General features: G+C 45.3%; 6 protein-coding genes and 1 long non-coding RNA gene across 19 annotated transcripts; 4 read left to right on the forward strand and 3 right to left on the reverse strand.

Annotated features, from left to right (window-relative positions):
• Positions 1–17,756: 17,756 nt before the first annotated feature.
• Positions 17,757–79,996, reverse strand: PARN (poly(A)-specific ribonuclease). 3 transcript variants are annotated; one of them, XM_065030442.1, is made up of 24 exons: positions 79,912–79,996; positions 79,442–79,519; positions 78,479–78,558; positions 76,618–76,685; positions 76,442–76,523; positions 75,646–75,706; positions 75,181–75,346; positions 74,886–74,951; positions 73,082–73,120; positions 71,174–71,216; positions 70,434–70,514; positions 68,565–68,621; positions 67,508–67,585; positions 66,300–66,343; positions 65,795–65,837; positions 63,457–63,532; positions 63,035–63,145; positions 62,880–62,949; positions 57,048–57,103; positions 52,072–52,158; positions 44,038–44,112; positions 26,215–26,404; positions 20,135–20,325; positions 17,757–18,661 (listed from the first exon to the last, which is right to left on the reverse strand). In XM_065030442.1, the coding sequence occupies exons 1-24, from the start codon at positions 79,928–79,930 to the stop codon at positions 18,609–18,611; spliced, it is 1,914 nt and encodes a 637-aa protein (XP_064886514.1). In that variant the 5' UTR covers positions 79,931–79,996; the 3' UTR covers positions 17,757–18,608. The 3 variants fall into 3 exon arrangements, with proteins under 3 accessions (XP_064886514.1, XP_064886516.1, XP_064886515.1); XM_065030443.1 differs by lacking the exon at positions 17,757–18,661 and adding an exon at positions 18,713–19,425 and having other exon boundaries at positions 79,912–79,987; XM_065030444.1 differs by lacking the exon at positions 76,618–76,685 and having other exon boundaries at positions 79,912–79,984.
• A 19-nt stretch (positions 79,997–80,015) lies between these two features.
• On the forward strand, positions 80,016–91,368 carry BFAR (bifunctional apoptosis regulator). Of its 4 annotated transcripts, none has more exons than XM_005506932.3 (8): positions 80,016–80,757; positions 84,452–84,782; positions 85,620–85,821; positions 87,018–87,187; positions 87,844–87,988; positions 88,242–88,412; positions 88,920–89,122; positions 90,004–91,368. In XM_005506932.3, the coding sequence occupies exons 2-8, from the start codon at positions 84,517–84,519 to the stop codon at positions 90,194–90,196; spliced, it is 1,350 nt and encodes a 449-aa protein (XP_005506989.2). In that variant the 5' UTR covers positions 80,016–80,757; positions 84,452–84,516; the 3' UTR covers positions 90,197–91,368. The 4 variants fall into 4 exon arrangements, with proteins under 4 accessions (XP_005506989.2, XP_021149334.2, XP_005506990.2 ...); XM_021293659.2 differs by having other exon boundaries at positions 80,042–80,320; XM_005506933.3 differs by lacking the exon at positions 80,016–80,757 and adding an exon at positions 83,048–83,237.
• A 359-nt stretch (positions 91,369–91,727) lies between these two features.
• Positions 91,728–122,104, reverse strand: PLA2G10 (phospholipase A2 group X). Its single transcript, XM_065030445.1, has 6 exons — positions 121,634–122,104; positions 119,502–119,658; positions 104,605–106,487; positions 98,348–98,513; positions 94,814–94,920; positions 91,728–92,422 (listed from the first exon to the last, which is right to left on the reverse strand). Exons 3-6 carry the CDS (start codon positions 104,651–104,653, stop codon positions 92,277–92,279), a joined length of 468 nt encoding a protein of 155 aa, XP_064886517.1. The 5' UTR covers positions 104,654–106,487; positions 119,502–119,658; positions 121,634–122,104; the 3' UTR covers positions 91,728–92,276.
• Positions 122,105–122,253: 149 nt separating this feature from the next.
• Positions 122,254–155,676, forward strand: ZC3H7A (zinc finger CCCH-type containing 7A). Of its 3 annotated transcripts, none has more exons than XR_010466271.1 (23): positions 122,254–122,412; positions 129,277–129,380; positions 130,411–130,450; positions 131,291–131,488; positions 131,990–132,148; positions 134,348–134,428; positions 134,515–134,556; positions 135,359–135,389; positions 135,893–136,173; positions 137,083–137,290; positions 138,223–138,287; positions 139,590–139,782; positions 141,475–141,636; positions 142,999–143,195; positions 143,401–143,498; positions 144,525–144,706; positions 147,475–147,551; positions 148,098–148,231; positions 149,594–149,699; positions 150,189–150,297; positions 152,186–152,335; positions 152,689–152,852; positions 153,729–155,676. XR_010466271.1 is itself a non-coding variant. In XM_065030433.1 (23 exons), exons 2-23 carry the CDS (start codon positions 129,313–129,315, stop codon positions 153,916–153,918), a joined length of 2,919 nt encoding a protein of 972 aa, XP_064886505.1. In that variant the 5' UTR covers positions 122,254–122,412; positions 129,277–129,312; the 3' UTR covers positions 153,919–155,676. The 3 variants fall into 3 exon arrangements, 2 of the variants coding, with proteins under 2 accessions (XP_064886505.1, XP_064886506.1); XM_065030433.1 differs by having other exon boundaries at positions 152,202–152,335; XM_065030434.1 differs by having other exon boundaries at positions 137,086–137,290; positions 152,202–152,335.
• Positions 155,677–155,979: 303 nt separating this feature from the next.
• On the forward strand, positions 155,980–186,195 carry TXNDC11 (thioredoxin domain containing 11). 5 transcript variants are annotated; one of them, XM_065030435.1, is made up of 13 exons: positions 155,980–156,227; positions 159,805–159,879; positions 160,153–160,369; positions 161,225–161,322; positions 163,179–163,308; positions 171,217–171,310; positions 172,409–172,521; positions 173,686–173,886; positions 175,843–176,626; positions 179,955–180,100; positions 180,906–181,015; positions 182,129–182,209; positions 184,984–186,195. In XM_065030435.1, the coding sequence occupies exons 1-13, from the start codon at positions 156,082–156,084 to the stop codon at positions 185,609–185,611; spliced, it is 2,823 nt and encodes a 940-aa protein (XP_064886507.1). In that variant the 5' UTR covers positions 155,980–156,081; the 3' UTR covers positions 185,612–186,195. The 5 variants fall into 5 exon arrangements, with proteins under 5 accessions (XP_064886507.1, XP_064886509.1, XP_064886508.1 ...); XM_065030439.1 differs by lacking the exon at positions 155,980–156,227 and adding an exon at positions 157,300–157,364; XM_065030436.1 differs by lacking the exon at positions 159,805–159,879 and having other exon boundaries at positions 155,982–156,227.
• A 3,179-nt stretch (positions 186,196–189,374) lies between these two features.
• LOC106146111 (E3 ubiquitin-protein ligase RBBP6-like) lies at positions 189,375–208,855 on the forward strand. 2 transcript variants are annotated; one of them, XM_065030426.1, is made up of 17 exons: positions 189,375–189,510; positions 191,529–193,907; positions 196,282–196,381; positions 197,699–197,737; positions 198,398–198,434; positions 199,446–199,484; positions 199,855–199,943; positions 200,054–200,150; positions 200,977–201,116; positions 201,532–201,710; positions 202,367–202,470; positions 202,899–203,203; positions 204,176–204,272; positions 204,352–204,430; positions 204,522–204,579; positions 205,084–206,823; positions 208,477–208,855. In XM_065030426.1, exons 2-17 carry the CDS (start codon positions 193,736–193,738, stop codon positions 208,634–208,636), a joined length of 3,435 nt encoding a protein of 1,144 aa, XP_064886498.1. In that variant the 5' UTR covers positions 189,375–189,510; positions 191,529–193,735; the 3' UTR covers positions 208,637–208,855. The 2 variants fall into 2 exon arrangements, with proteins under 2 accessions (XP_064886498.1, XP_064886499.1); XM_065030427.1 differs by lacking the exon at positions 197,699–197,737.
• Positions 208,856–221,912: 13,057 nt separating this feature from the next.
• On the reverse strand, positions 221,913–224,026 carry LOC135575467 (uncharacterized). The gene is made up of 3 exons (XR_010466287.1): positions 223,313–224,026; positions 222,386–222,457; positions 221,913–222,092 (listed from the first exon to the last, which is right to left on the reverse strand). It is a non-coding gene; the product is annotated as an uncharacterized LOC135575467 (long non-coding RNA).
• Between the last annotated feature and the right edge of the window lie 31,674 nt (positions 224,027–255,700).

Raw genomic sequence — 255,700 nt, forward strand, 5'->3', positions numbered from 1 at the left:
GGGCAGCCTGGGCCAGTGTTCTGTTACCCTTCCTGAGAAGTTGTTTCTTCTCAAATTTAAGTGGAACCTCTTGTGTTCCAGTTTGATCCCATTACCCCTTGTCCTGTCCCTGGTTGTCACCAGAAGAGCCTGGCTCCATCCTCCTGACACTCACCCTTTCCACATTGATCCCCAGGAATGAGTCCCCCCTCAGTCTCCTCTTGTCCAGCTCCAGAGCCCCAGCTCCCTCAGCCTTTCCTCACACGGGAGATGCTCCACTCCCTTCAGCATCTTGGTGGCTGCGCTGGACTCTCTCCAGCAGTTCCCTGTCCTGCTGGAACTGAGGGGCCACAACTGGACACAATATTCCAGGTGTGGTCTCCCCAGGCAGAGCAGAGGGGCAGGAGAACCTCTCTGACCTACTGACCACCCCCTTCTAACCCACCCCAGGAGCTTATGAGAATCAAATGGATTCAGCATTTATTTACAGTTGTTTCAAACATACAAAATACAGAATATTATGCCAAAATCAGATGAGAATAGAAGAGCTCCTTAGAAAACACAGCTATGCTAAAAAATTTCCATTAAGTTGATTTTTGGCACAAGAAAGATTCCTATGACCCAATTTCCACCTGCTTATGGGTTTTATACACCATCCAAAGTAAAGTACCAAATGGGAAACTGCTAAGTGAAAGGTACCAAAACACGCGGTTTTTAACAGTTTGCTGTGTGTGTGACATTATTTCTCCAATTAATTAAAAAAAACCCCAAAATATGGGTTAGGAAAGTGATGGAGACTGAGTACATTACAATTCTTTAGGGAACTGTGAGTTAGGAGACCAACAGATTCTTGTTTTGACAATTTATAGCAGCAAACAATCACAAATATATATTATAGTTCATATATAAATACCAAGATTTATATTTATATATAAATATATATAATATATAAATCCCGAGATTTATAGATCCTTGCCTGTGGGTTTCACATAACTAGGAACACAAGAGTCAACCATTCAATAACAGGTGATGCAGCCACAAATATTAAATTCAAAGTCCTAGACCATTTTCAAACAGATGGCTTCATAATGGTCTGGTTTATTGAAGTAAAATTTTGCTCAAGCTTGTCAGAGGAAGGCTGTTTAACTGGAACACTATTTAATAATTTCTAATTGTGTATGTGCAAAATAGTTCAAGCTCATGCACAGTAAATCAGGAAATTTCACACTGCAAATGTGACACAATATTGGCGAGTGTAACAAAGGCAAAGTGATAACATTTCAAACAGAACGTTTTCCCAGGAGGTAAAACTGACTTGTGCAGATTCTGGGGAGAAACACACTGGCAGCTCTGGCTTGTATGCAGCCTTTCCAAAAGCTTTATCTCGGGCTCTTTCAACCTCCTACAAGATGTCAATAATGAAACCCATTCAAACCATCTAAATTGCACCCGTTTGCACAGGGCTTGAACTCCAACTTGTTGTCCGAAGTTGATTTAGTTTCCAAAAGTATATTCCAGCATAATCTGTGTTAATGCACAGCCATCTTACGTGAGTGTGAGCAGACACTGGGGTGGTTGAAGTCTCACGTGAGGACCAGGGCCTGGAAACTCAAGGCTGCTGTTACCTGTCTGCAGAGGCCCTGATTCGCTGGTTCTTCTGAGTCAGGGCACATATAGCAGACACCTGCTATAACGTCACCTTTTTCTGTCCTCTCTTTAGAACCATGAGCTCCCAGCTGGCTCCTCACCCATCCCCAGGCAGAGCCCCGTGCACCCCAGCAGCTCTCTCACACCAGGGGCCACTCTCTGCCTCATCTTTCCACCCTGTCCTTCCATTGCAACACCCTGGTGACGGAGCCACCACATCTTCATGATCCAAACAACATCACAGCCCCCCAGCTCATCCTGTTCATTCCCCACACAGTGGGCACTCGTGTAAAGGTGCTGCAGAGGCTCAGCTCCAGCAGGATGGGCGGTTTGGGGGATTTCTCCACGATGGTGCCTTGTAGGCACATCTTTGCTTACAAGTGTAAGCATGTAAGAGCAGCTCTTATTCCTCTTTCCAATATTTTGATACTTATTCTTCAAAATGAAACAATGACATCCAGAGAAGGCAAAGATGTTTCTTGAAAAATGTGATATTAACAGTACATGGAAAAAGAAATGCCTAGTTGGCTGTCTTATTTTTTTTCTGCCTTGTCTTTCTGCAGTTTCACTTACATTGATGACATTCCTGACTTCCCAAAGGCTTTCCTTAGCAGACAGATGCTGAAGGTGCCTCTCCACTTTCATAATCTGTTACAAATTAATTTTCTTTGCACTAACAGTGCTTTACAACTGGCTGAAAAATATAAAGAAAGGAGAACAAGAACTATCTACTTTGTTTCCTTATTTTATGTTTCTTCCCCTGCTACTAGCTAGAAGGGCATATACCGTCTGGCTTCTCCTGTACTTTACCATAACATCCATTGTTACTCAGGTTTTCCACAGTATTTCAGAAGGTACTAAACTTTCCATTTCTCATGGACACACCAGAGATGCAGAAGCACCGCTTCCCAGCCAACAAATCATTAATTAATTCAGAGACAGAACTAAAATCCTTGAATGTGACATGCCACAGGCTTGAGCTTTCTATCATAGCTACCATTTCTGATTTATCCTAGTTTGAGCACCTTGGGTAAGACTTTTCTCAAATAAATTGCCATTTAAAGGTAAGATCAGTTTGCTCTGACTGTTGCTTTTGCTCTGCAGCTGATGGGAAGAGCTGGGCAGCCACAGAAGATGATTTGTTCTTAACAGACAACACTCGTGTCAGTGTGAGATGAACCATCTTCCAGAAGGGCTTGTTCCTATGTGGAGCTTCAATTACAGGCAGACTTAATTTGATATTTCAGCAAAATTAATCCTTCTCTTCTATTTGGAATCCAAGTCCTTCAGTCTTTTATTTAGGAGCAGATGTTTAAGTGTTTCTCATCCTTAGAACCAGCAGATAAATTAATGCAGAAAGAAAATGCTTGGCAACTCATGTTGCCAATTTAAAATTTAGGAGAAATAGAAGCTCAGGCTGTCACAAAGCTGAGCCTTGCCTGCCACCTCCTGCAGCGGCCCCTGGGAGCTGAGGGAGGGCTCACAGGCTTTGTAACCTCCCTCTCATTGACATAAATTATAGATGTTACTTCTGTCTTCAGGACAAAGGAAATAATGTGAAATCTGATAATTGTTCATCTTTTAAAGTGAGATCACTGTGTACACAAAGATTCTAAAAGCTGTTAAACAGAAGATTTCATTACATTGGTTCTGTTTACAGAGGTCATTTTCTGTTGCAGCAATCTAAGACTGCAATTTGGAGGAAAAAAAAAGTCAGTTGAAAGTCAGGAAACTATAAATGCTAAAGTTATTTCACACAGAAATCCCTCTCATACCGTACACTTCAATGTTTATATCACAGCAAAATATTTTTAAAGTTTACACTGCAAATTATAAAAAAAACCCGTAAGTGACTTATGTATGTTCAATTTGGCTAAATTAATTATTTTGGAACAAATTAAGTTTACATAATGACTTGAGTTGCTTCTACTACAGACTCAAATGCTGCACTGTGCAGGCAATGCAATATAATACACAAGGACTTAGATGCTGAACAAACTCAAAGTACTTTTTAGAGTTTGCGACCTTTCTTTCTGAGCCCCAGCGACGTTTCTCTAGACTCAAAAAACTCTCTCCCTCTGCATAAACAATGTATTTTAAGAGTTCCTATAGTGCATGGTTTGTAAACCCCAGACACTTTGAAGCCACCTTTCCAAGCCTTCTCCTGGAGATAGCTGGCTCACCAACAATATTGTTATTGACAGTATGTACACGACCTTTAAAAAAAAAATCTTTACTTTTTACTTATAAGTACTAATAAGTCCAAACAAACCACAAGAGAAAACCCTGTATTGGAATAAAATAGAACAAAGACTTCGTTGAAACTTAAAAAAAAACCAAAACTTGAAAGTGAAATTAATCTTAAAATTTTCATTAAAAATAAAAATGTAAGAACACAAAGTTTAAATGGAAGTTGAAATTTTTAAAAAGCATTTTTTCTTCCTCGGTATGCTCTCTATTCTAGACATAAACTGAAAAGCAAAAGAAGGAGGGTAAATTACAGTATTGCAAGGAGCTACTTCTACTCAGGAGAGTTCAAGGGGAAAACAAAAAAAAAAAAGGCAACAACCAAAAAAATCCCCAAACCAAACAAAAACCAAATTCAACTTACCCTTATTTTTAATGTAATCAGAGCAATACAAATAAGTGGTCTGGACCTTTGAGTCTTGGTCTGTTCTGGACGACTGAACGCACTAGATCTGAAGAAATGACTCTGGTTAACAACACTGAGCACTCGGAACAGGATAAACCTTTCTCTTTGTGTCTACATGATGTTTTAAACTGTATCAAGAAAATATTTGAAGAGAACTGTAGCAGTTACTAAATGTCACTGGAAAGTATTTTTGCATATTTATTCAAGGAATAAAAAAAGAAGTAATGCCTTTTCCACCAGCTCCCAAGATGAAAAGGGCATGTTGTCCCACAGACATCCATTCTGACACAAATACACACGTTGTATTACCCAGGAAAACCTGGACTATGATTTAAAGGAACAGCTATTCTAATTGTTTTGTACTTCATTTCCCTTGTCTCCTCCCAGCTGGATTATTCCAGTGTGGTATTCAAATTGCATAGAAAACCACTTTCTGTGTAGCAGTGTAAGTACCCAGGTTACGGTTACAGTGAACTTAGAGATATTTTCATCGCTTACTGTAGTGAAGATGTTTCAAAAAGTAAAAATTTGTCTTTTTTTGCCCAAGGTAAGTTCCCAGAATGAATTGCCATGTGAACTCTCTTACACAGTAATGAACTGCCACATGCACAAGGACTGAGCACACGCTGTTCAATGGCACATTCTCCCTGAAGGAACACACGGTTCATGCTCTCTGTCGGGAGTTTATAATACTACAAAAAGCTGCATTAGAGGTCTTGTCGGGACAAGAAAAGCAGGTTGAGGGTGGGAATCATTCCATAACACTATCTTTTTTCATTTAATTAGAACACAGAATAATACAGTTTAGTTTTAACTCTGGCGAGACAGAAACGAGAGAAAGGACTAAGATGGTAAAACGTGGTATTTCACAGTGAAGGCAGATCCTGGAATGACTTCAGAAAAACAGATGAGGTGGAATATCTTTAAGTGCGTACGGTCCTATCTGTCAAATGAAACTGAAGAAAACTGTCTTACATTATTTTGTCAAAGACTTACTCATAGATGGAAAACCAGTTAATGCCCAGTGTATTGTTTTTACGAACAAAGCTCACAACATCCTGAATAAATACTCATTAAATTCACTGAAGTAATGATTCCTTTCATATGTAATAATGCCTCACATAAAAATACAATATACTCCTAGATCTTAACTGAATTCAATCTCAGAGTACTAATATCACATACATAACTATTACCTCCACATTACACAAGAAGAAACTAGAGACACAGATCGGTTAAAGCAAGTTGCCCAATGTCACGCTAAAAACTGGTGGCAGTTGACAGTGACAAAAAAAATCAGATTATCCAGTGCTGTCCTACCAGGAAAAAAAAATTATCTGTCTTATAAATAACAGAGCAGCTCAGAAGTGTTTCTCCACTTTGCCAACATTGTGGATAAATGTTGGCAGTGTAAATGTGTGGAATTTGGCAGACAGCCTCTTTCCTTACAATGTGTCATTCATCCTCATTTTTAGCATTTCAGTGGCTGTTCCTTTTAGATGGCTATTAAGGAGAAGAAAAACAGAAGAGAACACAACAATTCACTTCTACCACACTAATGAAACCAAAGTTAAGCAGAGCATCCTCTTGTAGCTTTGCAGCAGTAAAACAGCTCTGCGATATCAATCAAAGTGCTGGAGTCAGTCCACCCCCGAGATCTATCAAAATCTTAACATTCTTGGTTTTATTTTGTTGACAAAATGTGAAATTGTCTGTGATAAGATTTTATGGCATATTGAAAGAAGTGCCAGTAAAATTGCCAGAGCAATTACTCTATATAGAGTTGGCAAAAACAGCAAATACTGTACAGTTTCCCCTCACAGTGCCATAAATCTTCGCTAAGGAATTATCCTCGGCTAGAAACTTTAGCTAAATATGATAATAAATTCACATTTACAAAACACTTTAAACCTATGTAGGTATGAGGATAGCTTCACTCTATGCGCTGTCCAGTCCTACATAAATCAGTGCCATGAGATACACCACAGAAGCTGTATAAACAGTAACTTAAAATCAGAAGAATTTTATCTATCAGGAAGAAAGAATGTCAGATCTCTGTCTGAAATTCACAAATATTAAGTCTGAACTAACGAAAATATTAGTTTAACTTAAATGAGCTTTGCTACAGCAACATAAGCATAAAAATGCAAACTTGTCTGAAGGGAGATTTGATCCAGCTCATGGCTAACTATAGGTACTCTAGAAAAAACAACCTGGAATCTATGAGATTGGACTGATTTATTTTTAAATACAAAATAAAATTCTATAACATTTTATTACCACAATGGAAAAAAATCTGTGTTTAAAGCCACCATTATCTGTACTGATTACACAACTTAGATCTTAATAAATATTGCCAATAAGCTATATGCATTTTCAGAAGATATCTTAATAAAGTCTCCCAGCTATAGCTATTTATCATATAGTTTCATTAATCAAAGGAGACTTCTAACTTTTGAGAATGAGATTGTGTTGCAAGAATTAAAAGCACTGTGAGGGCAAGTAGGTAATCCTGTAAATTGTATCTTAGTCAAGTTTGAAAATAGATTTGTGAACTGTTCAGGATAAGTTGTATGCTGCTATATAATCCTCCACAGAGCTGCGGAAACACAAATGAACTAAAGGAGAAGAAAAAGTCATTATTCGTATTTGTAACAAAATCTGATGTATGTGCATGTAAAAACACAGGTTAAAATGTTTGCAGATTTCCACCAATTATGCATTTCAGTGTTAAAATTCAGAGAAATATCCCAGTGTGGAATACAGATGAGTCACTCTGTGAAGAATTACTATAGTTTCAGACAGATGATTTCTAGCGGCTTTTCAGCTTCCAAGTCGAGGATTCTGTCAAATATAAAATTCAGCAGGACGTACTGCATGAGAACCGGGCACTGCACAAGGGAACTTATGCAGCTGCCTAAACTCCAAGGTTTGCTTTTGGAGCTCCCAGTCAGTTCGGTGCTAAAAAATCCCCAAGTATTTCAGAGCACGAAAGGTGCGAGAGCTGCAGCTGCAGCCACATGACGGGGAGTGGGATCCTGAGAAGTGCGTGAACTGGCATGTGTGAACACCATCAAGTGCCAAGCAGTTCGGCAGTGATTTAAACAGGGCTCAGACTTCAGGAAATGAAGGGGGAGTGGAAGACTCTGCTTCTGAATGTGGCATAATAGTATTTAATCACTAGGCCACTACCTTCTTCTAATGAAATATAAGAAAGCACTCAAGATTTTCAACTCAACTATGTAAATTCTCCAGTTATTCTTCTGTTTGGATATTTGGAATTTTATAAGAGTTGTTAAGTTCCTGCTTTGGTTTTATTATTAAGCAGATACTGTGTATCTATGATTATGGATGCTTTAACTTATTTATATTACGCAGTTTTTCCATTCCAGTTTCCAGTACTAATTTCAGTTACCTAAAAGGCAGCCAGAGCATGCTAAAACGGATCAACCCGCCCTGAGGGATCACTGGCATAGTTCAGATTTTCTCTTAGGATCACTCACTCTGATTCCTATCCCACAGAAAAAAGTCTGGACCACGGCAGACTCCGTCAGTTTGTTATCTACAACGATAGCTCTGCTGCTTGTACTACAAGCTTTGAAAATTCAGTGTGATGATGTTTTTTTTTGAATGTGGATAGATCTTAGTGAGGCTCTTCTAATCTACAGAGCAAACATATATGTCTGTTAGGTTCAGAACATACATAGCAAGGGCAGCAATGGAAGATCACGGACAGAGGGGCTGGCCACTTGGGGAGAATCTAAGGCTGTTGTCAGAGGGTGTAGGGAGGCAACTAGGAAAGCTAAGGCCTCCTTAGAATTAAACCTGGCGAGAGGGGTCAAGGACAACAGGAAGAGCTTTGTCCAATATGTGGCAGACAAAACTAACACCAGAGGCAATGTAGGCCCACTGATGAACGAGGTGGGTGCGCTGGTGACAGAAGATACAGAGAAGGCAAAGTTAATGAATGCCTTTGTCTTTCTCTGCTCTGTCAGAGGCTGTCCTGAGGAGTCCCGTACAGCTGAGGCCCCAGAGGAAGGCAGGACAATGGAGGAGTTTGCCTGGGTTGATGAGGACTGGGTTAGGGAGCAGTTAGGCAATCTGGACATCCATAAATCCATGGGTCCAGATGGGATGCACCCGCGGGTGCTGAGGGAGCCGGCTGAAGTCATTGCTGGACCGCTCTCCATCATCTCTGCCAAGTCTTGGGAAATGGGAGAGGTGCCTGAGGACTGGAGGAAAGCAAATGTCACTTGAGTCTTCAAAAAGGGCAAGAAGGAGGACCCGGGTAACTATAGACCGGTCAGTCTCACCTCCATCCCTGGGAAAGTGATGGAACAACTCCTCATTGGTGCCAACTCAGGCATATCAGGGATAAGAGGGTCATTAGGGGCAGTCAACTGGCTTCACCAAGGGGAAGTCATGCTTGACCAACCTCATTGACTTTTATGAGGACATAACAAGATGGATGGATGACGGCAGAGGGGTGGACGTGATCTACCTTGACTTGAGTAAGGCATTTGACACAGTCTCCCACAGCATCCTCACAGCTAAACTGGGGGAGTGCGGTCTGGATGATCGGGTAGTGAGGTGACTGTGAACTGGCTGAAGGGAAGAAGCCAGAGAGTCGTGGTCAATGGGGCAGAGTCCAGTTGAGGCCTGTATCTAGTGCAGTGCCTCAGGGGGCAGTGCTGGGGCCGGTATTATTCAATATATTCATCAATGATTTGGACGAGGGAATAGAGTGACTGTCAGCAAGTTTGCTGATGACACCAAGCTGGGAGGAGTGGTGACACTGGAAGCTGTGCTGCCATCAGAGCCCTGGACAGGCTGGAGAGTTGGGCAGGGAAACATTGAATGAAATAGAACAAGGGCAAGTGTAGAGTCTTGAATCTGGGCAGGAACAACCCCAGGTTCCAGTATAAGTTGGGGAATGACCTATTAGAGAGCAGCGTAGGGGAAAGGGACCTGGGGGTCCTGGGGACAGCAGGGTGACCATGAGCCAGCACTGGGCCCTTGTGGCCAGGAAGGCCAATGGTACCTGGGGTGGGTTAGAAGGGGGTGGTCAGTAGGTCAGAGAGGTTCTCCTGCCCCTCTACTCTGCCCTGGGGAGACCACACCTGGAATATTGTGTCCAGTTGTGGCCCCTCAGTTCCAGCAGGACAGGGAACTGTTGGAGAAAGTCCAGCGCAGCCACCAAGATGCTGAAGGGAGTGGAGCATCTCCCGTGTGAGGAAAGGCTGAGGGAGCTGGGGCTCTGGAGCTGGACAAGAGGAGACTGAGGGGGGACTCATTCCTGGGGATCAATATGGAAAGGGGGAGTGTCAGGAGGATGGAGCCAGGCTCTTCTTGGTGACATCCAGTGATAGGACAAGTGGCAATGGGTTCAAACTGGAACACAAGAGGTTCCACTTAAATTTGAGAAGAAACTTCTTCTCAGGAAGGGTAACAGAACACTGGCCCAGGCTGCCCAGGGAGGTTGTGGAGTCTCCTTCTGTGCAGACATTCCAACCCGCCTGGACACCTTCCTGTGTAACCTCATCTGGGTGTTCCTGCTCCATGGGGGGATTGCACTGGATGAGCTTCTGAGGTCTCTTCCAATCCCTGGCATTCTGTGATTCTATGATTCTGTGAAATGTAAAAGCTAATGCAAGAGTCCTGCAAATTTTTCTCTTCTACTAAAAGTCCCTCTATTTACATCTCACAACGCTAAACATTTCTATGTTTTGTTTTTCTGGGTTAGACTATATCAAACCTGTTCTCCTTAGAAAAATGCTGAAAATCATCTGATCATTTTGCCAGACACAACTCTAAATCTCTCTGAAATGCAAATACATTTTAGCACTAAAAAAACCCAAACAAAGAAAAAGACAAACCCCAAGTTTCCCGACCATGAGTTAGCCAGCACTTCAGTTCTCTGAATATTAGATGAGTGTCGGCTTCCTGCTATTTTTTCCCAGAAGTTTCTACAGTTGGACTTCTGGCAAATATAACTTCAGTCAGATTTATGGGCCAGAAAGATCCTTTACTCTGCTCTGTTTCCCACAGTATTGAGATGCCAATGCTTGGCCTTATTCTTCCAGTTCATATCATAAACTCATTTGATTACAGTCATCAAATACTTATATTTAGAGCTAGACAACACAGTTCCATATTTCATTTTCAGAATGTGTCTTGCAATACAATCAAGTGTCCCCCAAAAGCCCCAAACCAGAATGGAATAGAAACTGAACATTCTGTTCAAATATGACTGTTAAGACAAACATATTTTCTTGTAGAGATGCCTCTCTCTCAAAAATGTGGTAACACCCTCAGTAATCGAAACTGAAAAATTAAGCAGAAAAGTGAAAAACTTAAAGTATATATAGAATATTCGAATTGTCTCAAAGAAATATACGGATAGTAAAACCTAGGAGGAATGCTTGATAAGAAAATATTGCTCACTTTTACAAGCTGAAAAGAAATAATTAAGGTGTCCAGCTTCTTATTAAGAATGCATAAAGAAGCAAGAAAAAAAAAACTGTATAATAAAAAACCATTTGGTTCTTTCATCTTCCAATGTCTATTTGACTAAACGTTTGCATATTTTTTGTTAGCATAATAAAATATGTAGACACTTTATAAATATTTGTGATGTAAATACCACAGTACTGGCATTTAACAGAAGAGCTATGGGAAATAAGTTGTAACTGTAGAGATTCTTAGACTTCTACCCGCATGCAAACAGTTTGAGAACACGTGACTATGTATGAATTGCTCCTAACATGACAAGACACCTGAACCGAGGGTATGACTCTGCTCTAGTGTAGAACACCTATGCCCAGCTGGGCACACAGCACTCACAGGCAGTATTAACAAAGTTGCGTGTTATAAACAAAACATGAAAACACTTCTATGCTTTTTTTCCCCCCCTCAATCTAGTGTCACAGTTACATCTCCACTATTCATTTCCTCCTCAAAGTGCATCACTGAACATTGCCTCCATGAGGTCTTACTTGCACAAACCTTTTCCACTCCATTTAAAAAATATCAAACGTGCAGACATACTCAAAATTCTAACAACTAATTAACTTCCCATCTTTTCCGATACCCTTTGTCGATTTTCTTTGAGTGTGTTTCAGGATTTTTTTGGTTTGGGGTTAGCTTTTCAGCCTCCAAGGGAAAAAAGCTCTTCCAGTTTTCTCCAGCTTTACAATGTTTGACAATGTCCTTTCTCCAGGCTGTTGTATGATCAGCTTGGCAGGAATTCCTCTGCGCGGGGGGCTGAGCAGCCACGCGCTGCTTCCACAATCCTCTGCACTATGTTAAATAGTCACCATGCCAGATTATTAATTTTATGTTCCATCTTATGTAAATATTCTGCATGTGGAAATGGAGTGCTCTATCCATAAATACCCTGAGATTACACAGATTGCCTGAGTCATAAAACAGCCCGAGAGAGGCAGAGAGACTGCAGTTTCAAAACAGTGATAATTTCAGTTCTCGCAGAGGGAAACAAGCTGAAATCTATTTTCCAAAATGAGTAACGGAGATCCAAATATTGATTACAGTTCACAAATCTACCTTAGAATACATGCCCACATTTGAAATTGTACTCTGTGTTCAGTTCAGTTCACAGGAGTATTTTTATCCCAATAATTTATTCCTAAATATAAAGGAAATATACACACAAGTAAAACTATATGTAGTGTAAACATGAAACATTTTTCAAAGAGTTCTGAATGCAATAGCACAGCTGTGTTTACATCTGTGTTTATTCAAGGAAGAAGAAAGTGTTTGACTTATCTAACAGGAATGATCATCTTAGTAAATAGAAATAGATGAGAATGTGGTAGCCATAGCTAAATTTGGTGTGAATTAACCTAGACTGTTGATATGTGCATGGGAAGGAAAGCAGGGAACTACCTTCATTTAATAAACTGGAATTAAGAACATATCACAACTCTGTCTCATCCAGACTCCTGTAGAAGCAAAACACAGACTTTTCCTAATTCCTTATTTAACCTGCAAAAATATCCACATTACGTTGAAAAGCATCTATTGACAGAAAATCTTCTGTTCCACTAAAATACGTTGGCCTGAGTGCGTGTTTTGGCAAGACAGAGTAAAAAATCCTGCTTTTTAAGATACTGGAACATGTGTACAAAAGCTTCCAGTTCACAACACACATACCCTAAGATTATGTGTCACTTACACAAAAAGAAACCAGACAAATTCTCTTCTAAAAACACAGACTTGAGTTTGTGCATTCATCAAGTCCTTGACACTCGTCAGGCTACAAGTGGGAATCCTCTCATAACACTGCATCCTTTTTCTGCCATGAAAAACAGTGCCTCAGTAAAGTGCTACTTTCTACTGTTACTTACTAGATGTTTTTAACGTGTTCAAGTACTAATTTTGGAGGTATCTCTTTTACAGATTCCTTCCAAGGTAAAAAATATCTACACCTTGTTAACCTTAGAGTGGTACTAGTCTGGAAATATGTTACATTAAGCATCGTTCTGTTCTTTAGCCTTTTTATAAACTCTGTGTGCAATTGCAAATATACATTAGAAATTATTATTAAGATGTCATAAACACTTTAGAACACCTTAGAGTTGCTCCATCTGAGACTGAATAATTTAATTCAATTAAGAAACCTGATTAAAGTACTGAAATACAGTAACCTATTTTAGGAGAACAGAATATAAAACATTTTAAGAAAAACCTTGTTTACGTTCTAAAATTTACCAGTAGAAACAACTCCCGCTAACTTCTTCACAGACTAATCATTTAGTATCACCATAATAATTCCTTAATCTGTTTTAGAAAAACAATTACTTAAAAGAACAGCCTAACATGGTACAATCTAGGAGAAAGGGCTATTAGTCTACATGCGAGGGACTCCAGTGACATTGAGTTGAAAGTACTTGGTAAATCATCTCTTTGTAACACTGCATTATTATTTGAAAACAATATGCTCATCATAGGACCAGACAACTGAACTATTGCAGACTTACAGACATGCACACACTTGGAGCTGACTTATTTTTGAAGAGTAAGAAGCAGCCCACAATGAAGTCATCTAACTTCTAATCTAAGAAAAAGAATAATAACTGAGTATATACATGAACTAAACATGTTCAGTCTTCCTTGAACATTCTAAGTTTAAAATAATATTTGAAAAAGGCAAAGATATTCAAGGTAAAAGTCAAACTATATATAAGCACGTATGGACGCTTACACTCATGACTGAGAGAAAATTATTCAGAAATTCTTTAGAATCAAGCAAAATAGCCACTCTTACCAGAGTAACAGTGCAAATTTTCTTTTTGAGGTTTATATAAGGAATTGGTAACTTCAGAGTCTGAATTTGAAGTAATCAGCTTTTAGACAATTGTATTTTCAGTCACTTGATGGACTGGAAATAAATCACAGATTAGGATGCAACTGGCTTGGCATAGCCACAACCTCCAGATTTCTACGTTCAACTGCATAAAAATACCAATCACATCGTACAGGGTCACTCTGGTAATAAAACAGGAAGTTGTTTGCAAAACTTGCAGACTATAGACTGCTCACGTACAAATACAACCATAAATCATCTTTAAGAAATTAATATAAGGGCAGAAAAGCTAAGTTTTCACAGTTTGGCTGAATGTTTTCTATATGGCATTTATGAATAGACGCATTCCATATGAGTTCGTCTTGAGCTGGGACCGACCCGTGATCTGCTATAGGGCTCATAGAAACACATGGCTGCCAATAATTATTCTGCTGGAAACGAATATTTTTTGAAGGACCTTCGTGCATGCCCATTAAACCAAAAAGAACATCTTAATTATGAGTATTATTGACCCTACGAATCCCAGCTTAACCCATCATCGATTGCTCCTCATCCAATGGAAGTGTGGCGGTATTTCTTTGAAGTATAATACAAAGGGAATGTAAGTTTAGTATAAGTTTAAAGCTACAACAGTACGATATAGACAAATGTTCATTTACTAAGTGTACTGTGGAGTAACTTCAGGAATCTTCTCCAGTGTACATACTTGGTCAGCTGGCGATAGTCTAAACACTCCAGAAGCCAAGAACTTTTGATTATAAGGAATCTCCTTGCGTATGCGCAGAAGCTCAGTGGCAGAGGACAGTTCTGCATTACGTTCACCACGGTTTAAAGATAGAGAACATGTCCAGGGTACCAGACATTTTCTGGGCACCATGACAGAACTCAAAGAAAAACGGAGGTATAGCATTTATTTTTTCCCAGAATCTCTAGAAGTTTCAGCTTTCTACCCCTCTCTTGGTTACTCCACTGGAAAGATAAATGTAGTCCTCCATCTAAATCACCTGAAGCCTTTCACCTTGTGCTCCAAACCATAAGGTCAAAACTGAGACCAAGAACAGGCTGTTGCACTCCCAGCAATCTTAATTTACGTGGGATGTTTCTTTCTCCCTTACCTGTCCCTGTTCAAATCCATGCTACAGGGACACTCACGCTCTTTTCTTCTACTCTGCGCTCCATGATTACCTCTTTCTCCACATTTCTTGTCTACCAGCAACTTCCCATACCCTGTGCTGTCAATCTGACACAAGTTAATACTTCTCACCCATAAATGCTTCAGATGGATTTGAAAATTATTACTTTAAACACAGGTTTAACTTCCTTTCTGACGCAAACAGCGAAGCACTCTATTACCATTGATAAATTATCATTGCCAAGTTTAGGTTTCAGTCAAATAAATATTCTTATTCCTCTGAAGAGGTGGATTTCAGCCCACCTACCTCATCCGCCTGCTGAGCTGGATCTCCCTGTGTTCCTGCACACTGTTCCTTCACATCTTCTCACATTCAGTTCTGTACTCCCAAGTTCTCATTTTTCTCCTCGACGTTACTCAGAAAATTCTTTCTCTCTAGGAAACTCCTCGTTTTCTTCAGCCCTACTTCCAGCCCTTCTATTATATTGTTGTTTGTTGCTTCTAACACTCCCCTTAGCACCCCCAAACCCACCCCGCACAGGGGCAGGGGCGAGGAGCAGCCCGCCCCTGACCGTGCCAGCACCTTCCCCACGGCGACGGCAAAGCCCCGGCCAGCTGCTGAACAAAACCCTGCACTTCGGTACTACCAACAGCAAGGTAATGCTGGCGGTTCTATTCAGCTGGAAGGCAGAAATAAGAACCCTTAAGGGTGGCTGCGGCCCCTGCCCCGCACGACTCCCTCTGCCCGCGGCCGCCACCTCAGCCCGGCCCCGCCCGGCCCTGAGGGGAGAGGGGAGACCGAGCCCCTTCCCGCCCGGCCCTGAGGGGAGAGGGGAGACGGAGCCCCTTCCCGCCCGGCCCTGAGGGGAGAGGGGAGACCGAGCCCCTTCCCGCCCGGCCCTGAGGGGAGAGGGGAGACGGAGCCCCTTCCCGCCCGGCCCTGAGGGGAGAGGAGAGACCGAGCCCCTTCCCGCCCGGCCCTGAGGGGAGGGCACGGACCACACTGTCCCAGCCCCAGCAAAAGTCAAAGGCGCGGAAGAATGAGAATGTCACAGAATCACAGAAGAATGTCCTCCTGCCCGGAGCTCGTCTGGCCCTGGCCAGGCATAATTGCTTAAGGACATTGAATGAGGTGCAGCCATCACTGCTCCTCTAAATAGAAAGCAAAACAATAGCTCCAAAAGTGAACGGACGTGTGGGATCCTCCCCGGCCCCCCCCCCCCCCCCCCCCCGCCTTTCCTCTGGGGAGAAAAAGGGAATGGATTTTCAAAAATTAATTCAAAGTATTGCACTGATGCATCTGACGTTTTCCCAGCGTAAAACAGGCTCTCAGCAACAAGGAGCCGCCAGCTCCTCGCCATGCCCAGAACAGTTCAGCAAACCCGGGGAGCTCCAGCCATGCAGAGCAATGATAGCTTTGCTTTCCAGCAACAAATGCTGCAAAGAGCTAAATTCTACGTACATATTTTAAACGTACATTAGGAAACACATGTGGATCTAATGTAAGAAGCTACATTCTTTCCCTTCTAGAATTAGTGATTTCATTTCAAACAAAGTGCACCAAACCCCACGGAATAATGAGGTCTCATGTGGTATAAATGGGGACAGTTTCTTCTTAGGGACACCACCTGTCACTGACAGTTCTCCACCTAAAATTAGTATTAGAAATATTATAGCCCAGCATCCAGTCAATGTTTTATTAGCTTACCTAAGTGTTAACTGGAAAAATCAAACACATGTAAGGACTAGGAAATGGAAGAGCACTATTTTCTTAAGAAGTATTAGTTACAGGTAAATTACATCCTGCTCCTCAAAATTACTATTTGGGAGGGGAGGAAGGTATTTCTGTACTGGGAGTATCTCTTAACCTTTGTAGTTTAGAGAGGGATATCCAAGGCCTACTCCAAAAAAACCCAAGTTTTTAAGTGGCTGTACTGTAATACAATTAACACTTGTATTTTCCCTGGTTTGTGTCACTGTTCGAGGGTGAAGTCGGTGCCGTGAAGATCCCAGTGGCCTCACAGTGCCGACTCCAGGCGGAATCTCTGCGGCAGCACAGGCCCCTGCAGCTCCTGAGCACAGACTTCCTCGCCTATTCACCTACACTGCTGACACGGATCAGTTCTTTTGTATCCTTTTGACGTCATGACTCCTGGCTCCCTCCCAAATCATGTTATGCCCGTTCTTTAGGATATAAAGTTAATAACATCCTCCCAGCATTTGGATAGAACACCGTTTAAGTTACCTGGATCATCTCCATAAAAGATGAATGCTTCATACAATTTTTCTTCCAGTGTTGCTTATCTTCTAAGAACTAAAATGGGAGTTTCTTTTAGGTTTGGACACTCAATATAAAAGTGATTTAAGTATTTACTCCTAAATTCATGAGACTGAGAGAAGAAAAGGTCTCTGGACCCTTGAGAGAAGAATTCAGTTACTAATTTGCCTTTGCATCACTAGTAACACCGTCTCCTTTCCCACATTTTAGTGTGAGAATGTGATTATATGGCTGCTGTTAAGAACCCAACAACTTAATTATACTACTTCTGGTATTAGTCCAAGGTTAGAAATAAAACATTTAACATTCATAGTCTTTAAATTTCCCCCTTTGCAATGCAAGTTCAAGATAGCGCTCTCAATCATTTAAAAACCCACAAATCTTGGCATACCTTCAGACAGGTTATTGCATTGTTTAAATGACAGTGGTTCCCACTCTAATGTAAATACAGTCTGATGAAGCCTTCTTAATATTCTGCTCTTCCACAGCAACAGTTGCCAACTCGCTGATTTGCAGAACTCTCTTCTTTCTTTCTTTCCCCTTTCCAAGAGAAATGCATAGCGATTGAAATCTTCTGACAACAGGCTTGCTTTTCTTGGTTACACTTCGCAAGTATCTTGAAAGTAATCCATGGACCAAAAGGATCTGCTAATCACAGGCTGAAAAAGGAGTGCTTATATTATGAAGAAAAGACAAGAGTTCACTAAAACCATTTCAGAAGCTAATAAACAAGCCAAACTAGTTCCTAAGAAAATGTCTTTAATTTTCATTTTATGGAAATACATATCTTTTAAATTTCCATGATACAAAAATGTTAAATATCAAACATTTTCTGAAATCTACCAATTCAGGTCTGTTTTTAAACAAATAAAGGGCTGGTGCGGTTAGCAGGTTTGTCACAGGTACCAAAAAACATTCTTACAGAAACCCCACACGCTGGGGAAGAAGGAGGGAAGAAACAGATCAAGACTTAAGAGTGAAAACAAAGAAAAACTACCTCTCACCAGGAAATTAATGTTTGAGAAACTTACAGTTTTTTGAAAGGATAAGGTACATGTAAAGTTGTTATTTAGAAGAATCCTGGCTGCATGGGGCGGGAGGGTAGAGAATGGAAAACTAACAAAGCTTTCCAGATAAAGTAACTGGTAGAAAAAGCAATATGCGAAACTGCGGTTCTGCCTGTTCCAAGAATGCTGCCGGCATACTGATATTGCCTGAAAGAGTAGTGAAGGATGAGGAGATTTGTCCCCCGAGCGCAGGGAACAGCCGAGCGGGGGACGAGTGCAGTTCTGGGGTGGGTTTCACAGCCAGCATGCCAAGGAGGTGACCACATTACAGGAGTCTCGCTTCTCAAATCTAACATCACTTACGACAGCAAGGACTTCACATGATCAACAACGAATCATAGACTGGTTAATATACACACAAGTAAAATTGACAGTGATTGTTCAATAAACAGTTTAAAATAATTAAACTGATTTTCAGGACACATACTGCTTTGTTAACACCACTTTATTTAAATAAAGTATGGCTTCCAAGAGGGCTGTTCTGGCAACTGCTTTCAATCCATTCCACTTGTTAAGGCAGTTGTCTCCTACCATGTTTCAGGGACTTCAAAAATTCCAGTGGAACTGCTTGTGAGGCTTCCTGAAAAACAGTCACGGAACAAGGTTACAGACTTCAACATACAAATCTGAAAAGAATAAAAATTAAGAATATTTTTAATATTTCAGAGCAAAGAAAGATGTGTGTTCTCGTTTAGAGTGAGGCTCTAGATGCATTCCTGGCAAGTAAATATTTACAAAGGGAAACAATGAGACTGCTTATGAGTAAGTACAAAAAAAAAATAAGATTAATGACAAGATTTTACCCAAGTGGTAAATATTATATTACACAGAATCACAGAATGTGTATTGTGCAATTACTTGGAATTACAGCAGTTGAACTACATGACAAAGCAATTTCCCAGCACAGCTTTTGAATCAGCTAAGAAAGGTTTTACCCAACCAAATCAGGAGAAAGGATGCTTGGTATACAATGCTGCTTTCTGGAGAAAAGTAGCAAGAGCAGATACTTCAATGAAGTTTCAGCTATTAATATTAATATTTGAATGTACTTCAATATTAGCAGCACTCCAGATGACCAATAACTAAACATATGACTTATTTTTTTAATAGTGTCTAATCCACTTCTGCACAAAATTACTAACAAAAGTTGAAATGGAATCAACAATAAATAGATCAATAAAAACCAAATCTTTTGAGGTTGAAATTCACATGACCAAGGGTTATTTGATTACCTCTCTTTTTGTACAGGCCGCAATACTATTTTTTCCACTTTCCAAAGTCTGCATCTCCTGAAAGTGAGACTCCTCAGGCTTTAACAGCTGGCAGGCTCTGGAAATATAGTCCCTGAGAAATACAGTTGTTTCCTCAACCTACAGAAATTTCTTATATCACAAATAACTGTAAGTAAGGGCTGATAGTGCAATACTATCAGTATATATAAAGTGCTAATTGAAAGGGCACCTTAATTAGCTTTGAGGGCAGCAGGTAGGCTCCTGGCGGCAGCGGCTCAGCTCGTGCTCCACGAGATCCGCGCAAGGGGCGGAATCTCGACGGGAATCCCGTTTTTACAGCCCGATCAGATCTGACTGTGGGCATTCCAGAAGCTTCTCTGCACCCCCACACTGGCTGTGGGTGCCCCTGGCGCTTCCAAACATCCCCCACACTGGCCCGGGCACCCAGCGGCTCCCTGGTGCCTCTGCGCTCCCTTCTCCTGTCTCTTAACGGCCCTGGCCAGGGGCTCTGGGGCCAAACAAAAGCAGCTGTCAGGCTCAAGCAGCAGAGAGAGGGAGATGTGTCTGCTCCTTCCATAGTGAAGGAGGGAGGGGGAGAGAGGGGGGTTTGCATTCTGCCACAGGGTGGTTTTTGGCTTTTTGTTTTTACAATATTTTATGGTGCAATCTTCAGTTTAAATACCTTACTGCAAAATAACTTACAACAGTGACTTGTTACATTCACAGAAGTCAGAAAGGTTAAGAGCACAACTGCAGTTCTGCTCAGGCCCAGGGCACTTTGACACAGAACTGAGCACCACGTGTACCAACATTGCGCTCACCTGCTGGAACCTGTTCTGTCTTCATCTTCTTGAACTTTTTGGCTCTCTTCTTACAGTCTGGAAGGGACTCTGCACAGGAGTCTGGCTGGTCATATTCCGGGTCTTGGCCTTCTCCTTCTTCCATATCATCACCTGTTTCTTCCTGAATGGGACTCATGCTTCTCTTTCCCACTGTACTGGTAGCTGTAAAACTGAATTGTAGAAGAAATGTGCTTATGAACAAGTCAAGAATAACTACTAAGTAGGTACTAGTTGTTGTGCATCTATTAAATGCCTATGAAGGTAGTAGAATAAACTCTAGTAAGTAGAGTACCATGAAATTACATTATCTGTGGATCTGACTTAACTATAAAATTCCTTCATACAGGTGTCTCAGGCTTAGCTACTACTCTGACGAGATCACTCAACTCAAATGTGATTGAAGTTGTTCTCTATACCCGCTTAACTTTAATTTTTATTCTCTTAGTTCTGAAAGCTCCTGTAAAGCGTTCTCAATAGACACGGTTATATACGACTGCTAAGCCTCGAACACACGTCTGGATATGAAGGCTTGTACTGCTGACTTCATGCTCTCTGCTGGAACTACATGCACTTTAAAAGCATTTCTATTACATAAAGGTAGAGAAAACCAGCAAGCTCCACATAATAAACTGTAAATCATGTCTTTAAGTGCAAAGTCCTACCATCCAATGGGCTGGTAAAGTAAAAAGCACAAAAATTGCACACTCATTTCCTGGGTAGGATTTGAATGAAGCCTGACTAATACAGCATGAAGATGAACTTGGAGCTCCATTTCATTCTGCATACACTGAAATAACACTGCAGAGATTTTCATTCAACTGGAATGCTCTTAAGCTTCCTTGAAAGACAAATTGCAATATTAAAATCAAATTAGCAGGAGTATAAGAAAGAATGCAGTAGCAAAGGGGCTAATTAAAAAAGAGTTACCATTACAAACTTCTAGGTATGTGAGTATCAGCTACTTAAATGTCTATTTTAATGCTCTTTGAGAACAACTGGTTTTTTAAAAGGCTACTTTTAGAATTAGAAACCTTTAGCTTTTCATTAAAAACCACACAAAAGGGCTGTATGCATCTAACCCATGTTCTATTATTTTATTTAAATAAAAATTAATACCAAGTTATGGAACAAAGCTTTACAAGCTATTTTATTTTTTCTTTCTAATCAACAATCGCAGGGAACGACAATGTTTCAATAAGGTTTCAGCTAACGGACTGTTACATTTGGCTGTAGAGCTTTGGCTTGTAAGAGGAATGTTTGCAGCTGAACGTTTTGCAATTTAAACCAGACCCTTTCTGGGATGCCCAAAAGCAATAAACAAACACGAAATGCGTGATTACGCCTCATGCTCTTGGTTCCATGCAGGAGCACAAGCAGCATTGATTGGGATGAATAGCCGGCGTTTCCTCCCACGGTCACACACCGCGTTCTCGCACGGTCTCTCACAAATCAAGTCACTCCCATGGGTAGGAAGCTGCAAGCCAAAAAGCTGGACGGGACTTTATCCTCCGGCCACGCTGCAGGATTGTACAAGGGGCAAAAATGAGGCTTGGAAAGGAAAAACGTCTAGTGAAGAAAGAGCATTTAGAAAATGAAAAACTACTTTATATATATTCTTTAGAAAAGTTTGTAGGAATTCTACTTTTGGGAAAGTTATTCTGAAATATACATGGAGAAAAAAAACTCAGGAGCCACAAATGACGATCCCAGGATTGCTCAGACACAATACGAGCTCTTGACTCTCAGAAGGGACCTTGGAGGAAACGGCTCCTTTCAAAAGGTCTTATGACTGAGTTTATTTTGTTTTCAACTTAGACTCTTGAGAAATTATTGCAAATAAAGTGAAACAAGTTCTTGACCTTCACTGCATGTTTAGCGGTGTACCCAAGTACTAAATTAATTAATTCAATTTAGGCCTTCTTTCTGCATACACTTTAGAGGGGGGAAAAACCAAACCACAAACAAAAACCCCCACAGCAAAAACCAGCAGCACAAAATCCAAAACGTAAGTACTTTATGATCAATAACTGTTTATTTTTTGAATTGGCCTGGATATATATAAGATGTCCCATTTAAATTAAATTTCATTTAAACAAAAGATAAACCCGGTGTTCTCTTGTCACTTTGAACAAGACTGAGGGAAGAAACAGGTAGCGACCCATCATAAAAATCAGTTATTTCAGTTTAAGAGCAGGTAAAATCTCCTGAAATAAAATTAGGATGCCAGAATATTTGCCTGCAGTATTTATTATCCACATCTTTAATGACTCAGCTTTTCCCAGTTCTATCCTTATTTAATAATGAACCACTATAAACAACCACTGCTGTAAAAAATGTATCATCAGCAGAAACACACGAACATTTCAAAGAAGAGCTAAACTATCTTCAGCAAAAGGTGCCGCAGCAGACGCAGCACTCCTGGCCTTGGCCACAGCATCCCTGAGGCAAAACGACCTCTCTCTGCCCTGCACTTCAATCCTACTCTAAGTCTTTTGTCACTGGCCTTATCTTATTTTACTCCTTCCTAGATGATGATCAGGAAAATTAGAATAACTACAAGGAGAGCAGGATATCTGGTTTTACATAGCACATACTCTATTGGATTTTTCACGCGATGGTTTAATGCTCTTTTGCTAAGGAAAAGATTTTAAACCCTGCATGGAACAGTCAGGGCAGAGCTGGACGGCAGTTATTTGCTAAGCACAACACAGCCGGTATGTATAATACATCCAATACTCTAGAATACATCCAATACCATATAATACATCCAATACCATATAATACATCCAATACCATATAATACATTCATTCCAGACGTGTTCTGAACAGTGAACAGCTCTAGAGAAGGGGATCTTATTAACTACTTTTTGTCAAATGCATCAGTTTTTCCTCTGCTTCTCGGACATTAACAATCAGTCGTATTTCCATTAAAACTAATAAGCAGTAACAAGTTATATGCGAGGGGTTTGTGTTAACTGTAAGTGGTTTTACCTTGTGGCTGCTACTAATACTATTATACTCTATTTTCTGAAGTTCCTCTGTCATATGGGGCTATATTTTTATAGTAAGACAGGAATTAAAGAACCTTTGTTACATACTTATCAATCTGTCAATTTAAGACAGAAGTTCCTTATGAGAAACACCCAACAACTTCATTACTGAATGAAAAAGTAGCCAGGATATATTGTCACCATGGACAGGAACAGCTACTCTGCAGCTGTGCTCCTTGGCAGAGACTGGTGCGGTGAGCTTATTAAATAATAAATAAATAAAGGATGTAGTAACGTGAGGCTATTACAGGAGATCAGCTGCTAGATACATCACTGTACTGAGTGCTCAACTATATATTAGATATTCATCTGGACAAACTTATACACATATACATGCACACATGTCCTGATTGCTTTATAAAAATATTTATGATATGTTATATAAAACGGTTACATATAATATATAAAAAGATAAATATTTTTGAGATATCTTTGGACACAAAAGGAAAATCTTCATCTTGAGTGAACTGAGAGACCACAAGGTCTGCGGTTCCATGTCATACCTAACCAGATTACACTTGTATCAACAAAATCAAGGCTGCTATCCAAGGCTATCGAAGTGTTGATCATCTACAGGCTGATTCTTGTAGAATTTTACAACACTAGAAAAAAAACAGATGAAACATTTTCAAGGAGATGAAGCGCTCAGGCACACAACCCATTGCGGCATATCATGATTTTAATGAAACAATTAACTGAACGTTTTATTCAGCAATTTGCCAAGTTAAACATTTGTGGCAGTCCTCCAACTTGTTTTTGAGATAACAATGAAGAAACTTTATGTGTTTCCTGTTTTCCAAAGTGTATCTTAGAAGAAGTTGTGTATGTGTCCTGGTTTTGTTAAAAACAAGTTTCTCTTTTAGTGAATTTGCCCGTCAGCTAAAGCTTCATATGAGCTGCATTTTCCTGGAGAACCAGATCCATGTTTTGGTGAACACAGCAATGGAATGTGAAGTTATTGATAAGCATGGATGGACATCTTGGGAGAGGGGCAACGAGAAACAGGTGACCAAGAAACTGACCAACTGTGTATAACATCCCATTCACCTGATACCTCATATAAAAGTGGGAGATCACGAGGATCTCGTCCCTTTTCCTTATGGCGACATTAGGAGAGGACCTTGCGAGTCGTCCCTGCGAACTGAGGCCAGTGACAGACTGAATCCAGCTCCGGTTGGCTGCAGAGTCCAGTCCGGGACTTTGGGTGCCGGCTCTGCAGTTGCTGGGACTTTCAAGATTGGTTTTGTATATTTTGTATTATTTTCTCTATTCTTATCAGTAGCATTAGTAAAACATCTTTAATTGTTCCAACTCTCTTCTCTCTGTCCTTCTTTCCCTCCCAATGGCCTGTGCTGAGTGGGAAGGGGGAGAGGGAGGGGCAAAAGGGGCAGGGGGGGAGGAGAGGAGGTTAACAATACATCTGCCAGGGTTTGATTGTCACCCCGCAATCAAACCTCGACAGTATGCTTCAAACCATAAGCTGCCACTCCTACCATCTCTCTAGAATCCGAGATGCCCAAAACCCAACATTCACTGAGATCTGTTTCCTCCAGTAGAAATACAACCAGGACTTTGTTTTTCTTTGGGGTCAACTCAAGATGTGATAAGTATTTTCGGACTTGATTGTAGAGCTAAACCTCAGCCACATGTAACCCAGGACAACGCTCAGAGCTTCTCACCTCACTCCCAAGTTCTCCTGTGTACAACATCCCAATTAAACCAACTTCATTTCACAGGGATTTTATCACCCAGTTCTTCCATGTGGTTTTGAGGTATCAAACACATCTCTAGCACATTTAGAATTCCCACCATGACAAAATTTGACAGCTGGCCAAAATACACACCTGCATTTAACTTTGCAAGTAGGCAAATCATAAGCTCATGGAAGTGAGAAGAACAGAACAACGTTAGTATGTTTGTTAGATGACAGACAGCATTTACAGTGACGGCCAGAACTCATCCCAGCGTTCCCAAGAAAGATAAAGCAGAAAGGCCTCAGTGGTGGTTTTATGACCATCTCACCTGGTCTGACTAACCAGGTAAATAAAATACATAAAAAATAAATCTTACAAAACCCCACAACCCATACACGCAAACCACCACCAACCAACAAAACCGAAACCAGCACCAACCAAACAAAACCCCATAAACCAGCACCTTACAGAAATATAACATGCACTCCATTGAAGTTTATTTTTATATAGAATTGAGAGAATCTGGAGTGGCAGGGGGGGGAAAGAATGGCAATAACTTAACAGGTCCATTATATAATTACATTAACATGGAAAGACTCTTCCCGCTCTCAGCTCCACGGATGACTGAGAAAGGAGCCTCCTGTTCCCATCATGTCCAAAACCTGTCATTAATATGAGAGGCTAAAAATGGAACAAGAGATACACACAGCGTCACACTGCACCAGAATCAAACCTGGCATCTCCCGACTTAATTTTGTCCTTAAATAATGAACTAAAACCCTTTTCAAGTTTCACTCCAAAAACTTAAAGCCACACAGGTTATTACCATTTGCCTTGCCGTACCTGGAGCAGAAGGACGATTTCATCAGGACTGCTGAAAGTGACCATTTATTGCGTTCTCTGGGGCAGGATTGTCACCATGGGAAGTCAGCCAAACACCGAGAGGGCTTTTGCAAGGGTGTAAGATGACAGCCAAGTTTCCAGGTGACACAAACCATGCAGAGGTGCCAAATGAATCAATTATTATTTTCTGTTGGTTACAAGGAACGGTGCTGCTCCATCAAGCTCAGAAGCCATGATCTGACCTGCCCTCGTGATCCTAATATTTTAAAGATTCATCTAATCACATTTGCGACCAAATTCCATCTGCTCCTTCACCTACGATCTCGTGACAGCTGAGGTACCGCTACTGATTTATATGCAAAGAAACACACACAGAAAGTCACCTATTGGTTAAGAACTACCCGAAAGTTGCTGGACTGCTAAGAAAAACACAATAAAACCACAAGAGTTGGCAATGCAGGAAAAGTCTCACCTGTTAACACAGTAGTATCGGCTCTGGGAAAGGTACGGTGTGCACTGAGTTTTTAATCGCTTTCTCTCCATCTCCTTCCAACTATCTTCTGTACATTTTCTCTTTGCCTGTTTTTCTTCATGCTTTTTCTCAACATATTCTGCATACGTCTGGATCCTATAACTCTCAGCATATCTGCTGGTGTTTACAGCTACGGGGAAGAAGAGCCATGTTATACACAAAACACTGCGAAACGACAGCAGGCCCTCCTGAAATCAACTGAAAAGCAGAAGGCAGCAAGTTATTTGTTCTGTTCGTATAAATAACTTCTACTTCCATTGTTAGCGATAAAAAACCCAACACTGTACTCGCCTACATTCACATGGTACATTTGAATTAGGTATTCCAAACAGTTCTCAGAGTTCGACTTCATGTAAAAGGGGTTAAATTTACTCAAGAGTTTTCTTTTAAATGAGAAGCCATCAATTCTTCAGCCGTAACCCTCTTCCAGATTGCTTGTTGGCAAGAAAAGGTTTCCTGGATTTTTTCCCTTTTAGTCTCATTACTTAACCCAGCAGGTTTATTTTGCAAGTCTGCCAGGAAAAGACGACATCGAGAAGCCTTTGCCAAAACTCTGTTTGATTGCTGTGAAACATAAGCTTATTGGAGCTGCATTTTTGGTTGCACAAGATACCCGTGGAAGCAGCACTTCACTAATATCCAGCCGGTCCATCCTTGTATCTAATGTTTGGTCTCTGTTTAACTAAAAAAGACGGCCGGTTCAAGGTACAAGGATTTCTGTCCATGCAAAATTAGAACTGCTTCAAAACATGAAGAAAAACTTTCAGTGCCTTCGCAGAGCAGCAACTGAGCAGCATTCCCAAGCGGCAGACTGGCCCGCAGCCACCGCGGGGCCGTGAATCAGCAAACTGAGCTGTCAGCTGGTGTCCTCTGCTGCCTGCAGCACCACCGCTCAAAGGAACTATTGAAAACCAACCGGGAAACCAGCTGAAACAGAACATTAAAACCCCTTCCACCCAGCTTGTTATTTTCATACACCATAATTGTAGTGGAGACAAAATTCTGATTTTATTATCCGTTTCCAACCTTTTTGTTAATATTTCAGATGTGTATCCAACTTTGGGATTGTCGGTGAAGCGCTATCATCGGGAATACAGATATTCTGTATCGCCTCCACCGCAAATTGCACGTTCCAACAGCACAGTGCAGGAAAGGGAGGAAGGTGAGCAGATCTGCTTGCTTTCTCTTTCAGGATAATCATCTATTCTGCATGTTGGCTGTGCAGTGAATCCCTGCACCACCAGTCACCGCACACAGATGCTGCTGCAAAGCCTTTCAAACATACATAAAACTCAGCAACAGCTTTGTATATTTAATGCCACAGACAGACACCAGCGATTATGACGAACGGCCCCGCGAGACGGTTGCGCTAAGCAAGATGTTCTGCATTCCTCCCTTCACACCCCTCAGATCTGTTCCGAACTGTGGAGTTCCAGGATGTGTTTGTAAGAATGAGCGCTGTATTTATTGCCCATGAAGGCATCATGAATGAATTAATAGCGCTCCCTGCGGTTCCTGCGTGCCAGCCGACATTCCTCACGGGACCGTTTGTTTAGTTAAACTCAAGCATGTTTTCACTTGCTAAAATCAAGCACATAGTTACCATGGATCATCTGATAAACAGTGATTTGTTAAAACACAATAACCATTTCACATTATTTGCTTTGCTATGAACTAAAAGCCAAAGTTACGGGTCTTCCATTTGCTTCCCTTACAAACCCAGCCCGTATTTAATGGGGGGAAAATCATCCTTGTGCAGCCTAAAGACTATTTTAAAATAAATCTGTGTAAGAGTCAATATTTTGGAATAAAGACAACTTTGCTCTCTTGCATTTTATAGGAACCCATTCACATGACACATACACACATATATGCATATATGTAAATACATTTAATACAAAAAAGTTATATGCTGAATATATTGCTCGAACAACTGAAATGAAGGCATATGGAGGAGCTGAAGGAGCCACAGAGATAAATGAATCTTGCATGCTCTTGAACTGAAGAGCAGTTCCCTGTAAAAGCTTCAAATCCATTTCTCTGATGCTCTTTCGATGAATGCCGCGCATAGTGCCAAACAAAGCAAACACCGTGAGATGGCTCCGCGCTGCAAACGCATCAAAAGAACTGCTGGAACGCTCTGTGAACTCTAAACAAACTAAAGAGAACTTAGGGGGGTTTATTTACTTATTTGTTTAAATCATAAGAGAGAAGACAAATCGTGCTGCGACAGACCTGCCCTCATAACCACCACCACAAGGCTGCATTTCAGCACACTGGTTGCAGCCGTAAAGTTGTCTCATAGTAGAATAACAGCAATTGCACATCATTTTAGGAAAAGCATTTCTAGAGATCGGCACCTTCCCCAGTTATAAGGCGAGCTGTGAACAGGCCGAGTGACACTGAGCGATCCCCGAGGGATGTGGACAAGGATGCTCTTTCATCAAGTCCTTACTCTTACACAGAGCAAAATCCTGATGGGTGGCCACAGACAGCATTGTCTCAATAAATACACAAATTTGCAAGTGAACTCTGTATGTAAAAGACCCACAGTACATACATAAAATAAATGACCATGAGCCAGCACTTGGCCCTTGTGGCCAGGAAGCCAATGGTACCTGGGGTGGGTTAGAAGGGGGTGGTCAGTAGGTCAGAGAGGTTCTCCTGCCCCTCTGCTCTGCCCTGGGGAGACCACACCTGGAATATTGTGTCCAGTTGTGGCCCCTCAGTTCCAGCAGGACAGGGAACTGCTGGAGAGAGTCCAGCGCAGCCACCAAGATGCTGAAGGGAGTGGAGCATCTCCCGTGTGAGGAAAGGCTGAGGGAGCTGGGGCTCTGGAGCTGGACAAGAGGAGACTGAGGGGGGACTCATTCCTGGGGATCAATATGGAAAGGGGGAGTGTCAGGAGGATGGAGCCAGGCTCTTCTGGTGACAACCAGTGACAGGACAAGGGGCAATGGGTACAAACTGGAACACAGGAGGTTCCACTTAAAGATGAGAAGAAACTTGTTCCCGGTGAGGGTGTCAGAGCCTGGCCCAGGCTGCCCAGGGAGGTTGTGGAGTCTCCTTCTGTGCAGACATTCCAACCCGCCTGGACACCTTCCTGTGTAACCTCATCTGGGTGTTCCTGCTCCATGGGGGGATTGCACTGGATGAGCTTTCCAGGGCCCTTCAACCCCTGACACTCTGGGATTCTGTGATATACAGAACTATAAAGCTTAAGGCTGTGTTTAAAAGCTGCAATGCACACACACATTTTTCTGGTGGCACTGTGCAACGTTCCAAAGCAAAGCTGAGGAGCTGAAGCAGCATCGCAACGAGCCTGTTTTATACACAGAAAGCACAAGTAAAGGCTCAACATCCCAAATTAGAGGATATCTTTTAAATTAACCTGAATGAAATTAAAATGTTGTTACACAAAGCATTCAACCAGGGCAGGGTTCCTACACAGCAAACGTATTAACATATTCTTAGAGAAGCCATAAATCCAGAAGAAAGAGTATGGGATTATGTGGCCGTGGGCTTTATCAATGTGTAAACATAATTCACCTACATTATGTTAAATGCTAGTGAAATTATCATTACAGTATTAATGTCGTCGGGGTTTTTTAGCCTGTTTGCATTTTCCAGCCCATCAACCACGCCAGGACAGTTCCTGCTGCAAGGTACCGCACCAGGACACAGCAGCCGCATCAGCCTCTCCCACCAGAATTACGCAAGTTCCTGGTAGCTGCTAGTGTTGACTCATGTTGAGCAGCATCGGGCACACTCTCTGTTGGCTTCTCTCAGAAACAGACGCATGAATTTCACAGAATGCTCACTCACCAGCCAGCATTTCTGCTCATTTCTGCTCTCCAGTTTGTTGTCTTCCCAGTTTGGTCCTTGCTGGGTGTGTTTTTCTCTCACATTGGTCTTGCAATCTACCATAACTCCAAACATTCCTCTGTATTAAACTCGCTGTTTTCTAGTTTCTCTGGCAAAGCCATAATCTTACCTCTCTTTTTAAATTGTCTCTGCTGTCACTAGGCAACAGTTTCCCCCCAACTTAACCAAGCTACGCCCCATCATCCATTTCTGGTTCTTTATCCCCAGTTTATTTTCAAACCTCTTTGCTCCATCTGAACAGAAGTGACTGAGTTCCAAATCTCCCCTGCTCAGCGGATGGGGCCGCAAAAACCTGCCGAAAACAAACCTTGTGCCGCCTCCAAAAGGACCAGCACACCCCAAACAAACAACAGCACATGATAAAAATTATTACATTACTGGTTTGTTTTCTTTTTTCTTAAAATAGTCTAGTTTGAAAGCCAAAATTAAGAACAAGGAGAACACTGGGACAGGCTCCCTCTCCCTCCAGACTAAATGCACAGTTTTAAAACTACAAGCAATCTTTAGGATTAGGAAGGAGGCAGCCTATACTGACTCCCACCTATAAATTACTGTATTTAGTTTTCTTTCTTAATGCTTCTTCACTTGGAACAAGGCTGGGTAGCACCCCAGGGTTAGTGACGAAGGGCACTTGTTCAAATACAGAAATACAGAGTAGATTCAACCTCACAATCCTTGTACCCTCTTCTCTGGCAGGACATCCAGAGGATGAAGTGCTAATCTAGATGGCTGCTTCAGCGTATCACTCAGTCATTTTCAAATTGCCACGGGCATGTAGAAGAATCTAGAAGCTCACAAAACAAACATGTCTCTTCAGCAGGAAAGAAGCAATCCTGGGAATAACCGCCCTATGAAGTGTGTTATTCTCAGCCCTGACAAAAGAATAATTTCAAAAACCAACTAAATGCAGTCTGCTTACAGAAAAAGTTAGCAAAACTGTTACTTTTGACAGTTAGCAGGTCAGAAGGATTCCAATTCGTTTGTATTTCAACAGGAAAACTTGAATGTTTTGGATGTCTTGGGGGTTTGTTTGAGGTTTTGCTTCCTTCTTTCCTCTCTTCCTTCCTTCCTCCCTCCCTCCCTTTCTTCCTTCTTCCCTCCTTTCCGCCCTCCCTTCCTTCTTCCCTTCCCTTCTTCCTTCTTCCCTCCCCTCCTTCCTTCCTTGTTTGGTTTGGTTTGTCATGCCTGTTTGAATTCTGGAGGGCTCACCTCAGCTTCTATAGAGATGAGACCTTACCCTGAAAACAGATTTCTCCACTTTCAACAGAAGGACCCTGCACAGGTCTACTTGTAATAGTCAAACGTTTCAATTGTGGCTGAAGGGAGTCAAAAATAGCGGCTAATTCAGCCACAGAGAGCCAGCCCGCCAGCTTTCCATTTTCCGTAAGACACCCTTTTGCAATGCCAAGGTAAGCAGAGCCGCCGGCCCAGCGCTGCGGAACGCGCGGCACCTCGTTGCCTGCTCCGCCAGGTCCTTGTCCTCAGGGAAGGGTCAAGGGAAGAAGAACCCTCCCTGCAAACAGTGCATTTAAAAATATATAATAAAACAAGCTACCAAGATCTCAGGAAAGACCCCCTGGGATCATCCTGCACTGGAGCATCATGAAGGGAAAGTCCTGGTTTGCTCTGAGGTCAGGAGATCATTAAAATTAACGTGCCATTTCTTTTACTGGTCAAAACATTTAATCATGTGGAAGCCAGAGCCTAACTCTTTGCAATCTGTGCACTGTTATTTTGGATTCCAGCATCACTTAGAAAAATTCAAAAGCCCTGAATTAGAAGAGTATTTATAGTCAAGGTACTTTCAGAACCATCTTGGAAACTGGTAGAATGACTTCACAGTATCACAGTATGTTTGGGATTGGAAGGGACGTCAAAAGATCATCTAGTCCAATCCCCTTGCTGGAGCAGGAACGCCCAGGTGAGGTCGCACAGGAACATGTCCAGGCGGGTTTTGAATGTCTCCAGAGAAGGAGACTCCACAACCTCCCTGGGCAGCCTGGGCCAGGCTCTGCCACCCTCACTGAGAAGAAGTTTTTTCTCAAATTTAGGCGGAACCTCTTGTGTTCCAGCTTGATCCCATTACCCCTTGTCCTATCATTGTTTGCCACCGAGAAGAGCCTGGCTCCATCCTCAAGGCACTCACCCTTTATATATTTATAAACATTAATGAGGTCCCCCCTTAGTCTCCTCTTCTCCAAACTAAAGAGCCCCAGCTCCCTCAGCCTTTCTTCATAAGGGAGATGCTCCACTCCCTTCATCATCTTCGTTGCCCTACGCTGGACCCTCTCCAGCAGTTCCCTGTCCTTCTTGAACTTCTTGACTTATTCTATCTTTTATTCCGTGATAAGGAAAGCAGTCTCAACGTAACTATTAATATTAGGAAGTCTCAAGTCTCTTAGTACCAGTTGTAGAAATCAGTCTCAAAATACACGTGCTTCAGCAAGTTTTCCATTATTGATCGTGCCCGTTTCCCCCCGTTCCCAAGGGAATTTACGGAACTTCTGCCTGTGCATCGTTCCTCTTCAGCTGCCCAACGTCCCACAGGCTGGAAGGTGCTGCACTTCACAAGTGCCAAGTCTCAACGTTTTGTTAGAGAACTTAAAGTTTCTATCATTTTCACCCACACAGACCACCCATTCAAAACTACTCTTAAGAAAAAATAGCTCTTTGAAACCATCTGTATTGCATTTACTCAAACAAAACATGCAATACTTGACTGATCATTTTTACATGTTTAGAAATTTAGACGTCTAAACATGTTTGTTTAGGAGAAAAAAAAAGCCCGAACCAATTGAGGTAAAACCTTTAGTACCCAGGAAGAAAATCTGAGCTTTGTAAAAACCACTTTTGTCCAGAAACACAGATGCAGAATTCAGTACAAAATGTTCCAGGACCCATCGCTATGCTGGGACAACATCCTTCCAAGTTACAAAATAAGTGAACTTTGTTAGCTAACTCCACACCTCAATTCACAAGCTGTATTCTAACTGCACAGAAACACAAATTAAGGCCGGCAAAGATGCATTTCTTTGCCCCAAGGAATCTGTGTGCTAGAGACTGATGGAGAAACGTAATTTAATGACTTGAAGGATCCATAGTCTCTGAATTATATTTGGTAATAGCAACAGCTATCTGCAGGCTGTATCAAAACCAAAAGCTCCAATTGTACAGGGTGCTGACCATCTCCTTCTGTTTTCCCCTCCTGTATCACCCTAGGAGAGCAGAAGGTACCTCTATGGATTCTAAAATAGACTTAAATAAGACTGTTGTGCAAAGATTGCCATGATGTTGGCATGTGAGTCCAGAGCGAGGCGCAGCGTCGACGTGGTGACAAAGCAGCTGCTCACCTTGCACAGCAGGACGGCCGCACTTACCAAAGTACAGCTCTGACTCTCCATTGAGGAGAAAATACGAAAATGAACAGGTGATCGGAAAGAAAATGGTTTTACAGAAGAAAGAAAAAATGCCAACTACAAAGCAGGGCAGAGAAAGAGGAAGAAGCCTTAGATGATCCTGGCCTGTATCCAAACTAGCAAGGTCAGCAGGCCAAGAGCAGTGACCCTTCCCCTGTGCTCTGCATTGGGGAGGCCACACCTGGAGTATTGTGTTCAGTTCTGGGCCCCTCAGCTCAGGAAAGAGATTGAAGTGCTGGAGCGGGTCCAGAGAAGAGCAACAAGACTGGGGAAGGGACTTGAACACAAGCCCTATGGGGAGAGGCTGAGGGAGCTGGGCTTGTTTAGTCTGGAGAAGAGGAGGCTTAGAGCTGAGCTCAGCACTCTCTACAACTACCTGAAGGGCAGTTCTAGCCAGGTGGGGATTGGGCTCTTCTCCCAGGCAGTCAGCAACAGGACAAGGGGCCATGGGCTTCAACTCTGCCAGGGGAAATTGAGGCTGGAGATGAGAAAGCAATTCTTTGCAGAGAGAGTGGTCAGGCATTGGAATGGCTGCCCAGGGAGGTGCTGGACTCACCGGCCCTGGAGGTTTTTAAACTGAGATTGGACATGGCACTTAGTGCCATGATCTAGTCAATGGACTGGAGTTGGACCAAGGGTTGGACTGGATGAGCTCTGAGGTCTTTTCCAACCCAGTCCATTCTGTGATTCCATGACTCTATGAGTTAAGTCAATTTGAGTTTTAAACTCAATTATTTCGCTCAACAAAGAACACAGATGATAGTATGGTCCACTGAGACATTTCACACTATGCACTCGTATGCGGATTGTTAGAAAGGATTTTAACTTTCTTAAAGATGCAGTTACTTACTTACTGAAAGAATTCAAGCTACTTAACCTTTGCACCTTGTTCAAATACCTCAGAAACTGAAACAAAAGCTGTGGAATGTATTACCTAATTTCAAAAAAATGCAAATCAAGTGCAGAGGTAATCAAAAGACTTCCAACATTATATTAAGAAACAACTACTATATTCGATCTTACAGGGCACATGGTTTGGGGTTTTCTTCTGAAAAACTACCTGCGGTTTCAAGGGAATATATGGTGGTGAAAAATTCAACTTGTGTGAAAACAATGTAAAAGCACACATCTGCAATGTGATTATATCTTACTACAACTATCAGTTTCTCAAATGCTACTTTGATGCAGCAGAAGAATTCAAGCCACTCAAAAATCAACATGAGAAATACCAAGATTTGTAGATCTATCTATATCTCTGCACATGCACACATATGATTCAACTCTGCAAATTTAGCATCACAGGCAAAGCCACTGATGCCCAATTTAAACCAAGCTTTCCTAAAACATCAAGACCTCGTGGAACTTAAGAATCCAAAACTTGATGGAGAGGGGAGAAGAAATCCCAAAAATCTAGAGAAACTGTTGGAGAGTGCACACTGTTTAAATAAAAAGCAAAATGACAGTAATGGCTGAGATTAGACACGCTGCAGAACGACTCCAGCTCCCTCCGTCTGCATTAAGGACGCTTCCATGAATTTCAACATCACCTTATTGGTGAGAACACAGTCACATACACTATGATTTTTCAAAGACTCTGGTAACACAGTTGTCACAGAGGCCCCCCGAGGTTAGTTTAAGGGACAACAGGGTCCAAAATAATTTTTACTAAACCGGTGAGAAACAGGGTTTAGCACTCCAAAAGTGACTTGAATACAGGTTCGGATATCGGTTGAGGAAAATTATGAAGGGTCAGCAACTAATACAACAGGAGTTCCCCAGAGTGCATGCACGTGGCTCCACCAGAACAATGCCGGAGCCGCCCCTGAGTCCGGGCAGAGTCCACACCTGCCTGAACACGGTGTGGGGTTATTGTAAAGGGACACACGTACTCGTACTGAGTACGGAAAGTGTACACTCGCCATCCTGCGAGGGGAAATTTATAATACACTCGCAATCCTGCGAGGAGAAACACACGTGCAAATGTGCACAGAATAGTACACGTGCTTATGTGGAAGCACGGGAGGAAAATACACTCGCGATTACACGAGAAAATAATTTATACACGTGCTCGTATTGAGCACAGAAAGTACGCGTGCAAATGTGCACAGAAAGTATAAATACACGTGCAAATGTGCACGGAAAGCAGATACACTCTCAATCCCGCGAGGGTTACTTTTCCTCACAGCCGTGGCAGCAAGGCAAGCGGAGTCTCCGTCCCGGGGGGGCAGTGGCTCCTGGCGGCAGCGGCTCAGCTCCTGCTCCACGAGATCCGCGCAAGGGGCGGAATCTCGACGGGAATCCCGTTTTTACAGCCCGATCAGATCTGACTGTGGGCATTCCAGAAGCTTCTCTGCACCCCCACACTGGCTGTGGGTGCCCCTGGCGCTTCCAAACATCCCCCACACTGGCCCGGGCACCCAGCGGCTCCCTGGTGCCTCTGCGCTCCCTTCTCCTGTCTCTTAACGGCCCTGGCCAGGGGCTCTGGGGCCAAACAAAAGCAGCTGTCAGGCTCAAGCAGCAGAGAGAGGGAGATGTGTCTGCTCCTTCCATAGCGAAGGAGGTGGGGGGAGAGAGGGGGTTTGCATTCTGCCACAACACTAGAAACAACCTGCCATTTCTCCATGTTCAGTGAGAAGAGACTGATACGCGCACAGTCTCAAAAGACACGTGTATATTTTTAAACCGTGGCGGTAAGCGTTCATGCTAAGATTCTATAGTAAACTTTATAAAACACTAATAATGCCCAGCCCTGTCTGAGAAAATCCCAAGCCCGGAAAGATGACTGATTTCAAGTAGAAGCACCGAGAGGCCGTCAGAAGCTGAGCTGCTGCACCTGCTCGAGTCCATCGCTCCCCTGCTGTCCACACACATCGGTCTCCTCGCTGCCCACAGGAACAAGATAATCCTGAACAGTCGATTCTGTGGGAGCTCACGGATCAGGGCACTAACACATGGAACCACTTAACGTTATTGCAATGCTTGCCGTTTATGAGAAGCAGGTGCTTTTCACGTGTATTTAAAATGTCAGGTTGAGTGTATTTACTGCATTTTAAAACGGCAAGTAAAATGTTCGCAAGAAGATTCTGAAGTTAAAGTTACTTTTAAATTGAACCAGTAGTCTTAAAATATTGTAGAAGTTGCTCATAATCAGAACATAGATGTTATTAAACTGCACCTAAGCCTTCGGTAAAGAGAATTAAGAGCAAGCATTAGCTGCTAAGGGAAAATAGACCAGGTGTATTTTTTAAGTACCACTGATAAACTTGTCCGTTATTTCCATTAACATATAACTATGTCAAATGTCTCAGAAGAGAAATGCAATTTTACTTTTGAGCACTTAAAAAAAATCTAACCTATTTATAAGACTTTTCCCACGTTTTAGACATTAAGCTACCCTCAAGCAACAGCCTTTTATAAAAATACATTTAATATGGCCTATAAAAGCTGCACAAGTGCAAAGGCACCTAAAGAAACTTCCCTTTAGAAGTGCATCCAGGTTCTTTTTGACCAGCAACCTAGACAGTCACTGAAAGTGGGCTGGCAACAAAATTAAAGGAACTAATGAATAACAAGAATTTATCTTTGATACAAAGCATTAACGGAGGACTCACAAGCTAGCTGACTGCCCAGAATGGCTGAGATGCTGAAATGGTTGAAACACTGAAATCCTTCAGGTTACATCTATTTATTAATTAAAATACTGGGTTTACTTTAAAGATAAGACAAGCTGAAGTCTCTCTCATCTTCCCCACCATTTCCAGACTATGTATGAAGTCTAGACCCCTGTAAGTCAAGAGGCGTTGAAACAGCACTTATTTCATACTAACCTTTCCAGATGAAAAGCCAACTTTATAAACAGACTAAGCTGAATATCAGCCAACAGCAAGCTTATCTAGCAAGCTGCAAGCCATAACAGACAGAAGTTGTTCACCAAAAGCTGGGTCTGAAGTTTCTTGTGTTTATCCGCTACCCGTGCACAGCACTTTGTCCTCTGCCACACGCTTCCAGAGCACGTGCTCCGTGTTTGACAGAAACGCTGAGACCGCCTCAAGTACCATTTGTCAACCCTAAGTTCTGTCTCCCAGATGTCCAAATAAAGGAATACCAACCATTTAACAAATTCTTAGTAATTACCTGCCTTGCCCAGCAAACCTCAACAGCAAATAGACTGTATTCATTGTCCATTATTGTTTTCAGGTGCTTGTGACTTCGAAATCATAGAATCACTGAATGGTTTGTGCTGAAGGGCCCTTCCCAGCTCCCAGTGCCCCCCCTGCCATGACAGGGACATCTTCACCAGCTCAGGTTGCTCAGAGCCCCGTCCAGCCTGGCCTGGGATGTCTCCAGGGATGGTTCATCCACCACCTCTCTGGCCAACCTGGGCCAGGCTCTCACCACCCTCAGGGACAACAATTCCTTCCTCATGTCCAGCCTGAATCTCCCTCCTTCAGTTTAAACCATCACCCCTTGTCCTATTGCAAGAGGCCCTGATAAAAAGTCTGTCCCCCTCTTTCTTATGGGCCCTTTTAAGCACTAAAAGGCGCAATAAGGTGTCTCCGGAGCTTCTCTTCTCCAGGCTAAACACCCCAACTCTCTCAGAGCTGTTCCGGCCCTCTGACCACCTTGTGGCAGAGCACATTGCAAAAAGTGACGGATCAGAGCCACTCTCACTAACTGGTTATTGGCAGCTCCACGGTGACGATGGACACGGAGCAGCCCGGGGACTCGGAGCCCCCGTGGCCGGCTCTGCGGGCACCTCGGCACGGCCGGATGCGCGGGGACGAGCAAACAGGGAACTGACATTTGTCCTCATGCAGCTTCCACTTCAGCTGCAGTTCACGTTCTAATTGCAAAGAGTAACATGATTTTATCCAAGAACAAGCCTTTTCCACTCATAGTAAATTAGAGAATATTGCCAAGATGCAAGTTGTATGAATAACCAAATAAAGCGAAGATTCATTATTCTTGTTATTATGAGAAGGCTAAGGGATTTGCTTCTTGTTTCCCAAGGCTTCTGGTTTACGTGTTTTAAGCATGCTGTATTCAATTTGAAACTTAGGAGCAGCTCCAAAATTGCCTATAAAAATACTGCCCTTTCCCCTAGTTATTTTTGCATAGGATAAAAAGAATATTTCCCTCTGAAAATATTCATAGGTCCTTCAGGGTAACACTTCAACAATTAAGAAATGGGAATATGCATTCTTCCTGGCCACATGCACGCTACTCATTGCCACATGAAATTTGAAGAGCTACTCATGAGTTTAATTCAGCTAGTCAGATTTGTACTTTTAAACAGAAAAGCACATGGGCCAGTGTTTTGTCAATCAGTTTTTGAGTGGGTCTCAATGGTTCCCATCGCTCAGGAACACGGCTTTAAAGAGCACTGGGGAATGAACAGATACCTTTTATTACCCACCTATTCAAAATGGATTTCTGTGCGTATTAACATGAAAATCCAACATATTCCCAGGGTGTAGATGAACAAGCGGTTTGGCCATTTAAAACACAGGAAGCCAGGACAGTTAGAAGCAACAGAAACAGCATAGAACAGCCTATACAAAGCGTCACAATTTAAGAGGTCTGTCATTTGTTTGATGTAAAGCATATATATAATTAGCTATCTGAAATGTGAAAGACAACTTAAAGAAAAAAAATAACTCTTCCTTCCAACCTGCCCCCACTGCTTTTTTTCATTTTTAATCAGGTAAAAATTACTCTTAAGAAGCAAAACCTTCCAAAGCAGCACAAAAACCAAAAAAACCTGCATTTAGGACACAAGACCATGACAATTTCAATACAACCCTTGGATACAATTACACAAAACTAGTAATATGGACAAATCACACCTCCCAAATTCTGTTTTAACACCTACAAGGCTGAACAAAACAAAAGGGCACTGGAGAAGAGTTTTTATAAAACAAGCAAGATTCATCAACCTGTTATCCTGGGTATGTACTGTCCAGCCAGGAATGGCTGCAGATGTCTAAATTTATTTTGTATCCTTTTAATAATGGGAAAAACTGTGAAAATAAGATCAGTTTTGTAATTATCTGGGTGGAGTGTTGACTGGGTCTACCAAATTTTTGTTCAAGATATTGAGGTGCTGGAGCAGGTCCAGAGAAGAGCAACAAGACTGGGGAAGGGACTTAAACACAAGCCCTATGGGGAGAGGCTGAGGGAGCTGGGCTTGTTTAGTCTGGAGAAGAGGAGGCTTAGAGCTGAGCTCAGCACTCTCTAGAACTACCTGAAGGGCAGTTCTAGCCAGGTGGGGATTGGGCTCTTCTCCCAGGCAGTCAGCAACAGGACAAGGGGCCATGGGCTTCAACTCTGCCAGGGGAAATTGAGGCTGGAGATGAGAAAGCAATTCTTTGCAGAGAGAGTGGTCAGGCATTGGAATGGCTGCCCAGGTTGGTGCTGGACTCACCGGCCCTGGAGGTGTTTAAACTGAGATTGGACATGGCACTTAGTGCCATGATCTAGTGAATGGACTGGAGTTGGACCAAGGGTTGGACTGGATGAGCTCTGAGGTCTTTTCCAACCCAGTCCATTCTGTGATTCTGTGATTTCAATGATCTGCTGTTCAGTTCTGCAACTCTGCCTTAGTTCTGCCAAATACTCAGTATTTGAATCGCAGCTGCAACTGAAAAATAAAGACACCAAATCAGAACTGACTTGAAAAAATATTTGGTAGACCCAGTGCCCTGGTTTTGTTAAAAAACAAGTTCCTCTTTTAGTGAATTTGCCCGTCAGCTAAAGCTTCATATGAGCTGCATTTTCCTGGAGAACCAGATCCATGTTTTGGTGAACACAGCAATGGAATGTGAAGTTATTGATAAGCATGGATGGACATCTCGCCAGAGGGGCAACGAGAAACAGGTGACCAAGAAACTGACCAACTGTGTATAACATCCCATTCACCTGATACCTCATATAAAAGTGGGAGATCACGAGGATCTCGTCCCTTTTCCTTATGGCGACATTAGGAGAGGACCTTGCGAGTCGTCCCTGCGAACTGAGGCCAGTGACAGACTGAATCCAGCTCCGGTTGGCTGCAGAGTCCAGTCCGGGACTTTGGGTGCCGGCTCTGCAGTTGCTGGGACTTTCAAGATTGGTTTTGTATATTTTGTATTATTTTCTCTATTCTTATCAGTAGCATTAGTAAAACATTGTTAATTTTCCAACTTTCTTCTTCTCTCTGTCCTTCTTTCCCTCCCGATTGCCTGTCCTGAGTGGGAAGGGGGAGAGGGAGGGGAAAAAGGGGCATGGGGGGAGGAGAGGAGGTTAACAATACATCTGCCAGGGTTTGATTGTCACCCCGCAATCTAAACCCTCAACACCTAGTCAACCCTCCACCCAGATCATTACAAAACTGATCCTATTTTCACAGCTTTTCCCATACACTTCCATTACTAAAAGGATGCAAAATAAATCTGGACATTTTTCCAGTGCTTAGACTGACATATGATGCAAATGCGACCACCTTATCAATACGAGGAAACTTCCACAGGCCCTTCATGTTCGCAGTCCATTTATCTTCCACCCATGTTTTGGCTGCACACGTGTGCTCTGTTCACTGCACATATTCCCACGGGCTCCAAGCCAGGACCAGCGTGAAGAGGTGAGCACAAACAGCGGGCACTGGATCGGATTGTTTGACAGTTCTCCAAGGCTTTTTATACAGTCCAGGAGATGCAGACATATTTATATAAACAGCCTAAAAAACAGGCCACATAATCAGTTTTTCCTGGGTTTTTCACTAAAACGGAGCTCACTAAATCACAAGCACAAATGGTGACTTGTGTTGCCAAAGCAGCTCATTAAAGAATTTCAGATCAGGAAACAGAATAACAGAATAGATTTTATGATGTATTTAGTAAAGAGAGCAAGAAACCAAGAGGTTTAAGCGATTTTACAGTGCAAACACACAGGTTTTTTTTGTAATTGAGATTGCTATATTTTGTCAGCTTGGTTGGCTGCTTTCAGTATATCAGATTTTACTAAACTAATTTTATAAAAATCTATTAAACACTATAATCACCTGAACTTGCAAACAAATAACTTGTTTCCTAGTACACAGGCCACGGAACAAGCTTTGCTGGTTGTCAGAGCATAAAAAAAAAGACATACAGAGAGAAATGCCAGAAACATTCATTTTAAATATTCTGCTGACATTCAGTTCTTTCCACCATATGTAGCTGCTGTAGCAAAATATATATATATATAAAAATATATATATATATAAATATAAATATAAATATATATATATATATATATATATATATATATATATAATGTGTATTTTTCAATTAAAACCCAGTGGTGTTGAATGTGTATGGCCAGCACCCAGAAGCCAGGTCAGTCACTGTGGTGACAGTGGTGGGGAAGTTACTATAGCAGCACCCAGGAAAGCTTTCAGCATATGAAATGGCATAAACCACATGGGTGTTTTATAGAAAATAAAACAGTCTTTCAAGTCTCACTCAGAGAAACAAACAATCAGCTTGAAAAGCGTAGGGAAAGGCAGCACAGATATACAAACTGACAACGACCTAGAGATATTCAGTACACCAGGGCATCTGAAGCAAAGAGCAGAAACACCACTTGGTTGTGTTCCACCGCAAAGACAAATCCTCCTGGCAGGACAGGAAGGTGGAACAATTCCAAGCCTTTATTCCAGTTCTTCTCAGCCTATACCTCACACACGGAGATCAAACTCCGTACCTCACACCTTGTAATGGACTTGCTGCTGCATGAGAAGCTTCTCCCTCGAGCCCTGGACGATGTGCTGCCATCCCCACCAATGGAACACGCACAGTTTCCGTATCATGAACGTTTCAGAGGTAAGAAAATAAGACGATGTGCGCCCAAAGTGCCAGCAACGCTCTCCTGAGTTACAGGGTGAGCTAAAATACGGCCACATTTATTTGGACATAAGCCTTTATCTGGAACTCCTCACTAGAAGTTATATGGTCCTTATATCTATATATAGATGAAGAAACAATGGCTCTTGCTGCTCTGGAGCATTTGCTGTAAGGAGGCGGCTGGTAAGCACTCAAAATCCCCCACAGAGATACGTACGTATGAGAAAGCACCATAAGCACTCACAGGATGTTAACAAGGAATTAGAGAGACGCACTGATCATGCATCCAGAACCTGAAAGCTTCTTTATTTCAGCTTCATAGCACAGATGATGGTGAATTCGGGGGTCTTTTAATTTCTTGACTTAATCATGGGAATTCTGGAAGAACAGCTCTTAGGTGAACAACATTTCAGGCACTTTATCAAGTGTGTGCTTCTGTTCCTGCTGGCTCCACAGCATTTGAGTCAACAGGGCTGACACTATCCATGATGATCTGGGGTATGTTATGGTAAAGGGTCCACTTCCAGTTATTGTGCTCAGCAGTGAGTTTATGGGCCAGTCCTCAAATATATGCCCGAAAGAACTACAGAAACCACTAAAAGCTTGTGGGTCAAACTACAACCAACGAAAAATATTAAAGAAACAAAACCAAAACCAAACAACCCCCAAAACCACAAAATAACAACCAAAAACCCAAACAAACCACACCGCAAAAAACTCCTCATAACTGGAAGCAATATTTTCAGTGAATTCGGAGGTGTTGGTCTCTTCATATGCTTTTTGCTTAATTCTTGATTAATTCTTGGTGATTTGACAATAGTGTCACATATTCTGTATTTTTCTTATGACACCTAGAAAACGCTTTGCTCTGTGCTCTCAGTCAGCTTCCTATAGTGTAAATGGTTCTTTCTATAGTATCTTGCACCATTGTAAATAGTAAGATATTGCTATCTGTCCTAATGTGTGGATTAGTAATGTGGGTTCACTAAGAGTATCTATGTATTCATGCATAAGTTTGTTTCTTTAAACTAATCCCCCTCTCCTAAAATCCAAACCAAGAAGCAATATATTAAAAAAATCAAACCCCAAACCAATCAACTTCCAAGAAAAAAGTTACATATGTATTTCCATGAACTTTTCTCAAAGCTAAGCTCAAAAGATTGAGAATGAAAACAATTAAGGTCCTGATGGATTGCATACACCAACTGCAGACATATGAGCAGGCCAGGCTGTTAGGAGACTTATGTCCAAAGGATATTTGAAGACAAAGACCATAAAAGTCTTTGACAGCTCTGCCTTGTGCAAAGTGACAGTAAAAAACCTCAGTAAACACTGCATCAACTGAGGAAACCAGCATCGCTGTGCCTGCAGGGTCAGGTGCTTCGCGGGGACGGAATGAAACACGAAACTCTCCAGCAAGTGCAGTTTGGGCGTATCTGCTGCAACACGCGCTGGTGCTATAGGAGCTCGGCTCCTCCTACAGCATCTGAACCATGGCAGGAGTTTTGCTGATAGAACCACAGACCCTGTTGGCTCAGAGCATTTTAGAGAAGCCAGGTGAAGTCGAGTCTTAATACTGAAGTAAATTCAGCAACACTTACCTATTTGTACTTGTTCTGGCTGGCTCAACGATACAAATGCTGATGTGTCATCGATCCACGAAACCTGAATGTTACCTAGAAAAGGCAAAAGAAATTATGATGACTATGCTCAGAAACGCAGCATTTCCTAAAGACACATGGAATCACAGAATCCCAGAATGTCAGGGGTTGAAGGGCCCTGGAAAGCTCATCCAGTGCAATCCCCCCATGGAGCAGGAACACCCAGATGAGGTTACACAGGAAGGTGTCCAGGCGGGTTGGAATGTCTGCACAGAAGGAGACTCCACAACCTCCCTGGGCAGCCTGGGCCAGGCTCTGCCACCCTCACCAAGAACAAGTTTCTTCTCAAATTTAAGTGGAACCTCCTGTGTTCCAGTTTGCACCCATTGCCCCTTGTCCTGTCACTGGTTGTCACCAGAAGAGCCTGGCTCCATCCTCCTGATACTCCCCCTTTCCATATTGATCCCCAGGAATGAGTCCCCCCTCAGTCTCCTCTTGTCCAGCTCCAGAGCCCCAGCTCCCTCAGCCTTTCCTCACACGGGAGATGCTCCACTCCCTTCAGCATCTTGGTGGCTGCGCTGGACTCTCTCCAGCAGTTCCCTGTCCTGCTGGAACTGAGGGGCCACAACTGGACACAATATTCCAGGTCCCTTTTCCCCTGCACTGCTCTCTAACAGGTCACAGTGTGCACAAGCTCCAGTTCCCGCTCACTGCCCCTTTCCCAGTCCAGACACCCACGACTGGATTGCAGTGGAGCTGGGCTGGGGGAGGACAGGGATGATCATTCACACAAGCGGAGACCTCCAGTTACCGCAGCGCTCCACATCTTCAAACTCCGGCTTGTTTGTATCTCACTATACCCCATTGCCTGGATATGCAATGAAAACTTCATCTGAGTAAATCTGAGAACAAATGCACCAAGTCAGGGAGCTCAATTGGAAGCTTTGACAATGGAACAGTGGCTGGAAATAAGTTTCTCCATTCATCAAGCAGTTAGGCCATTTTCTCTTTGAATGGCTAAAAACATCCCATTAGCGCTAAAGGAGCTCATAATGGAGCAAAAGCAGAGGAAAGGATTCCTGTTCAGACATAAGGTCTTGTTACAGCCCCAAATCCTTTCACATCACCTGTAGTCATCTAAGTGCTCTACTGTTTGCACAATTCGGATATTGAAAATGGGTGCAATTTTTTTTCAGGCAGAGCAGGAAATCAAGTTATGGATAGTATCACACCGCCACTTAACCTGCAGACGATACAAGGCTGAAAACAATGATGCAAAATGGCTTAAAATGTATTTTCTTTTCAGATGTTTAATTTATTTCAATCTAATTTAGCCTACAGGTTACAAAGTTATAGCAATCTCTTCTGAAATCCAGCTAGATAAGCAGATTTTCTAATTATAAAAAAGAAAAGCCTAGTTAGATTTAGTTTACATGCTATACATGCTATACATTTGAGTAGCCAGCTATTTAGGACTAAGTGATAATAATTTTGATCACTGGCAAAACCATAATTAATTCAGCGTGGTTTCTGACGTTTCGCTGTACTAAAGGGCTAAGGCTGCTATTAAGAGCCTATGCTGAGAAGTCAGACATGAAAACTTCTTTAAACACTTTGTAGGGCAAATCAATGTAATTCTAACACTCGGGCTTCGAAGAACACAGCTCTGTGCTGCCCGTGGGTCTCTGCCGCAGGGAGAACGTGCTCTGGAGAGACACTTCGCATTTCACAGCACAGGACAAGCTCGAGTTGATTTATGATTGCAACTCAAAATCGAGGTGCATTCGGTAGGACCCTGACACTGAGATTCCTTTGAAGATTAGAAATTACCGCAGTTTAACACTGATGAGTTATTGCTCTGAATTTCTGCCAGTATCACGTCCTCCTTTTTTGCATTACTAATCCCAAAACAGTCAAAATAATCATTTGAGCCATCTGAGACCAAACTCTTCCATAGCATGGAAGTGCCGTCTACATTCTGTCCCTTTCCCGTGCACGTAGTTAAATAATTCCAAATCTGCCCTGAACAGAGCAAAAATTAGATCAGAAAGAAAAATTCTCCTGAACATCTTACAGTTGTGCCCTTAGCGTAAAACCTCGAGGATCAGGAACGGACTCCAATGTCCTGGAGGAGATCAGCTACTATTCAATGGCCTTCAGTGCCCGTATTTTCACTAAGTACTGATTCAAAATAAACAATAAAAATCCAACCTATTGATGGCACATCATTTCAGTATCATGTTCTTATTTATTGCTGCAGAAAAGCTGCTGCACTCTGAATGACTTTGGTATTTTAAGTAATTGAGGGTTTCAATACCTGCCAACATATGCTGCCTTTACACTCAGATTTATACATTTCAAACATATAATTTTAAGGACAAGGCAAACATTAAATAGTGGACACTGAGCTGCAATCTGAAGAGAACTGCAACAAATGCTCCGATGCAGTTCTATATGCTTAAAAGATACTCTTCTCAGTCTACATCACATTTCAATACTAGTAAGAAATAAGAATTTAAGAGAGACAAGATTTATAAATTAGCTCATTCAGCAATATTGCTAAATATTGTGCATTTCAAAAGTATGGTGAAAGGGCAATAAAGCTTTGAAAAGCAAATGCATCTGTGCTTGAAGTGCAATATTTAGCAATCAACACAGCTGCGCGCCAGCTCTCTGTAGGCTAATCCAAATCAACCATATACTGCACGAAAGTAGATTATCAGCTCTCGAGAAATAAAGCAGGAGATTTCTCTCTCTGGACTTGTAGAACAGATCAAATGGCTCCAGTACTTTGAAGGACACCAGCCCAGCCGGTCTGACCCCGTGTCGATTTGCTGCTGGCAAACAACAGCCCTTCCGGCAAAAAGGGCAACGCCAAGCCAAGAATTATCAACAGCAACCAAATATCTTCGCCCAAATAGGAGCAGATGAAAATCTGCTCTGTTGCTTCCGACAGGAAGGAGCAAAGTAACGTGGTCTTTTTCTATAGATAAATTTGAAAGCCCTCTCTATATAAACACAAACATGCAAACATTAAAATCCACAGGATAAAATGATACGGATGGATCATGTCAGTTGAACGGGTTTTCCTTCAGTTTTGATATCGCAGCATCCAAAGGGATGGAAAGGTTTCTGTATAAGAGACCAAGTAAAGCAGGACTCAGCCTCCACAAGAAAATTCTAAGGAAGACGCCCATACCTGTCTAAGTGGAAAATACGAGAACAGGAATTACATGAAAGACGTACAGAGGGGTTTCACTATTTTATTATAAAACAGCTAAGGGGCAACTAATAAAGCATAAAGATACTTTCAAACCAAAAGAATTTTCCACATAGTACTTAATTGCTGCAGATGACAAGGATGTATATGGGATGACGAATTCTCTGAGGCTCGTTTACAGAAAGAATCAGAGGCTCCAAATAAGAGATGCAAGAATGGGCTCCAGCTCCCGCATCCCTGCAAGCACCAGGAAAGCTGCTTTGCTTTGCCTCTCTTCTTATACGTTTCCTAAACAATTGTTAGTGACAATTAAACACTTAGGATAGGTATTAGGACTATATGGACCTTCACATCACCAAAAAAGTTTATTAATATATTCTGCTTTCTTACAATTAAAAAAAAATGGCCACATTGACACCATGACAGAATTGCTGACAGTTTTGGGACACTGACTGCATCAGACAACAGAGATAGTTGAAGCTTTTGGTCTACGAGCAAAGGTTGAAGCACATATTAATATTAAACACAAACAGCATTTTCCTGGTGAATAAGTGAGAAGGGTTAACATAGTTTCCACCTTTCTGGCTGGAAACCAGGGTGCACAGAAAGCAACAACAGCCAAAAGCAACACTGGCATGAGAAGGAGGAGGAAAGGCCAGAAATGGGCAGAGAAAAATGGGATCATTTCGTTTTTAAAGGAAAAAAACCCAAAGGCCCTCCCCAAAAAACTCAACACTCAAAGCTCACATATCTATAGGAACATCAGCTCAGAACACTTAGTATACATACTGTGAGCTAGAAGCTTTGCTTAAAATAGATAGTTCAGCCATAAAAGGGACATTTTTCAAGCTGTACGCTCTTTTTCTTTAAGCAAAGTGAGCTTGCAGTTTGTTTTAATCAAACAGTGAGTCTGCAGTACAGCAGGTCACAGCAACAGACGTCACCGTGTATGGAACTTGTAAAGGAGTCTCAAAAAGGTAACCAAGAGTCACTTAAATTTCACCTCTACTGTAGCTTGGACTACAAGAACAAGATTCAAATACACAAAGGACTGGTTAAACTTTAGAAGTAGTTTGTACATCTTCAGGATCACTACAAATCCACGAACCACACCAGCGTTCAACTCCCTGTGAAAGACTCTCACAAAATACAACATGTAGGTTTAATTGCACTTGGAAAAATTTTAACTAGTAGTTTTTATAATACTTTGATAGCCCAAAAACATTAATTGAAGTGAAGGCTATAAACAAAAGCTGTATTCCAGCAAATATTATTTGAATACCTTTATTTGGTCATACTCATGTAAAATACAAACTATGAAAATATAAGAATTTAAATAAAGTATTTTAAGAGACTACACAGCACTGCAAGGACTTGTGCAGTGAAACCACATTCACCCATGAGAAGAGAAAAAACTCCCGCAGGAACATGTGTCCCCTGGTGCGGCTGCAGGACAGGGAGACATGGGAATCACGGACACCCCATCTGGAGCAGCAAACGTCCAGTGGGTCCCAGTCCGCACTGCAGCCCCTTCAGCTGTTCCACCACTTCCATTAGAATCACAGAATCCCAGAGTGTCAGGGGTTGAAGAGCCCTGTAAAGCTCATCCAGTGCAATCCCCCCATGGAGCAGGAACACCCAGATGAGGTTACACAGGAAGGTGTCCAGGCGGGTTGGAATGTCTGCACAGAAGGAGACTCCACAACCTCCCTGGGCAGCCTGGGCCAGGCTCTGCCACCCTCACCGGGAACAAGTTTCTTCTCATCTTTCAGTGGAACCTCCTGTGTTCCAGTTTGCACCCATTGCCCCTTGTCCTGTCACTGGTTGTCACCAGAAGAGCCTGGCTCCATCCTCCTGACACTCCCCCTTTCCATCTTGATCCCCAGGAATGAGTCCCCCCTCAGTCTCCTCTTGTCCAGCTCCAGAGCCCCAGCTCCCTCAGCCTTTCCTCACACGGGAGATGCTCCACTCCCTTCAGCATCTTGGTGGCTGCGCTGGACTCTCTCCAGCAGTTCCCTGTCCTGCTGGAACTGAGGGGCCACAACTGGACACAATATTCCAGGTGTGGTCTCCCCAGGGCAGAGCAGAGGGGCAGGAGAACCTCTCTGACCTACTGACCACCCCCTTCTAACCCACCCCAGGTACCATTGGCTTCCTGGCCACAAGGGCCCAGTGCTGGCTCATGGTCACCCTGCTGTCCCCAGGACCCCCAGGTCCCTTTCCCCTACACTGCTCTCCAACAGCTCGTTCCCCAACTTATACTGGAACCTGGAAAGAAGCTTCATGGAAGATTACAACTCTGCTTCAATTCATACTACGCTAAACAAATTCCAAGTAATTTTTCTATTAAGTCATATTGATGTGGCTATTCAGTCGAACAATTGATTTTAAATTCTGATAAAACCTTAATTTAAAAATGTTTTTTGTTTAACTGGTGTAATAAATCAGGATAATTTGTGTCTGTTACTGGCCAGGCTTTGGGCAAATCACTGAAGCTCACATTGTGCCCCACTCTGACTCTCTTTCCAGCTACAACTGAAAAAGCACGAGTACTCCTGGAATTCTGGAAAGAGCAATCTGCAGTTTGTTTAGAGATATCACAGCAATAAGACCTAAAACAAAATAGATATCAAGTCCTACCCAAATACCAGGAGTTTGTAAATTGAGATATGAAGATACTCCACTCTGAGATCTGGGGAAGCGAGCGACAGGGCAATTTCAGCCTGGAACAGTATTTTGCGATGTGTAGGTGTGACCCCTGGCGGCAGCGACCTGGGCTTGTGTTCCACACCAACGCTGACCGGCAGGAGCTGATAGGAAAAATTATACGGCTGAGTCTAGAAGCGTGCTGAAACAACATCCAAACTGTGTTGTTTCTTACCCCATAACAGCAAATCTCGAAGAGATCCCAGTTGGGAACATTAAATCCTATCCAGCATTACACTGGCATCACGCTGCAGGACAGATCACAACGTCAGAAGGAACCGAGTGCATTTTATACAGGTCCGGAGACCCGGCACAGACTAACGAGCCACGAGGGAGGAGCAGCATCATTCTGTAAACAGCGCGGTGACCCAGAGCACGCACACACTCAACCAGACTGAGCACATCGAGGAACGTCCAACCTTTTCCTGGTGGTTAAAGGTCCTTACGGGTACCAGAGCAGTTACTTCTGCGGAGGCTGAGTTCAGGTTTGCCCTGAATCCGTTTCCCACACTACAGACTCGGACTTAAGTCATTAAGTGTGGTACACGGCAAGCAAAAGAACAAGACGAAACAGCCTCAAGTTGTGCCTGGGGAGGTTTAGATTGGATATTAGCAACAATTTTTTCTCTTAAAGGGTTATTAAGGCGGTGGAGTCACCATCCCTGGGGGTGTTTAACAGATGTATAGATGAGGTTCTTAGGGCCAGGGGTTAGAGGTGGGCCTGGCACTGTCAGGTTAACGGTTGGCCTTGATGATCTCAAAGGCCTTTTCCAACCCCAACGATTCTCTGATTCTACTACTTTGAAACAGCCACAGTGCGCTGATCAAGTACCAGCTCCAATATCTCTTCATTTCCTTGTCTCTGAAAGGTCCATTTTTAAGAGTCCCAACTAGTCACTCATCTGCTTAAAAACACATATAAAAATACACAGAGTTTTTACAGTGATTATACTCCAATTGACAAAATTGCTATTGGGTTTTGAGTAAGACTGGGGGCAGGAAAATTACAGTGCCAAGCAGAATATTTTTAAGAATAGGGAAATTACAAATTCAGTCATACATGCTGTGCTTAATGCTACCAAGATTAATGTAAAGAAATTATGTTATCCTTTTTAAATGAGAAAGCAATCCTCCCCAATAAACACTTGGTAAAAGGAGTCCTCTTTTTTTTTTTAAGCAATTAAATAAAGCAATTATTACAGAATCTGAGGAAGGCAAGATGCATAAATGTCTATGACATGTAACATTTAATAAGCTACTTTTAATAACGTATTGTTAGTATTGCAAGCAAATATTTCTGGAAAATAATGCAAAAAATATAGAAAAATTATTTTAAATTACTTGCAAGCCCAAAAGATCTCTTCTGAAGCACCACCGTACCCAGCAATGAAAAACTAGAAACCAACCCACAATAAAAATCTTGGGAACAGCATCCAACACAGGGATGTATGAAAGCTCATTCTAGTTCTGCTTTAGGGATTAGAGATGCAAAGCCTAACTGCTGTTTGCTGCTGCAGGGGTCAGGTCTCGGGACATCCCTGTCAGCATATCGGGATCTCATGTCCTTACCTTAAATACTAACACTCAGTAGAGGAACAACAGGGCTACTCGCCTGCAGTTATTAGATGACTTTTTTTGGTTTCTTCTGACTTGGATGGTGTTCACAATCTCAAAATCAAATTGCCCGTTTTCAAGCTTGCTTGCTGAACCTCCTATTAATTAGTGTCTGGCGTTAAGCAGACTGCAGGAGGAAGCTTGTTCCTAAAACCCTGACCTGCCTTTCACACGAACCACCTATAGAAACTCTCACCTCCTCCCAGGAGAGGCTGGAAATGAAATGATCAAAGGCCCACGATATTCAACAAGCACCACATACAAAGATTCCTGAAGAGCAGCCAGTAAGGGCTGCAACACATCATTACAAACAACATCCAGAGGACACCATTCAAAAATAACTGAAGGCGATTAATCATTACCTGTACTGGAGTAAATTTGCATCCAAAGACTAAAAATAACAAGCAAAACCAGCAGTATTTGCTAATGACAAATTTGGAAAAAAAACAAACTCAAACCCAAACATATAAGGCAGGATAGACTATATCACTCACCAAAGGCACTGAAAAGCTGGTAAAGGTCACTAGTCTTCCACTCTTTGGGGAAAGTAACATGAAGAACATGATCTCGTTTCGGCTGCACTGCGGAACAAAAATAAGAGTCACTCCTGGTATCTTTAGAATATCTAAGATGGTCACGTAGGGTTGTTTTTCTAGTAAGAGAAGAGGCCAAGATGTATATCGGGCACCAAGGAAATGTACCTGCAGTTATGCACGAAGCAGACACAGTAAATCCTACTGGCTCTGCAGGAACCCGAAACAGCATCACATGCAGTGGGAACTGCCCACAAACCCAGACCTTCACATCCTTGTGCCAAGATCAAGGACAGAACTAAAAACCTCTTCATTCTCCAGCTCGAGCTTGAAAAAATTCTTAACAATAAATAAATGTGACCATTTTTCTGTAAATAAAAACGTACTGTGAAACAATGACCAATTCAGTTTTCAGATAACATTAGGTACAAGCTAGAATGTACACACTGACAGACTTTTTTTTTTTAATTAAAAACTATGTCAAAAAATAGCATAGAAAGGCCAACATGTAAATAAGAAGTGCAAGAGAAGTCTTTGGTGTACACTGGAAGTTATTTGGAGTTTTGTGAATTAGAGAGAGAATCCAAGTCACAAATGCCGGACACGGTGAGGGTGCAGCAGGAATTATCACTGTCCGCCTGCCCCGTGACACATCCCACCTGCACATCCTGCACATCTGGGCACCATCAGAGGCAGGAGATCAACAGGAGCGACTTTTGCCTTCCCCGGGAAAGATCATTTGTACATAAGAAATCACCACAATATACACGCGACTGAAATTCCTTTCACTGGACACAAGAGCTTTTTAGAACCCATGAATTCCTACTATATTTTAAAAAGAAGCAAGCGGAATACTATATTTTGTGGTGCAAAGATACTGAAATATTTCTCATATTCATATGAAACTATTAGCAAGTCATTAAGTGAGCCTCTCCACAGGTATCCGCAGAGATTTCTGGTTTTATGCATGACACAGTGCAGTGTCTCCCCTTGTCTTTTTATGTCTGATGTTAGACAGAGGCTGAACCATTCAGATGGAATATTCCACTTAGTTAAAGTAACTCAAGGATTAACTACACACAGCTTTCTATGATCAGATCTTAACTTGACCACACAGACGCACTGCCAGGAAGAGCTTTCCTCTTCTGCAGGTACAGAGACATAGGGACTGACTTTCATCTCCACGAATGACCCTCCTGAATTCCTTTGTGATACAAACTTTTCTTGTTTCGGTCTCCTTTGCTTCCAGCATTGAAACAGGAGAGTTTTTCAAGGTGGATCTGTTTCATGGAGCACCTGTGTCCGAAATCAGACAGTCGACCACTTGCTACTGCTACATCAGACTTTCCGGGGTACTTGACCCCATCACACAAGGCAAACCTGTTGGGCTCTTTGCCACATTTGGTTAAGATGCAATTTTGCACTGTTTACTTGTGGATTGCTAATTTCATAAATACGGCTAAGCATTAGCAATTACTACAATTCAGTTACGACTAGTAATTGCAGTAAGCGGCAGTGTTTCAGCCTGCTATGTGCTTTAGAGGAGAAAGCACATTTGTTTCTAGCTGTAAATCTGTTCCACAAATAAGTCTTCATTTTTGCATAAACTTGAGAGCTGCAGCTTTCAACAGCTACCGTGCTTCCTGAATAGACAGATTTTTATGTGCTTTGGTTTTAAGCCTCTCCATCCCTGCCCAAAGGATTAATGGAATTTTTATTCCCAAATAATATTTTAACATCTTGCGTAAACTCAACAGAACACAACAGTCCCACAGAGGCCTCTAGAGCTCAAGTTCCTAACCAAAACATGTCAGGAAAATAGCACAGATTTCCAAATGCTCTGTCTTCTTCCAAGGAAGAGACTGCAGCAATTATATTCAAATACAAAAAGGGAAAAAAAATCTTCACAGAAGCACCAATATGCCCATACCAACAGTAAAAGAAGACAGAAATAATACAGTTGTAACCCAGCATCTCAGAAGCGAAATACTGAATGTTTCATGAAATCAGAGGAAAATAAGATTCGCAAGTTTTGGGTTGAGTTACTACTTTTTCTGCTCTGCATAAAGAACCTGGTTTTTCAGTTGAAAAAAGCAAAAGACCAGGCCATGACCTTGTGTTAAGTTGCAACATCGTGTCTAATTAATTGGTCAGCAGAACCCACACAGCTTATAAAGAGGTAAATTTTTCATCTGTCTGATCATATTGGCCAAAATAAAATTGAAATTGGAGACAGGTATGCAGGAATGCAGCCTCTTCCAGATAAAACTGTTCACTGAAGGTGTCAGGGCAGCCAGTCTCCAGCCAGTCGTGATGTCCTTGTACGTGCTTTTTCACGGAAAACAAGCCAGGTTAGCATGTGCTTGTAAGAAAGTCCCTGTTAACACACCACGGGTTTGCACGAGCACCTGAGCACCGGGGCGGATGGAGACACGAGCAGCAATCCCTTCACCAGCTCACGGGAACTCTTCTTCCTTAAATCTGCTACTTCAAAACCAAAAAGAACACCCAATCTTTTAAGCAACTCTTCTTCAACTCTAGTGACACTACACAAGCTGAACACCCAAACCCCATGAGCTGGGTTAACAAGATCAATTCTCACTGCACAGCCCTTTGAGCAGCCAGCAATTCCAAGGTTTACGGATCTGCAATCCAGTAGTGGAGAACTGTAACAACTCCAGTTTCAGATGTTCTAACAGCTTTTTCTTCCTGTTGATTAGAGAGGAGAAACTACTCCTAACCCTCCAGTATCAGCTTATGCTGAAATTTGCTCTGTTAAACCTCTATCCCTTCTCCCTGCTCAGGTGAGGAATATTTGGTTCATATTCTATTTGGCAGTTATTCTGTGCAGCAACTTCATTCTTTCTAAAGGAGTTTTTAACACACAGTAACAAAAGAAGATGATGAAAGTCACTTTGACATACTCAATACTATTTGACCTGGCATATGTTACCAAACTCCATTATTTCTGGAAAAAAGACTCTGCAAAAACTCCCCTACAGACAATACCAACCAGACAGCTTCTTCAACCCACAGGAACATTGAAATCTCAGAATGGAAACAGAAGTTCCTAAAGCAGCCAGCCAAACTTGCCACCCTAGATGTACTTTTCATTTTGAAGCTTAGAAAATCTCCCTTGTGTTGTGACATCTCCATCCATCTGTTCCACTGGAGTGGCTTTCCCAGAGTCACAGAATGTCAGGGATGGGAAGGGCCCTGGAAAGCTCATCCAGTGCAATCCCCCCATGGAGCAGGAACACCCAGATGAGGTTACACAGGAAGGTGTCCAGGCGGGTTGGAATGTCTGCACAGAAGGAGACTCCACAACCTCCCTGGGCAGCCTGGGCCAGGCTCTGCCACCCTCACCGGGAAGAACTTTCTTCTCAAATTTAAGTGGAACCTCCTGTGTTCCAGTTTGCACCCATTGCCCCTTGTTCTGTTACTGGTTGTCACCAGAAGAGCCTGGCTCCATCCTCCTGACACTCCCCCTTTCCATCTTGATCCCCATGAATGAGTCCCCCCTCAGTCTCCTCTTGTCCAGCTCCAGAGCCCCAGCTCCCTCAGCCTTTCCTCACACGGGAGATGCTCCACTCCCTTCAGCATCTTGGTGGCTGCGCTGGACTCTCTCCAGCAGTTCCCTGTCCTGCTGGAACTGAGGGGCCACGACTGGACACAATATTCCAGGTGTGGTCTCCCCAGGGCAGAGCAGAGGGGCAGGAGAACCTCTCTGACCTACTGACCACCCCCTTCTAACCCACCCCAGGGACCACTGGCTTCCTGGCCACAAGGGCCCAGTGCTGGCTCATGGTCACCCTGCTGTCCCCAGGACCCCAGGTCCCTTTCCCCTATGCTTTCAGATAAAAGAGATTTTCAGAGGCAGACTTTCATGGCAACTCTTCTTGGCTAAGTACCAAAACAACTCCATAAGGTGGCTGGCAAATGGAAGAAGCATCTTTACAGCTGAGACCCTTTGGCACCGCCTCAATGACCCCAAGTATTTATCCATTCTTCCACTCCGGATCAAACAGTTGGGGAAAGAAGTATGCAACATAATTAGACAACAGTTACTATTAAACTAGCATCTAATAGAGGGTCACATCCTCCAGTCAGAGTTTCGGGTGTATGGAGTGGAAAATGTCTTCACACCAATATTGCTTCCAGATGGGTATTATTTTTAAGACATTCACGTATCTGTGTAAAATTAAGCTTTCAGCTAGTGGAGAATTAGACTGACCTCCAGGGCTTCGTGTCTTCCTAAGTCGAGACACCAGTGGTAACACTCATCTGAAGTTTTCTCCCTCATAGGACCTTTATATTGGTAAAATCTGTTTTCATTTAAATGTGTTAGCAACTGAATACAGCCCTAGGTCTGCAGCCTGAGATAACTTAAATTGTAAAAATATGTCAAGTGATATTTTTCCGTCTGTGTAACCATAATCTCACAGGGCAAAAGCATTCTGCTGTTCTGACTGAAGTAAGGTACCGCTGCACACAAATTGTGAACGAAAGCGGCCAGAAGATTTGCAGAACCATTTGCTATTTGCTAGTTTGGATCCTGCATTTGCTGCTGGAGTGAGGACAGAGGGGGAAAAGGTGTTAAGACCCCGCTTTGTATCTTGTAGGGTACCTATGAATAGTAACTTAAAATAACCATAAAGCTGTTAACTTCAAACTCTGTTACATTTAGTTACAATGGTTTAATCTCTTCTAGTTGATCCCATTTATAATTAAGATTCTCAGGTCAAATCTGAAGAACTTATGGCTTTACTGTTTCTTTCCACATAAAGGAGATGTTTGGATCATTTGATAAGTGGCTAATAAGTTAAAAACACAGCTAATGTCCCATGCTTTAGATACATGACAATTCATCTTTACACTTCCTTCTGCAGGAAATTTGTCAGAATGGTAGTAAGTTTACAGCGAAATAAGCTACTTACAGTCTGGTCCTTCCAAATTGAGGTACGGTATGTCCATTACTCTCATAAGAAATAGCCTGGAACAAAATGGAAAAGCACCATTAGCAAATCTCTGCCCAAGACCCTTTAATAACCTTTCCTTTCTATGGTTTATTTAGATGTTGTTTCTGAAGAAACAGAAATAATCATCCCAACCACTTCTTAAACTGTATTAAAACAGACCTTCTAATTAAGCCCAATCCACCATCTAAATATCCAGATTAAAAAGTTACTTGGCATCATGCTAGTTATTTTACTGATTCAACAGAACAAGAAGCCCCACACTCACACTGTTACTGCTGAAAACAACTAGAGCAGGTGGGGAAATGACCATTTAGAAAGTCGAAGCTGTGCGCAGTGAGAGCCACTTGCACTGTGGATAGTGCAAAAGCTGGCGTTCTAAATACACATCCCCGCTTCCTGAGCGCTGCACTGTGCTTTTACATAGAATAGATTTGAAAGCTCTAGAACTGCCCAAGCCATCGCGACACTTCAGTGGAGATAAGCAGGATGAGTCCTTTGCGCTTTAACATGGAACTGAAGAGCTTCTCAAAACACTCATGAAATGCTTTCAACAAAAGCTCACGTGCAGCTCTTAAAACAATTTACTCCAAATTAAGTCTCCTAAAATTGTCAGAATATAACTTCGAAAAGCTTCTAAAATGCTTATCAGATTACAGTTTTCAACTAAGTAATACCTGATCTAAAGAGCTGACAAAAACATCCCAAGTGTGCAGAGTGATCTGTAAGTCCCCTCCATACCACACTCACTGCTAGTTTTTTGAAGGTTGAATATCACATCATTATGGTTACTTATGTCACTGAAAAGTCTACTGGAATGCAGCTGATAACTTGGTTTTACTACAAATACTCAGAAGGAAAAAAAACCCAAATGAAACCAAACACCACTGAGGAGAAAACGCACCGAGCTAGAGGGTCTTGAGAGAAGTGGCCCCAGCTCTGACACTCACTGTCCCATCTGATTTCTCCTCCCGAGTCTCAGGAATACCTGGTACAACATGCACCGTGGCCCCTGAGCAGTGCAGGAGCCAAAAGGCATTTCATCAATAAAAATTAGAAACATCAGCCTCAGTTAACCTTAGAAACTTCAACAATTCCAGCACAGCACTGAGTAATGACGATATTGTACAACAGAGGCAGAGTTACTTATGTGTAGCCTTAGGTGCCCCACTCTATAGCTTTGGCTTCATTATCACTCTGAATGGGACAGGGGTGACACCTGGAGAACGAATCCACCTTCAGAACACAAGGAAACAGAGAAAAAATGTCCTTACTCTGACATCTCCTAGAGATCCAGGGTAATACTGACAGGACATGCAGCGCTATTGCTCAAAAAAGGAACAAAAAATAGCCATCCACCCAAAACCAACAGCCGGGAGAGCCAGTGATGGGGCCACAAGGGCGTATTTTTGAGATTAAAGGAGGGAGAATAGGAACACGGAGTGTGGGACACATCTCCGAGGGGGAACAGCAGGAGGTGGCTGTTCTGTCTGTGGTGGAAGATGTTGGGCAGGGTCGGATCTGCCCTGGCCGGGCAGAAAAGAACCTGCAGCTCTGGCTCTGCTGCTGGGCTGGGCTTTACTGCAGGCTCAGTTCCATTGATTACCTACCATTTGTGTTCACATCTTCATGTGAAATACTGACAAGGTCACTGTCAGTAGGAGCCACAGCTGTCTTCAGACTCCAGAGCAGGGGATAAGCAAAGCCTAAATATACAGTATTTCACCTAGTTAGGAAAAACCGTTTAGTCTTCACTGTCTGTCATCTATGCAGGACAGCAAAAGTTAAAAAAAATAACAGAAAATAAAAAAATTTAAAACGCAGATTTGGTTTAAGCTGAGCCACCTGAAGAGAAAGCTTTCCCACAGTTCTTGGAACCAGCTACTACTCAAATAACTAGTTTAGTTCCCTAGGTAGCAGCTTCAATCAACTTCACCTTTATTTTTATGACGATACAACTAAAACTTCTGGTGAGAACACTAGTCAAGCTGCCCGCCCCCAGGTGTTATCATGGGGAGGAAAACATGACAGTGGCCAACAGCAAGAACAGACTCGGGCCAAAAAATGCATTTAACCGAGATCAGTATTTTATCCTCTGAGACAAATCCTACATTTATTTGTTTGGTCAAAGTGCTATTTCTCTAAACAGTACATACACACACACTTTATAAAAAGATGGTATAAATACTGATCTTAAGTGCACTTGAAGTGTGTTAAAGCAGTAACTGCATCTCGTAGCACTAACATCACACAAATTATGAACACTGAGTTATAGCATAATCCATAATTCAGTATCCATAATTGTGGTTGGAGGATTCCTTGCCTATCTGCAGAAAATTTGAACTGATAAGGATGTTCTGTATGACAACATGAACCCTACTTTATATTAAATTAGCCAGATTTGCGAGGCTGTAGCTATGACATTGCTTTTCACTACATTCATTCACAACTACTGAAAAGCTATACTGACCAACCTAAAATATGCCATTTCCCACACAAATTTTGGTTTCTAATATCCCTTTGTAGGAAGAATCCAGATTTCTAAGAGAATTTTTATTTCTAAAGGCCGTCATGCTGTTCGGCTTAATAAAACATGGTGGTTTTATTTCTGTACAAACCTTTCACATCCTGCCTCCAGCTACACCAAAAGAGAAAAGCAAACAAACACAACCCCACCAACATTCAAACAACCCAAAGGGATCCAAAATAAGGTTGGTGTTGAAAGTCTGGGAGGGGCTTGTAGGTTGGGGCAGGGAGATATGGAAGAAAAGATGTTGCCCTAAACAAAACAGGTCAAAAAACTTTGAATTCCAAAGCATATAACAGTATAGTATTCGAATTATACACGTAAGAGCTCAGGTATTACAGAAAAACGAGTCCCATCATCTCACCCAAGTGTTCACCAGGGGTTACTCACAACAGATTGTTCACACTAACATGATTTTTCAAAGATGTTGAATACACAATTAAGCATAAAGATTACAGATACGCATCTCTGGAATTTGCGTCTTATTGAGTTGTTTATTGTATAAATTACCACATTATGCCTAGAAGAGCCAAGTGACCCTAAGGGAAAGTCCGTTTCTAATCAGTTCCGCTCTTACAAGAAGTTGAAACCAAAGATTTGACCTATGTTCATCATTAACCTATATGAACATGAACCTATATGGTGGCCAACACTCTTGAGAGGCAAGCCAGAAGTGCCATAACTTTGCTGACATAACAAAAGAGGTCAAAATAACTACTAAAACAAGTCTGTAAAAATCAAAGCCCGATTTTTCAGTTTGAAATTTACTCCCTCTGTTCATCTTAGCGATATCTATTCAAACAAAACATTTCCAAAATCCTGTCAGTCACACCAATCACATTAAGGTGTAATCTCCAAACTGTGTTTAAATATTAACACCTAATATTCTGCAATCTTGAAATTAAAACTTTAGAAGCAACCCAAAGAATAATAAAGTGGTCTATCTTGATAATAGTTCAAACTGAGAGCACTGCTTCTAAATAACTGCCTTGTAATAAACTCCGTTCAGCTTCTTTCAGGAAAAGCTTTTGTGACAAATAGTATAACTTGCATTCGTTTAGCTTACTGTTTGCGTGTTGTAGTTTGTGTTTTGCTTGAAGAACATGACTACAGCACCAAGGAAAAGGTTTCCTTGCTCTGACTGCTGCCCACAGGATCAGGGAGGACTTCTGGAGGAAGGAGGAAGAGAGTTTTTCTTCTCCCCAGGAGGAAGAGAGGATGCTCAGCTAGGAAAAGCCGCTAGACCGCAAACTAGAGAGAACTACGCGCAGCAGGAAGCTGGAGGCCCTGAGCACTCCTGCAAAGCAGCCTCAGAAGCAACATACGTACTAGGGACCTAACATACTGCCACTGGAAATTCCTCACGCCCTGGGTGCTGCTTACAGGTGCTAAACAGACCAAGTGCTGGAAACAAAGATTGGGCTGCAAGGACACACTGAACAGAACAAAAGGCTTGTTGATTTAAGTAGCCAACAGCTGTTCTGACGGGTATTTCAGTTGTCTCATTCTGGTTTGTCATTTTGCACTATAGCAAAAAAAGAAACCCAACTCAGCTTTACAAAGACAAGTATTTGCCTGCTGACGGTAAGAAAAAGGTGAGGCAGCCTCGGCTCCAAGCTCTCACCAAGGTGAGCTCACAGATGTTGGTTAGAATACAGCAAAGCTTCAAAGCTCTTGTGAATGCAAAACATGGCCAACCTTCCAAGTTTCCATGATCTAAAAGCAATATATAGCTTTTCTGAAACAAGAAGCTACACGTTCTGAGTAATGACAGAATGGATAAACTTTCTTGTAAAGAGTAATCTGCAGTCCTTGCTTAAAAAATGGCGGGGGGTGGAAAAAAGGAGCACTGTTCTCCCTACAATTTTCTGTTAACCTTCCCTTTCATTATAGTTCGGCGGCGTTAACTCCGAAGCCAGAACAGACAAAGCAGGTTTGTCTCAAAACTTTGAAATGCTTCTGTGAGAGAAACGTCACATTCAAAATATACAATTACCTTGAAAAGCTTAAATTTAATCTATAATTGTGACAGTTTTAGGAGCTTCAGTTTGTACTCATCGCAGATATGTATCTCTGGAATGAACTGAAACCATTTTGGTTAATGATTTAAAAGACAAGCCCCTCAATGGCATCTCCTCACTGGCAAATGAGTGTGTGCCGGTGCTACAGAAAACAACCCTGTGATAAATCCTGTCTTAAAACCAAACTGTGCTGACTAATTCTGTCATCACCTTCACATCCAAATCAGGTAGTCACTGCGGGTCCACGTTCAATCTAAGGAATGTACATACATTTGTAACATCTGCTAGAACATACCTCACACCTTAGTACCAAGAGAATCACCTAATTGCTGCCACTACACTTATTTGGTTTCCAGACCACTAAAAGCTGAAAGCCACTGATCACAATTATTCCCTCGTTTCTGTGGCCCGTTTGAAGCTAAAATAATTAGTTTTGCCAGCTCCTATATGACAGGGTTTCAAAGGATGGAATTTCTCCTGAATTTAAACAAAAGTACTAGCTGCTTTTTAATATCCTTTCCCGTTACGTGACAGGTTATACTGTCGTTAGAAGCTTCAGAAGGTAAAATCTCCAGATTAAATATGCAAAGAATCAAATCTGTGCATAAAGACTTTTGGATTTCTCACGTCTTACTTCAATTTGTTCAAATAATTTGCACGAAGTTCCAATTCAAAAGCAAAACACTAATTGCAGCATCATCCCATTAACTACCAATCGTGTATGTTAATTACACCTTCTTAAAAACGTGTTACTTGATAATGTGAACACAACAGCTTTGTGTTATTTGGATTGATATTGCAGTAGGGATATTTTAGTTTGTCCAGACTGTTTGGAGTACTCGGTTTTAACCATCACCAGTTCCTGACAGTGTCCTACAACGTAAAGAACACCTGAGCAGCTTTCCTTCAGTTCCACTACTCCCAACGCTTACTCCAGAAATAATTCTCTGAATTGTAGACATATTCTCAACACTGGCATGGAGAAGGCCTTAAAGCAGCTCAGGTACTCTTCTAAGCGGCCTTTCAGAAGTCAGCAGCAAGTAAACCTTTCTCTTCAAAAGAAAAAGCATATGCTTCACAAATTCTGGCCCGTTTGCAGCATTACTAGTGTGAACCAGAAAGCCAATCGAAACTGGAGTGTAAAGAAAAACGCAGTTAGCCATCGCTTCTGAGGGTAGAGATGCGTGTTCTAAGGCTAGTGCTGCGCTGCCATGTGTTAGCAGGGCTTTTAATACAACTACTTACTTGTTAAAAAAAGGCTCAATGAGTTCCGATCTAGCAGACACGTGGCTTTTCGGTGGACTGAGGAATGAACCTGATGAATGAAGAAGAAATTCCACATGTAACAAGCAGCTACAGACAGAACTAAGGAAAAGGTTTGAAAAAGCCTGCGCAGATACCCAGGAAATTCGCCATGGAGATGAAGCACAGCCCGGTAATGTAAGCATCGTATCCTGCTTCGTGAAGCTGTTCGGAAGCTGTGTCGTAACTTGGAAACCCCTCTGCGCTTTCTGAGGAGAAAAGATAATTTGTAAAGACATGATCACAGAAGTTAAAGCCCTGAACACACGCAGTTTTCTATTATCTGATAAAAAAAAACAAAGTGGAAGGATTTTCTGTGATTCTCACCGATTTCCACCAATAGTTCTAAACGCAACTGCACTATGTGTATATTGCCCACCTTTAAAGTCCCTTTCATCAAAACACTAAATATTAATGGGGGAATTTACATTTAGACCAAGAACAAAAATAACCAAACCACTTTCTTTGCTCTGAAGGAGGAAAACACTTCAGAAATAAGACCATTTTGATCTACCCTTACCAACTTTAGGAGGGCTGAATGGAACCTCTTTTAAACGCTTTTCCAGTTCTGCAAGGGATGTATTATTAATGATCTCCTGCAAGAAAAGACACCATTAATTGCCAATGCCAAGCACTTTTTCCCTGGAAACTGAAATCAAACAGGGTAAAACGAGCATTTATCGCTGCCACCTTGTGTTCTCTAAGGATTTATATATTGCTTCATTGCAAACTAACACACTGGAGAAGTCTGTCAAGACAAGTTTTAAAGTTAACTTGCCTTCCCTACAACATAATATCTGTAAGTCATAAGCATTTATTAATGCTTTTCAGAATTCTTAATGATGAATTATGTCAAAGTAATATTTCTATGTGAATCCGGTTCCATGCACGGTACGTGTGGCAGAGGAAAAGGCAGCACTCACAGCAAGGAAAAATACCCCAAATATTGGCTATAATACTTAAAGGCATTTAAGCTGCTCCTACACTTGACATTAGCAGAGTTGCATCAATGAGTCCATATGTGCATATATAAAATCTCTCAAAATATACACAGATTATTAATTTCTTCAAACCAAACTTCTTGAGTAATCAAATACACTTTTTCAACCAGTACAATGAAAAAAAAACCACCTCAAACTAACCTGCAGAATCAACAGCAAAAGAAAAGCCAAAAATGTCACACAATCTTTCTTAAAGTTGCCTGAAATTTTGAGGACCGAATTTCACAGAATCCCAGAATGTGAGGGATTGGAAGGAACCTGGAAAGCTCATCCAGTGCAATCCCCCCACGGAGCAGGAACACCCAGATGAGGTTACACAGGAAGGTGTCCAGGCGGGTCGGAATGTCTGCACAGAAGGAGACTCCACAACCTCCCTGGGCAGCCTGGGCCAGGCTCTGCCACCCTCACCAGGAACAAGTTTCTTCTCATCTTTAAGTGGAACCTCCTGTGTTCCAGTTTGAACCCATTACCCCTTGTCCTACCGTTGGTTGTCACCGAGAAGAGCCTGGCTCCATCCTCCTGACACTCCCCCTTTCCATATTGATCCCCAGGAATGAGTCCCCCCTCAGTCTCCTCTTGTCCAGCTCCAGAGCCCCAGCTCCCTCAGCCTTTCCTCACACGGGAGATGCTCCACTCCCTCCAGCATCTTGGTGGCTGCGCTGGACTCTCTCCAGCAGTTCCCTGTCCTGCTGGAACTGAGGGGCCACAACTGGACACAATATTCCAGGTGTGGTCTCCCCAGGGCAGAGCAGAGGGGCAGGAGAACCTCTCTGACCTACTGACCACCCCCTTCTAACCCACCCCAGGTACCATTGGCCTTCCTGGCCACAAGGGCCCAGTGCTGGCTCATGGTCACCCTGCTGTCCACTAGGGGCTCTAAATCAAGACATCTGTTTACAGTTATCGGCAAGTCTGCGGTCTGAAAAGTTATCGAGAACTCAGTACAATGAATAAGCTCAAACGACGCATTATATTGGCATCTCAAAGCACAATTTGATAACCACAACCTAAAACCCAAGCACCTTTTGTAAAAAATTACAAATATCAACCTAACTGCACCAAACATCAAACCTGCGAAGGATTATTGTCTTTGGAAATACAAAAGCCTCTATTCTTACTACAGTACTATGCAAGACAAACCTGGAAATATCTACTAAGTACATTTTAAGATCTTGTGTTATGCAACACTCTAAAGTCAGAGAGGTGCAGACAGATGCTGCTTCGTCAGCATGTCTTTTAATTATTTCATTCCAAAGGCACACAGGAAAGCACGAGGACGATCACTGATCTCAACACTTCTTTGGAAGAACAGAACTCATGTTACAAGAGGTTTTAAGAGAAACCTGTTGGTTTTTCTCCACACTAAACAGCAGGACGCAACAGAACCTCAGGATGGTGTTCAAGCACCTTTTCCTAAACGAATCCAAGTCAGCATTCCCAGTATTCTAAAGGTTTGACTCTACAAGCCGCTTCCAGGTCCTGTTTCTTCAAGAATAACACCTTTGTTTCCTCCTGAGGAGACATGCAGTCTTGTGATAATTTAAAAGCCCAAAAAAAATCTGCTAATCACATTTTAAGTAGCAAAAAAACTGAGAAACTGTTCACATTTGGGAATTCAAAGCTGCTAATTTACCTTAAAACTGCAACAAGCATAAAAATCACTTGTACAAAACCAAACATTTTTATTCTAAAAATTTCGTAAGTTCAGATAAGGGGTTAAGAAAAATAATTCCTTTACAAAAAAGGAACATCACAGAAAACACTGTTAGATATTTTTCTGCAAAAAAACTAACTTGTTTCAATATACACTTCATGCAAACTATCTCCCAATCATTCTATAATATTGCATTACTTTACCTTAAAAGGTTGCGTACTTGCCATCAGTTTGGTATCCAACAGCCTAAAAACAAAGATCTAAATGAGTTGAAATGCAAGAACGTCCATTTTGCCAAATCCTCAAATATATTTTAGTGTATCAGCTGGGAAAAGCAGTTTCGCCCTACCAAAAAATTGCTCTCAGATCTTAGAGCATCCCAAACACTCCTTGGCTTTGTTCCACAGCAACTAAGCAATAGCAAGAGATGCAAACAACTAGTAGTAAATAAATTTCATTCCAAATGTAGTGCAGATTCAAAACATGATGCTAAAAACAAGAGCAGCAACGCTGTATCTTCTGCCAAGAAGCAGAACAATAGCATTGCTCTTCTGAAAAAGAGATGCTACAGAATACTCTAAAAACGATAATTATCTAAGTTGTTTCTCATTTTATTTCCAGTAACAGTGAGGTTACAGGGCTAGGACAAATAATACCGGCTTGCTAAAACAATACTGAAACAGTTGAAAGGTTGAATTAAGAACTTACCGGGGAAAGACACATGATGTTAGTTCCTTGAACTCACTGAGGTCCTGATTTAACATGAAACCAAAAGATAACATCCAAGTAAGTGAACTGTTTATCAGTCTTGGGATGATAGAATAGGAATAGCTACATTTATCCAATCAGCTTCTAAAATTCGCACACAGCAACTCAATTCTCACCTCACTAGAGATATATTTGTCAGCATTACCATAAATGCCACCCGCAATTACACAGAACTACAGACTAATTAGTTCTGATTGGTCTGTGATGTGTAAGAGAAGTGGCCTAGCACCTCCAGCTCCCTATCCCGTATATAACCTAAACTACTTCTAATTCCAGCCGCGTTAACAGTTTTACCTACATGTTCCCAGCATTTAAGGTGCCAAAGGAATATAAGCAGCCCAAGCAGACAGTTGACTATGGGCTCAGATCGTCCAGGTGTCAGAAGCACCAGCAAAACGGACAACCGCTGACATCCCAACGCTGTCCGAACAGGTCCCTAGCGTCTTTCTCCCATTTCATGTTCAAGTCTTTCCCGCAACACCCACAAACACATGAGGATTGCAAGTAACACAGCCATCACGCAGGCCATCCTTCCAATGAGACCTTTGGCTTCTTCAGACAATGTCCTCACTGCCAAATCATTGCTTAGTTTAACTTAATTGTTAGACTATTGCAGCCATGAACTGTTGGAGTGCCCTGCTATGGTCAGGAAAGTGTGCTCATTCAGACATTCCACTTCTTTGCCCCAATCATCATCATCCTGCTACGAAATTTCTCATCATTCTGTTAATTGTACTATATTATACAAAAACATGTATTCCCGCTTTGTTAATTACAAGGGGAAAAATGCCACACAATAATGCTGAAGCTCCAAATCAGTATCTTAACAAGTCGGTTAAATTTATCTGCCATTATCCAGGCAGGTTCTGAATGACCAACAGACATCAGCAGAAACCACAATTCAATTCCAACATTTAATTTGAACACTTTAAAAATGTTAAGGAGAAGAATTCGATCCAACTAAGCTTTCTACATGAAGAAAGTAAGGCAGCAGCCCAGAAGTAACAAGTGTTATTTCTAAAATACTTCTCTACTGCTCTTAATAGACTGTCATACACTTCCATTCACAAGACAGTTGCAAGATAGGACTAAAGACAAATACATTAAGGCATTTATTTGATCATCTGAACACTCAGAAGATTACTTACATCAGGTAGGGGACAATAGAACTGGTGTATGGTATGCATAACATCCAGGAGCATGTTGTGCCCAATAACAAGCTTGCCCTGTGAACAGAACACGAAACGTTAGTTACATTTCCAGCACGGCGATGAAAGTTCCCGTCCGGGAGGTGAGCAGAGGGTGCCTGCCCCACAGAGCCCTGCATCCCCTCCGAGCAGCTGCTCCTCCTTCCTCTGCCCCACCACTCATCACAGCTGCAGCAGCAGCTTGAAATGTTGAGAAGATGCACTAGAGCAGCTACTTACAGCTTGGTACCCAAATGGAACCTATTTCAGATGGAAGCCAAGTGATTTCTCAGTCCGCTACCTTTTATTTTACAATTTGCACAAGAACTCACAATATATTCTTTATGGTTATAATAAACAATATTTATTGGGGCATGACACAGCATCTCAGAGTGCAGAACCTTTCATGCCAGGTGTTGTACAACCAAGTGCCTCCTTGAAATAGATAATACATTTTTTAAATGTTAACTTTGATTCATTTGACATGACAACCTTCTCTGCTTCCCTGCACCCTCCATTCTCTAAAGAAAACAATACACATACTTTTTTTTCCTAATCAGTAGACTGTAACAACTACCTGAAAATAACTGAGCTGAAGGGGACAACATCAAACTATAGCCTATTCCAAACTATTTAAGTATAGGAGAACCAAATGCTCTTCTCTCATTAAGTCTTTAACTGCCAGGAAAAAAAACCAAACACATACACACACAAACAACCCTTTTGGGACAGAGAAGAAAAGCCCTCAAAGCTTAGTTAAGAGAACCTTGTTAAGAGCCCTAAGAAATTGGTATTGTTGATTCTTACAGATAACGAGGCTGTTCACATCATTATTTTAAGAGCTTACTTAACTTACCATACTCAACCATTGTAAAACATGAAGCAACATCAACAACAAAAAGCTGCTCCAACCTGTATTTCATCTTCTCTCCCAAAATCAAACAGCAAAAGAATTCTTTCTTTAAATTATGCTTTTTTACATATAACCAATGGTACATAAAAAATCATTTTAACTTACAGAATTAGCAATGGCATGAATGACTCTGGAAAACCCTACTGCATCATTCAATTCTTCCTGTAAGCAAAGATTCTGACATTAGTGAAATATACATCCAAACACTGTCAAAACTGTACCTGCGAACCGGCAGACACACCAGTTTGGCTCAAACTGTTTCTCACACATAACCAAGAGCAGACTACAGAGGAAATGTCAATATTTTGAAGATACAGGAGGACTTGTGGATCAGTATAATGATAGTTTAGTAAGAAAAGCAAAAGCTGCGAGCACAAGCAAAGCAAAAAGAAGAATTCACTCCCCACCTCCCATGTGCAGCCACCTCCCCAATGTGCTGAAAGGCTCCTTGGGAAGATGAACTCCAGAACAGCTCCCCCAGCCTCTTGCCCACCATCAGTCCGTTTGTTTTTAGGAAAGGGTGGAAGAGAGACATTGCGCAAGCCCTGCACAGCAGCAGCCAACACACCGCTGTGGTATCGACACTACTTCAGCCACAAATGCAAAGCACAGGAATATCTGGGCTGCTATGAGGAAAGTGAACCTGACCCCAACCAGACCAACACAGCTGCCCGCAGCTCACTGTCAGCACAACGTCTGCAGCAGTGCTCAGCAGCTATTAGATGGCACACCGCTCCAGAAGATAGTAAGGTACATAACTTCAGCCACATTTTATACATAAATTGTCATAAGACGCAATAAGTTGAATCCTGATGGTTATTTCTATTAAATCAGATTGTATTTTTATGCTAACGCTGAGATTGGGGAAGAAACATTCTTCACTATTTATATAAATAAAAATAAGAAGAAATATTATACAATTACAGTATTACATAAGAGGAGTTACACACTTTAACTCAGATTTGTTTGGGGAGATCTGACTACAGCATGTATTTTAGTTTCACTTAAAGAATTTAACAGATTTTTCTTTTTCAGGTCTAGGGAAGTAATTTCTGTCTTGCGTCATTTGTCTTTATACAACCAGAAGTGAAATTAGTTCAGCTCTGAAGGCCACTGGTCAGAGCAAATAACACACCTATAAAGATTCCTTCACAAAAATCTACTGTAGTAAAAAATTGTCCCTAACCTGTCTTTTGGAAAAAGAGATATCACGCTAATTGAGGTCTCTGTTGGTATCTCCTTCCTTCTCAAGAGGCATTCTGCACGCAAGTATGATTTGCTGCACACGAGTTGACTTTATCTCGAAACGCATAAGCACAAATCCCAAGAGCGGAATCAAGAATTCCCACAATTCACATCTTACGGCTGCGAGAAACCTGGGTCAGGCTCAGCAAGCAAAAATACCAAGTCCCACCAACAACGCCGAGAGTGCCTGAATAGACCAGACTGACCCTCAGTATTCATGTGCAGCGTGTCTCCAACAAGTCAAAGACCTATTAATTGTACCAGACATTTTAACTCAGACGAGCAAGTTTTGTAAGGGAGTGCTACTCCAAGAACAGCTTGTGAACCCAAATAACGTGAAAACCTGCTTGAGAATTTCTGCAAGACTTTTTGCAATGACTGTTGCTATAGAGCACTAAGAAATGCAACCGGCTGATGTTTGCTATTACTAGGCCATGCTTCTCAGAGAGCAGGTTCATATAATGAGGAATTCACTGCTTCAGGATATTGGTTAAGTACTCTACAATTACTCCTCCTTTAACACTTTGTAGAGTGTCTTGCAACCAATCTTGCTCTATTGCAAAGCCTAAGTCAGCTGGTAGAATGCCTACGGTACATTTCAGACAACAGTCCCAACCAAACACCAGGGAATTACTCCCAAAGCCTATGGCACAATTTTGCAGAGCTGCCTGAAGTCATGGATTCTCCCCCTCCCTCTTTCATGTAAACTAATGAAATGGAGCTTTTTACCTGTTCTTTTTCTTGTTTCTGCTGTTCTCTTCTTTTTCGTTCTTCTTCATTTACTTTGCTAATAACAATGTATCTCTCCTTCTAAAATCAAAAATGTATAGTTTGAGCAATGACTCTGAGAAGTTAATATTTAAGACCACCACAAGTTTCTGTAAATGTACATTGTAAAGAAAGTTAAGTCATACCTCAACAGCAGTTACCCGGCAACATGACTTGTTCCTATTGTAAGAGCTGCTTCATCACCCACTCCCAAGCCCTTCCTTCAGAAAGCTCTATTAGATCCACCCAAACCCAACTTTTACTAAATCCACCTTTTACTTCCAAGGAAAGGTTATCAGTGCATCCTTGTAAATAATGGATTGTAAATACCTTTTGAAGCAGTGATTTGTGCTGGGAAGTGAGGATACAGCAGGTAATGCCACTATTTTCCTTTAAGATCAAGATCTACTTTTCACCAAGAGACTGACTTTCCACCGAGACTCAATGTCATATCCACTACTTTAAAATACTCTTTAGTATCCTTTAAAAAAGAATACTAAGCCACACAAATCTATGCTTACACTTCATATGTTGGTCAGATTTAATGTTTAGAAACTAGTACATTGTATTCTGTTTAAATTTTTTGCATTTTTCATAACAAAGCTCAAGTTAGATCTAAAAGTTAGGAGAGTTGGTAAAACTGAGAAATACAATTCCCTTTAAACAGAACAAATGTTACAGGCAGCAACATGCCTGATTACCTTATCTGACTCCAGAGTTTCAACGTGGATACCTTTTGGATATCTGCATCAAAACAAATGAAAAGTAAATACAAGTAGTTATTAATTTGACATTTAGCATATGGAAGCCACAACAGTGGGTAGGTAATTTCACGTCTCAATATTACTAGAAGTCTTAAGTGCAAAAGAACTATTAAAAGCTCTTTTTTATTTTAAAATGATTGAAAATTTGAAGCAGTAGTCTAGTTAAATTGGCCTCCTTACGCTACCTAATGACAACTGGCACTAAAATGCATTTTCTTATGCAATTTCCCCTCCTATTGCTATGGAACACGTAACTTTACATTTTAGTAATATTAAGCAAACGTCACATAGATATTTCATCCACAATCTATAATCTCTGTGTTCAAAAAAACCAAAACACAGGTGAGAAAGCTCTCATTTACTTGCAGCCACAAGACAGTTCTTTGGTGTCTACGTGCCTTTTAAGTCTCCTATTTTATGATTTATAAACAAACCTAAACTTCCTGCTAACAGTACATTCTAATAGGAAATATTAATACAAATGTTGTTACCTCCACTACAGGTTTACATCAATCCACCACGATCACATTTAATTACCAAGATACCACCATACCCAGAGCCACAGAGCATCCCACTGATAGCAAGGTCAGAGAATATTGTCCTTCACTGCTTAACAAGTGGATATTAATCTGATCTTCCTATTAAAATAAACTAACCCCAATTATATAACCACCACAGAGCCAGCATGTTTCCTTTGCCTAGCTACTACTAAAACTAGTACTAGAGAACACATACTATAATAAGAGAACTATTGTGCCCCTCTCCACCTTGGCTTCTCACACAGTTTGGAACCCAGACCTCACTTCCAAGTTGTTTCATGTCACAGACCTTGGATACACCAAAAAACAACACTTAAATAAAGAAAACTACCTGCCAAGAGTTCAGGACACAAGGGCAATCAATAACCACACTGTTTTCTCCATGCTAACTTCACAACTTTGCTTTCCCTCTAGTCTACACACCCGTGTACACAGCTGCACACACATCAACCAACACAGCTGAATGGTAAAACAATACAATTCACAAACACACTCTTCTGTCCACTGGGAGAAGATACAAGTGTCAGACAAACATAACACTGTGTCTTAGTGGAAGCTACAGATATTCTATCAATATAGAACATCTTTCCATTTTTGAGCTTAGTTCTCAAGCTCACTTATTGAAATTCAATTTTAAAGGGAGAAGCTTTATTTTAATCACCTCCAGCGTAAGCAACAAATTGCCAGATGTTGTTGTAACACTGAATTCACTAAGCGTACAAAAAAAGATTTCCATTGTATTTTCCACATTTCCCTAGTGCAGTCAGAACAATGAAACTCTCCTCTGTATAAACTTACAGCCTCTCCTAAGGCCTTAAGGGATGTGTTTAGGCAAAGATAAGGGATATAATAAGCCAAGAAAGGAGACGAGAATCACTGCTAGAATTAGTATTTTTAAGCCAGAAATGCTTATCCCTGGCATCTAACAGAAAACTCTACACATACCAGTAGCTACCGTAGAACCAGTAGTTTTTCAAGTACAGCCCACAATCTGCATCAGCACATGCCCTTTCTGTTCACTGAAACCCCGTCAGGCTGCACTTGTTACATAATTCTAGGCTGTGCTGTGCTATTCACAGTATTTACACAGGAATGGTTACGTAAACGCGAAGCTTTAAAATGGTCAAATGAATCATCACAAACCAGCCTAACACAATTTATCTTCAGATCATTATAAAAGTATTATCTTAAAGGAAAAATATAGTCTAAATCAACCAACTCTGAGGTTAAGTAGATCAGATCTTACTGAGATTTCTTATCAGAATTACTAACAATACACAGTAAGGCAGCATTACCAGTAACTTACTTCCAGCTCAGCGTCTGATAAATTAATTTCCTCTGAAATCTAAAATCAAAAGAGAGTTGTGTTACTAATACTCCTCTTAGGTAAGTGTTTCAAAGCAATAACATTCAGTTAAAGGCAGCTCCACGGTCATTTGTAGAACGATTTTAAAAGCACAAGTCACTGCTACCAAAACCTACCGGCTTTGAGGGGTTTCACTGGATTCTGACGTTCAGTTGCCAAGCTGTAAAGGCATTTACACTATTCTGTGCAGTTACCCACATATCTTCTCATAAGCAAATATGCTGTAGCCATGATTACTGAATACAGACAAAGTGATGTTACCCTACCCTCAGCTTCACAATGTTCCAGTATTTCTAAATTATTTTAATTTTTGAAATAACCACGCTCTCCAAACATCTGGGCTCCAAAGTTAAATAGACTTTGGGAAGGAAACACACTAAAACCAGTTTCAATACACAGCATCAACTACGAATAACCGATAGCTCAACAGGCTTGAGAAACCTGTTTATAAAATGCATATCCAGGGCTTATGGAACAATAGGAAAAGGAAGCTCACATGTGCAAGACACTCCTAGGCTACACTTAAATATGTTGTCACCACATGCAGATGTTATGGCTCATTGTCATGGAGGGCCCCTGAGGTTAGTTTAAGGGACAACAGGGCCCAAAACAACTTGTATTACACCGGTGAGAAACAGGGTTTAGCACTCCAAAAGTGACTTGAATACGGGTTTGGATATCGGTTGAGGAAAATTATGAAGGGTCAGCAACTAATACAACAGGAGTTCCCCAGAGTGCATGCACGTGGCTCCACCAGAACAATGCCGGAGCCGGCCCTGAGTCCAGGCAGAGCCCACACCTGCCTGAACACGGTGTGGGGTTATTGTAAAGGGACACACGTACTCGTACTGAGTACGGAAAGTGTACACTCGCCATCCTGCGAGGGGAAATTTATAATACACTCGCAATCCTGCGAGGAGAGATACACGTGCAAATGTGCACGGAATATTACACGTGCTTATGTGGAAGCACAGGAGGAAAATACACTCGCGATTACGCGAGAAAATAATTTATACACGTGCTCGTATTGAGCACAGAAAGTACGCGCGCAAATGTGCACAGAAAGTATAAATACACGTGCAAATGTGCACGGAAAGTATAAATACACGTGCAAATGTGCACGGAAAGCAGATACACTCGCAATCCCGCGAGGGTTACTTTTCCTCACAGCCGTGGCGGCAAGGCAAGCGGAGTCTCCGTCCCGGGGGGGCAGTGGCTCCTGGCGGCAGCGGCTCAGCTCGTGCTCCACGAGATCCGCGCAAGGGGCGGAATCTCGACGGGAATCCCGTTTTTACAGCCCGATCAGATCTGACTGTGGGCATTCCAGAAGCTTCTCTGCACCCCCACACTGGCTGTGGGTGCCCCTGGCGCTTCCAAACATCCCCCACACTGGCCCGGGCACCCAGCGGCTCCCTGGTGCCTCTGCGCTCCCTTCTCCTGTCTCTTAACGGCCCTGGCCAGGGGCTCTGGGGCCAAACAAAAGCAGCTGTCAGGCTCAAGCAGCAGAGAGAGGGAGATGTGTCTGCGCCTTCCATAGCGAAGGAGGGAGGTTTGCATTCTGCCACACTCATAAAGCAGAGCATGACATCCATATAAATTACCACATCTTCTCATCCTTTGGAGACCAGCCAAATGTAGCTTTTTCTACACTTAACCCCAGTCAAGATCATCATCTTCTTCGTCACGCCCCTAATTCTATGTGACCGAAATAAATAATTTTTTAGATGTAATTTCAGAAACTGACCCTGTACATGGTTCCAGTTCCAAACTTTCATTTTCTTCATTCTTTAATAAGTCTTCAATCTGTTCCCTGGAAGAAATACATTATTTGCTTCTATATCTACTATTTTTTACAATGTTTAGAGCTCTCCCCACAAGACAAGAAAACACCCCATGACAAACAAAAGTTAATTATTGCACAACTAGTGAACCAATAAAAATAGCTTAGCTACTAAAAATAGCTTTGGCACACGAACATGTATCTGTTGTTTACATTTTAGTTTCAACATCTTCCAAGGATATTAAACAATTTTACTTACACAACTTTCTCAATGAATTTCTTCTGATCTTCAGGAATTGTTACAGGACACTTTGTGGCATTAGGAGAAACGTATGACAGAGATCCTGCGCCATTGGCCTGAGAACGTTTCTCATCGAGCTGTTCCCTTAGCTGTTTTTCCTCCTCCTGATTTAAATACGGAATTCCTAATTAAAAAAAAAATAAAAAAATAAAATCTCACCATAATTAGAGACAAATTAGGGATACGTGATTGAGCAAAGACTTATTACTAACCAAGCACTTGCCAGTGTTACACCCCTGAAGTCTCAAAATAAAGGAGTAACTACCAGCACAATTGTAAATTAGATAAGAGCAATTCTAAGTGCTGCATTATGTATTAAGAAAGTAACACGAACGGCTGCCTTTTTCTTCTTTCATTTTCTACAAAGAAAGATGTAATCATACATTTTGCGGACATTGAAAGAAAGAAAACCAAACAACTCACCAGTGCGAAAAACTTTATTAAAATCAAATCCTTGGTTTGCTAAAAAATCTATACTTGAACTCTGCAACAAATGAAAATAGCTTTACAATTGGCACAAGTATCTGGAGCACTAAAATATCAACACAGTCATTTTTATAATTTTTAAGAAATTATACTAAGTCCAAAATCGAGCACAACCAAGTTTGTGACCCTAAAGAAGCCACAGCAACTTTAGGCTATGCTACTTTTACAATTTATTTTCAACTTGCATAAAGCAAAAGAACAACAAATACACTAAAGGGATAAAGATGAAAGAATGAGCTATGTGGAAAGAGGAAAGTACAGAAAGCAAAAGGTGGTTCAGGAGAACAAATCTGAGACCAAAAAATGCTGGCAATAGTCTGAGAAGCGGTGAAAGGGAGATAAGCAGAGGATCAAAGAGAAAAGAGCAAGAAGTCAGACAAGAAAGGAACCAGAAAAAAACATAGAATCATCTTGACAGATTTGGAACATTATCTCTGGTTCCAGAAACCACACAATGTAACGTGTAACAAGAGCTGAGAACGGAAGTCAAAGATATTCCCTTAAAGTTCATTTTTAGGGATTGTTGTTAACTTTCTTCTATAAGAAAACAAACAAACCCACAAACAAAAAACCCAAACAACAACAAAACTGATGTTTATTTGCCTTTTAAGCTGTTAAAAGAACCAACCACTTCTCTCTCTACAATGATGTAGAGTTCTCCTGGTCATATTTTTTAGAAGGCTGCTGCAGGTATACTTTAACCAAACAAAATCCAACCTGTTTTTCTACTCACCTGACAGACAAACTTGACATCTGGTGAACTTCTGTTAAAGGGTTTTGGGAAAATATAGAAGTTAAATGACTTCATTATATACCTGTGAAAAAGACGAGTTTCATGTCAGCTCAGCTCATCAATATTACTTCATAAATTCCTCAATTAAGAAAACAAGGAATAAGAGAATAACATACTTTTCTTCTGTGTGATCATATTTAAAAGTGCAAAGGCCAAACTGAAAGAGCAAAAAATCCATGGAATGCTAGAAAGAAAAGGAAAATTTTGCGTGAGAATAAAAATCACACAAATGCAAAGACAACTGGGGTGCCCCCACAATAAATATGATTTCTTTCCATTTCAAAGTTAAGCACATCTGAATCTTCTTAACCAACGATGTTCTGTTGGTAATTCTGAAGTAAATACACCCGAGTTTTTCAGCTAGTTTTCATCCCCATCTTACTATTGCCCAAAGATGATTTGTAGTATGCATTTCCATTCCCTAAAAGACAAGAACCAAGGGAAGTCCCTCTCTCTGCACCTGTTGCTCACACAAGAGATGCAGCACCCAGAGCAGCCATCCGTCTCCTCAACGCTCATTTACACTGCTCACTGCGCGACACTGCCTGCATCCAGTTTTCAAATACACACAATAATACATCAAATATTCTTCTGATCCACATGGCTGACGGTGGATAATGCTACAGAAGTACTAGCACAGTCACTAGGCACTTTATCATATTTCACACTTGTTGGATCAATACTGGAAAGGTTTTCAACAGCGCTGCAAGTACATGAGAAAATAAACAAGCGTTGTGGTCTTGTTGAAAGACTCATTCCTCCTGAGGGCCAAATATCCATTTTAAATGCAAAGAACACATTGGATTGTTCAATTCTATCATAGGGAAAAAAAAAACAAGGGGTGGCAACAGGACATCTAAAATTAGTCTTTTTCTCTTTGAGTATAAAGTTTAACACCAAGAATATTCAAGTTAATTTAGTAGCTGGTAAATATTAAGTTTTACGAAGGTGCCAACAAAGAATTTGGAACTGGATTCTGACACACCAGATGTCACAACGAGCAACAGAGACTGTGCCTGCAGGGCTGGAATTGTCAGCTACCCTGAAGCTGTCAAACGCTCTATCCAGCCAGGTGAACAGAATACGGCATCATCTGGCTCCTGGGATGCTCTTCAGAGACTGGTCTGTACTTCTTACTGTCACCTTTAGTGTTGGGGTTTTGGTTTGGGGATTTTGGTGGGTTTTGTTTGTTTTTGGTAGGGTTTGAGGTTTGGTTTTTTTAGCATTCTCCTCAGTTTTTGCCATTTCTTGTCCTAGTTTCTCAGTAGGAGCACTACCCAGTAATACCCTCCTCCTGCAACGTCTCTTAACAGAATATTCATAAACAGTGCCTATTGACTCCTTGGATGCTTCAAGAGAGCATGTGCTGCAATGCTCAGCATTTCTCTTTTCCAATTCATTTCTCTTACAGAAAAAGAAAGTCAAAACCAAACACCAAACCCACAGCCCACATCACAGCTTTGACCTTTTGACTCTCGCACACCACATGTTGTCTCCTGTGCTCATCTGACTATTTTTCAAGACTCTTTAAACATCCTCCAGCACCTTGTTCTTTCAGGTATTGTATTTGCTGCAGGGAAGCAGAGGTGGCGTTGGTGTTGGCATTCCGGTTTTCTTAGGGACAGTACACGCCGGCAGGGGAGATAGTTTGGGAGGATGCTAGTCCTGGGGTACTTTCTTTGCCACTGAATTTCTCCTACCCTCTGAATTGATAAATTTTGACACTCTCAACATCCTTTATGTATTAACTCTTGCACGAAGAATGATACCGGTCTATTCTGACCATGGCTTCTACAAGTTCATGCAACACTCCCCAGTGCTTGTGTTAGCAGAGGCAATGAACAAGCAAACTCCATCTGCTCTACGTAACTCAATTCTACAGACCTCTGTCATATTTCCTTACATTGTCTCCATTCTGAACCAAAAAGTTCTAAGCTTTTCCTAGCATTTTCATTTTAGTCAAGGTAAACACTTTACCTTTTTAAGCTTCTGATACCTCTCTTCTGGAGTGTCAAAGCCATTGGTTAATGCACTAACAGAAGGCCCGTCGCTGATCCCTGAAAAAGTAGAACATATCTGCCTTTGAGTAAGCTTTTCAAAATTAGCCACAGCAAAAAAATGCAACAACTGGTAATTTAAGAGAAACATTTTCACTTAAGGAACATGTTAACATTATTTCACGCGAGAAAGATTTTCTACTGCATAGAAGCATGCATCTTAGCATAAAAGGCACTCAATTTAAAGGTAGCATTCCAGCAGTAGAACCCTGCTGCTCCGGCTCCTGGTCAACACCACAGTAACATGGAAAGGCCTATCAGGAATATAATGTCAATAGGGCTTTGCAACAAAATTCAGGATCCAAGTCAAACTAAAAATGGGAAGAGTGCTATCCACAGATTTACTGAAGGACTCAGTCACCTTAAGCAATACATAACACCCGCATTTCCACAAGCCCATATAATAGAACCTAACCCTGATCACATTTATGTTTCATGGTTGACCAAAGTCTGTATCCCAAAGCTAAAGCACTTATTAAGGCATTTCTCTGATGCATAAACCCTGTGGATTTCACACACGTTAAAGTTTTAACTGCTGTCTTTGCCTGTCCAAACACTTGCAGAGTCTCCCTTATTTATTCCAATCTCTTGCTTTGATGACATGTTTAAAGTTATGTTTTTTTTTTTCCTAAACTTCAATTGAAAATCAATTACCATGTTAAAAGATGACAGTGGGGAGGGAGTGGAGGCAGCCTGAGTATGACATGTATCTTTCCTTGACCAAAAACCTGCTATCACACATATAATAACTGATTTAATAATTTTGTGGTAGCCTTAACTCTTTCAAGCCTACACTGAGATCCACAACCTGAGCAAACTGGGGCACCCGGGACCCCACAGACATCACCAACAGCCCCTGAACACGAAACAGGTGCGACTGTACCTGAAAACTCCCCGTCAATTGCCAGGAAGTCCGACTCTTCAATGGCTTCGTACACTTTGGTTAGGTTATCCTTAAAATCTGCGGGGAAAGGGGTGAAACACACCTGAGGCTGCTGAGGGCTGCGGCCCACGGCCCCTCCGGCGGGCACGGGCGGCCCTGGCTCCGGGGAACGCGGGGCGCTGGAGGGGCCGGTGAGCCGCGCCCGCCGCGCTGCAGCCCCGGGCCGGGCAGCGGCCTGTCCCGCCGCGTCCCCCCCCGCGCCGCCCCTCAGGGGACCCCTCGGCGCCTGACAGAGCGGGCGAGGCCGGAGCGCGCAGCCAGCCTAGGGAAGGGAAGCTGGGGCAGCGGGGCATCCGCTGCGCCGCCGGCTCCGAGCGAGCGAGCGAGTGAGCGTGCGAGCGAGCGTCCGTCCGTCCGTCCCTCCCGCCCTCCCTCCCGCCGCGGGGCGCGCAGGGCGGCCGGTCACTCACTGCTCCTGGTCACCTCCATCCCGCCCGCCCGGCCCCACCGAGCGCTTCCGGAAACCGCCCCGCCACACGTGAGCGCCTACGTGAGCGCCCCGGGGCGGCGGGCGGGGCGGCTCGGCCGCCATCTTGCCCTGGGCGGTGCCTGACGGCGGGACAGGCCGCGGGGGGCCGGGAGAGTCCTCAGGATGCCGGGAGCGGCGGCGGAGGAGCCGCTCCCGGAGGGGAGGCCTGTCCGCTGGCGTGCGAACAGCAGCCGTCCCGCCGCATCGCACTGTTAGGCCTGACAAGCGCCTCTCAGCCGCCCGCCGTGCCGGGGAGCGGTGCGGGAGGGGACCGCTCTGGCAGCCGCTACGGAGCGGGAAAGGAGCCCTAGAGCAGCTGTTTTTCCGTGGGGCGCTCTGAGATGTCACAGGTGCTGGGAAACACAGTCTTTGCCTTTCAGACGGGAAAGGCAGAGCTGGCACCAGCGAGGGAGAAGGGCCGGGAGCTGGCTGAGGAGACCCCGGGGTGGCGGAGCAGTGGCGGTTGTGAGGCGTCCGGAGGAGCCGGCGCGGTTGAGGTGTCAGGGAACGAGCGTTTGTTCTCCTGTTAAAACGATAAAGCCAGTATTTTCGTGCAGCGTTGTGGAATAACCACAGGCAGAGCTCAAGGCCCAGCAAGGGATCCCTGCAGCATGGAAGGGAACAGCAGCCCCAGAGAGCGAGTTTCGCTGACGGGCGGGAGCTGAGGGGAGGACAGTGCCGAGCCCGGCGCTGCGCCGCGGCCTCACAGCTCGACCAGCACAGGGAGAACCTTTGCCACAACACCAGCAGAGTGAAAACACGCGGAAGATTCTACAGGAATTAGGAGGTAATTTCTGCATAGAGTAGAAGATACAGAATTATGCAGCACTGAGCAGAGAGAGCTTTTAAAGATTCTACAAGATTAAGTTTTGCCTTTTCAGTATGAACAATTTATTCTGCATGCACTCCCCGCAAATAATCTGTATGACTAACTGCTGTTCAGTAAGAGGTTAGCTAAAATAGAAAAAGAGATTTTTCTGGTTTGCAGGAAATTGGCTGAAGCCTAGAGTTTTAATCTCACTCCTCTGTTTAAAGAAATGGTGCTTCGGTTCTGGGTTGAAGTGCTCATGGCACTTCAGAAGTGCTTGATGGCTGTTTTAGAAACCTGATTTTTTCCCCAAGTAGCTGACAAATCCAGGAATTCTTTGCTTTATTCACCTGTAACATAAACTGCAAGTAGAAATAGAAGATGCTGTAATAAAGTGCAGGTACTTAAGAATTGAAGTGTCATGTGTTCCAGATGAGACATTTTCTACTTCAACACATAGGTGTTATTACATATTTAGGAGGAAAATTTGAAACACTTAAAGAGAATCTTTTTGGGGGTTGGTTTTAGTTATTAAAAAAGAAGTTATTTTTAACTCAAAAGGAGAAAAAGTATAAAGAACTTGAACGGCAGCACTAAACCAGTGCAATTATAGTTAACATTGACACTGGTGGTAGTAGCTCCAAATATATTTATGTGGTGCAATAATCTATACTACAAGTTAATACAATTTCACCTTGGATACAGTATTGGATGCTCTTGTTTTTTTCTGGTGCCCTCATCTTGGAAATGTGCCCTTCATATAGGATACAAAGTAAATTTCTCCTGTAACAGCAGAGTACCCTGCTGAATTAGGACAATTATCCACCTCAGCCAATTTCTATCTAGTTGATACATCTTTTCTCTTTGAAGGTCTAATGTTCAGTTAATCCCCTCATTTACTTTTTTGGGGCTTGTTGGTTGGTTGAGGTTTTTTTTAACTATTAGATGACTTCTGTTTGCATTTGCCACTGTTGTTACTAGTGACACAAACAGCATAACTAGAGCTTGAGTAGATGGGAGTACTTTGCATTCCTTTTGTTTTCTGAGAAGACCTGGTTTGGATAAAAATCTAATTTTTGATGGTGGCTCATTCTGTGGCTTTGTTCCTCTTTCGGAATGATATAATGTCTTCCGGTATTTAGTATATTGCAATAAAAAGGAAATACTATTATGTATTGAGAAGAATTTAAAATTCTCATATTTATTCAAATGTTAATCCCCATTATTTGTTAGTTTTACTTGCAGCTGTATATGTCAATAAACATTTTGGAGGACAACTTGTTTACTTTCAGAAGATAACATATTTGCCTAACTAATTAAGTACCTGCTTGGTTCTTTTCCATGTATATATTAAAGCAGCAGTACTTATGAATATATAGTTGATAATCAGAGTTTTCAAATCTCTTATTTTTTAAATGATACCAGAAAAGGTTGGCTGCTCCCCAAGATGAACAGCTACTTACAAGACTACTGCAATTTTATACATGAAAATTCTATAGAATACAGCAAAAAGGCTACATTTCCACAACATTTAATAAGTCTCTTAATGGAAATAGGGTGGAAAAATTAAACAGTTAATTATCTGGTTTTGATAACTCAAATGTCGTTTGAACTGGACTTGTAGTTTGTGTCAAACTGGAACTACAACAAAACCTTTAAGAAAATGTCGCCATGTTGCACAGAGAAAAAATACATCTTAACAGTACTTTTAAATATCGTTCCATTTTCTTTGGAATCTAGTCAAAAAGAAATACAGTAAGGGAACATGGACTGGTATAAATAATTGTGAATGTGTATATATATAGATATACTCTCATGTGGTAAAAATAGTCTGTGTGTGCAGTGACCTGGTGCAGCCTGTGTTAGCACTGCAGCCAAACCGGCGTTGAAAGATCCGAGTTACACCTGAAATTAAACCTCTAGATCTGGGCTTGTAAATCAAACCTGGCCCGCAGGTTCTGTGCAGGAGTGTTACCGGGGGGTGGCGGATGGGCATTCAGCAAACGCAGCTCAGCGCTCACCGTTACGGGAGCGCCTTGAGAAAAATGAGTGTAGCAGTGTTTGAGGCGATTTTAAAAGCTTTGAAATACAACGGTTAAAGATTAAAACCATATTTGTTTACAAGTCGGTTTACAGCCGGAACCGATGCGCTCGCTGCTGCGCTCGGCAGAGGCGCCCGCGGTCACCCCGCCCGGGCCCTGCGTTCCGCAGCCGCGGGCTGAGCGGCCCGGCCCGGCGGAGCAGCGGCGCGGGGCCGGCCCGGGCGGGGCTGCGGCTGCGCCCGCTGGCAGCGGTGCCCGGGGCGGGCTGCGCTGTGCTGTGCTGCGGTACCGCCGCCCCCGCCATGGGCCGGGCCTTCCCGCGGGGAGGAAACGGCCGTGACTGCGGGGCCGGCCCGCGGGCAGCGCCGGGGGGAGGAAGCGGAATGAAGGAGGAAGCGGGAGGCAGGAGCGGAGCTGGTGAGATTTCTGCTTGTGAGCTTCTCTTGTTTGGTGCGGAGTGAGTGGGTTTGCAGCCGCAGAAATCCCATTGCCTCTCTCTTTCAGGAAAACTAGAAGAATGTTGGTAGCTGCAAAACCTTGTTTTTATTTCTTCTCTTGTAAGTGGTGTTTAAGGTTTGTCTTTTAGAAAGCCAGCAACCTTTGTTTTGCTGGGAAGAGAGGTGTTTGTAAGCACTCTGAGGATCCTAGTTGCACTATCGGTTTGTATTTCTGTACTGCTTGTATTTTCTTTTAATTTTTTTTTTATTTTTTAATTCTGTATTTCCTGCTTACATCTTTGTGCTTATTCTGGATGGAAACATGGTCATTTAGTAGTAAGCAGGAGTCACATGGTGGAGAATATAAGCATATTTTGGTTAGGTAGTGTCTGAGGAGAAAATGGTATCATTCTCTGTAGCTTCTAACCTGTGACCGGTAGTAAGTGATCTGGACCAGTGTTCTTAAAAAACGAGGTATAGCCATCTGGGACAATATAGTAAGAACATCAAGCAAATAGGTTTGTACTTCTCGTGAGCTTTGAGCAATCATAAACTTTTCTAATTTGTGCATTTTTTGAACTGCTAGCAAATAGTAACTGCCGGTAAAATTAATATAGAGTTCAGTCTTTCACTGAGATGGCAAGCAGATCAATCCCTTATAGTTCTGAAGCATATGACTTTGTGGATTGATTTTCTTTCTTTTTTTTTTAAACATTGCCCAGCAATGTCCAGCATTGACCTCTGTTAAAAATGTTTTATTCTATATGCTTGGAAAGAATAGCGATGAAGTAAATTAGATCGTTCCGTTATTCTGGTGTTTTATTTTTGTATTCTCTGAGGGTATTTTCTAATTATATTTCTTTTGATTGATGTCTTTTATGAAAGCCTTGATTAAGGATACTGTCGAAAGTCATCTGAATCCCAGTTACTGCAGGTTTTTGTTTCACTTTCATGTGTTACGTAACACAGGAATAGAAAATACAGGGAGATTGAGCCAATCTGGTTTTGATTGTACCTGGCATTGAGTATGTTGTTGTAAAAGTAGATCTTGTTACACTTTGGGGAGAGTTTAGTTAGTTTAAAAGTTTAAAACCATCACAGTGACAAAAGAATTACTATGATAAATTATGCCGCTGCAATTCTAAACTTCCTTAGTAACCTTTTCTTAATGGGGTTTATCTTGTTGCTTTGCAGAAGTCACGCCTTACCGGATTTGAAGATCTCAGACAGCCTTCTGTTTGTGTGAGGCATAGAGGAAAATGGAAGAAGATGAGACTTCACAAGGTGAAACGGAGAGGGCAGAAGTTGAAACACATGATACTCCTGAGATCGGTCGGCGGATATCGGTCAGCGAGTTCCTTTGCCACTGCTGTTACGACATCCTGGTCGATCCCACCACCCTGAACTGCGGGCACAGCTTCTGCAGACATTGCCTCGCCTTGTGGTGGGTGTCGTCCAAGAAGAATGAATGCCCAGAATGCAGAGAAAAATGGAAAGGTTTCCCCAAAGTCAACATCCTCCTCAGGTGAGGGTAATATGCCATTTTTTTACTTTCTAAGGCCACTAAAATTAGTTGTCTGGTTTCTTGAGTTTGTTGCAGATTTTCATAGTTTATTGGTAACCTGAACTTTCACAAGGATGTTTAAATCCTCAAGTTTTTGATGTTCTGAACTGTTCAAGCACATTTTTCTGAATGGAACTAAGGGGTGGGTTGGTTGGCTTTGTTTTGTTTGGTTGGTTGGTTGTTTCTTTCCCAGTTCTGAATTTTTGGGGGGAATGGAGAGGAGGGATCACTTTTTAGTATTGAGATACTTCCATCTTTTACTACAGTTGGTTGTTTCCTGGTAATTCTAAGTTAAACTTATCTTTGATAATTATGTAATTATTTCTGCAATAGAAATTGTTTATAGGAAGAAATGTGATCTTGTCAGATATCAGAAATATCAGTTTGCTGTCTTGAATTACCCACAAGTTCTTGTGTTAATAATACTTTATCTTAGATAAATAATATTTTAACAAATACGTGATAGGATTGATGATAGGCTTTTATGTTGTCTTTTACTTATCATTTTTGAATAATCAAGGCTTGCCAGGAGCACACACAAAAATAGCTTTATATAAGAAATAAGTATTCTTTTTTAGTATGTTATTTTAACTTACTTTATGTTTAGAAACTAAGAAAAATATTGCTTGGAAGTCATTTATTTAAGTTTAACTTTACTAAGTATTAAGTAATGTTTTTGTGCTTTTAAGGATGACAGGCTTTAGTAGAGGCTGGAAAACAAGAATCTAGAAACTAATCCCTTTTCTGAAGGTTAAGCCTCAATAGATATAGTACAATGACATATATTTTTCCCATTAGGGATGTTACTGAAAAGCTATTTTCTGACGCCATTGAACAAAGAAAAGAAGACATTCAACAGAATGGTGAGGCAGCACGCAGCTTAGCAACTTTCCAAAAGTATGGGAATGACCAGATTCCTACAGTACAGAATACAAGAAGAATTAATCCTCGAGGAGGAGGGTTTTTCTCAGGTGTTCTGACAGCTTTAACTTGTGTGGCAGTAAGTTTCATCTGGGTGGTTTTCCCTATTTACTTCACTAAGCATGCAGTGAAATATACTTAAATTACATACGCATAAAAAAGATTGTCAGCACAGAAGAGACTTCAGCTGAAGGGAATTAATAAGGTAGCGTTCAGAGCTGTCTGGTAGGAACTGGGAGGAGTGGCTGACACTGGAAGCTGTGCTGCCATCAGAGACCTGGACAGGCTGGAGAGCTGGGCAGGGAAACATTGAATGAAATAGAACAAGGGCAAGTGTAGAGTCTTGAATCTGGGCAGGAACAACTCCAGGTTCCAGTATAAGTTGGGGAATGACCTGTTGGAGAGCAGCGTAGGGGAAAAGGACCTGGGGGTCCTGGGGACAGCAGGGTGACCATGAGCCAGCACTGGGCCCTTGTGGCCAGGAAGCCAATGGTCCCTGGGGTGGGTTAGAAGGGGGTGGTCAGTAGGTCAGAGAGGTTCTCCTGCCCCTCTGCTCTGCCCTGGGGAGACCACACCTGGAATATTGTGTCCAGTTGTGGCCCCTCAGTTCCAGCAGGACAGGGAACTGCTGGAGAGAGTCCAGCGCAGCCACCAAGATGCTGGAGGGAGTGGAGCATCTCCCGTGTGAGGAAAGGCTGAGGGAGCTGGGGCTCTGGAGCTGGACAAGAGGACACTGAGGGGTAACCTCATTAATGTTTACAGATATATAAAGGGGGAGTGTCAGGAGGATGGAGCCAGGCTCTTCTCAGTGATAACCAATGATAGGACAAGGGGCAATGGGTACAAACTGGAACACAGGAGGTTCCACTTAAATTTGAGAAGGAACTTCTTCTCAGTAAGGGTAACAGAACACTGGCCCAGGCTGCCCAGGGAGGTTGTGGAGTCTCCTTCTGTGCAGACATTCCAACCCGCCTGGACACCTTCCTGTGTAACCTCATCTGGGTGTTCCTGCTCCATGGGGGGATTGCACTGGATGAGCTTTCCAGGTCCCTTCCAGTCCCTGACAGTCTGGGATTCTGTAACTTCGATTGCAATATACAGCAAATGGATGTTAGACAAATTGGGTAAAACTTCAAGATACATTCTTATAACGTGAATAGTCTAGGGTTCATAAAATGGAAGATTCTACATCTCAAGCTCGTTTATGAGTGTTTATTTGTATCATTAATATATTTGCTTTGCAGGTAAAATATTTTTTTTTTAATCTACCTACAGGTAGTTCTACTTGGATATCACTGGAGCAGCAGAGAATTTGAAGAAGATCATCTTGTCCACAAGCCTGTTGCTAAATGGACTACTGAGGAAGTGATACTTTGGCTGGAGCAGCTGGGCCCATGGGCTTCACATTATAAAGAAAGATTTTTGCTGGAGAAAGTGAATGGAAGGTGAGAGGCCTAATTGTCAAGAAGAGCTGTCCTTTGGTTGGACTACAGGATGGCTCTCATTAGGGACGGCATATTGTGAAATTACCGTACTTCCTTCCCTAGATTATGAGAATATTCTGTTGATGTATCAGAATAAAATTCAGGGGAAGTTTTAACACTCGTAGTTGGAAACTGCAATAGTAGATACTAAGCAAGCCAACGGAAAACTTTCCAAGAAATGTTTACAATGCTGACAGTGCAGACTGCAATGATCCTGAAAGTAAAGTTCTGCTAATGGATTATCCACCGCTCCCACCTCTTCTTTATTGTGAAAAAATGCATGTGCTGTATATATTGTTGCATTCCACCCAAGAGCTCTAGGTTTGATTTCAGGAGGCCAGGCTAGATCTGTGAAGTACTCAAGAACTGGAGTTCACATCTCTAATAGCCAACGAGCTGATAAATTTGCACGCTGAAAGCAGGCAGGAGAAAACTTGAAGGATATTTAAAACCTAGGCCCTGAGATGCAGTTGATTCAGAACACTTGATATGGTGTGTAATGCCAAAGGTGATACCTTCTCTCAGTAGCTTATTGTTTCAGTAGGTAATTGCTGATTTGTTAGTCGTATCTTTTTGGTGAAGAGGCGCTGTTTACCTTCTGAATTCTGCTTTTGTAGACTCCTGCTGACACTGACAGAGGAGGATTTCACAAAAGAGCCTTACAGTATAGAGAACAGCAGCCACAGAAAAGCTATTGTGGCAGAACTGGAATGTGTGAAAGCTTTAGGCGTTAAACCACCACAGAACCTTTGGGAATATAAGGTAAACTTTAGATAAAGTCTGTCATGTACGTTAAGTATTTTTAAAATAATATATTTAAAAGAAAATTCTCTTAAAGTCAGGAGGAGTGTTAAGGTAGTAGAATTACCCTTGTAAAAACTGCTTGGTTTAATGAACTGTTGCATTTGAAGAAGGATCCTTTGAAAAATGTTTGTCAGAAAAAAACTAAGAACTGGCATGTCCCTTTTGTTTTATTTTTTCATTGTTTGAAACTTAATAATTCGATAACTTTCAGGCAGTAAATCCAGGAAAATCACTCTTTCTTCTGTATGCACTGAAGAGTTCTCCACGCCTCAGCATGTTATACCTGTATTTGTTTGATTACGCGGAGGCTTTCCTACCTTTCATCCACACAATCTGCCCTACGCAAGAAGACAAGGATGAAGATATTGTCACAAAACTACTAGTAAGTGTTCAAAACATTCCAAATACCACTTGCTTTAGTTCTGAGTATTTTAAGACTAGCAGCATAGAAATACATGATGTAGTTACTCACTGTTTAATCTCTTTACAACATGACCTAAAAAAAAAATCCTACAAAGTAAGCAGTTCCTTGAATTTATTGTATGTAATCACCAGAGGTGTGACCATTACCTTTAATAAGATTGATTTAAGGCTTTTGAGACTTCAGATATGTGAAACTGATTTTTGTTGGAGTTCACATGACTATAGTAAGGCTGCTCACTCAAAATACTTGGATTTTAACAAATGGCATTGTAAGGTCTAGCTGTCTGTGATGTTTCATTCTAATCCAATGGAAATTATTGGCTTATAGTATTTTTTGCCAGGAAGGTAAATTACTGACTTCAATGTATTAAAAAACATTTTTTCAACAGAAGAGTAGTAGAAGTAAGCCACTATTCTGTCTGTTTAATAGGAAATTGATTAACAGTCTTTTTACCCTAATTTACAGGACCTTAAGGATCCTACTTGGAAACAGTGGAGAGAATTCCTTGTGAAGTATTTCTTTTTGCCATACCAGTTGATGGCTGAATTTGCTTGGGATTGGCTGGACGTGCACTACTGGACATCAAGATTTATAATTGTCAACGCCATGTTGCTCTCTGTTCTGGAATTATTCTCCCTGTGGAGGCTCTGGTTGAGAAGAGAACTGAAGTAAGTCTTACCGAGCTGGGCGGAGAGGGTAGGAAGTACCTCGCCTTAGAAAGTAGCAGTCTTACAATTTCACAGTTGCTCACTGAAATGACGACGTTTAAGCTCTGAGGTTAGGAAGAACATGTGAGTCTGAATCTGCACATACACTAGTACTCGCTCTTTAATGTCTTTATTTCTGTGAATACTTGATTTTTTTTTTTTTTATAGTTGGTTTTACTGATCAGATGTAGCCAATATAGTAACGGTAATAAGCATGTGCTTAACCACGGGATAAATGCTAACTCCCCTTGAGAATTGTCTTTTATGCTAACTGCTGTTAGCTGTCAGCTGAGAACTAAATACAGAAGAATTTTGTCATTACATACTTACAATATAGTTATTAAAGGATGAGTCCTCAGGATCATAAATAGGTTTGATTACACTGATATTGTTTCTGATGAGTGATCAGAATTTCAGAAATTTCTGTGTTCAGTCACCGCTTTCACCTTAATTCATGCATATTAATATAACCTAATCATTGCTGTGATCTTTTATTGCTAGTTTTTAGAACTTGCCTGGGTGAAATTCCCGTTGGTGTGCGCTGGGGTTCACTTTCTGTGCCGGCAGCCAGAGGGCAGAACGTGCTCAGCTGGGACACATCGGGGATCCCACCGCTTTAACTCGCTGTGCTTTCTGGTCTGAATACATTGACTTAGAGATTTTGCATAAGGAAGCATTATTACTGTATTTTAAAGAAGTTTTTCTGGAGTGTAAAATGATGTTTTACAGGTACCTGAGTAAGTCCTAAATATTTTGAGGCTGCAGCATATATTAGCTGTTCTTAGAATGGGCAGAAATACAACGGGAAGTTTGTCTAAGCCTCTCCGTTTCCTTTTTCACAGGACTATTCCTCACAGAATGTGGAGGCATTTCTGGAAGGTCTCAACCCAGGGTCTTTTTGTTGCCATTTTTTGGCCTTTTATTCCTCAGTTTGTCTGCAATTGTTTGTTTTACTGGGCCTTGTACTTTAACCCGATTATAAACATTGATCTTGTGGTTAAAGAAGTGAGGCGTCTGGACACGCAAGTGCAGTGACTGGCAGTGGAACTTTGGAGCCATTTAGCTCCTAAAAATGGACATTTGAAATAAACTTTGCTTTTCTTCTTCATATATGTGGTAGTGAAAGGGGTGGATTATCTGAACTTAAACATACAAAAAAGCCTTAAGGTAAGTTTCTCTTACCTCAGCTGATTCCAACTCTGAGGATGGACTTTATGATCCTAAAGGAATTGTTTATTGAAAACAAAAAATGACATTGCTGATTTAGCCACGTGAAACTTACACAGTCATGTCACCCTGTTGTTGATCAAGTCAAATTTCTCTATTCCATCTTGAGCCTTCTGGTTATTGTCAAGCCTGCCTTACAATCAGTGTCTTCTGAACAGCTACAGTGATTTGATTTGATTTTTTTTACTTAGCATTTCATAGCAACAACCTGTTCCCGAGGATGTAAGTTTGCCAAAGGAAAGTTCTTCCTGGATAGGCTTGATACTTGAAGTACCTGTGTGTTTTCAGTCTGCTTGACATGTAAAGCTGTGACGGTCAAATACACAGCCTCACAGTAGAGTTTGTTCTGAAATTCCCCCTGTTGAAGGCAAAAACTGCTTGAGGTTTTGTCTTTGGGAAAATGTGGTGATTGCCATTCAAATGTTTATATTCAGATCAGTTAGACTTCAGTGACAGCTTCTTTGACGCTCTCCTCTTGAAGTCTGTTGCTAATTCTTTAATTCAGGGTTATCCGTTAAAACGATTATTTTTGAAGAGTGACCTGACACTGTAATTATGTCTCACTGCAATGGAATGTGTGTCTCCAGATCTCCGAGCGAATATTGACTGGCAGGTTATTTTGTATACGCAGGATTGCCATTTGTCAACCTAATGTTTTTGACTGAAGCGAAAATTAGATTTTCCAAGAGCTTTGTCCCTTGCATTCTGCATTGGGGCTTTTTGTGTTTTGTTTGGTTTGGTTTGGTTTGGTTTTTTTTCCTCATTTGTATCATTAATATGAGCTTTAGATTTGCCTGTGAATATTTTTAAAGATTAAAGATCTCTTTTGAAATCTTCATGCTTCCTAAAAAAGTGTTGTGGTTTTTTTTTTCACTGTATTGAAGTACCTGTTGTTAGCTTTGACTTGTGTAAATTTGTTCTGTAGCCCCACAGCTTCAAGTGAGGTTGGTGCAAGTAAACATAAGTGTATTATTCAGCAATTTGTGTTACTGATTTATCTTCCTAAAAGGTTTCAAGAAACTATGAAGTGGCTGTAGTGAAAACCATCGTTACATCTTTCTGAGCTACAAACACTTGTGAACTTTGCCAGCCCCTGCTGTCCAGGGTGAAACAAACACTTGTGGGAACGGCAGCTGGTGCCACAACTGCTCCATTTTTCATGCGTCTGTCTCGGCGATGGTCACATTCGCCCCTTTCAACCTGGGTCTGAAGTTCTAAGGGTAGAACTCCCCGTGTCTCCAGAAAACTCAAAGCGTACATAGAGAAAGGACCTGGAGCCGTAGCAAATGCACAGCTTCTTGGAAAATTGCGTTTAAAAAACAAAGACTAGAAAAAATAATTCTATTAGGCAATTTTTAATACAGGTAGGACTACTTCAGGTGAATGAGATGCGGCAGTTAAATTAGGCTTCGCAGTAAGTGTTTAATATGGATGAGAGGGCTCCTTGTGCTGACACTGTCACCTCATGCGTTTCTTGTGGTCAGTTCAAAGTTAACGCGTATTAGGGTAAACGTTAGTGGAAAGGTTTGGTTTGTATCTTAGAGCTGGGGGCGTGGGAATGGAAAGAATAATATGATGAATCTGAAAAATCTGCAAATCTGAATAAAACAAAATTAATTTAAAGTTCATTACTCCATAAGCTGATAAATTGCTATTTAGCCAATAAAAGCTTAAGCAGAGCTAATGGACTTGCTTTTAGTCCATACGTTCTAGAAGGTAAATAAGAGGATAAACAATGACTTTGGCCATTGTGGGGTGAAAAGGCTGAGACGGCAGAAAGAGGATCAAGAAAGGGGAAGATAATGTGTTGTCATTACTGAGACTAAAAAAAAAAGTAATTTTCGATTTAAATCCATACAGAATTTTCATGAAGCCTGGTGTTGGCTATCTAATACCTACACAAAGGCTGAACCTCACTACACAGAAAGTCTGGCCACAAAAGGAATTTGGTGTGATAGGGCGCCTTAGAGAAACATTTGGCAGCTTCACGGTCACATTCACATGCCATTTTTTGACATTTGTCTTCCAGTGATTCTGAAAGAAAACACAGTAAGTTTGATGTCAGTCTGATGTAATTTGAAATTCCAAACGGAATACCAAGAATTACTACCTCATGTTCCACGTTTGCCAGATAAATGGCTCTTAACGTTTCAAGTGCAATAGAAACTATACTGAGCTTGGGTCAAGCTTCCCGTTGTGTTGTGTTCTTCAGGCAGAGCCCCGTGCCAGGACATCTCAGCAACAAAGAACACACCAGCGTACTTTGGTGTACTGACAGTCATATATATGATATCTTGGCAGGTGAAAATAGAATAATTGGATAAAGACTTACATGCTTTTTTCCCCCTTCTTTAACAAAGGAAGGCTGATGACTGATTCCTCTTTAGAAAGTGGTATGTGACCCTCCTTGCCCGCCCTGTTGCTCTGGTGAAACTTGAGTTTGGGAAGATATTTTCCATTTCACATACACTTTAATCTACTAAAGCATGTGGCATTAAAATTATGTATGTGAAATAAGGGATGCAAAGATGTTGCATGTTCAGCTTAAACCACCCAGCTTTTTTTATTAAGGCATTCGGTAAGAATTTAGGTAAAGTGTGTTTAAGGATGATAAAATCATGCGTGGCCGTATTTGTTTTATAATTGTAGCGTTGTAATTTAACAGATTTCTTGGCATTAATGTTTCTTCTTGGCATGGACTATTTCTTCTACAGCAACACACTTTGATTCCATTGTGCCAAGCCAGAAATGTGTGTTTTTTCTCTCCGCAGCTGTCTGTAAACTGAAAACTTCTTGATTATATGTTGTCTTAGTATTTAACACTTTGAAAGCTTAGCTGAATCTCTGCCCAAGATTTACCTAGGAGCAGAACAAGTGTTCAGTTCTGCGAATTAACTCAGATTCTCCGATGAAATGCAAGCATGCTTGATGTATATATGTTGATGCTGCAACTGGCTGCAGTAAGAACTACTCCATTAACTGAGAAGAGCTATTCCTTCTCCTGTTATTGCTCCAAACTTAATCTTCTCCATGCCACACTGGGAACTTTGTTTCAGCTGGCCAGTATTTTAAAAGGTCCTCAGCTTCTGGACTGGAGCAGGACCAGAACCTTTACAGGCAAATATAGGGGGAGCGTAACTTGTCAGTTAATCAGGCAGTTTGAGAGAAAAGACACTTTTGGTACTTGTGGAGCAGAGGAGGAAATTAGCAAGTAGAGATTCTGCATGAGGTGGACGCTTGAGCAGAGGAAAAGGTTCAGTGAAAAGGAGGAAAGGAAATACTGTCGAAAACCTTTCCTATGATGTCAGGTCAGGCAAGTTCTAAGCTGAGTTTTGAAATGAGAGGGTTTTGTGTTTTTTGTGTTTGCCTTGAAGCGAGGGGGGTCAGAAACTCAGACATGGTGAGCAAGTTTATATAAGGGTTGGCAGTTTTGTGGTGTAAATAATAACCATTTCTCAAACTCATTTCCATTCTAGGTAGTAGCATAAAATTACATGCAAAGTAACTTGGAGCTGGCACCTGATTTAAATTAAAACAACAACAACAAACAAGAAGAAAATTTGGGAGTTTCTGAGAAGTTTCAAAAAGTCTTTTGAGTGTATTGGAAAGTATTTGCTAAAACTTTGGGAGCTGTGAACAAATAATGTAAAAGAAACACTGTTTTTTCCTGTTGACTGTGTCTTGTTTTTTCCTTTGATACCTCTTTGTCCTTTTCTTTAATACTATAGCAGGGCAAGTAAATTACATTCCAACTTCAGAGCAGTCAGACAAAATTTATCAGGATCTGGTCAGGCATCTGTTGCAACTTGTACACTAATTATGTACATATTTTCAAATTAATATTTTATGGCTTGTGGATGCGTTACTCCCATAAATAAACATACACATCAAATATTGTATTCACTCACTGTTTGAAATTGTAAGTTTTAATTGTGAATTCATTCATAAATTGGAGGCAGTAGCAGTGGGCTGGACAAGCAATGAGTGGTAAGTGCCAAACGCTCCTCCATCCTAAACGTACAAGCGGTGTGAAAGATTTTCCTCTAAGTAGAAAAGGATCCTTTTTAAACAGTTCTCATTGTCTTGCTTCCTGTTTGTAGTTGTTCTCCAGTGGGAGACTTGCAGGGAATAGCATAACATGAATTCCTCGACATATGTAAATGCCAAGTAAAAAGAGGGGGTTTTTGGTAGTGTTTTCTAAAGCGGTAATAGAAGCTTGTAGATGAGATTTTTCTTTGCTTATGTGTGTCAGTAGGTGGGGATTACAAAGAAGAAACTGCATTCAGTGAGTTGGCATAACTGTGGAGGCACAGCTTACCCTGGCAAAACACGGCACAAAAGGAAGGATGCTAAAACAAGGATTTAACAGGTAGTTAAAGTGTCTTGGTATGAAGTTAAGCCCCGAGCCTGTCAGCGTTCACTCACCGCACACCACAGCGTTGTCCTCGCACTCCCACTGGTAAACCTCCGTCTTGGGCTGGCAGCCGGCCCGCTCGGCCCGCCCGTAGCAGCAGTCGTGCTGAAAACAGCACCTGCCAGGCACAGAAAGGAATTGGCCTTAACTCATTCGGTGGTGATTTATGGTCATGTAATCTGGATGGTTTTTATCAGCATGGTTCTACAGGCTGTGGAACAACAAAACAGTCAACACCTGCGAATGTACCAACAGTTCACCTGCTCGGGAATCAAAACAGGGCAATTGATTCATGGATCACCCAGAAAAAATCCTTATTCTTTCATGTAATCAATGCTCAGGAACATGTCTGGTACACATTGATCTAGCTGAACTTCCCCATAGGGGAAAAAACCAGGAATCTTTAAAGCATTCTCACTTCTAAACACAATCAGCTTCTCTGTTGGTACGCCTGTCTCCTAGCCCATTCAAGAAAAAGATGAAATGCCAGAACAGTCTGTCAGATAATGAATGGGGTATTTTTCTGGCAGTTATAGATGCTTTTGTAACAGTTACTAATAAAGGGACAAGATTCCTTAGGCTGTAGCACACTGTCCCAAATGTCACAGCAAAGGCCTTGGAGAGGGGCAGAAAAGCTGAGAGAGGGCGAGATGTTCAGTGATGAATGGGCACGGGTGCTGTTTAATGCCATAATGTAACCAAACCTCTGCTCAGTATAGTGAAAAAATCTGGAAAGCTGCCCAAAGTGGCTTCAAAATTGTTCTTGTCATGATTGAGACAAGGAATTCATAGACTTTATCTCACATCGTGGAACTGAACAATACAGGTAAGTGCAGTTTAACGCTTAAGAAAAGAACTGCTCTTCTACCATGAAGTCATTGCAAGCCCAGAATAGCAAGTGGGGAGTTAATGAGGATCTGAAATTAGAGAGCTCGGAAGTTTTTGCTGCAAACTAACTATACTCTTTTGTTTGCTTTTGACTCAGGAAGAACAGGATGTATCCGTGAGCTCGTTCCATCCAGTCATTCCGTTGTCTCCTGGTAGCCTAAACCCATCGTATTACAGTAGGCAAATGATGTTTAGATGGTGTTTATATTGCCTGAGGAATTGGTGTCTGCAATAGAAAAAGTCAATGCTGCGAGCTCTCACTTGCAATTACTGGGCTTTTTCCTATGCTTATTAAATAATTACTTGGTAACCCCACATGAATCTCCATTTAAAGATCCTGTGGTATGTAACAGCTGAACAGCACATGGCTGTAAAGTAGCTCCATGGGTTCATTTCATGCATTGGACTTAAAAGAAATTGATTTCTACTATGTCTTTGTAGCAGTACTAAGGTAAATGAACCAGGAAATACAGCTTTTGCTGTAGTGCAGTCTATCTTCATGTGTTATGAAAATTGTTAGAATTACTTCTAAGGATTTTACAGTGTATGTTATGAGTGCAACATATGATTGTCTCCATTGGAAAGCTTATGAGTGGCAGGCAAAAGTATAAACTGCACTATTATTTGAATAATTCCATTACAGATGCTCTTTCTTCAGATTAAGTATTTCTGCATTTTCACTCGACTTGCTGTCAGCCATAATTGTGAATGCAAACAGCCCACAAAGTAGCTCAAAACTTGAAGTGGAACTTGGTGGGAATGTTTGTGTGTCCGTCCAGCCGGTGCGGTTCTCAGTTCCACACACGTGCGGTGGGCAAGTTCAGTTCTCAACATTTGGGAGCTGGTGAAGCCCAGACCACAACCAGCTCAACACCAGCAGGAACAACCCCAGGTTCCAGTATAGGTTGGGAAATTACATATTAGAGAGCAGTGTAGGGGAAAGGGACCTGGGGGTCCTGGGGACAGCAGGGTGACCATGAGCCAGCACTGGGCCCTTGTGGCCAGGAAGCCAATGGTACCTGGGGTGGGTTAGAAGGGGGTGGTCAGTAGGTCAGAGAGGTTCTCCTGCCCCTCTGCTCTGCCCTGGGGAGACCACACCTGGAATATTGTGTCCAGCTGTGGCCCCTCAGTTCCAGCAGGACAGGGAACTGCTGGAGAGAGTCCAGCGCAGGGCAACAAAGATGATGAAGGGAGTGGAGCACCTCCCTTATGAAGAAAGGCTGAGGGAGCTGGGGCTCTTTAGTTTGGAGAAGAGGAGACTGAGGGGTGACCTTATTAATGTTTATAAATACATAAAGGGTGAGTGCCATGAGGATGGAGCCAGGCTCTTCTCGGTGGCAAACAATGACAGGACAAGGGGTAATGGGATCAATCTGGAACACAAGACGTTCCACTTAAATTTGAGAAAAAAACTTCTTCGCAGTGAGGGTGACAGACACTGGAACTGGCTGCCCAGGGAGGTTGTGGAGTCTCCTTCTCTGGAGACATTCCAACCCGCCTGGACATGTTCCTGTGCGACCTCACCTGGGCGTTCCTGCTCCAGCAGGGGGATTGGACTGGATGATCTTTTGAGGTCCCTTCCAATCCCAAACATACTGTGATAATGTGGCTGTGCAGAAGCAGCTTCTTGCCACTATGGGACTTTCACAAAGTGCAAAACTGGCCTACAATGAAAGATCTGCAAACTGCGTGTTCTCCATCCTTATCTTTAGGTGATCAGAAGGAACGGTCGCCCCCTCTTTTTGTGTGCCTTCCCAGTCAGTGAAGTAGCGACTGCATTTTACAGAATTGTCTTTAACAGATTACACACCTAAAAACTTGAAATATGTAGGCAAAGATTCGAGATGTTTCAGGTTTCATCACAACTAGAATCTTTATGGAAAAAAAGAAAAAAACAGATTTGAACTTTCCATAAATTTTACCCTAAATGTGAGTATCAGGGGGTTTATTTTCAATTTACCATGTATCTGTCTGATATGTTTAAACTTGAGATGTCACAGACAGTGGGGAAATGTGTATATATGTGATATATCTATTTATTTTTAAGTTTATAAACTTGAAAATATAAACCCTTTACTTAACTGCTGTAACTGGAAAATCATCTCCCTGTCAGCTTATGTTCAATTATAAGTTAAATAGATGGTAGTCAAGATGCTGAGATTTAGTACTAAATACAAAGGTCTGTTTTTAGAATTTAGTAACAATTCATAATTCCTTTTATTCATAAGTTATTTTTCAACAGGTTGAATTTTTCAAAATGTATGTGTTATTTGGAATACTAACAAGATGAATGGATAGCAGTAGAATCAACAGATTTTTCAATTGTAATTTTTATTTTTATCGATAACTTGGATGCTTGAGCTTTAAAGCTTCTCCAAGAAGACCTTAGTTCTTCAGCTCTTGGCCAAACAGCAATAGCAAAGAAACTCAGTTGTACTGTGAATCCAGTATTAGTGCAATGAGTTGGAGTGAAACAAGTAAGGCTCGTGTACATCTACAGCAACACATGAATGAGTCAGAGTTTCTTAGCAGTCTGAGGGCTGTTTAAACTCAGTTCCCTCACTGATGTTAAATAGGCCTAATTCATATTTTTGTCCTTTTACTCTGTCACCTGCAAACATTCAGCACTGAATTACTCAGATACACAGTTACCTTACCAGTCCACTCTGTCCTTGGGCCATCCCTTCCCGCCCAGCCCGCAGTAGCAGCCGTAGCGCAGGTAGGCGAAGGGAGATCGTCCCGTGGAGCATCGAACGGCTCCGGCTAATTCAAGAATTCCTCTTCGGTGTCTCAAACCGGCTTCTCCAAAAGCGCCTTTGTAAACTGTGGAAGAAAAACTCCTTATTGAGTCAAACACACAGGTATAGTTTTCATTTTTTTAAAAAAAAAACTTTCGTAATGAATGAAAGTGCATGAAAATAACACAGTTTTCTTTGTGACGTTGTGTGGCCATCCTGCTTGACCCTGTCCCTTTGTACCCCGGTCTGTAGAGAGCAGAGTCCTGAACAACATCCCCAATTCCTGCAGACCCAGGAGCACCCTCATTCACCTGAGTTTAAAACAAGTGACAAAACCCAATCATAGAATACATAGAACTATGGAAATAATAGGACTGTCGGTAGGATGCCGGTAGGGTTGGTGTCCTAGTGACGTGATAAAATTTCCCAAGTATTTTATCAGGACTGTGGAATACAGACTGAAGTGAAATTCTGCATCTTTCCAAGTGTTTCATGATTAAGGTATGTTTGTAGAATTTTCTATGCGGTTTTGTTTGTTTTTCTGAAGTCTTCACATTTCTGTCCGTGGACAAGAGTGTTCCCGTAGGTTTGCATGGTGTGTGCTGCGTGCTCGAGGGTCACTGCTCTGCTGACATTAGATCCCCAAGCACTGCAGTATTTTCTCCTTATAACGTACAATTTTGCCCATCTTGTTATTTTGTGGAATGTAATGCTTTACATTTGTACAAATAGGTCCTTTATGATGGGGTTCTGGTTTTCCTCGTTTTTAGACAAGCCACCTAACTGGTGGGGGTGATGGATGGCTGTAGAGCAGGGAAACGAGCGGGTCTTTGGAGTCATTTCCAGCGAAATGAGAATGATGCTTATTTTTTTCTGTGTCATTTTGAGTGTTGTTGAAGGGATTCTCACCATTATTTTTCCAGAACAAGACTATTTAGGAACTTGGTTTTCACTATCCTATGTCAGTACTAGAGCAGTAGGTCCAGGGCAGCAGATACATGTTGAGACACCAGATGATTTTTTTAGAGCTTCATATCACCCTTCAGGTTGAGCTAACACATCGGAGACCCGGAACGGGAACAGGCGGCGCTTCCTTGCAGTGCAGGCTCCAAGCTATTTGCAGCAATTTTTCAGAAGCTGGATGAGTACAAAATCAATTAGTGGAAGGCTGCTCGTTAGAGTTGTCTTACTAATTAAACTAATGATTTATTTTGGTATGAGAACAGTTTATAAACCTTGACTCTCAGTACTGGATACAGATTAGCAAAGACATAAAGCTTTAAGAAGTGGTAATATCTGTGAGAGAGGTAGCACAACAAAATATTTAGACTGTCATTGAAGGCTTTGACATTTCTTTTCCTACAGAAGAACTATATGATTATGCAATTTGTATATAATCTGTATAATCATGTAATCTGTTATAACAGACTAACTAATAGACTAATCTATTATGATACATTATAAGATTAACTATAATCTGCTAATGGAAGATCTACCGTAAGAATATTGTTCCCAGCACAGTTGAGTAACCTGAAACACTGGAGTGCTGGTGACCTCCGGCACTCGTCAGTTCATGAAATGAAGGAATTTAAGCAGCTCATGAAATCACCTCACTAAGAAACACAATTGGTGTGTATGTGAGAATGGTAATAAAAGCTTTAGAAAGAATGGTTAGAGCTAATCCTTTCTTAGAAGAACAGCCAGGCTTCCTAAGACTGTAGTCAGTACTTGTCTGACCGGCGGCTGCTCCCAGATCTTGTTCCCTCCTGCCCTGCGGGTGTGTGACCTGGGGAGAGGACCTTGAAACGGGAGAGCTTCAACCGGCCGGTGCGTCTCTGGCCATACATTAGCAGCAATTGCATCCTGAGGAGCTCAAAACATCTTCCTTGGCTGTGTGCTCGCTTGCAGATTCATTCAAAACCTGTCCCAGTGGCGCTAAAACTTCCTTGCTGAGGTAGTGAAAGGTGTCTCTCATGGCTCCCCGTCCAGGGCGTTACAGAGTTGTTCTGCTAAGAAGATCCTCTCACGCTTTCCCAAGGGCTCCACAGGGTGAGCTGGGTGGACTCTGGCTCCTGTAGTTCCAGGTGTCAAAATAACAGTCACGCTGTGGAACTGACCCATGATGTTCTCATTCCATTGCAGCTCTGAATCTGCGGTTCAGCTCTGGCTAGCAGAAGTATCCGCTGGAGTATAATTGGATTCTTATCTTTGTGAGGCGTTGAAAGCGTTATCTTCGCTGTCGGGACAGGCTCCGTAAATCCGCGGCTGGTAAAGACCTGCAGCGAGGCTGCAGCGTTACAGATGGCAAGGGCTTAGATTCGCAAATGTTCAGTGCGATTGGCGAGACTCCGGTAGCTCGGGAGCCGCGGTGGTGGTATCGGCACAGCTGGGGCTGCTCTGCGGGACATCAGTGGTTCTGAAGAAAGTGAAGAACTTGTACATTGTGTCTCCGTTCTGGGCAGGTTGGGAAGGATGAGACAGCAGAGCTACAGCACAGGGAGAGGAAGCGGAGAACTTCCAAGTCATGTTCCTGGCTGCATCAGAGAACCGTTTGCCAACTTTGGACAAATCCCTTGATTTAAATCCACATAAAGTGGAAGTGATGAATTGTTTACCCCTGGAAGAGCTCAGGTATAGACCTTTAAAATGTGCCATGTAAGTTAAAGAAAATAAAGTGAACCTTTTGTCCTTGCCATTTGTTTGTGTTATAGCATCTATACATCCAGGTATAAACCGTGACTATTGTACTGTAGATAACTCTGACGCGGCTGAAGGAAAAGTCTCTGTCCCAACAGCTTTGTTATCTGAGTTTAGTAAAAGTGACGAAAACCAATAATAGAATACATAGAACTATGGAAATAATAGGACCGTCAGTAGGATGCTGGTAGGGTTGGTATATCATTGACATCCTGAAATTTCCCAAGTATTTTATCAGAACTGTGGAATACAGTCAGAGACTGAAGTGAAATTCTGCACATGTCCAAGTGTTTCATGATTAAGGTATGCTTGTAGAATCTTCTGTGTGGTTTTGTTGGTTTTTTGGAAGTCTTCTCATTTCTCTTGTGGACAAGCGTGTTGTGTAGGTTCGGTTATGCATTCCTGAGGGAGCAGTGTTGTCCTGCTGTGTCTGCTCCGTTCCTCGTTTTTGTCGTGCGGATTGTGTGCAGCTCTATCAAACTCAACATTCTGGGCAGGGGAAAAGGGAGGGAACCGCATTGCGTTGATTTTAATTTCATTGCTTTGTAATGTCTATGAAAATAACCAAACCCACGTTGTTTTGGTAGGTGGATATCACAGGCAGTAAGTACAACTAAGTATACAAAAATAATTTACAATTGGACAATTCGAGTCCACTCTTGTTACGGCTTTTAATATTCTTGTAATACTTAATTCCAGTGTTTATTCAATAAGAGGAATTGGAACTTTGTTAGTTTCAGCTGCTCTAATTCTTGAAAGAAAACTTGAAAGATATTTGGGAAAGGAAAAAAATCTTACGAGAGATGAGTCCATCAGCAAACTCAGATTGAACTGAATGTGATGCAGCTGCTTTCCAAGTGAAGGCCGAAGGGGAACCAAGCCCATACCAATCCCGAGGCCGCTTCAGGCACCATAAAGTAGCAGATGGGGAAAGAAAAATCCCCAGACAAATGTACGCAGTTGTCTTCGTGATCGTAATGACTGAGCCGGAGAGATCAGAAGCCATGATGTGATTTTTGAAGACTGAAATTAAGTAAACACTAAAGGCAGCCTGAGAGAAAGTAAGTAATGACATTATATTCGTGTTGTGCTTGGTTTAAATGTGAAGGTGTAACTCTTGCTGCTGGTGCCCTGCCCCGTTTGGAGGGTTTCAGCTTCAGCTTCGTTTGCTGCCTGCGGAAGCTCTTGGGAGTTCAGGTTGTGCTCAGTGCTGGATGTTACTATGTGTTTGCAAGACGTTTTCCACTATAGCCTCCTACTCTCCTCTTTTCCTGGCTTTCTGAATAGCTCACAATACTAGTTAAAAATCCAGGCCCTTCAATTTCCATATGCATAGAGGAAAACCCCCATTTTAGAGACACATGAATTTTTTGTGAAAGGTCATATTTCCCACATTTTACTCTTTGCAGTGGGCACAATGCAAACGTAATTATTTTTGCAGATATGTAATAACATTTTTATTAAGATGCACAACTTTGCGTAACTATGATACATCACTACATGAATCATTAGCATCTAATGCAGTCTGATGTTTTGTGGGTTTTAAAATAAGTTAAGTCAAAGACTGAGGCTACAAAACCATTTTTTGATGTTAAATATGTGTAAGATTTTCGACATTGACGTTTCCTTTGCACAGTCATAGTGCTCCAGTCATTCAGAATTTCAAACCTGGGAATAAGCAGACATGCTGATGCAGAAGTAGAAACCTTTGTACTGTATGTATTATAGAAACTTCTCTTTTTTTTGTTTAGATTTTTTTCCTTGGGTTTCATCTGTTTTCGCCTCATCTTGTTGCCCAGACCATCTCCACAAACTGTGGTCACGTAGACATCTTTTTGAAAGGACCAATTTGCGTGTTTTGATCCTGTGGACCAAGGCAAGAGGTGAATCAAACCCGGGTGGGACAGAGCCCGGCCCTGTGGGTCACCCTGTGCTGGCAGGAGCAGCCAAACGCCCTTTCTTTGCTTTCCAGAACGTTCCTGCTGAGGTTTGCACCGTGCAGAGGATGAAGCCCGGAGGAAGATCCGAACGTGGACGGAATAACCGGGGCACGCTGAGGTCAGCGGTGGAACTGGGGCAGTGAGCTCGGTGGGACCTCAAGTTGGCCCCGTTACGCAAACACCTGCCCGCAGGGGCTTTAACCACGCGGTGGCCTCTTCCCCAGCCCTGCCGCGTCCTGGGCGCGGAATCTCCTGTAAGAACAAACCGAGGCTCTTGTCCTTAGGACCCTTCTATTGGCAAGATTTGCTTTGGTGAATTTGCAAGGGTGGAGGAATGAATTAAAAAAGTGCAGGAAGGCAAAAGAGAATCTCTTAATTACGGCAGCTGAATGCTATTCTGGAAAACTGGATTTTATTCTTAGCGCTGTCAGAGAGGTTCAGCATGAGGTTAGTTCAATCACTTTAAAACAATACCTGTTGGTGTTTACTAATAGGATACTCCCAGCTTGTGGAATATCCTGGGGCTGGGTACACCGAACTAGTGCAACACTCAAGCCATACTTGGAGTAGTTGAAGTTCCACATGATTTAGGTAGCTATAGCTAAAATCGGGTTCTAACTTGTCACCGCAGGAACCCAGAATTAATGCTACCTCTCTGAAATAGTGGGATGATAATATAGTTTCATAGAAGTGTGAAAGAAATAAGTACATTCAGACACTATACTGATGAATACCTTAGAAAACCTATGAGGAAACGAACTGTAAATTATTACAACTGGTCTTTAATACTGCCTAATAAATAGGACGTAGGATTAAAAAAATAAATAAATACGTGCAAAGTAAGTAGTCAGCTATGCTCAGCGTGAGGCAGGGGTTCTTTAATTACATTCTCACATCATAACCGATTCATAAAGACTGACTCATTCTGCAGAATAACCCAGTTCTGGTTTTGTAGGCAAACTCAGCTCTAGCAGCTCCTGGCTTTTCAGCGGTGTGTAACACCAGCGCTCTGAGACTCGCTCCACGCTCACCAGCAGAGCGTCAGGAAATGTGCTGGCTTGTAGAAACATTATTATTACACATTCAAGCTGCAGTCTGACTTTAAATACTGTTTTGTGTTTTTTTTAACACACTTGCACATTGCAGATGAACTTTAAAGCAGTAAAGTGGGATCCCCAGCACGACTACCCTGCTGCAGTGAAGCTGAGGCTGGACGGGCTGGCCGCAGCCCCAGCTCCGCGCTCTCCACTCGGGTGCGTTACCCGCGTTCTGCCCGAGCGCCTTGGGCGGTCTGTGAAAGTGTAAGACTGCTTTTCCAAGCCTGAAGGTATTCACTGGCCATGAGCACTGCTCCTAACGCTCCTTCCTCTCCCTCCTCCTCCTCCTGCCTTCCCCCAGGCGCCACCAGCCCCATCCCTGCGGGGCCGGAGCGCCCGGAGCCGGGCGGGCGCGTCCGGAGGCGCTGCGGGACGGGGCCGCTTCCCCGCCGGGAGGGACCGGCTCCCGCCGCCCCGGGGCCCCCGCGGCCGCTCTACTCACCGGTCCCCAGCAGCAGCAGCAGGGGCAGCGCCGGGCAGTGGGGTCCCATGGCGGTGCGGGCTCCGGGCAGGGGTGCGGGCTCCGGGCAGGCTGCGGGCTCCGGGCAGGCTGCGGGCTCCGGGCAGGGTGCGGGCTCCGGGCAGGGTGCGGGCTCCGCGGGGTGCGGGCTCCGGGCAGGGTGCGGTGGTGTGAGGCAGAGCCGCCGCGGGCCGGCTATAAGAGCCGCTTTGTGCCCCGCGCCGGGTCCCGCAGCCCCAGCCCGGGCTCTGTCCGCCTGCCCGGGAGGAGGAGCCGCCGCCAGGACCCGTCACTGGGAGCGAGCGCCGCGCAGCCCCCGAGCGAACCTGGGCTGGGGTCTCCTCTCCTCCAGGATTTTCTTGCTCCGGGAGCTATAATTTATTTCCGAATCACAGCACTTCCCAGATAATTTAATCTAGATGCGAAGAGTTCCAATGGCAGTGAACTGCGTTGCAAGTTATTCCATCGGTCAACTGTAACCAGTGCTGGATACATGCACTGTACTTGTGGTCTGGATTTGCCAAATTTCATCTCCTGATTGCTGCTTTCCATGGAGGACTAAAGAACAACCAACTGCTAAACCGGTTATGGATATTTGTAGCTTGATCAAAACAACTTTTTAACCTTCCCTCAACCAAAATAGCATCTCATATTAAGTATTTTTTAATATGTGTAATCGTCACATATATTTTCCCTTTCCAACTCTTGTGTTGTTTTGTAAAACCTACAACTAGAGGCCATTTGGCAATGACCGTTTCATTGCCCCTCTCAGCACACAGACAATACCACTTGCTTCTATGTGATTTTTCCTTGCCTGTATGTTCCAAGTATTTAATCAAATCTTCTATTATTGTGCTGCAACCAGTGCATTTCCTGACAGTTGTTCAAGCAACCAGGACCCCTGACATTTTGGGTATTATTTTTTGGTGTGTGTGTGTTTTATTTTATTTGCCTTTTTCTTTTCTAACTTGGCATTATTAAATTCCAGGGTATGACCCCCGTTGGATCCCATTGAGGCTTGCACTGCTGGGGTAAGGAAAGATAGATAAAACCAACGTTTTTTTACAGGACTTATCAAGACCTTGTTCTTGGCCATGTCATCTTCCTATTGGAGAGCAGCTGGTGGTTTTTTTGTAGTGAATGGTATTTTCATTAAAGAAATAACATGTTTTTTTCATACGCATATAAAGGATAACTCTACTTTTGCATTCAAACACTCTGATTTCTGCTTTATATTATTCCTTGTTAATCAGAAGTAGAAAATCATACGTGGTGTGACTCCAAAAGACAAAAAGCATGCACAGGCAGATTTGGTTTTATTATGCTCTCATTAATCCACACTGTCTGAAATATGTTTGTGTTGGCACTGGTCAGGGAAGCGTGGGGTAGATGTGGGAGCTCCTCAGTTTGAGGTCAGATGTTGAGAGGCAGTCGCGCGCCCGATCCCGCTTTGCGCGCCCGATCCCGCTTTGCGCGCCCGATCCCACTTCGCACACCCGATCCCGCTTCGCACACCCGATCCCGCTTCGCACACCCGATCCCGCTTTGCGCAGCCCCGCGCAGAACGCCAGGAACGGCGCGGTATCCGTGCAGACCCGTGACAGAGCCGAAGGAAGGGGTTCCAGCTGGAGAACTCGTGTTCTGCACAGGAAGAGGCTGTTGGGGGGTTGCTGTGACGTGAGCTTCTGCTGGTCGACACCAAGTACTTGTGACACGAGGTGCCATGATGTGACGCAGCTGGTCCTTCTGTCCGTCTGTCGGGCGTTCCGGACACAGCAGCCCACAGATACCAACGTGTTTCCTCAGAGACAGCCCAGAGCACTAGCGAACAGGATCTGTGTCAGCCATCAGTGTTGTCACTGGTCCTGAGAACCCACGGTAATGCATTAATACGAGTCAAAACAGAAACCCCATCTATTTGGAATGGATTCATTTTTTTTTAAGGTTTCATTGCTACTGCCATCAACTTGGTCAAAGCAATTTTCCTATTAGTCATGGAGTCGCATCGCTAATTACTGTTACTCTATTTTCATACTGTCACTTATACGCATGTGTTTACCGACTCTTCCGGTCAATAAGTCACACCTATTAGAACGTTTTAATGGTGTTCAGCAGCAGTTTGGTGAGACTGCCAGATGAACAGTATCCCATCCAGCATGCCATTGCATATGACAATGAAAACAGAGTCCGGGGAGCAAGAGGAATTGCATTTCCCATTTGTTTTTCAGCAGACTGATGCAATGTGTTAGTGACCGGGGATACCGCAGCTGCTACGTTTTTCTGGCAAGGAAAGTAATCTTAAAACCACTGAAATCTCAAGTGAGGCTGAAATGCTCAGATTACAGCTGCTTCTGTTAGAAAGTAGAGAAGGATGTGAATGGCAAAAACTACATGAAGTGATGCGGTGGGGAATGCAGATCAGGAGCTCTGAGTTCCTGTGAGTTGTAGTAGAATTCAAAGAGAACATCCATTGAAATTGTGTGTGCGGGGGGGAAAGCTGACAACTACTTCTGCTGAGGGGGCGTTAGTTGTCCAGTTCATTGCCATGGCATATGGCTGAGAAAATACACTAGTAACAGACTGGAAATTAATATGGACTACAGTGATTTATTTTTTATGAGATTTAAAGTTCCTTTTCAAGTTTTAAATAAAAACAGAGGTGGCAGAGCAAACCTGCATGCTTGCTTTTTGCAGTGTTGCTTTTCTTTTACCCGAAGCACGTGGTAGCTGCTCTAAGTCAGATGTGACAAATGGCACTTTCCTTCTTACTGATGGATTCTTTCTTTCCGTCAACTGGAGCTGTGCAGGGGCGGGGAAAAGCATTTGCTTTTGGAATATAATTTCTCAAACAAGATTGCATGTGCTCCATGGTTGCTTTAACTAAGTTGTTTTTAAGTCTGAGGAACAGAGTGATAGAATTGAGACACACGGTGGTACTGAGGAACGTTCTCACAGGATAAAAATACGATGGGCAAACTTGTTAAGTTGGTTGTGAAAGCCTCGTTTCTCAGCACCTGTGGTTCTGTACTTACGGGAAGATGATAAGAGTGTATGAACCCAAAATGCTACGATGGTGATGCAAAGTGATCAAATGGCCTAAAATATGACTAACCTAAGTGCAAGTTCTCCACTTCCCTGTGAGCAGGTGAACGCAGGGGTTTGGAGAGCCACCCAACAGGGTATTTACTGCTGACTAAACAGCTGCAAAACTGTATATTTTTCTAGTAACAGAAGAAGTTGGTTCCATTAACACGTTTATTTAGTAAGAGCAGTTATTTTTACCGAAAAATGAAAAAGCATTGACCACCTACCTTGGTCAAATTTATACCTTTTCTGCATTTAGCTCTTACGAAGATCTGTAGTAATGATGATGAGTATAGAAATACTAGAGTCTGTAGGTATCTAAGCCAAGATTAGGATCCTTCTGCATTAAGCATGAGATAATTACGCTATATGACATATATGCTGCCCCACTGAATAAATGAAACAATAAAGAATGGTGAAGGAAATTGTTAGAGATGGGAATGGGAGCGGGTGAGGTGACGGCTGCGGCAGAGCCGGGGAAGCGCACCTTGGGTGCTCTGCGTCGCAGCTCAAGTCCCGAACCGGGCTCTTCTGCGGCGCTGACTCCTGCCGGAACACAAGGAAAGCAAACACATGCCTCACTGCGAAGGTATCAGAATAATTAGAACTGAAGAGCCACTTCCCAGCTGTAAGTCAACTGACTGTATTTACTTGACTGCTACACTTGGCAAATGTCCCCAGGTTACCACATGCTCTCTTAAACGTTGGATCGAGAGACAGGTTTCTGCCTGGAGCACATCCCTTACAAGTGTATGTTCCTTCGGACACAATCAACTTCTTTAGCATCGTTGTCTTCATTAAAAACCCCAGCCTTACGTATTCAAATATTTGTTCGGAAACATTCAGTGCCTTTGTTCCATTTTCAGAGGTTCGGCTGCCTTCTTCTCTTTCAGGTGTTTCCATCTTCTCTTGATTCCTTTTCACCACCAATGTGTCCCATTCACCAATGTTTTCTTCAGCCTGTGTTGCTGGGGATGTTGTTCTAAAAAGGACAGGAGTTACAAGGCAGAGTCTGAAGAGACAAGCTCCATGTGAGACATCGGAACACATTCTGTTAAGCCATTTTATAGTATTTTCCAACGTGCTTGGTATTATCTCAAATCTATTTCTAGCATACAGAACAAAATCTAACCTTGATTTAAGACTATACCAGCCTATAGTAGAACTTGTAATGTCTTTGGTAATAGTAAGGCTATGAGTAGCATAATATGCTCTGAATTTTGGGAACCACGTTGGTAGCATCGTCCTCCAGATGCCCTTTGCCAGCTACATTATTCTGTCCGTTCTGCAGAAATACCGAGCGAGCCCGTAACAGCCAGTTGTGTGCTGGAAACGTTGTTATTACATAGATGTTCTGGAAACTGGTTTACAGTTATAATGTATGCAGGAGAACTAAATTACTTCTATGGTTTTCCTTTTTCTTCTCGTGTTTCTTTTCTGTTCCAGATTCTACCCTCTGCTCCGTAACGCTAACGGCTACAAGCACAACGTCCATCCTCTGCACACAGTTGCCCAGGCAAGTAATAAGATGGCAAATATGTTCTCGGAGTACCACGTATATACTGATGCAACTGTCCATTTTTATGATATGGAAATACATCATCTGTCTTTGAGCAAAGCCACAGACTGGAAGATTATGGGGAAGGCCTCTATAAATAATTTCTGGCTTGCTTAGCTCTGAAGTTTCAACACTCATCTCTGCCTTCCAGAAGTTTTCTTACACTCGGTAAGTCAAGTCCTACATTTCAGCATTTCCACCCCCAAAAAACCCCAGATCCTGCTGCTTGTGGAACCTAGGGCTATTTTAATTTTAATATCTGGAGAAGAAGAGGCTTAGCAATGCAACTCTTGCGTTTTTTTAAAACAAAATGTGAAATTTCTAGCATATCTCTGGAAGGATGCTGGACTTGCTTTCTTTTCTGGAGGTTACACCAACCTGGCTTCTGGAAAGGGCTGAGGTAATGACCCAGATGATGGGACAGAGTGACCTCTCAGCAAGCTTGTGGGTGATACCAAATTGGGGGGAGCGGTTGATTCACCGGAGGGCAGGGCTGCTGCTCCGATGGACCTGGTCAGACTGGAAAAATGAGCTGCTGGGGACCTGATGGCGCTGAGCAGAGGCAGAGGCAAAGCGCCGCGTGTGGGCTGGCAGAACACTGGGCCGCAGGACAGGCTGGGACTGGCTGAGCAGAGCAGCTTTGCAGAAAAGGAGCTCGGGGTCCTGCTGGACACACTGAATGTGAGACAACAACGTGCCCTTGCAGCAACGGTGTCCAGCTGCACTATGGGCTGAGTGTAACTGGCAGGTTTGCAGAAAAGTGATTCTTCCCTGCAACAAGACCGGGGAAGGGACTTGAACACAAGCCCTATGGGGAGAGGCTGAGGGAGCTGGGCTTGTTTAGTCTGGAGAAGAGGAGGCTTAGAGCTGAGCTCAGCACTCTCTAGAACTACCTGAAGGGCAGTTCTAGCCAGGTGGGGATTGGGCTCTTCTCCCAGGCATCAGCAATAGGACAAGGGGCCATGGGCTTCAACTCTGCCAGGGGAAATTGAGGCTGGCGATTAGAAAGCAATTCTTTGCAGAGAGAGTGGTCAGGCATTGGAATGGCTGCCCAGGGAGGTGCTGGACTCACCGGCCCTGGAGGTTTGTAAACTGAGATTGGACATGGCACTTAGTGCCATGATCTAGTCAATGGACTGGAGTTGGACCAAGGGTTGGACTGGATGATCTCTGAGGGCTTTTCCAACCCAGTCCATTCTGTGATTCTGTGATTCCCCTCTATTTGACAATTGTGAGACTACACCTGGAGCTCTGTCTCATTTTAAAAAAGCCAATGGCACACTGAAGTGAGGCTGGTGAAGGCACCAAATTGATCAGGAGGTGCAGCTCATGACAGGCAGATGAACCTGAGAGAGCTGCATGCCTTCAGGTTTAAAGGAGATGATGGCGAGGGGAGGTCATACTGTCACGATGTCTATCACTTCCTCATGGAAACGTGTAGAAAAGGTGGAGCCAGATTCGTCCCAGAGGTGCAGAAGTGTCAACGGGGGAAATTCAATATACAGAACTATTTATTATTATTATTTTTAATTTAAACAAAGGCTCGTCAAACAACTAAATAGCTTGCCCAGAGAGTCTCTATGGAAACTTCATCCTTAAAGGTAATTCATGACTCAACTGGGCATGACCCAAAGCGACCTGCTTTAATGGCACCTGCCTTAAGCCGAGAGCTGGACAGCAGTCGCAGGAGTCCCTCACCACAGATGCGATTCCGCGATGCTGTGATGTGACAGCAGCTTCAAGCCAGCAGCCCCACCCTGCCAGGGAAAGAGACCCCAGTTCCACCCTTCTCTTTGCCTGAAGGTTTCCATGAACCCCTGCCCTGCCGGCAGGGAGGGCAGTAGGCCTGGGCTGCTGCAATAACAAGTTCGATAGGTTTTTGCACAGGGCAAATCATCTGTACTGAACTCACAGAGAGCTGAGGCTTCGTTTGCCTGATTGGATCATCTGGACAGCTTTGTCGCAAACAGAAGCTGTACCCTTTTCATGAAGAACTTTCCTACCATCTTAACTCACTGTTCTGAAATTCCATTTCTATGCCTTTGTACTTGTTGGCCATTCCTGAACCTTCTTCCAGCTCTGTTTTTCCTGAGATGGGAGGGAAGCTGCAGGATTGTGTGCAGTGTTCAAGGTGAAGATAGAACATGGATTTATGGAGACTGTGCAGACTACATTCTGCTAAGAGGGAAGGGACAGAAATGCACATATTATGATTTTGTGTAACTTCTCTTAGCATGTCTGCTGGCTCTTTGTTGTCTCTAGATGTTTTAAATTGCTTTTAAAAAACGCAGATTCTTCTCAGCCTGTTTATTTGTTCACCTCTTGTTTGGTTCTTCATCCTGTCAATGGTGCAGCGCCCTGCTGGTCTGGCCTGCTTCTATGACAGTTTGCTTTCCCCACCTTCCCGTTCGTGATGTCTGCTTCCCCAGCTGGGAAGGGTTTTATGGCAATCGGACACTAGGCAGAGGATAATACCCCCACGTTACGTGTCCATCAAATGAAAGGCGGGTAGAATGAAGCCCTTATCTGTTCCGGGCTAATCAGCACAGGAGCTAACTATCTTTAAACAGCTGAAACGCCATCCAGACTGCTTTGGGAACTGGGAAGTTGCTGAGTGTATTGTTGAGAGACAAAGAAACCCTGGAGGTACCGGGGCGGGGTGGGGAACGTTGAGATTAGCTAGAGAATGTATGAGTAGGAAACAAGCGAATACCAGAAATCTGGCATCATGTGGGATGAGAGAGGGGCTGAAGAATTGAGCATGTGCCACTTGTCAAGCAGGCTCTGGGTATCTTTGCTGTTGGGTTGTGTCCCACCTTTGCTCTTTGCCATTGCAGTGTGGTTGGGACGAGGAGGAACCGAACCAGAGAACTGTCAGCACTCACAGCACCATTTGCTATACCTGAAGGAAACCAGATACTTCCAAATCAGCCAGAAGATGTAACAGTCGTTTGCTGAGGAGTATGCAGAGTGTAAGTGCACAACACACGGGTCAGTGTTCCGTGAAGTGTTTGTTGCTGTTCAGCCCCTAGCTGCTGCTGTCACTTCCAGTGAGAAGCCAGGACTCTCACTGCCAGAGAAGGTAAGAGTTCACATGCATTCTCAGATCTGGGACATCATGGCAAACACATTATTAAGTTTTCTATGTGGGCATATTTTCCACTGCATTTGGAAGGCAACAAATGCCACGGTACTATATGATATAAACAATTTAGAACAATTTATGTATCCTGTAATTATAAAGACTGAAGCTTATGCTTCTCTGCAGTATCAGTTACTAGCTCAGGAATACTTTGTCCTGAAACAAAGAGTTTATGGTTCTATAGGCTTCAAAGTGATCAATGACAGACAAGAGAAGACATGTTCAGGACACTTAGGAGCACAAGACACCTGATCCAAATACATCCATTGCTTCCTTGGTTTAAAATAAAATCCTAATGGTGATACTGTGTTTACTGAATTTCATAGAGAGCCAGCTAGAAAAACTCTTGCCTACAGGTCCTGCAACTAATAAAGTTAATACCACCCTAAACACATAGAGGGGCTGTATGCTTTAAAACAACATGTATGAAGAATCTTGTTCCTATGTGTAAAGGAGAAGAAGTTTTAACTGCATATGAGATGCCATCATAAAATTAAGATATCAAATGCCAGAAACTGCCCCATTGGTACTAACAGTGATGGAACTGTCATTCTCTTCGTATTTACTACACAGAATTATTAATACGCTGTGTGTAACAGGCCTTGCTAATGGCATCAGGATGTGCAAGACAGCAAGAAAAGATGGGAGCAAGGAGTTAGTCATAATAAAGCTTTAAAAATAACAGTTTTCTCTTCAGCTGTTAGAGGTGTGAGTCTTGCTAGATGGATTTAAATTCTTTAAAGTACTTATCCTAAAATAAATAGAGCATCACCTCCCAGGTGAGCTCAAGAACCACCAGTCAAAAGGGGACTGGTAACAAAGTTGTTCGATCCTCTGGGGCTTCCTGTGGTAACTTCCTACTTCCAAATCTGTGTTGTAGCCTTTGCTGATCACCCTTTCCAAGTCTGCAGAAATAAACACACCTATTCCCGAATAGCCATTTTACAATGATGCTCAGACTCTTTCAGATGGCAGCACTAAATACAGTTTTCCACTCTTATGGTGTAAAACTCGGCACATTCTAATGGTGTCTCAGCATTTTCACTTAATTTTGTCCAGCTTTGTTTTGTGACTATGGCACCCCAAAAAAATGGGAATAATGTGGTGCTGCGTACAAAAATTCATGCCAACCACATTGAGGTTATCTTTTAAAACAGCTTATGAATACTTGACATTCTTATTTCATAGAGCAAAACAATACTACATGCACAGAGTATTCTGAATTTTATGTGTGGTCTGCACGTACGATCTGCGTGCTTGAACGTAACGGTGATTTGATATTGCTGTGAGAGTCCTAACCTTTCCATTTCCTAATTCTGTTTGGAATTCTTTAATCCCACGCTAATGTTTTAATGTTGCTCTAGTTATTTCCTCTCTCAGAAAGAAGAAAAGATAAACCCTTATTAGTTTATGCACCATGTAATCCTAGGAAGGATTTGCCAGGAACAGATAATCTTTGCTTGTTTCCAAGTCTTATTTAGAATGGAGGGTCAAGGGGAGGCATACCCAAACTTAATTACACAAGCAACTCTAATTAATATTTATTCTGTAAAATACTATGCTGATTTTTTGTTTAAATTTGTTCTTTCCGATAGCCGCCAAAGGAAACACCCCTGTAGTATTTAAAACCAAAAGTCAATACTGTACATCACTCTTTCAAACGTATGGCTGTCCAAGGATAGGTGTGTGTGTGTTGAGATGCTGCTGAAAGTTCATTTGCTTCACTTCCAATCAAGTAGCACTTTTCATTACTTAATTTCTGTTAAAGCACAAATATTTTGCCTATGGATGTGTGCAAGCATGTCTTGCACATGCATGCAGTGAAGTAGAATTAAAATGTGAAGCGTAGTAGTAGATTCTCTGTCATGACTTCACCCCTGATCCTAGGGAAGGGACTGCATCTTCCTTTGGGCAGAAAGGAAGCACTAAGTAATACAAGCACAAAACGACCACTTTCTTTCAGATTAAGAAAGATTTTGTCCCGTAGCACATATATTGCATCCCCTGTCCAGTTTTCTGCAATCTGCATAATTACCTGATTGCCCCACAACTGGAAGGACTGGAATTAGGTGGGTCCTTTTATGATCATTATGACTGCAAGTGGAAGGAAGAGGAGGAGCTGCAGCAGTCCTCATTTTACCTGAAATACTGGATTTAGGAACCCACGTGAGAACACGGAGCAGCACAACCCCTTAGAGAAGGGCCGCCATGGAAACAAGAGTAACTGCTTACTGGTAGGCTGCTGCTTTCATTTTCCTTTAGTCTTGACTTTTGTTTTGATCTCTGCCCATCATCGTTTCTTCTTTGTCTTCATTATTTATGTGTCATTCATTCAAAGAGCTGAAGGTCAGATCATCTCATCTGACTTGTATCCCATGGGCCCTGAAATTTCTAGTACCAGCCCAAGCAATTTACCTTTGAGCAAGGTATATTTTCTATATGCTTAAAGCATATAATTAAGTTTGGAGTCACACAATTTTAGAGGATAAGGAACTTCCTGTTCTGATAACAGGGGAACATGGTGTAAGGGGCCTGTGGCTGGAAAAATGTTGAATCAAGAGTAGGCACCAGAAGTAGAGATGGGACAGCCTAGTTAGGGGAGGGTTTATCTTAACACCGTAAGATGGGACTAGGTACATTTGAAGAGGGTCATAAAATTGAATAAAGACGACCTTTTCTTTTCAGCAAGAAAAAAGGTGGTTTATTCTTTAAAATCTTTGTTAATAATTTGGGAGAGCCTTTGAGAAAGGGAAGGAATAGCAGTAATTTCAACACTAGAATGTTTCAACTAACAGCTAGAGAAACTTTCGTCTTCAGAAAATATAAATAAAGTATCAAACAATATTTACTACAGATTAGGTTCCATCCCCAGTTAAACCAGTACATTCCTGCTGCCTCTAAAAGGTAACAAAGAAAACTGTATCTGAGATTCAGCACTTTACAGAAGAAATTAGATTTTAATGTGAACAGATTGTCACTGCAACAGCTGCATAGGTTTAAAAACTGAAAGCTCAGTTTTGCAGGTTTAAATAGAGACCCAGGATAACTGAAGCTCTATACAAAGTCAGTGGCAAGGTGGAAGAGCCTAACTGCTTGTCTTATTTTCTGTGCTTTAAAGTGTGCTAGTGTGGCTTATCCTACCACCAATAATAATGCTGTAGTTTTAAAGAAAGGCTGCCATGCCCAAACCATATGTACACAGAAAAGCCTCAGAAGGCAGGCAACATTTCCTTTTAAAATAGCTTCTAACAATGACTTAGCATAATTATACGTGCTCCAGACCGAGGTTTGGAAGAATGTTCACTCTCCTGTCAATTTGAAACTCCTTCTGTATAGAAGCAATGGGTGGGGTGCCACGTTTTAGAGTACTGCATTCGAGTTAAAAACCGAACCATTGAAGGTTTGTTCTGGTTCTTACAGCACACAAGCTGAAAACTGAGATTTTGTGGAAGCACAAATGGCTAGAAACACAAAAACGGCTTTACAAAACAGATTAAAAGAGCATGAAATAAATGAAAAGTTGATTAGCACCAATGTACGAGAAGCAGCAGGACTCTTGCCTGTTGGAACAACTTCTCTGTTAATGGCCATGCAACGTAGTTGCAATTGCGATTGCTTCCTAAAATAATCTCTCCATTACTTCCTGTATCCGATATCCTGCCTTGTAACACCCGTGTGGACTGAGATTGTTGTGAAAGGTCTTGCTGCTCCATCAGTGCCATTATTTGACACGGTCGCTGTAAACCACCCACTGGTCTGGATTCTCTGCCACACTTCAGCGTTAGAACTCTGTGAAATGAAGTTTCTTGTGTTAGTCCACCCCCATGGAACTCTGACCACTTCTGAAACTGCATGTGTTTATAGGAGTAATTCATATAGACCCAGATGCTTACGATACAGCTCACAGCAGAAGTCACGTCAGCACTACTCAATGAGGCAGCAGTAGCACCGTAGTTTGAAGTTGCTTCTCCGAATTCTGGAGCAGTACACATAATAGCGAATGCCAGCACCTTCGGATACGAAGAAATGCACTAACCTTATTTTTCCAGATATAAATTAATGCAGAATAATTCCCCATGGAATCACTAACTTCCAATGACTGTGTTGTTTATATAGCAGCTTTAGTGGCAAATCAACTAAATCCCTGAGATTTTATAATTTTAAAGTTATACCGGCTTAAATACCAAGACGCTGGATGGAGTGATGCAATGTATGGTTCTTTAAAGAAAATACTTTCTTAGGGTGTCTATGGCAGCATTCACCGAATCATAGAATGGTTGGGTTGGAAGGGACCTTAACGCTCATGTGGTTCCAACCCCCTGCCATGGGCAGGGACACCTTCCACAGCCCAGGCTGCTCAGAGCCCATCCAAGGTATTCTTGTGCTTTTCTGCTCCACTTCCATGATTTCCTTAAATACTAATGCTTCTAGTATGACAAACAACAATATTCCTGATCTACACATTGCCACAACATTCCTGTACCCATTTAATTCTTAAGCAGCAGCAGCATTACTTATCAGTAACGTCTGCAGTTACAAAACAAAAATAAAGGATATACTTATTTATCCTTTTTGTATTTTAAGACAGTTTGTTGCTCAAGAAAAATCAAGAATTGAAATGAAGATTGCCAGGAAGGAATAAAGGATTAATGATACGTGCAGATTTTACCTGGAAAAGCAAGGGGGGCAGAAAGGCTGGGAAGACTCTTATCTCTCCTGCCCTCCGAAAAAGTTGTATTTTGAATCCTGTATTTCAGTAGTGATTGTAAAGAAAATGGAAAAACCTCTCATGAGTTTGATGCTCAGCAACAAGCAGAAATAAGCTGGATCAAATGCATCGGCTAACTTAATTCTCCTTTGTTTTTCTGTCAGAAGTATTTTCTTTGAAAGAATTGGTCCAGTCTGGCCACGCCGCACCTAAAGTTTTATTTAAATTCAGTCAGAGTTTTTCAGTGTATATGTAAAATTGTTAGTTTTGTAATATGGCTTTTTTCACTACGTTTTAGGAGACATTATTCAAATGATTTTGTTTTTTCACTATGTTCTCCAACATGAAGTAGAAAGATATGAATCAAAAAGCAAACACTACTGTTAAGAACTTGAAACTCCAGTTCCTTGGAATGTGTCAGAAGTAAACCTGACGAATTCTTTACGTGTGTTTTGACAGTCAGTCAGCCTGAAAATTCTTTGCTGTTTTCACTAGTGCTTCTAAACCTGACTTTTGGACGCCTGCTTGCCCTTTAGCAGAAGGATGACAGTTAAGACCAGCTGATGAATAACTGCTTATACAGTTTGCAGGAATCAACATTTTGTCTGGAACCCTGCATTGCGACGGCTGGTTCTTGTGGGAATGGCATGAGCTTCCTCCATGGTTTAAGATTTCCTAAGAGCCAACAGATGGTTTGGGACTTTCTGTTTTAGCCACATGGATATGGTTAAGCAAGGCAGAGAGGCGCAACGTTTACCCATTTTGACCTCAGCTGGCAGGGAAGCAGCCACAGCGCCAATATGTTAACAGCGTTCAGGATGTGAGAGACACAGTTTAGAGGCTTTGAAGATATTTAACCTACTTAGCTCACCTCCGAAAAGGATAATCCAATTGGCAGCTTAAAGAGGTTTATAAGTAACTACTGACTCTTTTTGTTGAAATTGTGAAGAGAATTTGAGTGACTCCTACCTAGTGACAGAGAAAGAAACATAGACCAGTGACACTCGGGCTTGTGATTAGGATATCTGACTGCAAAAAGAGAAAATCTGGCTCCTGGTAAGAGCAATCCCATTGGCAAAGTGCATGTCCATGTTAGCACTTTAGTTTGGCTCAGGAGTGTGCCAAATTGATTGTCTACATGTGCTGTGCTTTGGTTCATTTGATAGAGTTGTCTCAGCCCTGGATTCCTTTGGGGTACAACGAGACGGGAAGGTGTGCTCCAACCACTACATTCCACACGTGTTTAGACTAAAACTATTCCAAAATAAACCCCTTGAAATGTGCATTGGTGCTGAGCATTTGACATCCACACAACTTCTGCTCTACAAATGGGCTTCTGTCTTTTGGACCAGTCTGCTTGCTCAGCACGTGCAAAGACAGCAGAGTCAGCACGCACCTTGCTCAGTAACTTCCCTGGTCTCTCTTGGACAAGTCCAACTAAATGTACGCTCCTAGAATTCACACTGATTTGGCTTTACATTAAGAGATTGAGAACTTCCAGATCTTGGCAAAGCTAAAAAAAAGAGTTGTTTTTTGCTATTCTGGCAGGGAACCCTTCCTGGGTAGAGAGATATTCTTCTGTTCTGCCTGCGTTATTTACTAAAATAACCTGAGTTAGATTATAAACCACCGTTTCCCTCTCCTTCATCTTTATTAGCAGATTTAAACCTCATCTATAACCTGTAATAGAAAAGAAATCAACTCACTTTACCCATATTCCATCTTTCCAGTTACATGAGAATTCTCTAGCATTTAATATCTGCGTTAGTTAAGCTCTATAAATATAAAGCCAAGCAAATAAGGACAGGACTAGGGGAGAAAAATCAAGATATTGAAGGTAACAAAAACGTGTAGATCTAAAGCACAGCTACAACAAGCAATACATGTTGAATAAAACACTTCCCAAGATTCACGCTAACAGTGGATGCACTGACCTTCTCTGTCTTCCAAAGGAAGAAACCAGACACACTTTACGTTGTTGAATTAACCAGTGCAGCCACGGTTACAGAAAAGAAAACAATAAAATTAAGACCTGATGTAAGCTGAAGCTCATGAGAATGGGTTAGCTAGTTACAAGAGAGATGTAAATACTGTGTTAGCAAATAGGTCAGAAAATAGGTATAATTTTCCTCAGCTTCATCTCCAATGCCTGTTTATAACATACAAATGAGTAACACAAGAGTATAGAGAAAATGGAATAGAATAAAATAAGGCTATTCAGAGGCCTTAAGCTAATTTTCAGGATGGTGACTGGCATTAACAAATTTGAACTAGCCCTGCTTATACATGTACTTTCTGTGTATTAAAATATTGCACCGAAATAGCTTGAGTTTTAATTCACTAAGTTCCTTCTAATTTTGAACCTTTCGACCTAAAATAATGGTTACCTTCCTAATTTTTGTTGGAGTCGGGTCAGACATAAACTTGTAGCGGCCCCCTGGGATCCAGCTCCTCCAAACCACGGGCCGGGCCAGGCGGGCAGCCCAGGAAGCGCCGCTGGGACTTTTGCCCTCTGCTGGTCCATGGGATTGTGACTTTGCTGCTCTGGAAGCCAAGAAGATCATCTTCCCTTTAGTAAAATAATCCACAGGTTACAGCGGGGCCTTACGGAATGACTGCTTACTAGCTTTTAATTTTTGCTGTGGATTACAATTAAGACATTGAAACATAACAAAGATACTCTCTATTGTAGACTAATACTTAATTTTTATGTAAAGGATATAACTGATAGATTTCTACACTAACTCCTTTGAAAAAAAAAAACAGGGGTGTTTCGGTGGCTTGAACAGTTTCCAAGTGTTTTAGCAAGCAAGAAATCCTGAATTAATTTAAAAAATGTTAAGTAGTTTCCTAAGGAAACCAAAAATGTTCATAGCTAACATCAGACTCGTATCATAACAGTTAGAGTTTAACTCGCCCTGTAGCTGTTCTCCAAATGCTCTGCTGCCCCCTGTGACAACAGACACCCCTTCCCTGCTGGGGCATCACTGCCTGCGAAAAGGAGATGAGCTATATCTGAATCATGGTAGTTGGAGAACTGAGTCAAAACACAGCTTTGCAACCTGCCATCTGTGTGGGACGATATTGTGATGCTGCTTAGCTCAAGTCTAAGGTTAATTAAATAATAACACAGGGACGTTTAAGAAACTTCTCTTCCACTCATCTAAAACTATCATTCATGTTTATGTAACTCTCCTGATCACTGAGCACATAATAAATATGGATTCCACAGCAATTTACTTTATAACATTTGAATTACAACAATCAGACTGGTTCTGTTTTGTTTCCTCTCTGAATTTTGTTTCAGAGTTCAAGAGAAGTCCCTTTGCTTGTTTTGCTTTATAAGCTTTTTGTGGAAAAAGTTTAAAAAGCCGGCCATGTTTTTGAAAACCGTAGCAATATAAATACCTTAATATCTGTTTTCTCTAAGTGCCAACTCTTCCTTAGCTCAAAATATCACTTACACAAGGGAATTCACATGGGATTTTTAAAGATAAACCACTTGACCGTAAGTCTTAAGATATTATCATAACACCAAGGAGCACATCTACTTGTAAGGCAATAGAAATGATAGAATATGTATTTTCTTCTGTCTTAATAAGCACTATTTAAAAAAAATCTACAATTGCATGTTTTGCAGGCTGTAGCTTGTCCCAATCAGAAAACAGACACAAACGCAGCAAGACACAGTGAACCGGTGGCAGAGCAACAAGGATGCATTTCAGTGACCGAATCCTGGGGTGCAGTTTGGGTGGTTTTGGAACACAGGACTCAGTTTAAGCCCCTCATTGAATAACAGAACACTGGTGAATGCAGGTTCGCTTCACCAGGTCAGGGAACCTTCCACCAGCATAACTTGATAAACTGCTAATCGACTGTATTGCTTTCAGGATCAATTAATGGTAGTATAATTTATGTATTACATTTGTAAAAACCTGGAAGGCTTTTCTTTATACAGTTCAAGCATATAAGCTCCATCAAATGTTTTTATCACATTAATTGTGGGAATATCTGTACAAGACTGGTCAGCTGCACCACTGACATTGCCATCGCTACTGCTACTGGAAAAAAATGAAATAGTATTACTAGAACACTATTTATGTCCAGTGTCAGGAGGGAAAAAGCCCAACCCCCCGCATTTAAAGCACATTCCGGGTACGTGCAGCCAGCAGCTCCCGGGCAGGGCGTGCGGGACCCGGCTCAACGTTCCTGCTCGGCCACGGCTGCTGCTGGAAAATAACCACAAAACGACGTCCTCAAGCCTCCAGCTTGCTCTCATTTTATTATCCGCCTGAAGAGCTTTCATACACGCATTTCGCGAGTTCCAACATAAAGAGCGACAAGCTGCAACGAGCTCCCGGGTTCATAAACGCTCATCCGAGCCGAGCGGCGGGGACACCCCGGCTGAGGCGGGTGCACGGGGGGCCGCACTCCCGGGCCTCCGCTCCCAGGAGCGGGCGCGCTTCCGCCGCCCGGCTCCGCGCTCGTGTCACCGACCCTCGAGGTAACGCCCACTTACTGCCGCCCCTCCCGGTCCCGGCGGGGCTGAGGCCGCCAGCGCGTCCGGGGCTCCGTCCCGGGCTCCGTCCGTCCCGCCGCCTCAGCCCCTCGTCCCCTCACCGGCGGCTGCCGCGCGGGGCGCACGCGCACCGGACTGGCGGGAGGCTCCGCTCAGAGCATGCGCAGTGCCCCCCCCGTGCCGGAGCGGACGGGGAGGGTGACGTCACTGGGCGCGAAGCCTCCCATGGGGCGCCGCGAGCAGGTTGCCCACGTCAGGCCGCTTCCGGGAGAGCCGATGGGCGGGTTGGAGGCCCGCGGCACCGGGCAGCCCGGAGCGGCCTCCCGGGCGGCGGCAGCTGGCGGGCGCGCCCGTGTCTGTCTGTTCACCCATTCGTGTGCCGCCGCTCACACGGAGCGCCGGAAAGGCCTGGAGCGGGCTCTGCAGCCGGCTGAAAGGAAAAAAGGGGGCGGGCCGAGGCACTCAGCCAATCAGCAGCAAAGAGTTTCAGAGCCGACACCAATCAGAAGTGCCGCTTTCCAAAACAGGGGTGACGAGCCAATGGGGAAGCCCGCACTGCTAGCGCTCCGGCCAATCGAGGCAGGCCGCCTGTAGGCTGTCCCCGCGGCCTCCCGGCAGCAGGGGGCGCGCTCGCTGGGCGGGCGGCAGCGGCGGCGGTGCCGAGGGCGGAACGGGAGAGGCGCCGCCGTTGTCGCCGCCGTTGTCGCCGCCGCTGTCGCCTGCCCGGCTCGCTGGCTCCGCCTTCCGCGGCGCTGCGCTCCCGCGGGCCCGAGGGGCAGGTAGGGGTTGCGCGGCGGGAGGGGAGGGGAGGAGCCGCGCGCCGATCTCCCGCGCTTGGCGGGGCGGTCCCGGCTGAGGAAGGGCCGCTCCCGGTCCGGTCCGGCCCGTCCCGCCCGAGCCGCTCCCGCCCCTCCCCGGCCGAGCGGGGCCGCACCGTCCCGCCGCCGCGGGGCCGGCCGACTCGCTGCCCCCGGGAGAGCAGAGCGGCCTTGCGCTGCCTGTGCCTCCCGACGCGGGGGGCGGCGGGCGCGGGTGGCTCGGGCCGCTGTCGGTTCCGCTGGACGGGCCGGGCGGATGCCCCCGGGTGAGGCTTCTGCGGGCGATCGGGAGCCGGTTGGCGCGAACAAAGGCGGCGGCGGGCGGGCCCGGAGCGGGGCTGGCGGCGGCCCCGGGGCCCGCTGAGCCCGCCGGCTGGCAGCCGCCTCTCCCCGGGAAGACGGGCGCTCCCAGGGCTCGCCTGTTGCTCCGTGGCTGGAGCAGAGCCGGCGCCTGACAGAAGCGGAGAGCGGGGCCGTGTGGGTTGTGGGTTGTGCTCTCGTTGGTCCGACTTAAGGAACCAGCAGCCCGATTGCCGCCTGTTGAGTTTGCCGAGCCGCTGCTCTCGGCGGGGCAGCGCTGTCAGTGTTTGGTCACAGAAGAGTCAGCACTGTGTTACAGGAAGTGAAAACGGAAAAAAACCCCAGGGGCTGTCAGTTGTTGTCATCAAACTCGATTACCAGAGCTTATATTGGTGCCGATTCTGCTGATAAACCTGGGTTTATTGACAAGGTGCTCCCTCTTCAGCTTGTATTTCACATCTGTTCTTTCCTAAAGTGTCTTGGAGAACAATAAAGCCAAGTCTTCCAGCCCCACTCCTTAATTTCCTGGGGAAATGAAGTGACTTTACAAAGCATCTTTGTTCTCTCCTTTTTCTTTCATGGATTAAAAAAAAAGTAGGAAAGCTACAAAAATAGAAAACAAGCTCTGAACAACATCTTATTTTGTGGGTAGGGGCTGAGTGTGGGGAGATGGAGCTAAATACTTAAATAAAAAATGTGGAATGAGTAGATGTTGAACTGTTGCTGTAAATTCCGTTTCATTTGTTTTGTTTAGATATTTCATTTTGACAACAGTTAAGTTTGTTTCTCTTTACAGAAATAAAAGCTGAAACCGAGTTATGTCTGTGTTATTAAGTGGCATTTTGAGCCGACGTAGCAGAATTGTGTGATTATAACCAGAAGTGTTAGATTAAGCAGAGGAATTAATTCAAGACTATTGACATGTGTGTCGTGCATGCTGCATGTTTGAAATGTCTTACACAATTGCCCAGTGATGCATGAGCACGACTATTGAATCCTTCATGCTTTTGCTACCTGAGGAAGATAACTCTAAAAAGGCTTTATATTAAGTTTTCTATTTTCCTTTCCTGATCTTGGTGCCACTCCAAGGCTGTTGAGCAGTTTACAATCTCTGTAAGCCATGCTTTAATTTGCACTGCAGTTTGTTATCTGTAATTATTCATTTAAACTGTCGGATGGTTGGGATGGGCAATAAAATTGCTTTGGGAAGTCTGTTTTGGGTCAGGCTTATTCTGTTGGGCAGGTGCTCGGTGTCCGGTTTGCTTCTTGGCTGGCTTGGTCCTGGGGCAACGGGACGGTTTGTGGGTGACATCCCTGGGACGCGGTCAGGGCACTTCCCCCCCTCACATGTCTCTGCTTTCTCGTGCCCCTGGGCTGGGAGTTACACGGGTGCAGCTTTTTGGATGCAGATACCCGAACGTGTTGCACTTGCTGCTGCTGGTGGTGCGGGAGGCAGCACCAGAGAGGCGCTTCCGCTGCTTGTAGGAGAAAGGGGTTTATACTGGCTGCCTTTTAACCACGTATTCACTCCTGCTGTTCTGTTTCAGGCTTCCCATTCTCTTTGTATTATTCTCTTTATTCTGGGACCCAGTGTGTAACTTCTCTCTTCTACACTTTTCCTATATGGAAGCATTGGTGGACTGCTCAGGTTTTGATTTTTTACGCAGACTTTTGGTTTCACAGCTTCTGATTGCTTTGAGGAGGTTTTGAGATATGATGGTGTAGATGATGGGTTCATTTTTGACTGAGTTGATTTAATATTTTGAGTTTGTTACCCTCTCTCCTGCCTGTGTCACGAAGAAGGGGGTGGTAGGATCCAAAGGAAGGTCTCTTTGCTCAGTGTGATTTTCACTAGACGTGCATCCCAGTCAAGGTTCGTAATTCAGCTGAAGCGCTGAGACTGGTAGAGATCTATCAGCAGCAATCATGATAACATTTTCAATGTGCTTTGTACTGTGCAAAGATCTAATTTGAGATTCCTGTAACCCAGTAATTGCATTAATAGTGAAGTCAGCGATGCATGACAGGGGGACGTGCTTCTGTGCTTTAAAAGAACGCGTCTATACGCCACACTTGGTTTTTAAGTTCTAGCTGCGTGGAGAAGGCCGTGCAGTCAGGACCGCTGACTTCCAGTTGTTGTCAGCAGTTAGGCCTGAAGGCGCAGAGAATGCTAATTAAAAGCGTTTATTATAGCTGGAACCATTAATGTCAATAACGAGCAGTAACAGTGAGCTGAAGGTCATAATTCCCCTTGGTAGTATTAATAGTTCTGCTCCCCAGGTAACGTTCTGCATTTTTCTTCTCTTCTCCCTGCTCCTCTACATGAGCTGTCTGCACAGGCGTGTGCAGCAGGAGGGGGGTTAGTCCTGCCCGGTTCCTTCCCCCTCACGACTCAGTTTCAACTGGGGGAACTCACGTGCATCACAAACTGTACCTACTTGCTTCCTGGATTCGCAATTTAGAAATAGAACGGCTAGACTGTCCGAAGCAGTGTGACTTTGCTGCTGTATTCCTTCTACAGAAAACCTCAGTTGTCTGCGTTCTTGTGTGAGTTGGGTGACTTGCATTCCAGAGATCAGTTGTGCTTGGCGACATAGTCTAGCAGTTGTGTTCAAAGCCCTCGTGCCTGAAGAATTATCCCAGGCATATCCTAAATACTGTGAATGTCCTTTAAAACTTCTCTTGAATGCCTCAGAAGTACCAAAATGTAGAAAACAGACTTTTCTGGAAGAAAAGCAAATAACCAGTAAGAGTCATAAGTGGCTTTGTGTGAGAGAGAAGTGCAGGTGTTCCTGGGTGCCAGAAACACAAACTCGTTTTCCTCCGCGTCTCCTGTTTGTGTGACCGGACCAGCATCCGTCAGGGAAGGTGACATTGGCTGCTGGCAGCGTACTTGCTGCCACTTGGCTTCGGCTTTTGTGAAGCGTGATGAGTTGAAGCCTGTGATAAGGATAAACCAGTATAAATTGTTCTTTAACTTGTTTGGGTTTAGGCAGCTTTATTTTTTTTCAATTTTACTAGATTTAGTAGATTGAGCTCTGGTTGCTCATGTAGCAGTAGTTGTATTATAGAAATATAACATCTAATGCAACAGGCAGTTCTGCCTATGACCTTAATTACCGAGACATTGTTTGTTTTCCCAGATCCCGTACTATTTTTATTCCTTTCCTTTCGCTTGTCTCTTTCAGTGAATTGTACAGAGTAAAGCAACACTATAGGCTTTCCTTTTCTAGTAGAAGTTAAAAGCAACATTTAAACTTTTAAAATATATGTGTATGTAAATATATGTATTACAGAATCATAGAGTGGTTTGGGTTGGAAGGGACATTAAAGCTCATCCGGTCCCACCTCTGCCATGGGCAGGGACACCTTCCACAGCCCAGGCTGCTCGGAGCCTGTCCAGCCCTTAATCCACCCTTTTTCAGTTAAATATATGTATTTGTTTCAATTAAAATATATGTATATATATATTTCCGCCCCAGCAGATAGAGGAGAAAAGCTGTTTCTAAATAGGTGGGGTTTTACAAACTTTTAAAAGCAGATGTATGACATTACAAGCCAAGATTGTTATTTGCCTTGCGCGAGTCTAACGTGTTTCTGATTACTTGAGAGCATCTGAGAGTAATTTGGATGGGAGACGTGCTGCTAGGGGTGCTCTCTGAAACAGTTTTCAATCCTCTGCAAAATCATCAAATATTTGGCCAATGTGACTGTCAAAGTATGTTAAGGAAAGATAATTTTTGCCTGAACATCTTATTGATGCAGATGAGTAAGTAGGAAAAAAATAGAAGACTGCTTTGAATCATAAATGACACCACTCACATATGTTCAGCACTTGCTAGATATTCTTTTATCTGTGCTGCCAATTTGTAGCATTTCCATTTATTGTTATAGAGAAACTGGATCTGCACACCTTCAGGTTTCAATAGATCTTTTATTCTTTAATATTTACACCAGATGTGATAAATAGATGCAATTGTTGCTGTGCTGGACTTTCTTCATCTCTTTGCAAGTTGTCGGTGTGGAGTATTGAGGTTGAAAACGAGCAGAGTAAAGCTGATCTTAATACTTGCCCAGATCCTGACACATGCAAGACTCTTGCTTTGTTGGCAGGGTGTTGCTTTGTCAGTTGTTAATTCAGGGGACTAAAATACGTTTTACGTAACATTTATTTTTATGGGAAAGCATATGCTGATATTGCTGCTTTCTTTGGTTAGGATGAGCATTTCTTACTCTCGCTAGCCCTCATTTGAGTTATAAAAGCTAACCTCCTGGCATTTCTATTTAGATTTATTCATAGGAATGCTGTTGGTACTCACTTTATCTTATACTAGAAGTCTTTCATAGATACGCCAAAAGCACAGTTTGTATTACTAACTTGAGGAAGAAAACATGGTGCTTAAAATAACATGAAAAACAATTGCAAAAAGTGTTCATGGCTGTTTCCTCTCTGGAGAGTAGATTGAGCGCTATTTATACACCTGAACAAGCAATATCTGAACAGTCCAGGTCACTGAACTGTTGTCGTTGTCCATGATATTTATCTCCAGACTGGTTCTTGCGTTTCTTCTTTCGGAGCGTGCTGCTAGGAGCGGTTGCGGTGGGAAGTGGGGAGGAACGGAGACCTTGGAGCGAGCCCAGCAGTTTGCTCAGTGACCTTAAGGAAATGACGCAGTTTCTTATGCTCATTTTAGGCGTGTGTCGCAATAGGGCTGACTCTGAGTGCCTTGGAACGGTGCAGACTTCATAGGTTTGCTCAAGACGCCTTGGCAAGCTTTGTAAACGTTATTAGAGCCGAAGCTCATCGGATTGTTTCATTATTCCGAGTAATTCGGAGAGAGCATCTTGTCCGGCCGCTTTCTATTTTCAGTTGCTATTTTCCTGAGTTTGATGGGGGTTATTTAGTTTATTTTGCTCTGTTTTCATTTTTCCACTGGCTGTTTTAATCTTAGTTTCAAGACTAACAGAGATGTACTGCACACAGTGCCTTTGTTTTTAAACTATAAATTCCTACAAAAAGTCACTTTCTTCACAAAAATATGTATTTCTTCTTTAATTTCAGTATTTTCAGAGTACAACTTTGTCCTACTGATTTCTTTTTGTCAAAAATAAGTTGTGTTCATAAGTTGAGTATGCAGCTGTGAAACCATACGTTAAATAGCCTTATCTTGAAGGTTATACAGATCATTTTATCCTATTTGACTTATTTGTAAATCCAGAAAATGAAAGACACGAAGAAAAAAATCACTGATTCGGGCTACTTACATTGGGTTTAAACGTCAAGTTGGCGATGTGGAATTACATTAAAGTAATTCAGTTTTCCTAATAAAGTAGGTAGTCTTTGCTACTGGTAAAGTGGCCAAGTTTCTCACCTTGCTCAACTGGTAGATATTATTAAAGCAGTAATATTTTGCTTCTAAGTACCCCGTAGCTGTTGAGTGATGATGAGGGACTCTAGAATTAGACTTAATGGTAGTTTTCTAATCAGTTTGGATACTATTAATAAATATACCTGGGTCTTGAGTTTATTCCTGCTTCAGCAAACAAACACAAGCAGTCCAAGGCCGTGGCAGGGCAGTGGGGACCCTTGGCTGGGTTTAGCAGTGATGCATGAGAGCTGAGCTCGTGGTAGAAACAATTACTTTGCAAATATAATAGGCTCAGGCAGGATCTCTTGGCAAAGCATGTTTTAATAATGATTTTGCAAGATCGGGTGTTCTACCTAAATGCAGACACACCTAATAGGGCAAAACCCCCTGCTTATATCCCCCCAAAATCCCGGCCGCAGTTTCCCTCCCCTGTTCCCCATTGGCTGGTGCTTCAGGGTTTACAGACTATCCCGATGCACACAATACCCTGCCCCTTATCAGTCTATCTAAGATACGGATTCCTGGTGCTTTGGCTACGCTTCCCCCTAAGTTAACTTGTAAATACAGGTATCAGTATATATTCCGGGAAAAGACTGTGTTTTACATTAAGGATTCACAGTCCGTTGTGTCTCGGTCCTTCCCCCCTGCTGGGGTCAGGTGCCAGGTCCTCGGTTATATAAAAACACCAGTTCTTCCTTAGACGTTCCTTACAGTTTGGATTCTATTAATAAATGTACCGGGGTCTCGAGTTTATTCCTGCTTCAGCAAACAAGCACAAGCAGTCCAAGGCCGTGGCAGGGCAGTGGGGACCCTTGGCTGGGTTTAGCAGTGATGCATGAGAGCTGAGCTCGTGGCTCCGTTCAGTTTCACTACCAAGGGTCTGCGTGGTGTGGAGTCAGCGGGAAACCAAAGGGAAAGGAGAAATGGGCAGGAAGGTTTTCTGTAGGTGGGTGCTGACAGCGAGGGTGTTTTCTGACCCGCGGCTTTAACCTGGGGTGCCGTGGGCCCTGCGGTGTTTGTTTGTCTGGAGTTCCTTCAGCTGGGGAGCAGGATGATGTTTGTGTGGTGGAATTAGTGTCGGTGTGAGATCGGATCCTTCCGGGCCAAACGCAACCTGCCGTGCACTAACAGCCCTTTATCTCTCTTCCTTTTTGAGGAGTGGCATATCCGAAAAGTGGATGTTCAGGATAACATGTCCAATGTGTCGGAAGAGAGAAGCGCTAGACAACAGAACATTAAGAAAGGACTCCAGTTTATAGAGTACGTATATGAGCTGGGCAGCCCTGGGAAAGCCCTTGGGTAGAGCCCCAGCGGAGGAAGGAGGACACGTGTTTCTCCTCAGAGTGTTTGCTAACATGAACATGGAGATGGAGAACAGTCCTAAAGAAAATACAGACCCCCTCTTTGTTCTTAAGCCGAGCAGATGGAGGGTGGGAGGGTATTCCTTTCTGCCTTTGAGAAAAATCAGCAGTGAGTTTTTTTGGGTGAGTGGAAAATGTCAATACCCTGAAAATCCACCTGATGGACAGCTACACCTAAGAGTAGCTTGCTACTCAAGGGCTGGGTTTGCTTAGCACCGTGTGTTTCAACTCACTGGAGCTAAAATTTAACCTAATGAAACATCATCTTATGAATAGTAGTTGATTTTCATTTGCATCAATGCCAAATTCTTCTCTAGAAGATCCTGGCTAGCTTAAAATCATTGTGAAATTTCACACTGGTTCAAAAAATGGCCCTTTTAAAAGCTATTTAGAAACAGATTCTCAGATAAGCCATACGGGAAGGGAAAGGGTTCCTATTTTTCTTCCTGAACAGTTAAAAGTAAATAGCTTTGTTCTGTGCTAGAGAAAATTCCTGTAGTGTCATTGGTATGACTTAATTAAAAAGGATGTTTTCTTTTGGCAGATCATTTGTCATTATATAATGCTTACAAGAAGATTGCAGTTTTATGTGTAATCTGTTTCTGCACAGTGTAGGAGAGGAAAGAAATAGGTTTTAAACAAAGTTGAGGTTTTAAGCTCAAAGCATTCAAAACCTTAATGCATTTTGAGCAGAGTTGAGCCTGGCTATGTAACTTGAAGTGAAAATGAGTCATTAGTAGTAAGAAAACTGAGTTGTTTAATCAAAACTGATCTCCAGCACTTCTGCCTTGTTCAGTGCAGGCAACGAACAACATCTAGAGATGTGCCTGTTGCAGCGAGGCTGTGTTTAGTTAGAACCAGTGTTCTCCAACGGGATCGTCTTTTAAGCAATGTGAATAATACATAAATGTTGTAATTTCTTTTTCTAGATCTACTTTGCCCTATCCAGGGACGCAAGAACAATATGAGGTAATTAAATTACTTTTGCATTTCCAGGCGGGTTTTAACATGGGCCCATATTATTATATTTATGTCTGAACTCAATCTCTTAATCATCCTCTCAGAATCCCAGAGTGTGAGGGGTTGAAGGGACCTGGTGGTGGTGTAGTATGAACGGTAATTTCCAATGGCTCAATATTGGAACTGGGGACTGCTTGCATTGTGATACAGGTATCTGGGTGCCTGGAATTCACTCATCTAGCAGCCCAGATTAGCTCTTTCTCCGATGTTTGGGATGAATTTGGAGCATTCTGTGCTGTTCTGAGGGTGGCACAGCAAAAGTGAGACAGAAGGACCTCAGTCACATCAATCTTCATAACATTTTGTTTCTCTGCATGTTATTATTGTGCATAATTTTTGACTTATATTTTCAGACTCATCTTTTGAGCATTTTTATCCAATGGTAGGTGGTTTCCTTGAATTCAAGATGATATTAGATAACAATGCAATCATTCACATTTAGATTAAGAAAGCATCTTATGCTCTGCAAAACCAGCCTTTGTGCACTGCTGCCTTACCCATCGCTGGGGCTGCTGCTTGCTAAAAGAATGTAGGGAAATATAGATGTCTTTTTAACTTATGTAAAGTAATTATTTGATCAGTAGTTTACCCTCTCTTTTATTAACATATTGTGTTGAATGTTAGAGATCGTCTTGGGAAAATGCCAGAAGAAAAATATCAATAGAGACAAAAGTTTTGCATTTCATTTTGATTCTGTGAAGTTACAAGTATAAGTTTTATATTGCAAAGGTATTTGGAAGATAAACAACAAATGCTGCTGTTGATGAGTGTTTCTTTTCTTTGTTGCAGTTATTTATACGGGAGCTCGTTAGAAATCTTTTTAACGAAGGGAATGATGTATATCGAGAAGGCGATTGGAGAGGATCACTGAATCACTATACAGAAGCTATAAATATCGCTGATTATGCTAATTCTGAAGAAATCCATGTTTCTGATGATATTTTAGAGAAGTTGCACGTGAACAGGATAGCGTGTTTTTCTAACCTGGTAAGCTGCTCTTCAAACTGGGATTTCTCAATGCAGTTACACAGTGTGGAGACACCAAAAGGTTCCTAGTGAGCGAAAAGCTCTTTGTGTTGGCTCGAGAATTGGCGTTTCAAATCATCGTTTTGCTGTGCTCTTTTAATATCTTATTTTTACAAGTATAATCATTGCAATATTTTGTTAGTAATACTAGAATATTATCATTTAAGAAGTCATATTAGGCTTGGAAGTTGAGGGAACAATATTTTTATCCATTTATACTGTTGAGTGCTGCTTTCTCTGTGGAATAAGAGCTAAATTATCTTCAAAACTGTTATTGGTTTTCCCATAACTGGTGGCCCTGCTGCTTTTTAGTTGCATGAGCCGGTGACTTAGCAACACGCAGAGCGCAGTGGCCTTGGGGAATGTTTTATAATGTTTCAACACCTTCATCTAATACAGTTTAAATTTGGTATTTGAATGCTAGTAGTTCTGATTAGTGCCTTTTTTTCTTTCATCTCGTAGGGATTGCATGAAGAAGTTCTGGAAGACTGTGAGATAGCATTGAGATTGAACGAAAACAACTTCAGAGCTCTCTATCGGAAAGCAAAAGCTTTGAATGAACTGAGAAGTTATAAAAAGGCTTATGATGCTGTAGCAAAGTGTTCTCTTGCTGTGCCACAGGTAGGTAAATTCTATATTGATGATGATTTTTAAAGGTTTAATACAGAACACATATATTTACACCAAGACCATTTAAGGTTTTTTGATAGGTTTGGGGTTTTTTTAATGCAGAAAAGTATTTTTTTGATTCCTCCATGAATTATTTTGTGTTGTGGAAGTGAAGGCTGATAGGGATTTCAGGCCCCAAGCTCAGTTTGTTGTGCCAACTTTCAGCAAAAGAAACAGCGAACTCGCAGTGGGGGTCGAGTGCCATAAACCTTGGTGATACAAACTAAACCCACTGGTTGTGGTTTGAAATTCTATACAGTTGTGAGGTTTTGTTTTGATTTTTTTTTTAAAGAACGCATCAGATGCAATCCTGCAGCATTTTCAATGTAGTTTCACCGCAAATTAATCTAATTTGGCTCTCTGAGACACTTCATAATGCCAACTAAAATGCCTCACCTCCATCCCTGGGAAACTGATGGAATGACTTCTCCTTGGTGCCATCTCAAGGCATATCAGGGATAAGAGGGTCTTGTATCTGGGCTGGAACAACCCCAGGTTCCAGTATAATTTGGGGAATGACCTATTAGAGAGCAGTGTAGGGGAAAGGGACCTGGGGGTCCTGGGGACAGCAGGGTGACCATGAGCCAGCACTGGGCCCTTGTGGCCAGGAAGCCAATGGTACCTGGGGTGGGTTAGAAGGGGGTGGTCAGTAGGTCAGAGAGGTTCTCCTGCCCCTCTGCTCTGCCCTGGGGAGACCACACCTGGAATATTGTGTCCAGCTGTGGCCCCTCAGTTCCAGCAGGACAGGGAACTGCTGGAGAGAGTCCAGCGCAGCCACCAAGATGCTGAAGGGAGTGGAGCATCTCCCGTGTGAGGAAAGGCTGAGGGAGCTGGGGCTCTGGAGCTGGACAAGAGGACACTGAGGGGGGACTCATTCATGGGGATCAATATGGAAAGGGGGAGTGTCAGGAGGATGGAGCCAGGCTCTTCTGGTGACAACCAGTGATAGGACAAGGGGCAATGGGTGCAAACTGGAACACAGGAGGTTCCACTAAAATATGAGAAGAAACTTGTTCCTTTTGAGGGTGGCAGAGCCTGGCCCAGGCTGCCCAGGGGGTTGTGGAGTCTCCTTCTGTGCAGACATTCCAACCCGCCTGGACACCTTCCTGTGTAACCTCATCTGGGTGTTCCTGCTCCATGGGGGGATTGCACTGGATGAGCTTTCCAGGGCCCTTCCAGTCCCTGACACTCTGGGATTCTGAGAGGATGATTAAGAGATTGAGTTCAGACACGCATTCCTGATTGGATCTAAAATGCTGATGGAAACTTTATATGCTTTGCTGGAACAGACCGGTCACAGGACAGAACACTGAGCTGCATTTTTTTTCACCTTTCTACATCAAAACGATGGTGAAGTGGCTGGACAGCTCTGGAGTTCTTCATATAGAGAAGGTTTCGGTTGTGTTTCCAAAGACGCAGCAGTTTATCTGAATGCGTAACTGTGGACTTTGGATCCTCACTTTGAACCTCCAGATCTTAATGTTTTCACTTCAGGTTTATGTGCCTTCACATAAGTTCTATGAATGCTTTTTTAGCTGTAGGACACATTCTGAAAATGAAATCTTAAAAAAATTTAAATGGATAGTTAGTGTAACTATAGGACAGAGTGAAATACAAGCAGGTTTTTAACTCCGCTTTCTAGTTGTGTGGTGCCAAAATACAGAGTTCTCATTAAATATTCAGCAGTGTTATGTAGTAGCTGACATGATGGGAACCAGAAATCTGGCCTTCAATTTGTGTCAAAATAAACTGATCCCATCGCCTCAAAAACCAAGCACCCTCCCCAAATGAACAGGCAAAAATACCCCCCCAACCCAAACCAACCAACCAAACCCACTAAAACCAACCAAGCCAAACCAACCAACCAACCAAACCTACCAAAACCAACCAAGCCAAACCAACGCCACACCACTTCTCTGAGCTTCCCTAGTGTTGGAAAACTCTTTACATCATTTTAAACTCAAATGGATGGAACAGAAGGACACTGTCCGTTTTCTGAATATTTAAATATTCCACATATTGCATTAATTTTGCTTGATGGTAGCTGTATTTTTCAGCGTTAGCTTACAGCCCCATCAGAATAGACTGAGATGTGAACAGATGTCTCGGTTAGAAGACAATACATGTAAATTATGAATTTTTGTCTTTTAGGATGAAAGTGTGATTAAGCTTACCCAGGAACTAGCTCAAAAACTAGGGTTAAAAATAAGGAAAGCATATGTAAGAGCAAAGGTAAGATTTTATTTTAACGTTTCACACCGAGGTTTCCCCCTCTTGATATCAATTTGGTACTTAATGAACGTATGTTTTCATTGCAGCCACCCTCCGCAAATGCAGTTTCTAGCGATGTGTCAGCTCAGGTACAGTTTTACATGTTCCAAGCGCAATCTGAACTTAAACTAAAGGGAATAATTGTTTCATAATTTGGTGACATTGAAGTGTAAGTTGTGCAAGTGACATTTGATAGAAGATGATGTTATTTGGGATGTCAGGCTGCTGTTATCTTTGTGTTCCGTTTTGCTGTGTATTGATGGCAGACCAGGAGCTAAGATTATCATTCAAGTTGTCTTTGTAGAATAAACGCTAGTTAAACAACTAAATCCAATGCAACAAATAGATTTACTTTTAAAGTATTGAGGCAAGGGCATAGTTATTGTGCTTGTTTATGTATTTATTTTATTTTGTAGACAGCTATCAAAGTGAAGGGTGCCCTTTAATTTATGCATTTGTCCAAATTTGACCTTCTTTAGAACCTGAACTTGCATTTATCTTGCTGTTTGTAGTGTGTCTGAAGAGCAGTAATGAAGAGGTATTAATCTTTGTCTTACAGACTTTTTTCACAGGAATATAGACAATTTAGCTGTAAATGAATAGGAACAGCTCACTTAAGATACTATTTAGACTCTTTAATTCCCTAAAGCGTCACTCTCACTTTGGCTGGTTGGCTGCAGGTTTTCAGTGATGCTGTGGGTTTCAGTGTGCAAATGGATGCTTTATCTAAACACCTGTTTGACCATTAAATTCCAATAGACTTCATAAATGTCAGATTTTATAAAACCTACATTTGAGGACTTAAATGCTCAGTCTGTAACTATGTATTTGAAAAATTTTAATGGCTCTTGTGCAAAGCACTGAGAGGTGTTTTTTTTTTCTCACTTACAGAATTCTTCTTCTGTAGAAGATATTGAGTTAGGTGAGTCTTGTCGTGTTGCCATATTAATGCCAGGAAGCTAGATATGCCATGCAGATCTACTTGTATTTGTTATGGAATTTCCTACGAAAATTCTTGTCATTTGAAAGAGCGACGGTAAAAAGTCTGATCTTCTTATCTCTAAAACTACGTATTTGAGTGATGAAGCAGATTTCCTTTCGGTCTCCTCAACTTGATATAATTGTAACTGCTCTATAGTGATAGTCTCTTTAACTTGGAAGAATAGTGAGGGGAGAATATACCAAAGATGTAGTAAACTATCAGGTGTGGAACTTTTCCTTTCTTTTGTAGTCTGAGTAACAAATAAACAGAGATATAAGTGCATATGAATTGGAAGTTAGTGGAAGCTGGAAACATTTCATGTGGTTTTGCTTAAACATTTGTCATGTTTCTCTACTCCCTCACCCTCCCACATTGTCAGTTACACAAGGTAGTTTTACATCTTCAGACAAAAGTTGCAGTGATTCCTATCTTACCTCTTTCAGATTTATCTGACCAGAAGCAAGAGATGGTTTCTGCTGCTTCTCCATCCAGCTTTGTTTCCGAAGCGTCTAAGGTGTCGTCAGTACCTGCAGCATCGTTATCTTCTGTCATGCCTCTTCAAGTGGAAAAGGTTTCTTTGCCTTCCGCAGTGTTGGCAAATGGAGGGAATGTTTCTTTCTCTATGCCAGAAGCATGTTTAGATTGTGGAGATGGAGATATAATTATTGGGGAAGAACTTGATGAATTACTTGATTCTGTGCCTGACCCAGATGAAAGTGTAATGGTAAGATTTTTTGGTTTTCTTTCTCAAAAGACTGTCCTTATGAGTGGACATGGTGGTGTTTTTATCAAGTGGTGAAATGTGAGTTAACTTTCCGAGTAACATTGAGCTGTTTCTCCACGGTTGGGTTGAATCTCAGGTGCAGCTTCTTGCAAATGTGGCTGTGAAGATAGCAGGACCCAGCAGAGCCCCAGGGACAATTACACTGGGTTTATGTGTTGGAAAACCTGAGCGAGGTTGCTGGGGAGAGACGCTACTTCAGAAATACAGCTCCAATACTACCATAGCGGGAGGGATACCACTGCCAGGAGGGACTGTGAAAAGTAGATGTATGAAGTCTGGGCTACTGCGTATTTATTAATGTTTTTGTGGTGCAAACGAGCCCGCTCAGAACCTGAGAGCGTGTTGGAGTGCCCACCCTGTAACTGCACTAACTATGGTTAAACTTCTGCTGAAAGCTTTGCTGTGGTCTTCTAGTGCGTTCCCTCGTGTCTCTGCAGTCAGAGCTTCGTGCAGATCCACCTCCTGGGCAACAAGAAATAGTCAGACCATCACTAGTCTATCTTTTTATATTTTTTAGAAGAGATTATTAGAGAAATGGAGGCAGATGAATAATTGTAAATGACAGGGTTGTTCAGAGCTAGAGCAGACAGTGAAGGCTATGGAGTTCCTCAGCTGTTAGTCAGAAAGAGAGCTCTGATGGAGGAGCAGAAGTGGCTGAACTTTTGTTCCTTTAAACCTCTCAAGTTCAGCTTCCAGGGCTGGAACACCAACACTTGGCAGCAATAACAGGTATATAAAACCTTCGCAAAAACTTTACTGGAAGAAAGGCTATTGCACATTGTGTTCTTGGGTGGGTTTTTGCTGTGTGTGAACATTCTTTTTGAATTCCTTTATTTTTTCTTCTCCCAGCAGACTCCAGGAGCCAGAGGACCTATTCCTGCAGGCAGCATAGCTCCCGCCGTACCCTTCTCTGCCTCTTTGCTGGGGACACTGCCAGTTAGCGCAGGATTTGTTCCTTCACCTTCTCTTTCAGAAATCTTTCCGCAGCCTTTGGCTTCTTCACTGGAAAACTTTTGTTCACCATTAAGCACCTTTTCAATCAGTGACCCCAAAAGAGGTAAGAAATGAGTCTTAATATGGCGAGAGAGAGTTGTGCATGAGCCAACTGGTTGTTGTTTGTAACGTATGGATTTTCACAACTCTTCAGTAACATTTAACACTTAACATTTGAGCTGTGCTCAGAATTTTTGAGAGTATTGATAATTTATACATAAAGCTTTTGTTTACTTGCGATCTGCATAAGCATGCTCACTCTGTTCAGTTTTGCTGCATTTGTTGTACAATTTATTTGGTTGAGGTGAATAAGTATAAAGAAGGAACTGCATTCCTTCAGACTTTTTAATATAAAATAAAGGTGTTCTTATGGTTTAAACCACTTCTGATGATTTGGCAGTATCAAAAAGTTCTAACAGGCTGATATAACCGTGTACTCTGAAAAGATACCAGTATTGCATGTTTGCATTCAAACTCTAGGGACTATCATTATGTACTGAAATCAGGTCTGTGAAATAACAAGATGCAAATAGCCAGTGAACTAAAGAAGATTAAAATAAAGGTTTGTCTCTACTAACCAGTGTTACAGGAGCATGGTCGCCCTAGAAAAAGCCAAATTTACAAAATAAAATTTAAAATAAGAGAATCCTTTTAACCCTCTTTTATCTGCTCATTTTTGATAGTCAGGTGTTGCTTATCTGCCCTTTTTGCACTGCACACGTTCTTCATGTTGCTTCAGCATACGCCTGTGAAGCTACTGCTGCTGGTAATCGGATGGTTATATTGGAGATGATTTCCTAGTGATTTTTTGGCCCAGATGTTTACAAAGAGCTTTTACATCATTGAAAAAATAATTTGAACAAACAAAAAGAACTTTGGTATTTGTCAAAAAAACCCCAAAGCTTTGATACTTCTGCTTCTCAGGCATGAGAAATAATTTTTTGCATAGCGTGTTTTGGGGAATGAAATAATTAAAAGTTCTTTTTATTCCTTTAGACATCTCAAATTCAGCTTCTAGGGATGGAACACCAACACTTGGCAGCAATAATTCCCCATTGTTTGTAAGTATTTTTCACGTCTTCTTTCACATCAGTTCAAATGTTAATGCCGTGTTGGCTTAACGCAGATCTTAATTTTTACTTAAAAAAGCATGTCTTGCTACATGCGCAGTCTGTGCTGGTGTCACAGAGGCCCCCCGAGGTTAGTTTAAGGGACAACAGGGTCCAAAACAACTTGTATTACACCGGTGAGAAACAGGGTTTAGCACTCCAAAAGTGACTTGAATACAGGTTCGGATATCGGTTGAGGAAAATTATGAAGGGTCAGCAACTAATACAACAGGAGTTCCCCAGAGTGCATGCACGTGGCTCCACCAGAACAATGCCGGAGCCGGCCCTGAGTCCGGGCAGAGTCCACACCTGCCTGAACACGGTGTGGGGTTATTGTAAAGGGACACACGTACTCGTACTGAGTACGGAAAGTGTACACTCGCCATCCTGCGAGGGGAAATTTATAATACACTCGCAATCCTGCAAGGAGAAACACATGTGCAAATGTGCACGGAATATTACACGTGCTTATGTGGAAGCACGGGAGGAAAATACACCCGCGATTCTGTGAGGATTAATTTGTACACGTGCTCGTATTGAGCACAGGAAGTACGCGTGCAAATGTGCACGGAAAGTATCAATACACGTGCAAATGTGCACGGAAAGTATAAATACACGTGCAAATGTGCACGGAAAGCAGATACACTCTCAATCCCGCGAGGGTTACTTTTCCTCACACCGTGGCGGCAAGGCAAGCGGAGTCTCCGTCCCGGGGGGGCAGTGGCTCCTGGCGGCAGCGGCTCAGCTCGTGCTCCACGAGATCCGCGCAAGGGGCGGAATCTCGACGGGAATCCCGTTTTTACAGCCCGATCAGATCTGACTGTGGGCATTCCAGAAGCTTCTCTGCACCCCCACACTGGCTGTGGGTGCCCCTGGCGCTTCCAAACATCCCCCACACTGGCCCGGGCACCCAGCGGCTCCCTGGTGCCTCTGCGCTCCCTTCTCCTGTCTCTTAACGGCCCTGGCCAGGGGCTCTGGGGCCAAACAAAAGCAGCTGTCAGGCTCAGGCAGCAGAGAGAGAGGGGGACATAGCGAAGGAGGGAGGGGGACAGAGGGGGGTTTGCATTCTGCCACAGCTGTGTATACAGCTTTTGCATCTCCCCTTAGACATGTGCTTAAGTTTGTATTATTGATTTTTTTTTTTTTTTGTGTAGTCCTTTTTATGCTTTAAAAAACCCACATTCAGTAGGTTAAATTTTGATTGTAAATAAATTAAATTATACAGATCGAGTAAAATGTGCTTTCTTCCAACAGATAAATGGCCCTAGTAGTTTGTTTGGGTCTGAAAATTACATGGGAATCGCAGGCCAAACTAGAAATGACTTTTCAAATGTTTTTAGCAGTGCAACTGCTAATATGCCAGTATCTTCAGCACTTGCGGGAAGAAACCCATTAGAAGGCACACACGAGCTAAGACAGGCCTGCCAGTTATGTTTTGTTAAAAAAGGTAAGGGGCTTTTTGGACTCTACTGGATTTTGTTTTCTCTTTTTTTAATTCAAGAGCATACGCTTGAAATTGTAGTGTTGATAAGTTAAAATACTGTTGGCTTCTAAACAGTGTTAACCCTGACTTGCTCTTTGCAGATGTAGTACGATCTTGTTATTAAGGAACCGGTAAAATGTTTCAGCAGCTCTTTTATCTTCTTTCTTCTTGTCTTTATTTCCTATCCTAATAGATTCTCCATTCCTAAAACTGCCCCAAATGGCCACACGCTCTCCCCAGCCCGTAGGTTCACTACGTAAGGCCGTTCACGTTCTGTATCCGCTTTCGTCCCAGCCCCCAGGGTCTTGTGAAGAATGACACCTTTGCTCAAGACTAAAAAACACTTGCAGTGCTCCCTCTGATTGGCCCCGGGGAATTGAACCGCAGTTCAAAGTACCTGGTAACCTTCACATCCCGTCTCTTTTATTGTTCTTTCAAACTAATTCTAAATCGTAATCCTGAGGCTTCCAAACCCGAGTAATTATTAACTCCACTGTATTGACACAAAGGATCTTAACCAGTGTTGGGCTTTAACGTAACTAATCTTAGGCCTGAGCTGTTGCTGTTGAACAGAGCCGTATTCTAGGGGCAATGGCTTTTATTAAAACTAATCTTAAAAATAGGTATCGTTGATATTGATACACTAATAAAGTGCAGCGTCCTAATGGATCGTCTAAAGAATTGTATCAAGACATTTGCGGGATGACTATTGTCGTTTTAAGAACTTTTATATTAAAGTTATTTTTACAAGAAGAATCCACGAAGTGATGTAAGAAAAACTACAGAACACGTTCTGTTAAAAGCAGGAGCTATAAGTTTTTGGTAGAACTACTTTAGCATATTCCTTTCTTGACTTTTTGTATCAAAGCATCTTTTTCTTCTGTTTCTTTGCATCTCTGTAAAAGCCTTCAAGCATCCCCTGCTTTCACTGTCTACATTTGAAATGGTTCTGTTCCATCAGCTGCTTCCCTGGGGAACTGGGTCACGCTCTTTTTGTAGTCCCTTAAATAGCAAAATCCCCTGAGCGTTGCTCGTCTTCAGCCTCACTCCCTGATTTCTCAACATTAGTGGTAATAAAATCTTCACTTTAGGGTCACTCTAAAGACAGAGTTTAGACATATTTTTGCTGCCAAAATCACCAAGTTCTGGGATTGGCATTCATATTTTGGCACGTGTGTACTTCTTACCTAGCGTGTTTTGTCTCTGAACACCGTAACTGTTCTAATACAGTAGACGTTGAAGGTTAAGAGAGCCATTTACCGATCCTTGGAATTTGTTTGCATTGACTTCTTATAAAGAAGCAATTTAAGCTTTAAATTAGTGTTAAGGAAACGTATACTTTGGGATTTGAAAGAAGGCAGCAACTTGTTGCTGTCCCAAAGTAATCTTAAGGTTGCAATGCAGCATCTTTCCCCAAATAACCTGTATTATTTTTCTTGCCGAGACTGGTCCTTTAGTAAGTATTCATTTCTTTCCTGTTCTGCTCAACATGGCTGTTAATGACTTTTGCTTCTTCAGAGTTGCTGGTGCAAGTAGGAATTCTATACAGTGTGTTCGTGTACTTCGCTTTCGGGCTTATGTGCCAGGCTATGTATGGAAATGTTCAAATAGGCTGCAATGTATGTGAATGTAAGCAATTTTCTGGGATTGTTTCAGGTCCCAAATTATTGGATTACGCTTACCATCCCAGTTTAGAACATAAATGTAAGAAGGATATTTTAATTGGCAGAATAAAAAACTCTGAAGATAAATCTTGGAAAAAAATACGTCCAAGACCTACAAAGACACAGTATGTGGGACCATATTATATATGTAAAGGTAAGTGTTCTACACAGTCAGATGTTAATGCCTACACTCAAAGTGCTAAACACTTTGCCACAGTGAAGGATAGAATGAGTTTTTATTCTCACTCATGGGAGGTGGAGAAGGAGGTTCACCCATATTTTGACTGTTAATGTAATTAATGCCCAGGACTTCATCAGAAATAACTTTGTTCTTCATCAGGAATAACTTTGCTTCCAAGTGCTGGTCTATTACTATTCAAAACAACAACAAAGCATTCTTGTTAGACTTCTGCCTCTTCTTACCATGTAAGCAAGTGTCAAGGTTTAAGGCAAGGCAGCAATAAACCGTGGCAGACGCTCCCTGTTATCCCCTTTACCTCCCGCCACCCCTTCCTTTAGATCGGAAAGATGATAAGAAAGATAAGGGGAAAGGAAGAGAGACTTAGACTTCAAGTTGGAGAGTTTTAAAGGGTTTTACCAATGCTACTAACAAATAGAGAATATATACAAACATACAAAGCCAATGTCAGGTGGTGGGTGCGGAGCTGCGTCACTGCGCAGCAGAGCTGGGGCTGCGGGGCTGGCGGCTCCAGCAGCTGCAGCTCAGGCCCCGGGAGTCCCGGGCGGGACTGCACAGCAAAGCGGAGCCTGGCTGCAGGATGCGGGGCCTGAGGGCTGTGGATCACAGACAGACAGACAGACGGGGCCTCTCTGGATGCCGGCCGTGGGCCAAGAGAGACAGACCCCGTGGTCACCCTCTTATATAGGGGTATGACGATTATGGGATGGAATACTTCCGTTGGTCAGTTCTAGTCACCTGTTCCATCCACCCCTCCTCAAACACGCCCCTCTCACAACGGAACGGGGAAAACTTATCAGTCTTTCTTGGCCACCATAGTAGTAAATCTAAACACGAGCTTCTTCAGCATCCCGTTGGTCTCTTGTCAGCACCGAGTGCAGCATCCTAGGAAAAATATGCAGCTAGAACTCAGAGGAGTACAGCCACCTAGAAGAACTGAGCTGAAAGAAACAGCACTGAAGGAGAACCGGTCTGGTTTTTAACAAAACCAGGACAGCAAGATGCCTCGTGGATTAATTTACAACTACATCTGACTGTATTTAAGCAAAGGGTATTCTGGGTTCTCAGTGTTGTTGCCTTCAACCAGACAAGGGCAGTTGCAGGAGGTGTTGCCTCAGCCTTTCTGAGCCGTCTCACATTTTCAGCAAGTCATTCAGCATAAGGTTTTGCTTCTGTCTGCCGGACTTCAGTGACCCATTTACAACAGGCTTAGCTTCTTTATGAAAAACATTTGAAATGGAGATAGGGGAAGCTTTAAGATTAATTTCTAGTAACAGCTGTGTAAAAGCAACGTCATATTCAATGTTACCGTTCCAGATGTTGCTGCTGAAGAGGAATGCAGATACCCAGGTCATTGCACGTTTGCCTATTGCCAAGAGGAGATCGATGTGTGGACGCTGGAGCGCAAAGGGGCTTTAAATCGAGAAGCTCTTTTTGGAGGAAATGGAAAGATCAACTTGACCGTGTCTCGACTTCTTCAGGAACATCACGGATTATTTATGTTTCTTTGTGAGGTGCTGCTTTATTTCTAATGACACAATAAAAATTATAACAGAGAATAAAATTGCCTGGGAAGAAATGCTTTGTTTTGTAAACTCTGCAATGCATGGTCAGTAATAATCTGGCTAGCTTTACATTGAAGTCTGTGTTAAAACCTTTAAGGTATATTTTTAGATGTATGAAATACAGACTCTATAATTACCTGTTTTTGTATTCCAGAAATGTTTTGATCACAAACCCAGAATAATAAGCAAAAGGAACAAGGATAACTCGTCTTCTTGTTCTCACCCTGCTATGCATGACTTTGAAGATAACAAGTATGTCTGAAACACCATCTCTTTAAGTTTTAAATGAAAAGCAAAGGTTTCTGGGAATTTTAAAACATTGACTTTGATTTCTTACGTGTTGATAACTTCTCTCCTTGGCAACTGACTGTTATGTTTGGTGGTATTGATGAGGCAAAGGTACTGAACAAGGATTGTCTCATGTAACTAAATGGAAAATGAACTGTTTCTTCATCATGTATTCAAAATGAGTGGGATCCACCCTCATGTTTGAATCTGACTGGTTTTGGTGGCAGTTTGTTAATAGCTTATCTGCCTGGTGACCTGCTTTGAGGTAAATAAATGTGCGATGTTAAATTAATATAGGAATTCATAAGTTTGCTCATCCTTTGGCCTATTTTGCTTATTTTGCTGTAGCTTTAACTCAGGTAAGAACAGGTTTACCTTAATTACCGCATCTGAGAGAGACCATAGTCCTTACTAATCCAGTTGATTAAAAAATAGTAAGAGGAAGGTGTCTTTTAATCATTCTTCGCAAGTTAACAAAGACTTCAGAGTCGGTAATAGTGTCAAGTAACTTTTGGAGAACTCATAATCTTACATTTTTATATGATGAGAGCATTTTAGTTGCTTGTTTTGCATTCCGCTCCCCTGCTCCGAGGCAACACCAGAGCTGTAAGAGCTCGGCTGCTCCATGGTGCGTTTAACTCTTTCCTCAGTGGTGCTCTATAAAACGCACTTGTGTTTGTAATGAGACCGGATAACGAAAGAGGACACGAAATGCTTTCCCTCCTGGAAACCAGTGATCCAGTTGGGTTGAATTCAGTCATGCTTTGCAAAGAGGGACCTCTGGTTTCACAAGAGTACTGTTCCTTTTCCTTGGTTTACTCAGCCTAGAAAAGATCATTAGCTGCTACTTCTTTCACTTTCTGATTTCAAGTAAAAAGTGATAAAAAGACATTTGAATAAGCTATGAGGAGGGATGGTTATTTTATGTGTTTTTCCACACAAGAACAAAGTAATTTTAAGGAGTATCTAAAACTGACTGTTTTCAAACAGGTGCCTTGTCCACATTTTGCGAGAAACTATGGTGAAATATTCCAAAATCCGCCCTTTTCAAGGTCGATGTCAGCTTGACCTGTGCAGACACGAGGTGCACTACGGCTGCTTACGGGAGGATAAATGCTTTTATGCTCACAGTCTGGTAGAGCTTAAGGTCTGGATAATGCAAAAGGAAACAGGTATGTTTGGTAAAATGCTCTTCTTCCTCTTCATTGCAGTGCCGCTTCTTCCTTGTCCCAACTCCCTTCTGACACCAGCTACTTGGGATCAGAGCAATCACTTACAATTTGCTGGAATCTTTCATACAGTATATGCAATGAACAGTAATGTACATATGATCAAATGTATTGAATACGCTACTAGCTTTTCAAAATCAGCAAGGCCAAACTGCTCATTATTATCAGATTTTCTTTTTCTTGAAATAAAAATTCTGGGGGGAGAAAAAGTCTTTTTAAGAAAGCCCTGAGCAGTTATTAAACTCCAGTCAAACTAGATTTGTTTTTATTTTAAACCTGGAAAGTCTGGAAGATCTTGATCGGATTTCTTTTTCACAGAGCACTGAAAGAAAAGCTTGAAATATTTTATTTATATAATTGTTTCCCTCTATCCCCCAGTACAAGAATAAGGTCTTTCAGCAGTTAAACCTTTCTTTTAGCTTAGTGCTGTTCTGATATTCTTATATAGTGAGTCAGAAAATCACAGAATCCCAGAATGTCAGGGGTTGAAGGGCCCTGGAAAGCTCATCCAGTGCAATCCCCCCATGGAGCAGGAACACCCAGATGAGGTTACACAGGAAGGTGTCCAGGCGGGTTGGAATGTCTGCACAGAAGGAGACTCCACAACCTCCCTGGGCAGCCTGGGCCAGGCTCTGCCACCCTCACCAGGAACAAGTTTCTTCTCATATTTTAGTGGAACCTCCTGTGTTCCAGTTTGCACCCATTGCCCCTTGTCCTGTCACTGGTTGTCACCAGAAGAGCCTGGCTCCATCCTCCTGACACTCCCCCTTTCCATCTTGATCCCCAGGAATGAGTCCCCCCTCAGTCTCCTCTTGTCCAGCTCCAGAGCCCCAGCTCCCTCAGCCTTTCCTCACACGGGAGATGCTCCACTCCCTTCAGCATCTTGGTGGCTGCGCTGGACTCTCTGCAGCAGTTCCCTGTCCTGCTGGAACTGAGGGGCCACAACTGGACACAATATTCCAGGTGTGGTCTCCCCAGGGCAGAGCAGAGGGGCAGGAGAACCTCTCTGACCTACTGACCACCCCCTTCTAACCCACCCCAGGGACCATTGGCTTCCTGGCCACAAGGGCCCAGTGCTGGCTCATGCTCATCTCGCTGTCCCCAGGTCCCTTTCCCCTACGCTGCTCTCCAACAGGTCATTCCCCAACTTACACTGGAACCTGGGGTTGTTCCTGCCCAGATTCAAGACTCTACACTTGCCCTTGTTCTATTTCATTCAATGTTTCCCTGCCCAGCTCTCCAGCCTGTCCAGGTCTCTGATGGCAGCACAGCTTCCAGTGTCACCACTCCTCCCAGCTTGGTGTCATCAGCAAACTTGCTGACAGTCACTCTATTCCCTCGTCCAAATCATTGATGAATATATTGAATAATACCGGCCCCAGCACTGCCCCCTGAGGCACTGCACTAGATACAGGCCTCAACTGGACTCTGCCCCATTGACCACGACTCTCTGGCTTCTTCCCTTCGGCCAGTTCACAGTCACCTCACTACCTGGTCATCCAGACCGCACTCCCTCAGTTTAGCTGTGAGGATGCTGTGGGAGACTGTGTCAAATGTTTTACTGAAATCAAGATAGACCATGTCCACTGCTTTATCATAATCTCTCCACCTCGTTATGTCCTCATAAAAGTCAATGAGGTTGGTCAAGCACGACTTCCCCTTGGTGAAGCCATGTTGACTGCCCCTAATGACCCTCTTACCCCTGATATGCCTTGAGTTGGCACTAATGAGGAGTTGTTCCATCACTTTCCCAGGGATGGAGGTGAGGCTGACCGGTCTATAGTTACCCGGATCTTCCTTGTTGCCCGTTTTGAAGACTGGAGTGACATTTGCTTTCCTCCAGTCCTCAGGCACCTCTCCCGTTTCCCAAGACTTGGCAAAGTTCACTACTCTTGCTCTCAGTAGCGTACGTTTTGATAAATCTTAGGTATTTTTCTGTTCTTGCCCGCTCAGGACGTTCAGGCTGCTTTTTGTTGATCTTGCTTGTTTTTCTTGGCTTCTTTGAGGATAAGAAATTTTACTACTTCGTTTCTACCCGATGCTGTTGAACACGATGTCTCTGTTCATTCCTTGGTCGTGTTCCAAGCTCTCCGCGACCCTCTTTTTTTTAAAATCACTAATTTATCAGTAAATAATTTGTACCACACAACAGTTGCTCCTTCTTCCTGCCTTGCTGTGTGTGCCAGCAGTATTTCCCATATCAAGTGATCACGTTGGGTTGGTGTGATGCACAGAGGAAAAAGGGAAATGTGCAATCCCAAAATAAAGGGATAAATAATAATAAATAATAAATCCCCCAAGAAATTCTAATTAGCAAGGCTTGTTTAAGCCCTTGGTAAAGAAGGCAGGGACAATCTAGTGTGTCAGCTTGGATTTTGGGTCGTTTTTCTGTGGTCTGTAACACAATGCAGCTTTTCGAATTAGACTGTCATTAGAGGTTTAGTACATTATGTTTAAATAAATACTCAAAGGTGCACCTTATTTGAGCAATTGATAATTAAAAAAAATTAAGTTTGCTTTTCAATGTGATGATATATACAATATTTCTGGTTTGGAGCCCTTCATGAGATTCTTTGTGTGTGTGTGTAAATGTATGTGTATGTATGCAATATATAAAAAGAAAAATAGGTAAAAGTTTTGGGGCTTTAGTAGCATTCCAGTTTTGGGACAACAGTCAGAAGCGCTCAAGAACTTTTCCTCTTTCTTTACAGGTATTTCACATGACACCATCGTTCAAGAATCCAAGAAACACTGGCAGAACGTAGAGGCGAGTGCACATGGATCACAGGTATTTTCATTTTTTGATTGCACTAATCCTGCAGTGCCCTTGGTGATGATTCTTTTTCTGTGTCCGTGTATAATGTCACTTATTTTAGAAATTACTTTCTTAGTGCTCTCTCCAAATCTGTTTCAGTGTAGGTTTTCTTTGGCTTGCTCCACTTATACTAAAACGCCTGCTTTGCTTTTATGCAATTCCCTTTTGCTTTGCTTATTCTGTCATGGGTGGCACGTAAAACCGAAATATAATTTCAAAGTCAGCTGCCATAGGGGCAATTAATTATCTTTTCAATATGTAGGACTTTTATGTGTTTAGTTTGTGTATGTTTTCATGACTTCTTATATATACCTAAAGCAGAAATAAGCTAAATAAACGCATTTGTTAAGAAATGTCCAGTTTGAAGTTACAGACTAAACTATTACAAGGCGTGCAGTGTAACATCAGCTTCTGGACGTGTTGTAAACTTCTATTGTAGGGGGTAATTCATAATTATGTATGGATTTCTTTGCAGATACAAAATACCTTTTATTGTTGTTGTTATTTTTTTGGCTTAAGATCCTTGGGAACCAAATGAAATCTGGAACACTTAATTTGAAGATGAAGTTTGTTTGTAGGCAGTGCTGGAGAAATGGCCAAGTTAATGAGCCGGACAGAAACAAAAAATATTGTAGTGCAAAGGCAAGACACCCGTAAGTAAGATCAAACAGGGACATTTTTACCATTTTGTCAGCCATTTGAAACCTCTGTTGCAAAACTTTAGTACTGCTTTAAAAGAGTTGGACAAGGAATCAAAAAACCATATTGAAGCAGAACACAGTCATCTCTTTGTAGTATGTTAAAAACTGGTGTCACAGAGGCACCCCGAGGTTAGTTTAAGGGACAACAGGGTCCAAAACAGCTTGTATTACACCGGTGAGAAACAGGGTTTAGCACTCCAAAAGTGACTTGAATACAGGTTCAGATATCGGTTGAGGAAAATTATGAAGGGTCAGCAACTAATACAACAGGAGTTCCCCAGAGTGCATGCACGTGGCTCCACCAGAACAATGCCGGAGCCGCCCCTGAGTCCGGGCAGAGTCCACACCTGCCTGAACACGGTGTGGGGTTATTGTAAAGGGACACACGTACTCGTACTGAGTACGGAAAGTGTACACTCGCCATTCTGCGAGGGGAAATTTGTAATACACTCGCAATCCTGCGAGGAGAAACACACGTGCAAATGTGCATGGAATATTACACGTGCCTATGTGGAAGCACGGGAGGAAAATACACTCGCGATTCTGTGAGGATTAATTTGTACACGTGCTCGTATTGAGCACGGAAAGTACGCGTACAAATGTGCACGGAAAGTATAAATACACGTGCAAACGTGCACGGAAAGCAGATACACTCTCAGTCCCGCGAGGGTTACTTTTCCTCACAGCCGTGGCGGCAAGGCAAGCGGAGTCTCCGTCCCGGGGGGGCAGTGGCTCCTGGCGGCAGCGGCTCAGCTCGTGCTCCACGAGATCCGCGCAAGGGGCGGAATCTCGACGGGAATCCCGTTTTTACAGCCCGATCAGATCTGACTGTGGGCATTCCAGAAGCTTCTCTGCACCCCCACACTGGCTGTGGGTGCCCCTGGCGCTTCCAAACATCCCCCACACTGGCCCGGGCACCCAGCGGCTCCCTGGTGCCTCTGCGCTCCCTTCTCCTGTCTCTTAACGGCCCTGGCCAGGGGCTCTGGGGCCAAACAAAAGCAGCTGTCAGGCTCAAGCAGCAGAGAGAGGGAGATGTGTCTGCTCCTTCCATAGCGAAGGACGGAGGGGGAGAGAGGGGGTTTGCATTCTGCCACAACTGGTAATGAGAAACTCTTCAGGGTCTGGTTTTCTGTTTTTTGGTTTTGTTTTTTTTAATTTGCAGTTACAGTCAAGGCTTGATAGAATTTAATTAAATCTCAAATATATGATGAAAACTTTATAAAGAACCTTTCAGGGCTTTCCTGGTTCTGTTTCTGTTCACACAGTGTGTCTTTTTGTAATAGTATTTTCTTTCGTTGAATGCCTGTTTTCTAGATGGACCAAAGATTGCCGTGTGGTGCTTGTCATGTCTAATGAACGTAAGAAGTGGATGAACATTCGTCCCCTCCCCGCAAAGAAACAAGTGCCTCTGCAATTTGATGTATGTTAACCCAAAACTAATATTTTAGTTATAAAAAAATAGACTAACTGGAAAATACTGGTAATGGGGCTGGTTTCATCAGTTCTGCAGAAATTCCCCTGGGAGCTGGTGAGAAGATGTTCATAGCGGTTGTACAAGGTCCAGCCTTAGAAAAGCAATGACTCGCATGTTACTACTGAAATGTTTTCTGATCAGTGCAAGTTAATTTTTTAAGTGATATAACTACGTTCTTACTATTTCCAGTGACTATTTCAGAAATAGTTGGAATATATCTGTGGTCTGGTAATCTGGAGGCAAAAAACAGTCACAGTACTTGCTTCCAGGAGTTTGCTTTTTTGAACTACAATATATGATTTTTTAAATAAAATAAACTAAACATGATTTTTCAAGTGTCTGATTGGGAGGAAAACACTAGTGAAGACTGAAAACAATTTTTCTAGTATCACTCATTTCACTTTATCTTGATTGTTTTTTGAATTCCCGTTCCAGTTGTGCAATCATATTGCTTCAGGCAAGAAATGTCAGTATGATGGAAACTGCTCCTTTGCTCACAGTCCTGAGGAAAGAGAGATGTGGACCTATATGAAGGAGAACAGCAGTAAGTAGAAGAGTAAATCTAGCACGTTGTAAATCTCACTGCTCTGCTTTTCATTCTTGTTCCTCAATTTCTTTTTAATCCAGTTTCTTTCACTGTCTTTTGTAGTAAACCTTGCAGGTGCCTTTTTCTTTAAATTTGGATAAGCCCAGACTGGGTATTCAAAACCAATATTAAATAAAGATAGCCATGTGATGTATTTGTTGCTTGATGTGTGTTTTAACAATGAAGTGGCTTGTATCAAATTTTTTTAGATGTCTTTGAAATAGTATATTGAACCATTCAGCAATATAGGCTGGTGTTGATGCTCTGTTGCCATGTGCACGCCCTGGGATGCTGTTGATATCAAATAAGCTGTTCACGGAAGAATTCTGCCCCCCAGGGGATTTGCTCGAAATTACTATTCACTTTCTGACGTTGATTTGTTATCTCGTTGGAGTGTTACAGGCGAGAAATAATTGAAAATTGGAAGTGCTGAATGACGTAAATGATAATATCTTATATTTAATAATAGATTAAATAATAATAGATTAAATTTACCAAGGACTGTAGCACACTTTAGATTAGTGCTTCGAAATCAGGTACTGATACACAGTGCCACAGTTGTTATCTGTACTTGGGGTGCCTGTTAGAAATGTGTAACATCTGCATAAATAGGCAGAAATGGGTCTTGGTAAGTAGCCAGAGATTCTGGATGACCAGGTAGTGAGGTGACTGTGAACTGGCTGAAGGGAAGAAGCCAGAGAGTCGTGGTCAATGGGGCAGAGTCCAGTTGAGGCCTGTATCTAGTGCAGTGCCTCAGGGGGCAGTGCTGGGGCCGGTATTATTCAATATATGCATCAATGATTTGGACGAGGGAATAGAGTGACTGTCAGCAAGTTTGCTGATGACACCAAGCTGGGAGGAGTGGTGACACTGGAAGCTGTGCTGCCATCCAGAGACCTGGACAGGCTGGAGAGCTGGGCAGGGAAACATTGAATGAAATAGAACAAGGGCAAGTGTAGAGTCTTGAATCTGGGCAGGAACAACCCCAGGTTCCAGTATAACTTGGGGAATGACCTATTAGAGAGCAGTGTAGGGGAAAGGGACCTGGGGGTCCTGGGGACAGCAGGATGACCACGAGCCAGCACTGGGCCCTTGTGGCCAGGAAGCCAATGGAACCTGGGGTGGGTTAGAAGGGGGTGGTCAGTAGGTCCAGAGAGGTTCTCCTGCCCCTCTGCTCTGCCCTGGGGAGACCACACCTGGAATATTGTGTCCAGTTGTGGCCCCTCAGTTCCAGCAGGACAGGGAACTGCTGCAGAGAGTCCAGCGCAGCCACCAAGATGCTGAAGGGAGTGGAGCATCTCCCGTGTGAGGAAAGGCTGAGGGAGCTGGGGCTCTGGAGCTGGACAAGAGGACACTGAGGGGGGACTCATTCCTGGGGATCAATATGGAAAGGGGGAGTGTCAGGAGGATGGAGCCAGGCTCTTCCTGGTGACAACCAGTGACAGGACAAGGGGCAATGGGTTCAAACTGGAACACAGGTATTCTGCTTAAATTTGAGAAGAAACTTGTTCCCGGTGAGGGTGGCAGAGCCTGGCCCAGGCTGCCCAGGGAGGTTGTGGAGTCTCCTTCTGTGCAGACATTCCAACCCGCCTGGACACCTTCCTGTGTAACCTCATCTGGGTGTTCCTGCTCCATGGGGGGATTGCACTGGATGAGCTTTCCAGGGCCCTTCCCATCCCTGACACTCTGGGGTTCTGTGATTCCTCTAGGCTCCTGTCTCCAAACTCTGCAACTGTCTCCATGGTCTTTCCTTTTCTCTTCTTGCAGTAGGTGGGGACTGAATTATACTCAGTCATTTATCTAGTATTCTCAAACTCTTGCCTTAATTGCTAATTACTTATTTTAGCTTCTGCTCTCATTAGTTCAAGACTTGGAGAAGTTGTATGACATATGGCTAAAAAGTCAAAAACCCGAAAAAGGAGATGATACAGCCGCACAGGCAAACAAAGAAAACGGGAAGCAAATTCACATGCCGACTGACTATGCTGAAGTGACAGTAAGTAATCAGAGGTATAAATTCACGCATGTGGGGCTTTGGGTGTTTGTTTCCTGCTCCAGCCCCCTAGTCGGTAACATATGTCATCGTCCTTATTTTCTTGGTGCTTCCTCAGATCATTTCTAGCTACGCTAAATGCAAACTTTAACTGATTCTGTAAGGCGGTTCTTCTGAATCCTCTACAGCCGATGGAGGTCATAAACTTCAGGTGATTGCTTAAATAAATATAGCTGTTTAGATAAGCAACAATTGACAGGGCAATGTGAAGAAAACACTCAAAATGTATTAGGAGCAATTCCGTGCTTACGGTATTGAATTCTTAATATTTTGTTTTCAAATTCCCTGTGAAACAGGTGGATTTTCACTGCTGGATGTGTGGGAAGAACTGTAATAGTGAGAAGCAATGGCAGGGTCACATTTCTTCTGAAAAGCATAAAGAGAAGGTTTTCCACACTGAGGATGATCAAAACTGCTGGCAGTATCGCTTTCCAACTGGATATTTTAGCATTTGTGATAGGTATGTGGCTTTTAAGATGTCAACAATGCTGAAAAATGACAGTTCATAGCAGAAATAATTAAGGTGATAACTAGTTTTGACAGACGATGTTTCTAATGTTTCTTGCTCTGCATACATCTTTCAACAAGAAGCTAATAATGACAATATTTTAACACGTACTGTTAGAACTCAGGGAGTGACAAGGTGAGTCGTGGCATCAAATTAATTACCTGCGTGATGTTAATAAAGGGTTGCAAGCTTATTGCAGCTGTGTGAAAGATTGTTGGTATTATTACAAGTTTACTGAGGCATCTGCATATTGATTACCTGTGCAATGCAAGAAAAATACCCAGCTGGACATGGGTATGGGAGCTTTAAGGCAAGTAGAAATGTTGGTAGCATCCAAACTACTTTGCTAAAACTGAGTATTTCTTACTGGAAATCGTTGGAGCGTGTGGAAGGGCACGTGCAAGATCGGTTGTTTTTTCCCAGCACTGCTGGGAAAATTTAGATAACAAAGGGTGATTAGTGAGTCAAATATTTTAACAATAGTACTTATATGGCTGAGTTATATGATAAGAATTTACCTGATAATTTGACCTGATGAAATTAAAGGTTTGAAGCATTGAATTACTCAGTAAAGTAGCAGTCTGAAGAACAGAAAAAAAAGAGCCATCTCTTGTCCTCTATAAATATTTGACAGCTGAGAAAGAAAAATACAATCAAATGCTAAACAGAGTTAGTATTGTCTTACTTAAAAACTAAATACTCCTCCGCTTATTTTTTTGGTGCGTAATATTGTAGTGTATTTGAAAAACACAACCAGATAAAAATACCTCGATGCAATAGTGATGACGATAATTCTGTGGAAACGCTGTTTGAAATCTGTCTTCGCAGATATATGGCTGGTACTTGCACTGAAGGCAGCAACTGTAAATTTGCCCATGGAAATGCTGAACTCCGTGAGTGGGAAGAACGAAGACAAGTTTTAAGAATGAAGCTCAGCAAAGCAAGGAAAGATCACTTGATTGCTCCCAGCGATAATGACTTTGGAAAATATAGTTTTTTGTTTAAAGATTTAAACTAATACCGAGATGACACATACATGTTATCAGCTGGAAGCATAAACCAGAAAATTTGACAATAATCAAAAGCATGTGACAGAAAAGCTGCAGGTTTTCTGCTTTTATTGGCATATATTGTTCCTCCTGAACAGCAAAATATAGTAGATTTAGGGGGATTGGGCAGACCTGTCTATGCTCTCGTGAAACAGAGTGGTGGTTAAAAAAATCTGAAGTATTATGTGCTTACTCACCTTCTGTTGGACAGACAGTTAGGAAATAGAAGGGGAGGAAGAGCGGTTATAATATCTAGGAAGCCCCCTAGTATCAGTCCTTCAGTTGAAAAACTTCAAGGTATCAAGGTATTACAAAACAGAGTGTTCTGGGCTACGGAGACAATGACGGATGCAAATTCTTCAGATCTTTTAATGGAGAGGATTTGTTTAAAACAAAGTTTGCTACTTATCTATATGTAGGTTGCTAAAAAGGATTTTCTTATTAAAGATTTTAAACAAAATAACCATTTAACTGCAATATATGTTGAATGGGTATTTTTTTTCTCTATTTGTATGTTTCAATATAATTTACTGGAAAAGGATCTTGGGAGGAAAAAAAGTATTAATTTTTGAAAACGAAGTAGTTAAAATTCTGTTTCTTGGTCTTTGCTGTTTAAATGATGATTTTGAAAGATTACACTTGTATGTCAGTATCGTGTATTACTGTATGGACTAATGTTGCCTGTAATAAAGAGACCTTTACACAAAGCTGTTTTCTGCATGTATCCTCTCAGGATTGAGATTTTGTAGAAAAAACCAACCCAGTGATTTGGTTATTAGCAAAAGCTTGAGCACCCGTAGTTTGAAATGGAATCAGTTGGTATTTGTGTCTCCAGCTGCTTGTTTGCAGTTTTCTGTATTGTCTTTAGCTCATCACAGTCACTAAGATAACAAAACCAGCCAGCTAACCTGGGAGGTGGGCGCGCGTTTTGGAGCTGCTGGGACGTGTTTTCAGCCTTTTGGTTTAGGGCATGAACCCACCCCCGGGGTGGGACTTTGATTCCCCTCCACGGGCTGAGGTGACTTGTGACTGAGGAGCCTTTGGGCCATGCAGTTCCTGGAGCTTCTCCTGCATTCTGGCTCCTCTGCAGATCAGGTTTTCCAATTGCTTTGTGTGGGGTTTTTTCCTCCTTTTTTTTTTACAAAGCTTCTTTCAATCACTCATTCGAACTAGCTAAAGCTAGGATTCTTCTTTTCCCTCGTGCCTCCCTTCTCCCTGGAGAATATTCTTCTGTTGCTGGCTGCCCTTATATTATTAGAAGAGCTTTAAGAATTACTTCAGTAGTTTGAATGTAGTCACTGGCCATATATTGTGTGTGTAAAAGGTGTTGAACCAAAGTTCAGTGATACCCATACAGGTGACCAGCCTGCCTGCTGTGCCCCTTTCACAGCACAAAACAAAAGCACAAGGAGTATTACAACATCACCCTCTGTTGCGGTGGCTGTTCCTTCTGTGCCGGGCTGAGGTTCACGGGATGGGGTGTGCAGATCAGTCGGCTTGGTGCTTGGAACAGCGCCTGCTGCAGCGCTCACTTCTTACCTTGTTTGTAATAACCTGCTTGAAATAGAGTACGATGGACACTGTTATTTCTGTAACAAAACCTGGTTGTATCGTGTGCCTTTCTGAATTGTTTTCTAAATTTTATGCTTTCATTGTTTAATGTAACTGCTCTGTAAATTACTGGAAGTAATTCTCGACGAAACTAAACATGAAATCCTTGTTCTGTATGGACGGTGTGAAGTGTTTAATGATTCCGGGGGGGTCGGTGTTGCCAGAAACGGCGTTACCGGGGGATTTGTTCCCGCTGCTCCCGGCCAGGGGAGTTTGACAACGTCCTGACGAGCAGCCGAGGCGAGCTCAGGAATTCCTGACGAGTTTCTCCTCAGGCCGAGGGCGGCTCCACAGAGAGACCCGCTCCCCCCTCGCCTGCCCTCCCTTCGCCTTCCCCGGGCTGCCGGCTGCCCCCGCCGGGCCGGGCCCGGCCCCTGTGCGCCTGCTCGGGGCGGCGCGACGTGTCGGCGGCGGGTTGGCGGGCGGAAGGGGCCGCCCCGGCGCGGCTGACAGGCGGGCGGTGGAGACGTGTGCGAGCGGGAGCGGCCGGGCGGCCCCGCACCCCGCCCGGGCCGGGGGTGATGTCGTTATGCGGTGGCTCCGGCCCCTCGGCTGCCCCTCGGCTGCGGCCCCGCGCAGCGCAGATGGCGCGGCGGCCCGAGCTGCTGTGCGGCGCTGCCATCGTGCTGGGCTGCGCCTTCCTCGTCGCCCTCAAAGTCACCTGCAGGTAATGGCGGGGGCAGTTCGGGGGAGCGGGCGGGGGCCGGGCGGGCCTGGGGAACGCGGGGCCCGGCCGAGGGACACGGCCGCCCGGCGCCCTTCCTGGAGGCGGTGGAGCCCGGCGGGCGGGGGCAGAGCCGCCCGCGGGGTCCCGCCCCGGGCCTGCGGGTGCCGAGGCGGCTTGGGCCGGGCCGGCCGGGCCGGGGGTTCCCGCCGCCCGTCTACTCGCGCTGCGCTCGGGCCCTGTCAGGACGGGGGACAGACAGACAGACAGACAGACAGACCGACAGACCGACCTTTCTCCCCAGCCCACCACACGCGATCCCCGTGGCAACGGCGGCCGCCTCGTGTGGTGGAACAGCGTCCCAGCCCGCGGGGCGGCGGGACCCGGGGACCGCGGCGGGCAGGGGCTGGCGGGGCAGGGGCTGGCGGGGCAGGGCCGGCGGCCCCGGTCCCCGCGCTGGTGTCTGGGTGGCAGAGAAGCGGCGGTGTTTTTAGGACACGTATGTACGTCTTCCCTGGAGGGTGTCGGGGTGTGGCGGCGGGTACGGGGCGCACACACGCCGGAGAGGCAGGCGCTTTGTTGAGAAAGCTGTTTTCTGTGTCTCCGGAGGATAACTCGCACCTCACGCTGTCACAGGAGGGCTGAGGGGCCCAGGGCTGAACCCCTTTCCTCAGCGTGCCCAGCCGGCTGTCTTGGCAGGAGGGGACAGAGGGGACACAACAGGTCTCTTCTGGCTCATGTGTTAGAGCCAACACCCCCGGTACCTGCACCTGCTTCAGACAGAAGGGTGCTTTGCTTTTTTAAAATATCTTATTTTCCCAGTGTGGTGGTGCTGCTCTTGGGAGCTGGAACTTTGTTGGTCGCAGAAGTCTCTTTGGTTCCCGATTGCCGGGAGCCCGGTGTCTGTGGCTCCTGGGGGCACATAAACGTTTTGGGAGCCCCGACTGGGATCTGAGTGTTCTGGACGGGTTTTAGGTCAAGGTGACTGTTCCGTGCTTCAGGGTGTGCTGTGTTAATTTAAGAACATCTGCTGCAATTGAGGTTTCATTTTGGGAGTGGCAGAAGTCTACAAGGATTTGATTACTTCCGTGCTCTGCAGGATCTGACAATTTTTTATTCCAAGAAACACTCAGCACGCAGGTAATGCTTCTGGAAGATGCTAAGGCCTGATTTTCTCACCTGTGCGCAGAGGATATGTTGTTTGAATTGGGGTGAATGGTGGGTCTGCCAGTGAGCTGCTGTGCAGCAGCAGTGCCTCTGTTCAGCAGCCTCTGCCTCACAGTGACCAGATCATTTACATGGAAGTGTAAAGCTCTTGCTGTATTACTGAATGTATGGTGGAGGATTTCTGAATTTAATCATCTCTCTGTTTTTCTGCTCTGCTTTATTTAAAACCTTTCATTTTACTGTTAGCTGTGTTTGAAAGCTCACAAATGGAATGTGCTTCTTGCCTCCCTGTACTCTACAGGAAGTTTGATTAAAGGGTTTTGGCTTTTCAGATTGTAGTTAAATGGACAAACTGGTGTCAGAAAAGTATTTCCCTGTTCTGTTGCTGTCAGAAATGTAGAAAATTCAGGTGTAAAAATTCCGTGTGCAATTTGGAGGGCAGTTAATTGCACACGTTAACTGTGACTACAGTGCATAGTGTCTCATCACGTGTCGGTACGGTTGGCAAGCAAGCCTCAGCACCACAGTGCAGCGCCTGTGCTGACCACGTGTGACTCCTGAGCCCACCGGATAAAAACCATGGAAAGGGAAACTCCTTTCCTACAAGGCAATCCGTTAGTGGGATCTGAGGTATCGCAGGATTACAATAGTGGCTCAAGGAATAGCCAAATGAAGCCCGACCTAACATGCGTTATTATGGAAAGCCCGTGGTTTAGAACCCGAGTTATTTCTGGCACTATGCAAATGTCTTTTGAGACAACCTCACTCTGAGGACCTTCCGCTCAAAGGGACTGATGATACGCACACTTGCACGTCCTTTCCTTTATTACCACATTGTTCTCTTGAAATGAGTTTAAATTTGTATAGGCTCTGTGCGGCAGGTGAAAAACACAATCAGTGTTTTGGTAAACAGCGAATGATATTATGTTTGTATAACCATTTATTACGCAATCCTCAGTTTATACTTATGCAATTTTTAGTGTTTTACACCACTATTCCCTTTGTAAACCTGGAAATTATCTAGAAGTATTCTGTTATTCATTTGGTATTGCGGAGGCACTACCAGCTGCTTAAAACTACTGACCAAATAGTTTTAAGCAGCTGGTAGTGGTTGATTTATTGTGCTTTATTTTGTAATAATTACCAGAGTTTTGTTCATGTTTGAGGGTAGCCGTGTGGTTCCTGACTCATTCACGTCATGGGACTTCCACTGATCTGTTTTACTTTCTTGCAATTTGGAGCCAATTTCGTGTCTCATTTGCGAGGCTTATGCTGTTATGTTCTGTGTTCATCCCACTCACCGTAACTCTTGACCCAGTTGTCCGCTTGAATTTGGTGGAGGTCGCTGACTGGGGGAAGGGCAGGAGCAAAGGTGGAAGTCCATGGAAGGAACTGTGCAAAAACATAATTTTGTTAATTGTATTAACAATCAATGAACTGTAAACATGAGGGACCAGCTAATATTTTTAAAATTCTGGGCTTTGAAGCAAATATCGTCTCTTACATACACGTTAAGAATTTCCATAGCCTTTAGAAAACATCCTGGGAGTGATTCTTAAAGCTTGAGCTTTAAGTGTGTGCTTAGTAACCTGGAAATGAGGGGAGATTTGTGGCTTTTGTGGCTCTGTGTTGTGAAGACAAAGGTTCTTCTTACAAACCAGAATAACTGTAAAGTTTGGAAATGTGGCCACGTTGTTAGGAGGTTACAGAATGTATGAGTTTGACAGTGTTCAGGAATCAATAATTTTATCACTGTTACTAAAATTGTAACCTGAGAAGGATCAAATATCAGGTAAAAATTTGTTTGTACTGTATTATTTTGCATTTTTACCTTGTGATACAAGGTTCCTAAAACTTTCTATCACATAAGGAACCAGGTAAAATTGAGCATTACAATGGTGCAGCCCAGTTTTTCATCTGATTTGCTCTAGTATAAATACAGCTAGTGGACAATTTTGAAATTAAGAAAATATAAAAAAGACAATATGATCATTCACTTGCATTGAAGACAATTTATACCATAACATCTTCTGAGCACCTTGGAAATGCTGAGTCTGCTTTGTTTCTTGCTGATTTGATAGAAAATGGTTGCCTGAGTATTTGGTTTACGTTATTGGTATTACTGGTCAAACTAATTTCTCTTTAAGAAACTTAGTGCATCATAATATCTTTAAATTGAGACTCTCTGTTTGTTGATATGGTCCATATATTGAAGACAAAACGTGCCCTGAACAGTTTACAGTCCCTGTTCTAATGAGTAAAATAAACTAACACACATTTAGGTATTTTTTCCTAATACAATATAAAAGACTAGAAGTGTAGAATAAAGCCAAGTGTAAGGCACGGTGATAGTTTCTGTTTGTATAAATGTCACATCACAAAACTTTATGACCAGTGTCTCTTCTCTTATCAGGGTGCTGTCACCTAGAGTACAAGTGTTAAAAGAGGATGAGGCCAGGGAAGAAATCCAAAGAAATCACTCTTCCTGGTAATGTTATTGTCTGCAGCAACCAGCAATGAGTGTGAGCTAACATACCCGTAAACGTAGTGCATGATATCAGAGCGTGGTAAGGGTGATCGTCAGGCTTGTACGGTATCTCATGACACTAACTCAGATAATGTAAGTTGTAGGTGTTTGCATCAGTTTCTAAATTTTGACATTGCACGACCTTTGCTAAGATTGAAAAATGAGGGCTTTGAGCCCACTTTCTGAACTACTGCTGCCCAGTCTCCATAACCACTTTTCGTTTCCTTCCTGCAGCCGAGCGAAAGATGTAACCATGCCAGCAAAGCTTCCAGTGAATTTCTTCTCCACGACATCTCCAGTCATTGATCTTTTTCGGGGACAATTGGACTATGCAGATCACCTTCGTCAGGATGCAGAAGTTGTGCTGTATTTCTTCTATGCGCCGTGGTGTGGCCAGTCCATTGCAGCAAGAGAAGAAATAGAACATGTGGCCAGCAGGTTGTCAGACCAGGTAACTCCAGAGAATATATGAATCTTAAACATGACCTGATAGGTTTTTAATCTCTAAGCCAACGCTGGTTTCTGTCATCCCATGGGAACCAGTAGGACTTGAATGCTCACGTTAGAATAACTCAGCCAGTCATCTTAATTTTAATTTCACATACAGAGTGTTAGAATAAATAGAGAAAAGCCATGATTCCTGCTTAGTTTTCTGTTATTTCTGCTCCTGAATGGGAAACACTGCAAGTTTCTTCTTGTAAAATGTTCTCGGATTTATTCACCTCATTTCAGAATGAAATTTAAGGGAGTTGCCTGAGTATTTGGTTTACGTTATTGGTATTACTGGTCAAACTAATTTCTCTTAAGAAACTTAGTCTATCATAGTATCTTTAAATTGAGAATCTCTGTTTGTTGATATGGTCCATATATTGAAGACAAAACAGTTCCAGGATCCTTGGAGACACTGGTAATCAGATGAGCTAATCAGACAGCAGCTATAGCACTGCTTTCCAGCAGTTGGTTACCTGGGAACACGTCACAAGTCCTAAACCTCTGCTCACTGAGCTCCACTCTGCAGAAAAAGTAGCTAATACGGATCATGACTAAGTTAGTAAGTTTGAATGATTTCGATTAGGAAGCTTAAAAACTAGAAAGAAAAGTAACCAAAAGGATTTCTGTTGCGAAATGACCAAAAACATTTTTAAAGTCTTGTGTGATAGAATTTAGAGAGGCAGAAATTGAATACTGAGCTGAAAAAACGCTGCAAGTAGCAGATAGAACGGCTTAGGAAAAGCACAAGTTAGAGAAGGTCACAGTAATGTCCTTTGTTTACTTTGTTAGCTGTGAATTTTCACCCGCTCTGCAGGTGCTGTTTGTGGCTGTAAATTGCTGGTGGAACCAGGGGAAATGCAGGAAGCAGAAGCATTTCTTTTATTTTCCTGTGATACACTTATACCATCGGAGGTAGGATTTCACACCTGCAGTCGGGGGGTTTTGTTGTTGTTTTGGGAAACAGAGAGATTGTATAAAATGTTGAATTTTGAAAATGTTATATTTATGGCTATAGTCAATAGTCATAGATGAGCGGATTCCAGGTGAAGTTCATCCCTATGCTATTGAATGTCAAGAAAGGCTGTAAATGTCACTTAAATGACATGCTGCTCAATTCTTTGTCTTTATGGAAATTTTCTTTTGCCTGTGCATCTCCTGGAAGTTCTGCCTCTAATGAGAAGCAAGGAGTTCAGATTTCTGTATTAATTGCAGTTGTCTGCTTGCTCTGTGGATGGATTATATCAGCTGGTCCTTATTTGAGGCAGCAACAACGTGTTTATGGATTATTGAATTCAGTGGAATTTAAGTGCATATGTAAATGGCACTATGTAGTGAAGACTTTCTTCTAAATTTGAACTTTACGCTCACTTGTTTATGCTCCAAATGTTGAGATGCCATTGTATAACATTTTATATAATCTCACTTTTGTTTTTTAGTATTTGTGTTTATTATCCTTTTTTGTTTTTCTCTTTGTGTGGAGCAGAAGGTAAGAAAACACACCACAGAGCTGGATGCTGTGTAGTATATCACTTGCATTTTACTTGTATACCCTAATTTTGAACTGCAGCTCTTCCATTACAGAGGCTGATTCTGGTTTTTGGGAGGGATTTATGTATTGAGGAGGAAAAATCCCTATCTTTGTCAGCTGAACTTGGAACAGACACAGATGACACTAGCGCAATTCAATCTGTAATAAAAACAACAATCCCACTTGGGTGTACATTGCATTAAACTTATTTACACATTAGATGGATACACTTTGATATTATCAGTAACCTTAAACAGAGTTGCAACGAGATGAGATGTGAATTCATATAGATACTTGATAAAACCCCGAAGGGCAATCCGCCCCTCATGCCTGAGATATTAAACCTCAGGCGTCATGTACTGGGCACGTGCCACGTTGAAGCAGAGCTTGTAGACACAGGTTTGTAAAAGCCAGCATAGAATTTAAAATCATCTACTGGGCACTAGAAGACCACTTCCAAGCATCTGAATATAGGTGTATCAGTGTGAGTTTGATACTTTTCAGAGTGTCTGTAAGTATAAAGTATATTAAAAGATATATCGCTTTTAATTATTCAGTGGGAATGGACTAATTCCTCATTATTTTTGTGTTTGATTTCATTTGGACTGTGACGCTATGTCCAACCTAATGATGAGTAATCAGATATAGGATTTCAAGGGGACGAAGGAGAATCGCATCCACAAGGCCCAGCCTGCCTTCTGTTTTAGCACCGCTTAATGTGGTATAAACTGTTGGATCAGCTGGATCTGTGGACTGAATGTTCATCAGTGGCCTGACGGGAAAGTCCCTGCTTTATTGGGTGCTACTTGTAAAAGTCTTCTGTAAAAGTACCGCACCTTTTCAGGTTGATACTGTTTGAACTTTGTAAAGATTTTAAAAAATCAAGTGAAAATAGTGGCATTTTTCAGATCTCTATTTTCAGGTCACTTCGGACAAAGCAGAAAGATACGTGTATAAGATACATGTCATAATCCATACCCGCATTTTACCAGCTGCTCTGATGGGACTGGGAGGAGGTCTCTGTCCCTTTGTCCCCAGCAACGCGCTGCATCTGCCCATAGGTGCTGCCTAGGAGTCGCTGCAGCTTCAGCTCCTCCATCAGTCACAGAAGCCACTGCTAATTAACCCAGGGAGCAGTTCCCTGGAGGCTGAGTCTGTGTAATTCCCTCCCGGGGGTGGCAGAGATAGGACTCTACTGCTAATTTAAGTCTTAATGTTTTATTATTTTTTTTGGTACTAGTTTTGGACCAATTGAATACAAAGGCCCTATGAGTGCTGTTTATATTGAAAAGTTTGTTCGCCGGGTGATGACACCACTACTCTACATCTCGTCTCGATCAAAATTACTAGATTTCCTCTCAAATTATGAGGTACTTGTCTCTCTTCTCTAGCTTTACCACTGTGGTTCAGAAAGAGTTTGACTTGTTTCACAATTAAAATTGATCTGCGCCAAAGTACCAGTTTTATTTTCAGGATCCTGAAGTCAGTGCCCTGTAAATTTGTTAAAATCATAAAAATATGAAATGACAAATTCATAATGTTGGTTCCTTGCATAGTGACTCTTATGATTTAGCGATGCTTTTAATTTATAGTGCTTTCGTATGTAGAGACAACAATCAAAGTTGTTACCTCAGCAAAAAGTTACGGAAGAACAAGAAATAAGGGAGGAATCTGTTCACAGAAATCCCGCAGTGTAAGTTGGGAAAGCGTTTGAGAAATATATAACCATTACTTTAGTTTTTAAAGGAATATTAAACCTTCCTGATAAGTAAAAACAAATGTGAAATCAGTTGAAATAACAGCTCCTAACCAATTTGATTACTGTAACTTCATAATTTCAATCATTGTGTTTTATTAATTTCCAGTCTGTTGTGTTCAGAGGTGCCAGGATTGGTGGCAATACTAGTGGATTACCGTCTTCCAATTAGACAAAGTGCACTTACCACAGAACCATTTACAGTCCCTTTGTTACTGTTCATTTCTGTAGTGCACAATGGAGAAACGCCGTAATTTTGCTAAACCTCGGGCTGTTAGAGCAGAACAGAAAACCTGATCAACAAATGGATGCAGGTGGTGCTAGTAGGGGCCAAAACACAGGAGGGGCTTTAGGCAGAGTTCTCTTGGAACTGGTGTGTGTTCCGAGGGCTGGTGCCGGGGCACGATGGAGCCGTTTGGTGGGAGCCGGAGGGGCCGCGCTCCGGCCATCCCCACGCACAGGTGCTGCTCGCGCTCCGGTTTATCCCCCAGTTTAGTGTTAGTGTTTTAAGCGGGGACTGCGAGTCAGGAGTGGTGGGTTGTGTGTCTGTCTCTGATGCTGTGATCACAAACAACTGTGTTGTCCTTTTCACTGCCTCAGTTTTCCCATTCTAAACCTCTTTTTTTTTTTTTTTTGCCTCCTATAGAGATTTGAAAACAGCTGTGCTTGGTTTTTTGTCTGTGATAGATGAATTATTTCTTGATAGTCTGCAAAAGGTAACTGATAAGGGTAGTGTCATTGAGCATAAATTTGCTTTACAGTAGGAGGTGCATTTCCATTGGGAAAGGACTAAGAGAAAAGACAAATGGAGGGGGCGAACCAGAAAATATTTTTTAAAATACTGCTTAGCAAATGAACAGATATTTTTAATTCTGTGTTCAAACTTCCCCCCTTCCTGTTTTTCAAATTCTGTGGCTCTAAATACCCAATTTCGGTTTACGTTTAGCATTTTTTGGTTCTTTTTCCTGTAATGGACTAAGAATATAATCACGGAACCACAGAACACCAGGGGTTGGAAGGGCCCTGTAAAGCTCATCCAGTGCAATCCCCCCATGGAGCAGGAACACCCAGATGAGGTTACACAGGAAGGTGTCCAGGCGGGTTGGAATGTCTGCACAGAAGGAGACTCCACAACCCCCCTGGGCAGCCTGGGCCAGGCTCTGCCACCCTCACCCCCAACAAGTTTCTTCTCATATTCAAGTGGAACCTCCTGTGTTCCAGTTTGCACCCATTGCCCCTTGTCCTGTCACTGGTTGTCACCCAGAAGAGCCTGGCTCCATCCTCCTGACACTCCCCCTTTCCATACTGATCCCCATGAATGAGTCCCCCCTCAGTCTCCTCTTGTCCAGCTCCAGAGCCCCAGCTCCCTCAGCCTTTCCTCACACGGGAGATGCTCCACTCCCTTCAGCATCTTGGTGGCTGCGCTGGACTCTCTGCAGCAGTTCCCTGTCCTGCTGGAACTGAGGGGCCACAACTGGACACAATATTCCAGGTGTGGTCTCCCCAGGGCAGAGTAGAGGGGCAGGAGAACCTCTCTGACCTACTGACCACCCCCTTCTAATCCACCCCAGGGACCATTGGCTTCCTGGCCACAAGGGCCCAGTGCTCGCTCACGGTCATAATAGGGTCTGGTCTGTCCTGCTGCCCCACGGTTGTTTAAGGCTGAGGTTGTTTCCCAGGCTGTGGCACTAGGTGCTCAGTGTCTCACCTCTGTAAAGCTGAATGAGAGAGGGAGAAGGGGATACAAAAACAGCAGCCAGCTCATGCAGCGAGATGTGTTCAGAGAACATGGCCTTGGCCAGTGCACATCCAGGTGAGTGCGAAAAGAAAAGCAACTGCTGAGTGATGAGGAGCTGGGATGCAGAGAAGACCTAAGGAAAGAGAATTGGATATGAAGAGGGAAACAGTTACAGGCACAAAGGAGAAGTCAGTTTTAAACCAGAAAGAAACACAGTGTTTCATCATTTTCAGCAGTTAGAAATGTGAACATTTTCTAATGTTTGCCATGCAAGTTGATGAACTTTATACTATTTGTAGGAGAAGTTACAACCGAGGGAGCGACTCTTTTGTTTAAGTTGGAAAGTTTGAGGAGTGGAGCAGGTTACGGGGGTGTGTGCATGGCACACACTAATTGCTATTGTGAGAGCCTTGGCTAGTGTCTCCCTGGAATTCTTGATCTTTCATATGTTAAAAATGTTAATTTTTAGCAGAAGGGAAAGGAGAAAAGACTGTAAAGGATAGAACATTATGCATATTGACCACTGGCTGCTGCTTGATCAGGTTTTTCTGATTTTCTTCATTGAAAAAATAATTAATTTGAAGCTCAGAATATTTTCTGAAAGATTTGTCACCTTCAGTGTGTCATTTTCCGTCCTGTGTTCCGCTAGGAAACAGGTTCTGCAAACTTGTGTTAGGGGTATTTACTTTTGACGGAAAATGTCAGTAGGAAGGAACCCCTTTGCAGCTGATCCGTTCTGTTCCTTTACCACTTTGTTCTGCTCTGCCAGGGCCTCCTGTATTGAGGAAGCAGTAGGTGGCAGAGGAGTTGCCTGTCACTCACTTTTTGTCCTCATTGTTTTGTTTCGCTGTCCAAGGACGGCACTCTGTGTAATCCGGAGCATGCAATATGTTTGTAAGTAGGTGAGTGGTTCCTTTGCAGGGCATCATGTAGAGCTGAAGTTTACTCAGCACATTTTTCCACGCTTAAAAGAGCTCCTGCGCCCTCCTTCTCTTGTTTCCAGGGCATTTTGTTGTTGCCTGTCAGTTTACTGATTGCCAGGACTTCAAGCCCATAGTTACCATTTTCCGTCTAGTCTGTGAAGCTTTTGGTGCTTTAATCTTCTGTTCGAATTCCCGTTGGCAGCTTTTGGCAGAAAAAGCATCTAGCAAAGAAAACCAGGAGCTCTGCTCACACTTAGTGGGATATTGAAATCCATTATAACGCGTTAGCGTGCACGAAATAAGGAGTGCTGTAAAAGTACCGAGATAAACAGTCAAAGCTTTGTTTTTTTAGTTGAACTGCACGAAGAGTTGCTGAAATCTAGCAGCATGATCTCTTGTGTTCAAATGAAATCCTGATGAACAGAATCCAGCTACATGTGAGAGCACTTGGTTTTAGTTATGTGCTGGTATGTCCATTTTTCAGCCACATTGTGGCTGTCGTGAGATGCTGTATTGTGCTGTATTGGCCTCACAAAAGGGCGCTCAAACCACGTGAAAAAAAATTCGTGAAGACTTGAAAGCTGAGAAGATTCAGCTTCTGCATTTTTTTATGTGTGAGTTTTGTAGTTTGGATTTTTTTTGGGGTTTGGGTTTTTTTTGTGCCTTTTATTTTTTTTTGTGGAAGGATACTAGTGCAAAACTAGAGCTGGATAAGAGTTAGAACTGAAGTTTTGAGAGCAAGGGGAAAAATACCCTTTGGAAAGCAGTTAAAATCTTGGAATGTATAGAAAGATTTAAATGACATCAAGAGAAAGTTACGCGGTTCCTGCCATAACTCCAGGTGCCTGGAAGTACCTATAATCAGACTTCTTTTATGTTCGTAACTGCAGAGATGTAATAGTTCCATTTTAATCCAAACTGGCGTGTCTCGTGTCTCATCTGACTAGCCCGGCTACTAGAAACGGCCTCATCCTTCCGAGGCGCAGAGAAGGAAAACGTGCGGCTTCTCTAGTCAGACAAAAAGCTTTATTCGCTTAGGAAAACACGGGGTGTGCCCGGGGACCTCATAACTTCCTGGCCTGAGGAGAGGAGGCACCGTCAGGTACCACGGCTGCATTGGACTTCACAGTTGCTCTTGTGTGGGCGCTCTGGTGCGTGTGTTAACCGGGGACGTGAGGGTTTGCCTTCAGTTCTGGATGCACAATGTTTATAACATTGTTAGAAAATGAACACACTCATACATTTAAGTAATGTAATATCGATTAAGAGTTTCTTCTCTGCATTTCTATGGTATAGAATTAGTGGTGTGTAATACTGGTTCTTCTGGTCCCCAGAGATAACATGTTCCTTTCCTCTTCTGTTTTCTTTCCTGTGTTCACAGATGAAGTGAGGCAGGAATTGCCTGCCAGCACACACCTGATACTCTGAAAAAGTAATAAAAATCTCCCTTATCTCAATGCAATATAGCCAAAACATAAATATAAATAAATACAAATCAGGATAGAAATAATGGCGTAGTAAAAGCGTTTATCTATTTGTAAAAGCTAATCAGTAGCTGTGGGGCTTTTTCAGTTCTCTGTCCCCATTACTTCACATTAGTTGGCTTTGAAATTTCAGAGCTCTTTCATCACATAGTCATTTAATATTGTCTTCTGAGTCAGCTGTAGTTTCAATGATTCCCAATAACCTTTGCACATGTTGTTCGTCACCTTTCTCTCCCTTCTCTAAAGCGTTCATAGAAATGTTGAACTACATGAGCAGCAGTACACATCCCAGCTGGCTGTCCTTGTGGAGAACCAATGATTTCTACCCATAGTTTTCACTTTTCTGCTAATCTTGAAAAGAACCTTCCATGTTATTCCTTATCACCTTAGTTTCTTGCAGTGTGTTTGTTAACTTCTTGTGGGCTTTTGGGGAATTCCAGTATGCTGCATTGAGTAGATCAGTCGTCTGCACACTTGCTCCTTCCTTCAAAGGTAGTAATAAAACCTTGATAGTAATAAAACCATTGCTGGCTCTTCTCCAATTCAAATTACTCATCTGAAGATCTCTATTCATTCTTAAAGTTTCTGTGAACCTGCTGATCTGTAATTGTTGAGACTCTTGTCAAGTCTGTTATTTAATTGGCATCACACATCACCTTCCATTCCTCTGATGTAGACACGAAGCAAGAAATAGGCTACACTACAATTAAAGATTTTTGTATTTCGATCTATGAGTTTCATTAGGAGAAGGTGCTAATGACCGTTAACTACTGACATGACTAGGTTTGTTCACTTGCTTTGAGACAGATCCTGAAAATCGTTTTATGGGAAGAACAACTCCAGTCTAGCAACACCAACACTCCTAATGTGGTGTCGTTAAACTATCCCTGTGTCACATTCCAATATTTTATCCTCCCACTTTATGCATTAGCAAGGTAAATCCTGTTCAAGTGATTATTGCTAACTGCCTGTGTGAAGGTAATTAACCATAATCCCATACAGATGGTTGCATGGAAGCAGCTGTTGGTTCTTTACAGCTTGGACGTAGGTGCCACATCAGCCGCACGCAGGTGCTGGTGCTGCAGTTACTGGTGGTTTGGAGGTTCTTACATGCAAGGGAGCGGGAGGTGCTGCCATCGAGCTCCTCTCAGCGCACTTGTGTTCAGAATTAGGAGCTATTTACATGGAGAGATCTCTTCTGTAAGACTTGAATATCGCTTGCTGGAGCAAGATTCCTTGTGAATTTTATGGCACCTGGAAGCGTTCAGTTTTGTTAAAATGAGCAGAGTGGTTTGTATTAGCAAATGGATCTCTTCTGATGGAAGAACAGGAAAATTTGCATGGTACTTTAGAAAAGAAACACAGCATTTTAGACATTCTTCTCATGTATAATTGCAGCCTGTAACAGGGAGGAAATTTTAATTATGATCATTAAAAGGACATTAATCAGGTTAATGATCAGGCGTATAGCATTATGTATTCTTTCGACTACATTTTTCTCTTATTGAAAAAGCATTTTCCAAAAATGTCTCATGGAAACATCTTGTTCTTCATGATCTGGAAGTCTCAGGCTGCTGTGAGTGTACAACAGGACTGGCAGAATCACAACATCACCTTTGGGAATCAACTTCATAAAGGTTTCTAGATCTCACTTTTTCTTGTCACATTTTACTGGCACTTTTGACTCTTCTTCCATTCAGTATTTGGTGCCATGAGTTTGCTTTGTACAGTAACAGGATTCAACAATGGTCCTAGGAAATAGGGAACTAAAATCTTGGCCGTCTTATCTGTCTCCTTACTTGGGTTCACTTGAATGCTTTGCAGGTTTTTACCAGAGATTGTTTCTCTTTATTGTCTTAATGTGGCACTCGGAGAAAAACATGAACACTGATTCCTAACCTGTTTATTGTTGAAAAAAGAATGAGTGCCGTGATTTTGCTGTATTATTTCAGTTTTATTTAGATTTTTATTTCCTTCTTTACAATTGTTATTGCAGAAGTTTCACTAATTGCTTGTGTGTCATTTTTATCCTTGAAAATTGTCTTGGAGTACCTCATAAGGAATGCTTGTGTACAAGGATCTTGTGTTTAGCATTCATTCATGACGAATAATTCCTTCCTAGAAATAACGGGTCATTAGTTGGAATGGGTAGTGTTGTTATAAGTGAATGTCTTGAGATTGCTAATCAGCTGAAGTAGCTCAATTCATCTGGCTGATAAGAATAACTGAGTTCATACCACTGATGACAGTACCAGGCAAAATATATGTTTATTTTTTAAAGAATCAGTTAAAAATGTTATACGTAAATCTCAGCAAAAAAATAAAGCGGAATGCCAAATGAGAATACTTGTGTGGGAATATATTTGCCACACAAATGGATGATGGATGAGTCTGAAATCTTCTGTTCCACAGCAGTCCCTGAGTGCTCTTGTTTTGTGTGGAACTGGGAAACAAAGAACAGAAAATAACCAAATTCCGCCACTTACTCTGCCCTCAAAGTTTATTAAACCAATTTGAGCCATGTATTAAAACCCATAAATAATAATATCTTTAAATTTATTATATTTTCCAAAATTTAAACCCGAAACTTAATTGAGATTTTGGAACAAGAGGAGTCTAAAGACCGTGCACCTCTCTGTTCCAAGTCCGCTTCTCCCAGGTTTTCTTCTGGAATTTGATGTGAAGCCATTCCGGCTCCATACTTGGTAAAGCCCATAGGCCTGTGTAGGGAGGAGTCCTTTAAATTGGGCAATTTGAAGAACTTCCTGGGTATGCAGGTGGGATATGGGGCTCTTGCAGGATTTTTGTGCAGCTGGTCTCTGACTCCTGCAGGATACACTGCACGAATTTACAATGAGCGGTAGCTCGGTGGTGCGATGATCCTGACAATTCAAGTATTTACACACAAAATATGTGAGTTCATATGTAGTTGCTAATTCTGTGCAACATAGCGAACAATTGAAGTGCTACAGTTTAAGTTGCTCATACTCTGAAAAGTTATATTTGATATTCCAGTTCTAAAAGAAATGTTTATGATGCTTGTGGTTCTTATGTTGGTGCTGGAACTGTCTCTGAAATATTTGCAAAGGAAGTATTAATTGTTTGTAGTGAACTTTAATATGGGAAATATGCGGTTTGAAACTTACACATCCTTCGGCCATAAAATCCCTTTCTCATATGTAGCTTTTGAATGACAACTTCAGAACTGATTTCTATTCAGTCTTTCAATAAAGCTTTTCTTGCAGCATAAAGTACCTGTTCTTCAGTAAACATTGTCTTTTTAAAATCTGTTGTGTTTTACTGTAGGCAAATAATTGCTGTGCCCCATATATTTGTACTCGAGAAGAACTAATTAACTCTAATTCTTATTATTTCAGCCTGGAGTTCTTGGCTATTTTGAGTTCAATGCTTCGCCTCAACCCCCTGGTTATTTGACATTCTTCACATCAGCACTACATTCATTAAAGAAAGGTAAAAGCTCCATTTTCATGATTTAAGTCATCTGTGAATGAGTTATATGTAGGGTCTTAAGTAGTTTTTTTTGCAATATTTTGTAACTCGGGAGTTATTCCCTTTTGAGTGTTCCTTGATGTTGATGTAGTTATGAGACTGTTATTACAGTCAGGTTCAGGGGCATTGGGATGAACTTGACTTTGTTGACCGCAGTCACTAACTATTGACCAAGCGCTTTCCCGGATGGAGTTACAGAGCTGGTACAAGGTGGTGTGATGGAAAGGGCTTTGTGCCCCTGTTGTTTTGCATTAATAATCTAAAATACAAAACCTCTTCCATTTACACATACAAACTTTGTATATCTTTAATACCTTTTTTCCCAGGTCGTAAATTCTGGATAGAATGTATGTAAAGTTAAGGTTAGCACATTTTATGGATATTTCTTCCTGTCAGCAAGTGAAGGACATTGATGGCATTATCCTGATTTTTACTGTGCCACTGACTTGGTATATGATACAGAGCCTGTTCTCTTACGTTTTGTTCTGTAATTTCCCTGTTTATATGTTGGGGCAGTTCTTTGCAACATAAAGATGAGAAGCATCCTGTTGTTGTGTGGATACCACTGGCCTTCTTGGCCACCTGGGCACACTGTTGGCTCGTGTTGAGCTTCCTGTCCATTAGTCCCCCAGGTCCCTTTCTGCCTGACTGCTCTCCAGCCACTCTGTGCCCAGCCTGGAGCGCTGCAGGGGGTTGTTGTGGCCAAAGTGCAGGACCCGGCACTTGGCCTTGTTGAACTTCATCCCACTGGAATCAGCCCATTTTTCCAGTCCATCCAGATCCCTCTGCAGAGCCCTCCTGCCTTCCAGCAGGTCGACACTCCCTCCCAACTCAGTGTCATCAGCAAATTTGCTGATGATGGTCTCAATCCCCTCATCCGAATCATTAATCAAGATGTTAAACAGGACTGGACCCAACACTGACCCCTGGGGGACACCACTAGTGACTGGCCACCAGCTAGCAGTGTTCTGTGTTTTGCTTTGAAGGTGTTCTAAGGCTTTCAGGAGAGAAGTCAAGTGTGTATAGCTGCATTTAAAAACTGAAAATTTGCCCTTTCAGATTACCTTGGGACAATACGCTTTGGAGTGATCACAGATAAACGCGTTGCAGAGGAGATCTCGCTGGTGCGTTCAGGCAGCGTGTATTTGCACAGACACGTCAACTCATCTCTCGTGAGTATTGAATTTACGTTGTGACTCTGAGACAGCTCATGGAGATTGAAGCTCTGTCCTTGTAGACCATGAGTAGGTGTCTCATGGAGCTTTAGGATACATGATGTTTAAGCACAATATTTTTGTGTAGAAATGTACATGTTCATTCTACCAGTCAGTGGCTGTTCTGAACAATAGCTTAGACCCAGCTTGATTGTTTCTATGAAAACAAACCACAAAAAACCCGAGCACCTCAGGCATGACTGCACAAAGCCCTTTTCCCAAAGTTTCTACCTCTTTCATGGGTCAGAATTAGAAAGCTATGGACAAAAAGATTTTGTGTTGAGCTGGTAGGAATAGTGAAAACTTGCATTTTGGTTTAAAAGTATGACATTACACTGATTAGGAAAATTATGCAAATTGTATTAATTAAAAATTTGTAATATGTGTTAATCCATGTGCCTCGGTTTTGTAAGACTAAGACTGAAAATAACAACTTTCAGATTGGCTGTTTGGCATGGAGACCTTATCTGTCCACACTAGTACCATGAGTGGAAGCTCTGTGAGGATGAAATAACATGTATTTTGTTCAGTTGAGACTAGGGAAAACATGGATTTCCCAGGTTCAATTACTGGTAAATACATAAAACTACTTTTGTCTGGGCAAATGAATTAAGATAAACTTAATTTATTAAAATTACCATAGAAGCTGTGAGCACTTTATATAATGCATTTCTTTTCCCTGCATTCAGTGATAAGAAATATCAGTTTTAAATGCAGTTTCTAGATGTTGGGGTCTTAAAAAACTAATTTAAAATGAGTTAATATTGAGTGTTGGGAAAAAGTCTTCTAATATGCCATTAAACAAGATATGTGATGGTACCAACTTAGAGACTGAGCTCTTATAAGGAAAAGTTATACTAGCAAGAAAAGTAAAGATTGTAAAGATGTAGTAAAAGAAAGGGGAGTTTCCCTGGTAGAATACTTTTTGCATGGAAGATGGTGTGTTAGTACGATCCGATGAACATTTCAAAAGACTTCCCAAAAGGAAAGGGTCTGTGTAATGCTGAAGTTTGCTAAATAGTGTCATTAAATTTAGGAAGAGAGTTCCAAGCATGCCATATTTGAGAACTTCAGGCATTACTAGCCTAGTGAGGACAAATAATTCTTTTTTCCCCCTTGAAGATCTATCCGAATGACATCATGAACTACACTGCTGAGAACATTTGCAAGTGGGCGCTAGAAAACCGAGAGATGCTCATACGCTGGCTGAGACCACATGGTGGAAAAAGCCTTCTTCTGAACAACGAGCTGAAGAAAGGACCAGCACTGCTCATATTTCTACCTTACAATCCCTTAGCAGAAATTCATCCTCTTTTAGATGAAGTAAGTGAAATAATTATTCTTTTACTTCACAACTACTAGAACTTGAGAGCTCTAGTCAGGGTTTTGAGCTTTGTTGTGACAGGTACCTCATTTTATTTCACTATTCCAAGTATTCAGTTTTTTTTAAAAAGATTTTCTCAAGCCATATTACCACAACTCCCTTAAGGGATTTGCACCCCACACAATGTGCCTTTGTCTCATGTCAACAGTTGTTTAGGACAAGCACCCAGCTCCGTTCCTTGGGTTCCCTGTGTGGTGAGTGCTGTGTGAGAGATAGCGATCTCTGGTCTTCTGTCCCAGCTGACATGGCTCAAATGAAAGAGCAAGAATGAGGCCTGTATCTAGTGCAGTGCCTCAGGGGTCAGTACTGGGACCTGTATTATTCAATATATTCATCAACGATTTGGACGAGGGAATAGAGTGACTGTCAGCAAGTTTGCTGATGACACCAAGCTGGGAGGAGTGGTGACACTGGAAGCTGTGCTGCCATCAGAGACCTGGACAGGCTGGAGAGCTGGGCAGGGAAACATTGAATGAAATAGAACAAGGGCAAGTGTAGAGTCTTGAATCTGGGCAGGAACAACCCCAGGTTCCAGTGTAAGTTGGGGAATGACCTATTAGAGAGCAGCGTAGGGGAAAGGGACCTGGGGACAGCGAGATGAGCATGAGCCAGCACTTGGCCCTTGTGGCCAGGAAGGCCAATGGTACCTGGGGTGGGTTAGAAGGGGGTGGTCAGTAGGTCAGAGAGGTTCTCCTGCCCCTCTGCTCTGCCCTGGGGAGACCACACCTGGAATATTGTGTCCAGTTGTGGCCCCTCAGTTCCAGCAGGACAGGGAACTGCTGGAGAGAGTGGGCTGAAGTTCAGCAAGACCAAGTGCCGGGTCCTGCACTTTGGCCACAACCCCCTGCAGCGCTCCAGGCTGGGCACAGAGTGGCTGGAGAGCAGTCAGGCAGAAAGGGACCTGGGGGTGCTAATGGACAGGAAGCTCAACATGAGCCAACAGTGTGCCCAGGTGGCCAAGAAGGCCAATGGTGTCCTGTCCTGTATCCAAACTAGCGTGGTCAGCAGGACAAGGGCAGTGATCCTTCCCCTGTACTCTGCATTGGGGAGGCCACACCTGGAGTGTTGTGTTCAGTTCTGGGCCCCTCAGCTCAGGAAAGAGATTGAAGTGCTGGAGCGGGTCCAGAGAAGAGCAACAAGACTGGGGAAGGGACTGGAACACAAGCCCTATGGGGAGAGGCTGAGGGAGCTGGGCTTGTTTAGTCTGGAGAAGAGGAGGCTTAGAGCTGAGCTCAGCACTCTCTAGAACTACCTGAAGGGCAGTTCTAGCCAGGTGGGGATTGGGCTCTTCTCCCAGGCATCAGCAATAGGACAAGGGGCCATGGGCTTCAACTCTGCCAGGGGAAATTGAGGCTGGAGATGAGAAAGCAATTCTCTGCAGAGAGAGTGGTCAGGCATTGGAATGGCTGCCCAGGGAGGTGCTGGACTCACCGGCCCTGGAGGTTTGTAAACTGAGATTGGACATGGCACTTAGTGCCATGATCTAGTGAATGGACTGGAGTTGGACCAAGGGTTGGACTGGGTGATCTCTGAGGTCTTTTCCTACCCAGTCCATTCTGTGATTCTGTGATTTAGCCTTAAAATGTAGTGTTATTGCACTAGGGTAAATATGATGCAAAGAGGACCTTGAGATCAGTGGAGTGGACTGAAAAAAATTAAGTGGCTTTTTGTTGTTCTCTGTATTTAATTCTTACCTGCTGAAATAGCTGAAAATTTCACTTTGTTATCAATTCAGAGCCTCCTATAATTTTTTCTAAGAATGAAGGAGCAGAGTATTCAACTTAATGCCTCTGAAATTCCATCTGTTATTGCATGTATGTTGTGAATCCTGGAACAGGTAACTGCATTTGAGTGACTTATTTACAGTTAATCTTGATTTTATTTTTTTCCTGTAGATTACTAAAGTGGCCTTGGAATACCACAACTGTAATAAAAGCCAGGCAGCTGAGCCAGATCTTCAGCACTTAGGAGACACCGATTCACCAGCTTTTGATTCCTCTGTACCAGATGCACATATGGAATTACCAGAAACGCTTTCAATTACCAAGTACCCATGCTGTAACACAGTGGTGCTTCCGCAGTGGCATTCGATCTCCAGAACTCACAATGTCTGTGAGCTTTGCATTAACCAGACACTCGGTGTCAAACCAAATAAAGTCCACGTGCCACACTGTAACTTTTTAGAGATAGAAGCAGCTTTGGACTCTTTCTACCTCCAGGAACACACCTTTTTTCAAGTTATATCAAATACCATAGAATGCAGCAATTTCTTAAGTTTCTATAGTCCCTTTAGCTATTACACTGCATGTTGCAGGACGGTAAACAGGCATTTTTTAAGTTTCATAAGTTCTGAAAAGACCATCTTTCAGACCCCCAAAGTAGCATTTTCTTCCCATGGGAAGAAAGGTAACACCCAACATTCTATTCCTCACATTGAGGACAGGAATTGCTTTATTCCTGACTTTAACATTAGTGGCACTAACATTAGTGGTCTGAGCTGCAGGACCAACAAAACCTTGAATCTCTATCTACTGGATTCCAATCTTTTTTGGATATATGCAGAGAGACTAGGAGCCTCAAGATCTGCTCACCTTAAGGAATTTGCTGCCATTGTTGACCTGAAAGAAGAAGTGCACTATGTCCTGGATCAAAATCAGTCACTTGTTGGATCTACACTGGGTATGGTATCCACTATACAAATGCTTGAAATAGGAAAATGAAATTTCCAAGTAAGATTATGAATGAAAAACGTAATGCCATTTTGAAAATGACTGCTTTTGAAGTGAGGCTGTAGTCAACTGTCTCCCATAATATACTCCTGCAAAAGCTGGTAGCCCATGGCTTGGACAAGTGCACTCTCTGCTGGGTTAAGAACTGGCTGGAGGGCCGGGCCCAGAGAGTGCTGGTGAATGGGGCTGCATCCAGCTGGCGGCCAGGCACTAGTGGTGTCCCCAGGGGTCAGGGTTGGGTCCAGTCCTGTTCAACATCTTGATTGATGATTTAGATGAGGGGATTGAGACCATCAACAGCAAATTTGCTGATGACACTGAGTTGGGAGGGAGTGTCGACCTGCTGGAAGGCAGGAGGCTCTGCAGAGGGATCTGGATGGATTGGAAAAATGGGCTGATTCCAATGGGCTGAAGTTCAACAAGGCCAAGTGCCAGGTCCTGCACTTTGGCCACAACAACCCCCTGCAGCGCTCCAGGCTGGGCGCAGAGTGGCTGGAGAGCAGTCAGGCAGAAAGGGACCTGGGGGACTAATGGACAAGAGGCTCAACATGAGCCAACAGTGTGCCCAGGTGGCCAAGACGGCCAATGGTATCCTGTCCTGTATCCAAACCAGCGTGGTGAGCAGGACAAGGGCAGTGACCCTTCCCCTGTGCTCTGCATTGGGGAGGCCACACCTGGAGTATTGTGTTCAGTTCTGGGCCCCTCAGCTCAGGAAAGAGATTGAAGTGCTGGAGCGGGTCCAGAGAAGAGCAACAAGACTGGGGAAGGGACCTGAACACAAGCCCTATGGGGAGAGGCTGAGGGAGCTGGGCTTGTTTAGTCTGGAGAAGAGGAGGCTTAGAGCTGAGCTCAGCACTCTCTAGAACTACCTGAAGGGCAGTTCTAGCCAGGTGGGGATTGGTCTCTTCTCCCAGGCATCAGCAATAGGACAAGGGGCCATGGGCTTCAACTCTGCCAGGGGAAATTGAGGCTGGAGATGAGAAAGCAATTCTTTGCAGAGAGAGTGGTCAGGCATTGGAATGGCTGCCCAGGGAGGTGCTGGACTCACCGGCCCTGGAGGTTTGTAAACTGAGATTGGACATGGCACTTAGTGCCATGATCTAGTGAATGGACTGGAGTTGGACCAAGGGTTGGACTGGGTGATCTCTGAGGTCTTTTCCTACCCAGTCCATTCTGTGATTCTGAGAATCACAATGTATTGTTATTTATTTAGTAGTTAACCAAGCAGTAGAGTCATGTTTTGGATGATATTAGAACTAATTTTCATACATCAAATGTCATAGAAAAAAGAAAGTTACATTGCATCTAATATATTTGATATTGTGGAAGACATCTGTATGTTGGTGTTGGTGTTCACTCAGCTGTTCTGTATACTAAACTATCAGAAGAGCCCAGCCCTTCCCCTTGGCTTCTGAAGCCAACCTATACATTGTTTTACATTTATTTTGAGAAATCTGTGTGTTTTAATGGTAGAGCTCTGAAGTGGGTTTAGCCAAATCTATCAAGACTCAATTTCCTGGCTGAATTGGAGCAGGAAAAACAAACAAATAAACAAAAACCAACACAACGATCACAGTTTCACTTTATTTGTAAGTTATTAAAGAAGATGCAGTATACCTAACCACATAGAACCTGTCCTGAGGATGTGCAAAAGTGAGCCTACCTGCAGAAAATACATAGTTTTCTAACATTAGCAGTATAAGTAAATGTGGAAGTAAATTCAAGTGAACATAGTATTTAATTGTTCAAGAAGGTATATCAATATAATTCTTTTAGCATTACCTACATTTCCATTTTGCCCTAGCTCCGTAAGTGCAAAGGTATGTACAGTGTCAGAACAGACAGCTGTGTTTGTATCAAGGATCCCATCCAGCCCGGTGCCCCAACACATAGACACTCAGGGGAAAATAAGAATCCCCAGTGACCAGAAAAGATGCTCAGCAGAAATGAAGATCCGAGTGAGGAGATAAGTTTCCTTCCCCTTTCTGTGCCGGGTACATTCTGCCTCACACTGTTTTCAGGTCACAGGGTTTCCTGCACGTGATGGGGGGTTTTCTGCTGAGTAACACTGAGTTTGGGTTTTGTGGCTTTTTTACCATTTCATTTTACTTCCTCAAGCCTCCTCCTGATATCTGAAAATAACAAAACAGCTTTGTGTTTAATACCTTTAACAGTTTTTACAGATAGTTTCTAAAAATTCAGGAGTGTGTATTTTAATTAGCCCCCTCCTTCCCGTCATTACTTTACCATGCATAGATATTCGGAATATGGAGATCTAGGAGTATGGAGGAATCTAGGAATATGGAGATCTGGTTTATTCTGATGTGAGAATTTAATGAAATGCTGGATAGTAGATATAAAATTCAATGTACTACTGTTTGCATTTCAGAGATAAACTTGATTACCTGGTGTTTTGCTTATATGTGTGTACAAAAGTGCCAGTTTTACTTGGGCATAGTTTTTAGGTTGGAAATATCAGCACAAGATGCTTCTGTTTGATCAAATAATTATTTGTAGTGTGTTTGATATTGTATCTTTTATCTTGACTATTGAAAACTCTTATTTTGTAATGCTTAGAGTAATATTTCTCTGTCTAAATTGGAAATAAAGGATAGTGTTGGTATCTCACAGCAGTTTAGAGAACATGGTCCAGGCTCTGGACTGTAGCTGAAGGTAGTTGGGGGTTTTGAAGCTTTTTACTGCTGGTTAAGCTACCTGTTACATATTTTAAAACTAAGGAGAAAGTTAAATGAAGAGGTCACTGGTAAGCAAAAGGTGACCAGTCGTATTGGCCATGGGTATCGCACAGTCTGAAGCAAAAGGAGAATTACAGGGAAAGTAATTAAAATTAAAGGAATAAATGCAAATAAATGTGAAATTAAGTGGAGCCTTCAAGAGAAGGGCCAAATACTTGAGTGTTTTGTAGAAAGTGAAAGGTCATGAGAAGATACTGTTTACAATTTACCATGCGTGTGGTTAGATGAGGAGGGAAGAGAATTGCAATTATAGTACATTGAGTAGGAACAGGAGCAAGATGAGAGAGTAGTGTGGGATGTGAAAAGACTGTAACGAGCCAAACAAAGAAACAGTCAAGTTCTGGCTTTGTTTCAGTGGTGGTTACTCAGGAGTTAATGCAAAACACTCAAAAATCAATTCCATTTAACCAGGTTTGAATTAGTATTTTCTCTGTGAGTTCTTCTGAATTCCAAAGTAAAACCTGCCAAAATAACATCTTTGTGAGGCTGAAATAACTTTGTTACGTATGGATTTCATTTCAGAGAACTTCATAAAGAATTTCAGTGCTCTCTACAGTCCCTTGGAAAGGCATCTTGTTGATGAGCCCTGGGTCCGTGTTCCCGGCCAGCGTGTCATCACCGAGGTGACGACCAACACCTTTCGCCACACCGTGGTTTTGAGTGAAAAGGTACCTCTCGTTACTCAAAAAGCTTCTCTTTTTTCTATATGCTACCTTTTTAAAAAGTTGGAAATTATTTCAAAGTGAACGTAATGGGAAGAAAAAAAAGGAAAAAACAAAAAGAAAAACAAACCAAACAAAAAACCCCAAACCCACCACCCCCCCACCCCAAACATTTGAAACCTAAATCATTATTTGAAAGCACACGGCAAAACTCTTAGAGGTAAAAGCTTTCAAATTGCACGCCGTGCAATTGCTTTACGTAAAATGTCATCCTGAACAGTAGTTAAATTACTTTAATTTCTTAAAGATGTGATAATGAGGATTAATATCCGTTGTCTTTGAGGTCCGCAGTGAGTGTGTGAATCCCCAGCATTTGGTTTCCAGCAGCTCCAGCTCCTGCTTTGCCTGTTAAAGGCAAAAAGTAGGAGTCTCCACATCTTTATTTCTCTCCCCCTATAAGAAGTACACAGTCACTTTAAATACATATGGATTTAAGATCCCAAAAGAATCTCGAGAAGTGTACTAAGGTTTAGTGCATTTTCACTTACATTTCCTAAACTGAATAATCTAAATAATCCTCTTTGTTTTGTCATTCTCTTAATAGAAAGAGAATTCCCGAAGAGTTTTTGTGTGTTTACTCAGTAGACAAACAGCATCAGGAAATATATTATGATGATGTTGATTAACATTAGGATATCGTTTCCTTTCACGTTTTAAAGGTTCCAGGTTGTAGTTGTGTTGAAGACTAGTCCTCCTTTACTGCAAATGAACTACAATAGATAACCAAACTCTTCTCCATTTCATTTTCCAGAATGTCTTGCTGCTCTATTACGCGCAGTGGTGTGGATTCTGTGCTTCTCTTAATCACATCTTTATTCAGCTGGCTCGGCTTTTGCCTCCAGACAATTTCACTGTGGCAAGGTAAAAGAGATTCTAATTCTGTCTCTCTAGAATAATGTAAGTTCACTGAGGTCATCTGCCTGGAAAATATATATATATATATTTTCTCTACAGTCTTGCAATAGTAGATGCAAATGTCCTCTTCATTTTTCTTTGAATGCATTATTTTGTTTTCCTCTGTATAAATTTGGTGGTTTTCAACCTCACTGCAGTAGTTACGCAGTTTAATTAAAACGAATTTTTAAACAGTGCAATTAACCTTGCAGCTTCCTAATTTCAGGAAGTGAATCAATACAACAGCGGCAGGAAATCATTTTTCCCCGTGTCTCTGATAATTTGTAGTGAATAATTACATCCTGTAGTGTGGTGTTTGAGAAGCTGTTGGAGGTGGGCAGAACACATGGCGGTGTGGGTTAACCTGGGGGACAGTTGAGCCCCACGCAGCACGGGGACAAACATATATATTTATATAAAAATATATATAAAAGTGTATAAAAAATATCTAAGACGTGTTTTTGTTTGGCATGTCCAGGGTTTTTAAGGTTTCACCTATGCCTTCTTATTCATGTATTTTACAACATCTGCTGTGATTGCATCCTTGTTTCATTCTGACCGAAGTTACTCCGGGAGGCAGCATGAGGTGCATAGGAGAAAAAATGAGTTAAAATCTGGAGTTATCACCCACTTAGAATTGTGTCTTTATCCCCACAGATGTGACACTGCTCTCCAATCTAAGCCCATTGTCTTTCCTGACTTTGAACTTCTCTCATTTGCTCCATTATTTTTCCTGCAGTGTTGCTGATGTGCTTCTCTGTGGTTTTTTCTGTAATAAAATTGTTGCAATTAATAAGAATCTTATTCGTAATCGAAGAAAACCTAAAAATGAAGAAGAAAACATAAGAAGTGATTGAAGGGGTGTTTCATTCAGAAAATCTTGTGTTCCTTTCTATGTAGAGCTTTAGAAAAAACGGGGCCTTTAAGAATGTGCTTGTCCTTGGAAGAAGCAAAGTAATTTACTTCCAAAACTACTTGAGGGGAAAATATTAATAGAGTTGTACTTGAGAAACAAATTAATGAATAGAAAAAACTTCAGTATCTGCCCGTTCTCTTCATCAGTGTGTCTTTTCTTGACAGAATTGATGTCACTCGAAACGACCTCCCGTGGGAATTTATGACAGACCGTCTCCCAACCATTTTATTTTTTCCTCATCAGAGGTAATGTAATTATTTTTTGCAGTGGGTTTTTAACTTTCATTTTACTAATATAATAATGATCTGCTTACATGTCTTGGTAGAGAGAAAAGCCAAACTAATTAATTTCCATAGATACTTTATGCATATTCTAATTAAAAGCCAAACAAAATAACAAACCAACAACAAACAGACCCAACAGACATGGATAGCTGATGGTATGTGGATAGTGAATGTTCTCTCCAAAGTTCATTATTTAATTGTTTGTAACTCCTCCTTTATTAACAGCAGCATTACCAGCTTTATTCTTTAGTTAATTTTCCTTATTATTTGGTTGTATTTAAAATTATTATTTTGGTGTGATCTAAATAGATTAACGAGGGACTTCAGGAGAGGGAGAAGGGAGAGAAGTGATGTAGGTGGCGGTACAACGTGCATCTAGTGCAACTTGTATCTAATAACTTCTCATAGGGTAAGCTAAGAGAGATCTCAATATTATAGTGGAGAATAAGTAACCCAACCCAAGCTTAGTCTCATTCATAAAACGGAACTAATCCTGACATTAGAGACGTGTAGCTGGCCCTGTATTTTTGGATATCAGATTCTTTGGCAATCTGCAGAAACCATGGAAGTTGTTCCACCAGCTAAGAATGAGTCTAACAGCTGCAGAGAGAATTACTTGGAATGCTTCTGGTCTTTATAAGCTTTCTAAAGGAGATGCTAATATCTAAAGCAAAATCTCTGCTTTTATACAGTATAGGAATACATAGAGAGATATACCTAGAGAGAGAGCTCATATCTTGTCCTGATTTAATAAAATAAAAGTTAAATTTTCCTCTTTTGTATTTCATTTATATGTCAGTTATGTTCCCTTTTGTATTGAAAGAAGTTTCACGTTAAAAGAAATTTCAATGTATAAAATATACATGAAAGAAGAGGTGCTTTCATTCCCGATAGATCAGAATATAGCGTTACTTTCTTTTTCCTGCTTTCGTGATGCCATTAGTCTTGCTCAGTGACATCGTGTTACCATAAAAGAATATGAAGGAAAAAAACCAACCCAAACAACTGTTGTGAATGTTATGATACAGTAGGAAGAGAATATGGGATGGAGTGAAAAAAGGTGGTTGAGGAAGCAGAAATATGAGACAGGAAGAAAATGTACTGGAAATGGAAACATTCTCAAAATTGTTTGGAAATTGCATGGAAGTTATTGGAAGATTGTCATGTTGCCTAGCTGGAAGATCTGTTGCAGATACCTCAGGGGCTTTATTGAGCTGTTGGACTGCAGCGTTTCTGAAACATCAGGGTGTGGGGGTTTTAAATCTATGAATATTTCATAGGGTGTGATACGGCCTTCAAGTGAAAGCCATGCTTTAAAGTGATTTCATGTAAGAACTTCCTGTGTGAACTAACACTGTGGTTATTGAAATATCTTTTTTTCTTTCTTAAAACATCACTTATTACTTCAGTATTTCACTTGGGCATAAATACACTTTTTTTAAAGATTTTTCTTGTTGTTGAAGTAGCGCAGATTCTTTAGTTGTCATTAGTTTCCTTAATGTTATTGATGCTTTTTAGCAGCAATTACAAAAAATTGCAGAGCATTGCTTTTAAAGCTACTACAGAATTACATCTCGAGGATTTGTGTACATTGTCAGAACGTTTTGGTTTTCACTCTGACTCAGTAACAAGTGCTGGCACTCTCGCAGAACAGCAGCAGATTGGGCCTTCTGGAAGCCTTGCATTGTCTCTTTAAAACAGATGAAGTTTCTGTAGCAGTTTTAACACCTTCAGAGGAGAATATCCAGAGGAGATGAGCAGTAAAACAAGGTGTGACATGCTGCTGAAGTGAAACTGGATATAGCAAGCAAGTCTTGGAGGAACAGCCAAGAAATAAGAGTGTAGGACAGGCAAGTGGAGTTTCAAGGAGACAGCTGGGACTGGGAATAATTTCTTGGGATGATGAAGGAAAGCTGAGCTGGAGGAAGGGAATTGATTAATGAATGGGTGAACAAAAACAAAGGTAGAGGAATGCACAAAGGGTGCGTCTGGAGAATAAGGAACTGTAAAGTTAGGGATGGAAAAGAGCAGGAGAGCTTTAATATATGTAGGACTGGGATGGGACCTGGCATGGCACATCCAAGGGTCCTGAACCTGCTCTCCGCAGCGGGGAAAATCGGAATTGAGTGTCAGGCCTGCGTGTCACCTCTGCTTGGTGCCAGGACACAGTGCAGGTGCATCCAGCCTTTCACAGGCCGAGGAATGAGAAAGATGTTGGCACTCATTAAGCTGCTTCTTCCAGGATAACATATATAGGCTCAAAATAGTAATTCCCCATCAGCTTTGTACATCTGGATTCAACTTCTAATAATGTATGTAGAATTAGGAACACCTGAATGCCCTCCTTCAGCTTTTAATGTTTAACATTAGTATGCTCTGATCACACCTGCCCAACAGTGATGCTACAGTATGTGTTTCAAGCTCCTAACCCGTAGTTAGGATACATAGTAAAATCTGTTTCTTGAAATTTGACAGAAAACTTTGCTCTTAAATACCAGTCCAGTGCAGAGATGGTTACAGCAGCCAGACTGAAATACAGGGTAAAGGGTTCACCAAGACAAAATACTGTGTCCTTTGTCTTTATTGTGTGAGTTCACGTTTCTCTTAGCTGCTATATTAACCATTCTGATAAAAAAAACTCACAAGGTATCACGTCGGAACAGTAGATGTTCAGATAAAATTATCATTGCTTACCTATCTGAATGTTTTAATAGTAACTTGTTGTGTCTTTCTAGGAAGGAACAAAGTGTGAAGTTCCCTGAAGACTTTTCAATTAATCTTCCTAATCTCCTTAAGTTTATTTTACATCACTCAAGTTTCTCTTCATCGGAGCCCTGTACCAAAGAATGCCTGCAGAAAGAGGCAGTTCTACAGCAAGGACGCATCTCCCACTTGGAGAGAGAAATCCAGAAGCTGAGATCGGAAATCGGTGCCCTTCATCAGGCCCAGGAGCAGCTGGAAGCACAGCTTTCTGAAGCCAGGAGAGAGGAGCAGAAACTACAGCAGCAAAAACACGCGCTGGAAAAGCAGCACAAGACTCTGCAGCTCCACAGCGAGCAGCTCCAGGCCACACACGACCGCAAGAATCGGGAGTTGCTAGAAATGGCCGAAAAGCTTCAAGAATTAGCTGATGCATCAGAAAACCTCCTCAAAGAGAATGCTCTACTGAGAATCCTGGTGGCATCTAGGGAAGGGAAGCTACAGAGCAAAGATGAAATTAAAGAATCCCTTCAGTCAGAGCAAACACTTTCTGAAGATAATGCTGTATCAGTTTCAACAGCTCCCACCACATCAGGGGAAAAAAGGATTGATAATATCAGTACCACAGAGACAGAGCACAGTAGTGGAAACAGGACAGAATGATTGCTTACACAAAGTCAAATGATGCAGTGTTGTGTAGGTATTTATGCAAATTTTATTGAAATCAATTGTAAATAAAGACTTCTTCCCCCACATGATTTAGAAAAAGAAAACTCAAATGGAATATTTTTGTATACTTGAACAACTTATGAGATACCCACACCTAAAGAGAAGAGGAATATGGAAAACACTTTCTGCACTTTACTATTGCACTAACTTGCAAACACTTATCCATTTAAATAAAAGATGCTGATTTTTAGGGGCAGCACCTCTGACTAAGGACCAGTTCTTTTTCACTGGATGGCTGCTAGAAGAGCAATCAGACCTTTGATTTATACTTTTCCATAATTTCAGAAGTTTGCCCTTTACACTGCGTTTTCTTTGCTGAATTTATTTTAAAACAGAGATATTTCATCCATGTAATCAGTAAACTTGAATGGACAAAGTCACCTTGCCAAAACTGTTCTGTTCCAGACCTTCAGCACTTTGTATCACTTTTGTATACAAGTTATGACTGTCTTGAAACCTGCAAGAGCCATGTGTGAACTGTTCTCTACTGAAAACTAAAGTCAGTCTTACTGAAATAATCCTGTTCTCTTTGCTTTGTAAGAGGCCTAGAATACAGCAGTTGAAGTGTGGGGGTCTGGCTGTCCATGCAAGTCTCAGGGGACTGTTGCCGGGGGAGAACAGCCCTCGGTCAGCTCTACCCATAGTGTACTTGAGAGGCAACAGCAGGAGCTTTTTGCTACTGGCAGCGCTCATTTTTGCGTCAAATTCTATAGTCTTCAATTTAAAAGACCAATGTAGCACTAAAAGTGCAAGTAAACATCTTACTGTAGAAGAAAGGGACAGGACTTCACTGGCTAGGCCGTTATTGTCTTGCATATAGTTAAAATTCTCAAGCAAGTTTGCTAGGCCTATGTCACTCAGTAATTCCAAATGTACAGGGACAAGAAGCAAGTCTGATGCTTCCTGTAGAGCTGAAGAACTTGGACTCCATCCATTATTTGTCACTTATTGCAGGGAGCAGATCTACAGTAGCTTCCTTTTTTTTTTCTCTATTAGGCAATTAAGTGTTTAAAAATTTCAGTAGGCAAGAAGGAGCTATGGCTAAAGCCACAGAAAACAGGTGAGTGGCCTCAGAGCGCGTGTGCCTTCCCTAAGAGTTTCAGAATATGTTAGCTGCCATGGGTGGCTCAGTCTTCTTGTTCCTCCTCGCCCCAGACCTTTGAGATCCCAGACATTTAACACATCTTTGTACAGTTCCCATAGCAGGAAATGAAGTGATGTGTGCATCTGGAAGGCCTTTGCTATCTTGCATCAGTCCAATGCACTGTTAAGAGGAGGAGCTGTGGCTTTTCTATGGCTGTGCACTCGAGTTAGTGGCAGAAGCAAGCTTTCACTGCAGATTTGGTGTTGAGGGTCTGGAATCCCACCTACAGTTGTGCTTCAGGAAACCCCTTGTGTATTATGTACAGTTGCATCATGTTATTCCCATATGCTCTGGAACACAAAGCAAAAAGCTTCTGACAGCCTGTTTACAGTTCACAGTGGTAAAGTAGTTCACATTACAGTAGAAGCTCCATCAAAATAGGCTCAGCTAAACAGTCAAGTAACAAAAAAAGTGCTAATAGTCTCACACCAATATATCCTTGTGTCCATTGCCGGCAGTGGGCATTATGCCAGGTGAATCAGATCCTGTCATAGAGGAATTAGGCTACACCGTTGATGCAAAGTGCAACTTCTCAGTTTCTGCAGTTGCAAACAGAGCTCATTTAAGATTCATCGGGGCATTTTCTGGTGAGTAGTGTGCATGTGACCAGGTTTTTCACGGAGCCTGACAAGCACCCTCAGTAAGTTTGGAGATGACACCAGGTTGGGTGGAGTGTTGATGTGCTGGAGGGTGGGAAGGCCACACAGAGGGATCTGGACTGGCTGGGTCGATGGGCTGGGACAATTGTCTGAGGTTCAACAAGGCCAAGGGCCGGGTCCTGCACTTGGGTCACAACAACCCCATGAACGCTGCAGGCTGGGGAAGAGCGGCTGGAGAGTGCCTGGAGGAAAAGGACCTGGGGGTGCTGGTGACAGTGGCTGAACATGAGCCAGCATGTGCCCAGGTGGCCAAAAAGGCCACCAGCATCCTGGCTTGTATCAGGAATAGTGTGGCCAGCAGGCCCAGGGCAGTTACCATCCCTGTGCTGGGAACTGGGGAGGCCAAACCTCGAATCCTGGGGACAGTTTTGTGCCCCTCACTACAGGAAAGGCCTTGAGGTGCTGGAGCGAGTGGAGAGAAGGGAACGGAGCTGGTGAGGGGCTGGAGCACAAGTGTGATGGGAGCGGCTGAGGGACCTGGGGGTTCAGCTGGAGAACAGGAGCTGAGGGGAGACCTTCTGATCTCTGAACTGCCTGAAAGGAGCTTGGAGCCAGGGGGGTCGGGCTCTGCTCCCCAGGAACAAGCGCCAGGAGCAGAGGAAACGGCCTCAAGTTGCGCCAGGGGAGGTTGAGGTTGGATCTGGGAACAATTTCTTCCCCAAAGGGCTGTGGGGCGTTGGAACAGGCTGCCCAGGGCAGTGCTGGAGTCACCATCCCTGGAGGGTAGGACAGACGGACATGAGGTTCTCAGGACATGGGGCAGGGACAGGGTGGGTTGTGGTTGGGGGACCTGGGGGAGGGGGCTGAACATGGCTGTATAAACCCTGGGGTCAGGGCCAGGACCCGTCCCGGAGCACGTGGGTGGGTCCGGTGTCCAGCCAGGGTCACCCAGCACAACCCCCGGTCCCTGTCCCCTCCAGCTCTTCCCGCTCCGTCCTGTGCCGGCTCCTCACCAGGAATTTCCTTCGTCCCCTCCCGGCCCAGCTCCCCCTGTTGTTAAGGGAGAGGAGCATCTCCCGTGTGAGGAAAGGCTGAGGGAGCTGGGGCTCTGGAGCTGGACAAGAGGAGACTGAGGGGGGACTCATTCATGTTTACAGATATATAAAGGGTGAGTGTCAGGAGGATGGAGCCAGGCTCTTCTCAGTGACAACCAGTGACAGGACAAGGGGCAATGGGTGCAAACTGGAACACAAGAGGTTCCACTGAAAGATGAGAAGAAACTTGTTCCTGGTGAGGGTGTCAGAGCCTGGCCCAGGCTGCCCAGGGAGGTTGTGGAGTCTCCTTCTGTGCAGACATTCCAACCCGCCTGGACACCTTCCTGTGTAACCTCATCTGGGTGTTCCTGCTCCATGGGGGGATTGCACTGGATGAGCTTTCCAGGGCCCTTCAACCCCTGACACTCTGGGGTTCTCCTCGTCCCTCTGTCCCTCTCCCGCCACCCCTCACCCTGCCCGGCCGCTCCCTCCCGCTCTGTCCCGCTCGGCTCCTGCTCGTCCCGGCTCCCCGGGGCTCTGGGAGGGGGCAGCCCCGGGCAGGGCCATGAGGGGCCGGGCCGGTGTCCCCGCAGGGTCAGACAGCAGAGGGGCGCCCCGGGCCGTGCTGGCAGCTCCAGTCCCGGGCACGGGGCTGCCGGCGCCATTTTCTGCCGGACACGCAGTTTGTGCTGCAGCCGCTCCCGGGTGAGGTGGGGCCGGGCCCAGCCGTGGGGGTCACAGGCACCGGCACCCGATCCCAGAGCTCCGGAGCCGCCCCAGCCCACCCCCTGCAGCTGTCCCGGCCCAGCACGTCCCTGCCCGGTCCCACAGCCACAGCGCGGCCTGTCCCGGCAGCAGAGCCGGGCTGGGGCTGCTCCAGCCGCCGTTCCCGCAGGTGCCAGACACCCGTGTGTTCTCTCAGGTGCAGGACGGGCAAGCGACTGGAGCTACAGAAAAGGAAGGGAGGAAAGGAAAGGAAAGGACAGGACAGACCAGCAGGTGGAGCAGCGCCCGAACAGTAACATCTGCCTGGCAGTGCAGAGAGTCAGAGCTCCAGTGAGTCCCGGGCCCCTGGGGCCGTGTCGCCCCTCTTGTGCCTCTCACTACTCTCCCGCCCCTTCCCCCCCGGCCTTTCCCTCTGTGTATTTTTCATTCCCTGTACCTCTCTTCCTCTCCATCATTGTGCTCTGCTGGCTGTCCCTCCTTTCTCTTTTCTCCAAGTCCCTGTCTCTGTCATCCGACCTTTTGTCGTTGTCCCGATTTCCTGCTCCCTGTGCCTCTTTTTTTCTCTCTCTCTCTGTCCTTCAGCCCATCGCAGTTTTTTCCTTCTCTGTCTCTTTGTCCTGATCTACAGCCCTCTCTGTTTATCACAGTCTGTCTGGCCTGTTCCTTGTTCTTTGTCACTCTGCCTGGTACGTCTCTCCCCCTGTGCTTTACTTCCCTTCCTTCTTTCCTTCTTTCCTTCCTTCCGTCCTTCCTTCCATCCTTCCTTCCGTCCTTCCTTCCTTCCGTCCTTCTGTCCTTCCTTCTCTCCTCTTGACTCTCACTGTGTTTTTACGTTCTGCATCCCACCATCCCTGTTCTTCTTCCTGTTCGTCTCCTCTCTCCCTGTTCCCCAAAGCTGCTCCCTGACTGGTTTGCCCACCTCTTCCTCCTGACACCTCTCTCTCTGTCTCCATCCCTCTGTTCTGCTCACCTTCCCTGGTTTTCTTTCTCATTGTTGTTATTCTTGTCTGTCACTCTGTCTGTTCCCTGCCCCGTCATTTCTTGCTATATCCTTCTATCCTGCACCCTGCCCCTATCCCCACCTCTCTTCTTTTTACTCCTCCTCTGCCTCGCTGCCCACCCCAGGCTTTTTTCCCATCTTGTTCCTGGTCTCAACCGTTGTTTTTCTTTCTCTCTCCTGCTCCCTCTCACTCTTTCTGCATCTCTTCCTCTTTCCCTGCTGCTTCTTTCTCCATGTCCAGATCCTTGCTTGCCTCTTGCTTTCTGTCCTTTTATTCTTTTCTGTCTTTCTGTCCTCTTCTAGGTCTTATCCTTTCTCACTGTATCCCCCTGCCCAGCTGCTGCCCCTTCTTTCCTCTCTCTCTCTCGCTCTGTTTTTCCTTTCTCCATCTGTCCCACTGCTCACCACAGTTGTGTTTTATCCTTCAGTTCTGTCCTGCCCACTGTTCTTTGCTCTTTCTCTGTCACTCTGTCCTGCTCCCTGTGTCTTTTTTTGAACTCCTCCGTCTCAGTCCTGCAGCCCGTGACTGTTCTTCTCTTCTTCCATCCCTTGGTCCTGCTTCCTGCCCGTCTTTGTTTCTCCTTCCATTTGTTCTGCTGCCCATCTCTTTTCCCTTCTTGCTCCAGCTCTGCTGCTCCCTGCCCCTCTCATTCCCTCTCTGTTTCTCTGTCCTTCTCCCTGTCTCTCCCCCATCCTTCCTACTCTTCTCTCCTGCTCCCACTTCAGTGTTTCCTCTCTCTCTGTCACTCTGTCCTGCTCCCTGTCACTGTCATTTCTCTCATCTTTGTTCTGCAGCCCAGTGCTGGGTTTTTGCTCGTCTCTGTCCTGCTGCCCAGCCCGGGCTTTTCTGCCTCCGTGTCCTGCTCCCTGTCTCTTGTTGTTTCCTCTTTCCCTTTGTCCTGCCTACCTGACCCTTTTTCTCGTTCTGTGTCACCTTCTCCCTTTGTGTTTCTCTGACAATGTGTGTCCTGCTCCTTTTCCTTGTCTTTCTCTCTCCCGTGTCCTTCTTCCTCTATTTTACTTTTCTATCCATCCCTCTGTTCCTACTGCTTATTCGCCTCCTCTGCTGTACTTTGGACTGTGGCTATAGTCAAATTATGGAATTAATATGTACAATCCATATTCCACCACAGGTTTATAAGCAAGGCTACGAAATTAAAATCTTTGCTTCCAAATCACTATTAACAAGAGAAACAAACTGACACAAATAGCAAAATAACTATCCCCTAGATACAGAGGACCGAAAACCCAAAAGGCATTTGAAGATCTAAACCAAGAAGTCGTGGAAGCTCCCTTGTTAGCCCTGATAGACTGTAACAAACCCTTTCTGTTATATTCCCATGAACAGGAAGGAATAGCCAGTTAGCCCAGAAATGTCTGCAAGCCGTGGCATATTACTCAGCAGCACTAGACCTCATAACTCAAGGCCTGATCTCATGCACTAGGGCAGTGGCAGCAGCAACTGGGATGATTGAGAAAGCAAGAAATATTGTCCTGGGCAGCTCCTAATGCCAGCGGTTCATTCCTCAGTTTTCATTGCTCCTCTCCAGAGTTCAAGCAACTGTGAATGTGCTACAGTTGGGCAGCACATAGGTTTATGGCAATAAACGCAAATGGTCATTGGCTTCTTGGACTGAACTTTCTATACATGCAACAAGATGCACTCAGACCCCCTGAGATGTCCCCTCCCTTTGGTGGCCCAGTGGCACGGGCAGCAGAGCCCTGCGAGGGCGAGAATCACGGACTCCGCACAATCCAATGTGAACTCAAGCGAAGCCGTTTATTGCTTGTTACAATTCTCCTTAAGTATCTTTTTGACCTGTCCACGCACTTACAGACTGCATGTAACTGGACAAGAGCTGCTGTTCACGCGCCGCAAACCCACGAGTGACTGGATGTTACAAATCCGCACGAGCTCTAGTGCTAAGCAAAAAGTATCTACAAAATTGGTGACTTGCTGACTCTTCTTCACTTGCTCAAGGCTGCACGAGCTCACGTAAGACGCGGAGGCAGTTTTGCTCTCTTCTGGGTCACATAGGCCTCACAGGCCTGTTCAGTTCAGTTCCATATAACATCCGTTCTATTCAAGAAATGCCTCAGATCTCCCACAGAGCCCCACACGGCAAAGCCCGCCACATCTGCCCCAGGCTGTCCTGCCCTGGCTGGTGCTGACAGGAGGGGAGACCGGGTGGTGACAGGCCTGGGGGGTGACAGGAGTACATGGAGCAGTGAGAGGCCTGGGGGGTGACAGGAGGGACATGGAGCAGTGAGGCATTTGACACAGTCTCCCACAGCATCCTCACAGCTAAACTGGGGGAGTGTGGTCTGGATGATCGGGTAGTGAGGTGACTGTGAACTGGCTGAAGGGAAGAAGCCAGAGAGTCGTGGTCAATGGGGCAGAGTCCAGTTGAGGCCTGTATCTAGTGCAGTGCCTCAGGGGGCAGTGCTGGGGCCGGTATTATTCAACATATTCATCAATGATTTGGACGAGGGAATAGAGTGACTGTCAGCAAGTTTGCTGGTGACACCAAGCTGGGAGGAGTGGCTGACACTGTGCTGCCATCAGAGATCTGGACAGGCTGGAGAGTTGGGCAGGGAAACATTGAATGAAATAGAACAAGGGCAAGTGTAGAGTCTTGAATCTGGGCAGGAACAACCCCAGGTTCCAGTATAAGTTGGGAAACGACCTGTTGGAGAGCAGTGTAGGGGAAAGGGACCTGGGGGTCCTGGCGACAGCAGGGTGACCATGAGCCAGCACTGGGCCCTTGTGGCCAGGAAGCCAATGGTACCTGGGGTGGGTTAGAAGGGGGTGGTCAGTAGGTCAGAGAGGTTCTCCTGCCCCTCTGCTCTGCCCTGGGGAGACCACACCTGGAATATTGTGTCCAGTTCTGGGCCCCTCAGTTCCAGCAGGACAGGGAACTGCTGGAGAGAGTCCAGTGCAGCCACCAAGATGCTGAAGGGAGTGGAGCATCTCCCGTGTGAGGAAAGGCTGAGGGAGCTGGGGCTGTTTAGCTTGGAGAAGAGGGGTGACCTTATTGATGTTGAGAAATACATAAAGGGTGAGTGTCAGGAGGATGGAGCCAGACTCTTCGCAATGAGTTCAAACTGGAACTCAGGAGGTCCCTTCCAATCCCTAATATTCTGTGATTCTGTGAGAGGCCTGGGGGGTGACAGGACATGGCCCTTTTGTCACAGCACACCGGGCTGTGGAATGCGCGGGGGCTGCGCGGTGCCACTGTGACTGCAGGTGAGGCGCTGCTGGTGACCCCTACAGTTGGTGTCCCGGGAAACCCCCAAACAGAACCCTGAGACAGGGGCGCCTGAGCTGGGCCTGGGAGCGCTGTGGGACAGAGAGGGAGCAGAGACGGAGCCGAGGCCGCGGGAGCCTTTCCCTCCTGTGCGCCTGCCCGGGCTGTGAGCTCGGGCTCAGCCCGCAGCGCTCGCCCCAAAGCCCTCGGTGGACCTTCCTGCTGTCGCCGTGGGGGCAAACCCAGCGTGGGGGCCAGGGCGCCGTTTGCCACAGCAGACGCTGTTGTGGAGCAGCAGCACCCGGCCATGGGCACGTCACGTGTCTACTACAAGTTCTTCGCCGCTCTGGACTACGAAGCAGTCACCTTCAACGGCCTCCATATCTCCCTGCACGAGCTCAAGTGCAAGATCAGGGCTCGCAAGAAGTTGAAGGCGACCAAGTGTGACCTGCTGGTCACCAACGCACAGACCAAAGAAGGTACTCGGGGGCGGTGGGCACGGGGTGGGAAGCAGTAATGTGATGTGGCCAGGGCTGGTCGCTGTGGCTTGTGCTGGGGCCTTGCAGAGCTGTTCTTTTGTAGTTGCTCTTCTGGCAACTGCCTTCTGACCTGTGTTTGGACACACAACTTGGCATGGAAGAATGCGCGGTTGTTGTGCGATGCGTAGTGCTTGCAAAAGTTTTGGTTTCCAGGGATTCTTCCAGGTAAAATGATAATGAAATGCGAGAGGATGTCATATAATAACAAATTTGCCAGATTTCTTTGAAATCTGGTGGAGAAAGCTGAAAGTGACAGAAATAGAACAGATGGCTTGGGTTTGGTGACTTATTTTGCCTTTGACTTGTTTTAATCCACCGCATTGGAAAACTGGTTTTCTGGCTGTTGCTGAAACCGCTCACCAGCAACATCTGGATCAAGAGTTTATCTGTGAGTTTTAATCTAAGCAGAGCCTTTAAAGCCATCTTGCACATGAGTGTTCTCTGTGTCTAAATTATACTTTGGAATTTCTTGTTAATATAACTTCTTTTCTACACCAACGATATTGTCATTCAGATGCACTTGGGCATCCTTTCATCATTCATTTCTACCGTTTTTTTCCTGGCACTACGTGTTAACCATGTCAGGACAGTACTGAAGTTTTATGGCAGAACATTTATGGTGAATACGTGCAAGAAATGTTCTTAGAGAAGTCATAAAAGCTTTTAAATCTTAGAAACAGTGCTTGATTCTCAGAGATGATAATGGTTTCATGTTGCTTAGTATGGTAGTTCAGTCTGGTCACCTGCCATCTTGATACGTTTGAATGTGATTAGAGACTTGGAGGCTTTGGGATGGGACTTCTCAGAAATTAATGAACTGTAAAGTGTTTTCATTCCGTAAACACTAATCATTTTTTCCCTGTGGTTCTGTGGCACTCTTACAACAATCTTTTCTTTAAAATGAGCACTACTGGTTTGCCTTTTCTCCTCCTCCTGTTTCATGTATCAAAACTTCAACAGAATAGAATGTTCACTGCAGAACCTGTTGCTTCAGCCTTAGAAGGGTTCGTTGCTGTTTCTCTACAGACACGTAAAATATTTTCAGGAGCGTGTCTGTGAAGAGACTTCACAGCACAATGTTGGGGTGTTAGGGATGCCCTTGGGTTGCGTTACACACGTAGGCAGAGATACATTACAGAAATAGAAGTAAAATGATCGTTTCCTTGTTGAAATAATGTCTTCTGGCAGGTGTGTTTTGGTCTAAGTGAACTTGCTGCCTATAGGAATAATATACTGAACAATGGAGCATACCTTGTGGAATATTTCTATTTTGTTTGTGATCGCTGATCCAAACCACCCTGACAGAGTGCGACTGGATCCACAGTATCTTTGGTTCGCAGATCGTTGTTCTGATGAGGTCTGCAAAGTTACGGGCTTTCACCAGTTGAAACTGTGGGCAGATTACAGGGAACGGCTGCTGATGGAGCTTTGAAATACGTGATCATATTCCGCTTGTGCAAGTACAGTATAAAAACCATTCTTATGGGGAGATGTTTGCACTTAGGCTTAGTTCAAGTGTCCCAAGTAGGTGGTTTTTGTTGTTGTTGTTGTTTTGTTTGGGCCTTGTGTAAAGGTCAGAAGAGTTTCCTCCTTGTCAAAAGACTAATGAGGTGGAAGCAAAGGTAACGCATTGGTTGCTTCAGGCACAAACTTTTCAAAGGGCTTTTCAAGGCTGTCTGCATAAGGAATTTCATCCAAGTCCCTCTGCTCTGCAAAAAGTGAATCAAAAGAATTCACATCCCTTTGGTTAATTCGAATTAGCTGAAGAGGAAAGATGCCACTTTAGTTTGAGCCAATTCTGCCCTGCTTGTGCAAGGAAGCTCAAAAAAACCCCAGATTTCTGTTCTCACCCTTTAGCCGCATGCCGGGTTTGTTGCCGGGCAGACTCCAGAGTCTGGTTGATGCAGGTTGATGAGACTTTGCTGTGGTTTGTTTTTCTCCAAAGATGTATTGGGTTTGTAGCCTAACAGAGCAAAAGGAATTTAAGCTACGTCAGGAAAGAACCCCATGCATTAGCAGACTGGCCTTTAGTGACGTTTGAGACCATTTTGCTGCTGATATTCAAACAATTTTAAAAACTGAAAAAGATTTTGCTGCTTGTGTTTGATTATCAAATCTGAAAATTACTTGAAATGTACCATTAGTGTGTTGAGATAATAAAAGTGTGATATTACATCTAAAATTTTGCTTTTGTATCCATAAAGGGATTCATTGAAGTGCTATGTAATAGTTCTATTTAATATCTATTATTACGTATTGATATTTATTCTTACTAACCGCCTGATGTCTTTTTCTATATTTATGTTGTTTTCAGAATACACAGAAGATAATGCCCTGATTCCAAAGAACTCATCAGTGATTGTTAGAAGAGTCCCTGGTGGAGGAGTTAAAGCCACCAGCAAAACAAATGATGTGTGAGTATCCATGAAGCATTGATTCCTTGTTAGGGGTTCACTGTGTTCACTTTTTGTGTTGATATCAGTTTACAGAGGCATTCAGATTGTATCTTGCCTGCTAAAGCTGCTGTTAATTGTTGTTGTAATGGGTAGATTTGAGGGAGGGATATAGCAGGTGTTCTTATGCCCCACATCTGTTTGCTTTGCATACCAGCAATAGAGGGAAAACCAGGGGTTGCCAGCTGGCAAACCACCCAAACAAGAAGTTTCATTCATAAATGATTCCTGTTAGTTTCCCAAAGACAGTGTCTGTGTCAGGCAAGAGAAAAAGGACGATATCTTGAAGTGTGTTGCGTTTTGTGCAAGTACGATGGACAAATAGTGAATCGTGTCCAAACTTGAAACTCAGTAAGCACTTTAGCATGTTACCAAAGGTTATCAGTTATATTTCCAAGTCTATTCTTACCTTGAGCTGATATCTGTGCTCCAGGTTTTCATTCTGTATGACAGGGAATCAGGTGTGTTAATCAAAATTAGAGCTATTCAAATGCAATCCTGACTACAGGGTTATTGCTGCCATTTCTGTTTTCATACCAGTTCTATATCAGCTACATTAGCATTGTTTGCATAGTCGGGTTTTCCAACCTTTCCACATAAGACAGACACTGTAAAACCACAATTAGTAGATTTTACAGGCTTGTGGTTTGCCGTGTCTTTCTTATGTTGGTTCTCAATAAATAAAGTAGACTGGTGAGTTACAGGGTGTCTTGAACAAACAGTGCAGCAGCATCCTGGTACCCATGAAGCCTTTGCTGTGCACGTAATCTTTGGGCTTATGAGTTGCAGTGTTTGTGGGCACTACCTAGTAATTCTGGACACCATAGCGTTGTGCTTATACACATGGCCTTGTTTTGGGGGTTAACTGAAATACGTGTGCTTCGTGCTGTCTTGTCATGCATCCTCCGTTTGTGCTTGCTGATAATCTGGAGTATCTGTTTGTGCTGGGTCATGCTCAGGAGGTCTGTGGCTGTGAGTGTGAGCCTGGGGCTGTTGTAGCAGCGGCAGGAAGCCTGAGCCTTTCTGTTTGTACATGAGCTCCCCAGCAGACCTGAATGGCCTCTGCTCGTGGGATGCTTGGGTGAATGATTTGTTGACTCTGTCGATGGCTGCGTGTCTGGTTCATGATGAGTAGCACGCGGATACAGCTCAATGAGTCTGCGGAATCTCAGCAGGTTTCCCAATGTAATCGATATTTCCTAAAAAAGAGGGTAGTAATTTTAATGGGATCTTAAATAAAATTCTGGCAATTAAGACCTTTTTGTTTTTTTGTCACAGGGTTCCTGAGTCACAGAAAATCCTCCAAAGTGCTTCCAGGTGACATTTCTAGTGCTATTTTTGGTCAACACAGTCTATGTAACATATTTAGTATTTGGGCACTTTCATGGGTAATACAGTAGATATCTGAACACGGTGCTTGGGCTTCCACAAGCAAACACTGTTCTGAAGACGGTGCTGCTGATATTTTGTTATTTCTTTGCGATATGACTGATTCCTTTCACTAAAGTAAACTGGCACTATGAGGTTTCTATCACTGCTCTTTCTTAGAAACTGAAGTACTGTATCTGATACCTGTTTGTTATACTTGGGATATACAGATTGGCAACAGTTCCTTTCATATTTTGATGGTTGATTATGTAAAAATACAACACTGTAGTACAGACTTCATATTTCTGATACTTCTATAGCAGAGACAAAATATCTGAGGACTTCCTCTTGCACTGCTGTGTTCTGTATCTGTCAGTCTTAGAGTAAGTTGTGACAAAGCAGATATGGGGTTTTGGTTTGGTTTGGTGTTTTTAGTGGCACTGCATGTACTGAGGGAGAACAGTTTATGTGTGCGAACAAATTTCTACATTCCCTAGACTATCAGAACCTATTGTTTTGATGTTGAGGTTTTATAATCTCTTTCCACTGGCTCATGTTGGGTACAAGAGCTTTATTTTAAGTTCTGATCTCTTTTATTTCTTCTTCTAGAAGCCGAACGGAGGCAGCGAGTGGAACATCAAAAGCAGTATGTAAAACCACAATTTTTCTACACGCTGCACTGAATTCTAAACAATGTAGCCTTGTTTCAATTTTCCAAACATCGACTTAATATATTTTACAGTAAAACATAGTACATGTTGTGAACACGATGTATTTGATTCAACACAGCAAACAGCACAGTGTGTTTAGCCTGGAGAAAAGGAGGCTGAGTGACACCTGATCATTCGCTACAACTGCCTGAAAGGAGGTTGTAGCATGAAAGGTGTTGGTCTCTTCTCCCAAGTCACAAGTGATAGGACGAGATGAAATGGCTTCACGTTGTGCCAGGGGAGGTTTAGACCGGGTATGAGGAGAAACTTCTCCTCTGAGAGGCTTGTGGGGCATTGGAACAGGGAAGTGGTGGAATTGCCGTCCCTGGAAGCGTTCAAAAGATGTACAGGTGATGTTCTTAGGGACGTGGTTTAGAGGTGGACTTGACAGCGTGAGGTTGGACTCGGTGATCTTAAAGGTCTCTTCCAGCCAAAATGATTCTGTGACCCTGGTTCTGTGAATACGCCAGCATGTTTGTAACACACGAAATAGAACATGAATTCTCTATTTCCTGTGAGTAGAAAGGAGTGCTATCACCTTTAAGAAATCCGACTTCTGCCTGCAGGCCATAGAACTGCTTTCCAAACAGGCGGGTTTTGAATGTCTCCAGAGTTTTAATCCTTTTTAGCTGAAAATCAACAGCTTCCTTACCCCTGTGACTCTGAAGCAGTTGTGAGCGTTTGACAAGGGCCACTCTCTGACATATCCTGGAGCACTAAGTTCATCTCGAGCGAGTCTGGTTCTTGTCATTTCTTCTCTCTATCCACACGGGCACTCTCAGGCTGGGGTTTGGACTTTGTTTTGAGCAAATACAAATTTCACTGGATTGGAAATGCCTCTTGCAGTGACACTCAGGGGCTATAGTGCAGACTGTCAGACTACAGTAGAGGTGAACTATTGCTGTGTGCTGATTGTAAAACAAATGTGTTTAATTTTTTGTGAACAGATTGATGACTCTTCTGCACGTATGGCCCAGCTTATTAAGGTATATGTACATTCTTGTAAAATGCTTTTAAGAAAAAGGTATTTGCTTAGTATTTTTCTATCTTATAGTTTGATCTATAGCTGGATAACTGTTGTAATTTGAACAAAACTTTAATAATTTCAAGTATTTATTTTACCTTCAGAATGTGTGCACATTTCGAGGCTGGACAGGGTGCTGGGCCATCCTGTCTAGTCGGTGCTTTTGCCAAGGAAGGTCGGACCAGCTGGTGCCCGCGGTCCCTTCAAACCCGGTATTCTCTGACTCTCTGGGAGTTGTGCTGCGCTTGACAGGATGGGCTGATCGGTGCTGTCCGGCTGTGTGGGCTTAAATGTGTTTCTGGTGTGTGTGTCAATAAGGACTTGTTTAACAGGCTGCCAATCTGGCTGAAGCCGACGCTTCCGAAGAAGAGAAAATAAAAGCCATGATGATACAGTCCTGCCAGGCATACAATCCAGTCAAGTAAGTGTCGGTAATGTGTTCTCTGACGATTAGGGAAAAATTGTAGAGATGGTTGTTTTAACATGAGAGACACATGCATCCCTTTTTCTTTTTTCCCCAAAACCTTTTAGTTTCGTGAACAAACACTCGGGCCCGCCTCCACCATCATACACTTGCTTTCGTTGTGGACAGCCTGGCCACTATATAAGGAACTGCCCAACTAACACGGTAAGATTGTGTGGGACTTGTGGTGCTACTTAGCTTGTAATTTTTTCAGCTTGGCAGGTAGGTAACAAATGCATGAGTACTCATAGTAAAAAATGTTTCTCTTGGGGTAAAATACGGAGGTTATATGACATTGTTGCAAAGCCCTTCAAAATTCAAGGATACCTGGAATTATAAATGTAAAATTTTCTAGGTCACGGACATTAAATGCGTCCATAGATCTTTCTCTGTGAACACTGATGCTTATTTTTATACATTTCAATATTATTGGACATTTTTGTGGTTTTAAGTCTTTTTAATGGCAGTTCACAGTTTTTAGTATATAGTGTACAAACAAGATGTTTCTGTTGAACCTGTCTGTCCAATATGGGCACGGTTTAATGACACAGGTCTCTGGTTCGGTGTTCGTGTCATTTAATGTTTAGCCACTGAGTGTATGTGCATGAGGTACCAATTCAACCTTCCTGTACAGACGGTCAATATGAGTTTCTGCAGTGACTGGTTCGAGCACTGAATTAAGCTCTCGCTCTGAATTGTGCTTTGGTGGAGATGCAGGTTTGTGTCTTTTCTGAGTGGCTGGTGAGCTTAAGGGATATTTCACCCTTAAAGACCCTGAAGTGAAGCCAAAGAATGTCGACTGAGTTCAAGCACGGCTCGAGCCTTTGGAACCTCCTGCCTGTATGCATTTAGGAAAATAAGTGGTTTAGTCAACCCTTATTCTTGATAGTAGAAGAGGATGAGAGACTTTTGCTGCTCCAAGTAATCACTGAAATGCCATTTTGAGTGTGGGACTTCAGACAAGACATGGCTGCGTTTCTTTTCTTAACAGGACAAAAATTTTCAGCCTGTTCCCAGAATTAAAAAGAGCACAGGAATTCCAAGGAGTTTCCTGATGGAAGTGAAAGATCCCAATACCAAGGGTGCTATGCTGACAAACACGGGAAAATATGTAATACCAATTATCAGTGCGTAAGTATGGAATTAATCAGACTGACCCAAAAGGGAACAAGAGAAATCACGCCTGAGAGCTAATCCAAGCACGTTGCCCAGCACGTGCAGTTATGGGGGAGGAAGCATTATCTTTCTCTCTTCACTTCAAAATCTGTGATGTTTTCTAATATTAAAGGAAGGTGGTCCTTCAGTTCATGCCCCCGGAAGATGGTTACACTTGTGGTACGCTAAGAACCTGCGTTTCTGCAAAATAGTTCAGGAGTGTTTACAGTTGCAGTTGTTGTGGTTGAAAGCCGCTTTTGCTTCTGTTTTATATCTTGAAGACTTCTCAAAAAATTTCACAGAGAGCTGTTGGGCTGAGGTTTCCTCCCCCCTCAATGGTTTCCAATCTCATCTTTAACTTTGTTCCTTTTCCTTCCCCACTCCCCTCCAGGGAAGCTTATGCGAGAGGAAAGAAGGAAAAGCCTCCCTTCCTACCAGCGGAGCCGCCCTCCTCCTCCTCCTGCTCAGATGAGGCTCTTGTTCCAGCTGAGTTGTTATGTCTCATTTGTAAAGATGTCATGACTGATGCAGCTGTTATTCCCTGCTGTGGAAACAGTTTTTGTGACGAATGTAAGTGTTACTCCCATGTTTGTTAATTCAAATCCTCACATCTGATCTTCTGAAAGCATGAAGAGGAGATAATGACTTTGTACCTGTTCTATTTAATACTTAAGGATACCTGGAACAGGAAAGGACTCTTCTGGTATAAAGGAAAAGAAGAGGCAGAAGGCTTATTTTCCTTTTTACACATCTATTGAAACCGTCTTTCCATGTGGAAGGACGGGTGTGAGCAGAGCACAGAACTGTGCAGGTCATTACAGTGTTGGATATTGAATGCGTTTAGTTTGTCCACAGCCCTTTCTCTGATACAAAATCACGCAGCCAGCTCTGGTGACTTACTGTGCTCTGCAACAAACAGTCGGCATTTAATCCACATTCCTCACCACGGGAGAGTTGGTTAAACCCTCCAGAACTTGAAGCTGCTCGTGTTTTCTTGAGATGTGTTATCTTCGTTAACCTTGGGGTTGGTAACTTCTCACTGTACTGGATGGTGGGAAAAAGACTAATTAAAACACCAGGACACAGCCTACTCTAAATCTTCAACAGTGAAATATCAGAACTGTATTTGCTGCATACTGTACATTTTTTCCACTTTTCAATATTTATCACACTGTCAGTTCAAGACCACATTCAGCCATTAATCATATACGTCTTATTATTCACAGGTATTAGAACAGCATTACTGGAATCTGAGGAACACACATGTCCAGTGTGTCATCAAACAGACGTTTCTCCTGATAGTTTGGTTGCCAACAAGATCCTGCGCCAGGTAACATGACGACTTTTACGTGAATGGTGTGTAAGAAAAGTCTTTTTGGAAAAGAATATATTAATTTACATCTCCTTAAGCAAGGCCACGTTGAGAAAGTCTAAATTTGTATCTCAAACCCATTATCTGTTGTTAAGAAGCTTACAACTTTTTAGCTACACTCTGTCAAATTCAGGTCACACTTCTGTTCAATACGATCGCCTCACTTTGAGAGTCGGTATCAACACTGAAGTTCTTTACAGACACTCCGAGTCACCGGCCATTAATATCAGTGTTTGATGTGATGTGTTCATGTATCCATATGTTGATTCATTTTAGGATTGACAGCATTTAGAGGAATACACGGGTAATTTTACTCTCTGGAGGCTTTTGCTCATATATCTCCTGAATTTTCATAGTACATTTTCTAAATATTTTTGTGCCCCCAGGCTGTGAACAACTTCAGAAATGGGACTGGCTACAGTAAACAGATTCAGCAGCAGCAGCAGCTGCCACCAGCACCAGTGGGACAACCAGTGACACGCAACCCGCAACCTCTACTCCGGCCGACAATTTCCAAACAGAAGGATCCACTAATTCCTCCATCAGCTTCTGTGTCTTCTCATTCTGCTGCTTTGTCATCGTTTGGCCCTACTCAGGCATCTGGGGCAGCTCAGCTGCCAGGAATCCTGCCTTCTGTCACTGTCCCTGGTGTCCCACCAGCAGTGTCCCTGCCCTTCCCTGGACCTTTTCGGTGAGTACATCTGTAGCTTAACCAAAGTTTTTACATGCAGGTGTAATTTTACGGTGAATGTAAAAGACACCAAAACACTGAAGTTAGATTCTGCTGCTTCTTGAGCTTCTCCACTAGTGATTTCTGTACCAATAGTGGCAGTTCCAGATAGCTGTGGGAGCTCTGGTGTTTCATTTACTTTGAATGAGGACCCTTTGATCAGTTGGAAGCTGCCTCATGCAAGAGTTTCCTCAGAAGTACTTCTTGTCATTCAGTCCGGGTTTACCCCGAAGGAGGAACATTTTTCCTCGGGAGCCCTTTGATTTTGGGTGCTTAGCAGTTCCTAGAATAACCGTTTAGTTATGTCAAACCTGTTGAGCGCATTAATTTCTCTTTAGTCGAGTCATACTCAGTTATGGACCATTTTGGATAATAAACATTGAAACACTATAAACTTGAAGTATTGACAAACATGACAGTCTAAGTTTGCAATCCAGTGAAGTCACATGAAAACACATGAAAAATCTGCACTGTTGTTCAGGGCTTATATCCCTTCGCCTCTACACCTGGAATGCAGACAGGCGCTCTGCCCAGAAGCCGGTCAGGCTCAGCTGTACCACTGAATACGCAAGATCACAACCCAAAAGAACCTCGAGGGCAGGCTCTGAATCAGCACTTCAGCATTTTGTAATAGAATTTGAGTTCTTGCATGTTCCAAAGCTGAGATTCAGCAGGTGGGTTATACCTACTCTGGGCCTTTCATGTGCAGCAAGCTTAATAAAACGTTTTTGCCGTGAGCTTTCTCTTTAACTCCCAGTAATCCAGACAGACACCTGCTCAGCGCTTCATTTGGGATCAACCCAATTCACATTTGTAAATGCGGTGCCGATTCTTTTTCCTTTTCCAGTAGCCAGCATTTCTTACCTTGCACTTTATATTTCAAGCAGCACTTCAGAACACTGTTTGAATGATGTAAATTTGGGTTTTTTGCAGCGAGGGTGATGTGGTTACAGCTCCTGCTGCTCTGGTGAGCGCCGCTGGACTTTCTCAACCCTCCTCTCTGACCAGCAGCGGTTTGTCGGGAGAGCAGGTAAATTTTATTTCAAAATATGCAGTGATTCTTGTATTTTAGCAGAGCTTGTTTTCCAACGGTCTGTGTTTATTCAAAGGGCTGTCAGGTTCCTGTGCTAAGACACCCAGCTCTGACAAGTCTCCTGGGCCCGCAAGGACAATCAATACCCACCAATGGTAACTAACTACAACTTTAGAATTTACGTTTTAATGTTATCTTCAGATAAACTGAATGGGGTTTTTCTGTCTCCTCTCTCCACTGAAAAAGGTCAGGCAGTGAGAGCCAGTACAGTCTGCTCAGCCAGCGGGAGACCAGGCTGGGAACTGTAAGTATTCTACAGAAATTCAATATATTACTATTGTAACCTGTTAAAAGAGGCCACAACACGTAAAGTAGGCAAAAGCTGGTTTATAATGAAATAAGAATGCACAAATAGTTGTGGAGAATACAAGTGGTAATAAATTTTTAAATGGCTTCATTTCGATTGTCTTGAGACCTGTGCCTGCAGTGATTGTTTGCTCTTTTTGCCTCTTACTGCAACAAAAATGATTTGCATTGCATGTAGTTGCTGAGTAGTTAGAAATGTGCACATTCATGTACCAGCAGAGGCCAGCACACACCACCTTGAATCAACCCCTGGTGATGGTGGTTCCCGTGACAGGAGTTCAAATAGATTTTCCCTTCCTGTATGTTTTCAGACGAACGAAGCAGCAGCTGTTGTGTCCTTTAAGCAGAAACTGTTGTCAGGTTCTTAAATTTGCAGTAGCATTAAGTCAACAGCTGTTCTGAATCCACTTCATGTGTGTGTGTGTGTTGTGTTTTATTGAAGGTCCAGGTCTCCCCATGATGCTCCATCTCACTCCAGAAGTTCATATACCTGCTCCAAGTCAAGACCAGGCTCTTCCCACTCTCGCACCAACTCTGGATCATTTAGTCATTCCCAGTCTGGTTCCCACTCCCGATCACCACCGTGTCAAAGAAGAGGCAGAGCGAACAGTCGTGACCGTCGTTCTAGTCCAAGGTCACGTCGTCATTACCGGTCAAGGTCTCGCTCATGCAGAAGATGCCGCTCACGGTCAAGGTCTCCGGTGTTTAGAGGCCAGTCTCACACTAAAAGGACTGTGCCTCAAGGGGAAGGAGAAAGGGAATATTTTAACAGGCGCGCAGAAGGTCCAGCATCTTCTATGAAAGGTTACTATGGCAGACCTGTTGACTTCAGAGATCCATTTGAAAAGGAAAGATGCAGAGAATGGGAAAGGAACTATAGAGAATGGTATGGCAAGGTTTACAAGGGCTGTGCTGTTGCTGCTCAACCTCCACCTGCAGTGAACAGAGAGAACTTTTCTCCTGAGAGGTTTGGTCCACCTGGGAGCAGACAAGAGAACTCAGCGTGTGCTTGGGGAAACAGGGAGGATTATCCTGGTGGGCAGAGCCACAGAAGTCATAATATAACTGGACATGACGGTGAAGAACCTTCTGGAAGAGAGGGGCCTGGCATCAGTGATCCTAGAAAATCAAAAGAGAAGGAGGTGAAATATCCATGGGGAGATGACAAACGAAATGAACAGAAAAGACACCAGAAGAGAAGAAAGTGCAATGAGAATGAAGGATTTTGCAGTGCTGAGTTGCTGGAAGGTGCAAGAACAGCAAGAGAGCCAGTTCCAGCAGGAGACGATAAAACAGACTCTCTGTTCGTGCTCCCGAGCAGAGGTGATGCCACCCCTGTCAGAGATGAGCCTATGGAAGCAGACTGGATTGCTTTCAAACCAGGGTCTGGAGAGGAGAGAACAGAGAAGGACGAGCCAAAAGAAAAGAATGACCAGACAAAGTCGAAAGTAGAAGTGGCTGCTCCTCCTAAGAAAGACGACACAATAATAGCAGCTCAAACTTCCCAGGAGACGGTGGACACCGATTGTGAAAATTCTCCTCAAATGGAACCTCCTGTGAAAAAAGTGAAGAAGGAGTTGTCAAAGATGAACGATGCTGTAATATCTTCCTCCCAAAAGGATGAGAAGGCTCCTGGTGCTCCATGGAAATATCACCCCAAAGTGACAAAAGGTCACCTAGGAACCAGAACAGCCAAGGATGAAAAGGTGAAGAAAGACCATCCAAAAGAAACCAAATCAGAGAAGCCCTCCAGAGAGGACAAGTCAGAAAAACCTGCGGAAAAAAGCAAAACTTCTGATGCAAAACCTGAAAAAGGCAAAGGAAACGCAGATGAAAAGGTGGATGAGGAGCATGAAGCCACTTGCACAGACGCCTCAAAACCAGAAACTGCTGAATGGAAACCGTCGGCAAAGGGGAAGAGTGAGCCCGATGCTGGAAAAGGAGAGCGAACTCCAGAAACAGCTAAATGTGCGTTTCTCAACCGCCCCGCAAAAGAGATTGAACTTCAGCAAGAAACTGGCGAAAATCTTGTGAGAGGAGAAAATGTGCCTCCTGCAGAAGATCCTGCGGGGAAACCCAAGGCAAGCAGTGGTAAAGTTACACAGGATAAAGCTGAGGGGAAAGCACGAATAAGAGTAACAGCAGCTGATGGATCTAGTTTAGTTCTTGTGGGTTACACCAGGTACCTCATCATTTCTTTCCCTGTTCTTTCTTTCTTTCCTCCTCCCCTCCACCTCCAAAAATGTAAAATGCTTTATGGTGACGAATGAAGGGAACAGCTAAATCTAATGCAAAGTAATGGAATAACCTGCGATCTTTCCTGCCAAACTGTTCCTGAGTCACAAACACATTTTGTTAAAGAAAGCAAGTAGTGTGTACTGCACAGAAAGCTGACAGGGTTCATTCATTGATGTCGTGTTTGACCCTTACTTCCGGGACTCTTTCTTCTCCCCTCTTCTTACTCACTGCTTGTTGACTCTTAGAGGGGTCCCCTCAATGTCTTCCTTCAAATCCAGCTTACAGCTAAAGGCAAGGACTGATATTACATTTCAGCGCGTAAAGAAGCAGGACAAAGCAAACTCCTAACATTTAAGACATTGCTGGAGACTTAAGATAGTGTCTTGATACTCTAAAAAGTTTTTTAAATGTATGTTTTTCTAAAGAAGAACACGGGGGCATGAGGATAAACCTTTTGTTGTGTATACCTCTTCATAATTGTTTGCTGTTGAAATAAGAATGTATATCTAATTTATTTACCATTGCTAGACATTGTAGGGCATGAAGGAATTACCAGATGAGATGAGTCTACAATCTGATTATCTTGTGTCTTTCTTAATTAAATGTAGAATAGAATCATAGAATCATAAAATCATAGAGCAGTTTGGGTTAAAGGACCTTCCCAGCTCCCAGTGCCCCCCCTGCCATGACAGGGACATCTTCACCAGCTCAGGGTGCTCAGAGCCCCGTCCAGCCTGGCCTGGGATGTCTCCAGGGATGGTTCATCCACCACCTCTCTGGCCAACCTGGGCCAGGCTCTCACCACCCTCAGGGCCAACAATTCCTTCCTCATGTCCAGCCTGAATCTCCCTCCTTTAGTTTAAAACCATCACCCCTTGTCCTGTCACAACAGGCCCTGCTAAAAGTCCGTCCCCATCTTTCTGACTGGACTCTTTTAAGTCCAGAAAGGCCACACTAAGGTCTCCCCGGAGCTTCTCTTCTGCAGCTGAACACCCCAACTCTCTCAGCCTGTCCCCAGCAGAGCTGTTCCAGCCTCGGGTCATTCCTGGGGCTCCTCTGGCCCCTCTCCAGCAGGTCCATGTGTGTCCTGTGCTGAGGACCCAGAGCTGGACCAGCACTGCAGGGGTCTCACCAGAGCGGGGCACAGGAGCAGGATCCCTCCCTTGACCGGCTGCCCACGCTCTTTTTGATGCAGCTCAAGGTGTGTTTGGCCGTCTGGGCTGCAGGTGCTCCTGGCCAACTCATGTCAAGTCCTTCATCCACCAGCACCCCAAGTCCATCCCTGGGGCTGCTCTCCATCCATCTCTCCATCCCCAGCCCGTATTGATACCAGGGGTTGCCCTGACCCAGGTGCAGGACCTTGCACTTGCCCTTGTTGAACCTCATGGGGATACTAAATTAATTGATTAGGAAGATAGTAAATTAATTGATTGCTCATAATCTTAGCTAGTGGGCTCATCCTTTCTCGTCTGTTCCCTTAATTGATCATCTGAAAAGAAAAGGTTCAGAATTGAAGCAAATGCCGTTTATAAACTATTACAAAAGATGGTGGTGTGTGTATCTCACCTGTTATTAATGTACATTTATTTCCTCTTAGCAGCAGTTCTACTGAGGGAAGGCCCAGGACAAAGACAGAAGAAAAGCCAGATACAAACCAAACTGTCATTAAGACCATGGAGGAGTATAGTAATGATCTAAGAGCTCCTGCAGAAGATGTCATCCTTACGATCCAAGTCTCTGGATTTGTGAGCATGTAACATGAGAGGCTTTTCTTACCATGTTATTTTTAACCACCATTAATTAGTCTGTGTGTAGTAAAAATGTTGAGTTACTTTTAATTGACTGGCAGAAGCAGCTTGTATCAGTTATAAAACATCGGCAGAATGACTTGCAGAATACATTGCAGCTCTGTTATGTCACTTTTTGCTTGCAATAAAAGGTTTTCAATAAATGGTGCGATGTGATGAGGTTCCAGTGGTAGCTGAACATCAGCACAGAAAAGACGAGTCACAGAAAACAGCCGCCAGTAACAGCTTGCCGGCAGCTCACTGCAGTGAAGGTTTCCTGCCTGCAGTAGGATTGATTTTCTGGTCTGTGAGGCTGCATTGGAGCAGCAGAGCAAGAAGAGGTTTCTTTTAAGGTAACAAAGCTGTGGCAAAACTAGTGGGAGAAGCTGTTTTCTCCCTAGAATGCTGCCTGACAAAAGTGGTAGCAAGTAAAGGCACTTGAAACTGGCTTTTTTATTCAGTCTTCATACGCAGCTTTTGGAGGTTGATTTCTGGGAAGCAAGATCTGAGTGTCTGTGCGCTTCCAACGCAGCGCTGCCTCCCAAAATAGGTCCACGCTCCTCCACTTCTGCTCCTTCCACGCCCGTGTAGAACAAGGACGTGCAATCATGTGCAGATTTGGTAATTCCCTGGCAAGGGGTGTAGGCTGGGGAGCCTGGTGGAGGGTGTGACCCGACAGGGTTGTGAGGTCACAGCCCCGTGGTGACACGCTGTGACGTGCTGTGACAAGCTGTGATGTGCTGTGACGTGCTGTCCCACACCAGCTGCAGGCGACGTCTCAGTAAGCAGCAGCAGCAGCAGCAGCAGCAGCAGCAGCAGCAGCAGCAGCATCATGGTGGGATCGTGGGGGGCCAAGGTCCTCACGCGCCTCCTCCTCCTCCTGCTTCTGGTGTCCCTGCAAGCCCGGGACGCCCAGGCTGTCCTGAGAGGAGCACAGAGAGCAGGTGGGCGGGCAGAGACCAGCACCCAGCCCCGAGCAGCTCAGCAGGGCAGCAGTGGGTCCGGGGCTGAGGCCGGTTGAGCAGCCGGGCAGGGCAATGTGAGCAGCACCACGGCCCGGGCAGGGGGGCAGATACCCCACGGGGTTGTGTAGAGGGGCTGCGGCTGCTTCAGCGGCATTTTCTGGGCAAGCAAGGGGCTGGCAAGGCTGGCGCAGGGTGAGCAAGCAGGCACTGGGTGCCCCTGGGGTTCCCCCTGCCGCCCAGCCCCGTGCCACAGTGCCCTGTCCCAGGGCAGCCTGTCCCCAGCATGGACGCTGGGCTGGGCTGGTGAGGGTGCGGTGCCACAGGAGCCGGGTGGCAGCCCCTGGCAGCGTTTGTCCCCGGGCTGCTTGCAGCCGTGCCCAGGGCTGTGGCTCTGCCGCTCCCCGGCTGCACCTCGGCTTTCAGCCCCCAGTCTGGAGGGGTGTGCTCAGGAAATGTGCGCTCGGGAGAACAGGGATGTTCGTGCTCTCGTCCTGCAGCCCTGCTCCCCTCGCTTGAGCCGCAGGTCCCCAGCCTGCAGGAACATGCAGGGGTAGCACTGGTGCAGCCTTTCCCAGGGTCTTGTCCACCAGAAGCACGGACAGTCGCTTTTGGGGTTCCAAATTTTAGCCCTTCCTCTGGGAGTGTGGAAACTTCTCTGACCTGTGCTTGATTCCAGGCTATGGTGCTGGCGGCGCTTATCGAGCTGCTCAGCTGGACCCTGGTTATGAGCCTTGGGGGCGTCCCAGACGTAAGTTGCCAATGTCTGTCTGCTTGAGGGAATAACACTTCTGTTTTAAGAGGTTATTCGTGTGCAATTTTACCAAACCTCCTCTTCAGGACTTGCAAGACCTTTTTGTGCCTTGGGGCTGTTGCACAGCTAAGTAATGAATATTTCTTGACCGCAGGAGCTGCCAGGTCTCAGCAAAAAGGTCACCCGTGTTTCCTATTAGCTGAGGGCACCTCCCCCTTTCCAGGTGTCCCGTGTAATTGCCGCAGCCCCTTCCAGTCAGCGCAGGTGACTAAGAAGTAGATCACAACGCACCCTGGAAACTCCTTCCCTGTGCTGGATTCCAGTTTGGTTCCTGCAGTTGGTGGTGATGAAGCCACTTGGTGGAATCCAAGCCTGGGGGATATCCCAGGGATAAGTGTCCAGTCTTCATTGGTTCCTGGCCTTTTGCAGTTGTTAATATGTGATTTGCTATTTGTTAACATTTCGTTGGGATAATTGCGCCTTGCAATAGCCAGCAGGCTCTTCTCCTCAAGCATCGTGCATCATCATGTTTCCCTCTGGTGCTCCGTGCTCCCACTTCTGTGTGGGCTTCCTTGAGTGTGTGTGAGGGGTCTCCTGGCCAGAAGGCCCAGAGAGGCCCCATGTTTGTCCCTCTGCGCCTTGAGGGGTGTTGCTCATGGCCTGGAGACAGTGGTTTGGAAGCTGTCAGGTCCCAGCCAAGAGGTCCCCAGGCCCCTGTGCAGCTTTGGCCATCTCAGCCTGCTTCTGGCTCCCATGTTGTTTCCTGACGCCCTTCCAGTCACTGCAGGTCACCGAGGAAGAGGCCGATCACAACGTGCAATGGAAACGCTTTTCATTTCTGCTTGATTGCAGCTGTCCCTGTAGGCAGCAGCTACTTGACTTCTCAGCTGGAGCCTGTCCGTGAGCCTCTGGAGGATCCCACGGGTATGTCCCCTGAAGGAATGAGCACTTCCACGTTAGTTTTCCGTTCCGGTGCAATTTAGCTTGCTCCTTTGTTGGCCGATGCTGGGGCCCGCAGCAGAGCAGTGTGTGGGTCCGGCTCACTGCTGTGCGCGGGGGGCTCTGAATGACACATTGATTGCACTAGATGCACTCCCAAAAGCCCAGGCTGTGTTTCTAAGCTCTATGACCGTGTTTGGAGAGTACTGGCTCCTGAAGTACAGTGTTCCTGATGAGGATGTTACTTCTCATGAAACCGTCCTGCTTTCTTTCCAAAGAGATGGACTACGAGACTGAGCAGAAGACCTTTCCGAGGGGAAGCAGTCACTCAGTGCCAGCGTCAGATGAAGAAACGGAGACAATGGCAGCAACTGGCACGCCAGGTAGTTGCTGTCCCGTGGTCACCTGGTGTCACCAGTCGCAATGACTGTGTGCCTGCGGGCTCTACCCCAGCTCTTGCACATCTTAGCAGCAGCCAAACCTGGGAGTGTTGGTGCAGAGAAGGGCTGTCAAAAAGGCAGGAGCGGCTCTCTGAGGACAAGGGTCAGCTCTGGGGCGTGGAGGTTATTGCCAGCAGCGTGCCGGAGAGATGTTGGTAGATGTCTCTGGACGAGGGTCGAGGTTGCTCACCTACCGCCACAGCCCTTGGCCAGGAATTTAGGAACTTTGCCTCTTGGGGAATGAGGACATCTGAGGGCTGCAGCCAGTGCGCTGTCCCGGGGCCAGCCTTCCCCCAGCGTGGGCATCGGGTGGCACCAACCGCCGAAAAAAGCCTCTCTTGGGCATGTGAGGCACGGTGTGAGCTGATTTCCCGCAGCGCAGAGCACAGCAACGTGTGGCATTGTCTCCTCTCCCGCAGGGGCGGGCGCTGGGACAAAGGCTGAGGCTGCCGCTCTGGAGGGTCTGCGCGAGCACTACATCCCCGTGACTGCAGCGGTCCTGGCTGTGCCGCTGTTTGCTGTAGTGGCGGCTTGCATCGTCATCTCACGGCTGAGGAAGAGAGCCCCGTGAGTTGCTTTTCCCCAGAGCCGTGCATCGCTGCAGCTGGCAATGAACTGTTTGCAGTCAGAGCGTGCTGGAGTGCCCAGGCAGCTGCTGGCCGGACGCTGCTGAGATTTCTGCTCTGAGACGGTTAAGTGGCCTCTTAATTCCTGTCAATGAGCAGTCTTTTCCTGAAACTCATTCCTACAGGAGGAGCCAGGGAGACGAAGCAGCAGCAGAACAAGTCGACGCTGCCTCTGCCTGGAAAAGGGAAGATCAAACTAAAGATCAAGGCCAAGCAGAGTCAGGAGAAGAAACACAAAAGGGAGAGACTGCCCAGGAAAGCGAGCTTTTCTGCAACAGCTCCAGCCCATCCCCATGGATCTTTGCAGTTGAGCTCGCGCAGCTGTACAGGAACATGAGCGCAGACGCCTCAGCTCTGCCCGTTCCCAGCTGCTCTCTCCCTCGTGGGGCCTCTTCACCGGACACCTGGATTTCCCTGGACTCGCTTGAGCCTCAGCCCTTCTGGTGTCCCTGTTACCAGTACCAGAAGGGACACTGTTCCTCAGATGATGACTTTGTAGAGTAAATAACAAGTCTCTTGGTCCAAAGCAGTGAGTCCTTGGCTGTTCAGGCCGTTTGAGTCGGGGTATCAGGCACAGGGCCGGGAGCAGGGCTGTGTCTGTGAGAGAAGCTGTCAGACCTGCACTCGGGGAGGGACCCCTTTGTCCCAGCATCAGCCTGGTTTCCCAGCTGGGGCTGTCAACAAGGCTTTCCTGCACCAGGGTGGGGACGTGCTGGGCAGACGTCAGGTGCGGAGGGTTGTCCTTGAGCTTGCTTGGGATGCCACCGCCTGAATACAGCAGAGCCCGTTAAGGCCAACATGGAGTCTGACTTGCGAGGTTTCTCGCAGCACGGCAGGTGACACGAAGGACAGAGCACAAAGCCAGTCTTATCCCAGCTCTGCTCTGCAGCTGCGACTGAAGGGTGCGAGAAGCAGGCAGGAGAGGTTTTGTCCATTGCTCTAGGCTGCCTGGCTGGGCACTACGAGCACCGCGTCCCAGCTCTCCTCCTCCTGTGCGGAGCAGCCTGTGTCACCCAGTCTGGCTGAGCTGGGAGCCTGTGCTCCCATGGGCAGTGCTGGGGGGGCCTGCGGCTCTTCCCCCGCTGCCCGCTGGTGCACATGGGGTCAGCAGCCAAACCTGAAACTCTCCCTCCACAGAAAGTGGTGGAGAACAGGCCAGGAGCGGCTCTGTGAGGATGACCGTTGTCAGCCTGATGGAGCGTGACAGAGCGCGACAGAGCCTGACAGGCCTCAACCAGGCCCGATAGGGCTTGACAGAGCCTGACAGACCTGGCAAAGACTGAAAGGGTGTGACAGAGCCCGACGAAGCCCGACAGGGCCCGATAGAGCCCAGCAGGGCCTAACAAAGCCTGAAAGGGCGTGACAGAGTCCATCAGAGCCTGACAGGTCCCAACAAAGTCCAGCAAAGCCAGACATGGCCCATCAGAGCCCTACAGAGCCACACAGGGGCCAACCGGGTCTGACAGGCCTGGACAGAGCCCGACAAGGCCCAACAAAGCCTGACAGGCCGTGATTGAGTGCACCCTCAGTAAGTTCAGAGATGACACCAGGTTGGGTGGAGTGTTGATGTGCTGGAGGGTGGGAAGGCCACACAGAGGGATCTGGACCGGCTGGGTCGATGGGCTGGGACAATTGTCTGAGGTTCAACAAGGCCAAGGGCCGGGTCCTGCACTTGGGTCACAACAACCCCATGAACGCTGCAGGCTGGGGAAGAGCGGCTGGAGAGTGCCTGGAGGAAAAGGACCTGGGGGTGCTGGTGACAGTGGCTGAACATGAGCCAGCGTGTGCCCAGGTGGCCAAAAAGGCCACCAGCATCCTGGCTTGTATCAGGAATAGTGTGGCCAGCAGGCCCAGGGCAGTTACCATCCCTGTGCTGGGCACTGGGGAGGCCAAACCTCGAATCCTGGGGTCAGTTTTGTGCCCCTCACTACAGGAAAGGCCTTGAGGTGCTGGAGCGAGTGGAGAGAAGGGAACGGAGCTGGTGAGGGGCTGGAGCACAAGTGTGATGGAGCGACTGAGGGACCTGGGGGTTCAGCTGGAGAACAGGAGCTGAGGGGAGACCTTCTGATCTCTGAACTGCCTGAAAGGAGCTTGGAGCCAGGGGGGTCGGGCTCTGCTCCCCAGGAACAAGCGCCAGCAGCAGAGGAAACGGCCTCAAGTTGCGCCAGGGGAGGTTGAGGTTGGATCTGGGAACAATTTCTTCCCCAAAGGGCTGTGGGGCATTGGAACAGGCTGCCCAGGGCAGTGCTGGAGTCACCATCCCTGGAGGGCTGGACAGACGGACATGAGGTTCTCAGGACATGGGGCAGGGACAGGGGTGGGTTGTGGTTGGGGGACCTGGGGGAGGGGGCTGAACATGGCTGTACAAACCCTGGGGTCAGGGCCAGGACCCGTCCCGGAGCACGTGGGTGGGTCCGGTGTCCAGCCAGGGTCACCCAGCACAACCCCCGGTCCCTGTCCCCTCCAGCTCTTCCCGCTCCGTCCTGTGCCGGCTCCTCACCAGGATTTTCCTTCGTCCCCTCCCGGCCCAGCTCCCCCTGTTGTTAAGGGAGTGGAGCATCTCCCGTGTGAGGAAAGGCTGAGGGAGCTGGGGCTCTGGAGCTGGACAAGAGGAGACTGAGGGGGGACTCATTCATGTTTACAGATATATAAAGGGGGAGTGTCAGGAGGATGGAGCCAGGCTCTTCTGGTGACGTCCAGTGCCAGGACAAGGGGCAATGGGTGCAAACTGAAACACTCCCATTAAAATTGGGGTTCAGCAGGTGAGTTTAGCAGGAGAAGAAATGCACTGGATGTGGCGATGGGGAACGGCGCACATCGGGACGCGGACAAAGACGCACACAGAGGCAGAGTGCATGTTCAGGAAGGAGCGCAGAGCTGGGCAGAGCGGAGAGCTGATCCAGGCCGAGCTTTTATTAACAGTTCTTGGTTTATAGGTTTACAGATATGGGCATGGACTAAGAGGCTAGACAGGATGTTTCTTTCAACAATTGTGATTTCAAACACACCACACTCGTGTCTGTTTTCAATTACGTTCCCATGCATACCTTGTGGGCGGCGTTCGACCCACTCGCTCACACACCCAGGCCCAACATTCACACATCACACATACGGGGGCGGTTTTCCGACCCAAGATATCGCTCTCACTGGCCTGGGCTATCACTCCTTACATTCATAAAAACATATTTATAACCTGTCCAAGGCCCTTTAGCTGGAACCGAACATCCTGCCATTCCCACATCTCCCCCTTTTTTGTTATTGAACATCAAGTTCACAGTGAGCACAGCAAGGGCCCTGGCTCCATTCTTCTTTACATTCTGTATCATTCTCCAGATGATTTGAGGCCTACCAGGAAAAATGTTACACAAGCACATCCAATTCCCACAAAAACCCATGTACGCAGATGGAGGCCTGAAAACCATGGGTTTGGGTCTAACCACTTTACGCTCTTCGAACATGTCGTCCATTATGTCTTGCAGTGTTAATTCTTGCAAATCATGCAACTGTTTTCACAGGGCACTGGCTACATCCTGAAACAGGCCTTGCACATTAGCTGGAAGTGTTCTCTGGAGATGTTATTTCACTTGATTTCACTCATAAACTCTACAATTCCGTTTCAAGGGTGTTACACATAAATCCTTTTGAGTATATTCCAAATCACAATGCAGTTTTATTCTGGTAGCCAAAGTGTTCTGTCCATCTCCCATCCACAACAGAGCTGCTTCACATATATTTATTGCAGAGGTGTGAATAGTTGTCAGGTTTTATTCTCTCCCTTAGATGACTGCTCTCCCGTCCCAGCAGAAACTGTCTTTACAGAAGGAAGTTTGACTCCTTTATCTGTGTCACGGAGGCACCTGGAAGTCAGTTTCAGGCAGACAACAAGTTCCAAAACAGACTTAATTATAGCGGGAAGAGTGTAGCAAATAAACTGACTAGAAATGGAGTTTATACAATTATTTAACAACATAAAATAATATAAACATAACATAACATAAAATACAGGTTTGGATATCAGTTAAGGGGATTATTGGAGTACAAGAACATAAGAATAATGAGGATCCACAACGTGCACGTCGTCACTCACAAGAAACAAAACTAGAGGCCTCTCACTTCAGGGTACTTAAAATAATCACTTGCCTAGCTTAGGCAAGGGCTTACTCAAGGATATATCTAGTAAATAACCACTCACTCAAATGAGGAGGTGAGGTGTTCTCAATCCCAAGAAGTCTCCTTAGACGGTGTCCCTGTCTGAGGAAAGGGCTCCAGTTCACAGACCCGCAGCTCCGAGAAGGCCACTCAAAGGGTGTCTTCGGCGGGAACCCCGTTTTAAAGGCTGGTCAGATGTGCTGTGGGCATTACAACACGGTCCAGAAGCTTCGCAGCTACTCTGGGCACCTTCTTTGTTGAGGACCCTGTCAACTGACCGAGGGTCCCACCCCTCCTGTCCCCCAGCTGGTGGAGGTGAAGTCACCCTGCTCCGAGGACGTGACTGTCAGCACCTTGGCACCACCCTGGTGTGCACTGGGGACAGGCACAGTGGGGCACAGAAGGTGCTAAAGAGCCATCAACAGCCCCACTGAAGGCTCAAGATCTCAGGGGAATGTGCAACTGCCGCACAATCCACCCTGTGACCACAGTCATGATCTGACAGGCTACTTTGGAGAGGTGCGGCAGTCACCTCTTGCCTCCAAAGTCAAAAGGGGGCATTCTGTCAGTGAGTCTCAATGCCCACTGTGGATCATCATACCTTATGTGTCATTTTCCTGTTATACATTGTCATTACAAATCAACCTACAATAGAATGGAATAGTACAAATTACAGCAATTATTGTTATTAGCAAATATTACAGAATCACAGACTCACAGAATCGACTGGGTTGGAACCCAGAATGCCAGACACTAGTGCCTGGCCGCCAGCTGGATGCAGCCCCATTCACCAGCACTCTCTGGGCCCGGCCCTCCAGCCAGTTCTTAACCCAGCAGAGAGTGCACTTGTCCAAGCCATGGGCTACCAGCTTTTGCAGGAGTATATTATGGGAGACAGTGTCAAAGGCCTTGCTGAAGTCCAGATAGACCACATCCACGGCTTTCCCCTCATCTACCAGCTGGGTCACCTGATCATAAAAGGAGATCAGCTTGGTCAGACAGCACCTGCCCCTCCTAAACCCATGCTGGCTGGGTCTGATCCCTTGTCCATCCTGAAGGTGCTGTGTGATTGCATTCAGGATGATCTGCTCCATAACCCTGCCAGGCACCGAGGTCAGGCTGACAGGCCTGGAGTTGCCAGGGTCAGCTCTGCAGCCCTTTTTGTGGATTGGGGTAACATTTGCCAATTTCCAATCATATGGGACCCCGCCAGTGAGCGAGGACTGTTGGGAGATGACGGAGAGCGGCTTGGCAAGCTCTTCTGCCAGCTCCCTCATCACCCTAGGATGGATCCCGTCTGGTCCCATAGACTTGTGAGGATCCAGATGGCTCAGTAAATCACCAACTATTTCCTCCTGGAATACAAGGGGCCTATTTGGCTTCCTATCTCTGTCAACCACCTCCAGAGGCCAGTTGTCCTGAGGGCCACCTGTCTTACTGGTAAAAACTGAGGCAAAGTAGGTATTAAGTACCTCAGCTTTCTCCTCATTGGAGAGGAGGAGGAGGAGGCTGGTTAGCCATCCTGATAAGGAAAACCAAGGCATTGACAGATTTTTTGGTTTTGTTTTTTGTTTTGTTTTGTTGTTGTTTTGGGGGGGTTTTTTGTTTGTGTGGTTTTTTTTTTTACATCAATTAGTAATCTGTACAATTCTGATATGCTAGTGCCTCTAATTTACCGGAGGCCGAGTACAAACTCAAAATATCTTCTGTGGTTATTTTATATACCTTACATGATAAGACCCAGAATGAAAACAAAGGCCAGATTGCTCTGAACCACTACTCCATCCCCCCATCACTGGTAAAACAAGTGAAACTTCTCTGAGAAACAACTGTTAATCGGCTTCTTAGAAATACACACAGGAGCTGTCTCAACAAAATACTGTTGGTTTTGATTAAATTTAGTCCCATCCTTGTTTACCAGCAGCTGATCTCCTGGTGGTGTCCATGCACCACCTACCCAGTGTGTGTCATTGTCACTGCTCTGTTGCAGGAGATGATAGCCAAATAGGCTAAGAAGTTGTTAACTGCAGTGAGGGGCCTGCTGCTGCCATCGTAGTACTTGCGTTTTGTTGTAACTTCTTCAGCTGCCCCCAGGTAACATCACTGGCCTCTTCCTTCAGTCTCTTACGTTTCTTCATTGCCCTCTGCTGCAGGGATAGACGCTGCATCTCTGGCACTGGGTCGTGTGTCGCGTTTCTCCAACTGAATACGTCTCAGGTTTAACGTATTTTGCAGGAAGCCACTTCAGTCCTGTTGGAAGAACACACGCATGCCCCCTTCCCCAGGTGACGAACTCTACAGGCCCTTGCCTTTGACTGTTGTGCAGGAGATCCTGATACAAAACCTTTGGTCTCTGGGACAGTGGATCTGGAACACGAAAGTGTTTTTCCACTGTTCTGATAGAAGAGGAAGGCACAGCATGGTTCAAAAAACTTAAAGTCTATGCTGCATTGTCTAATTGTTCTTGAGGCATCATATTCCCCCTTTTTTGTTTTAATAACATTTGTCTCAGTGTGGAATGCGTCTGTTCAATAACAGCCTGTCCAGTGGGAGAATGTGGAATACCTGTGACATGCAAAACACCCCACTGCTGTAAAAAATATTGCGTGGATCTGGCAGTGTAGCCAGGACCATTGGTGTGGGACACCCAGCACGGCAAACCAGTGGGTCCAGTGGGGCTGAACATCTCTGCTTTTCTCACTAGTATAAGCAGATGCACAAAGCATACCAGAAGAAGTCTCTATAGCGATGTGTACACATATCAAATGACCAAAAGATGAGACATATGTAACATCTGTCTGCTAAATGGCATTAGTTGTGAGCCCACGAGGGTTAACTCCAAAGGAGCATAAATTTGTAATAAGGCCTTGACGTTCCGGGCAAGAGCGAACTATGTATTTCGCTTGTTTGAGTGTCAGATCAAACATCTTTTTTAAAGCAGCAGCATTTTGATGGAAGAAAGCGTGTGAAGCACTGGCAGACTGGAAGCGGACTGTGACTACAGTGTAGGAGTCTGCAACTGCTCTCTGTCCAGTCCGTCCTGATCCGGGGCAGCATCCCAAGCAAGCTCAAGGACAACCCTTCTGTTATAGAAGCTGCTAAAGTGGCATGAGAGTGTCTACGAGTAACAAACAGTGGGTGTCTGCAATGCTGTAATGCAGTTTGCAATGATACAAACATTTCAAAGAGCTGCTGTTGTGAGATTTCTTTAAGGAAGGTGGAGGGGATGCACTGTAGGACCTTGACTGTGCAGGGCAGAGCTGAGCCAGGCTGAGCTGACTTTTATTAACAGTTCTCAATGTATAGGTTTAGTGATACGGATCTGGAGCAAGAGGCCAGACAGGATGTTTTTTTCAATAATTGTTATTTCAAACACACCACATTCGTGCTGTGTCTGTTTTCAGTCATGTTCCCATGCATAACTTCTGGGTGGCACTCGACCCACCCATTCACACGCCCAGGCCCAATATTCACACATAATACAAGGTATGGCATTGGCAGTGCTTAGAGCTGCTCAGCTGGATTCTGGTTATGAGCTTGGGGGCATCCCAGAGCTAAGTTGCCAATGTCTGTCTGCTTGATGGAATAAACACTTCTGTTTGAATAGGTTATTCATGCGCAATTTTACCAAATATCCTGTTAAGAACTTCTGACCTTTTTGTGCCTCGGGGCTGTTGCACAGTTGATGCGCTCAGAGCCGGACAGCCGTCCATCCCAGCGCCTCCCCTGATCTCTGTCCAGTCCCTCCTGATCCGGGGCAGAATCCCAAGCAAGCTCAATGACAACACCCCGCACCTCACGTGTGGCCAGCATGTCCCCATCCTGGTGCATCCCAAAAAAAAACCTCTCCTGCCTGCTTCTCGCACCCTTCAGTCGCAGCTGCAGAGCAGAGCTGGGATAAGACTGGCTTTGTGCTCTGTCCTTCGTGTCACCTGCCGTGCTGCGAGAAACCTCGCAAGTCAGACTCCATGTTGGCCTTAACGGGCTCTGCTGTATTCAGGCGGTGGCATCCCAAGCAAGCTCAAGGACAACCCTCCGCACCTGACGTCTGCCCAGCACGTCCCCACCCTGGTGCAGGAAAGCCTTGTTGACAGCCCCAGCTGGGAAACCAGGCTGATGCTGGGACAAAGGGGTCCCTCCCCGAGTGCAGGTCTGACAGCTTCTCTCACAGACACAGCCCTGCTCCCGGCCCTGTGCCTGATACCCCGACTCAAACGGCCTAAACAGCCAAGGACTCACTGCTTTGGACCAAGAGTCTTGTTATTTACTCTACAAAGTCGTCATCTGAGGAACAGTGTCCCTTCTGGTACTGGTAACAGGGACACCAGAAGGGCTGAGGCTCAAGCGAGTCCAGGGAAATCCAGGTGTCCGGTGAAGAGGCCCCACGAGGGAGAGAGCAGCTGGGAACGGGCAGAGCTGAGGCGTCTGCGCTCATGTTCCTGTACAGCTGGGCGAGCTCCGCCGCAAAGATCCACGGGGATGGGCTGGAGCTGTTGCAGAAAAGCTCGCTTTCTTGGGCAGTCTCTCCCTTTTGTGTTTCTTCTCCTGACTCTGCTTGGCCTTGATCTTTAGTTTGATCTTCCCTTTTCCAGGCAGAGGCAGCGTCGACTTGTTCTGCTGCTGCTTCGTCTCCCTGGCTCCTCCTGTAGGAATGAGTTTCAGGAAAAGACTGCTCATTGACAGGAATTAAGAGGCCACTTAACCGTCTCAGAGCAGAAATCTCAGCAGAGTCCGGCCAGCAGCTGCCTGGGCACTCCAGCACGCTCTGACTGCAAACAGTTCATTGCCAGCTGCAGCGATGCACGGCTCTGGGGAAAAGCAACTCACGGGGCTCTCTTCCTCAGCCGTGAGATGATGATGCAAGCCGCCACTACAGCAAACAGCGGCACAGCCAGGACCGCTGCAGTCACGGGGATGTAGTGCTCGCGCAGACCCTCCAGAGCGGCAGCCTCAGCCTTTGTCCCAGCGCCCGCCCCTGCGGGAGAGGAGACAATGCCACACGTTGCTGTGCTCTGCGCTGCGGGTAATCAGCTCACACCGTGCCTCACATGCCCAAGAGAGGCTTTTTTCGGCGGTTGGTGCCACCCGATGCCCACGCTGGGGGAAGGCTGGCCCCGGGACAGCGCACTGGCTGCAGCCCTCAGATGTCCTCATTCCCCAAGAGGCAAAGTTCCTAAATTCCTGGCCAAGGGCTGTGGCGGTAGGTGAGCAACCTCGACCCTCGTCCAGAGACATCTACCAACATCTCTCCGGCACGCTGCTGGCAATAACCTCCACGCCCCAGAGCTGACCCTTGTCCTCAGAGAACCATTCCTGCCTTTTTGACAACCCTTCTCTGCACCAACACTCCCAGGTTTGGCAGCTGCTAAGATGTGCAAGAGCTGGGGTAGAGCCCGCAGGCACACAGTCATTGCGACTGGTGACACCAGGTGACCACGGGACAGCAACTACCTGGCGTGCCAGTGGCTGCCATTGTCTCCGTTTCTTCATCTGACGCTGGCACTGAGTGACTGCTTCCCCTCGGAAAGGTCTTCTGCTCAGTCTCGTAGTCCATCTCTTTGGAAAGAAAGCAGGACGGTTTCATGAGAAGTAACATCCTCATCAGGAACACTGTACTTCAGGAGCCAGTACTCTCCAAACACGGTCATAGAGCTTAGAAGCACAGCCTGGGCTTTTGGGAGTGCATCTAGTGCAATCAATGTGTCATTCAGAGCCCCCCGCGCACAGCAGTGAGCCGGACCCACACACTGCTCTGCTGCGGGCCCCAGCATCGGCCAACAAAGGAGCAAGCTAAATTGCACCGGAACGGAAAACTAACGTGGAAGTGCTCATTCCTTCAGGGGACATACCCGTGGGATCCTCCAGAGGCTCACGGACAGGCTCCAGCTGAGAAGTCAAGTAGCTGCTGCCTACAGGGACAGCTGCAATCAAGCAGAAATGAAAAGCGTTTCCATTGCACGTTGTGATCGGCCTCTTCCTCGGTGACCTGCAGTGACTGGAAGGGCGTCAGGAAACAACATGGGAGCCAGAAGCAGGCTGAGATGGCCAAAGCTGCACAGGGGCCTGGGGACCTCTTGGCTGGGACCTGACAGCTTCCAAACCACTGTCTCCAGGCCATGAGCAACACCCCTCAAGGCGCAGAGGGACAAACATGGGGCCTCTCTGGGCCTTCTGGCCAGGAGACCCCTCACACACACTCAAGGAAGCCCACACAGAAGTGGGAGCACGGAGCACCAGAGGGAAACATGATGATGCACGATGCTTGAGGAGAAGAGCCTGCTGGCTATTGCAAGGCGCAATTATCCCAACGAAATGTTAACAAATAGCAAATCACATATTAACAAATGCAAAAGGCCAGGAACCAATGAAGACTGGACACTTATCCCCGGGATATCCCCCAGGCTTGGATTCCACCAAGTGGCTTCTTCACCACCAACTGCAGGAACCAAACTGGAATCCAGCACAGGGAAGGAGTTTCCAGGGTGCGTTGTGATCTACTTCTTAGTCACCTGCGCTGACTGGAAGGGGCTGCGGCAATTACACGGGACACGTGGAAAGGGGGAGGTGCCCTCAGCTAATAGGAAACACGGGTGACCTTTTTGCTGAGACCTGGCAGCTCCTGCGGTCAAGAAATATTCATTACTTAGCTGTGCAACAGCCCCAAGGCACAAAAAGGTCTTGCAAGTCCTGAAGAGGAGGTTTGGTAAAATTGCACACGAATAACCTCTTAAAACAGAAGTGTTATTCCCTCAAGCAGACAGACATTGGCAACTTACGTCTGGGACGCCCCCAAGGCTCATAACCAGGGTCCAGCTGAGCAGCTCGATAAGCGCCGCCAGCGCCATAGCCTGGAATCAAGCACAGGTCAGAGAAGTTTCCACACTCCCAGAGGAAGTGCTAAAATTTGGAACCCCAAAAGCGACTGTCCGTGCTTCTGGTGGACAAGACCCTGGGAAAGGCTGCACCAGTGCTACCCCTGCATGTTCCTGCAGGCTGGGGACCTGCGGCTCAAGCGAGGGGAGCAGGGCTGCAGGATGAGAGCACGAACATCCCTGTTCTCCCGAGCGCACATTTCCTGAGCACGCCCCTCCAGACTGGGGCCTGAAAGCCGAGGTGCAGCCGGGGAGCGGCAGAGCCACAGCCCTGGGCACGGCTGCAAGCAGCCCGGGGACAAACGCTGCCAGGGGCTGCCACCCGGCTCCTGTGGCACCGCACCCTCACCAGCCCAGCCCAGCGTCCATGCTGGGGACAGGCTGCCCTGGGACAGGGCACTGTGGCACGGGGCTGGGCGGCAGGGGGAACCCCAGGGGCACCCAGTGCCTGCTTGCTCACCCTGCGCCAGCCTTGCCAGCCCCTTGCTTGCCCAGAAAATGCCGCTGAAGCAGCCGCAGCCCCTCTACACAACCCCGTGGGGTATCTGCCCCCCTGCCCGGGCCGTGGTGCTGCTCACATTGCCCTGCCCGGCTGCTCAACCGGCCTCAGCCCCGGACCCACTGCTGCCCTGCTGAGCTGCTCGGGGCTGGGTGCTGGTCTCTGCCCGCCCACCTGCTCTCTGTGCTCCTCTCAGGACAGCCTGGGCGTCCCGGGCTTGCAGGGACACCAGAAGCAGGAGGAGGAGGAGGCGCGTGAGGACCTTGGCCCCCCACGATCCCACCATGATGCTGCTGCTGCTGCTGCTGCTGCTGCTGCTGCTGCTGCTTACTGAGACGTCGCCTGCAGCTGGTGTGGGACAGCACGTCACAGCACATCACAGCTTGTCACAGCACGTCACAGCGTGTCACCACGGGGCTGTGACCTCACAACCCTGTCGGGTCACACCCTCCACCAGGCTCCCCAACCTACACCCCTTGCCAGGGAATTACCAAATCTGCACATGATTGCACGTCCTTGTTCTACACGAGCGTGGAAGGAGCAGAAGTGGAGGAGCGTGGACCTATTTTGGGAGGCAGCGCTGCGTTGGAAGCGCACAGACACTCAGATCTTGCTTCCCAGAAATCAACCTCCAAAAGCTGCGTATGAAGACTGAATAAAAAAGCCAGTTTCAAGTGCCTTTACTTGCTACCACTTTTGTCAGGCAGCATTCTAGGGAGAAAACAGCTTCTCCCACTAGTTTTGCCACAGCTTTGTTACCTTAAAAGAAACCTCTTCTTGCTCTGCTGCTCCAATGCAGCCTCACAGACCAGAAAATCAATCCTACTGCAGGCAGGAAACCTTCACCACACGAAGACAGGCATGCTGTGGGAACACGTTACTCGCAAAAACAGACTCTGACAACTACTTGCTTTCCAAAGTTCAGGCGGTGGTAGAAAACAACAACAACAAAGCGAGGTTCTTATTCACATTTTATGGAGCCCATTGAATCAGATAATCTACATTAAGTCCAACTCCAGGCTGAACCTCAGAAGAAAAAAAGCCATCTTCAAACTTCCAGGAAAAACAGGAACTTTGAAGTGGCAAGATCAGAAAGCACTGCCATGCCAGTCCACACCCCTGATCACAGACCACCCGCCCTGTTCCCTGAGGGAGCAAAGTTCTCAGGTAAATCACAGCCACTGATGTTTGGAAAAGAGCACCCAGTCTCTTGTTCTTTAGCACCCGGCATGTATGTTGGAATTGGAGCTGGGAAGAAAAGCACACACAGTCAGCCTGGTTTCATTTCAAGGACACCAGGACATGGTCACTTCCCATTTACAAGGAATCACAACAGGTCCCACCAGTCCCTGCAGGCCCGAACACGGCTCCCATGCAGGGTCCCGAGGAGCAGTAAGCGCACAACAAGAGACCTTCCTTCAAAAGGAGGCCCCCAGCCGGCTCTTCCAACAAGCTGCACAGAGCAGCAGCCGAGAACAACCTCTGCTGTAGCTGCACCCGGCTCCGCCGTCTGCACAAGGAGACCAGCTCTAAATGATCCCCAGACCGAAAGACACAGAGCTCAGCGACACCTGCTCATTCCATTCAAGCTGCTGAGGAGAAGGACAGAGGACTAGAAAGACACAAATCAGACAAGAGGAGCCGAGTGAGGAAGAGACATATGGGGAAAAGGCTGGAGAGCCGGACAGGCTTTTTTCAGCATTGGTGCCTCTGGCTCTGCTGCCTTAGCACCAGAGGACAAGAAGGATCTCTTCAGCTTCTCGTGGAGAAGAGCCCGTGTGCCAGCGAGCAGCTGCACCAGCGCTACCCCTGTCTGTTCCTCTAGACTCCGCACTGGGTTTGTGTGCTGGGGACCCGCGGTGCAGCCAAGGAGAGCACTGCAGGGACGGAGCAGAAACGCTCCCGCTTTCCCCAGTGGGCATCTCCCGAGCACTCCCTGCCACGACGGCCCCGAGGATGACAGACAGGATGCAGCCTGTGGGCTGTTGCCCGGCTCCTGCAGAGCCACTTGCTCGCCCCCCCAGCCCCGATGCCCACGCTGGGGGAAGGCTGGCCCCGGGACAGCGCACTGCCGGCAGCCCTCAGATGGGCAGGGCTGTAGCCCTCACATGTCCTCCTTCCCCAAGAGGCAAAGTTCCTAAATTCCTGGCCACGGTCTGTGGTGGTAGGTGAGCAACCTCGACCCGCATCCAGAGATGTCTACGAGCGCCTCTCCGGCACGCTGCTGGCAATAACCTCCAGGCCCCAGAGCTGACCCTTGTCCTCAGAGAGCCGCTCCTGCCTTCTTTGACAGCCCTTCTCTGCACCAACACTCACGCCTGGCCAGCACGTCCCCATGCTGGTGCAGGAAAGCCTTGTTGACAGCCCCAGCTGGGTAACCAGGCTGATGCTGGGACAAAGGGGTCCCTCCCCGAGTGCAGGTCTGACAGCTTCTCTCACAGACACAGCCCTGCTCCCGGCCCTGTGCCTGATACCCCGACTCAAACGGCCTAAACAGCCAAGGACTCACTGCTTTGGACCAAGAGTCTTGTTATTTACTCTACAAAGTCATCATCTGAGGAACAGTGTCCCTCCAGGTACTGGTAACAGGGACACCAGAAGGGCTGAGGCGCAAGTGAGTCCCGAGAAATCCAGGTGTCCGGTGCAAAGCCCGACAGGGCTCGATAGGGACCAACAAAGCCTGATAGGGCCATACAGGGCTTGACAGAGCCTAACAAAGCCCGACAAAATCCAACATTACTCGAGAGACCCCCAGGGACAGGTCCCGATACAGCTCTACAAAGCCCAACAGGGCACAACAAAGCCTGACAGCCTCTGACAGGGCCCAACAGAGTTCTACAGAGCCCAACAGAGTGCAACAGAGCCAACAGGCCTTGACAAGGCCTGAGAGGGTCCGACAGAGCCTGACAACATCCTACAAAGTCTGACAGAGCACAACAAGGTCTGATGTAGCCCACAAGGCCAGACAAGGCCCAAAAGATCCTGACAGAGACCAACAAGTCCCAACATGGCCCAATAGGGCCTGACAAGGCCCAACAGAGCCTGAGAGAGAGCGACAAGTCCCGACATGGCCCGACAGGGCCTGAGAGCGAGCGACAAGTCCCCACATGGCCCAGCAAGGCCCGAGAGGGCCTGAAAGGGAGGACAGTGCTCCACAGAGCCTGACAGAGCCCTACAGAACCCAGCAAAGACCGAAAGGGCTGTACCGAGACTGACAGAGCCTGAAAATTCCTGAGAGGGTCTGTCAGCACCCGACAGACAGGGTGGGGAGGAGAAGAAGAAGGAAGCGGGGAGAGAGAAAGACAGGGACAGGGAGGGGGCTGTAGAGATGGAGAGAGAAAAAGAAGGACAGGGAACAGAACAAAGGGACTGAGAAATAAAGCAAAGGGAAGGCTGCGATGAAGAGAGTGACAAGGAGAAATAAAAACAGCAATGAGCTGCCGGAAAAGAGGGCTGAGAAGCAGGAAAGAGGAGGAGAAGACAAATAAAAAGGGAGAGCCAGCTGGACAGGGGTACATTGCCAGAAACAATGGGACAGGCAGTGAGACAGAGGAATAAAGACGGAAAATGTGGGGACAGGAAGCAGGACAGAAGGACAGTGAGAGGAAAAAAGGGGCAGGAACAGGACACAGGTGGAGAAAGAAGCAGTAGGAACAGAGGGATGGATAGAAAAGTAAAATAGAGGAAGAAGGACACGGGAGACAGAAAGACAAGGAAAAGGAGCAGGACACACATTGTCAGAGAAACACAAAGGGAGAAGGTGACACAGAACGAGAAAAAGGGTCAGGTAGGCAGGACAAAGGGAAAGAGGAAACAACAAGAGACAGGGAGCAGGACACGGAGGCAGAAAAGCCCGGGCTGGGCAGCAGGACAGAGACGAGCAAAAACCCAGCACTGGGCTGCAGAACAAAGATGAGAGAAGTGACAGTGACAGGGAGCAGGACAGAGTGACAGAGAGAGAGGAAACACTGAAGTGGGAGCAGGAGAGAAGAGTAGGAAGGATGGGGGAGAGACAGGGAGAAGGACAGAGAAACAGAGAGGGAATGAGAGGGGCAGGGAGCAGCAGAGCTGGAGCAAGAAGGGAAAAGAGATGGGCAGCAGAACAAATGGAAGGAGAAACAAAGACGGGCAGGAAGCAGGACCAAGGGATGGAAGAAGAGAAGAACAGTCACGGGCTGCAGGACTGAGACGGAGGAGTTCAAAAAAAGACACAGGGAGCAGGACAGAGTGACAGAGAAAGAGCAAAGAACAGTGGGCAGGACAGAACTGAAGGATAAAACACAACTGTGGTGAGCAGTGGGACAGATGGAGAAAGGAAAAACAGAGCGAGAGAGAGAGAGGAAAGAAGGGGCAGCAGCTGGGCAGGGGGATACAGTGAGAAAGGATAAGACCTAGAAGAGGACAGAAAGACAGAAAAGAATAAAAGGACAGAAAGCAAGAGGCAAGCAAGGATCTGGACATGGAGAAAGAAGCAGCAGGGAAAGAGGAAGAGATGCAGAAAGAGTGAGAGGGAGCAGGAGAGAGAAAGAAAAACAACGGTTGAGACCAGGAACAAGATGGGAAAAAAGCCTGGGGTGGGCAGCGAGGCAGAGGAGGAGTAAAAAGAAGAGAGGTGGGGATAGGGGCAGGGTGCAGGATAGAAGGATATAGCAAGAAATGACGGGGCAGGGAACAGACAGAGTGACAGACAAGAATAACAACAATGAGAAAGAAAACCAGGGAAGGTGAGCAGAACAGAGGGATGGAGACAGAGAGAGAGGTGTCAGGAGGAAGAGGTGGGCAAACCAGTCAGGGAGCAGCTTTGGGGAACAGGGAGAGAGGAGATGAACAGGAAGAAGAACAGGGATGGTGGGATGCAGAACGTAAAAACACAGTGAGAGTGAAGAGGAGAGAAGGAAGGACGGAAGGACGGAAGGAAGGAAGGAAGGAAGGAAGGACGGAAGGAAGGACGGAAGGAAGGACGGAAGGAAGGAAAGAAGGAAGGAAGGAAAGAAGGAAGGGAAGTAAAGCACAGGGGGAGAGACGTACCAGGCAGAGAGTGACAAAGAACAAGGAACAGGCCAGACAGACTGTGATAAACAGAGAGGGCTGTAGATCAGGACAAAGAGACAGAGAAGGAAAAAACTGCGATGGGCTGAAGGACAGAGAGAGAAAGAAAAAAAGAGGCACAGGGAGCAGGAAATCGGGACAACGACAAAAGGTCGGATGACAGAGACAGGGACTTGGAGAAAAGAGAAAGGAGGTACAGCCAGCAGAGCACAATGATGGAGAGGAAGAGAGGTACAGGGAATGAAAAATACACAGAGGGAAAGGCCGGGGGGGAAGGGGCGGGTGAGTAGTGAGAGGCACAAGAGGGGCGACACGGCCCCAGGGGCCCGGGACTCACTGGAGCTCTGACTCTCTGCACTGCCAGGCAGATGTTACTGTTCGGGCGCTGCTCCACCTGCTGGTCTGTCCTGTCCTTTCCTTTCCTTTCCTCCCTTCCTTTTCTGTAGCTCCAGTCGCTTGCCCGTCCTGCACCTGAGAGAACACTCGGGTGTCTGGCACCTGCGGGAACGGCGGCTGGAGCAGCCCCAGCCCGGCTCTGCTGCCGGGACAGGCCGCGCTGTGGCTGTGGGACCGGGCAGGGACGTGCTGGGCCGGGACAGCTGCAGGGGGTGGGCTGGGGCGGCTCCGGAGCTCTGGGATCGGGTGCCGGTGCCTGTGACCCCCACGGCTGGGCCCGGCCCCACCTCACCCGGGAGCGGCTGCAGCACAAACTGCGTGTCCGGCAGAAAATGGCGCTGGATCTGTCAGGCCTTGTAGGCTCTTTAAAGCCTGGTCTGGCCCTGTCGGGCTCTGGCCAACCCTGTCAGGCTTTGTCGGGCTCTTTCAAGCCCTTCTGGGCCTTGTCAGGCTCTGTCGGGCCTTGTCGGGATCTGCCCAGGCCTGTCAGACCCTGTTGGGCTCTGTGTGGCTCTGTAGAGCTCTGACAGGCCATGTCTGGCTTTGTTGGGGGACCTGTCAGGCTCTGGCGAACTCTGTTGGGCCCTGTCAGGCTGTCAGGCTCCATTGGGCTCTATTGGGCTCTGTCGATCTTTGCTGGGTCTGTACGGCTCTGTTAGGCTCTCTTGGGCCTTGTCAAGGCCTGTCTGCCTCTGTCGTATTCCGTCAGGCTGACAACGGTCATCCTCACAGAGCCGCTCCTGGCCTGTTCTCCACCACTTTCTGTGGAGGGAGAGTTTCAGGTTTGGCTGCTGACCCCATGTGCACCAGCGGGCAGCGGGGGAAGAGCCGCGGGCCCCCCCAGCACTGCCCATGGGAGCACAGGCTCCCAGCTCAGCCAGACTGGGTGACACAGGCTGCTCCGCACAGGAGGAGGAGAGCTGGGACGCGGTGCTCGTGGTGCCCAGCCAGGCAGCCTAGAGCAATGGACAAAACCTCTCCTGCCTGCTTCTCGCACCCTTCAGTCGCAGCTGCAGAGCAGAGCTGGGATAAGACTGGCTTTGTGCTCTGTCCTTCGTGTCACCTGCCGTGCTGCGAGAAACCTCGCAAGTCAGACTCCATGTTGGCCTTAACGGGCTCTGCTGTATTCAGGCGGTGGCATCCCAAGCAAGCTCAAGGACAACCCTCCGCACCTGACGTCTGCCCAGCACGTCCCCACCCTGGTGCAGGAAAGCCTTGTTGACAGCCCCAGCTGGGAAACCAGGCTGATGCTGGGACAAAGGGGTCCCTCCCCGAGTGCAGGTCTCTGCCAGCTTCTCTCACAGACACAGCCCTGCTCCCATCTAAGGACTCACTGTTTGTACCAAAATACTTGTTATTTATTCTACAAAGTCATCGTCCGAGGAACAGTATCGCTGCTGGTACTGGTAACAGGGACACCAGAAGGGCTGAGGCTCCAGTGAGTCCAGGGAAATCCAGGTGTCCGGTGAAGAGGCCCCACGAGGGAGAGAGCAGCTGGGAACGGGCAGAGCTGAGGTGTCTGCGCTCATGTTCCTGTACAGCTGGGCGAGCTCAACTGCAAAGATCCATGGGGATGGGCGGGAGCTGTTCCAGAAAAGCTCGCTTTCCTGGGCAATCTCTCCCTTTCGTTTTTCTTCTCCTGACTCTGCTTGATCTTCAGTCTGACCTTCGCTTTCCCAGGGAGAGGCAGGGTCGATGTGTTCTGGTGCTTCTTCATCTCCCTGGGTCCTTCTGCAGGACCGCTGCAGTCACGGGGATATAGTGCTCGCGCAGACCCTCCTGACCGGCAGCCTCAGCCTTTTCCCAGCGTCCGCCCCAGTGGGAGAGGACACAATGCCACACGTTGCTGTGGTCTGCGCTGCCGATCATCTCACACGGTGCCTCACGTGCCCAAGAGAGGCTTCTTTCAGCGGTTGGTGCCTCTGGCTCTGCTGCCTTAGCACCAGAGGACAAGAAGGATCTCTTCAGCTTCTCATGGAGAAGAGCCCGTGTGCCAGCGAGCAGCTGCACCAGCGCTACCCCTGTCTGTTCCTCTAGACTCCGCACTGGGTTTGTGTGCTGGGGACCCGCCGTGCAGCCAAGGAGAGCACTGCAGGGACGGAGCAGAAACGCTCCCGCTTTCCCCAGTGGGCATCTCCCGAGCACTCCCTGCCACGACGGCCCCGAGGATGACAGACAGGATGCAGCCTGTGGGCTGTTGCCCGGCTCCTGCAGAGCCACTTGCTCGCCCCCCCAGCCCCGATGCCCACGCTGGGGGAAGGCTGGCCCCGGGACAGCGCACTGCCGGCAGCCCTCAGATGGGCAGGGCTGTAGCCCTCACATGTCCTCCTTCCCCAAGAGGCAAAGTTCCTAAATTCCTGGCCACGGTCTGTGGTGGTAGGTGAGCAACCTCGACCCGCATCCAGAGATATCTACGAGCGCCTCTCCGGCACGCTGCTGGCAATAACCTCCAGGCCCCAGAGCTGACCCTTGTCCTCAGAGAGCCGCTCCTGCCTTCTTTGACAGCCCTTCTCTGCACCAACACTCACGCCTGGCCAGCACGTCCCCATCCTGGTGCAGGAAAGCCTTGTTGACAGCCCCAGCTGGGAAACCAGGCTGATGCTGGGACAAAGGGGTCCCTCCCCGAGTGCAGGTCTGACAGCTTCTCTCACAGACACAGCCCTGCTCCCGGCCCTGTGCCTGATACCCCGACTCAAACGGCCTGAACAGCCAAGGACTCACTGCTTTGGACCAAGAGTCTTGTTATTTACTCTACAAAGTCATCATCTGAGGAACAGTGTCCCTCCAGGTACTGGTAACAGGGACACCAGAAGGGCTGAGGCGCAAGTGAGTCCCGAGAAATCCAGGTGTCCGGTGCAAAGCCCGACAGGGCTCGATAGGGACCAACAAAGCCTGATAGGGCCATGCAGGGCTTGACAGAGCCTAACAAAGCCCGACAAAATCCAACATGACTCGAGAGACCCCCAGGGACAGGTCCCGATACAGCTCTACAAAGCCCAACAGGGCACAACAAAGCCTGACAGCCTCTGACAGGGCCCAACAGAGTTCTACAGAGCCCAACAGAGTGCAACAGAGCCAACAGGCCTTGACAAGGCCTGAGAGGGTCCGACAGAGCCTGACAACATCCTACAAAGTCTGACAGAGCACAACAAGGTCTGATGTAGCCCACAAGGCCAGACAAGGCCCAAAAGATCCTGACAGAGACCAACAAGTCCCAACATGGCCCAATAGGGCCTGACAAGGCCCAACAGAGCCTGAGAGAGAGCGACAAGTCCCCACATGGCCCAGCAAGGCCCGAGAGGGCCTGAAAGGGAGGACAGTGCTCCACAGAGCCTGACAGAGCCCTACAGAACCCAGCAAAGACCGAAAGGGCTGTACCGAGACTGACAGAGACTGACAGAGCCTGAAAATTCCTGAGAGGGTCTGTCAGCACCCGACAGACAGGGTGGGGAGGAGAAGAAGAAGGAAGCGGGGAGAGAGAAAGACAGGGACAGGGAGGGGGCTGTAGAGATGGAGAGAGAAAAAGAAGGACAGGGAACAGAACAAAGGGACTGAGAAATAAAGCAAAGGGAAGGCTGCGATGAAGAGAGTGACAAGGAGAAATAAAAACAGCAATGAGCTGCCGGAAAAGAGGGCTGAGAAGCAGGAAAGAGGAGGAGAAGACAAATAAAAAGGGAGAGCCAGCTGGACAGGGGTACATTGCCAGAAACAATGGGACAGGCAGTGAGACAGAGGAATAAAGACAGAAAATGTGGGGACAGGAAGCAGGACAGAAGGACAGTGAGAGGAAAAAAGGGGCAGGAACAGGACACAGGTGGAGAAAGAAGCAGTAGGAACAGAGGGATGGATAGAAAAGTAAAATAGAGGAAGAAGGACACGGGAGACAGAAAGACAAGGAAAAGGAGCAGGACACACATTGTCAGAGAAACACAAAGGGAGAAGGTGACACAGAACGAGAAAAAGGGTCAGGTAGGCAGGACAAAGGGAAAGAGGAAACAACAAGAGACAGGGAGCAGGACACGGAGGCAGAAAAGCCCGGGCTGGGCAGCAGGACAGAGACGAGCAAAAGCCCAGCACTGGGCTGCAGAACAAAGATGAGAGAAGTGACAGTGACAGGGAGCAGGACAGAGTGACAGAGAGAGAGGAAACACTGAAGTGGGAGCAGGAGAGAAGAGTAGGAAGGATGGGGGAGAGACAGGGAGAAGGACAGAGAAACAGAGAGGGAATGAGAGGGGCAGGGAGCAGCAGAGCTGGAGCAAGAAGGGAAAAGAGATGGGCAGCAGAACAAATGGAAGGAGAAACAAAGACGGGCAGGAAGCAGGACCAAGGGATGGAAGAAGAGAAGAACAGTCAGGGGCTGCAGGACTGAGACGGAGGAGTTCAGAAAAAGACACAGGGAGCAGGACAGAGTGACAGAGAAAGAGCAAAGAACAGTGGGCAGGACAGAACTGAAGGATAAAACACAACTGTGGTGAGCAGTGGGACAGATGGAGAAAGGAAAAACAGAGCGAGAGAGAGAGGAAAGAAGGGGCAGCAGCTGGGCAGGGGGATACAGTGAGAAAGGATAAGACCTAGAAGAGGACAGAAAGACAGAAAAGAATAAAAGGACAGAAAGCAAGAGGCAAGCAAGGATCTGGACATGGAGAAAGAAGCAGCAGGGAAAGAGGAAGAGATGCAGAAAGAGTGAGAGGGAGCAGGAGAGAGAAAGAAAAACAACGGTTGAGACCAGGAACAAGATGGGAAAAAAGCCTGGGGTGGGCAGCGAGGCAGAGGAGGAGTAAAAAGAAGAGAGGTGGGGATAGGGGCAGGGTGCAGGATAGAAGGACATAGCAAGAAATGACGGGGCAGGGAACAGGACAGAGTGACAGACAAGAATAACAACAATGAGAAAGAAAACCAGGGAAGGTGAGCAGAACAGAGGGATGGAGACAGAGAGAGAGGTGTCAGGAGGAAGAGGTGGGCAAACCAGTCAGGGAGCAGCTTTGGGGAACAGGGAGAGAGGAGATGAACAGGAAGAAGAACAGGGATGGTGGGATGCAGAACGTAAAAACACAGTGAGAGTGAAGAGGAGAGAAGGAAGGACGGAAGGACGGAAGGAAGGACGGAAGGAAGGAAGGATGGAAGGAAGGAAAGAAGGAAAGAAGGAAAGAAGGAAAGAAGGAAGGGAAGTAAAGCACAGGAGGAGAGACGTACCAGGCAGAGAGTGACAAAGAACAAGGAACAGGCCAGACAGACTGTGATAAACAGAGAGGGCTGTAGATCAGGACAAAGAGACAGAGAAGGAAAAAACTGCGATGGGCTGAAGGACAGAGAGAGAGAGAAAAAAAGAGGCACAGGGAGCAGGAAATCGGGACAACGACAAAAGGTCGGATGACAGAGACAGGGACTTGGAGAAAAGAGAAAGGAGGGACAGCCAGCAGAGCACAATGATGGAGAGGAAGAGAGGTACAGGGAATGAAAAATACACAGAGGGAAAGGCCGGGGGGGAAGGGGCGGGTGAGTAGTGAGAGGCACAAGAGGGGCGACACGGCCCCAGGGGCCCGGGACTCACTGGAGCTCTGACTCTCTGCACTGCCAGGCAGATGTCACTGTTCGGGCGCTGCTCCACCTGCTGGTCTGTCCTGTCCTTTCCTTTCCTTTCCTCCCTTCCTTTTCTGTAGCTCCAGTCGCTTGCCCGTCCTGCACCTGAGAGAACACTCGGGTGTCTGGCACCTGCGGGAACGGCGGCTGGAGCAGCCCCAGCCCGGCTCTGCTGCCGGGACAGGCCGCGCTGTGGCTGTGGGACCGGGCAGGGACGTGCTGGGCCGGGACAGCTGCAGGGGGTGGGCTGGGGCGGCTCCGGAGCTCTGGGATCGGGTGCCGGTGCCTGTGACCCCCACGGCTGGGCCCGGCCCCACCTCACCCGGGAGCGGCTGCAGCACAAACTGCGTGTCCGGCAGAAAATGGCGCTGGATCTGTCAGGCCTTGTAGGCTCTTTAAAGCCTGGTCTGGCCCTGTCGGGCTCTGGCCAACCCTGTCAGGCTTTGTCGGGCTCTTTCAAGCCCTTCTGGGCCTTGTCAGGCTCTGTCGGGCCTTGTCGGGATCTGCCCAGGCCTGTCAGACCCTGTTGGGCTCTGTGTGGCTCTGTAGAGCTCTGACAGGCCATGTCTGGCTTTGTTGGGGGACCTGTCAGGCTCTGGCGAACTCTGTTGGGCCCTGTCAGGCTGTCAGGCTCCATTGGGCTCTATTGGGCTCTGTCGATCTTTGCTGGGTCTGTACGGCTCTGTTAGGCTCTCTTGGGCCTTGTCAAGGCCTGTCTGCCTCTGTCGTATTCCGTCAGGCTGACAACGGTCATCCTCACAGAGCCGCTCCTGGCCTGTTCTCCACCACTTTCTGTGGAGGGAGAGTTTCAGGTTTGGCTGCTGACCCCATGTGCACCAGCGGGCAGCGGGGGAAGAGCCGCGGGCCCCCCCAGCACTGCCCATGGGAGCACAGGCTCCCAGCTCAGCCAGACTGGGTGACACAGGCTGCTCCGCACAGGAGGAGGAGAGCTGGGACGCGGTGCTCGTGGTGCCCAGCCAGGCAGCCTAGAGCAATGGACAAAACCTCTCCTGCCTGCTTCTCGCACCCTTCAGTCGCAGCTGCAGAGCAGAGCTGGGATAAGACTGGCTTTGTGCTCTGTCCTTCGTGTCACCTGCCGTGCTGCGAGAAACCTCGCAAGTCAGACTCCATGTTGGCCTTAACGGGCTCTGCTGTATTCAGGCGGTGGCATCCCAAGCAAGCTCAAGGACAACCCTCCGCACCTGACGTCTGCCCAGCACGTCCCCACCCTGGTGCAGGAAAGCCTTGTTGACAGCCCCAGCTGGGAAACCAGGCTGATGCTGGGACAAAGGGGTCCCTCCCCGAGTGCAGGTCTCTGCCAGCTTCTCTCACAGACACAGCCCTGCTCCCATCTAAGGACTCACTGTTTGTACCAAAATACTTGTTATTTATTCTACAAAGTCATCGTCCGAGGAACAGTATCGCTGCTGGTACTGGTAACAGGGACACCAGAAGGGCTGAGGCTCCAGTGAGTCCCGAGAAATCCAGGTGTCCGGTGAAGAGGCCCCACGAGGGAGAGAGCAGCTGGGAACGGGCAGAGCTGAGGTGTCTGCGCTCATGTTCCTGTACAGCTGGGCGAGCTCAACTGCAAAGATCCATGGGGATGGGCGGGAGCTGTTCCAGAAAAGCTCGCTTTCCTGGGCAATCTCTCCCTTTCGTTTTTCTTCTCCTGACTCTGCTTGATCTTCAGTCTGACCTTCGCTTTCCCAGGGAGAGGCAGGGTCGATGTGTTCTGGTGCTTCTTCATCTCCCTGGGTCCTTCTGCAGGACCGCTGCAGTCACGGGGATATAGTGCTCGCGCAGACCCTCCTGACCGGCAGCCTCAGCCTTTTCCCAGCGTCCGCCCCAGTGGGAGAGGACACAATGCCACACGTTGCTGTGGTCTGCGCTGCCGATCATCTCACACGGTGCCTCACGTGCCCAAGAGAGGCTTCTTTCAGCGGTTGGTGCCTCTGGCTCTGCTGCCTTAGCACCAGAGGACAAGAAGGATCTCTTCAGCTTCTCATGGAGAAGAGCCCGTGTGCCAGCGAGCAGCTGCACCAGCGCTACCCCTGTCTGTTCCTCTAGACTCCGCACTGGGTTTGTGTGCTGGGGACCCGCGGTGCAGCCAAGGAGAGCACTGCAGGGACGGAGCAGAAACGCTCCCGCTTTCCCCAGTGGGCATCTCCCGAGCACTCCCTGCCACGACGGCCCCGAGGATGACAGACAGGATGCAGCCTGTGGGCTGTTGCCCGGCTCCTGCAGAGCCACTTGCTCGCCCCCCCAGCCCCGATGCCCACGCTGGGGGAAGGCTGGCCCCGGGACAGCGCACTGCCGGCAGCCCTCAGATGGGCAGGGCTGTAGCCCTCACATGTCCTCCTTCCCCAAGAGGCAAAGTTCCTAAATTCCTGGCCACGGTCTGTGGTGGTAGGTGAGCAACCTCGACCCGCATCCAGAGATATCTACGAGCGCCTCTCCGGCACGCTGCTGGCAATAACCTCCAGGCCCCAGAGCTGACCCTTGTCCTCAGAGAGCCGCTCCTGCCTTCTTTGACAGCCCTTCTCTGCACCAACACTCACGCCTGGCCAGCACGTCCCCATCCTGGTGCAGGAAAGCCTTGTTGACAGCCCCAGCTGGGAAACCAGGCTGATGCTGGGACAAAGGGGTCCCTCCCCGAGTGCAGGTCTGACAGCTTCTCTCACAGACACAGCCCTGCTCCCGGCCCTGTGCCTGATACCCCGACTCAAACGGCCTGAACAGCCAAGGACTCACTGCTTTGGACCAAGAGTCTTGTTATTTACTCTACAAAGTCATCATCTGAGGAACAGTGTCCCTCCAGGTACTGGTAACAGGGACACCAGAAGGGCTGAGGCGCAAGTGAGTCCCGAGAAATCCAGGTGTCCGGTGCAAAGCCCGACAGGGCTCGATAGGGACCAACAAAGCCTGATAGGGCCATGCAGGGCTTGACAGAGCCTAACAAAGCCCGACAAAATCCAACATGACTCGAGAGACCCCCAGGGACAGGTCCCGATACAGCTCTACAAAGCCCAACAGGGCACAACAAAGCCTGACAGCCTCTGACAGGGCCCAACAGAGTTCTACAGAGCCCAACAGAGTGCAACAGAGCCAACAGGCCTTGACAAGGCCTGAGAGGGTCCGACAGAGCCTGACAACATCCTACAAAGTCTGACAGAGCACAACAAGGTCTGATGTAGCCCACAAGGCCAGACAAGGCCCAAAAGATCCTGACAGAGACCAACAAGTCCCAACATGGCCCAATAGGGCCTGACAAGGCCCAACAGAGCCTGAGAGAGAGCGACAAGTCCCCACATGGCCCAGCAAGGCCCGAGAGGGCCTGAAAGGGAGGACAGTGCTCCACAGAGCCTGACAGAGCCCTACAGAACCCAGCAAAGACCAAAAGGGCTGTACCGAGACTGACAGAGACTGACAGAGCCTGAAAATTCCTGAGAGGGTCTGTCAGCACCCGACAGACAGGGTGGGGAGGAGAAGAAGAAGGAAGCGGGGAGAGAGAAAGACAGGGACAGGGAGGGGGCTGTAGAGATGGAGAGAGAAAAAGAAGGACAGGGAACAGAACAAAGGGACTGAGAAATAAAGCAAAGGGAAGGCTGCGATGAAGAGAGTGACAAGGAGAAATAAAAACAGCAATGAGCTGCCGGAAAAGAGGGCTGAGAAGCAGGAAAGAGGAGGAGAAGACAAATAAAAAGGGAGAGCCAGCTGGACAGGGGTACATTGCCAGAAACAATGGGACAGGCAGTGAGACAGAGGAATAAGGACAGAAAATGTGGGGACAGGAAGCAGGACAGAAGGACAGTGAGAGGAAAAAAGGGGCAGGAACAGGACACAGGTGGAGAAAGAAGCAGTAGGAACAGAGGGATGGATAGAAAAGTAAAATAGAGGAAGAAGGACACGGGAGACAGAAAGACAAGGAAAAGGAGCAGGACACACATTGTCAGAGAAACACAAAGGGAGAAGGTGACACAGAACGAGAAAAAGGGTCAGGTAGGCAGGACAAAGGGAAAGAGGAAACAACAAGAGACAGGGAGCAGGACACGGAGGCAGAAAAGCCCGGGCTGGGCAGCAGGACAGAGACGAGCAAAAGCCCAGCACTGGGCTGCAGAACAAAGATGAGAGAAATGACAGTGACAGGGAGCAGGACAGAGTGACAGAGAGAGAGGAAACACTGAAGTGGGAGCAGGAGAGAAGAGTAGGAAGGATGGGGGAGAGACAGGGAGAAGGACAGAGAAACAGAGAGGGAATGAGAGGGGCAGGGAGCAGCAGAGCTGGAGCAAGAAGGGAAAAGAGATGGGCAGCAGAACAAATGGAAGGAGAAACAAAGATGGGCAGGAAGCAGGACCAAGGGATGGAAGAAGAGAAGAACAGTCACGGGCTGCAGGACTGAGACGGAGGAGTTCAGAAAAAGACACAGGGAGCAGGACAGAGTGACAGAGAAAGAGCAAAGAACAGTGGGCAGGACAGAACTGAAGGATAAAACACAACTGTGGTGAGCAGTGGGACAGATGGAGAAAGGAAAAACAGAGCGAGAGAGAGAGGAAAGAAGGGGCAGCAGCTGGGCAGGGGGATACAGTGAGAAAGGATAAGACCTAGAAGAGGACAGAAAGACAGAAAAGAATAAAAGGACAGAAAGCAAGAGGCAAGCAAGGATCTGGACATGGAGAAAGAAGCAGCAGGGAAAGAGGAAGAGATGCAGAAAGAGTGAGAGGGAGCAGGAGAGAGAAAGAAAAACAACGGTTGAGACCAGGAACAAGATGGGAAAAAAGCCTGGGGTGGGCAGCGAGGCAGAGGAGGAGTAAAAAGAAGAGAGGTGGGGATAGGGGCAGGGTGCAGGATAGAAGGATATAGCAAGAAATGACGGGGCAGGGAACAGACAGAGTGACAGACAAGAATAACAACAATGAGAAAGAAAACCAGGGAAGGTGAGCAGAACAGAGGGATGGAGACAGAGAGAGAGGTGTCAGGAGGAAGAGGTGGGCAAACCAGTCAGGGAGCAGCTTTGGGGAACAGGGAGAGAGGAGATGAACAGGAAGAAGAACAGGGATGGTGGGATGCAGAACGTAAAAACACAGTGAGAGTGAAGAGGAGAGAAGGAAGGACGGAAGGACGGAAGGAAGGAAGGAAGGAAGGAAGGACGGAAGGAAGGACGGAAGGAAGGACGGAAGGAAGGAAAGAAGGAAGGAAGGAAAGAAGGAAGGGAAGTAAAGCACAGGGGGAGAGACGTACCAGGCAGAGAGTGACAAAGAACAAGGAACAGGCCAGACAGACTGTGATAAACAGAGAGGGCTGTAGATCAGGACAAAGAGACAGAGAAGGAAAAAACTGCGATGGGCTGAAGGACAGAGAGAGAGAGAAAAAAAGAGGCACAGGGAGCAGGAAATCGGGACAACGACAAAAGGTCGGATGACAGAGACAGGGACTTGGAGAAAAGAGAAAGGAGGTACAGCCAGCAGAGCACAATGATGGAGAGGAAGAGAGGTACAGGGAATGAAAAATACACAGAGGGAAAGGCCGGGGGGGAAGGGGCGGGTGAGTAGTGAGAGGCACAAGAGGGGCGACACGGCCCCAGGGGCCCGGGACTCACTGGAGCTCTGACTCTCTGCACTGCCAGGCAGATGTTACTGTTCGGGCGCTGCTCCACCTGCTGGTCTGTCCTGTCCTTTCCTTTCCTTTCCTCCCTTCCTTTTCTGTAGCTCCAGTCGCTTGCCCGTCCTGCACCTGAGAGAACACTCGGGTGTCTGGCACCTGCGGGAACGGCGGCTGGAGCAGCCCCAGCCCGGCTCTGCTGCCGGGACAGGCCGCGCTGTGGCTGTGGGACCGGGCAGGGACGTGCTGGGCCGGGACAGCTGCAGGGGGTGGGCTGGGGCGGCTCCGGAGCTCTGGGATCGGGTGCCGGTGCCTGTGACCCCCACGGCTGGGCCCGGCCCCACCTCACCCGGGAGCGGCTGCAGCACAAACTGCGTGTCCGGCAGAAAATGGCGCTGGATCTGTCAGGCCTTGTAGGCTCTTTAAAGCCTGGTCTGGCCCTGTCGGGCTCTGGCCAACCCTGTCAGGCTTTGTCGGGCTCTTTCAAGCCCTTCTGGGCCTTGTCAGGCTCTGTCGGGCCTTGTCGGGATCTGCCCAGGCCTGTCAGACCCTGTTGGGCTCTGTGTGGCTCTGTAGAGCTCTGACAGGCCATGTCTGGCTTTGTTGGGGGACCTGTCAGGCTCTGGCGAACTCTGTTGGGCCCTGTCAGGCTGTCAGGCTCCATTGGGCTCTATTGGGCTCTGTCGATCTTTGCTGGGTCTGTACGGCTCTGTTAGGCTCTCTTGGGCCTTGTCAAGGCCTGTCTGCCTCTGTCGTATTCCGTCAGGCTGACAACGGTCATCCTCACAGAGCCGCTCCTGGCCTGTTCTCCACCACTTTCTGTGGAGGGAGAGTTTCAGGTTTGGCTGCTGACCCCATGTGCACCAGCGGGCAGCGGGGGAAGAGCCGCGGGCCCCCCCAGCACTGCCCATGGGAGCACAGGCTCCCAGCTCAGCCAGACTGGGTGACACAGGCTGCTCCGCACAGGAGGAGGAGAGCTGGGACGCGGTGCTCGTGGTGCCCAGCCAGGCAGCCTAGAGCAATGGACAAAACCTCTCCTGCCTGCTTCTCGCACCCTTCAGTCGCAGCTGCAGAGCAGAGCTGGGATAAGACTGGCTTTGTGCTCTGTCCTTCGTGTCACCTGCCGTGCTGCGAGAAACCTCGCAAGTCAGACTCCATGTTGGCCTTAACGGGCTCTGCTGTATTCAGGCGGTGGCATCCCAAGCAAGCTCAAGGACAACCCTCCGCACCTGACGTCTGCCCAGCACGTCCCCACCCTGGTGCAGGAAAGCCTTGTTGACAGCCCCAGCTGGGAAACCAGGCTGATGCTGGGACAAAGGGGTCCCTCCCCGAGTGCAGGTCTGACAGCTTCTCTCACAGACCCAGCCCTGCTCCCATCTAAGGACTCACTGTTTGTACCAAAATACTTGTTATTTATTCTACAAAGTCATCGTCCGAGGAACAGTATCCCTGCTGGTACTGGTAACAGGGACACCAGAAGGGCTGAGGCGCAAGTGAGTCCCGAGAAATCCAGGTGTCCGGTGAAGAGGCCCCACGAGGGAGAGAGCAGCTGGGAACGGGCAGAGCTGAGGCGTCTGCGCTCATGTTCCTGTACAGCTGGGCGAGCTCAACTGCAAAGATCCATGGGGATGGGCGGGAGCTGTTCCAGAAAAGCTCGCTTTCCTGGGCAATCTCTCCCTTTCGTTTTTCTTCTCCTGACTCTGCTTGATCCTCAGTCTGACCTTCGCTTTCCCAGGGAGAGGCAGGGTCGATGTGTTCTGGTGCTTCTTCGTCTCCCTGGGTCCTTCTGCAGGACCGCTGCAGTCACGGGGATATAGTGCTCGCGCAGACCCTCCTGACCGGCAGCCTCAGCCTTTTCCCAGCGTCCGCCCCCGTGGGAGAGGACACAATGCCACACGTTGCTGTGGTCTGCGCTGCCGATCATCTCACACGGTGCCTCACGTGCCCAAGAGAGGCTTCTTTCAGCGGTTGGTGCCTCTGGCTCTGCTGCCTTAGCACCAGAGGACAAGAAGGATCTCTTCAGCTTCTTGTGTAGAAGAGCCCGTGTGCCAGCGAGCAGCTGCACCAGCGCTACCCCTGTCTGTTCCTCTAGACTCCGCACTGGGTTTGTGTGCTGGGGACCCGCGGTGCAGCCAAGGAGAGCACTGCAGGGACGGAGCAGAGGCAAAGTTCCTGAATCCCTGGCAACGGGCTGTGGTGCTAGGTGAGCAAGCTGGGAAACCAGGCTGATGCTGGGACAAAGGGGTCCCTCCCCGAGTGCAGGTCTGACAGCTTCTCTCACAGACACAGCCCTGCTCCCGGAAAAGGACTCACTGTTTGTACCAAAATACTTGTTATTTATTCTACAAAGTCATCATCTGAGGAACAGTATCCCTGCTGGTGCTGGTAACAGGGACACCAGAAGGGCTGAGGCTCCAGTGAGTCCAGGGAAATCCAGGTGTCCGGTGAAGAGGCCCCACGAGGGAGAGAGCAGCTGGGAACGGGCAGAGCTGAGGCGTCTGCGCTCATGTTCCTGTACAGCTGGGCGAGCTCAACTGCAAAGATCCATGGGGATGGGCTGGAGCTGTTCCAGAAATGCTCGCTTTCCTGGGCAGACCAGGAAATCATACTGCAGACAGGAAACCCTCACCGTACGGGGACGGGCATGCTGCAGGAATACATTACTCGCAAAAACGAGGCTCTGTCAACGACTCTTCCTATTGCTTACCAAAATTCAGGTCCTGTTAGAAAACAACAACCAAAAAGCAAGGTTCTTATTCATATATTATGGAGCCCATGATGTGAGATATTCTACATTAAATCCAACCCCTGGCTGAAGCGCAGAATAAAAAAATGCCATCTTCAAACTTCCAGGAAAAGGAGGGACTTTGAAGTGGCGAGGTCAGAAAACGTTCATGACAGCACCGCCATGCAAGTCCACACCCCTGATCACAGACCACCTGCCCCATTACCTGAGGGAGCCAAGGTCTCCGGTAATTCGCAGCCACTGACGTTTGGAACATGGCACCTGGTCTCTTGTTCTTTAGCACCCGGCATGTATGTTCGAATTGGAGCTGGGAAGAAAAGCACACAAAGGCAGTCTGGTTTCATTCAAGGACATCAGGACAAGTTCACTTCACATTTGCAAGGAATCACAACAGGTCCCACCAGTCCCTGCAGGCCCCAACGTGGCTCCGGTGCAGGGTCCCGAGGAGCAGTAAGCGCACAACAAGAGACCTTCCTTCAAAAGGAGGCCCCCAGCCGGCTCTTCCAACAAGCTGCACAGAGCAGCAGCCGAGAACAACCTCTGCTGTAGCTGCACCCGGCTCCGCCGCCTGCACAAGGAGACCAGCTCTAAATGATCCCCAGACCGAAAGACACAGAGCTCAGCGACACCTGCTCATTCCATTCAAGCTGCTGAGGAGAAGGACAGAGGACTAGAAAGACACAAATCAGACAAGAGGAGCCGAGTGAGAAAGAGACATACGGGGAAAAGGCTGGAGAGATGGAGAGGTCAAGGCAAATAGGGATGAGAAGTCCTGATGAGACAGGGAGGAAGAAACAGTCGGGGCGAGGAGCAGGACAGAGGGACAAGGGCTGGGGAGGAGAAGAAGAAGGAAGTGGGGAGAGAGAAAGACAGGTACAGGGAGGGGGCTGTAGAGATGGACAGCCTTGTAGGGCTCTGTCAGCCAGGCCCTGCCGGGCTTTCTCGGGCTCTGGCAAGCCCGATCACGGCTGGCCCTGTTGGGCTTTGTCGGGCTCTGTCAGGCTCTGTCCAGCCCTGTCGGCCAAAGGCAGTCTGCAAAGCGTAACCTCTTTCTTTTTACACTGTTTTCATTATTCCATTATACTCTGCTCCAATTTGAACGCCAGCCTGGTTACTAGTATCTCACTCCTTCCCCTCCCTCCCCGACCCAGCCCCGCTCGAGCTTTCCGCTCATTTCTCATCCAAGCTCTGGGCTGGGGGGCACTGCTCCAGCCCCGCAGCCTCTGGTACCACAGCAGCCCTCCTGGACAGACGCGCTCAGTGCCGGACAGCCACCCTGCCCAGCGCCTCCCTCCCTCTCTGTCCAGTCCATCCTGATCCGGGGCAGCAGCCCAAGCAAGATCAAGGACAACCCTCTGCACCTCCCAGCCCTGCTCCCACCTTTCTGCCTGATACCCCGAATGAAACGGCCAAAACAGCCGAGGACTCACTGCTTTGGGCCAAAACAGACCTGTTCTTTATTCGACAAAGTCTCATCTTCTGATGTACGGTATCCCTGCTGGTACTGGTAACAGGGACACCAGAAGGGCTGAGGCTCCAGTGAGTCCAGGGAAATCCAGGTGTCCGGTGAAGAGGCCCCACGAGGGAGAGAGCAGCTGGGAACGGGCAGAGCTGAGGCGTCTGCGCTCATGTTCCTGTACAGCTGGGCGAGCTCAACTGCAAAGATCCATGGGGATGGGCGGGAGCTGTTCCAGAAAAGCTCGCTTTCCTGGGCAGACCAGGAAATCATACTGCAGACAGGAAACCCTCACCGTACGGGGACGGGCATGCTGCAGGAATACATTACTCGCAAAAATGAGGCTCTGTCAACGACTCTTCCTATTGCTTACCAAAATTTAGGTCCTGTTAGAAAACAACAACCAAAAAGCAAGGTTCTTATTCATATATTATGGAGCCCATGATGTGAGATATTCTACATTAAATCCAACCCCTGGCTGAAGCGCAGAATAAAAAAATGCCATCTTCAAACTTTCAGGAAAAGGAGGGACTTTGAAGTGGCGAGGTCAGAAAACGTTCATGACAGCACCGCCATGCAAGTCCACACCCCTGATCACAGACCACCTGCCCCATTACCTGAGGGAGCCAAGGTCTCCGGTAATTCGCAGCCACTGACGTTTGGAACATGGCACCTGGTCTCTTGTTCTTTAGCACCCGGCATGTATGTTCGAATTGGAGCTGGGAAGAAAAGCACACAAAGGCAGTCTGGTTTCATTCAAGGACATCAGGACAAGTTCACTTCACATTTGCAAGGAATCACAACAGGTCCCACCAGTCCCTGCAGGCCCCAACGTGGCTCCGGTGCAGGGTCCCGAGGAGCAGTAAGCGCACAACAAGAGACCTTCCTTCAAAAGGAGGCCCCCAGCCGGCTCTTCCAACAAGCTGCACAGAGCAGCAGCCGAGAACAACCTCTGCTGTAGCTGCACCCGGCTCCGCCGCCTGCACAAGGAGACCAGCTCTAAATGATCCCCAGACCGAAAGACACAGAGCTCAGCGACACCTGCTCATTCCATTCAAGCTGCTGAGGAGAAGGACAGAGGACTAGAAAGACACAAATCAGACAAGAGGAGCCGAGTGAGAAAGAGACATACGGGGAAAAGGCTGGAGATATGGAGAGGTCAAGGCAAATAGGGATGAGAAGTCCTGATGAGACAGGGAGGAAGAAACAGTCGGGGCGAGGAGCAGGACAGAGGGACAAGGGCTGGGGAGGAGAAGAAGAAGGAAGTGGGGAGAGAGAAAGACAGGTACAGGGAGGGGGCTGTAGAGATGGACAGCCTTGTAGGGCTCTGTCAGCCAGGCCCTGCCGGGCTTTCTCGGGCTCTGGCAAGCCCGATCACGGCTGGCCCTGTTGGGCTTTGTCGGGCTCTGTCAGGCTCTGTCCAGCCCTGTCGGCCAAAGGCAGTCTGCAAAGCGTAACCTCTTTCTTTTTACACTGTTTTCATTATTCCATTATACTCTGTTCCAATTTGAACGCCAGCCTGGTTACTAGTATCTCACTCCTTCCCCTCCCTCCCCGACCCAGCCCCGCTCGAGCTTTCCGCTCATTTCTCATCCAAGCTCTGGGCTGGGGGGCACTGCTCCAGCCCCGCAGCCTCTGGTACCACAGCAGCCCTCCTGGACAGACGCGCTCAGTGCCGGACAGCCACCCTGCCCAGCGCCTCCCTCCCTCTCTGTCCAGTCCATCCTGATCCGGGGCAGCAGCCCAAGCAAGATCAAGGACAACCCTCTGCACCTCCCAGCCCTGCTCCCACCTTTCTGCCTGATACCCCGAATGAAACGGCCAAAACAGCCGAGGACTCACTGCTTTGGGCCAAAACAGACCTGTTCTTTATTCGACAAAGTCTCATCTTCTGATGTACGGTATCCCTGCTGGTACTGGTAACAGGGACACCAGAAGGGTTGAGGCTCCAGTGAGTCCAGGGAAATCCAGGTGTCCGGTGAAGAGGCCCCACGAGGGAGAGAGCAGCTGGGAACGGGCAGAGCTGAGGTGTCTGCGCTCATGTTCCTGTACAGCTGGGCGAGCTCAACTGCAAAGATCCATGGGGATGGGCGGGAGCTGTTCCAGAAAAGCTCGCTTTCCTGGGCAATCTCTCCCTTTCGTTTTTCTTCTCCTGACTCTGCTTGATCTTCAGTCTGACCTTCGCTTTCCCAGGGAGAGGCAGGGTCGATGTGTTCTGGTGCTTCTTCGTCTCCCTGGGTCCTTCTGCAGGACCGCTGCAGTCACGGGGATATAGTGCTCGCGCAGACCCTCCTGACCGGCAGCCTCAGCCTTTTCCCAGCGTCCGCCCCCGTGGGAGAGGACACAATGCCACACGTTGCTGTGGTCTGCGCTGCCGATCATCTCACACGGTGCCTCACGTGCCCAAGAGAGGCTTCTTTCAGCGGCTGGTGCCTCTGGCTCTGCTGCCTTAGCACCAGAGGACAAGAAGGATCTCTTCAGCTTCTCGTGTAGAAGAGCCCGTGTGCCAGCGAGCAGCTGCACCAGTGCTACCCCTGTCTGTTCCTCTAGACTCCGCACTGGGTTTGTGTGCTGGGGACCCGCGGTGCAGCCAAGGAGAGCACTGCAGGGACGGAGCAGAGGCAAAGTTCCTGAATCCCTGGCAACGGGCTGTGGTGCTAGGTGAGCAAGCTGGGAAACCAGGCTGATGCTGGGACAAAGGGGTCCCTCCCCGAGTGCAGGTCTGACAGCTTCTCTCACAGACCCAGCCCTGCTCCCGGCCAAGGACTCACTGTTTGTACCAAAATACTTGTTATTTATTCTACAAAGTCATCATCTGAGGAACAGTGTCCCTGCTGGTACTGGTAACAGGGACACCAGAAGGGCTGAGGCTCCAGTGAGTCCAGGGAAATCCAGGTGTCCGGTGAAGAGGCCCCACGAGGGAGAGAGCAGCTGGGAACGGGCAGAGCTGAGGCGTCTGCGCTCATGTTCCTGTACAGCTGGGCGAGCTCAACTGCAAAGATCCACGGGGATGGGCGGGAGCTGTTCCAGAAAAGCTCGCTTTCCTGGGCAGACCAGGAAATCATACTGCAGGCAGGAAACCCTTACCGTACGGGGACGGGCATGCTGCAGGAATACATTACTCGCAAAAATGAGGCTCTGTCAACGACTCTTCCTATTGCTTACCAAAATTTAGGTCCTGTTAGAAAACAACAACCAAAAAGCAAGGTTCTTATTCATATATTATGGAGCCCATGATGTGAGATATTCTACATTAAATCCAACCCCTGGCTGAAGCGCAGAATAAAAAAATGCCATCTTCAAACTTTCAGGAAAAGGAGGGACTTTGAAGTGGCGAGGTCAGAAAACGTTCATGACAGCACTGCCATGCAAGTCCACACCCCTGATCACAGACCACCTGCCCCATTACCTGAGGGAGCCAAGGTCTCCGCTAATTCGCAGCCACTGACGTTTGGAACATGGCACCTGGTCTCTTGTTCTTTAGCACCCGGCATGTATGTTCGAATTGGAGCTGGGAAGAAAAGCACACAAAGGCAGTCTGGTTTCATTCAAGGACATCAGGACAAGTTCACTTCACATTTGCAAGGAATCACAACAGGTCCCACCAGTCCCTGCAGGCCCCAACGTGGCTCCGGTGCAGGGTCCCGAGGAGCAGTAAGCGCACAACAAGAGACCTTCCTTCAAAAGGAGGCCCCCAGCCGGCTCTTCCAACAAGCTGCACAGAGCAGCAGCCGAGAACAACCTCTGCTGTAGCTGCACCCGGCTCCGCCGCCTGCACAAGGAGACCAGCTCTAAATGATCCCCAGACCGAAAGACACAGAGCTCAGCGACACCTGCTCATTCCATTCAAGCTGCTGAGGAGAAGGACAGAGGACTAGAAAGACACAAATCAGACAAGAGGAGCCGAGTGAGAAAGAGACATACAGGGAAAAGGCTGGAGAGATGGAGAGGTCAAGGCAAATAGGGATGAGAAGTCCTGATGAGACAGGGAGGAAGAAACAGTCGGGGCGAGGAGCAGGACAGAGGGACAAGGGCTGGGGAGGAGAAGAAGAAGGAAGTGGGGAGAGAGAAAGACAGGTACAGGGAGGGGGCTGTAGAGATGGACAGCCTTGTAGGGCTCTGTCAGCCAGGCCCTGCCGGGCTTTCTCGGGCTCTGGCAAGCCCGATCACGGCTGGCCCTGTTGGGCTTTGTCGGGCTCTGTCAGGCTCTGTCCAGCCCTGTCGGCCAAAGGCAGTCTGCAAAGCGTAACCTCTTTCTTTTTACACTGTTTTCATTATTCCATTATACTCTGCTCCAATTTGAACGCCAGCCTGGTTACTAGTATCTCACTCCTTCCCCTCCCTCCCCGACCCAGCCCCGCTCGAGCTTTCCGCTCATTTCTCATCCAAGCTCTGGGCTGGGGGGCACTGCTCCAGCCCCGCAGCCTCTGGTACCACAGCAGCCCTCCTGGACAGACGCGCTCAGTGCCGGACAGCCACCCTGCCCAGCACCTCCCTCCCTCTCTGTCCAGTCCATCCTGATCCGGGGCAGCAGCCCAAGCAAGATCAAGGACAACCCTCTGCACCTCCCAGCCCTGCTCCCACCTTTCTGCCTGATACCCCGAATGAAACGGCCAAAACAGCCGAGGACTCACTGCTTTGGGCCAAAACAGACCTGTTCTTTATTCGACAAAGTCTCATCTTCTGATGTACGGTATCCCTGCTGGTACTGGTAACAGGGACACCAGAAGGGCTGAGGCGCAAGTGAGTCCAGGGAAATCCAGGTGTCCGGTGAAGAGGCCCCACGAGGGAGAGAGCAGCTGGGAACGGGCAGAGCTGAGGCGTCTGCGCTCATGTTCCTGTACAGCTGGGCGAGCTCAACTGCAAAGATCCATGGGGATGGGCTGGAGCTGTTCCAGAAATGCTCGCTTTCCTGGGCAGACCAGGAAATCATACTGCAGACAGGAAACCCTCACCGTACGGGGACGGGCATGCTGCAGGAATACATTACTCGCAAAAACGAGGCTCTGTCAACGACTCTTCCTATTGCTTACCAAAATTCAGGTCCTGTTAGAAAACAACAACCAAAAAGCAAGGTTCTTATTCATATATTATGGAGCCCATGATGTGAGATATTCTACATTAAATCCAACCCCTGGCTGAAGCGCAGAATAAAAAAATGCCATCTTCAAACTTCCAGGAAAAGGAGGGACTTTGAAGTGGCGAGGTCAGAAAACGTTCATGACAGCACCGCCATGCAAGTCCACACCCCTGATCACAGACCACCTGCCCCATTACCTGAGGGAGCCAAGGTCTCCGGTAATTCGCAGCCACTGACGTTTGGAACATGGCACCTGGTCTCTTGTTCTTTAGCACCCGGCATGTATGTTCGAATTGGAGCTGGGAAGAAAAGCACACAAAGGCAGTCTGGTTTCATTCAAGGACATCAGGACAAGTTCACTTCACATTTGCAAGGAATCACAACAGGTCCCACCAGTCCCTGCAGGCCCCAACGTGGCTCCGGTGCAGGGTCCCGAGGAGCAGTAAGCGCACAACAAGAGACCTTCCTTCAAAAGGAGGCCCCCAGCCGGCTCTTCCAACAAGCTGCACAGAGCAGCAGCCGAGAACAACCTCTGCTGTAGCTGCACCCGGCTCCGCCGCCTGCACAAGGAGACCAGCTCTAAATGATCCCCAGACCGAAAGACACAGAGCTCAGCGACACCTGCTCATTCCATTCAAGCTGCTGAGGAGAAGGACAGAGGACTAGAAAGACACAAATCAGACAAGAGGAGCCGAGTGAGAAAGAGACATACGGGGAAAAGGCTGGAGAGATGGAGAGGTCAAGGCAAATAGGGATGAGAAGTCCTGATGAGACAGGGAGGAAGAAACAGTCGGGGCGAGGAGCAGGACAGAGGGACAAGGGCTGGGGAGGAGAAGAAGAAGGAAGTGGGGAGAGAGAAAGACAGGTACAGGGAGGGGGCTGTAGAGATGGACAGCCTTGTAGGGCTCTGTCAGCCAGGCCCTGCCGGGCTTTCTCGGGCTCTGGCAAGCCCGATCACGGCTGGCCCTGTTGGGCTTTGTCGGGCTCTGTCAGGCTCTGTCCAGCCCTGTCGGCCAAAGGCAGTCTGCAAAGCGTAACCTCTTTCTTTTTACACTGTTTTCATTATTCCATTATACTCTGTTCCAATTTGAACGCCAGCCTGGTTACTAGTATCTCACTCCTTCCCCTCCCTCCCCGACCCAGCCCCGCTCGAGCTTTCCGCTCATTTCTCATCCAAGCTCTGGGCTGGGGGGCACTGCTCCAGCCCCGCAGCCTCTGGTACCACAGCAGCCCTCCTGGACAGACGCGCTCAGTGCCGGACAGCCACCCTGCCCAGCACCTCCCTCCCTCTCTGTCCAGTCCATCCTGATCCGGGGCAGCAGCCCAAGCAAGATCAAGGACAACCCTCTGCACCTCCCAGCCCTGCTCCCACCTTTCTGCCTGATACCCCGAATGAAACGGCCAAAACAGCCGAGGACTCACTGCTTTGGGCCAAAACAGACCTGTTCTTTATTCGACAAAGTCTCATCTTCTGATGTACGGTATCCCTGCTGGTACTGGTAACAGGGACACCAGAAGGGCTGAGGCGCAAGTGAGTCCAGGGAAATCCAGGTGTCCGGTGAAGAGGCCCCACGAGGGAGAGAGCAGCTGGGAACGGGCAGAGCTGAGGTGTCTGCGCTCATGTTCCTGTACAGCTGGGCGAGCTCAACTGCAAAGATCCATGGGGATGGGCGGGAGCTGTTCCAGAAAAGCTCGCTTTCCTGGGCAATCTCTCCCTTTCGTTTTTCTTCTCCTGACTCTGCTTGATCTTCAGTCTGACCTTCGCTTTCCCAGGGAGAGGCAGGGTCGATGTGTTCTGGTGCTTCTTCGTCTCCCTGGGTCCTTCTGCAGGACCGCTGCAGTCACGGGGATATAGTGCTCGCGCAGACCCTCCTGACCGGCAGCCTCAGCCTTTTCCCAGCGTCCGCCCCCGTGGGAGAGGACACAATGCCACACATCGGGGAAACCCCAACGGATCCTGACAGAGACCAACAAGGCCCGACATGGCCCATCAAGGCCCAAGAGGTCCCAAGAGGGCCTACAGGTCTCCACAGAGCCCTACAGATCCCAACAAAGACCAAACAGGCTGTACAGAGACCGACAGAGCTTGAAAATTCCTGAGAGGGTCTGACAGCACCAAACAAAGACGGTGGGGAGGAAAAGAAGAAGGAAGCGGGGAGAGAGAAAGACAGGGACAGGGAGGGGGCTGTAGAGATGGAGAGAGAAAAAGAAGGACAGGGAAGAGAACAAAGGGCCTGAGAAATAAAGCAAAGGGAAGGTCGGGATGAAGAGAGTGACAAGGAGAAAGAAAAACAGCAATGAGCTGCCGGAAGAGGAAAAAAGGGCTGAGAAGCAGAAAAGAGGAAGAGAAGACAAATAAAAAGGGAGAGCCAGATGGACAGGGGTACATTGCCAGAAACAATGGGACAGGCAGTGATACAGAGGAATAAAGACAGAAAATTTGGGGACAGGAAGCAGGACAGAAGGACAGTGAGAGGAAAAAAGGGGCAGGAACAGGACACAGGTGGAGAAAGAAGCAGTAGGAACAGAGGGATGGATAGAAAAGTAAAATAGAGGAAGAAGGACACGGGAGACAGAAAGACAAGGAAAAGGAGCAGGACACACATTGTCAGAGAAACACAAAGGGAGAAGGTGACACAGAACGAGAAAAAGGGTCAGGCAGGCAGGACAAAGGGAAAGAGGAAACAACAAGAGACAGGGAGCAGGACACAGATGGAGGCAGAAAAGCCCGGGCTGGGCAGCAGGACAGAGACGAGCAAAAACCCAGCACTGGGCTGCAGAACAAAGATGAGAGAAATGACAGTGACAGGGAGCAGGACAGAGTGACAGAGAGAGAGGAAACACTGAAGTGGGAGCAGGAGAGAAGAGTAGGAAGGATGGGGGAGAGACAGGGAGAAGGACAGAGAAACAGAGAGGGAATGAGAGGGGCAGGGAGCAGCAGAGCTGGAGCAAGAAGGGAAAAGAGATGGGCAGCAGAACAAATGGAAGGAGAAACAAAGACGGGCAGGAAGCAGGACCAAGGGATGGAAGAAGAGAAGAACAGTCACGGGCTGCAGGACTGAGACGGAGGAGTTCAAAAAAAGACACAGGGAGCAGGACAGAGTGACAGAGAAAGAGCAAAGAACAGTGGGCAGGACAGAACTGAAGGATAAAACACAACTGTGGTGAGCAGTGGGACAGATGGAGAAAGGAAAAACAGAGCGAGAGAGAGAGGAAAGAAGGGGCAGCAGCTGGGCAGGGGGATACAGTGAGAAAGGATAAGACCTAGAAGAGGACAGAAAGACAGAAAAGAATAAAAGGACAGAAAGCAAGAGGCAAGCAAGGATCTGGACATGGAGAAAGAAGCAGCAGGGAAAGAGGAAGAGATGCAGAAAGAGTGAGAGGGAGCAGGAGAGAGAAAGAAAAACAACGGTTGAGACCAGGAACAAGATGGGAAAAAAGCCTGGGGTGGGCAGCGAGGCAGAGGAGGAGTAAAAAGAAGAGAGGTGGGGATAGGGGCAGGGTGCAGGATAGAAGGATATAGCAAGAAATGACGGGGCAGGGAACAGGACAGAGTGACAGACAAGAATAACAACAATGAGAAAGAAAACCAGGGAAGGTGAGCAGAACAGAGGGATGGAGACAGAGAGAGAGGTGTCAGGAGGAAGAGGTGGGCAAACCAGTCAGGGAGCAGCTTTGGGGAACAGGGAGAGAGGAGACGAACAGGAAGAAGAACAGGGATGGTGGGATGCAGAACGTAAAAACACAGTGAGAGTGGAGAGGAGAGAAGGAAGGACGGAAGGACGGAAGGAAGGAAGGAAGGAAGGAAGGACGGAAGGAAGGAAGGAAAGAAGGAAAGAAGGAAAGAAGGAAAGAAGGAAAGAAGGAAAGAAGGAAAGAAGGAAAGAAGGAAAGAAGGAAAGAAGGAAGGGAAGTAAAGCACAGGGGGAGAGACGTACCAGGCAGAGAGTGACAAAGAACAAGGAACAGGCCAGACAGACTGTGATAAACAGAGAGGGCTGTAGATCAGGACAAAGAGACAGAGAAGGAAAAAACTGCGATGGGCTGAAGGACAGAGAGAGAGAGAAAAAAAGAGGCACAGGGAGCAGGAAATAGCGACAACGACAAAAGGTCGGATGACAGAGACAGGGACTTGGAGAAAAGAGAAAGGAGGGACAGCCAGCAGAGCACAATGATGGAGAGGAAGAGAGGTACAGGGAATGAAAAATACACAGAGGGAAAGGGCGGGGGGAAGGGGCGGGTGAGTAGTGAGAGGCACAAGAGGGGCGACACGGCCCCAGGGGCCCGGGACTCACTGGAGCTCTGACTCTCTGCACTGCCAGGCAGATGTTACTGTTCGGGCGCTGCTCCACCTGCTGGTCTGTCCTGTCCTTTCCTTTCCTTTCCTCCCTTCCTTTTCTGTAGCTCCAGTCGCTTGCCCGTCCTGCACCTGAGAGAACACACGGGTGTCTGGCACCTGCGGGAACGGCGGCTGGAGCAGCCCCAGCCCGGCTCTGCTGCCGGGACAGGCCGCGCTGTGGCTGTGGGACCGGGCAGGGACGTGCTGGGCCGGGACAGCTGCAGGGGGTGGGCTGGGGCGGCTCCGGAGCTCTGGGATCGGGTGCCGGTGCCTGTGACCCCCACGGCTGGGCCCGGCCCCACCTCACCCGGGAGCGGCTGCAGCACAAACTGCGTGTCCGGCAGAAAATGGCGCCGGCAGCCCCGTGCCCGGGACTGGAGCTGCCAGCACGGCCCGGGGCGCCCCTCTGCTGTCTGACCCTGCGGGGATACCGGCCCGGCCCCTCATGGCCCTGCCCGGGGCTGCCCCCTCCCAGAGCCCCGGGGAGCCGGGACGAGCAGGAGCCGAGCGGGACAGAGCGGGAGGGAGCGGCCGGGCAGGGTGAGGGGTGGCGGGAGAGGGACAGAGGGACGAGGAGAACCCCAGAGTGTCAGGGGTTGAAGGGCCCTGGAAAGCTCATCCAGTGCAATCCCCCCATGGAGCAGGAACACCCAGATGAGGTTACACAGGAAGGTGTCCAGGGGGTTGGAATGTCTGCACAGAAGGAGACTCCACAACCCCCCTGGGCAGCCTGGGCCAGGCTCTGACACCCTCACCCCGAACAAGTTTCTTCTCATCTTTCAGTGGAACCTCCTGTGTTCCAGTTTGCACCCATTGCCCCTTGTCCTGTCACTGGTTGTCACCAGAAGAGCCTGGCTCCATCCTCCTGACACTCACCCTTTATATATCTGTAAACATGAATGAGTCCCCCCTCAGTCTCCTCTTGTCCAGCTCCAGAGCCCCAGCTCCCTCAGCCTTTCCTCACACGGGAGATGCTCCACTCCCTTAACAACAGGGGGAGCTGGGCCGGGAGGGGACGAAGGAAAATCCTGGTGAGGAGCCGGCACAGGACGGAGCGGGAAGAGCTGGAGGGGACAGGGACCGGGGGTTGTGCTGGGTGACCCTGGCTGGACACCGGACCCACCCACGTGCTCCGGGACGGGTCCTGGCCCTGACCCCAGGGTTTGTACAGCCATGTTCAGCCCCCTCCCCCAGGTCCCCCAACCACAACCCACCCTGTCCCTGCCCCATGTCCTGAGAACCTCATGTCCGTCTGTCCAGCCCTCCAGGGATGGTGACTCCAGCACTGCCCTGGGCAGCCTGTTCCAATGCCCCACAGCCCTTCGGGGAAGAAATTGTTCCCCAGATCCAGCCTAAGATGAAAATCAGGGTAAAATCATACTCCTTTCTGTGAACTAGAACACTCGCACATACTTAGAAAGCAGCAAAAGTGTGTGAGAGCCATTATCTCCTGAGAGGTTTGTCCATCCTCATGCTACAAAGCTGTTGGGCTACAGTATTAACCCTGACACAGCCTTTACGTTAAGGCGTGTTAAGATGTTTTTATCAT

This window comes from Columba livia, chromosome 15, assembly GCF_036013475.1.
Source record: "Columba livia isolate bColLiv1 breed racing homer chromosome 15, bColLiv1.pat.W.v2, whole genome shotgun sequence".
In the NCBI taxonomy this organism is placed as follows: Eukaryota; Metazoa; Chordata; class Aves; order Columbiformes; family Columbidae; genus Columba; species Columba livia.

Excerpts from the sequence above, each read along its gene's own strand:
- PARN (XM_065030442.1), bottom strand. Across the intron at positions 68,622-70,433 it reads AGAAACAAGAAAAAGAACAG|GAAGAATTGAATGATGCAGT; the intron begins GTAAAAAGCTCC and ends CTTTGCTTACAG. Across the intron at positions 66,344-67,507 it reads TCTATTGTCCCCTACCTGAT|GACCTCAGTGAGTTCAAGGA; the intron begins GTAAGTAATCTT and ends ATGTTAAATCAG.
- BFAR (XM_005506932.3), top strand. The coding sequence starts at position 84,517 with ATGGAAGAAGATGAGACTTCACAAGGTGAAACGGAGAGGGCAGAAGTT. Across the intron at positions 87,188-87,843 it reads CTGGAGAAAGTGAATGGAAG|ACTCCTGCTGACACTGACAG; the intron begins GTGAGAGGCCTA and ends CTGCTTTTGTAG. Across the intron at positions 89,123-90,003 it reads TGGTTGAGAAGAGAACTGAA|GACTATTCCTCACAGAATGT; the intron begins GTAAGTCTTACC and ends CCTTTTTCACAG.
- PLA2G10 (XM_065030445.1), bottom strand. The coding sequence starts at position 104,653 with ATGGGACCCCACTGCCCGGCGCTGCCCCTGCTGCTGCTGCTGGGGACC. Across the intron at positions 98,514-104,604 it reads GCTGCTGCTGCTGGGGACCG|TTTACAAAGGCGCTTTTGGA; the intron begins GTGAGTAGAGCG and ends TTTCTTCCACAG. Across the intron at positions 94,921-98,347 it reads CCCAAGGACAGAGTGGACTG|GTGCTGTTTTCAGCACGACT; the intron begins GTAAGGTAACTG and ends TGTGCCTGGCAG.
- ZC3H7A (XM_065030433.1), top strand. The coding sequence starts at position 129,313 with ATGTCCAATGTGTCGGAAGAGAGAAGCGCTAGACAACAGAACATTAAG. Across the intron at positions 136,174-137,082 it reads ACCCAGATGAAAGTGTAATG|CAGACTCCAGGAGCCAGAGG; the intron begins GTAAGATTTTTT and ends TTCTTCTCCCAG. Across the intron at positions 138,288-139,589 it reads GCAATAATTCCCCATTGTTT|ATAAATGGCCCTAGTAGTTT; the intron begins GTAAGTATTTTT and ends TTCTTCCAACAG.
- TXNDC11 (XM_065030435.1), top strand. The coding sequence starts at position 156,082 with ATGTCGTTATGCGGTGGCTCCGGCCCCTCGGCTGCCCCTCGGCTGCGG. Across the intron at positions 173,887-175,842 it reads TTCATCCTCTTTTAGATGAA|ATTACTAAAGTGGCCTTGGA; the intron begins GTAAGTGAAATA and ends TTTTTCCTGTAG. Across the intron at positions 181,016-182,128 it reads GACAATTTCACTGTGGCAAG|AATTGATGTCACTCGAAACG; the intron begins GTAAAAGAGATT and ends TTTTCTTGACAG.
- LOC106146111 (XM_065030426.1), top strand. The coding sequence starts at position 193,736 with ATGGGCACGTCACGTGTCTACTACAAGTTCTTCGCCGCTCTGGACTAC. Across the intron at positions 199,944-200,053 it reads CAGGCATACAATCCAGTCAA|TTTCGTGAACAAACACTCGG; the intron begins GTAAGTGTCGGT and ends AAAACCTTTTAG. Across the intron at positions 201,711-202,366 it reads AAACAGTTTTTGTGACGAAT|GTATTAGAACAGCATTACTG; the intron begins GTAAGTGTTACT and ends TATTATTCACAG.